General features: G+C 44.0%; 10 protein-coding genes across 15 annotated transcripts in view; 5 read left to right on the top strand and 5 right to left on the bottom strand.

Moving 5' to 3' along the window:
* The window catches only part of dkk2 (dickkopf WNT signaling pathway inhibitor 2), an 11,657-nt gene extending 2,139 nt beyond the window's left edge, over window positions 1-9,518 (top strand). Inside the window, exons 2-4 of one of the 2 annotated variants that reach the window (XM_037473226.2) lie at window positions 5,713-5,863; window positions 6,262-6,393; window positions 7,609-9,518. In XM_037473226.2, coding sequence (XP_037329123.1) covers window positions 5,713-5,863; window positions 6,262-6,393; window positions 7,609-7,859 — 534 coding nt within the window. In that variant the 3' untranslated portion in view covers window positions 7,860-9,518. Of the gene's footprint in view, window positions 1-5,709; window positions 5,864-6,261; window positions 6,394-7,608 lie in introns of both variants that reach the window. The other variant, XM_037473225.2, reaches the window with a different exon arrangement.
* Window positions 9,519-27,847: 18,329 nt separating this feature from the next.
* Window positions 27,848-37,319, bottom strand: aimp1a (aminoacyl tRNA synthetase complex interacting multifunctional protein 1a). The gene is made up of 7 exons (XM_037472471.2): window positions 37,175-37,319; window positions 34,575-34,705; window positions 33,860-33,973; window positions 32,189-32,359; window positions 30,498-30,706; window positions 29,411-29,579; window positions 27,848-28,239 (listed from the first exon to the last, which is right to left on the bottom strand). Coding segments are annotated over exons 1-7 (963 nt in total). The 5' UTR covers window positions 37,177-37,319; the 3' UTR covers window positions 27,848-28,072.
* A 259-nt stretch (window positions 37,320-37,578) lies between these two features.
* tbck (TBC1 domain containing kinase) lies at window positions 37,579-66,415 on the top strand. Its single transcript, XM_037472470.2, has 26 exons — window positions 37,579-37,720; window positions 38,011-38,224; window positions 38,668-38,740; window positions 39,059-39,173; window positions 39,273-39,346; window positions 39,812-39,953; window positions 40,078-40,138; window positions 40,223-40,284; window positions 40,499-40,560; window positions 40,839-40,987; window positions 41,365-41,503; window positions 41,609-41,708; window positions 42,115-42,164; window positions 42,248-42,377; window positions 42,591-42,689; window positions 42,778-42,840; window positions 42,946-43,072; window positions 43,327-43,377; window positions 43,501-43,584; window positions 44,531-44,616; window positions 46,414-46,450; window positions 49,250-49,411; window positions 55,204-55,376; window positions 60,500-60,663; window positions 62,569-62,728; window positions 65,629-66,415. The coding sequence occupies exons 2-26, from the start codon at window positions 38,032-38,034 to the stop codon at window positions 65,737-65,739; spliced, it is 2,667 nt and encodes an 888-aa protein (XP_037328367.1). The 5' UTR covers window positions 37,579-37,720; window positions 38,011-38,031; the 3' UTR covers window positions 65,740-66,415.
* A 3,981-nt stretch (window positions 66,416-70,396) lies between these two features.
* Window positions 70,397-103,402, bottom strand: npnta (nephronectin a). Of its 2 annotated transcripts, XM_037472318.2 has the most exons (13): window positions 103,007-103,402; window positions 97,129-97,229; window positions 93,841-93,891; window positions 91,560-91,652; window positions 83,314-83,433; window positions 81,975-82,094; window positions 80,274-80,408; window positions 79,683-79,805; window positions 78,132-78,545; window positions 74,354-74,443; window positions 73,266-73,364; window positions 71,861-72,120; window positions 70,397-71,664 (listed from the first exon to the last, which is right to left on the bottom strand). In XM_037472318.2, the coding sequence occupies exons 1-13, from the start codon at window positions 103,075-103,077 to the stop codon at window positions 71,554-71,556; spliced, it is 1,788 nt and encodes a 595-aa protein (XP_037328215.1). In that variant the 5' UTR covers window positions 103,078-103,402; the 3' UTR covers window positions 70,397-71,553. The 2 variants fall into 2 exon arrangements, with proteins under 2 accessions (XP_037328215.1, XP_037328216.1); XM_037472319.2 differs by lacking the exon at window positions 93,841-93,891.
* Window positions 103,403-105,022: 1,620 nt separating this feature from the next.
* Window positions 105,023-141,404, bottom strand: gstcd (glutathione S-transferase, C-terminal domain containing). The gene is made up of 12 exons (XM_037472920.2): window positions 141,301-141,404; window positions 140,687-141,119; window positions 139,112-139,549; window positions 137,649-137,918; window positions 134,191-134,284; window positions 116,102-116,217; window positions 115,749-115,793; window positions 115,302-115,430; window positions 111,006-111,139; window positions 109,495-109,525; window positions 107,717-107,786; window positions 105,023-106,903 (listed from the first exon to the last, which is right to left on the bottom strand). Exons 2-12 carry the CDS (start codon window positions 141,101-141,103, stop codon window positions 106,719-106,721), a joined length of 1,929 nt encoding a protein of 642 aa, XP_037328817.2. The 5' UTR covers window positions 141,104-141,119; window positions 141,301-141,404; the 3' UTR covers window positions 105,023-106,718.
* Window positions 141,405-141,636: 232 nt separating this feature from the next.
* Window positions 141,637-144,626, top strand: ints12 (integrator complex subunit 12). Its single transcript, XM_037471415.2, has 7 exons — window positions 141,637-141,771; window positions 141,904-142,068; window positions 142,194-142,361; window positions 142,619-142,800; window positions 142,934-143,093; window positions 143,196-143,339; window positions 143,804-144,626. The coding sequence occupies exons 2-7, from the start codon at window positions 141,913-141,915 to the stop codon at window positions 144,362-144,364; spliced, it is 1,371 nt and encodes a 456-aa protein (XP_037327312.2). The 5' UTR covers window positions 141,637-141,771; window positions 141,904-141,912; the 3' UTR covers window positions 144,365-144,626.
* Window positions 144,627-144,657: 31 nt separating this feature from the next.
* On the bottom strand, window positions 144,658-157,861 carry arhgef38 (Rho guanine nucleotide exchange factor (GEF) 38). Of its 2 annotated transcripts, XM_062564649.1 has the most exons (16): window positions 157,558-157,861; window positions 157,365-157,471; window positions 155,429-155,661; window positions 151,450-151,634; window positions 150,656-150,773; window positions 150,409-150,556; window positions 150,277-150,294; window positions 149,973-150,172; window positions 149,715-149,848; window positions 149,401-149,505; window positions 149,183-149,302; window positions 148,087-148,461; window positions 147,860-147,997; window positions 147,304-147,505; window positions 145,917-146,209; window positions 144,658-145,254 (listed from the first exon to the last, which is right to left on the bottom strand). In XM_062564649.1, exons 2-16 carry the CDS (start codon window positions 157,406-157,408, stop codon window positions 145,072-145,074), a joined length of 2,496 nt encoding a protein of 831 aa, XP_062420633.1. In that variant the 5' UTR covers window positions 157,409-157,471; window positions 157,558-157,861; the 3' UTR covers window positions 144,658-145,071. The 2 variants fall into 2 exon arrangements, with proteins under 2 accessions (XP_062420633.1, XP_037327310.2); XM_037471413.2 differs by lacking the exon at window positions 157,558-157,861 and having other exon boundaries at window positions 157,365-157,551.
* A 900-nt stretch (window positions 157,862-158,761) lies between these two features.
* ppa2 (inorganic pyrophosphatase 2) lies at window positions 158,762-162,752 on the top strand. Its single transcript, XM_037471416.2, has 12 exons — window positions 158,762-159,029; window positions 159,695-159,759; window positions 159,864-159,908; window positions 160,001-160,054; window positions 160,373-160,492; window positions 160,599-160,685; window positions 160,783-160,909; window positions 161,634-161,761; window positions 161,880-161,965; window positions 162,051-162,120; window positions 162,238-162,280; window positions 162,385-162,752. Exons 1-12 carry the CDS (start codon window positions 158,834-158,836, stop codon window positions 162,405-162,407), a joined length of 1,044 nt encoding a protein of 347 aa, XP_037327313.1. The 5' UTR covers window positions 158,762-158,833; the 3' UTR covers window positions 162,408-162,752.
* A 136-nt stretch (window positions 162,753-162,888) lies between these two features.
* tet2 (tet methylcytosine dioxygenase 2) lies at window positions 162,889-189,766 on the bottom strand. 3 transcript variants are annotated; one of them, XM_037471410.2, is made up of 10 exons: window positions 187,482-187,967; window positions 168,993-171,956; window positions 168,819-168,909; window positions 168,639-168,732; window positions 168,332-168,540; window positions 168,007-168,157; window positions 167,836-167,925; window positions 167,511-167,648; window positions 167,046-167,391; window positions 162,889-166,953 (listed from the first exon to the last, which is right to left on the bottom strand). In XM_037471410.2, the coding sequence occupies exons 2-10, from the start codon at window positions 171,910-171,912 to the stop codon at window positions 165,584-165,586; spliced, it is 5,409 nt and encodes a 1,802-aa protein (XP_037327307.2). In that variant the 5' UTR covers window positions 171,913-171,956; window positions 187,482-187,967; the 3' UTR covers window positions 162,889-165,583. The 3 variants fall into 3 exon arrangements, with proteins under 3 accessions (XP_037327307.2, XP_062420631.1, XP_062420630.1); XM_062564647.1 differs by lacking the exon at window positions 187,482-187,967 and adding an exon at window positions 189,494-189,766 and having other exon boundaries at window positions 167,836-168,157; XM_062564646.1 differs by having other exon boundaries at window positions 167,836-168,157; window positions 187,482-187,968.
* A 13,966-nt stretch (window positions 189,767-203,732) lies between these two features.
* cxxc4 (CXXC finger 4) lies at window positions 203,733-225,205 on the top strand. Its single transcript, XM_037471417.2, has 3 exons — window positions 203,733-204,342; window positions 206,264-207,193; window positions 223,984-225,205. The coding sequence occupies exons 2-3, from the start codon at window positions 206,369-206,371 to the stop codon at window positions 224,026-224,028; spliced, it is 870 nt and encodes a 289-aa protein (XP_037327314.1). The 5' UTR covers window positions 203,733-204,342; window positions 206,264-206,368; the 3' UTR covers window positions 224,029-225,205.
* Window positions 225,206-238,414: the final 13,209 nt, after the last annotated feature.

The raw sequence follows: 238,414 nt of genomic DNA, 5'->3' as shown, positions 1-238,414 counted from the left end.
AAAGTGTGGTGTCTATTTAGTCTAGGAGCGATCACAGGGAGTATACAACTGCAATCACTCTGCTTTAGAATTTTTTTCAAAATTATGATAAATGCCTCGCAACAGGTTGCATAACGCAAAACCACACATTACTGAGTCGTTTTCTCTCTGAAGTGGTTCACAGCAGGCACCCCGACATATTTTCATCTTTTCGTCTGCAATTATGACGGGAATTACTGCTGATTAAAGCTTGGGTGTAAGTTTGGAAAATGGGCATGCGTCGACTCAAATATTTCCTCTGGCATCTGCATTACGCGAAACCACAGAGCCAATATCCTGTAAGTAAATGCACGGTCAAGGCGTCGCGCTGTTGAGTGGGTTTGTTACAATTGGTCGAGGAACAGTTGACAGATTTTCAAACCTCCAGAGGCTTTGCATTGGCCTCATGATGTTAGTGTTCGTAAGCTCGCCAGTTATTTGGATGATAATATTCCTAAATCACCACAATCGCCCTTTATCGTTTTATCCCTTCATTTCCCCCGACCTTTTATAAGACATAAGGCAGCTTGACCTCTTACAGTTGAAGATTAGAAGTAGATGAAATCTCCCCAAAAATCTCCCTCGGTGGTTTACTTTCAAATGCAGCAAATTATGCAGGGAGAGTCCAGTCTCCCTGTGGAGGAAAGCCGACTGCAGCGGGAAGCAAGGGTGTAATTTGGTGATTTACCCATCAGATTATAAACGCTGCTCTAAGTCTTAGTTTACTTGACAGCTTAATGTGCTTCGGTACCCTGTAGCCACTGACATCGTCTGGCGATAAAGCTCAAACGAGCCACACGCGGACCCGGGGGGGGGGGGGTCAGGTTCCGGGCCTCCCTTTGCCCCCGTTCAGTCGGGTTTCCCTGTCGTCTGACCCCACTTTCGCGTCAGTAAAATCGGAGAAAACCAAAAATGCGCGCCTCTCAGACCGCGACGGTCCGGGGGCTCTTGGGTGGCAGCGCTGTCTCCCTGGAAGAGAACCAGAGAGAAGCGGATAGCGCGGGGCAGGCAGCGCCCGCCACCGTGACCTCGGGACCCCACGAGGCAGCCGACGCCGCGGCGGCATTGGCGCGGGTTACGTGTCTGTAAAACATCAGCAGCCCGTCAGTCAGCCATAGCTAGTGGCTTTTAGCTAATTCAACGCAGAGATAACTTTAACGAGCGATCTCTCGGGGCTCTGCCTGTAAAAGTAGCGCCACGTCCTTTCTCTTTCTTTCTGTGACCTGAGGGTGAACGTTTAGGGATCCTAATGAGCTGAGAGAAGAGGTGTGAGTGCTTGTTAGCGCCCGGGCGCAGTTTTGGCTTCGGGCCTCTTGTCCTGTGGCATTTCCACTCTGTGGGTCCCCTGGGTGCTGTGAGGGCCCTCCACTGGAACCATTAGGGGTCTACCACGGCAAAATCCCGCTTTAATGAATCAAACCTGTCCATGAGGAGGGAGACCTGTGCACCTCTCATTTCACAGGATTACACATTTTATAGCGGCACAACTCTCGGATCTTTTCCGCTTGCCTTTGATCGTCTCCGAAAAGTCGCGAAGCCTTTCCTCATGTATACTTAACTTAAGGAAGGTCTACTTTTTTGCAGGCTTTGGATTCTAGCACTCAAAGGGACATGCCCATAAACACATGTGTTTTGAGTGATGAAAGGCGCCCAAGCTGTGTTTGAAGGCATGGTTTGTACGAAGTGACTTGTGCGCAGCCATCCCCGTGTTATCTGATACCGGCTGTCTGTGCTCTCAGGGCATGTGCACAATGTTTATTCAGTGACATCGTTCATTCGGCACCATTAACAGTTTTTTAGGTTCTGTGCTTGATTTCTGAAGGTCAAGTAGGCTCAAAAAGCGTGGATGTTTGCGGGGAGAGTGAAGAAAGCCCTTCCCTCGGCTTCATTGTAGTCTATAATGATAATGGAAGTAGAGGCCTTGCTTAACAAAGCCTCTGGCGCTCATCCAGGATTCATAGAACCGTAGTTACATACGTAACGTTGTCCAGAAAAGGGGGAGGATTGCAGTTTGTCATTCTGACACTTTTTTGGTGGAGCAACGGAACCCTGGAATTTATCTCTTACTTTTGCAATTAGGGTAATAGCTAATAGGTAATAAATGCTTAAGAAAGCCACACATATATGCTTTGTATTTATATCACCATACCAAAACCTAATTCTATATTTGAAAGGACAACTTGGTTTAAACACAAAAAAACCGCTTTTTTTTTACAAAGTGAAACATATGGTTCAACCCCCTTAATCCCAATACCTTCTATAAAGTCCCTAGATATGAAACCCTCTAACTCCAACTAAACAGTCGAGACAATAGTTTGTGTTTTTTTTTATGTCTTACAGTGCACTTCCGTTGAATTATATCATTATATCACTTTGGAATGACTACCAAGGTAAATAAGGGACCCAAACACCAGGGGGGATGTTTCAAAGCCCTGTATATCCGGCTGTAAATCCCTTGTAGATTGATGCCCCTGCACTTTTAAGGTTCTTCTTCAAAGCCACAATGCTTCACCAGCACGAGAGCAGCACGAGACAGGGCCGGGGGGCTTCCCTCATGGCTCTCCGTCTGTCTCTTCCTTTATCATCTCACCAGCATACCAGGAGAGGCTGCAGTCTTCAACCCGCTTCCTCTACGGAAACCAAGGCTGCGCTTTAATGTGTGATGGCTGTCGAGGGGAAAAATAAGGGAGCAACATAAAAAAAAAAGGAAAAGATGTGAGATAAATGAGATGCATCCAAAATGAAACCCCATCCCTCAGAAGTTGGGTATGAGGCAATTGAAAACATGACGAGATAAGGCGAGATTATCAGCCGTGATTTTAGGGGTCTGCCTTGTATCATTGGGTTTCAAAGGGCTCTCTTTGGGAAAGAGACTCGATGGAAGAGGTGAGCCCGGTGCTTGCTTCTTCTTCTTCTTCTTCTTCTTCTTCTTCCACCCCTCCACGTGCACTACACACTGTAACCGATCCATTGCATGAGGTTCTGCTGCACATGACCATGTACATGTTTCTCCAAAGGAGCAGTTGCCATAAAACAGGCTTCCCGATGAGTTTTGGAAGTTCATTCTTGACTTTTAAAATAGTTTTCTATTCAAATCCCGATGTTCTTTCTTCACTCTCTTTGTGAGAGTTAAATGAGCGGATCAAAAGCCATTTCATGTCTTTACCGTAGAAACAGAGCTTGAGCTGGAGATGATTAGTTTGAGCTATATTTTTCGGGAAGGAGCAGTGACTTCTTGGACTCTGGAAAGTTGCAAACAATCAGCTCAACCGTTGTTTGTCAAGAAATAGTTGCACTTTGTAACTTCCTCTAGAACCACATATTTACACTTTTGCATGTGTTCAATTATGAATTAAAAAAAGGAGAAAAATGACCTCACCCAGTGAGCTTTAGAGCTGAAAGGTTATTTTTACTTCAGTAAAGAAGGTCAGATTTTAAGGGCTGCTCCAGGCATTTATATCCCATTGATGACGTTCATTCAGCATTATATTTTGCCTGAAAAAATGCCCATGTCATCTAAATATCAAGTGTTTTGTTCAATCTCTGTTATGAGAATTCCCCAAATACTAAGACCACCCGAATAACAAGTCTTATATTCTTCAACTATTTCTGTTCATCTACAACCACAGGACCGGAAAGTTCTCCCTACAACGCGTAAACTGGGTCGCTTTGAAGTGAAGCCTTTGTGTATTGTGAGAACAGCTCTGAACTCAGTAATAATTAGGAAATATTTGGAATCCATTAAACACCAGGGCTTTGTTACTTTAATCAACACATTAGGCATCTGCATTATGGGAATCTGTCATAATGATGGATGAGGATTCAATTTAACATTCCTGCTCATTTTTCTACGTCTATATCATTGACTCCATGTGTTTCCAGGTTTAGAAAGTCAATGTGGCCCCCGTCCAACGGGGCTCACATTGTTCACTCGGCTCAAACAAGAGCACATCGTCGGGGAACAACTTCCAACGTGCTGAAATATTCATTGATGAGTTCATTTTATCGTGTGAAGTGCGTTCGTGTTCTGAGCATGGCAGCCGCTCCCTTCCTGCTGACCATTACGTACCAAATGGAGTTTGCTATTGACTCTGGCTGGAGGGGTTTCACTCCGATTCAAGCCTCTGTCTTGTTCCTACTCATGTTTATTGTTCCATGCTTGTCAGCGGTAAGCCACACTGAATCACATCTGTCAGTGCGATGCCGACTCAATGTGGTTGTGGTGCCGGTGGTGGTGTTCCAACCAAAATCGTTGTTCTAATGTCGCTCTACGCTGGACGTAATTAACAATCCGTCCATATTTTACTAAGTGTTACTGATCTGCATATTTGAACGTGTCCATCCATGGTAGCAAACATATAATAAAAGAGAAAAATGTGTAAAATGTTAGAAACATCTGCGACCATTTGAGAGACACAGTGACATTTATTTTGGTTTTCTTGAGCCAGAGTAATGATGCTTCTTTGGAGCTCTTCAACTGGGGAGTTTATTCCCTTGTGTACCAGCAAAGTACCAGTGAATCCTCTCATTGGTGCATACAAATGCTGTGGAAAAAGCAGATGTGGTTTCAATTGTTCTCCTCTCTGCTGTGTGTTAGTTAAGGTCAAAGTCATTTTAATGCGCCTACACAAAATACTTTTAGGTGTGCTTTGTTGAACAACAGAATATGACTCAACCTTTTCTGTGTAAACACAAAAATACAAAAGCAAAAAAACAATTTCAAATTGACTATGAAGGAGTATGATTAGCTACAGTAATTGCCCCCCCAATTATGTATGTAGACTCATTAAGACGCTAAACACTTTTGGAGAAGACAGACACTCAAGTGGTCTTTCTTGGAAATTGTGATAACTGCAACAAATGACTGTTAATCCCTACAATATGTCGTCCTCTAAAATGCAGTGAGTGAGAATATCCAACATATTGTCCCACTTACCCTGAGCGAGGTGCAACTGTGCTGCACTGTTTATAGAACGCAATAAGAAGGAATGCAGTTATTGTGTTATGTCTGAGGTTGAGGTTTGCAGGGTTGTGACCAAATAAAATCCACCACCTTCCTTTAACAATGTTATCCTGGGTAACTCAGTACTATGGTTATCTGTCCTTGTCTGGTACATAGCACTTAACACCTCATGTCCCATCTGATTAATGGAGATGTCGATGGAGATAACTCAAAGCTTTGCCACAACAAGAACATCCACTGCCCAGTAAAAATTGACTATTCCATGACGTTAGAGTTAACAGTTTGACAGGATCTTGTGTGTGTGTTTCATATTGTTGTATTACTCACAAGCAAATATGTAATAATTCACTAGAAGGGTATTTGTGCTTTTGAACTAGACCTGCTCGTGCACTATAAAGCCACAAACATTGATTAAAAACACGACTGCACATGCTGATATGCACCTTTTGACATCATGCGAGCAGATGGACGCATTTTGGCAGCAACATTGCACTGAATGGGAATCAGAAGCCATCTATTGCCACATATGTTACACATAGAGGAGTTTCTCTTGTCTGCCGGGGTTTGATTCTAACCGACAACCTACTACACGTCACGTCACGTCACGCTCAATTAGTCGCTTTTCCCTGAAACTATGCACTTTACCTACACATGTTATAAAGTGATAAAATGATAAGCGTGTGCTTTTACATTGCCCCGTCTCTTGAAAACAATGATTTTTTTCCCAGCAGGTGTATCCGTGCAGCAATGACAAGGAGTGCAGCGTGGGAAGCTACTGCCACAGCCCTCAGCAGGCTCCCTCACGTTGCCTCAGTTGCCGCAGGAGGAAGAAGCGTTGCCATCGGGATGCCATGTGCTGTCCCGGGAACCGATGCAGTAACTGTACGTGTCTGAAGAAGCTTTCAGCGTATGCAAGTTTTAGTCATTTTGGGACTGCAGGACACCCTTTAGAAATTACATCTCTTGTCAGTTGCAGGTATTCTGGGGAAAAATTGAATTGTATTAAGGTTACAGTGAAGTAGCCAGTTCATTTAAATAATATTCAACACATGCTTATGATTGAATCCTATTTTTGCGAAACGGTTGGAAACCAGCGGTCCCAGTTTAAACAAAGCCTTTGCAGTAATAGCTTTTTGCTTTTGCTGTTTCTACTTTCAACAAAAGCTGCTGCCACATCACTTTTGACAATCTCTTAGGTTGACTTGTTTCTTGACAAATTATAGTAGCTATTGGTTTCCGTCATGTGTAATCTCTTTTTTTTATTTTAATCCTGTCCACAGACATGTGTGTCCCCATCTCTGAGAGTGTGCTCTCGCCTCACATCCCAGCTTTAGACGAGCACAACAAGCTGTCCAACAAAGACCACAGCTGGAGGAAGAGTGGGAAGGGACATGCCAAGCATTCCCTCAAAGGTGAGATTATGTTTAAAACATGTCCACTGGAAACCCTGCTCTCTGTTGTTTGGTTTCTCAACTTTCCTGCTGACGATGGCAGAATCTCTGTGTTGTTCACTGTCTGCCCGTCCTACACAGCTCAATGGGCGACGCCAGTTCCCAAACTATGTTGATAATTGCACCTCCGCTAGTGTGTCAGTGTCTGTGAACCATGTCACTGAAAGCACACACACACACACACACACACACACACACACACACACACACACACACACACACACACACACACACACACACACGTGTGTGATGCACTAGTGTAAAACCACAGAATGTGGGTTTGGCGTGATTGTAGCTAATAACTTTCTGAGCCCTCTGCTTAGTGTTCATGGCACCTGATATAAGTCGACGTAAGGGCCTATTCATCAAGTATTTTGTTTGTTTAACGAGACACTCAAATTACTCAACCCTGAATGCGCCCTAAAGACAGCAGGCTGCAACGCTACAATCATTATGAAGCGAGCAGCACTACGCAAACTTCCAATAAATAAGACCATTGTGTTTTATTTGTGCTTGAGTCAACCCCACTCGCTAAATCATTGTATCATAATGGACTTGAGTAAGTTGCAGCTTGAGACAAAATCCGGGGTGTTAAAGCATCAAACGAGCAGTCAGGCTGATACTTCAAACATACTTTCAGCAAAGTGGGGTTTTGTCAGCAATAGGAACAACTGGCTGAAAGGACAAAGCTTTTGGCAGGAGGTGAAGCACATTTAAAACACGGCATGACTAAATGATACTAATTGTGTATTCTTAAGAGCATTTCTCACATCCTGCTAAGAACATCGGTCTCAGACCAGATGGGACGATATGGTTAATATACAGCATGAGCAAATTGTTTTCTTGATTTATGATGAAAGCTTCACGCTTTTCTTTGGTCTCTGACATGGCCACATGTAACACAAACTGAATTGAAACGCGAAGAAAGGGATGCATAAACTTATCCGTATGGAAAACCTAACAGCTTAATGAGCAATAATCGTACATTTCCTGTGCTTTCTTTTCTTAACCGAAAGCACTATACAGCGAAACTCCAAGATGCAAGAAGATCTATAATTTCATGCAGGTCTGTTTCGTCTCTGACGAAGCACTTGGTTCTGTGTTTTCTTCTGCTCGGGCTCCACACACTGTTTGCACATTGTTCCTTCAGCACTGTCGCTCGTCCTCCTCTGTTAGGGCACGACGGCGACCCTTGCCTCCGTTCATCCGATTGCTCCGAGGGCTACTGCTGCGCCCGCCACTTCTGGACCAAGATCTGCAAGCCGGTGCTGAGACAGGGCGAGGTGTGCACCAAGCAGAGGAAGAAAGGCTCGCACGGCCTGGAAATCTTCCAGCGCTGCGACTGTGCCAAGGGCCTTTCCTGCAAGGTGTGGAAAGACGCCACCTCCTCGTCCAAGTCCAGGCTCCACATGTGCCAGAAGATCTGAGGAGCGGGGCAGCTGCGGGTCGGCGTAGAGGCCTCTGTCTCCGTCTGACAGAGGGAGGTTTCAAAGGACGGGTCGTGGCTCCGGTTGGAAGGGAGTGAAAGACAGAGACTAACTGAGAGGAAGAACAGACTGTGTGAGTTCGAGCCCGCTATTTGGAGCGTGAGTGGGATTGTTGTAATGCGTTTGCTGTGAGTGGCCCATCCCTGCACACACACACACAACCAATGCACCCTCACACACACACACACACACACACACACACACACAAGAACACGCACCCACACACACACACACACACACACACACACACACAAGAACACGCACCCACACACACACACACGTCATGGGTTTGTTAGGTTAATGAGCTCACAAATCTTTTTAGCCATTCTTGTGACATTCAGGGAGCCGCTTGTTAGCCCGTATATGCTGTGATAGGTGTAACAGACGTAGCACTCTTTTATCATAAACTCAACTTATACTATTTATAGACAAGCCATATTTTACTGCATGGCACATTCTTTACCAAACCCCAAAGTCAAAGTCTGATATGGGTTTTTTATTACTTGATCCGCAATGACTTCTCTGTTTTTTCAGAATTCAATATCTCCATCCACTTAAATTGTTTGTTTTAAGTATTGAGAAATTCAGCAATGCAAGACATTGACATACCAGTTATATTTTATGAGGAACATATTCCATAAACCGTTCACTGTGTAACGGCATCCTGAGACTTCAGTGCACGCATAATACTCTTAAACCAAAAAAGCAAAAGAATATTCCCATCAGTGATGAGATTCATCTGGGACAGTAGCGTGCCGACATTTTTTTCCCACGAGAAGAGAGATAAAGTATTGTGGTCGCCATGGAAACCTTGTTTGATCTGATTTGATAAAGCTCAGATCTATTGTGAAACAGCCGGGTGGGTTAGCACAGTTTGCACAGAAGTGTAAGGATACCGTGGAAGGGAAATTCCCCTTTTGTTTACAAAGCCAGTAATGGATCGGAGACGTGAGAAGAATGATTGAAATGAATCATGAATGGGATGTTGATAACAATCAGCCCTGTTTATCTTTTTGTTTTTTCAAATACAACTGCATACTTTCCACTCATGAAACACGGGCCAGTTTTGTGATATCGGAGGTGAACCAATGCTTCAGTACAACTTAAACATCCCCTTGTTACATAACATATCCAACATGATATCACATTTGCCACTTTTTGCTTTACGGTCTTAGAGCATTTACTCCACATCATTTGTAACCATTTAAAATATCAATAAGCTCTAATATTGTAAATAGTTTGGAAACAATGAAATGTATTTAAGACTCAGTGTATATCGTGTACATATGATAAAGATATGGTTCTTAACATTACAGCAAAATGATCTAGGTGAGAACAGAAATGACGGATTAAATGGGAAGAGCACAGTGGGGTGGATTCAAAATAATGTTGTTGTAATGATAAAAGCTCTGAGTATCGCCAGAGGAGACAAAATCGAACGGATATTTGGAAGAAAAGAGACAAGCACATTGATTCCAAGAATTGTTTGTGTAAATGGTGTCCAGATTTATATCTCTTTAAATATTGTCTGTGTTGATACTTTTGATTTGTTTCGCGTATTTACAATGATGAATGAATAAAAGAATGTATTTTGTATCATTTGTTGAACTTGCCTGGTTATTACTTGAGTTGCTTTTTTATGTATTATGTTAAGTTTTTAAAGTGTAAACCCTAGAGGTAAAACCAAATGAAGATGACATATATTTTCTATGCATTGGTTTTAGAAAGATAAAATGAAAACAAGAAAAAAGTTCAGTCCAAATCAACAGACAAAGTTCTAGGGAAAATAATTTTAGTGTAGCTGACCTGGAAGAAGCAAAATATGAGCCTTTTAATTAACATTACCCACAGAGCTGAGTGACTGGATTGACTGGGCCTCATGATGAATGTATATCTCAATGAATAAACATTTTATAAAAAGAAAAAAAAAAAAAATCCATAGTGTTAAAAGTAGCAGTTGCACTGCTTAAGCATGATCTAATAATAGAGCTCTTGTAATAGTGAGATTATACGGCAGCATGTTAATTGACCATCTGAATTAATCATCGTTTTAAATATGTTTTGGAAATCCTAAAACAGTCCAAGGTCACTTGAATCAGACTTTGTAAGACCCATCTTAAACTGATGCATTATAGATCCAACAACAGTACGCTCTGAAATATTCTTTTACACTACATCATTTGCAGTTGGATTAGGTGGAGATCCTTGCTTCATAGAATCAAATGGAATAGAAATTATTCAATGGCATTTTTGGCATTTATGATCAGTGTCCTCCATCACTTCAGATCATGTGGCACTGAAAGCTTGCTGAGAGGCAAATTTCTAAGCAAAACTCATAGAGATATTACATTTCACATAAAACTCAAATGCACCGTTGTGGTGATTTTTTTATCCAAAGTATGCCTCGTTCGGTTCTAAATACGTTTTGATTTATGGGGCAGAGAATCATTCTTTCACGACAGCTCATCTTTTTAAGAGTTTGCAAAAATGTGGAGTCCAGTTCTTAAATAATCTTAATCTCAGTAGCAGGACCATTTAGTTCCATTCAAGCCCCTTTTTCAGGTTCTTATTAAAGCAGTTTGAACCAGATGTTATTAGGTGGCCAAAGAAGCTACAATACATCTACTACAGTATTGTTAGTGATTTACAAGCATTTTGCAATAAATTCTCCAAGACATTCTGTCAGTATATGTTTATATAATAGTCAGGTAGCAAGATTTCCACAATAAGCTCTACTCATTGGGATCAGTGAGTACAAAATATGAACCGAAAAGAGCACATTGGTACGAAGGGATATTTGCTGTCATGTTGCAGACTTGCTTGATTTGCCTTCTGTCTCTAAATCCTCTTGAACATATTTTGAACACTTAACTTTTACTATTGTTTTTAGCTCATTTTACCGATTATGTGGAGAAGTCCGGGAGGGACCTCTTATGCGAATGTGTTAACGAGATGTTAGATGTTTCCAAAAAGGTTATTTACACCATTATCATCTCCTGTTTTCCCCATTTTTTGGATGAATATCGTGAAACAGAACATTCCTGCTTGGTGGACACCGTTTTGATGAGGGTTTAGGTTTATCGGTTTCAAGGGGTACAATAAATAATTTCCTTGCATTTCTTGCGAGTAAGAAGTAGAAACCTGCAATAATTATGTTTTGCTTTCAATCCAGCAGGTGGTCAGTCACTTTTTTTCCCACGTGTTTTGATTGAGCGTAATGACTCTACCCCCGAGTTTGTTCAGATACGGTTTCAATCTTTGCTGAAACTTTGGATGCCTTCAAAACCTCCTCAAACACAGAAAAAAAATGTACATTCAGGGTCTCCATGGAGAGAAGAGGTAGATACAGAAAGAAAGCCCTTTTTCTCAAGCTCCAGGCCACCCACAGGCTCTGGAGTCTCCACCAAAATACCTGCTAATGAGAGAGTCCCTGTCCCTGGCTTGGCACTTTCCAGTGTGCGTCAGCATGAAATACAAATGAAGGCATTCACGCTGTCAGGTCTGACTGCCCACCAAGTTGCCAGCTAAATAAATATGCCGAATGATTCAGGCTCTTTGATATTGTGCCTGTGTAAGCAGACCATAAATGTAATTTGGGTATTTATGGCTCATATCGTTCACTGAGGCGAAGAGGGAAAGTCTTCTCGAGTAAGCAGCCTTCATGACTTTATCACATGGAAAATGCAAATAGCCATAAACATTATACAACTGCTGATGAACACACCGGTTTATGGCGATAAGATGGCTTTAATTAGAAAACTAATGTTTTTTAAACAACTGGGAATAAGTGGAAGAGAACATTTAGACACTATCAGACTACATCTAAAGCAATGATGGGGTCTTTTTGTCCTATTATAAAAATTATGTCTGTATCATACACATATTGTTTGAAGTACTAGTGCAACAATGTACATAGATAATGAAAAAATACCTAAATTGTCGGAGGATTACATTAAATGTTTTAAAATATGTTCCCTGAAAAGGGAAATATTTCACTCAACTCAAGCTCGCCTAGAAGCCATTTTGGATCCTGACCAATTGTCATCATCCAGCCTGCTCACATTGTAAAAATCATTGCAACTGGCAAAGTTTTGATTGTGTCACTGCATCAAGGGTTACAGTTATTATTTTCCACAACCTCTCTTTGCTTTAGCAAATGCTCCAAGAAAAGAAACATTTTTTTTTTTTATTATCAGAGGTTATCCAAAAAAGATGAAATGTCTCTGCCAACTCACAATCCCTGGACTTCTGCCTGGTCAACCACTGCTCTTTGTCCCGCTCCATGTTATAAACAGTTAATCCTTAATGGAAATACCACAGTGTGCAATAGACCTTCCAATAGCTGTGCAAAACTAAACAACTTTTTTTTTGCATGTCCTTTAGAAAAATATTCTCACATCGTAACAAATCAGCTCTTATTCTGTGAATATCACGATGCTCCTTCCTTTAGAAACGCTCACTAACACTCACTTTATTTGGGGCTTTTAACATCCTCCCAAATCCCACTGTGCCTCTCTTTCCTTTCTCTGCTAAGCGACTTCTTGTTTTAATACTTTTACTCAGTGAGCCATTCATTTATCGTTTTTCATCACATGGCAGTCGATCAATTTTTCCCTTGCAAAAACACTTTATAAGTGCTTTTTAAATTAAAGAACCACTACAACACTGTGAAATACTCCATTAAAATTACACTGAAGAAAAAGTCCTGCATTCAAGATCATTTCCCTCTCCATAAGTATCATCAGAAGACTATAAAGTACTTTTTCGTATTATTTTTCTGTTGAATACATCTGTCTGCAGCATTATACTGATGTAGGTGTTCTAATGCATCTCCTGTTTTTATGTATTTTTTGTGGTTTAATCTACAACAATGCATTATATTCATTATAAATTTGTTGTGTCGCTGTTCTAACAAGTCTCAAAAGTCTACTTTTCATGTGTGATGATGATGAGTTTCTAATAAAAGGAAGTGCTACACACACATGTTAAAAATGTAAATAGCCAATGGATTCTTCGAACATCTAAAGCTTGTATTTCTCTATAAATAAATGTGCTGGAGCTTCATTGTGACAGAACGCTGCTACACGGGCTACCGCGTTCCTCTTATTGCCTTTTGTCTCATATGTTTAGTAGTGACATTGATGTGGACAGAATGATGCAAGCATTAGGAAAATCTATTCTGTTTGTACAAATGGTCTGCTGTGTATGTGAACTAGGTTCAAGTTTCACACTTTTCGTGTTGGACCACGATTGGCTTGTTAATATGACATCTCAAATCATATATTATATATATTCATACAGTTCATACACATATTAGATACTCAGATTTAACATTTGCAAAGGGAGATGTTCCTCCATCATCACATAAATGTGAAAGTGGCTTTTTGAGTGTGAAAATCTGCCAAAACAAGTCAACAAAAAAACATCCAAATGAAGTGACAAAACATGTGTTTAGTTCAATTCCAAGCAAATAAACTGCCATCTCAAACAATTCCACAAAGGGGGGTCATGTTTTCTCAGAAGTCAGGATCAGTTTGTTCCTTTATTGGGCAATGTGTGGATTTAATTTGTGTTTGATAGTTCTCACAAATCTACAGCATGTTTCCCAAGATTAACCAAATCATTTTTTAATTTTGTCAAACACAATTTCACATATTTGAGGTTGTTTCATGTTCTTCTGGAAACTTTTACATTAAAGTATGTGCTCTTTTGTGGCTAAAAAGGCATCTAACTTCACATTCTCTGTGGTAGTGTTGTGTGTTTCTATCAAACACTAAACATTAAAGTGATATTTTGTCTTCCACCTGTGGGCTTTTTTGAAGGAATCGTTCTAACCAAACTAGAAAAACGTTTCCATCATTGGTACGGATGCATCAAAAGAGGAATGCTGCACAATGTGCCAAACCTCAAGCAGTTCCTTTTTGGTCCATGTTGTGTGTATTCATATTTATTGATTTGTGTTTTTATACTTTTGAGGTCTAGATGTTATAATCTCTAATTTTTCCTTCAACACAGCAGGGAAAGATTAGAAAACAGTGGAACAAAACACACGGTGGATCGCCAAAGAGTTGTGTCTATACTTTTGTTGAGACTCTTCTTGTGGACATCAGACATTAAAATACTAGATCCAATCACTTCATGCAGGAGTTAGGAATCAGTCAACATGTGCTCAAGTGATTTTAGTTTCCCAAGGCTGCACATCTGCACAACAGCCTACATACATGACATCTGGTGGGGGATGTCTGTATATTTATGAATCCAAATGTGAGCATAACCTCAACTACATTATATGTACATCAAGCATCAAGACCCTGTTGTAGCGGAGGATCTCCAGCTCTATACTCCGTATGTCCACCAGTATCGTCACCAGTTTTTGAGTTGGCAGCTTCGCCATCACTAGAATAAACCCATCTGCACCTGTCTGAGAGGGATCTTCGACGCTCTCTGGGGGTCAAGACTCTTTTCTCACTTTTTACCAATCTGGAAACATCTGTTTTCGGCTTTCTCGTGCTTTGGCTTTGGCAGACTAAGGGGTGTAAAAAGTCATGGGAACCCCAGAGGGAACTAGCTGTTTGTTGGTGCACGCATTGATTTTCTTTTCAGGAAACGTATAGCTGATTCAAAGAGTGGGTAATTACAAGTGTAAGAACACACTGGCAAGTAACGGATCTGAACAATTGAAGTTAGGAGAGACAACATGAAAAAACAACATAGGGTCAACGGAATGAATGTTCTCTGGTTTTATTACTGTTGTTAGGAAGTAGTCACAGCTAATTTGTTCATGCCAAACATATGTTTATGAGTTAACAATTATGTCCCTGTATCTTTTTGCAGCAACAGTCTTTTTTAAGCTCAACGTGCAAGACCTACTTTAATTCTCACCAGCCTCACTATCTGTTAAATAAAAAAAACTGAAAAGCTACAGTGTAAAATTGAACTTGAACAAAAAGCTACAGCTACTCATGTCATTTTACTGAGTTCGGCAAAGAAAAATACTGTTGCAGATGATCAGCTTTGTCCAACACACTGTTCTGTCCTTAGTGGGTCATGTGTAAAAACCAAAACCGCAAGAACAATCAGAATCACACATTCAGTGTGACCAATCTCCACATCCAAGATCCATCTCCATGTGGTTCCGGAGATCCTTCTATGGGTCAGACGAGCTCAGCCTGAGGTGTGGGACGAACGCTCGGTGCTGGAAAGGGACACGAGCTCAACAAACAAGTGCAATGCTTTTGAGTGCAGCATGTGAATGTGTTTAGCGTGGAATGCAGGATGTGCCATGTGAGATTCACTGCCCCGCTTTGATCAGCGCTCACCCTGATTTACGGGGCCTGGATCGAAGATTTACGTCTGGCTTTATTGGTGTCGAAGTCTCTCGCTTCAAAGGCAGTTTTTTGTTTTTGTGCATATGTTTGGACTGTACTGACTTCATGGCCAGATATGTCAAAAACAGCTTAGATATGGTATGACAATGTGCCTGCGCGTGGCAACGAGCTGATTTGTAGTCACATTGGGAAATATTTTGTTAATGTTGACCTTCTTAAATCACTCTTTACTGGCTACGCGTGTTTTGTGTCAATTTTCCTGAAAAAATACAGGAGCAAACACAATGTGAGGTCTAAATAGTGCAGGGTTCGGCTCGTCCTAGTAAGCAGGCTTTTATTGGGTTGATAATGACAATCGAACTTGAAACTAGACTAAATCTGTTGAATATTTGCAAAAATATGGAATACATATTTTGAAACCATCTAATTAACTATTTTGGACCTTTTTTGATAAATCTTAGATAAGCTCATAATGAAATTCTTCAACAAATCTGGTCCAGTTTTAGTCAGTTTTAGTTACATTTTACTAGTTTACTAGTATTGTACATGTATTAATAGAGAAACTAATTTCAGATGGCTTAAGATTATCACTTTTTGGGGACATTAAGTGTTAACTTCAAACCAACACAGCCTATGTTTATTTGAAAGTTAAAAGTAATGATGATTTTTTTTGGGGGGGGTCACGTGGTTTGTTGCTCAATAATGGAGATGAGTGGTAGTTTTTTCTTTTCTCTCTATTAGCGTATAGTTATGGAAAGTCTTGATGTGTTCAGAAGCATGTAACGAGATGCTGCGTATTTACCTCCATCCTCTGCTGTTGTTCACAGATGGGGCTCTTGCACTTGCCACCATCACAGCAGGAGAAAACCTGATACCCGGCGTCATTGTGCTCCTTTCAACAGCTCCAAAACGGTGACACTGCCCCTCCTACTCCCGGGGGACAAACTTCAGCCCCCACCCCGCATCCCCACCTCACTGTCATCCCTCATCTCGAAGAGGAGCCATTGTTACGACGTCTCACTTTGGCGGTTTAACTTGATAGTTACCATTGAGTGCTTGTGGGTGGCAGAGGGTACAATTTCCTCTCCGCCAGATAATAAACCTCAACAGTTACTGAAAGCTTCCCATGGTGGATTCACATGTCCTTTCTCTATCTGCCTTCTGTCCTTGATCTCCTGGTTGCTCATCCATCGATCTTTCTATTATTTAAAACTCTATTCCTACCACGGGCGTCGTTGGGCCTTTTTTTAGGGGGGGGCTACATTATCTGAAAGCAATATAGAATGCTTGATGGTGTTCAGTGTTTTCCTCAGTATAAATAATTACTTTTCATAACCTAAGTGACGCTGAGGCGCCTGACACCCCCCCACACACACGTTTACAAGTGTCACCAGCAATGTTTGAAGCCAAACATATGCACTTGATAGCAGTCAATACCCCCCCTCCCCCCGCCTCCTCCTCCTCCTCCTCTCTGCTCAGTGTGCGAAAATAGTGGACTATTCCAGGCCGAACTGCTTGGCTTCACATCTTTTCAGCAGACGAGAAACAACGGACTCTGTAAGTGATCAAGACAATGAGACAAACACGTGTAAGTCAATGGTGGCTGTTTATTTACACAATGGGATGCCCTGGCCTTTGCTAAACGCCTGCTTCATGCCAACTATTATTTGAACAGACGGTTCATATTCATTCGCAGAAGTACTGGAGGCTTCCTTAAGGTCAGTGCTGTTGCACAAATTGAAAAGTACAGACTAGAATGCGGTTTAATGTCCTTGTAAATTGTTTCTGAGTCCATTTCTCTTTGTGGAGAGCTTGTCCAAGGCTGTGCTGCCTTTCACTGAATGTCAGTCAATGAGTGGTTTGGATCCCAACATGTTTGCTCTGTCTCTCTTTCTCTCCCTGACTGGACTAAATTCATTTAAACAACACACATTCATGAATCATGGGAAGACTCAAATCCACACTTGTGCCTGGACATATTACCGCTAAATCTATCCATTCATCCATGCATTTTCTATCCAATAAATCCATCTTTATTCCCTTAGTCTGTGTTCAGATTACATTTGAATTTGCATTAGCATTTTCTTTGTGAAATAACAGCGAGCTGTGTATGTTTGATGGGTAAGAGAGAAAAAGACAAGAAGAGGGAGCACAAAAAGACCACCCAATTGTTCCTTGTGAAAGGTAACATTTTTCTTAAAACTGTCAGAAAGGGAATGGATTCATACATATAGTAGTTGGAGAGTGGGGATCGTAACTATTCCAATGGAATTAACTGGAGTGAATGAAATAAGTGTGAAAGTATGAAATAAATCAGAAGTTTTTTAGTACTGTTTGCCATAATTGACATGGAATCGACATTTAAGATTAGCTGAGTTTATTGAAATGAAATTGTAATTCTGTGTACATAGATAGTGTTGTTTTGTGCACGTTTACTCTTTACCTTGTGTGATCCCTACTCAAATTGTGCGTTCGTGGCAAAAGTTTATGGGCGCATATTTTCACAAACTTTAATACACGTTGGTGTTCTCTCACTGATGATAGGTCTCCTCCCCTTTTTACCTCCACCTTGCAATCCTTCCCCCCTCAATGTACGCACACACACACACACACACACACACAAACCTTGCACACAGTCCCTTGAGGGCGATCCTTTACCAGGCTTCCCTGATTCTCCGTGAGCGGCGCGCTCAGTAGGGACCACGGCATGAATGAACGACCTGGAAGTCTCACTGTTTCAAATGAGCGGAAGTGGAGCTGGCCCATTGTGCCGCCCGAAGGTTCATTCACAAAAAAAGAAAAGGGAAAAAAGAGAGACACACACACACACGATGGGGAGATGGGGGACTATGGTATGGCCCCACCCAACTGCTCGTCCTCCCCCACCGGGGGACTCTACTAAGGTGACATCATGTCACAGAGCAGACTGCATTGTTGTCAGGGACTGGCTCAAACTTTCTGCTTTCCCTCCCTCCTCTCGTGCGCTCCTCCCCCCCCCCCTCTATCCCCTTGTCCTCTTCTCTTTTTGTTTTGTTTTCACAAACAACAAAGGGACGCCACAGTCCAGGCTGGAGACATCTTTCCTCTCTCTCTGTCCATTTAAAAAGACAGCTCCCCCTCCCACCCATTCCTCCACTTGAATAGACAACACACGCACAAAAACCACAGACTCACACACATGAACATGCACGCAAGCCTGCACACACACACTCACACACACACACACAGGACGTTCATCTGAGCCCGCAGCTTTACATTGGCCTCTAATTTCCTTTTACAGAAATGCCCACGTGCACACCGAGAAGCGCCGGGCTCCACAACACACAATCACGCACAAAAATACAGACACTCACAACCCGCCAGACGGCCCGCCAACCCGTCACTTCTCAACGCCTCGCACAGAGACGACTCGGGGTGACGACCCGCTTGCGCTGTCATTAAGAATTGGGCCCGTTTTGTTATCGTCGTTACTCACGGTGCTTTTTGTGCTTTTCCCGCGCGTCTTATTTCTTCTTTTGACCTCTATCAGTCTGGAGTCACAGCGAGTGTTGTGATGCATCAGCAGAGGTCATTGCACTTGTCAGAGGGAGTGATTTATAGTTGTCCTAAATGCTTCTCCCTGTTTAGGCCTCACAGTCTTTGAACTCAGCACAATGAGCCGTCAATTTCCTGCTGTGCCCGAAAGGTTACATTAAAAAAAAAGGCCTTTTAGAAGCATTGAGGCTTCATTTTTGATGTACATGTTGCATCTATCAGCTGCAGTGCTTAATAAAAATGTTGATCTTATTTCAGTTGCTGTAATAAAGTGCTTTCTTGCTTTGGCACAGTTTTTCTCTCTCTGCCTCTGTTTTCATTTTTGGAAGTACTGAAAAACGGTAAGTGGGCCGATAATGACTCACGCGGGTCATGAACTCTCTTTTTGTGTTTCACAATAACTAAAGGTCTACTTAGAGGCATTATTGACACTGTGTTGTACTGAACCATGAACAACACGATCTGTTTATTCAGCGCAGTCAACAGGTCTGTGTCCAGCTGCTATAATGTAGTCCTGATGTTTAATCAGAAACTTCATCCTACACTGCCATCCTTTTTTCCTTTCAAGACATTTTATTTAGTATTCATAAATAAGCGATGTTTAGTGCCCATCGTTAACAATATTCCAGTCTTGGCTTCTCTTGCAGCCTTTGTGGCCTGAAGAGAAAATGAACCCTGACAAATCCTTGTATGACCGTCAGGACATCAGCATATTAGGAGTTTCTTTATTGTCAACGTCAGGACTCATCCATAACCAATTATTGTGGGGTTATCTCTCCTGTTCTTGGTGGATTGTTTTAAAACAGGATCACATGTGTAATTTGGTAATGACGATGAAAGGATTGATACATTTGAATGCAACCATTTGAATCCACTAATTATGTTACTTATTATATTAATTTGAGCCCCACACACAGAAAACCCCAAAATCCTTAATTAGTACAATTGTTTTCCTACTGTTTTTACACAATGCATTAATATCAAAAAAGTTCGTCAAGTGTTGACCTTCAGTTCCTACATCATTATATTTATCACACATTACTTGATTGGATACGTAAATCTAGCATTACATAACCTGAAATAACATGCTGGTACATCGACCGTCGTTGCTTAAATTACGTTTGAGCATCTTAAAATACACCAATCACTTTGGTTAAGGACTAAAGGGGTATTAACATTTTACAACAGCCTGAATGTTTTAAAGTTCAGAAGGCTAACATGTTCATGCCAGCCACACCAGACGCTTTGAGTAAAGTTATTGGTAGTTTTACTCTGGTTTCCAAATACGAGTGGGCCGTCCAGAGGGGGAATTTCACTTTGGGCCTGGAGTTTTTTTTTTTTTTTTTTTTTTTTTTAAAGGCTTTCATATTAGCAAATAAGACGGAGCCCAATCGAAAACATTTTTCCCCTTGCTTCCCACTTTGGTGTTCTCTAACCACTCAGAAAAACAATAGATGAATCAAAGTCTGCAGTTAATATGCACTCACATGCCCGTCGGCTAAAAACAAACCCGGCCCAGATGTAAAAACGCTGCACACCGGAGCCGCTCAGTGATTCAAACGGGGACTCGACCGTCACTCAGCGGCCCTTCAGCGAGTCCTCGGGTGAAACGGGGAACGCCACGTGATGACAGTTGTTGTAAGTGACCCGCTAACTTTTCATAGTTTCCGCTTGGTGTCACGACCCCATCGACCATCAACTGATACACTTGGCCAAAGGCTCCATCCCAGAGCCCTTTTTCGGTCCAGCTGTCTCCTCGGGCCATCCCGAGACAAACCCACTATAAGCACCCAACTCCAATTATTATATCAGGTCTCCAGGCTTTTGTTTTGAGGCTTTGAAGGATGCTTTTTTTGTGTTTGTTTGAGAAATTACGGGCGTCCGATCTGCAAAGAGGGGGGGAAAAAAATGACCTGGGATAGAAAATAGAGCGACCACAATGCTTTCACAATGCTTTTTGCTTCTCCTTTCTCTTACCAATACCTCACGGTGCAACCTGACTCCCCTTCTATTTTAACTGTGGGTTTAACGGGACAGGCTGATGTGATGTGAGTGGGCATCCTTTCAGGGTTCCACTATGAGAAAAGGGAATGATTCCCATGCGATCTATTCTTCTCACAGCCAACAACTGGCCTATACACACATAGTATAGTCACTCACACACAAAATGTACATGGATACTACCTGTGTCCCGCCATGAGAATGTGCAATCAAACAAACTTTTAGATGTAAATACATGGGCTACAACTACATGTAGTCATATTTTGTCTTACATGGGTTAGAAGTTGTGTGACGGCTTTGTGTACATTTCTCGTTCTCTTGGGATTCAGCACATTGGACAGCTCAGTTTTTAAGTGCCTGGATTTGACTCAGTGACATAACATTTATTATGTACCTTATATCACATGTAAACTATTTCCCTCATAGTTATATGACCTTTTGTACTTTTCATAAGTTGTTCGTGGATAACAAAAACTCTCCTACTTGGCAAACCAGTGTGATTGGCTCTGATTTGTCTTTATAAGCATTTTATTTTTTTATCTATGTCTCATAGTAGATAATAGACTGGTTATCAGAAGAAATTATTTGTATATCTTTGTCATTATGTGGACGAATGAGCTTCCATTTGTCCTTGTGACTTTTTTTGTTTATCCTGTAATATAATCTGGGTCTACTGGGAGATAACATCAGCAAAGGGGGCGTCTTTATACTCCTACGTGACATTGAGTGTATCTCTCAACTGCTTGATGATAAGGCAGACTTGACTGACATGGTCTTAATTTCACTATTCTGGATTCTGGAGCCTGAGAATTTTTGTGGTAAACCCAAATTGCACGGCTTTGGAGTGTGAGGTTGACAGAGGTACTGTGGTAGTTCTGCATGCCGCTTGTGGGCTTCATTGTGGAGAGACGAGATTAGGAGTCAACAGAATTTTTGCGAGTTTTGCAGACTTTTACGAGTCTCTCTGTGAGGCTTTACTCAGCTAAATGCTCATATCAGCATGCCAAAAGGGCACCTGGACAATGCTTCTCTCAAAACCATTAATCTCAACACAACACAACACACGGGAGTCGAGGAAAAGTCAGGGGATCGTCAAATAATTTTGATTTATCACCTGGTAACCAATAATGTCTGCTGAAAAATGTTGTAACAATCCTTTTTAGATGTGGAGATTTTTCGCCTGACATGGTGGGGCAAAAGAAAGAGTCAAAGGAACCCCCCCCCCCCCCCCCCTACACACACACATTCTCTGGGGGAACATGAATGTGTAAACAACATTTCATTGCGATCCATTAAACAGCAGTTGAGACTGCAGACTGACAGAACGGCTGACATCCCCCCCCCCCCCCCGCCCCCCCCTTACAAATAAACTCGAGGCACTCGTGGTGCTGAACATTAAACAGATGGAAATGTTAGTGATAGAACGGCTTCAGGGCAGCAAGTGTTAAGATTGCTCCTTAAGAATGAGCGCTGCTTCTCCACTGTGTTAGAAATCAGGTCAGACACAGTCATAGCTTGTGTGTTTTTCCATTCGGGGGGTGTCATCAGAGCCCATCGTGCCCCTTTTGGCTGTTGAGATGCTTTTTTAAGCAGGACACACACACAGATACACAGAGTGGTGAGTCAGCAGCATAGTTCAGGTGTGTCGTTTTAGGGGTCTGGAGTTCAGCCCTTTGGTCCGACTATTAGGAGACATTGAAGTCAGAACACTCAGTATTTCCATTGTCTGATATTGTGTTACTGCAGTGATGGCGAGTGGTCCCTGAAATACTCTGGCAGAGCTTATTTGCATTAGTCACGGCTGCTCTGATCTGTACGCAGCTAAAGGGTAGCAATCCTTATCATTGAGATCACCTGCTCCACATGTGAATAGATTCATGGTGTAATAATACTATAATGTTAATTTGATTGCTAATTTTCACATTTGCAGTTGAAACCTTTTGAAATCTTTTCCATGTGAAAATAAGTCTTTCAAGGATAAAACAGGTCATCCTGCTGGTCTGAGTCTAATTCGCAGTTTGATTGTGTGCATATGTGGTTGTATATGGACCTATAGTACCCTGTATCAGCACTTCGCATCCTGTCAACAAACTTTAAAAGCAACAGCAAATAAACTAAATCAACACACATTAAAGAAACTACAGCTGGACTGTAGGCAGCAAGTCTAGGCTGGATTTCTTTTCACTAACATCACAATATAACTTGCCCCCGTCGGCTTACCTGTGAGTTTGACTTCTCCTCAAACCAAATCCCTGATGGAGCTAAGAAAGGTAAGTGGATCTCATTCCCTGAATAATATCACATTAAAAGACAACAACCACAGCAAAACAAGGGCTCCCAGTCCAACTCTCACTCTGCAAATAATTGTGCTTACCAAATCACTGAGTATAAAATTACCTTTACCAGACACTTTTAACCATAAACCATAACAGGTAAGAAGAGTCCCGAGACTAAATTTGTCCAAAAAGCTCCTATTCACTTCTCTCTTCCTTGTTATATTGGGTTTCATATGTGAATGCATGGGACAGTGCTGTCCTTGTTTTATTCTAATTATGGTCCTCACCTCAAAAGTACTGAAAAACAAAAGAACTGCACCCCCCCCCCCCCCCGGGGCCTAAAGACACTCTGACTGACTCATTAAGTGTCGAGGACAGCCAGAGCTGTCTGAGAGGACGCTGGAGTCTCACTGGAGACACTCTGTGTCAATTGTCTTATCTTCTTTGGCATGTGGAAGTGTCTCCACAGTTGACTGCTGAAAGATGAATGAGGATCAAGATGCGAGACCCTGAACAGAATGTAAGTGTTGCTGAGACATTGCTGTGGGTGTGAGCTCTTTTAACTCAAGCTTACAATGGTGTGCCAAGCTGATCCATGACTTGTGCTAAAAAATATATTACATACAGTATATTAAAAAGTGTTAAAAAGAACGATATTGTTTCTCAGCCATCTCATAAGCCCAATGAGGTTCAAAGGGCTAAGCGTGCAACTCAAAACACATTTGTCTGCAGCCTTTTCCTTTTTCATCCTGGTCCAGTAATTAGGGAAGCAAACCACATCCTTATTGACTCTGTTCTGATGGATCTTTTCCAATATAACATTTCATCACTTTGCGCATTGATAAGACATGGATGGCTAAATGTACAAGGCTGGTATCACAAATGGATCAGATAAGCACAAACAAAGCATTTCCCTCAGTCATGCATTACTTCCTCCTTCTATGCATCCGCTCACACACGGCTGCAGCAATGAATGATTCCTCGTGAGCAGATCTTTCCTCCTGCAACTTCTCATTGGCTTAAATGTCGACAGAAGAAAGAAAAAAAAAAAAAGACAATTCGGCATGTCAAAGGTCAGCTCAATCAAACACGTTTAACTCCTCAGTGAGAGGAACAAAGCCTGTTCTTTGCGTACTGGGGAGGTTTAATTTGGTGGTGGGGTTCTGCCCTCCTGTGGTCAGCACAGCAACTCTCAAGGTGTCCCAGAGATTCAATGAATGTTGCTGTTATGTTTCTGTTCCTGTACACCGACAATTATCTCTGGAGTCCAAGACCCTTTGGTTGCATTTGGCTTTGAGTGTTTCCGTTGTTTCGCATTATTCCGATCGTCAGCACATTTTAAAGTGTCAAAGTAAAAAAAAAAAAAAAAACAGTGGTGTAAACGATACAATAAATGATGGATGAGATCCATTTAGCTGCTTCAGTTTCACGGCCTTGGCGCTGTGAATACAAAATAACACAGCGCCCTGCTAGTCCTGTTTTACAATAAATAACTGTGGTCATGAGTCAAGGGGGGCTGACGTGAGGTAGAGTTTAATGAAGATGAATCATGAAGGAAAGCGGACACAGCACATCAATAATGTCTGTCTGACCTGATAGCTGCAGGTGGATTCTCCGACTGGCCACAGCTGCTACGACTTTCGTCCGCCATGCCTCTGAACAGCTTGTGAAGCCTCTCTGTGCTTCAATGAACAGTTTATTCACGGAGCAGATTCAGCCTGGCAATTGGACTTAATAATAAAACTCAGTGAAATATAGATACGAAATAATCACGAGGACGAATCTATTTTCATAACTGGTCTTTTGAAAAGTTTTCATTTTGTCTGAAGGCTACGACGGGCCTGCTCACTGAAATCCTCAGCTGGTGTCATCATGTTTTGCTTTGGCTCCGTCTATTTCGTGAATATTTTCATCAGAAGTACCAGCTGGACGGGATCGTTAAAGTAAAAGCATGAAATAGTTGATTAAGATTTGCTGAATCGCATTTAAAGCCGCTGTGAAACACACAGCTGTGCGACCGCATTAAATCAGTATCATTGCAGCGGACACATTGTTTCACAATGTCTGATTTTCCTGTGAAATTGAACTTACCGTGTGGGTTGAGCGTGGGTGTTGAGTGCTCGGTGAGAGACGGACCAGGTGGGGGGAAGAGGATAGAAAGACAAGAAGCAGAAGCTGAAATGAATCGAGAGGAAAAATGAAAAGAAGCAGACTGCACGTTGTAGGTTTTCAAACACGGTTTGCCAAGAATAGACTCAAGTTCGATTTAACAAAATCGCCCAAATGCAGCAAAACAGAGTGAAGCCCGAGATTGAACCGTTACGTTGGCCTACAACTACAAAATCATCCAGCGCAGAGACAAATACATCTCTACCTGCAAGGACTAGTGCTCAAACAGTTCAGTAATAAATCATGGCATTCCTTCCAACTTTTAAGATTGTTTTCTCCTTCATTTGTGTTGCTCGTTGAAACCATTGGGTTAAATGTTGCTTAAGAGCAACATTGCTGATTATTCACAATCAATAAATGATTTGACTTTTTGTTGCTGTAAATATTTGTTGTGAAACCGTGCAAGGTAACGGTTTTATAAAAGCAATAAGCCACTTGATTTCATTACAGATATTTTATAACAGGCCGCAGCTGCATTTCTATCAAAATACTGACTCCACTCAGGCGAGTAAAGGAAATGTTGGCTTGTGTGTGAGCGGGGGATCTAAAATAAATAATGAAAAGGGCCTATAATATGGATAATAGATTTCCTGCTGTTGAAAGGGAAGCTTGGATAATTTGGTTCATTGTGATCACTGCCGAAGCATGAAGCCACACACAGAGGAGCATGCGAGCCAACACACGTCCACCCAAATCCACCCAAATCCACCCCACCTCCTGCTTATTATCGACCCAAAGTTGTCGATCGTTTTAATTTGTACCTGCGTTATTTGATTGTTTACAGCTGATTTTATCCAAATTTTCCATTATCTAATACCAACCCATGTGGAAGGATTTTGATGGCTGACCTGGAACGTTTAAATGCAAATGTTGTCGTATTTTAAAGACCGAGATTCAGTTTATGGTATGTGCGCAATAAAGATGAATCAAATGAATCAATTAATCATCATCTCAATCAAATATAGAGCAGAGTTTAAAGTTCTACTAAGCACATTTATTTAAATAGGCAAAAATGAAATGTGATTTGAAAAGTAATGAGGTGAGAAAATATTGGACTCATTAATATGGTGACGAGAGACACATGTATTTACACTAATAAATATTGTAATGTAGGAATAGAAAATTGATACCATATCATGTGTGGTGCAATAATAAGGGAGGGTTCTGTGTCTGTCAGCACTGTTATAAATAATTAAATAACTCAAATTTCTAGAAGTAATCAAGCAACACACATGTCAAGATTCACTTTGAAAACCAGGTCTTGCGATATTGAAACGTAAATCACGCGATCCTATATGAATCCCGGCTTTTATCCCAGAGGTTTGCATTGCGTTATTAAACCTGTCATAGTTTGACTTTCACACCTTCTCAGAAACTACGTTTTTGGCTTCAGAAATATATTCCTCATGGCTCCAGCTGTTACATGATGTTCTGGTAGTCCCTCCTTGTGAAACTAAACTCAACATTTAGAGCAACATTATATTAATTTGACCGGTTAGTTCCTGTTTTCAGATGGGTGAGTTTGGAGTTTCCCATATAGTCTTATTTGTGTGTGTGTGTCTGCCTCTATAAAGGCATGACAGGAAAATCTGTTTTCTTTTCTATTTATTTAGAGGATATTAAAGCTAGGAGCTAATATGCAAGGCGCAAATATCCAAGCGGCAACAACTTTAGGTCTTGCCAGCGGAAACTGTACATTACAGAGCGAAAGCAAAGTTTTGCTGTATGTCTCCTTATAGAAGACTTGTGAACACTGGCTTGCACTACTACACAACACCAAAGTGTCAGAAACGTACATGTAGATGATTAAAACTCATAGTGTAAACCAGATGGTCTACAACCACCACGATATCCTGTAGTGAGTTTTCTCACGTGTCTCATATATTCTGAAATGTTTTTCCTAAATTTTACTGGAGCCCATTTAAAGCTAAATTTCATGAAAACATTGCTGATTATTCATCCTGTGCGTGCATTGGATTTGCTCGCTGTGCAGTCGATTTGTGGAGTAGTTACTGTACCTCAGCACAGACGGCCATCTCTCCAGAAAATCCACTAAAGTTGGCTAAAGACTCAAACAGTAAGCAGGAGCCCTGTGCGCTGGTCAGATTTGACCCATGACAGTTGTGTTTTTGCAGAGGGAATGGCCTTAATTAGCGCAGATGTAACATTAGAGCCTCTGGTGCACAGCTCTCTGTCTGGTTCCTCTGTGTGTACTCCGATACTTCCAGAGGTGGATCGACTTGTTCTTTCAACGGGACAATAAAATAAAGCACATGGCGCTCGCATCACAGGGTCCAGATTGAAATACCGACAGTGGGTGAGAAGATTGGGGGAACTGGGACTGAGATCCATCTGAACAGCCCCTGCAAAGAGCTTGAGAACCCGATCTGTTTGTGTTGGGCTTCTTTTTTTTTTAGTAGAACATCCCCGTTTCATCTCTGACTCATTAAAGTGCCCAGGACGAGACAAAGGGGAACGCAATGATGCTCAGTCGAGTCCAGCGCGGCTGTCTTTTAGAGTTATAACCCTTCAAATCAAAGCGGGGTTGAGCTAACGGGCCTCCGGAGAGAGGACAGAGTTGATGAATTGAAGCAGAAACGCAGTTGTATTGAATAACTTCACTTTGTTGTTTATATTTTAGCGGTCGAAAAAAAACCCCAAAAAACCTTGATTGTCATGGGACAGATTTCTTATGACGGACATTAAAAGTATGTGTACTTCTCAAATCCCTTTATTGAACATCTTCAAAGCATTAACTTCCATTCCTCGCCCTTCTACATCATCTTCATCACCACGCAGCTGATTGCCGGGTAAACACTGCGCTATTTCAAGCAGCTCGGTCATTTCATTTGATTCCACTGTTGCTCATGGTCTGCGCTCTGCAGACGCCCTTGCCGGCAACTTCAAAGGCTGCGCCCTTATAGGTTGCGACACACTGGCCATCCGTGCGAAGGTCCGGCTGGACCTGCTCCCACACCTTCTTCTTGGGGTTCAGCTCTTTGTCCGGTTCACCTGCAATCAAGACGTCCGTTTTAAGACTTTGGAAGCTCTTCTGTTCTCTGCTCATTTAAAAAAAAAAAAAAAGGACAGATTCTTGTATCCGGGGCTATACTTGGAAACACTGTGTTCATCAGGCCAATTAGAATGTCATCCTTTCCATGCGAATAGTTGGGAGTTTCTACCATGCTCTATTACTGTAGATTGTCACCTTTTTAAAACTGCAATGTTTTCTCGGGCCATAATTCAAAACATCTTAACCAAACCTCTCTGTATCAAATCATGTATCCAGGGGAAACAATTAAACCAGGTCTCACTTTGTTTTTTGATGTTGCCTGGCATTTGTGAAAAATCACGAGCGGCACTGGCTGGCTTCTCTGAGGAACTAAATGGGTTTTATTTCCCCAAAACTGCCATTTAGGAGCCGAGAGTGGCAATAATCAGTTTTGATCCCAAGCATGAAAGGGGGGTTTTGATGAGCAACTTGAGTACATTGTGAAGTTCAAGCAAGAGTACTCCACCCCATTAGTTGGGGAAATTACAACCATGTACCCACACCAGCACTGGATTGGCGGTAATTGAATCGGTTTTATGCTTCTTTGGTTCAAGAAAAGAGAAATAAGAAAAAAAAAGTCTTTCACCCATCATTTCTTTTTGAATGTACTTTAGGAAATAGCCTCAGCTGTATTCTCTTATAAGAACCAAAACAAACAGCCAAATTCATTAAAGTTAGTGTTCTTAATAATTCCCAGGGGGGGACTTAAACTCTTCTACGGTCTAGTTGTGTAAATGAGTGAGCAGTAAGGTTCACATTAGTTGAACAAGTCACTCACTGTAGGACTCTTATCTTTACGACTATTAGAAAAGAGCAGGTCGCATTCCAAGCAATGCCCGTTGATTAGTCTGTTAAATCAGCAGTCACAGGCCATTTAGCCACCAACCAACGGAACCGAGTCCTTCAATGTGAGCTTTCAGTGGGCTCTGACAACACATCATGGCCGCTGTTGTTTCTGGCAGCGAGAAGCATAAACGCCAGCCTCCCATTTCCTAAAGTCAGAGGCAGCTTGTGGAAACTCGGCTGGGGCATTCTGTCAGTGGGCTTAATTCCACGACAATCATCCAGAGTAAATCAGCGCTGTGGGAATAAATGTCCGTCTAAGCGGGTACGCGAATCCGGTGCTGGTACCTGGGAAGCCCTGGAAAGTAATTCTGTCCCCTGGAGCCGCTCCGCTCGGAGGATCCAGAATTTCCACCTTGTCTGGAGAGCTGGCGCACATGACCATCGCCTGGGACACGACTCCTCTCATCTTGGCTGGCTTCAGGTTACACATCAGCACTGCCATGCGGTTCTGCATCTGCACGGGGGGGGGGGGGGACAGAAGATTAAATGCCCTTTTACACACAATATTACCATGATAATTGAGAAGAAATACCCAATTTAATTTAAAAAAAAAAAACTTCCACTGATTTGGTTTAACTCAAAGCAAATATAAAGCATAATGCTGATCTCCTAATTTAAAATAGCTTTGTCCGAGGTTTGTTTAAATCATATCATAAAACAAAAGTATCTTAAGTCAGATACAGCATTTAAATGTTGTGCACCCATATTTACAAAATGAACAATATTTTACATGAAGCGTGTCCCCTTAATAGATTAGCATTGCTCATTTGTATAGAATGTATTACTACAAGAGTAACTATGTAATGAGTTGATTTCAAGCTGTGGGTGACCGACTCCCTGGTCTGTTAAGTATGAAGAGTCAGAAACACTGACAACGATACATTTGTTTGCTCCATGAGCAAAACATAAATGTCAAAATAAAGTAGTACCTTATACCATTTCTTAAGTAGTCGCTCTGAATGGACCAATAAATCCTTATTATGACCCTAGAGAACCATTAATACACATAAACCTATACTGCCCTGCGTGTTGCTCAAGTGGAAACAACTCTAAAGTAGAGACTCTAAAGGGATTCATAAAGTCAGTACAAAAATAAATGTTATGTTCATGTCTACATTTCCCTCACTCGCAAGCAGAAGGTCGGATGATGCTTTTGACATCTACAGGCCTGCGAGCTGAAGCCCGATGAGACGTTAAAAAAGAAGCCATAGCATTGAATGTGCTTGAATCAGAGTCCCTTGACCCAACCTGACATCACACGATGCTGCAAAAATGTCCGTATTCTACTCTGCAAATAGCTCTCGGGCTAATGTATTGTTTTAGCTAGCTGTATATCATAACCCAGCCCCTCAGTATACGAGTCGTAATGTACCTGGTCCAGAGGAATGTGCTTGACCAGCCCGCTGACCACCGTCCTGGGAGAAGCCTCTCCCACATCCACCTGCTCCACGTATAGACTGTCGGCATCTGGGTGCTTCTCGGCTGTGATTATGCGTCCAACGCGCAGGTCCAGGCGAGACACGTCCACCGTGGCTTCTTCCTGGCTGGGGGGTGCCTGCTTCTTCTCGGCCTTCTCTCCTCCTGGGATACGAGAAAGGCAAATGCTGTCATCCTAAACCATTTCAGTATCCTTCCGGTATATTTTGCTATTCATCCGTGTGTATGGACGGTTCAGAGTTCGACGGGTGCCAGCAGTCAGACGCCACGGGAAGGCTCGCTGCATGACAAGTGGCATCTGGGAGAGTTTTCATGCCATCGTCTCTAAATGTGCTTGACGGAAATGATTGTTTAAAAGCACAGACATTATCGTGGCCAACTGGTGTTGTCCCAAGGGAAATTAATAAAGAAGCAAATCACGTTGGAAGCAATACTAGGCATCTGTCCGGAATCCGATTTCATTTCCTCCCATAAACAACAGACCCATCAATGACAGGCCTCGGGGGGGTGGGGGGGGGGTTGCACTTTTTCACCTCCTGCCAGAAATGCGGGGCACAAACCTTGACTAAACGAGTGCACCGAGGCGCACTTTCGAGCGAGTGCTTTATGATCCAACGACATAGCGAAATAGCAGATGCTTCCTCCCGGGAGACGGAGCAGCTTTCCCCTCGCCTGGTTTGCTTACACGTTCATTCCAGCCGGTCGCAGTGATCAAATGACCACGCGGCCTTTAATCATTCCTCTGAAACGACACCAGCGCTGATGAATATGCAGCGCAACCCCCTGCCTTTGACATTTCTGCCGCGCGTAATGGATGCTCTGCTGCGATGCCAGCGCAGCGAGGGTACACGTTGTTCTGCGGAATCAGAAGCTACGGCTTTTTGGAGTAGGCGAGAACACTGTTAGAGTTAACAGTTAAAGATTTTGACATGTACGGCTCCTTAGAAAGAGGTTCAATGACATTATATTTGACGCATGGGGATTCTTTGGTTTCCTGATGGCTCCTAAAAAGACAACTATCCACGAAATGCTAACATTTAATCAATCACAAATTGGATTATATTATCTAAGGAAGTCTCTTCACAAGCTTCATAAAAGTCAACAGCAAATGAAGCTTGACAAAAAGTCTTCCTACCGAGGCGCAGAGATCATTGAGGGACCGATAGGGCTGTCATACAATCATTATTCAAGTAGAAAAACGTGTTTGGAGAATCCCAACTGACCTTAAAGATCAGAGGGCATCTATCCAACTATTAATCTAAAAAAAAAACATTTAGCAAAGAAAAAGAGTTTTCTGCAGAGTCCAGCCTTTTATTAGCTTCGTGATTACAATTTGGAACCTGGACGTCCTGAGATTACAGGAATAGGGCAGATAGAGACACACTCTTCAAGGGGCCGTAAGTACTAATTATTTTGTACGAGTCAGTTCTTATTCCGCCTTCCAAATAATAATAATGATAATGTTGATGAAGTAGGAGAACATCCTACAGTAATTAGAGGGAACGTTTATGGCTTTAATGAAGTTCTTTCTGGTGAACTAATAGATGAAAAAATAAAAACACTCTTCAAAGGATTAATTTTTAAAAAACACTGAAATGTGGCTTCCTTTAGTTCTCTGGTCGTTACCTTTTTTTTCTGGCTTCTTCTTTTTGCCCTCTTCTTTGGGAGGGGGGCTCTGGACGTTCGCAGCAGGGGAAGCAGAGGGTGCCGGTCCGGAGGCTTTAGGAGGGCCGGGCTTCGAAATGCACTCAACGCTGTTGTCACTGGACGGCATGGCCACTGCCGTCGAGGGGCGGCCTACACCAGGGCAAACAAGGGCCAAGTACATGATTGAATAACGGCTCATCGTTGGTCTGAAGGAAAAATATTTTGTAGGCTCAGAGCTAGTTGCATCAACAAGGTACAACGAAATGATACAGAGGGAGATTTATTTACGCACCCAGTGGGAGGACTGCACTCCTGATGCAAACAGTTTAGATGGGAAAATGACACCGTGTCCAAGTTGATGGAAACGAGGAAATGGAGCCATAACGCAGGGAACAATGTCCTACAATAACTCTCCAGGAAAAATAACCCCTCATTTAAGGCGCCTGATGTTTGAATTCCTACAAAAATCCAGTGCCTGTGTCTGACAAACATCGGTCTGCAGGCACACCACCGTCGCCATAATGCTTTTAATTACCTTAATTCTATGTTAGGACCTGAGCGCAGGACCTTTCCGGTTTATCTTGGAATTACGGGCAGCAACCTCTTAAACTGTTGACACCCCCCCAGGGTTGCTGGGAGGTTATATGGTTTCACTAGTATATCATAACCTTTAATACATCAATTATTGTACATAATAATAAAATATATTATATTCCTGCATCTTTGGAAACATTGGAAGCTCGACTAGAAGTTCAAAGTAAAGCTGCATTGATCCATAATGTTATGTTGAAAAAAGGATTGCCATCAGTGATGAACCCACAGAGAATGACCAGCTACTGGGTTTCTTTTAGCCTCTCGCAGCTCAGAGTTTGGTTTTCTGACCTAACGTCTGGCTGGTGAACACACTGAAGCATTTAGAGGGCAAAGCAGGAGTTGGTGGAGGCCAGAGCGCTAAAAAAGGGCAAATGCTCGTCTTCAAATCGTCACATGGTTATTTTTCTCAAAGCACTATTAAGTTCATATTCAATAGTTTTTCCCATCTCTATAACATATCAGCTAAAGTCTGAAAGAGTGTTCAAAAAGTTCTTATTTATCCATCTTTGGATGAAGCCATGTAATGCCACTGGAAAGGAACCGCCAAAAAAGATAAACAATTTACGATTAGAAACAGTCTTTGGTATATTGGAACGCATTCCTTCTCCGTTCCAACACTAACTAATTGGCTCTTTTTCAATAAGGTTTAAACTGCTCATTTCTTCCAGCCCTGCAGCGTCTTTCTGGAAAACATTAAATGTGTGTTAATGATCTGAGCTGTTTGCCCTTTAATGTCAATGTATGTCAGATGCACATAGCCGACAGACATGTTGACCCCATCACCGTCCTTAATGGGGATTCTTCAAGCACCACGGCTGCTTTAATTATTCAACAAAAAACAATCCCGTTATAACGGGCTGGGGCGACGATGCAAAAGATGCGATCCTTCATAGAAAACCGAACAAACGCTATAACGAGCAACAACTGACATCACATGTCTCTAATGTAACACGACCGCTTAGGCGGCTACATGTGAAGGATAACCACATCAAGGTCTTCTGAAAGACAAACAAACATTTGATCTGTTTTTGCTGTGAAAAAAAGAATCCAACGTACCTCCCTTCTTCTTCTCTTTTTCCAGCAGCTGTTTTTTCAGTTCCTCGATGTCATTCTTCAGTTTGGCATTCTCCACCATCAGCTTCTTTTCCTCTCTGACACTGGCCTGGACCACTGCAGCAGAGCACATTCTTGTTAGCCCTCAGCACTGGAATGAAGTTCCACTATTCAACGGGAAAGGATCGGAGCTGCTGATCGGATACCAATACATCGTGGCCTTAAACTTGGTGACTACCAAAATGTACAGTGTCGCTCTTTTTCAAGTCTAAAGAATCCACAAAATTGCCAATGAATCCCGTTTTTGAAATCCCATGGACGTCTTAAATGACAGTTTAACGCAGTTCTTATATAATAAATGTCATCCATTGTGCAAGCGATACAATTATCAATGGACAAATTCACAGAGAGTATGCAGAGTGGAAATGTATCATTTACACAAACAGAACTTTGTGCTCGCTCAAATTTGGTAAAAATGCGACTGAATAACAACGAAGAATTTCTTGATTAATTAATAAGTGCACAAGATATATTTCCCTCATTCATGCTCATGCATCATCAAAAACCATTGGAACCATCTTATAGAAACATTCAGAAACCCAACTTTAGAACTCATCAAAACACACATACTTATGTATGTACATGTTGGCCCATCATCAGCTGACAAAACGTTCTATATGTACAAGCTCTGTTGTGGGGGTCCGAGTGTGTCTCGTACCGGTTTTCTCCTTCAGCAGCTGGACTTGTTGCTTCAGGTACTCGATGATCTGGTCGGCCTCGGTCGCTCGCTGCTCCAGCCTCAACAAAGGATTGGGACTCGACATCTTGAACAAAGAACGAGCTAAAAACCTAACAAAACCAAAAAAGACATTCTTCAATATCAATACGACACCAAGTTAGAAAATATACTGAATTTACTACATTCGACAAATTCTGCAATCAATTTCTGGCACCTTTTGTTTGAAATGGAGTGGATGTGCTCACAAATTAAAAGAATACTTTTGTTACCCTATTGCAGGAAGTTCCAAGTTCACTTAAGTGACACATTGTAAAAAGAGATGGTATTCTAAAGTACTATGCTAAACCTCTACATGTCTGGAGTTACAAAGTTTGCATTCCAGTACAACGGAACCACAAACTACAGCTCTTAAGAGACCACTGAGTGCAGCCGACTCCTCTCGGACCGTCAGAACAAAAACATTTCATCTCTGCAAAGGTGGCTGCTGGGCTCTTCCATAGGACTGCATTTCATTGTACAATCACTTCCTATTTTATTCAATACGGTACTGGCGGTTCATTAAAATTGATCACAAAAGAAAAATCGCAACAAGTTCCAAAATGTCTGACAGCAATCAGAATCGGACGTGTTTTCAGTGTGCAGACCCAGTAGGTATTAACTGCGTCTTATTGGACGGGTTTCAAGTTGATTTGGTCAGTTCAAATGATTGAATTCCGTCTTTCATAGTGACATGTGAAGAAGTGACATTCAGAGGTTAATCCTTAAACCACACTATGTATCAACTTCATGTGCATTCAGCTTTGGACATGAAGTTCAAAAAGGTCCAACTTTTGGGCCACTGAACACCGGTGTCAACACAAATTGACACCGGTTTTTCTTATTTGTGGTAATGTTCCATTTATCATGTTCAGCTTGGCAAATTAACTCGAATAAAAAAGTAAACAGGAAAATAACTTCTTTTTTAAATTTTTTTTTAAGGCTGAGGCATGGAGAAGAAAACGTCTTACACATCAGGGAGGCGCTGAAGAACAACAGCTGGCCCGAGATAAAAAAAAACAAAATGTTGTGAGACGAGGAAATGAGAAACACAAAAGAACTGCAGTTGATAAAATCAAGGAACAAAGCATTGCTCTTCGAGAAACCAAATTGACTTAAACAGGACCAGGGGAAAAGTAATGTCAAGAGCCACAAAAGGACGAATCTCATTTGGGTAACCCCTGAAAATGAGTCCTGGGGCCGAGGCCTGATTCATCTCCTGTTTTGCAAATCTAGCAGGTTAACAGTGCTTAACAGGGGACAGCTGATGCTCAATTTGGGAGCTTTTTGCATTAGCAAACTCCTAAAAATAGGCATGGCCCGACTGGTGTGCGTAGTCAACATTTCTCCACACAAACGTTTTATGTCGACATCCATTATAAACTTAAAACAGATCAAACAGGTGGTTTTCTTTGATATGGTGTTTCTGAGCACAGTGTTGGCTCATTGCATGGTTCATTCCGACAGTAAAAATAAACTATGAGAATACTTCCCCACCTGTCTGCCAACCAGACAAATATAAATAAAAAGAAAGAACAGTATGCCAGCACCACCTGAAGGCATAAGAGGGACCTACACATTTGAACATTTGAAGTCTTTAGCCCTAATTCAATTAAAGGATTCAGCCATAAACTGTACCAGTAAAAATACATATTTTTTGTCGCTCAGATATTGTCAATAAACATCTGTACTCTCGTATCTCAAGTGTCATTTTTTTGTTCTGTTCATTTCAGAATACACACTGCAGAGCAAAAAAACATAATTGAGACACCATGTCAATAATGTTTGACAATGCAGAAAGAAATTGGATTACAAATGTAACAATATAGTAACCAAGATAGATACACATTAACTTGCTTTTAAAATTACATGTAGTTCATAACTGACTAAAAATATAAACCAAAAATCACTTATTACTGTCTATGCCTGCATAAAAAAAGATTGAATAAATATTTAGAGTATAGAATTTCATTATACTGCTGAGTGCATTACTGAAAAATTCATATCATGCAGCTAGTGTTTTCTAATAATGAACTATGTTATTTGCATTTGCTTTCAAATGGGAGAAATTAACATCATATATATATATATATATATATATATATATATATATATATCATTCATATAAGGTATTATGTTTTATACAACGATAGGTTAAACAGCATTTTGAGAAAATTGGCAAATCAATGAAGAAGACGTCTAACTAAATGGAGTCACTTGCAAATACAGCAATCAAACTAAAATGTAGATTAAAATGTACTGTGATATGTGGAGGGTGGATTTCTCTACGACGTGTGTTTTACGTTTGTTGCAAGTTAATGTATTAAGCTATTAACTGTATTCGGTTCAGCTAACACGGAACATGTAACGTTTTCTTAACCACACCGTGACAATGGAACTCAACGTTAACATAGACTATGGGTAAACTATCACGAAACGTTAGCTATAACTGACGAAACACTAGTTGTGCGGCTGGTTAGAGGTTATTCACGACTTATGATCGGTTAGTTAAAACAAATAAACAGTTTTTTTTTGGAACTTACATGGACTCTGAACCGCAACCCCAACACGTTTCATGGAGATGTGGGGGCTTGACAGCTGCTCGTAGTGACTCCTGCCACAGCTAGCCGGCTAGCTGGCTGACATGCAGGCAGGCAGCTCGAGGCTGCTCTGAGGGGCCTCTCTGCTAGATCTTCGAAACATCCGGATATGAAACAGGTTCGTACGTTTCCCGTCAGAGTGCGGCAGCCATATCTTCTATAGATCGGATACCGTCGCAAAATATAAGCAGGCAACGGAGAATGCCCGTGTGTAATAACTACAATGAAAAAACAACTCTTAAAATATACGGGAAAAAACAAATAATGGACAACGTTGTTGAGGGGTTTTCAAATATCTTTGTTTGGTTTAAGTTACATAGTGGTTTTGTTTTTTCAAAATACTCTGTCGCACGCAAATGACGTCATTGATCACGTTCCCTCAGCTGTTCCCATCACATCGCAGAGGCAGGAAACGAATTCCTTTGAAATGTTTTTATGCTAATTTCTATTTAATTCCGTTGACATGGCAATACAGCTTTACCATTAAGTGTGAGTAGACTCGTTATTTGGATGTCATGCACATTACATTAATATTCACTCATCGACTCTTAACAACGTTAGGCATTACACGTTATTTTCGTAAAATAGCTAAACTAAGTTAGCTTAGTGGCTTTATTTATTACTCACTAGCTAGTACTTTAATGACTCTGTTAACCTTTCACTTGCTCTAATGGTGGTCTTTGCCTCAGCCAGTGTTTACATAAAGCATCAACATTTAATTTATATTTTAAATCACATATTATCCATGAGTCATGTTGAATTCTTCCTCCCATCATCAGTGCTTCTAGCCCGGTGGCAGGATGAACCCTCTCAAAGATGCCCAGCTGGGGGCCTTCACCTTCTTTGCCTCAGCTCTTCCTCATGATGTCTGCGGTAGTAATGGCCTCCCTCTCACCCCCAACTCCATCAAAATCCTGGGACGTTTCCAGGTCCTCAAAACCATCACTCATCCCAGACTCTGCCAATACGTGGACATGTCCAGAGGGAAACACGGTATGACTTTGTGTCTTCCTCTTCCAACCTGTATATCCTCTCCTCCCACTTGATAGTATGTTTTTCATATTTGGCCCCTGATGTGTACATTCACTGAAAACGTAGAACCTGGGTATTTGTTGAGGTTTCATGCTGTTGTTCTGTGTGTAATGCTAGTCTGTTGTTAATTGAATTACATATAGCGTTGGATTTACAGTTGGATACAAATAATAAGATAGTGTACGACAGCGTTTCATTATACTCCAACAACACAAGTTACCATTTCAACATTTTATCAGCTGATTACAGCTAAAATGTATGAAGCCAAAAAGCAAGTTTATAAAAAAAAACGTTCTCAGATTTGTATTGTTTTGTACTGCATTACTGTATATAATAGAGGTGTCAAAAACATGAATACATTACATGTGCATTTAAATCTTGTAACTTTTCCTCATGCTGTACAGAACGACTGATTGTTGTTGCTGAACACTTTGAAAGCAGCTTAAGTGACTTTCAAAAACAAGGGAAAACCGTCAGGTGAGATTCTTCTAAAAAATCCTCATAAACTATTGAAGTATTTACAATGTGATGAACACATTTGTTTTCTACCTTCGCTCTAACTGGTGAGCTGTTTTTTAGTTACTATTGTTCTGTTGATTAATTACATTGCCATTGGAATACTATGCATGGACTTTTCCATCTACTGGTCGAGCTTACGTTTGTAAATTAAAAACATTCAAATTTCTAATACTTGTAATCTACTTGAAGAAGAAGAAGATGAATGGTTTGTTGTGTCGTTTCGCTGACCCAGTCAACACTTGGTTTGATACACTGTCGGGTATTTGTTTGTGTTAGCCCAGGGAAGCTGCTGCAGATAGCCTATGAGGTCCTCGAAGGTCTGGAATTTATGAACAAACATGGTATGGTGCACAGAGCCCTCAGTGCACACAATGTGCTCATGGACTGCAAGGTAAAATTGGGCCAAATTTTTTATTTATATATTTAAAAGACATACGATTTGTTTTGATGTTATTCTGTGTGACTGTAAGACATTTTTTTTACTTCATAGGGAAATGTCAAGCTGGCAAAGTTTGGCCTTTATCACATGACTGATCATGGGGCCGATGTAGATTTTCCCATCGGGTACGTCTTCTCCTCCTTGTTCATCGCAGAGAAATAGTGCTCTGCAGCTTTTCTTGGCTTTGTGTTTTATGCACTCTCGGTACACGTTCAAATTTTCACTTTATCAGTTAGTTCAATCATAAAGAAGACAAATGGCAATGCTATTGATGCATAATGGTCCATTGCTTTTTAATGGAAACCAGATTTTGGGGCTTCAAAATAACTTCCTGTTTTAGAAACCGTAACAGATCGTTGGACTTGAGTCCTAATCCAAAGGCCTTTCTGTTCAACCAAGTATCTCTGTTTAATATCCTTTGGCAGAACGAAAAGAGGAATGATGGCCCATGCCCATGAATCTCAATAACATCTGGATAAACAAATTGAGTGAATGCAACTGTAAAACAGCGTTGCACATTCTCAGGAACAACTGAATATACTTTAATTTAATGACAGAAATGTGAGCAATATGTGTGAACTCTCCCTCAGGTACCCATCGTACCTTGCTCCAGAGGTGATTGCTCAGGGCTCCTTCCACCCCAGTGACTCTTACCACGATGAAGCGCCTCTGCCTTCAGGACCCAAAACTGACGTGTGGTCGCTTGGGGTTTTGCTGTTTGAATTATGCGCAGTAAGAATCCTTCAACAACCCCTGCAGACAAGAAAAATACATCCACACAAGATATTTGGTGCTGTTTGGGCCAGCTGCATGAATCATTTGCCCCATTGATTCTAATGCTGTAAATCACTTACAGGGGAGACGACTGCTGCTGAATATCGATATTAGTGAGAGACTGAAATTCATCCTAAGCTTGGGTAAGTAAAAAAACCTCTACATACTGAGCAATATGCTCTTTAATGGCAGTCGGCTTACAGCGTGGCGTTGTTTGTCATTCTCAGGTTGCATAGACGACATTGTCACCGTCCTCGCTGAGGAACATGGTTGCCTGGATGCCATCAAGGTGAAGTCAAAATCATTGGCTGCCTCGTTGAGTTAATAATGAAGAAAATATTAAATAAAGCGGGGTTTATAGAAAAACATATTTTATCACACTATTTAAGTTTTGTGTGAGTACTACCTACGCTTTTTTGACCTTTTGGGGAGATTATTGGAAGTTTTAAATGGATCTTGTGCGTGAATTTTGTGTTCTCTAGTTAACAAGGCCTTTTTTACAGGAGCTGCCTGAAAATGTCCTTGCGTTATTAAGGAAATGCTTGACATTTCGTCCATCCAAAAGGTAACTGATATTATTTTGTATAATTGTAGAACATTGACTATTAGTTGATCATGTGAGTTCTGAAATACTCAGTGTATGCATGACAAAAAAGATTCCATGCTAAAACCATGAAGTGAAATGAACCGCAAATAGAATAGAAGTTATTGTCTTTCAACATCTATGACTTTATATTACTAAATGTTTAATATATGAAATGATCACTCAGGTTCTTAAATTACAACATGAAGGCACACTATTTTTCTGTGGTGACCATGTTTGCTGTTGTCTGCGCCCTGCAGGCCGACCCCTGCAGACCTGCTGGGAGACCCTGTGTTTAGTGGCGTTTCGGGCCTCTACACGCCCTACAAGAAGCCCGTCAGTCTGTTCTCTTCCTCGCTCCGCTGTGCACATCTGGAGCTCCCAGAAGACATCAGGGAACTTTGCAAAGGTCTCCCCAACTTCACACAGCTCACACGCGCAGCCCTACACTCACAGCACAATATCAATAGCAGTATTTAGTGTCAGAAAGATCAAATTGGATTTTTCTTTGGTCATTTATAAGCTGCACAATGAACATTGTGTTGACAAGCACAGTTTCCACCAGGCTCATTTTGGAAAAGACAGTTTCTTTGACTTTTTTATATGTTGCCCGATGAAATCAAATTTCTTTCATTTATATTAAAGTTTTGTTGAAACAAGATTCCATTGCCTGATGATTAAACCGTCCTGATGTCGGGAGAAGATACTAAGCTGGATAGTGACTCCATCATTTGGGTGTATGTGCTGCAGATGTTTACTTTTTTTTTTGTGTTTATGTGTTATTAGACGACGATGCAGACTACCTCTCGGAGCGGGCCATAAATGAGGTTTACCATCTGTGGTGTCTGGCTGGGGGAGACCTGGAGAAGGAGCTGACCAACAAGGAGATTATTCAGTCCAAGCCTCCAATCTGCACACTGCCCAAGTACGTTATGCACACATGTGCACACTGATGATGAAGACATTTGCTAACTTCAGTATTCTATATACTGATGAAACATCTCCCTCTTTTTTTTCTGTCTTTCTTAAGTTTTGTCCTGGAAGACGGAGAATCATTCGGCCAGGGAAGGGACCGCAGTTTCTTGCTTGACGACACAACAGTGACCTTGTCTCTGTGCCAACTCCGAAACGTAAGACGACAAACAAGCAGACACAACAATATATTGTTAATGTGTGTATTGTGGATATGTTGTGTTGACGTAGGGCTTAGAAATGTGGAGAAGATAAAACAGTATTTGGACCTTTTTTATATTGAAGTTGCAACAATATTGTAGGGTTTAAGTCGTTTGTTTCAAATTACACCATATTTCTATATTCTAAATCAGGAAACGTCACTCATGCAATATGATATATAAAATCTAAGACAATATCTACTCTCATTTTCTCATTTTTAAAACTCTTTTTAAAAATGTTTCAACAACGGGGTTCCTTGTTCATTTCATAGCTGATAACTAATAATACAATACTACATTTATGTTGTAGTGGTTCCACCTTTGAACAGAATTTAACCTTAAATTGTAAATCCGTATTTTCCAGAGACTGAAGGATGTATCAGGTGAAGCCTATTACCCTCTACTGGAAGACGAGTAAGCAACCTTCATCCTTTCCGCTTTGGTCCCTGTTTTGTCTCCGGTAATCTCATATGTCCTTTTACCCACCTCTCCTTTAGGCAGTCCAGTCTGCCCCAGTCCAACAGCAGCAATGAGCTGTCGACCACCGTCACCCTCCCACTCATCATCCGAGAGAGAGACACTGAGTACCAGCTCATCCGCATCGTCCTCTTTGACAGGCTGCTCAAGGTCTGCTCCATTCAAAGTCATACACACACGCACACACACACACACACACACACACACATGCACTTCTTCCACAATTAGACAGAGTGCTAAATATTTCAGTCCCTGGTCCTTTTTTTTTCTTCATTCAATTACTATTTGTGTTATCATTAAAACAGTGTACAGTGTACTGTCGAGGCTTGTTAATTTATACTCTGTGTCATGTTTTGTCGTCAGGCCTACCCTTACAAGAAGAACTTGGTGTGGAAAGAGGCCCGAGTGGATATTCCCCCTCTTGTTCGAGGCCTGGTGTGGGCAGCACTGCTTGGCATTGAGGTGCAGCACAATAGTCGTCCTATGTTTGGAAAAGCTGCACTTTGAACATTGTTTTGAGTTGACATTCATCTCTTTTTTTTTTAAACAGGGAGACATTCAAGCCAAATACGAAAGCATTGACAAAGATACTCCCATACCAACTGACCGACAGGTAACTTGTTCAGAAGAAGACACGGCAGCATCACGGTGTTTTGCCATCATTCTTTGGTCGGGTGTGTCATTCTTTGGTTGGGTGTGTTTTTGTGCGCGCCGACAGATTGAGGTCGACATCCCGCGCTGCCACCAGTACGACGAGCTGCTGTCGTCTCCTCAGGGCCACATCAAGTTCAGGCGTGTGTTGAAAGCCTGGGTGGTCTCCCACCCGGACCTGGTCTACTGGCAGGGTTAGACACTCTTCTGCCAAATTGATGTTGCTCTCACTGCATTTTTTGTGTATCGTTTCCCTTTTTGTTTTACCACCAACAAACCTTCCACCCCCCAACACGCTCGCCCCCTTGTTTGCATTATTTGTTGTTGTACTATATGTGCTCTGACACTAGGTGGCGCTCATGTCATATCTTGGAAATTCCTTCCCGTAGCTACAACTATGCGATACAATACATTAGTATTATAAACTGTTTTCTTTCCATCATTTCAGGTTTGGATTCACTGTGTGCCCCATTCCTGTACTTAAACTTTAATAATGAAGGTAATTCGTTAAGTTTGAAAAGCTAATAACGTATTTCTGTCACAGATTAGTAGTGTATTTATTTCAACCTTACTTTTTTGTTTGTTTTTGGTTTCCTCTCATATTTATCTTGTACCTTTATAGCTCTGGCATATGCCTGCATGTCTGCCTTCATCCCCAAGTACTTGTACAACTTTTTCCTGAAGGACAACTCTCACGTCATTCAAGGTGAGATTTACTACACACATATTTTGCTGTGTTTTCAGCAGCAATATCTTCTAATGTTAAAGCTAATATATATTTTTTTTGTTTCTCCTGATATAAATTACACACTAGCTCAAGCTAACTTGTTTCTACTTAAGCCACGCAGTGTTTTTGAAGTCAACTGCCACTTCAAGTGAAGTATTACACGGTCAACGCTTTCAGCCAAGTTAAAAAACAAATTATCACCGGCTGGCACCGAGCATCAAGCCCTCAGCTCAATGTTGATTGCGTTTAAGCTACATGTTGTTCCTAAGCTGTAAAAAAAAACACATTTCAGTCCATCTTAATGGGGTTTACAGCTGAGCCACATCATTTCGAGGGAAACAAATGAAACTGCAATAGCCTGCAGAGAAATGTCACAAGTGATTCTTATGTGACAAGAGCTCCACCACATACCTCTTACACTCCGTGGGGAATGTGCCCCTCACTGTTTCTTTCCACTGCTCGATGCCTCGGAGAGCCAGCTGATGGTACTCTGTCTGGTTGGGTGATCTTTGTTCATTTACAGTGGGGGGGAAAGCTGCTCGTACGAGATGTTTCCGTTTGACATTTCCATGGTTGCATATTTGATCAGTAGTCCACCTGTAAAATGTTGTCTCTTTTAAAAAAAAATCTCTTTGTTATAAGGCATCAAATAGTTTAAAAAGCACCTGAACTCAGAAATCATTGCTTGATTATGGATGTAATAAAGAGTTTATTGGGTAGGCTTATGTTTGTCTCGTACATCTTGTTTTCGTACTGTTGACTGTAAACTCTTTTGTGTGGTTAAGTTACATCGTGCCACTGGCACTCGGGTCTAAGGTTGCTTTCTCTTGCTGTACAGTCCTCTTGTCAAGTACATACAATCAGGTTTTTAGCACTCAAGCTGCGCACCAAGTTATATAAACACCTGTGTTTGCCTACGTTTCAGAGTACTTGACCGTCTTCTCCCAAATGATTGCCTTCCATGACCCGGAGCTTAGCAACCATCTAAATGAGATTGGCTTCATACCAGACGTAAGTCTCCAAGAGTGCAAGTGCTGTGACACAGTGACGGGCCTCTTGTCTTTTATTGCATGTCAACTATTGAAACTATTCCATTTGTCTTCTCCACACGAGGGCCAAAGGAAATGACCGTCCATAGACCACGGTGCATATCTGGTGATTGTCACTGTCACGTTTTGTTCTCCAGTATTTGTGGCGAGGGTCAGGTTCCCCCTGTAGTCCACTGGTGATTTATACAGCGATTAATGTCTACAATGCACACTGAGTGATTGTCCTCGGCCAGCCTTACCTTACTTCTCTTACTATATGCCCCACATGCTGCACCTTAACTTCAGCTGTGGACAGACAGTGACAAGGTTAAGGTGTCTACAGCCTCTCTGGGGTTTCAGTTAGTGTGCTGACGAATGAGTGTCAACTGGGGACCAGACTCCGATGGGAGTTGGATCCTATGTCATAGAGGAATAAGGGATTTAATCGTCCTCTTCCTCCTCCTTGCACGTTTTGATGCTGCTGTTCATCTTTTTTGAAGTGGTGCAAGTGAAATGTTGATTTTCTGTCATAGTTTAAAGTGTGTCAGAAGACATGGAATCGGGAAATCAACAGTGGATTATGGCCTCACGTCCGACAGATGTCTCCTCGACAATTCCTTCAGTTTCGTACTCATCCAATTTTCAAGCTTGATGCTTCAAAGAAAAACATAACGTTATGATGCTGACTCGACGCGTACTGCATGTACTGAGCTGCCAGCATTGACTTGCCTTTCAAAGGAGACTCTGAATGTGTGTTTTGCTTAAGAGACCAGGATGATATTGGAACAAGCTTTGTTGATACAGCTTTCATGTCTGAGGTCACTGCCATCAATTAAACCTTTCAGACCATGAATCCCCTTTTCCTCTGTGAACTTCAGAGAACGGTCTCAACTGTTGTTTTACTGAGGAAACCAATCCATCAGCCCTAAAAGACCGAATGTCACTGCAGTATGAAATTGATTTGCTTCCCAATGATGCTTACAAAAATCATTGCTAGATTAATACATAGTGGCTCGTGCATCACACAGAAACCACAAGTAATCTCTGGAAATGCTGTGGGATTCAAGGACTCCGCTCCAGTGGTGCCCGAAGCCATCGGCAGAGAGACAGATTGCCTGTGGCCAGCCATTCTCAATTTGGCCACATCTGCTCCGCTGGTTTTGCCATTTACACCTTCACTAATCCAATCCGGGCTGACTCGCACTGCTGCTAGGCAGCGGTGAAGTTCAGACTCCCCGGTCATCACTCCCCGGGCTAAGAGGAGGGCTGTCGAAAAGTTACCTGCTCTCACGCAATTAGCCATCAAATAACTTTCTGAGATGAGCTCCGGCAATTCCTGCAGACTCTGCTCCATAATATCACGGAGCTTCGGTGTTGGGGGCCAGCGGGTCGGCAGGTGTTTTAACAGGTGGCTAATGGTGGATCGCGTGAGCAGTATTTTATTTTTATGCATTTCCTTCCGGGGAAAGGTTAGAATGGAGAGTAAGGAGGATGCATGAAAGAGCGATTTGTATAATGAGATTCATTGTTTGCTTTCACCCCATTGAGTAATAACCAAACTCAGCAGTTTGCTTTCTCCGGCCGCCTGTTTCTCAGGAGGCTCAGAGACGTGTGCTGCATGTCCCGGAGAGATCTCTGTAGTGAGAAAGCAGTTCACTTCTAACCTGTGAGCTCTCAGCCATTCGATTGGACATGCTGAGTATTGCATACAAATGAATGCTACATTATCTCAGAAATGTATTCACTGTATATCTTTTTCTCTTTTTTTCTTACCGCACAGCTTTACGCTATTCCATGGTTCCTGACTATGTTTACACGTGAGTAGCTTTTCGTTATTCTCACAATGTGGTTATGATGTCACTAAGCGTAGTCCAAAAAACTTAAGTCTGCATCAATCAGAGTATGAATAAATACACTGAAAAGGTCACTGGGTCCACTATAGGCCAGATCTCTGATTTTGTTTCTCTCTCTCTCTGACCTTTTCACAGACCTTTTTTGCTTCTAGCTGCTAATTAATTTCAAATCTGAAAGGAAAGGGCTTGACCGCTCAGTGCCACAGGTCTTTTATTTATCCCTGTTTTTTATTTAAATACATCTTAAACGCTTTGTTGAGGGTTTCAACAACATATTGTGGTCTTATATAATTCGATAGTTTGTTCAGTTGTCATTGATGATCTCTGACAGGAAAAGGCTCAAAGTGTATGCATTAAATCAAGCAAAGTAGTTATAAATGTGTTTTTATTTTTCTCTCCTAATTCATACTCCACTACATCTCCACTTCACCAGGAGTGCTTTCTATTTTTCACAGATTCAAACTTATGATGCATTGTTATTGATTTAACAACCTAAAACTACTGAATCTAAAGCAGATAAAATGAGCTCCTAAGCCAACACAACATTTACCCATGTGTTTCATAGCATTAATAATGATCCAATAGTACAATATCATATAATAACACCAACATGGGCCATTGTTGCTGCCGATACGTATACACTGTATATTGTTAAATGCAGTGATTTTACTATTGTCTTTAGTAAATTGTTTGAAGTACTTGTAATGTGTCAGTTTTAGATTTTTTTGGCCTGCCGACAAGTGCGTGTCACTGTTTTGAAATAATTTTGCCAAAAGGTCAGGCAGAATTGGACAGTGTACTATACTCTAGTTTTTAAAAGGTCTTTTGAATCAAAGCTGAACAAGTGTCGTGTCTCTGTGACTCTGACTGAGCATCTGTAGCCTTTACAGGACCATCATCACACTTCCTGTGGGCCATAAGTAACGACTCACAGGACTATTAATGCTTCGAGTTAGCAAAATAACAACTAGTTGTGCCTTTAAATATTGTACGAAATACAGCAGAGGCCTTTGTGAGTGTTGGGGTGGTTGTTATCGCATAGCTATTTTAGGAAAAGCGATTACATTGTCATGATTTTACAGCCAGCTGAAAACCTGCAGATATTTGTATTCTAACCTTCAGTCTGCATGAAGAGGTAACATTAAGTTTCAAGAGTAGGATGTAGCAGACAAAATCAATTCCAGGCGCTCTACTTCAGGATGGTAAAAATAAAAAGCCTTTAATAAATATTGATATAAAATATTATGAAATCTAACTTTCCTTCCTCACGAGAACCTTTAGGGAAGCATTATGTATTTCTATACCCTGTTATGCCCCTATTTATTAAAAAACCTTTTATTTTTTGATTCCCCCAAATTAGATTTTTTTGTCCACCACATATTGATGAATTTTCTCCCGCAGTCCTGTCATCTTTTTTTAGATTTTCGTAACGAGTATTACAGAATCCAGCAATAACTGTAGGTGTCCTTGCTTAATTGTGCGACTATTTTGTTGTAATTGGCGTATTGTAATGTTAGAGTCCTCTCACCTTCTGTGCAGCAGAAGTGGTATGTTCTTATAATTGTAAGGGTTAGCTGCTGGTCTTCAGCTGCGTTGAGCTTCTATCTTCAGCGGGTCACAGCTGGGGCTCACAAGTCAATGTTACATATTCAATAATGAGCAATTAACCTCTGCCATCTACAGTAAATACGGACACATCCTACGGTAGAACTATTTGAAACACTTTTTTTTGCCTTCTCACTCGGATTGTAGATTTTGTTAACTTTGGAAGTCTTCACTCTAATTGACAGAACACAACCTATGGTTTACATTAAATTGATCTTGTTCAGTCCTTTGCAGGGAGGTATTGCAACACACACACACACACTCTCAGATCACTCCCGGGGCAGAGAGTGTGAGGTGTGACCCTTTTACCCCCTGCCCCCTTTCCTCCCCCTGAGGCAGTGTGTGAGTCCAGTATTCAGGAGGCGTGCCCCTCTGACTGCTAATGTCCTCAATCCAATATGAGACAAGGTTGGAGGGTCATCCTCAATTCTCACACACACACACACACACACACATACACTTCCTGTCAGTCACACGCTCTAGTCTGCTCAGCTGACTGCTAATGTGGAGGACGGCATTTTCTCACCCTTCCTACGGTCTCGGCCTCACCAAAGCCACTTTGCACACTAACACAAAGACGCACGCGTTTACAAGCGCAGCGTAGACCTTCACAAAGATAAAAACAGCTGGGTTGTTCTGGTTCTCATGCATGAATCTCAAAGGAGAGGAAATATTCCATTTTTGAAAACTGCAAGTAATATCACTGAACTAATAACTGCAGTGGGCCACATTATCGGGATGTAGTTTTAGTTGGCTTGAAATAACCGGTGCAGTTTCCTTGTTCTAAAGCCCCTCAGCCCCCTGATGTTCTTCCTGTCATTTTCCCACCACAACACCCACCACAAAAACATTTTCCCAGCTGCCTCCCTCACTGCAAATATTCCTGCAGGCAAACCTGCCAACGCACAATATTGCTCAGTGCGCTTTCCATTTTAAAGCCATCGAGCCATCTTAAGTAAATGCATTATGCACATGCAAATCACAATCATTATGAACGAACCGATTCCCCATTTCTCTCTGTGTGCGCGTTCCATGCTGTTATATCTTGATTGCATGAGCCCATTGTGTATCCCTCATGGGATTGGTCTTCTCAGTCACTATGGTCATTTTGTAAAATAGCTCCTTTTGTTGTGTTTTATTTCTGTACCCTCCATACAGATGTGTTTCCACTGCACAAGATCTTCCACCTGTGGGACACGCTGCTGCTGGGTAACTCTTCTTTCCCCTTCTGTATCGGCGTGGCCATATTGCAGCAGCTCAGGGACCGCCTCCTGGCCAATGGCTTCAATGAGTGCATCCTACTCTTCTCTGACCTTCCAGGTGAGAATATAAGACAGCATATACATCTTTGGTCAATTTGATCTCTTTCCTTTTGTCCCTCAAGGTTATTACAAACGAATATAACTTGGAAATAAACATACAACGTAACATCATCTTCATTAACTTTCTTGATAAATTAAGCAGTTCTCAATAGTTGCTGTACAAGCAAATACTAACCCTTACGTAAGGGTTGTCCATCTGTGCAGGAAGCTGTTTTTTCATTCAACAGTTCTGCGTTCATAATATCCCCAAAGTAGGCAGCTCTGCTCTCAGCAGACACAATCCTTCCTAGACGTGCTCCAGGCGTGCCCCACTCTGCTCCGCATCTGTGGAACAGTCAACCGCTGCCTCCTGGGAATTGTCTGCCACTTTAATCACGACCTCCACGGGATGCTTCTCTAGCATCGCCTCCAAAGTTGATTCGAGTGTTAGTTTTTGTATACCACTCAGCTACTAAAACAATTTTTTATCAGGGTATGGCATGGATTCAACAACAATTGCATGGGGAGGCCAACTCAAGGTTGTCCCTCTTGATTTCTTTGACTGGTTTTCCATTAGTGTTGGCTTTAGCTAGAGTCATTATCTCTTATTTTTTTGAGCAGAGTAGACTGTTGCTATTGGGTTCTTAAGTGCCATAATCTTCACGTGAAATCGAACTAGCATATAGATTAATAAAGCCCTACTTTACATGTGGATGTAAGGCCGGCAGGCTGCCCCAAGGCTTTTTCCAAACATAGAGAACCATGTGTTAAACATGGCATTAAACAATGGGAGAATGTGTATTGTTGGTAAACCACACTGGGAGGAAGTGCAATTCAGTTGCAGTGATGCAGAACACAAATATAAAGTGCCTTAACTCGGCTGTGTGGATGTTAATCCCTGTTGGTTACAGTGCATGGCAGGCAAGAGGTGTATTCCTGCCTCTTTTCTCAGCTGCATTAAAACGAGGTATTCAGTGGGTTGATTCTGATCCTAAAGCCTGATGGAACGGCATCTTTATATCTTTGCTCTGTTGGTGTCATTTTCACACTTTTAATGTGAAGCTTTGCTCCGAGTACTTTCATGTTTTTGCCTACTATCTATACCTCACGGAGTGAATACCCACTGTGGACACAGTACTGTCTCTTAATATGCCTTATTTATGGCTCCTTGTCAGTTGCACAAAGAGATTACTTCTACAAAGTGTCGGTGACATAAAATCAGAGAGCGCCATTCATAGTATATGTCTTCAGAATACACCTCTCGCCTGGGGGATAGCTCAAACAATTTCCTTTAAAACTCTATTTCAAAATGCTCCTCAGGCTTATTTCTTCGAGTAGAAAGACAGAATGACATTGGGGTTTTTAAACCAACAGAGATAGGGATGATTTGTCCTACAGGCGTGCTGGAGCACTCTGTAAACTAAGGCCAGCAGCCTCTCCTTTAGCCTAAGTTCAGCGTATCCATAACTCACTGTGTTTCACTGGCCAATAGATTCATGTGATTGAGGCCGAAGGAAAAAAAAAAAGGAGCGCCGCTTCTCCTTATAAAGGTAAAATATGTTGGCCTAGAGCTGCAGTCAGCTTCTTTGGCTGGAGTCCCTGAGAGTGGCTTCCACTGCCAGCTCGTTTCTGTACGTCACTTGCAGGCTTTTTATCATCGCTTGTGTCTACCTGAGTACTGACTGTGTAGTATCTGGAAAACCATATTAACTCAGAGCCGTAGACTGACCTCAAAGGGCCCCGCCATGTTCTAGTACACAAGATGGTATTATGGTACTTGTTACAGACGGATGAATCCAAGTTCAGCACAATAACCAAGTTAGGTCACGGCTCTTACTATTGCGGGCTTTTAACCCTCCAATGTATCGGGTTCATTTTTTAGACCTACTAGCAGAAATGTCCAAATGATGGCAAATTTGCTGTGTCTCTCTTAGCTGCAATTTCTCAACAGCTTATGGACGGATTGCCTTAAAACGTCCCGTCATGGTTCACGGAAAGGATGAAGTCTATTTGCCTTCTTCGTTGAGCTTGTGAAGGAATTAATGCAAAAACTAGGGCGTTATCAGCCACCCGTACTTTATTTTAGAGCTAAATAGAAATGTATTACCGTAGGAAAATGCTAAACTAGGACGGTGACCATGTTACTTCCACACAAAAGAACAGCTTCGCAGAGCTGCAAGTGCATCTGTGGAAACTGTTAGTCTGGTAGCTTCCGCCATGTTCGTTAATTGAGTTACAAAAGTTCCAAACAAACCTTGACAGCCTCTGTAGGTTTTGAAAGGTCACTCTGTATTTGCTCTGCGTCACTACACTCATGTAGTTACGAGTACACAAAGCCACACAAACACACACTGAGTTACGGTAGATATTTTGTGATTTGTGGCACACACCTGCTCCTTCCTCACATCAGGTGGGCAGAATTGATGTCCTCGTGCCAGTGAAGCAGAGTCCACATGCACCACCTGCTTCACATGTGTAACAAACCTGAAACGGCTGACTGTGAAGCCAGAGAAACCGAACCAGATGATGGTTGAACAGAATAAATGGAGGACAGTGGACATTTCAACCTTTAATCAGTCAAGATACCGGCACACACATGAGAAGAATCAAATACTATAGAGCTGAATCTGTAGGTAAATATTGAACGATTTCTATTAAAACACATGCATAAACAGATGCATTTTCAAAAGTAATTGGTAGCTTTTTGTTTTTTTGCACACCAGCGGTGACATTTCTCCTCATGTCGGCCTGTGCGTGCTGGCAGCCTGTATTTAGTGCTGATGACACAGATGTGAAAAGGCAAAGGAACACGCGTATACATTTTGACTTAATCTAACGCTCAGCGAGGTGGATGAACTTTACAAGATGCGTAAGTACGCTTGACATTTAGTTTTGAAATATAAACAAGTCTGCTCTGTTTCTGCTCCCGTTGGCAACTGTTGGAGTAAAAGTTAACGGTCAAGATAACGTTACAGGACAGTGGCTCTTAAATGATTCAGACACACTCCTCTCCCTCCTTCTGGGCAGTAAATGGGGCCTGTGACCATGATTCTCAGTGACAAGCCTATTACGCATAACACTGTGAAGTCTCTAGTGGCCAATATTCCAACCAAGAGAAGGACACTAGATTTAAAGGAAGCGATGCAGACTAAAGGGGTCGTGCTCCCACACTCGGTTCCTCAACCTGTCGATACATTTTACTGTTGCTCATCCTCCTTTGCACAATTTTCTCGCCTGAAATGTGTCACTTAAGTTGTTTTTTGGCTATCTCAACTATAACCGAAAGACTAAAATACTACAGAATTATTATTATTAATATGAGTTTTATGAATAATATCGGTCTGAATTTTAAATTAAAAGTTAAGCGGGTAAGACCTGCCCTGCAATGTCTTGCCTCGGAGCCAGCGATTCATCTCCGCTGCCGTTTGTTTGCAATTAATCTCCTTTGTGATTCCCATTTGCCAAATCTTGTTGCCTTGGGTAATCTATAACTTTCTCTTCTTCGGAGACTTCATTGATTCACAGTAGACCAGAAAGGCTCTCTGGCTGACAGGAGCCGTGTGTTTACTGATGATGCAGCAGCATTTGCCTTCACGGGACATTAGCATCTGTCTCAATGAGCAGAGCTGGCCACAGAAGCAATGAGCTCTAGTTATAAACGTTTTGTCCTAAAAAAAAAAAAAAAAAAAAGTTTTCTTGTTCTTCTGAGTTTGTATTCTTTGAATAAAGGCGTCAGCTAAATGGCATGTAAAAGTATGAGTAGAATATCTGAGGTTTAAGGTTTGGTGTTGTAAGTGGGTGACAATTTTGGAATGACACATTTTCCTTCTGCATTTGGGGATATAACTGATTATTTTACAAATGCAATAATAGTACTACAGGCATCCATATGCCCTGGCAATATTTGCATTACAAAATCCCTCCTGTGTGTTCCAAAAGAAATCCTTGGACAACAGTATAACGGTGAGAATCAACCAGGGGGGGATGAACAAACCTCCGGACAATAAATCAATTTCCAGGCTCCCACCATATGTTCTCAATATCATTGTGATTTACAAATAAGGAGCTATTCAAAAAGGGAGAAGGCAATTCCCTCAACCCATGGTTGGCTCTATAATCTGCGGTTAATGCACAAAGTATATTTTTATTTTTTGTCTGCTTACCTATGCAGGATTGGTTGGACGACTATGACGCAACATCATCACAATGTATTTTAATTTACTAAGCTCTTTAATCTCCATTATTATGGGATCTCTGCCTTTGCACCACCATCCTATTCCCAGAGTCCCCCTGAGTTGCGCCAAACCAAACTTGCTATTCTTCTGTTTCTTGCAACAAGTCGCAACCCACATTCAACACCTCTACATAATTACTGAAATATGCTTTTTGGCTTTTTAATGAAATTGGCTGCCTTGGAATACCCAGCTGAGTCCAGGGCTTGTTAAAACAACCATCAATCTCCTCTTCCCCATTCCACCCTCTTTTAGCTGGAGGGGGGGATCGCATGCAGCGTTCGTTTCCCAAGGAACCGGCCTGTGTGCTTGTCGATGAGGGATCTGTTTCTTTTTTTTTTTTTTTCCTGGAATGAGCCGTGTAACTAAGTCCGTGGGGTCCAAGCCCATGAGAGCTGGCAGAGGCAGACCGGGGCGTCGCTGTGGGACATGGAGTGGGGAAAAGATACATCTTTTATATAAATTGGCTGGTCCAGGTGCAGGTCAAACCAAGGAGCAAGCATTAGGCAGGCTTGGTTATTATCCGCAAAAAAATGGGGGGGGGGGGGGGGGGTGAAAGAAAGTCTGTCAGTGTTGAACAGTGTGAAGGAAAAGAATTCCTAATTTACCCAAATCCTCTGCTAATCCAGTGAGTCCCTGTTCCCTAATCCTCTCTATTCTCAACATGAGAAGCAGGAGTAAGATGGATCCCGCTGGAGAGGCATTAGGGAGAAAAGAAGAACCTTTTGCTCTGTCCTGAAAATGTATTTTGGAACAAGGGCAGCAGCAAGCCATGACCAGTTGTTACCTCAAAGAGCCGCTGGCCCTGCTGAATGACCACTTACGGTGTTTTAAAGGCAGCAAAATGCCAAGGTCAAGCTGCTCTCTTCTGCAACTAAACTTCCCGCACCCCATCTACGTAATCATATGTGCTCTATGGGTGGGAATCATATTTGCATTCATTCATTCATTCATTTCATTCTCCCACTCGCAGCAGCTGGTTAAGTTAGTTAATATTTTCTGTGGTAATTGAAAATGCAGAGATCAGCAGCATGGCGTCGAGTTTATTTAGGTTTTTAGTCAAATGCTATTGCAACTGTTCAATGGTACAGATGTTCCCTTCAATTGGATTTGCTTGAGTTTTCCTCTTTGGCCACCATTTAGTTCAAAATGTTTGTCTGATATTTTATTAGTTATTGGCTTTAGTTGTGTTTTGTGCTACTTAGAAAATGCTTAACACACAATTAACATGGGGAATAATTAAACAATATACTGTAACTGGCAAACATCATGATGTTAGTACTATTATGCTAATAGTTAGCATTCATCGCAAACCACCGCTGGGGTGATAAGTGCAGCCCTGCAGAAGCGTGACTATAAGCTCTCGCTGTATAACAAGAGCCTACACTTTTCTCCCAAGGCTATCGATTTCCACTTTTGAAAATGTGTTGTTTTTCAGCGGCTTGATAATAATTGGGTGTAGGTAATAAAAGCAATTTATGAAAAGGCGATTTTATGGCCGCTCCGTTGTTCATGACTTTGCTCATAGCTGGCAATAGCATCAACATTTTCAAATGCATTTTATTGTTTTGCTGCACAGAAATTGACATTGAGCGCTGTGTCCGTGAATCCATCAACCTCTTCTGCTGGTCTCCAAAGAGCGCAACGTATCGACAGCACGCTCAGCCACCAAAGGCCGCTGGCGACATCGGCTTCGGGAAAGCGGCGACATACTACTCGTCCGACTACCAGGACATGCCCAAGACGGACCTGGTGAGTTGGATGAATGAAGTTTTGTCCACAGGTTGTGAACTGATTTTCCTTATTATCTAAAAGCTGGATCTCTGATTCTTACTGTCAGTGGCCGAGAACGGGGTCTTCTTCTCGTTTGCCCTTAGCTGTCCTTTTTTTGCTTTATCCATTTATGCCGAACGACTCAAGACTTGGTTTCTGTTGTCTGGTGTCTAAAACATACTATGTTTATTTGAGGTCTCTACATGAAACAACACAGGGTTCAATGAAATGATGCTGTGCGTTAGAAACCAAGAGAGACAGGGAGTTAAATCTTTATAAGCTACAAATCTATACCCTACCAAACAAGTAGCAGAGTTGTAACAATGAAGTAATCTTTTGGAAATTTCAGAAGTATTCAGGTTTTTTTAAACAATTAAAGTATCTCTGCAATATCATTGTTTTTATCCTTTTTGGTAATAAAAGACATACAATCAATCTCCCCGATAATAATGGGGCAATACGTATATATTAAGAATCTGATCAAAATACAATGTTCTAGTTGTGTAATATTTCCAAAGTTCTTATTGAATCCCACTCATAGACTCCCACTGAGACATTATGAGTGGGAGTGTTATTTATAGGTATAATTTATTTTTGGTAGTGGTAGAGTTTGTGAAATATTTGTCAACTTTTTTTTTTCTATTAATTTTTGTTCTCCTGTGAGTTTTTTCTTGCTACTGTGTTTCTCTGCACAAGGCGGGACTCACGGAAAAATGAACCAACACTTATTGTTTTCTCTAATCAACACCTGACACTGCAGTGACCCCAGCAGGCAATGTTAAGCTGTATTGATTTTTCATGCTTGAATGACTTCCTTAGGAATTAGAAGGTACAGTTACAGCTTCATTCAGAACATGATCCCCCCCCCAGTTTTCAATTTCCCAAATGGCCAAATATTGACTTGTTTTCAAAGGCATTCTCTTAACGAAACAAATCAAAAATATCTCTTCAAATGCCGAATTCTTATTCATGTAGAAAATCTTACAATTTTCTTTGTATTTGCTCTTTTAAAAGTTGAAACGTGGCCAAATACTGTAACACCATCTAGTCTACCACCAGGTAACACAAAAATGCAGATATATGTGCAAATAACAATAAACACATTTATTTAAAAGTACTCTGACAAACTGGTCCCAGTTTACTACTGTGCGTCCATAATTGAACAAGACCATCCTTATGAAGATTGACTTGATTGGCTCTGACTCAGGCAGAAAGGAGCCAGCTGCAGAGCGCTTCAGACTAAGTTTCGCTGCAGCCTGGGTGGAATTAGGAGAGCTCTGCACCCAGCTGCAGTGAAATGAGTCTTTCCTTAAAGGACTCTGGTGCCGGGAAACGGTACCACCGCAAATCCAGACAAATAGAAGGCTCCTTTATAGCAGCATAAAGGTGCTCATACTTAAAGAGTACTGGGTGATACCGTCCTTTCTTCCCCTCGCGTCTATTGTCTTTGTTTAGTTTTTGTGATGCAGCTTTGTTTGTCTTCCCCAACTGAATGGATTGTTCTCAGAAAGCTCACATGCGCTCTCGTCAGCCCGTATCTGCTGTGTGCCCAAGTGATTGCTGTAATCTTTCTCAATCAGCCAACGCTGAACAAGATATGGGGCGGGAGGTGGCATTGATCCATGGCCACATCTCTCTCTCTCTCTCTCTCTCTGCGCCCCTAACATTCAACATTCAGGCAGTAACACATTTTGAGATGACACACCCATCACTACACACACACACACACACACACACACACACACAAAGCACACACAGCAGTAACGGCACTGTGCCACTGCAGGAAGGAAATCCAGAATTAGGAGTCTGTTGATATATTAATGTGTTGGTCAATACTCATTTTTAAACATGTCGGTAGATATTACGCCGAGACTGCTGACTCTACAAAATTCTTATTTTGCAATTGAGTTTCTCAGTTCCTGGTTTAGTTTGTATAGTGTCTGAAATGCTGCGAGACAAGACTGTAGCAACAGGGAATGAAGGTGTATGGGAAGTCCCATCTATCAACATGCCGTCCCTCCCTTTTTAGTTGCTCTTATAAAATCAATCCAAAGATTACTGTTTCCTCGAGAAACACACACACAAACACACTGTTTGTTGTCACAAACCAATTAGACCGACAGAACTACCGAAAGCTCTCGCCTTTTTTTGTGGTTTTCGACGACGTCTAATCCACTAAATATTCTCATCATCATCACGGCTGACACTGTTGAGACGCTCATACGGCGCGCTGTGTTGCACGCCGTCCTTTCGCCCTCATCTCTGGGAGGAGAGCAGGAGTCTCTGTCAGCAGATTCAAAGCACCTCGCAGTGAACAGAAATCCATCTCGGTGGACAGCTGCTGTCCACTCAGCCCGGTCCGAGTGAGTGAATCTCTGTGACACTAATAAGACAACCTAGACTCAGACAAACAAATACCACAAATGCTCTACATTTCATTAAATTGACTAATTATTTGATCTCTCCCACATTCTCAATTTCCTAATTGCTGATGGTGTTCATGTGAATATTTATGGACGAGTTTTGCTCCTCTGTGGCAGCGATGGGAGCAGCGTGACATGTTCACAGATGTGATGGGATGGACCACAAATGCCACTTTTTCAATTAGTTGATGGAAAATATCCCTACAATGCATCCTGGTTCTGAATTATGTCTTTACTGATTAAGACAAGACACAATCCCATGAACATCTGTGTAATATAAAGCAAAATCTAGTGCAAAATATCTAATACATTTTGGCCTTTTGAATTACCTAATGTTTAATTGACAGTATGTCACATTTGGAGCTGTCATTAAGTTTTGGGTTACAATACCTGTCTGCCCCATTTTTTTTTTCTTCATTTTTATGAATCTGAATCATAAGTCAACGTTACAATGTATTTCAGTGATAAGCAAAGCTAATACTGCTCCTAACAGTCATTATCAATATTTCAGCTGGAGTACATATACAAGCACAATAAGTTTTGGTTTCCTCTACGATTTCATTAACGTCTTTCACAAACACTAAATACAAAAATGAAGAGTTTCAGTCATAGAACATCAGTGCAAATCAAGTCGCTTATACAAGCACCGAGGCCTGAGGTCAAAGTATTGTTTCACCTAAAAGAGGTGCATTTCCGCTGCTTTTTGTTAAAGAAAAAATAATGAATGTTGAGCGATGTTGGTACCTGCTGTGCCGACCAGAATTAAAACAGTTTAATGGTGTGTGTTAATGTGCTTGTGAAGCTTCTGTGAAGGGAGGGTGGGGGGGGAGGTGTTGTCAGCGGTGCACTCAGATCATGGCCTCAATTATGCTGATCTTCTCTTGTGTTGATGTCTGACTGCAGACAGATCAAATGGGTTTGTGTGCTTTAGAAGTGATGCTCAAACACCACAAACGGTGAGGTCTGATAAGTGAAAAGCCTCAGCTCGGCATGCAGCGTGAAGGTCCTTTGAATGAGTCGTTCACCTTGCCATCGGGCTTCATCCGACTCCATGGTTACCAGTTCAGTACGTTAAGTGATTGGGTTTCCTTCGGCAACTGTGTTCCGTGAGTATTTGTGAGGTAGATGCGCACTCACAAACCACTAGCAGAGGATTTGTGTCTGCTTAGCGGTAGCTCGGGTTTAGCCTCATCACTGTCAGGCCAGTGAGATGCGAAAGTGTCATTAAGCCATTTTTAGCTGCCACAGACTGCTCCTCCTGACATTTAGGTCACAGCAGAGTGGCTCTGTTATCCACAGGGCGTGACAGTCTGCATGTGTTGCCTGTCTCTGACATATAACGCACATAAATTCCTGTGTAGCAAGCGAGAGACATCATTTCTTTTTATTTTTATTTTTTTACTCAAGTAGATCCACAAATGTTGCAACTCATCATTGCTGCACACGGAAAACAGGCTTATAGGTGAGCTCAGCCAAGCAACCGAGCCCGTATCTATGGCGATGGCAGCAGTACTTATGCACTTTCACGGGGCAGAGCGGCCCACAGCTCGGCACTGTCAGTCACGTCAAACCCAAAACGGCATTGGCTGCTGTGTCAGCGGAGGATTTTAACCAAGGGTTTGGGCTCAGGACGAGTGTTCAAAATGTCAATCAGTTGTTTTTCTAGTATATGTGTATAGAAACGTTTTGCACGGGTGGTTATCAGAGCTTCTTTCCCGCAGTGTTCTGTTAAACGTTTAAAAAAAGCTGGTAATCATTGCCGGTCACAGCAGAGAGTCCAGAAGCAGTGTTTCACCAGAGATGAAGAGTTGGTGCATCCGTGTTTTCTTTGGATTAGGAACTTGTTTCACCATGTGGGATCTTTAACGACCAAGTACTTACTTTTTAAACGAATAAGCTCAATTCCCCAGTAGAAGTTTAAGTGCAATCTGGAGAGCTCCCAGTTTTTAAGAGAAGCTTCCACGTTCCCTTGGTTCTCATGTATTTGAACCACAATCGTATTGTCTCTTGGTCTGTGAAGATGTAGAATAAAATGTAGAACGATGCTAAAACCATTGATTTGAAATCCACAATGGTGCATTTGAAATAATCGCCAAACTGAAAGACCAACAATGACATTAAAACAACATATACGTACCAACATTGTTTCCTTCTGCCTGCTTTGCAAATATATCTAACTATGCACTGAAGTCATGCTTGTTCAACACGTTTTACATTTTGTTTCCTTTAAGCTTTTTTTCACATTTCATTTCTAAAATAATTTCAAGGCCTTTGGGAATCATCGAGGTATTAAACTTGCTCACCAGTGCAGAATCCATCATCCAGTGCCCTGCAGCCGTGCCTGTGGCTCAGTGCCTTAATGAACCCGTTTGGCATCCCACACGGAAGCTGGCAACCGTGTTCTGGTCACTGCTGCCGGGCGTCTGTGGCTCTCTAAACTGAAATACTGGGTTAGTTTGACAAACTGTTTAAAAGGAGGGTTGTAAAGGCTTCATTCATTCAAATTACACTTAGTTAACACCGAAGGCATTCTGTCTTATTCGGTGGTTTCTCAATATATAAGAAGCAACCATATCCAAGTTGGTTATTCTTTCTGTCCCGAGTCATTAATTGCTTATTACCGCACCACGTTTTTCTCCTTCGTATGATCTGTTTTTTTTTTTTTTTTTTCTTCTGTAGTCTCGGGAGCCGTTGGCGCTGTGCGACCTGAAAGCAGAAGTGTCCCCGAGGATCTCGGCCGAGGACTTAATCGACCTCTGTGAGCTGTCGCTGGGCGGACCCGCCAAAAGGACCAAAGCCGGCAAGCCCAAAATCATCGCTGTCGACATCCGCGGTGTGGAAGAGTATCCTTTGCCATTTGTAAAGTTAACAGACTTTTCAACTTTTAACTACACTGTGAAATCTCTCTCTCTCTCTCTCTCTCTCTCTCTCTCTCTCTCTCTCTCTCTCTCTCTCTCTCTCTCTCTCTCTCTCTCTCTGACGGGGGCAGATCAGGAGATGGTGCACACAGACTGGAGCTTGTTTGAGCAAGTTTTGTCCCAGTTGAATTTATTTCAGCAACCTTTCTCCCACTTTCATTTTTGAAGTCGGAAAGTGGCCGGACACAGCTTGCGACAGCACTTCCTTAGAAGTATTTTGGCAATTTGATTGTATTTTAGGCAGGAGCAGTTTTAGCTGTAACTTCTTGTCCTGGTGCCGGTGCTTTGCTGAGATTTGAGAATGAGCCTTTGGGTACAGCGAGCAAACCACTCACTGGTTCCAGCTGAGGCAAGAAGGAGCAGACTCAGGGTGCATGATCTACTTTAGAGAGGTGCTGCCAATATTCTGCAACATTGAGTTGAACACATTACATCCCACCCAGGCGGCCCCCACACCACATAAGACTTTGCTAAACCAAAGTTTCCCATTTTACATGGTTTATTTTTCAGAAAATTGAAATAAACACATGATGAGCTGGAATTGTTGTAAAAGCCTAAAAAAGGACTGTTTTTCCAGGCGATAAGTGGTTTTCACTTGCAACAATATGTATTGGTGACATACATGGATGAATACATGAATGTAGGTCTCCCAATCAAACACATTCTGTGTAAATCCCTTACATTGGAAATTAAAATGTCAACGGCTTGCCACATTCAATAACATCTTCATTAAACAACAATAAATAAGAAATACTTTTCAGTAATAAATGAATGTTGCAAATCATAACTTAAGAGTACGTTGGCCCAGAGGACCCTGCTCTGTACAAGATGCAGAGGACCCAAATAATTGAGCCTTAACCTTCAGATGAGCGGACCGGTAGTTGTCTAAAGGGGTAAAAGTGCCATTAATCAATAGGGATTAGTGCTTAGAGCGAGATTTCAAAATGTCAGTTCCTTTGGCCAAATTCCTTCATGAGCGTTGTGATAGACAGCTCCTCGGGCCGACACTCATGGGTAAAAGGAATTTGACCACTTTAGCAGGATTTGGCAACCCTTGTTCACCTCTCTTTGGATCTTAGGTAAAGCTCTGTTGTGGGTTTCTGCTTTTAGAAAAAGTGGATTAAATTCTGTGGAGTTAATCAGGACAATCTAGATGTGTCTGTCTCGGTTCCCTATGGTTGTTCTCTGCTGTAAAACAAATGGACAAACGGTTAAATGTACCACAATAGGATTTGTCAGTTCATGGGTTAGATGCTGGTTATATTTTGGCAGCTGGTGTGACGTGTTGAACATCTTTGACCGAGAAAGAAGACCCTCTTGTCTCGGGATATGTAGTAATAATGTCAACGGCTACGCTCTCTGAAACAGGATAAGCACCTTTTCTTAAGAGTTATTATTCCATTACATACTACTGTGGGGTTGTTCGCTGTCCCTGTGCCGATGCTCACTCCATTTCCCACTAAATCCCTCACTGGGAAGCCGTCTTTTTCTTTTCTTCTATTCTTTTCTTTTTTTTCTTTTCCTTTCTGCTGCTGGCTGCCTCATTACATCAAACATAATGTGTCTGTATTATCCCTGCTCCTTCACTCCCTTTAGTTAATAGAGCTAGTTTTTGCCGCACTGCTATCTAGAATTACGTTTTTTTTTCTACTAGAAAACCATTATGACAAGCAGTATAAGAAGCTGTTTAATTAGGATTAGGATATTGTTGAACTGATCGGATATTGCTAATTATGGTCTTTCTTTTTTTTAATCTGTGTTGCCCCGAGGGTTTTCAAATAAGGTCCCTTACCCATTCAATGCACTGCTCCTTAACCTCACGGCTTGCAGCTTCAGCAGAGGCCACATTTCTGGCAGCATCAACATTCCCTTCAGCGCATCGTTCAACCCTGATGGTGAGCTGGTGCAGTGTCCTGCAACGGGAATCCTGCAGAACTACAGAGGACGTGTCATCGTGATCATTAGTCACGCCATGAAAAGTGCAGCTATGGTGAGACAGCAGCCAAACACACACACGCACACACACACACAAACACACACGCACCTACGGCTCTAAACTCTAAACTCTTTAAGTATTAAGTCAGACATATAAACCTAAGATGAGCATTACAAAACCTACCATAGAGATCCATAGAGATCTCGTATACAAACACTTAAAACTGTTGTGCAAGTCAGTCTCTCAGTAACGTTGCTTATAGTCATTTCTATGTTGTACGTCTAATGTTGTTAAAGTGCGCCGTGGATCTTCTAAATCCCCGGCCCCGCTCTCTGTACTCTTACACTGTTCGAGGCATCGGTTTACAGGGCTTTCTGGGTGGCATTTTATGACACTCTCAAGATGGACTTAATTACTTTTTTGAGTCCAATGCATTATTCAGATTCCCACCCAAATGTAACATTTTCATATGAAATGACTCACAAACACCAGAATCACAGTGTGAATTTCTAGATCTTACATAAATCTTTGTTTTTTTTGGACATTTCAGCGCACTGAAACTGAACCTCAGCATATGAACAGAGCTGAAGATTATAGTGATCGTTATATCTTCTCCTTTTGTTCTCTCGTTGGAATAAATTAGCCAAACCTAAATATAAAAGAAAAGAGTCAGCAGGGAAATTGCTTTTGGCAACTTCCCAAATTAGAAAAAATGTCCTCCATCCGTATGTGTGAAAGTTTGAGAGGAAAATAAGTAGTTCTCCTTAATTGAAGGAAAGGCCATGGCAAGTTTATTTTGTATAGCGCATTTCAACAACAAGACAATTCAAAGTGCTTCACATAAAACCATTAAAAAGATCAAAATATAAGGTAAAAGAAAATGAAAGCTAATAGTAGAATAAACGTTGCACTGCAGTTTAATAGATATATTATAATATATTAGTATTAAATGCAGCCGCAGACCAAAAAGTCTTCCGTCTTGATTTGAAGCCGCAGACCTCGGTTCCAGACATCTACAGCAGAAAAACCTGAACCCTGCTTCTCCATGTAGGGTTCTGACGAAACATGAGTCATAGATTTCTTTTAGGGAGCAGCAGAAAGTTATCCGTTTCCAGCCTGGTTAAAAATAACCAACGGAGAGTCATGGAAGAATAGTTTCAGCAGATGGACCGAGGTGTAAAAGCAGCTGTGGGTGAACTGTTTATGGCTCATGTGTGAGAACGTGGCCTTAGGAAATCTGTGCTGTTATACAGCATTCGTGTATTTATGTATCATCATTATCTACCTATTTTACTAAGTATGAAGAAAGATCACCATCTTCATCATCACAAATGCAGCCAAGTGTGATGACTATTTACCCCTCGTCCCCAATGCGGACAAACCGCTGTTTGAAATTCCACATCCAAGGTTCAGTTGTTCAGATCACAAAAGTAAAGGTCAATAAAATGCCTCGGTTGCCACTTAAATGCCATCCACATCTCTGTGCATCAGACCATTATCATTTACTCCGGGGCAAAGCAATGAATGCACTCTCTGAGCTCAGGCTTTGGCGTGCACCTCTAACATTTAAACCCTATTGGCATTCAGAAGTAAACCTTGATTCTCCATGATCTGTTTTTATTTTATTGCATTGATTGAATCTCTTTAACTGTTCCTCATAAAGCTCGCTGGATGTGTGAGCAACAACCAAGGAGGACAGAATATGTTGTATTTTGTTTTGTTTCTTTTTGATTGACACTTTAAATACATGGAATGAATTAATCAGGTCAATCATTAAAGTATTTCAGAGGGATTGTTTTGCAGATGATTTGTTGCTTGGTCTCAATCCATATTTTGCAGGAAAATGTGTGGTGCTCTTTGTTTTTCAATTAATTTTAGATATTTAGACAGCATGACTTCAATGTGTCTGTGAGCTTTGGCTCGGGGCAAATAACATAGTTACGCAGAGATTGCCATACACATTTGTAGATCAAAGGCATGGCAACAGTGGAGCGAAATAACAAAACAAAATAGCGAGTTAAAAGGTGTGCCTGAGGTAGAACTAAAGAAATATGTTTTTCCTGCTTTTAAAAAGAAAACTGCTTAATTACAGGCACGTGCATATTTTATTAATTGGACTGTGTGTGCATGCGTAGACTGTATTTGACTGATGTTACCATGACTCCCTTTATTGCTTCGTTGCACCTCAAAGAGTTGGGAAAAAAAATAGACCTCTTAAGTAGTTAGTGAAGGTGCTGTGACCTTGCATATTGTGCAGCATTACTTCAGCCACCTTCAACCTGAGGAGGGCTTTAATCCAAAAACCCAAAGAACTCAAGGTCATGGACTTTTAGGGAAATGTCACACATTTTGGAAATGTTTTATTTTTCAAAATAAATGAACTCACACAACTTTGATAAAGGTAATTTGTAAAGCTTGACTGGTTTGTCGTCTTTTCGGAAGGCGAACCATTGAAATAAGTGCAACAGGGACTCTCTCAAACTCTAATCTTGAGAGGGGATCATTTCATTTTGGTAATAATTTTGTTGTTTTACAATTTCTCAAATATATACAAAATCTCAAGTGATGAAGAATTTGTTAAGCCCAATGGACCGTGCGCAACAACTCACACAATGTAATCGCTGTGTAGATTGCGAATAAAAATAAATGTAATTAAAGCCCAGCCTTCAGCCTGACTTACATTCCCATCCAGAGATCTCACAATCTGCTTTGGTCCAATTTCAAACACACCGGCTTACACATCACATGTGACATAAGAGGTCACAACGAAGGCAACAAATGCAAATTCACAAACATCACAGTGTTTCCTGAATGTCGAAGAGCTGTCGTCAGTTAGCTAATGACAGCTGAAGGAAACCACACAAATATGTTTGACTCATTCCCGGTTATTAGTGGTTGCAATTCCTAAAAGGAAGGAACTATGACTGCTTGTTCCTTTTTTTTTGTCCTCCCAGTTTGCAGCACACCTGGTGAAGGTAAATTTCCAACGGGTCTCTATCCTGGACGGCGGGATCAACAAGCTGAAGCCCACTGGACTCCTGACTGTCCCCTCCCCTCAGATTTGAGCACGCAGCTCAGCAGACTAACAAAAGGGACGAAGGTATTTGCATTCTGAGCTAATAATGAAGCAAAGAAAGAGATATAGACTGTGGTTATTCACATGTGAATTTAACTGCTGCAAAATGAAAAACGCCAATATCGATAACATTTGATTTCATCGCCAAATAATCTATCATGATATATATTTTTTAATTTTCTGCCTCCAAACGAATGATTGAATCAACCGTTTTTTCTCAAACGACATCTATGTCTTGTTGTCGCTTTGCACTGATAAATGTAGCTGCCTGTGAATGTCTACATAGATTTCAACCTGTCTGATCGGAGCCAGTTGATCTAGAGAACTGTGTGTGGTGTTGTAGCATCCATCATTTACTATGAACTCAATGAATAGATGTATGTAAATGAATGAGCTTATTTTTGCTCATTTTCACCAAAACAGAACATTATAAGTCTTGCAGGAACAAAGCGAGCTGTTGTAATAATTTGTGTTTTACAAGTGTACAAAATGAAGTGGCAACTGAGTGAATGTTTACTTTAGAAAGGATAAGTGATTTGGGAATTTGGTGATTTAACTTGACCTTGTTGACCTGTTAGTGAATTGTGTCTATGTATTTGATATGCCATAGAAATTGGTTTTCTATCATGTTACAGTTTTTTTCTAATAAAACTCTCTGACGAATAATCGAAATAATCTTTAGGTGAATGTCTGTTGTTGTTATATACTGTCAGGACATCATCATTGCATCATCTTTTTGTGGTATTGTGAAAGAATGACGAAGAATGAGAATCACAAACATTAGTCCTTTTGATAATGATACGAACTGGAAACTCACCAAACCGTGTTTAAAAATAGAAATCAGTGTAAATGACTTCAAGACCTACATCAAGAGTTCATCCAAGGAGTCTCGAACGGGAAAGACAGACACTTCATGAAATGTTTTCAACTGACTGCAATAGATTGGTGAGCAAAAATATTTAATGTTACTTCTTATGTATTTAGCCATTGCCATTGTCAGAGTGATATTAGTGTGCACAAGTTTCTTTGCACTAAGCTGATCTGGTAACAGTTGCAGGGATGTTCAAAAAGGTAATTATGGTTCTCTCCACCAGGATTCCTCTGCTTGCAAGTGTGAAAATGGCGAATTGCGAAGCATCTTTATCCACGACCAACCTCCACTTTTCATCAAGCTGCTGGGCACAGATGGGGAGAGTGAACGCACCTGGCCCGTTAGCTTTAAAGGATCTTCATCTTCCAGAGTAACACAATATAAAGAAATGTAATATAATGTAAAAAACACAAAGACCAGCAGCAACCGCAAAGGGGACAACAGGCGAGGCCCCGATGCTGCAAACGCTCCCTGATGTCGGTTTAGTGGATGTCTACTCAGCGAGCAGTCCACTGACTTTGTAAGTGTCAATCAAAACCATAAAAATTCATGTTCAAGTTGTTTAAAGTATTGGTTGTTTATGTCCTGCTAACTTAAACGGTATTATATTGAATAGTGACACAAGTCAGATTTAAAACATCCTAACCACTTATTTTTTTAAATGTATCATTGATGTCATCAGATGCCACTTGGCCAGAGGACCGGTTTAGTGAGAAATTTCCGTGCGAGCTGATAAAGGAGAGCCAAGGAGAGCTTCAAGGGTTAAGCGCTGTGATCAAAGGTCCCCTACACGCATCCTACCTCCATCCAACGGTGGTGGAAAACAGTGTGGCCATGTGAATATCAGAAGGTGAGACCTCCTCAGATCTTGGCCAAATTCATCTTAAAATTGACAAAAATGAGAAAGTGACAAAATGGATGCTCTGTCCACATGTGGAAAGAAACATGTAGGTAAGGTAAGTACTGTTTCAAATAACGAGACACATCTTACATTTTCTTAATTCTTCAATGGATTATCTGTGCACAAAATAAACACATGATGTTCTTTTTAGGGAACCTTTTCCCATTTGTCTTCTTGTGCATGACTACTTGTCTTGATCCTCATGGCATAAATACATAATGTTAGCTCTGTGAACATTCCCGCATATTTAACCTCCCCTCGTACGGCTTCACCAATGTCCTAGTAGCACTGACTGCATAACACAGTCTGGGAAGGTCTCTTACCTTCATTCAGCCCGAGGCCATGTACCATATTCTAAACGAACCAAAAATATTTGTTTCTGTCTTTGTATTATTGCTCTGCCTCTTTGTCTGTTTATGGGTGCAAGGTTGTGAGTAAAAAGCAATGCTTTAATTTGTCACCCTTCTAGAGATACATGTGAAACCTCACAAAGGAAAACACACACAATTACAAACACAGACATACTGGCAAATACACACAATTGTGTTATCTATTGGTTCTGGCCTTTGGATTTCTTTTTGCTATGGTTGTTTATATTAATAAGGGGCCTGTTTGCTTGCCCTTTTGATCCCGAATATGCTGGCTGGATGGAAAATTGAGATATCGGGAGGTCTTTCATCACAGGTCAGTGACAGGACTTTTGATACAGATCTAATATCAAAAGTGCAAACGTTATTAGAACAGAGTTTGATTCATTTTCTGTGTGTGTGTGTGTGTGTGTGTGTGTGTTTTTTAGAGATGGTGGAGATAATTGGGGTTTTTTTATTTCAAGAATTTTGTTGACTATTTGGCATGGTGGTGTGATGAAAAACTTGGGGACAGACTAAGAATATAATATAATGTTTTTAAGGCATTTTCCTGATTCTTATGATTTATATGTTTTATAAAAAATTAGGGCCGGGACTTTAGCGCGTTAATTACGATTAATTAATTACACAAAAAATAACACATTAAACATTTTTTACGCATTTTTACACTTATTTTTTGCACCGCGGAACGTTTCTCACTGGATGAGTTTCGGAGGACCGATTATACTGGAGCACCAACTAGCGTTCATGACTTCAGACAACAACCAACCACAGTGAACATGAACGAAGAAGCTGACGAGACCGTGTCGGGTGGCCCCGTGAATGGGAAATCTTATTATAATAAACACACGGATGGAAGCGTCGATAAGAGCGTGGTTGTGTGCAAGCTATGCAACAAGGAATTCACATCGAGCCTCAAGTATCACCTCAACGCAAAACAATTAGCAGCTAGCGTGGACGTTAGCCCGACCCGAGTACAAGGACCCACACCCAACCCACACTGCACCAGATGACTGGTTTAAGGACCAGGGTAACTAAGACCACGTCTGAAAAAATAACCAATGTTCTGAATGTACTTGAAAGTATTGGTCTACTTAAAAAAACCTAGTTTACAGAAGGTCTACTTACTTATAGGCTACCTGAATTTCTGAAAGTACTATATTTCTAAATATGCTATTTCTACACATGTCTGCTGGAATTGGTTGAACAAAAATAAAAATCCATGTGAAAAAAATTACTTCTCACTGTTCTCAGGTCAAATATGTATGCAATTAAAATGCGATTAATTTCGATAAATAATTACAAAGCCTCTAATTAATTAGATTAATATTTTTCATCGAGTCCCGGCCCTATACAAAATATTAATTGCATGATGTGTATGAATTTTCAAAACATGCAAACTATGACTTTAATAACTATTTAAGGCAACTATATTAATATATCTCTCGACATTTTAACTGCAAACTATAATTACTACTATAATTATAAAATGATTTTATAAAAATTGTTTTTTGACTTTAATTGATATTCTTTTATACATACTATACTATTATTTATGATTTCTCACACTAGTGACATTTTGATGGCACACTGAACCATGGTATTTTATGCCCTACTATACTTTGACTGTCATATTCCATTCTGATATTCCAGTAGGATGTTTTTTTCATTACATGTTCATGGCATTGGAGATGTATTTTTCCTTGAGACACTTTAAACAATCAAAAGAGAGCACCGAAATGTTTTTTTCCCCCTTAATCCCACAACCCTAGAAATGCCACTCCAAAGCCGCATGTCAGTTGATATTGAAGTAACTCAGAAACCCTGCACTGAGTCCTTCATAACGCTTCCAGTGTGCCCGTGAACGTCTACCTAGGCAGCCTGTGCTCCATCGCCATTGTATAAATATCTCAAATGACTATGAATACCCTTTTTTATCTGTCTCTTTTGCTGAAATAATAAATCATCTTTCATCAAATTAATCTTAGAAGTAATATATTATTTTAGTTCCAAACTGCCAAATAAAGCAAAGCGGACTTTATAGAGCAGAGCCAGTGATTGGAGACAAATGTTGGGAAGCGGTGTTAATTAGATTTTGTGTTGGTGTCATATAAATTTAACTGAAGTCATTCCACTCATGTAAGTTAGAGACGGATTGGGATTTGAAACTTTGATCATAACAGAGATAGTTTCAAAATCTGCGGCATTGTTTCATTAAAGGCATCCTTTTGAGCTTTAACTACACAAACATAGTTTTGCTTGATCATCACCAAAATACAAGGCGTGAAACCTTAATCAAATTGTTCTATTCTTTCACTTCTTCCTCTGTGATGTTGTAAAAATGCCACCTGTTGACAGGAGACACAATATGGGGACCTGCTTGTCAATGCAAAGCTCCACAATCAAAAGGACACCTTCAGAAAAAACACAATTGACTTATTTTTCACTGCGTTGCTTTCAGCTACTGGAATAGGAAGAAAATAATTGCGCCTCGAGATTCACAAAATATCAGTCAAATTATTTTATTTACATACTGGTGTGGATACATCTGAATTTAGTGGATGAACCCCTGCATACAGAAAACCTTGAAATTCCAGCCGATGCCCTTCATCATCACAGCATAGGATATGCAACTATGTGATTTGTCAGTTACAGACAGAGCATTTCAACACATTGATACTGATATACACAGCCTTGCACAACATAAGGTTTCAATCTGTATACGTGTTCTTTCAGTAAAATTTGATATACCAACTATTTTAAAGTCCAATTAATATCAATGTATGAATTCACGTAACGTATAAATCACACAACAAATGGGATTGTGGATTTTTCAGAGTATGTACACACAACTACATTTACAATAATACAATTTTTGAAAGCCTAAAAATGTCTTGGTATTGTTTTTATAACAAACTGCACTTAATATAACGAAGCACATACTGTTTAATAGAAACAAGTGTTGATTTGCGAAATCACACACAGATTCTATTTGAAACATTTTGAATATCTGAAAGATAACAAAAGAGAATCAAATGACTTTAGGAGGCTTAAATAAAAGATCGTGGTAGAAAAGGTGCTAAATTTGAAACCCCTCAGATCTTTTAAACACTGTGACAAATAACTTCTTTCATTCAAAGCTGTGCTGCAAAACGGGGCAGGGCTACATCGACTCCCCGGTGGAGGTTTTACTTTGGGTCTACAAATAAAGTCTGACATTAACAATTGGTCTTTTTCCATACTTTTTTCTAAGAAATGTATACCAGCAAATAAAAAGCAAAAGCTGGTGGCTGGAGGATCAAAGCGAGGCCGAGGCGATCCTCTCACCAGGAGGAGTCGGAGTAGCTGGAGGGCAGCCAGGCCCGGGTTAGGTGGAGGACAATTCCATGGAAAGTTGGATCATGCAGGTTTTATGGTAACAAGGGTTATGGAGTTAGAGGGTTTTTTTTTTTTTTTAGATTCATGGACAGTCAAAAAAGGAGAAACTCGCTGTTCTGTAGACACACAACCTGTTGGATATCATTGACAGAATGGCTGAAAGGGGTGAGGAGGAGTGGGGGTCAGCGAGAGGCCGGACAGAGTGAGGGGAGGTCACAATAGAGTCAGTTCTCTTAAAGATGGGTTCCCTTCTTGTTTTCTTTCGGCCTTTCTCTGTTCCGTCGGTCAGAGTCTTCTGAGATTGTGCTCTTCTGTGCAGGAGCCTTTCCTCAGGGTTATGTCGTCCACGGCCATCTCCCCGATGCGGCCCCGCCCTCGCTCCCCCTTGAGAATCACCTGGTGAACCGCAGCAAGGTGCACGGGAGTTATTATGACCAACACACAATGCTGCCGACGTGCGTTTCCACTCAAAGCGGATGGGTGTCAATCTTACAGCAGACTGCTGCTCTGGTCTATTATTCATTAACAGGAATACACACATTTGACATACTTCCAAAATGAGTGAATTGTTGAGTATTTACTGTGTACTTACACTTTCCAGGCCTGTGCCCCACAGTGTGATTTGGGTGTGCCTCCACCCGTTTCCACCGGTCCGGCCCCAGACCGCCGGGCTGTACTGCTTTCCCTTCTTCACAAACACTTGCAGCATTCCCACGTGGTGGCCCGCCATCTTGTGCCGGAACGACAGGCACAGATTGCCATCGTTCCAGGGAGGGTTGAGGGGGAGGACCAGCCGGGCCCCTCGCCCGGTCCTTTTGTTGCCTGTCTCGGGAATGGTGAGGTACCTTCCCCCTACGGATGTGAATTATATAACACAGTCAAAAAATGAAAAACACACAGGAGAACACAGTCTATAGGAGGCAACATTGAAGCCTATTTTAGAAAACGAATGTTCCACCTTGGCCCTGACCTTGGACTTATTTTTTGTATTTTATTTTCTGGCAAAATTCAGTGGGACATGTGTGTCTGGAAAAACAAGTTTTTTACAATTGCATACCGAAGAAAAAAATGGATATTTTAAAAAGACTTGACCCACTTATACTTTGTCACCTCAAAGTAGAGCCGTTTGCCGGTGGCTGCTAGGATTCTTTTCATTAATTCATGTATTAGTTAGTAATAAAAGAGCTATATAGTCAAAGCGCCTCTGGTTGATAGCTGATTAATGCTGATGCATCTATCTGTGTAGGGCTGGTGTTAACCACAGGGGGTAAGATACGTATCCGTGGGCCACACAGGCTTTTGTGCACATGTTGTGAGCCCCTCCAATGGCATTAAAAGACATGTGCAGGCAGACAGACACAAATACCATTCATAGTATATTTACTACATGCTACTCAACAATGAAATTGTTCATTCCAGGTCCCAGATTATGATTTACAGTGAATGATTTTCTAGGGAACGTGAAGGTCTGGGTAGAAATCTTTATTTTCTCCCTAATGAGGAAGCACAAACTTGTCTGGAAACGCACCAGTAAATGCAAGTTCAAGCCAGTTGGCAGAAGGAGCCAGTTGTAGTTAGTGTTGCTTAAACAGAGCCAGCACACTTCACGGTGTAAAGACTGTTTAGTCTTCACACCGTGTCTAATGAGTCCTCCCAACATCATCCATCACGTTTTCCCCTCCTCTGGAACACAAGAAAAACAGTCTCGTGTTCCCATTTCATGTGAGCCACAGGTATCTCTGACGGGTTGCGTGATCCGTTTCTCATTTATTCGCGAGAGAGAAAAGCACTAATCCGCATAAAAGATAAACAACTTCCCTCAAGTCCCTCTCGTCTTGACCTGTAATCGAGCGGAACAAAGCGGAGCTGCTTACATCGTCTGACTGTGTGTGCGTTTGCATAGTGTGTGTGTGCCGGTGTTCTCAACTCCATTAAATGACTAGAATAAACAGATGTCCTCATAAGAGTGTGTGAGTCACAATGGGCCCTTCAATTACCTGACGGGTCAGGCGTTGTCTCCCAGTGGAGGTCTCCATCCCTGTCCCTGATCCAACCACAAAGACCGTCATCGAAGGAGCAGCTCAGATACCCCGACTCTGAAGATAATAACACACACGTTTTCACTGATTTGTAGGACGCACACACACACACGTTCACTCGGCTCCCTGCAATGCCTCACGTGAGCGCTGCTGTGTGACTGCAGCATCACGAGCAGCAAGAGAACAGTGGAGGCGTCTTCTGATGATCCGAAACGTAAAAAATATTGGACTTGTGGAAATGGTTGGGGACATAAAAAATTGAGTTGCTAAAATCTTTTCAAATCTTCTCAAACTATTAGGAAGTGAATGAAATTGCTGAAATCAGTGTGTGTGTGTGTGTGTGTGTGTGTGTGTGAGTGAGATTCTACCCATACAACTTATTATATTTAAGTTACAAAAGGCAGGCAAATCACGTCATGACTGTTCTTTCTCCCAGTGACAGGAATGCAGTTGCGGCATCATCCAAGCATTGCACTACAAATTGGTTTGAAGATAACAGTAACATTTAAATGAATTCATTTAGTCCAAAGCAGGTTTCCAAAAAACACTTCTAAGTTCATTTCATTGAGCCAATGAAAGCGCTTTCAGAAAAAGAATGCATCAATACAAAGACATAACTAAACCATTAAGGAATATACTCTCCATACCATTAACATTAATAGATGACATCAGACAAACATAAGGCACAAAATGCCGCGTGCTCACAGAAGGCGTTTTACACTGAGTACTATGGAACTCACGATGTACTTCAAAATGCCCAATTTATCATTCAGTCAGGCAATCAAGCAAGCATAATGCGAAAAGTGGAAAAATCTGGCGGTATTGAGCTGTGCGCCATTATTTCAATGGATGCCGACCAGATGGCGTGTCTTACCTGCGGGTGAAAGGCCTATCAAAACACATCTGGTCCCAGTATAACGTCGCGGCCTATGGGAAGCAACCACTACGGGATTCGACAGTCACTGTCGCCCGAGTGAAATGGGGCCCGTTCGTTCATCCTTTAAAGGGCCTCCGTACAAAATGCCCGTCAAATGTCTCGCGCTCACCTGGGTCGTCCTTGGCTTCATCCGCCGTGTTGCCGAGCTCGATGTCGAAGTCGACCCCGAGGACGGTGTTGTGGCCGTGGTTCCGGGGGACTGGGGAGAGGGGGGGGGGGGGGGGGAGACGCAGGTTCAGATAAAGGATTGATGTATTTTTTCCTCACCCGGCTCGTGGTTATTGTGTGGCTTTGTTTCATTACTCCACAAGGACTCCGGAAGGATGAATCAATGTCCTGGTTTAGTGCCTGCAGGTCCACGGCCGAGCACGTTCAATGGGACACGGCGCATGGTCAGAATGCCGGAGAGTCGAATATGAATCACAACAACAACAAAAAAAAAGAATTTAAAAAAAGGCTGATTGGTCGGCTGGCTGAAAGGTGTTGCTGTTACACCACACGGCGCCACAGTAAATACAGCACTCAGTCAGCCCTAAAATAGCCTCCCTTCCCTTCTCTAATGGCGGGGGGGGGGGGGGGTCACACTGCCAAAACGGATGTTGACTGACAGGTGGTCTCTCGTACGTTCAAATGTATTGTTTGTATACTATTTGCACATTTGCATATGAGACGAAGTCAGTGGATCTTAATGAGACAAAGTATCAGTAAGCTCCCAGACAGGAAAGGTTAGTGCCCCGGACTTCCTAGTGCCCCCCCCCACCCCACCCCCCCTTCCCAAACACCTGGCAGACTGACAGGCGGAGGGATCTGACCCTGCAAAGAAAGGGCGATGGTGGCGCATGGAGAAGTGTGATGCGCTGGGAGCTGCAAGGTTGGCGGTTTGAATCCCGGCTGCCCCATGTGCCACGTCGAAGTGTCCCTGAGCAAGACACCCAACCCCTAATTGCTCCCCAGGCAATATGTAAAGCATGCGTTATAATGCAATGTAAGTCGCTTCGTCAGCTAAATGACATGTAATGTAATTGTTCAACAACTATGTTGAAACATTTACAGTTTGGAAAATTGAGGAGGGGATCGATACTGATCTCAGGATGAATCTTCACATCTAATTGGAGCAGTATATTTCCCCCAAATAGAGAATTACTTCTTAAAAAGGGTTCAAGGTTTCCACTGGACACGCGACGTGCCCTGACTTCAGGGCACACCTGCGCTGAGGCACTCTTTATGCCATGAGGATCTTATTCAAATGATTCCTATTTCCATTTAATTACCTGAATAATCATTCAGCAGTGTCTCTCCTCCCTCCCTCTCTGATATTATTCAAACCATCTTCAGGAAACGGATTTGTAGAACGTCTCTGCCGTGATGCAAAGTATAAGATTGATGTTTCCTTCAAGCAGTGCAGACAGGTGTTAATGTAATCGTCTCTCCACTTTCCCTTTTCAAATTATGAGATGCCATCTGGCCAGGTGAACAGGAACCACAGCATCTCACCTATTATCCTGTACTTTGCTGTTAAATCTCAAGGTTTTTCGGGTTTGGTGAACACTGGCTTTCGCTGTGCCTACAAGCAAGCAAGCCACAAACTCACCCATATATGTTCAATTGCCATTTTTTGTGCAAATTATACTGTTGGTGCATCTGGACTGAACAATCCAATCCAATCCAAGGATCACTTCTGTTACATTAAAAGACCCATCAAATGCCCATTTTACCGAGGCCATGTAAGAGGGACTCCCATTTCATGGTGACCAGAGAACGTTGAGGAAGCTCATTCGCAGTCACTCAAGCATCAAGAACCATAAGAAATTCCTGGGGGGTTTTGGGGTCGGTAGACATGCCAGATATCCAAATGAACGTGTAGAAGCACTAAAAAAGTCACATTTTCCCCTTTAAAGCATAATAATATGCAAATTTACTGAAACCACACGTTATTTTGTGCCAACAAATCCCAAAAGCAGCAAAGCGAAGTCTTAATACTTAATAGCTTAATACTCCAACTTCTCTACTGTCTGACTGACTTTCAAGTTAAAGCTATTTTGATTTTTGAAGAACTAATTTATGCTGCGGATGAATATGCCTTTGGTGCTCTGTCTGTCTTTTCATGGAATCTTTTGAAGAATATAGAATTTCACCAGTCTCACCTTTTAAATATTGTTATACAAAATCTTGCAGATAGATCACCTAACCTACCAGATTAAAAAAAAAGAAAGGAAAGAAAAATAAGATGTGACTGAACCAAGTCACAAGGTAAGGATCACATTATTTATTGATGCATGCATTTGAAACATCAAAGTCAGTCCATCATCTTCTACACCTCTAATCCTTAGTTTCTTTGAGCTTTCCAACCCCAGCTAACAGCGGGCGAGGGGCCGGGTGCCCCCTGGACTCTTCCCCAGAGACAACCACTCGCTCTCAAAACCCCCAAGCGCGTGTCTTTGGATTGTGGGGGGGGAAGCCTGAATCCAACCAGAAAGGTGCCTGGACGGGCTCGAGCCCAGGAACCTTCTTGACGTGAGGCGACAGCGATAACTTCCACAGCACCGCGCCACACCGGGAGAAGAAAGCGGGCAGATAGATAATTGCAGTGCCTGGCTTCAAAGAGAAGTCTCCATCAGCTGGCACTACTACAGCATTTTTTATAATTAAATTCTGTAATTCAGTTTTGATTAAGGACATCAAACTAGTAAAAGAGCGATGGTGCCTTTTGGATGTAATTGCTGTCACGGATCCTTGCTAGACAGGGTGTGTCGTTTGAAAATGTGGATAAACAGTGCAGCTCAGAACATTTTTCTCTATTAACCGAAGCCAAAAAAAGATCATTACCGTGAGAGGAAAGTGTTCTTACTTTCCACTACGGCAACTAGAGAAACTACTCAATCATCTTGGGCAGATGGGCACTATTTCCTCATTGGACTGCTTATTACATCGCAATAGCTTAATTGGGATCATAGTAGTATGCCAGCGGAACAACTACGTAAAAGCATTAATAAACAAAGCTCCCATTGCACTCATTTGGTCTGATTAAAAAAAAAAGATCTTTGATTTCAACAATTAACACTTTCATATTGTAAGCTAGAATATAAAGTGTGTGTGTGGGAACTAACTGCCAACTGCTGTATGCACTGCTCTGTACTGGTCCTTCCCTCCTGCTGCTGGTAGACCTGTAAAATGACCTAAAACACTTATAATAGATTTGTGTGTGTATATTCTTCTGTATATATATATATGTTTTTTTTTGTTATTTCGGGCTCTTGTTATGTTATTACAATAGTTGTTTACCTTTGTTTGATGAATGCTTAAAAACTGCAGAAAAGTTCTCATGTTTCTTAAGCTGTTTCTTAAACTATGAAGCAAATAAATACTGAATGAATGAATATCAACAAGCGTCTTTCCACTACGGTTGGTTGGTTTGCTCTCATCATTCTTATTTTTGTCATTTTCAGACCAAACAGCGGGTTGAGGTTGAACGAACCTTAAACGCCCGCTGCACACCACCTCGGTATCAAACAGCTGTCAGACAAAGTCGGCACCGAGCCAGTCAAACGAATGGAGCTTTGAGCAGAGCCAGATATTCCCCTTCTGATAAAGACCAAAAAGCAGACTCATACGGCCAGCGAGTGGTTCTGTCAGCTTGCCAGAAACACGACTCAAAGTAAATGATAATGCTTTGTATCCCCCAAGATGTGTAAGTAGGCAAAAGTTCACCTGCGGGTTAATCATCAACTCTGTGGGGAGTAATGTGAGCTGATGTGTCAGAGCTGTGCAAATAATTTGAAATAAATGAATACAGGTTTAAAGGTTTGCTCCCATCGGGCACGTATATATATCTAATACATAAATAAAAGTATCAGATAAAAAAGGGTGTAAAGGTGTAAAAGTCTTACTGTGGACATCTCCTCTCTGTTTGGTAACCTCCTTCTGGATGGTGTTGTCCACGGGCGTGACCGGCGGCGGTGGCGGCGGGCGCCGCGTGGGCGCCGCCGGCCTCGGCGGGACGCGGGGCTTGTGCGTAGGTGCTGCTGGCTTCCTGGTCGGGACGTGGGGCTTTTGGGTGGGAACTGCCGTCCTGCGTGGGGGCGGGGTGACCCACTTTGGAGGCGGGCGCGCTTTGGTTGACGCCGCGGGCGCGGCCGTCGTGGCGGCGGTCGATTTGGGGAAGATTGGCACGTTTCTCTTCGGAGTCACTGGCGTGCGGAGAGTGGTGGTGGTTCGTTTGTGATCCACGTCGGGGATGCTGTTGTGGTGATTCGGAGGCCCTTTGTCTGGTCTCGCAGGCTCAATGGCCACCTTAGGAATGGCTGAAACAACAAGAGAAAGCAGACGCGGGACTGACAAATCAGCACTAAAATGTTAACGGCTACAGTTGTAGAGTAACTGCAATAATCCGTCGGGCTGAGTCTACTGAGACTGAGACCCGATTTAACTAAAAGTTCATTCAAAACCAAAAAAAAAATGGTGTGTCTCAAATCTCCCTGAAGCAATAGCTCACACAAGAGAGGCCAAAAAAAGCAAGATAGCATTCATTAATAAATACATTTGTGGATATTGTTGTAAATAGAAAAGAGAAAGAAGGACGTTTGGATGCCAACTCGCTCACAAAAACATCCCCACCTTCAGTGAATTTGTCCTTTCGTGAAATCAATATTGATCTCTGAAAGTGACTTTTATTGGTCCATGTGTTCCTCCCGATTAGCCATTCTTTGTGCGCCCAAGGCCATTGGGCTTATGCATAAGCATGCGTGTGTTCGTGCGGGGATGGGGACGGAGACTGAGGGGGGTCGGTCAGGTGTGGCGGCGGCGGCGGCGGCTTCATGAGGGTTTCATGAGTGAGGAATGAGAGTGGACAAAGGCAGGAGGTCCGAGCTCAGGTATTGGCCTTCTCAAGTTGCAGGCGACTTTGATATGCGATACACAAATAGGATATTGCAACTCGACTCCTCCAGCACTTGTGGCTCACACCCCCCCCCCCCCCCCCCCCCCCCACGACGACGACGGGGTGAAAATAAGTGCAGCGTACCACGCCAAGAGGCTTCCCCTCTGCTCCACGGACTGCTGCACCAGTTGTGTCTATTAAATGATTAAAGGACTGTGGAGACTAAATACATTCTTGTTCGCGGAGCTTGCACTAAAAACTGTGAGCAAGCAAAATTAGGCTACGAATTGACATTTGAGGATAACTGAGCTTTTTTTTGGGCTGGATAAAGCAAATGGTCACTTAGGGGCGCATGTGATAAGAGAGCAGGGGATTTAAGTGATGACTGACAGCCATTACAAAGAAAGGAATTTCAGTCCCGGCTCTTTGCTGAGAATGTTACTGCTTTCATGGCTTTTTTTTTTTTTTAAAACACAGGCAAAGAAAACAAACAATATGTGAGGCCCCGGCCCTCTTTGCAAAAGTTAGCATCAGGGCCACGGGGTTTGTTCTCAATTCTTACGTTTGCAATTGTGGCCCATCCCCCTGTAGCCTTCGTTGCATTTGCACTTGTATGAACCAGGCGTGTTGTAGCAGGAGGCAAAGCTGCTGCAGTGGCCCTGACCCGAAGAACACTCATCCACATCTGAAAAATGGTCAGAACACAACATTAAAACATGTTCATATAACCACAAAACATCAAAGGATAAGGCTTCGCAATTCCCATCAAGGAGAGCTACAACATTATGTCAAAGGTATTGTTAACAATAGCGTTTAAATGAAAAAGTGATTGCTCTGTGAATGCTAGAGAAAGAATCCTCAGAGTGGAAGCTGTTTTTATTTTTTTTTAAGATTTAAAAAGAGATTCCGAAGTAAAAGGATAAACATCTAGGCACACCACATACATGGGCCCTGGACTATTGTTTTGTATATATTTTATTTTTATAAGTACTATTAGCCTTCTATTTGCCTCCCTCAGTGTCATGTGAAAAAAAAGCATCTGCATCCGTAAAAGTATTGACATTACTGGTTATACATATACATATAAAGACATGCACGTATCCTTGTAAGTTCTACCTGTAAAAGCCACACTGTGGCGACCTTGTGAAGGTACCTGTGCATTGGTATTTCCCGTTGACGTATTGCAGGTCGAAGCCTTCGTGGCACTTGCAGATGTAGCTACCAAAGGTGTTTATGCATTTCCTGAACCGAGGACACACCGCTATCCCTGCTGCACACTCATCCACATCTGCAAGAGAAAAAAAAGGACGCTGGTTATACACAGAAGAAAATATTTAAATCAAACATAACATATTCATCATTTCCCACTAAAGAGTTGGCCTTCTACAGCACGTAATGCATTGAAAATTACACAATGCCATGAAAAACGTCCAGTAAAAAAAAAAAAAGGGAAACATCTCTATTCACATCAGGAGACTTCGCTCAACTGCCCTGGTTAGTATTCATTTATGAACAAAGCACATTATGTATTCTGTTCAGTGAGCAGAATGCAATACACAACACCTTGTTTCATTATTTAAAGACTGATCTGTTGATCACCTTTGCAGGAATGTGGACATTAATATTTAGACACAGAGAGGCTGACACGTTTACTTAAAAATCAATCATTTATTATTTCTGCATAATGCAGCTGAGGCAGCGCGGTGCCACAGGGACTGTTGTGTGAAAGGATCTTTACACGAAGACACCTGGACCAGCTGGGAAAACAAGCAAGTGAAGTAAGTGGGCTGAGCTTTCTTATCCCTTAACGGTGATCCCATAACAACTGCTTCTCATCAGCAAGACACTTAGTGCCCAACAGTTGAATTATTCAGCTACTGAAAGAGCAGTTGGGGAATTTTTGTATTTTACATAACACACTCGTGCAGACAAAAAGACAGTCGCTGTCTCAAAATGTATGAAAACACCGCTGACAAATGGCTGCTTTTTTAATCATTGTTACATCTGGCGTTGAAGAAAGTTTTTGTCATTATTTCAGAGCTGGAGATCTTTAAGCATCAGATTTACACCTATTAACTGTTAAACATCAGCCTTGTCTGACAAATTAAGCATTTTCTCTGAGAGGCACCAAAATAAAAGGCTGTCTCATCCTTAACTTACATTACATTTGCATTTTCATTATATTCATGTTAATGTCACAAGTCAATTGGTGATGGAGGTTCTATTCAATCATCTCTTTGGTTACATTACATAGAACCAGAGACTCTCCATAAAACAGCGTCTTCGAGTGGATCCACAAACATTCCATTAAACAGCTGTAACACCTGCTGCAAGAAACCGTTCCTTCCCCTCCTCCATCCTTTTTCATGATTTATGTCTGTCCTGCTTTAAATTCCCCCCCCCCCCCCCCCCCCATTGGGACACGAAGACAGGAAACAGTCCAGTCTGGAACAGCCTGTATTTACACCTGACACAGGTTAACTGGTTAACTGCCTCAACTGCCCCTCCATCCGCTAACTTGTTTTGAAGAGGAGGACCGGAGCTGGGCTTCCTCTGATCTCATTGCTGCTGTAAAAGCTGGAGAAAGTAAGTGCAATGAAGTCACCGTTTGGTTGACACTGTGTGTTGAAGGGCTGCGGCCCTTAATTTAAGCAGACCTATTGGTAAATATTTTTTGGATGGATTAAAATTCCCTTTTTCACTGCCAAACATTACCACTCAGCTAATTGAAGGGCTGAGAAGAAGGCTGTGTTTGCGGCGCTTTACATCAGCAGCTTAAGGGTCGGCAGACGTACCGAACGGCTCAGGTTTTCCGGCCCCGTGGCGACATTCGTATTTTGAGAGTAACACATACCGACGCAGGTTCTTCCGTCCGGAGCGAGCTGTAACCCCGGCGACGGACACTGACATCGGACCTCTCCTTTCAGCACCTCGCAGCCGTACTGGCAGTTGGCCATGCCACAAGTGCGAGCATCTGGTTTACACGACAGAAACACAACACACGTTAACACATGCAGAGAGAGGGCGCGCTCATTTTCTATCCCTTCCACAGCCGCCCTTATCGTTATCCTCAAACCACTATGGGAGAGCCAGGCCACTGTCCGATTATTAGCTGCGAACACCCTGAGGTGGCGATGACAAAAAACAGCACACGCACACACACTCTGCCATTATTAGGTTCCTGCGCTGCGCTGGTGGCTCTGTGTCTGCGCGCCATCCTCCCCCAGCCACTTTCATCCCACCCGACTCCTGACAAATCAAAGCGTGTGTGGTGCAGATGTGTGGGGCAGATGTGTGAGGCAGATCAGGACTAAAAAAAATATATATATATATAATGGAACAGATTTTCTTTCAGCTCTATAACTTTCGGACCCTAAAAAGGAAATTAAAAGTGAGGCTCCATGCTGCCGCTGCCACTTCAGCTGCCGCGAGCTCCCCGGAGTTCAGTTTGATGACTAAGGCAAAGCCGGGCTGATTAAATGCTACAGTGATCTATTGATCAAAGCAGTAGAAGTTGAGACAAGAGCAGCGGCAGGGTGTTTAACGCCATCAAGCTATCGTCACGTAACAGCACCTGGAATAGCGTTAGATTTCTAAGAAGTTAATATTCCAGACTTCACATATGGATAAAGGTATTTCCTTCTGGTAATAAATAACTAATTAAAATAGGACAACTGGGAGGCACGCCATGCTCCAGAGGGAGAGAAAATAGTTATCAGGTGGGAAACAGGATTTACAGCAAGACATGTACAGGCAGTAACTCCCATTCTGTGCAATACCTCAGGGCAACTGATAAGAAATTCATGTTCACTCAAGGGTCTAAAGGGTTAGTCCTTTTCTTCTGAAAAGGGTTCTTCAGGGGGCTTCTTTAGACTTTGCAGTTGCTAAAATGAAGCAGATCAACACGGGGCTTTGATCAAACCAGTCAATCAAAGGACTGCGAGGCTGCTGTCAGAGGTACTCGCACTAGTGGGAAAGCACATTTTCTAATAGAGAACATACGTCACGTCAGCATTGCCCAGCACGGGCATTCAAAATAATACACGTTTAGTGATGCGAAGAAAGCCTTCACGGTAGCATATCCAAGCTACGTAGCGAAAGAAAGATTGTTCAAAATGTTCACAACAGTATGTGGTGTGCTTCTGTGTGTGTGTGTGTGTGTGTGTGTGTGTGTGTGTGAGGGGCCAACTCACTTCCACAGGTCCCGTCGGGCATCAGCATGTAGCCGTTGAGGCAGTAGCACTTGTAACTCCCGTATGTGTTCATGCACCTGTGTTTGCACGGCCTCGGCTTCAGCCCGCACTCATTCAGGTCTGCAGACAGGAGGGAGACAACATGAGTGGACTGGAGGACAGAGAGCGACACAGAGGTGAAATTAGTCCGAGGGCAAAGGTTAAGAGGTCAGTAATGTCAAACCTCACCCATCCATTTACGTTTTGGGGGTTTGTGTGTCTGTGTGTTGGCGTGTGTGTTTTGTTAGGGGCTGGGGGTCGCTTCGAGGAAGTGCCATGTTCTGACAGGCCTGTAACCTCCCCCTTTGATGATTTAACAGGAAGCCAGCGTCAACCGTCAACCTGCCCATTACCTGCGAGCGATAAAAGACGCCATTACAGCCTCTGACTCACCGTGACTTCATGCGGTTGTAGCTGCAACATACACATACAGTTCCTGTATTTTTATGCGGGATAAAAGAAGAGGAAACTCACTCACGGCAGCCAGGGAAAATGAATAAGAAAATGCTGCTGACTGAGAGAAGAGAATATGCCCTGAGCTCAACACCTGTCGAATGCTTATGCAAACTCAAGTCATTAAACCCTTCTGCCAGCAGCACCACGTTCACGTATTGCAGCCCCCAGGTTTCCTGGTGTGGTCTACGTTGCCTCGCAGGAATAACTTACCGGTGCCCCTAAATGGAACAGAGACACCATTGATGTTATGAGACACACCTGTGTGCGCTCTGCTCCGCGACAAGTCAAAGTGTCCCCATTCTGAAGGGTTTATGGCGACTAAATCAAATAAACGAACTCATGCTCTCGATTCCGTTTGAATCCAATTTTTTCGGACTGAAAGATAGGTGACGCTCATAAGACTGCAGCAAACCATCGGCCCGACAGCTTTCCAGTCCCACACATGGAACGACATGAATCACGGCCTCGCTCTGCTTTGGTATATCAGCTCCGGGGCCGTGGTGTGGAATGATTTAGTGATGCACCTCAATGGGATGGATACAAGCTCGATGTGGTTAGTTAAACCTGATCAGTTGCTGCAGAGGTCAACGTGTCCTTCAGAAAAAACGCCCACGCTGAGCCGACGAAGCGAACATGTTTACTTCTTAGTGTAGAAACCACTGGACGCTGGTTTTAAACAATGTAATTGATTAAAGTAACATTCACAACATCCAAATTGTAGCAAAGCAACCAGTAATAGTCATTGAACAAGTTTGTATTTCTTCTATTTGAGTCAAATGGACTCATTTAAGTACATTTTTGATTCTCTCTCGTGCTCTAACAGAGATTATCGCCTGCAGATTTACTGTTGTGACACAGAGAGGAAGACTTTTCATTAACAGTTTTCTTCAAACCTCTTTTTGATTCTCTTAAAGAAAACCAAGAACATCACTGAGAAGTGATGGGGCTAGTTTGCAAAATGCGTTCCTGATGCTTCTTACTTTTACAAATATTTTAAAAGGATCTAGAATGTGTCACACACCTTTAGGATTAATGAATATTGAGTCTTGATATTGTTCAGATATCGGACAAAATCTCTCAGTGTTATCAGTTAGAATTAATTTAATGTTACAACTGGGATGATTGTTTTTTCAGAATGTTTAAAAAAAAATTAAAATAAAACTAACTATTATGTCTGAAATAATTTAAAACCACTGTTGGCTTTGGTTCAATATTATTTCTAATGAGGTGGGTTGGGTTAACATAGTTATGAACAGAGACAACAGGTATTGATTGAAGTGAATATCTCACACACTTATTTCTTAAATCCCCAAAACGGTATGTGTGGGGTCCATTGGGAGTATTAGGGCTAAACCCCGAAATCCAACTACAGAGGAATCCAACAAACAGGAATGATGACACAGGCTTTAAGTTATATGAATAACTTGTGCTATAAATATCCTCCTGTTTCTGGGCGCGGTAGAATCCTCACAGATAGATTTTGTGTCATTGTACAGCACATGAGGGGTCATTTTCATCTTGGCCAACCGCACTGTAAACGGCTCCGTGTTTAGCTCGGTGGACACATGCAGGGTGCATTCTCTGAGTGCCACACGGCTTCTCCATTTAACAGATACCAGGGATTAATTTGGATGAATGATGGAGCAGATGCCAGGTTTGTACATCAGCCCCCATCTTCTATTTATGGAACCTTCTGGTCGCTGCTGGAATTTGGGCTTGTTGAATCCTACCAATTGCCACACGGCTTTATGTCATTTTCCATCACTATAAATTCCTCCGGAGGCACAGGGGGCGGTTTGTGAATGTAGTTTATGCATAAGGGCCAAGACAGTGAAACATTTATAGGGCCACTGTCATTAAATACAAGAGAATGGATAACAAGGAGCAGACATTAACACGTCAATTCGTTTAGATTCTAACGAGGACAAGCATGATGAATGTTTTTGTATGACAGATGTGCTTTTATTTGAATATCTAACTGTATCTTTGTCTTTTATTCTGACGGAAATTTCTCTGCTGATGGGTTTTTGAAGCCTTTTCTCTTCTTAATTGTTTTTGAAAACAAACTAAGTCAAAATGTCCTTGTTGAGACACCAAGCTGAGCCCTACAGCTGCCTCCTTCAGCATAATGTCCACAACACAAGCACACTCAAGACATACTTTGCTATTTTAATTAGAGGTATCAACCTTGTTCCCCTGCCTGGTTTTCACAGTAAAAAACTGGCATTTTCATTACTGTGATTAAGCCAAACCGTAGCAACACTGTATTTTCCCCGCGTGGCAGAGACGCAGGTCTCCACTCACTCGTTGCACTAAAAAACAGCTTAAAAATGTAAATGAGGGGATTACTGAAACAGTCCCATTGTGAGACAGCTCCCTGAGCATTCGGCACATGCCAGACACAAGACACAGCCAGGGCCGCCTCCTCCTCCATGTAGGAAGGAACCGATAACATCAACAGAGGACGCAAGGGACAAAAACGGCCAGAGGACGCGGAGATGAAAAAAACGAAGATAACTGAACAGACACGACCACCAAGTGACAGTTCGACGCGGTCCCAGGGCCCAGCGCTGCTCAAACAGTAAGCGACAAACCCGAGAGTGTTAGATGTACAGCATGCGAAGGGATATAAAGTGGAGCGATTCACCATCTCCACTGATTCTTGACGTGCTCCTTTAACTATCACAGGGAGATTAGCAGTACGCTTTTTCTTGGGGATGTGTTGGGCTCTAAAGTGGAGAACACCGGGTTCGGATTCTAGGCCTTTTTTTATGGCAGCACTGGAAGACCCACCGTGTCCATGTCTTGTGATGGTTTTAAAGGGAAAGAAGAGCTCTTTTTCAGCTACTAAAAAAAATAAGAGGGAAGAAGCAGTAAGAGAAATAATTACAATTATGACTGCTTTTGTACTGAGAAACTGTTATTTTAGGTTAAAGGGTGAGACAAGGAGAGGCAGAAGTAAAGCGGTGAAGACTGTGACAAGCTTGGCATTTGTGCCGATAACTGCTTTTGGGTGGCGTCTCGTCTGCCAGCGTGTACAGGAAACTGTTAGAAAAACAGTTAGAGGGACATTTACTCCTCTGCAGTTTGCACAGCGCAGCACCATGCATGTTGCCGAGATGGGTCGGAAGCGGAGAAGGTGCTGGGGGGTAGAGGTCGATCGACGAATCTCACCCTCCATTACTACCCTCGCCGGCTGACGGTCCGCGGGAAGGAAGATAGGAAGGCGACCGCCCCACACCGGTGGGGTTAAATAGTCCGGCTCTTCTTCAGAAAAAGGGGAAATGTGTTACAGGGGATGAGGGGAGTTGGTGAGAGGGGGTTCGATTGAAGTTAAGGAAGCAAAGGGTGGAGACGGAGAGGAGAGAGAGACACACACAGATGAAGTTAGAACAAAAAGCACCAACCGATGGATTAGAACCCCTCCGACCACACCACATTCCTGGAAAGTAAAGAGGAGCATTATGCGGTAAAGAGGATTACATGTGTGGGAACTGGATGTGGCTTCGGTATCAGAAAAGTTCTAGGAGACCTGGAGGAATCCAATGTCTCCTTCTTTTCCTTTCCTTTTCTGCATTCCTTCTCTGTGGGTGACATTGGATCACCCACGTTGCAAAGAATATTACAGTGTCTCCCGGAAGATCCCGTCTCAATTTGTAATTTGGTAAGGTAGACAGGGCTTACAGGTTATCACTGCTTCACTACAAAACACACATGAGCCTCAAGAGTTCCAGGCCCTCCCCTCTGCGCGTATCCATCCATCCATCCGGTAACTTCTCCTTCGGCAGTCAGGTAACGACACCTATTGTTAAGTGACAGGAAGGTAATGCAGCTACCTCTGACCATCCTTCAAGCCCTATTGAAGGACGCGGTAACTTAAGCTGCAAAGTAATGCAAGCCCACTCTTCCCAAGAAGGAAACAATTCCCTCAGAATTGACCTAAAAATAGGCACTATAGAGGATTGGCGCCCTGTTTAAGTAGCTACACAGAATAATTCACACAGAATATCATGTTACCAAACTCCATGGCTTGCATTTATTGTTCTTTATTGTTGTAGTTGAATGAGGTGAACATGAATAAGAAACATATTTCTTTTAATCTCTTTTGGAAATAAGGTGTTATTTAAATTAATTTAATGCTAAATCTAGTGCATTTTTAAACCCAAACAATAATAATAATAATAATAATCGTATACGTATCAGATTTAGGACCACGGGCCAAGATTCGAAAAAAGCAAAATTCTGTGTCCACACAGAATTTTCACAAACCCAATCTGATCCGTGTCACATATGGAGTCACGCCACTTTTGCATGTAATTTGAACACAGACTAAGTAAGTAAAGATATCTTCAAAATGCTTGTAAACTCGAACAGATCCCATGCAATTGTGAAACAGAAAAGCTTTACTGAAACATGAGGCCATGGTATAATGCCACAAATATGCCCCAGTGACAAACTGTGCACGGTTATCTGATGCGATGTGTAACCAACACCCCTGGGACTCAATAAATGTTAGTGAAATGCCAAAGATTACATCATGCGGTATGTATAATAAGATGCAATCTGTTCCATATAGTTTATGGACGCGGCTGTTCATAAAACCCAGCTTTTGCACCATGATGAAAACAAAATCTGCAGGAGGGTGATGACATTAGTGGTATGATTACAACAATCAGTCAACACAATCAAGGAATGTGCTGAAATCTTAAAGCTGCTGCCAGATATCTCCTTCCTGTCTGCAGCAATGTGACACCGTCCCATATATTTTCATTGGTTCAGTGATAGAGGACCGTTCTGCAAGACAGCTCTTAGTATGAGGAGATACTGCCAGTACTTACAGTGTGTTGTATTGTGAACGTTGCCTCTCCATAGACATTTGTTAAAATATCTGTGTCATGACAATCGCCAGGTTAGCAGAAATATCCTTTCTATCAATCTTATTTCACTTCCTGCTTCCTGCTTGAGGAGGTCGGTTAAGGTCAAATATTACGAGAAGATAAGTGGGAGGGACATTCCCATGATAGTGACGTGGATGCAGTACTTATTACGTGCAGCTGTTAATAGCGGACAGAAAGGAAGGAAAATGGTGACAGAGCGGCGTCTGTTTCTATAGCAACAACACTTTGCCTTCACACCACGAAAGGTCCAGATACCCGTAATCCAACTAAAGCGGAATAAGTCTGTGTCTGTATGTATAAACATGTCAACCGTTCATCAGATCGCCAGCTACAGTAGTAACTGTAACTTTACAATTGAATAACATTTCATCACTCGCCCCATACACCCAAAAACAGACAGCCGAGACACAGACAGCTGTGGGCAATATTGATTAGTAATTATCTCAACAACTGTTCATATATTCGGCTTATCCGTTTGCAATGGAGAGGGACTTAACTGATCTGAGGACATTTACAAGTGTTCCTTTGAGCACCCGATTGACTTGTATACCAGTAATTGCTAGGGCATGCATCCTTGTCATGACAGGTGTATTAATGAGGGTCCAAGTGCAGTGTGGAAAATATACCGTTTCGGGGATGAAAGCTGGAAGCAGCGACGTCGTGAGCTGAGCAATCAGCCCGTTCCAAACGTTCTGAATCAGACAATAAAGACTTTCTTCAACTTGAAGTGGAATTAATTGTATAGTTGGTGGACAGAAAAGGATGAAAAAGAAGAAAGCAGCATCTGCAGGACGCTAGAGCCGCATTGCTTCTGATGCCAATACTCCAGCAGAGTCTTTTTATAGCGTCGGGTCATCTACACTTAATTAAATCCACCTGCACAGAATAATCATCTTATTAAAATGATTGGATCAGCAGTGGGGTGTTCTGCCGCACTGATAAACAGATTATCCCTGTAATGAGTTTATTTGTGCAGCGTATAGCGTTTTTCGTCCATCGTCACAATGCGGTGTGACAGGTCCAATTTTCATCAGCAACAAAGTGGAAGCTCTTTGTGAAAAGGATAGAGATCCTCAAAGTAGTGCTTATTAATCTTGACAGTTGAGTACCTGTGAAGTTAAGGCTGAAGGTGACACGCATACAGGTGTTAAGATTTTCTTTATAGGAAAATTAATCAAAGAGAAATAACCATTGTGGTGAAATTATTTGACAAGTGAAAAGAGCCAAAAGTCTTTAAATAAATCTCTTATAAGAATACTAACATTTTGACAGAGGAAAACATGTCTTTGGTTCGGTAGAGCGGTAAGATCAATACAGTATCTACTCTGCATTGCGTTTGGTGCCACTACTGATGTTTGTTTGTGCTCCATACATTTTAGATTCCATGAATTTTGTTGTAGTTTTTTAAATTAACTTAAATTGGGCAACGTGGGGGAGTTGCTCAATTTGATACCAACCTTCAACATGCTTCACATTATTTTAATGATTCAATTTATTTATATGAAATAGACACATCTACTAAACTAGCGAACGATGGCGCTGAAGACAACACCTGGCGTGACGGCATGGCGTGTTCTCACGACAAAGCGTTTCTTGGAGACAGGACTTGTAATGTGAGCTCGGCTTAGATCGCTGTATCACGCTGTATCGCTTTCCATCGCTGTGACCCCCCTCGACCTTTAGCCGAGTCAGGGAGCGGCCCTCGGCCACGAATTTCCCCCCCGGTCGAGATTAATGACGTAGGGCATTAGAACGCGTCAAGAAAAATCTAATCTCTAGTTTGGCAAATAATTAAATTGGTTCACGAAGCATCTGCCAGATCAAAACAGAATCCAAGGTCATCTCCCCCCTGAATAGGCTGAAAGGGCATGTCTGGCACTCAAAGCGGAGTAAGACAGAGAGCTCCGTAAAACATCTAGAGCTTATTGGATAAATGGGGCTTCGATGGACACTTGAAAGTACAGTTTCATCTTGAAAGGCCTTGGAATCGCATTTGTCAGATAAGTCGGTCTGAATGAGTGGAAACGAAAGTCTATTGTAGTTGGATACGTGACGCTTTTTTTTCCCTTTCCCCTTTGTTGCAGATTAAGACAAAGTACAGACGTCTGGACGGGCAGACAGGAGCCACCTATAGTCTCCAAGTGCAGGGTGAGTCATTTGGAACATTCCGGAAAGGATTTCAACACCCCCCCCCCCCCCCCATCCCCCCCCGAGCCCCACCAACTCCTCAACCCTTGTTGTTTAATTACACACTCTCCTATTCCTATCTTAGGGCGTGAATTCCACAAGTATTTCCCGGCTGCTTGGATGCACATCAAGTAGCTGGGAAGCCGTTCAACATGTCCAATCCGTCAATGTGGAAGTTGCACTGGAATTCTACTGCACTTTCGATTGCATTGGTTGCACTCGGCTGAGCCAAGTTATCTCAGGTCAGTAATTGAGATGTTATCTACACAGGAGAGAATGCACCTCCAGGATTATTCAATAAGGCCTCACCACTCATTTCCATCGGAGCTGAACCAGCACTTTCTCTCTCTCTCTCTACTACTTTGGGCTGGTGGCCAACCAGCGTCTGCTGCATTACTGTCAACTTAAACACGCTCGGCTTGAGCGGTGGAGATCCGGACGCGGTAAATAATGGTTACCTTGCCAATTGCTCAAGGCGGCCGTTCTCCTTCACTTGGCTGTCATGTGAAAAATATGCATGTCTGAATGGGGGGTCCGCAAGATGTCCTACTATTATGTCTCCTGCTCATTTAGTACATTTAGTACAGTAACAGCATATACAGATATTCACATGCAACCGCAAAGAAACATCGTTTCATAGTCTAAAAGTCATGAGCGAGATCTCACCTTGATTGCAGGTCTTGCCGGTGAAGCCAGGGTGGCACTTGCACTTGTTGGGTCCCACGCAGTCTCCGTGCTTACAGCCCGGCTGGCACACAGCTGTTCAGGGAGGATTCAAAGAGGAAGAGACAGATCAGTGCAGCGTCCTGGCGACTACTCGCTGCAGATCAGAATGGAAACGCACTTATTCCTACTGCTCCTTCAGTACTTCACACTACAGCAGTAACACAGACGCCTCATTCATGTGTTATTTATTATTAAATGCTGTTATCGTTGACTAATGAGTAGGAGAGCATCCGTTTCCTGCAAAATAACATACTTTTGTCAATGTCCTTAATGATATTATATATTCTCACATTGTGTGAGGTCATGCAAAATTTGACTTTTTAACTCTAGGCCACTAGTTCCTGGTTTGAAAAACGCGGCACTAAAATCCCCATGTCCCAATGTCCCTCTTGGACTGAAGCTGAAACGATTAGAGCAGCAAAATAGAATATTATAATGAACGGCAAAGAGCTGCCCTGCAGATGGTGCAGTATTTAGAGTGCGTAGAGAAACGTGGTCGATGGGGGAGATGCACGACTTCACTGAGTGCGCATTGTTACCCTGCTCAGCGCATTGTGCTTGCTGCAGCTTGCTGCGAATGCAAGTCTGATGCACGAGGTCTCAGTCAAGTGTTGCTAATTTTCACTAGAAGCTTCATTAATTCCGTCATAATACAGTGCAATCAGAGGACTTAATTCTCACGGTGGCGGAAGAGGCGGGATAAAGGCCTACGTGTGTGTGCGTGTGTGTGTGTGTGTGTCTGTGTGTAGAAAGGAAACATGAGAATTGGTAACACACCAACATTGCTGTTTATTTTGAAAGGGTGTGCTTGCGTGGTGGTAACACCCGCGCCGATGGACACCTCTCATCTGCAAATCTGATATGTGCGGTGCTTTTATTGTGAAGTATAAGAACTGTAACGGCGAGTCTGCTACTACTTCACCGGTTACAGTTCATTTCCGTGGAAGAATTAAAAGATGACCAGGTTAGCGGTTCACTCTTAATTTGAAATGAATACTTTTCGAATTGAGCTACATGCAGCATGCAGGGCTACCCGTGAAAGAACGTCTTTAGCTGCTCGGGTTTCAGCCGGTAACATTGTTCAGATGGAATTCAAAAGCACTAAAGGGATGTGAGGAATCCTTCAGCTGGAGTCGATAGCGTCGCCACACTCATTCCACTTTATTTGGCTGTGTAATCACACAGAAAGAAAGAATTGTCAGCCCACTTGGCGAGGCCTGTGATATGAGCCGGGGTGTTAACACACCGAGCAGTCAATGTTCACAATTACAAAATGAAAAATGGCCCAATTTTGCGGAGGAAATGGAAAATAGTTTATTAGACCTTGGTCTGGTGAGTAGATAAAATTAATGAAGCTTGTGATGTTGTTAGTTGGAGGGAAGTCAAGTGGAGGGCTTTTTGTTATCCTCCTAAATGGGGGAAGACTTGATTAGCGGGATCAGCGGCAGCCATCAACAGGCTTTGCCTCCGGGGGTATTTTTAAGCCTCTTGCCTGCCGAAAGAGATCCGGGAAAATGTTGTTCATAGAGCACAGCGGAGGACACGGGGAACTGAAATGGTTCGAGGCAGCTGGACGGCCAAACATAGCACGTATGACCCTCTCTCCATGAACACTCAGTCGTCACTTAATCAAATTACAATCATAGTACATTTGAAAAAACAACTATTTGCATGAATTACTGAGAAATAGTCCACCAGAATTGAATTGTTCAGCTGATTAACAGGTCAATCCTTATTACATCGGCTACTAAACGCAGAACCATCCTGTGCGTCTTAAGCCTGAATCCTGTTTAATTTGCATGCAGCGAAAAATGTCATCAATTGACCAGCTAGAGGATGAAGCATGAGGACGTTGGCATGGCGATAGGACGGATGTTTGTGTGGTGTCATGAGCAGAGCATCTCCATGCGCAGGACAATTCTCGGGATTTTACACTGCACCATGACGGCGGACATTAAAACTGGAGCAGGGGGAGGGGAAGGGGGGGGGGTTAGTAAATTACAAAAAAAAAACTTTATTTATTTATTATTCATGTTAAGACACAGCTCCGGGGGGCTGGAGGGAAGATTTGATGGCCGCTAACACGGGGCGTGAGGGGTTAGCGGGGCGACGGCTTCACTCTATGAATGAGTGATTGGGTCCAGGATTCAGAGGATGTGCCGCCAGCGATGTCTAATACGATTATTTAAAAAAATAAATAAAAAAAACATGTGGAGCTAACCTTGGGGCTGGCACCTTATCCCGGCTACTCTGTGAGTTAAGGCGAAGAGAGCTGAAAAACAAACAGCCAAACAAACAAAAGGTTGCGAGGTATTGTTTAGTAAAAAAAGAACCATGATGTTAGAGGGCAGAGCCTGGTCATTCTGACAAGGAAACAAACCAAGACAAACACAACACACTTTGGCGTTCCGGAGTCACACACTTTTGAGCACATATGTTCTCTCCCATTGCGATGAGCAAAAAACGCGCACACTTTTTGGACTGACCTCTACAGCCCGGCGGCCATGAAGGGGAGCAGGCGATCGCGGTCAAAGGGAATCGCCCCCAAACGCTCCGGGTCGCCGCCTTTGTTGTCAGTTTGAATCACTGAACTAAAATCACTTGCTCAACAACAACATTTAAAAGCATATCCATCCCCCCCTCTGTCCCCCAGAGAGCAACCCACACGGGGACGCCTGGGCCAGCGGTGCAAACGGGCCCGACAGCGAGGAGGAGGAGGAGCGGCGGCGTGGGGGCCGCTCGGCTGCCGTTCTCCAGTTGTGTTCAGTTCATCCGTGATTTGCATGCAGCGAGCCCCCCCGGGCAGTCTTTTGCTTTTCAGAAGATTTAATACGGAACTTCTTCTGTGTTAAAACTGGAAATGCAAATGTTCAAATGCTCAAGAGAGCACCAGTAAAATGTCCACGATGGCAGCCGGTTAGAAGGAGAAGCTTCGAGTGTGGCTCTGCCTGTCAGAACATTATACGGAGGTTCAGTGTCCTATAAATCTAAAGCCCCTCCCTCGCCCCCCCCTCACTTAACCCCTCAACCATTTCCCTTACACCTCAGGATTTTTACTTTTTTACTTTCTCTGACTTTAAGTCCCTTTTCACTCTTCTCACAAACTGAGAGCTGAGAAAGCAACAATCATATGGCTTTGATCTAATCTCTTCAATCTCCACAAAAAAAAAAAAAAAAAGCTCACCTAGACCGAAAATTTGTTCTGACTGAACACACACACACACACACACACACACATGCACACACCCACAATTACACCTCCCTCCGGTAAGGTTTAAATCAGCACCTTCCTGACTGGATGGAGCGCTCATTGTAGTCTCAAGTGAATGGATTTGAGTCACTCACCCCGGCTGGAGCGTTTGGAAACATCACCGACTCAGAGAACATCTGATTTTGCTGGAATAACATGCAGTGGAGTTCAGTACTGCAGCAGCTCTGCTGAAGCTCAAAAATATTTTGGCTCAACATGGAACGTGTGGGACTCCGGAACGACAAAGAAGAAAACATGTAGTCACACACTGCTGTTTGGCTGGTTGGGTAATTTATGCAGACATGACTTATGTGATTGTGCCCGATTTATTTTATAACCAGTTGTCGACTGGCTTTTCTTCTCCTAAATAATTCCAGCATAGACTATGTTAGGTAGGAGGTTCAATTAAAGAAGAAACCTCTACTTTCCAACTGTGAAATCAACCCCTCTCAAGCTGGTCCAGGCCTGTCCTCATCAGCATAACTTGTTTTTCTGACACCAACTTGCTTGTGTTGGAATAAAATTATCATATTTTCTTTCTAATAAAAACAAAGCGAGAGTTGAATAAAAGCATATTTGTCTTGCAACGACCATAGGTTAATCTGACTGAGCCGAAAGGAACACAAAACATCGGGGCCATGAACTCAAGTAATATTGTTTGTAGAAATGGCACTGTGCCTTTTTTTTAAACATAAAATTGGAATTTAAAAAAAGAAATGCTGGTAAACCCAGCAAACACAGAAACTTTTACCAGCAACAGCACGGACCTTCGGCCCCAAAAAGCAGTGCGTGTCATGTTTCCCACAAAAAGGATACAAAACACAATAAACAAAGGAAACTACAACTTTAGCATGGCATGGTGACCTTCGATACACGACTACAGCATCAAAAAACACAAACACAAAACGAGTGGATTAAAAAGGTTATTTTAACAAGCTATAAATAATAGAACCAACAAGCAGAGTTTTCATAGCAGGAACCCAACAACTGATGTCATGAAACTTACAACATATAACAACTTGTCGGTTCTTACAAAGTTTGGTGTGTTTCACACATCTTGAAATTTTGGCTTTGGCACTAATCTGACTGATCTTCTTTCACTTTGTAAATGTGAAAATTGAATGTCAAACAAAGACCAAAAAAAAAATCAGAGATATTGGGACTGAATGGGAAATGGTCCTCTGCAGTGCACCAACAATGCAAACTGGTTACTGCTGTGTTTGTTGTTTGCACAGCAGCTCGACTAATCACAATGGCTCCAGGGAAGTAAACCAAGTTTATTTCCTTCATTTCAAACATATTGCTCGTTCCTGAGTTCCTGCTGTAGAAAATGATGCATTCACATGGAATCAAGAAGATGACAGACAACAACAACAACAACAACCCACAAACAACCTCTTATTGGTATTTAAATCCCACCAACGCCATTGCAACGTGTCATGCATTTCATGTTGGTCTTTTTGTCTGTTTCACCAGGGCCGTACCGTCTATCGTATGCGTGATTCCTCAAGAATGCTTCAACCCCCACAACAAAGCGGCGGCCATAACAGCGTGCGCAACAAGCCATGCAGACATTTGTGAGGCCACTGACCGGATCCGACACCCGTTTAGTATATTCACAGTCACACCTCCCTGGGTGGCATTACCGCGGAGCGGAGGGACCCTCGCGCCATGTAAATATGTCAGAAAGAGCACGTATTAATATTTCATACAGATCACGTGACGCAGGCGCTGCTGTGACGGGACACATCCTCTGAACCCTAAAATGGCGTTTTAAATGAAATGAAATGAAAATGAGGATTAGTAAACCTGGATTGTGTTCATAACGGCTTCATCCGGCGGCGCATTCTAGCTGTTTTTTGCACGCTAGTAATCAATAATCAATCTCCTATGCACCCGTTAATGGGTCCGATTGCAGCTATTCAGTCTCTCCCTTATCACAGCCGCCTGCCGTGGGAATATGAACGTATGCCTTTGCTCCGGTTCAACCCGTCATTATCATCAATCTGTGCAAAGATTTAGCGGAGAGCTCCGTTAGCCGTACGTTTTCCTCCTCTTTTGACTGCGTGGATGTCTCAAAGCGTCTCCCAGAGGCCCAACTGTTACTGCCATAGCGTTGCAGCATTTCTTATGTCTAAAAGCATCTTTCACCCCATATTAAAACCTTGCTACCTTGTTAGCCCCCCCATTCTCCCCTCCCCCCGCCACCCCAGCAGCAGCAGCAGCAGCAGCAGCAGCAGCAGGCGTGATGGCACTCACGCTGGCAGTGACCCCAGGACCGGCGTGTCCATCCCCAGCAGCAGTCCACCCTGGCCCCGTATCGGCACAGGCCGTTGGACGAGGCCATCTGCCGCGGCCACCTGTGAGGAGATGACATTATGAGTTTTCAGCCAATTAAAATGTCGAAATGAAAAGCAGGGGGCTTCAAAGAGACCATTTTGTTTTCCTGCTTTAGAGCAAACTGACTTGTATGAAGTAATTTACCTTTTATATAAGTAAAAGATATTTCAATATTTTAAGCTTTACCTACATCATAAAGCCTTTAAGGCAAATGTCTGATTTTTTTTTCACGTCTTCGAACCCAATTATTGGTCTGACTAACAGTGCAAAATGCAAAGTTATTCAGTTTAAAAGCATCGGAGACAAAGAACAGCAGCAAATGGTCACAAACATCCGTGCAAAAAGCAAAACACAACATTTTCTCAGGGTGTTTTCACTGCTTCCCCAGAGCAGATTATCTCTGCGTCACGGAAATAAAAGTGATGGAAGCGATGGCACATCAGATGGTGTTGCTTCCTGCAATGTCTAGCTGGAGACGTGTTTTGAAAGCCTGCCAGGCCTGATTTGAATTTATCATCCAATGTGCATCGGTGCACCACTGACACTCACATCTGAGAAGACCCACATTACTGTTGTGTTCATTGTGAGGTTGGTGAAATAGATTTGAAGCCTTGCAAACCGACTTATCTCCATGTGTAACATCGCCGAGTTTATGTAGCGTGCGTCACTGTGCCTTATGTTAAAAGAAATATGCCAGACAATTCCATGACAGTGGAAGATCAGATCCCTGCTGCTGCAGGGGCACCATAACAGGCATTAATGCTCATAGTGAGGTCGTTATGTGTTATTTTCCCCAAGAACTGCAATTCCTCTTTGAGAAATTACAGCCGGATGTTTTTGTTACACCATGTTCTATTCTGCTCAGAGCAAGAAATAGCGTCTTGGCAGACAGTGCCTGTGGATTACCTTTTTATCTGTACCAATGCTCGCCACATATTTATGGGGAGAATAGGGCGAAAGAATGAAAGATAAGGACACTGATGAAAGTCCTCATCTGAGAGACATTCTGAGATTTGAGCTAAAATCATTTAATTACTATTTGACTATTAGGTGATTAAATATACAGTAAAAATGCTTGTTAACCCGGTTTTTAAATATAAGAAATGATCTCGATATACTTCAGTATGAAATAGATGCTTTCTTTTGGGCCTCAATGAGAGAGTGGGGTTGTTGCTAAGTATTCGAGGCACATCCTTTGCCACTATCCCTGCCTGTTAGTCGCTCTATGCCAAGATGAGGAAATGGTAATGCTTGCCCCCTCTGCCAATCACCTCATTGGGAAAAAAAAAAACCCAGATGGATGCTAAGTGAGAATGGCAGGTCCAGGGAAAATGTTTGTCTGCTGGATGGAAGGCAGCGAGGCAGTCAGGCAGGGAAAAACTCAGAGAGAGGATGGGAGGGATAGAGAAATATATTTAAAAAGGGTTAAAGGAAAACAACAGGTAAAGAAAAAGAAAAAAAGAGAGGAAAGGAAATTAAACCCCTGCGTGACATTTAAGGGAGATGATTCTACCCAGAGGTTTTTCATATGCACTCTTTAATGTATTCATAAGCATGGTAATTATCATCCTAGAATACGAAGAGATCCTCTAGGTACTGCTTATTCTGCCGTGAATGCACCTGTGACCTGATGGTTCAATCTTTCCTTTGTAGTTCTACAACATTACAAAGTGATCATTGCGCCTGAAAACTCTCAAAAGTGCACAATATTCTGTGGGTTAAATAAGAAATATGTATATATATTGATATTACATTAGTGTTTCTTTCGGTTCTTCGCGTTTTTGAAGTCTGAAATAAAGCAAAGTGAGGTAATATCAGTGCTTATTAAACTGTTATTCAATGACTTATTACACGCAGACGTTAATACAAATAAATATATATATATACGTGTCTTTGCCAGGATCATGGCCGCATGATATTTGACGTTTCATTTGACATTCTCCCCTCTCATTTCTTTCTATACTCGTACATACACACACGGAATCCAGTTTCATGCTCTCGGTCCTCTCTTAATGCTGAGATCAGCCGTGGGCAGAGGTTCACGATGACACCCTCTGAACTCGCCTCTGAGGATTCAATTGCCCGGGACACCAATTCACCACGGCAACGCCGAATGCACATTCCCTTAGAAGATTTATGCCGTGAACCAAATGATGACGCGTCAGAATCAACAATGGGAGTCACGGTGACACTGCACCAAAATAAATAAATAAATAAAAGAGCACATCTTCAGATACATCTTCTCCCCGGTGGTATTACTGAGCAGGAAGCTGACATATCAAATGGACCCAAGCAGGATACCTGTATGGGCTGAATAATGATCCGAAATGACACCAAGCCTTGAAGGAACCCAAGCAGATAATTATTACCCTTCACGCACGCAATGGGACACGGGTCTTCCCGAGTGCACGCTACCAGAGGAGAAGCCGAGCAGTTGATGTTCACTTTTTGGAGGCGCCATCCTTCCTCCATTGATTTTACTAACGCGTGCACAGCTGGGCGAGGAGGAGCAGCGAGGTCCTTCGCTCAGATGCACAGTGCGGGGCTGTAAGCGTGATAATCAGGACCATGAAGGTGGATAATTTCATTCATCTATCCATCACCCATCCGTGAATTCACACCGGAGCGTGCGAATCGTGCCCGTTGAATTGATTTCTCGCACAGACGCTCATAGATTGGTCGATTGCTGCCTCGTAGCATCTCGGCGTGAGAGACTTGCTGGGACCTGCCGGGGCAGGAGGCCGTGGAAGGCAGAAGGTGTCCGGGGGGGGGGGGGGGGGGGGGTCTTTAATGAGCCACCTCGGCGGCGCGTGCTGCCACGTCGATCACATTGACACACATCACCTCGTGGGATGTTTATAAATATCTGAGGGGAAGTAAGGAACCGGCTCCATTTGCACACCATGCTGAGAGGTGTCCACCTCACCTGAGAAACATGTTTGAAACACCTGGCAATATACTGCTTCTTTACATTATGTTACCTTGCTCTGGGAAAAAAAAAATGTTTTCGCACCCAACGACTGGGGCATTTCACTTTTGTAGGAACAAGAGGTGGACTTTTAACAAACAGATGTGCCGCCGTACAAGAGCTGATGTTTTCTTTTACAAAGCATTGAAGCATGGCAGGTTTTCCGCAGTGAACAATGGCAATGAATCCGGTCCAGTCCATTGTTCATTTTACAACTGTGGGATTCAATGCCACATCAGCCTTACGAATGGCCACAATATCTACTCTGACACGCTGTGAACGACGCTTAGCGTGACAGATGGTGCAGTGGTGCAGTTTTCCGGAAAAGGCCAAAAAGAGCGAACGACGAGACTCCAACGGCAGCTTTCATCTCTCCACGAAGCACCTCCTCCGACCCCTCGATACACTAACAAGTAATTCATTGACAATGACATGTTCTTTTCTGCAAACCTTGTGAAGCCCTCTGAGGTGACTTACTCAAGTTGGAGGAAGGCTAAACTATCCGCAACATTTTACTCCATTTCTAAAATACTGACCCAATATTGATGCACGCTTTATTGCATTATTGTCAGACTCTTTTGATAAGTCTGTTTTCCTTGTTGGGTTACACCGCCCTGAAGTGTAGGCCAGAGCTTTTCTGAAAGATATTTCCCCACTAAACCAGGCTTTCACTATGTGCATTAAATGACCTGCAAGAGTCAAAAATGATCATTAGTCACAAGCAGAAATGCTTGATAAAGGCTCGTTTAGTGAGGAAAAGAGCAATTGAACGAGTGTCTCTAGATTAGAAACAACACTGAACAGTGTGTCAGCGGAGTCGGACTTTTTTTATCGGCCACTCTCAGAAAACATATGGCAAGATCCAGCTAATAAATCCCTTCTATGACTCCTGATAAAGGTGTCAGTACATTCCTCACGGGCATTCGCTAGATGTTGAACCCTCAAATCTATAAAAAGGTATTACTTTTCATTTCAAACTGCTTGTTTAAAATGACCTTGATAGTATTTTCGCACTCCTTCTCAGCCCCTGAAAGCCCAGATGTAGGTCTGATATCCCAACGCCAACATGACCTGGCACCAGTTCACTACTTTGGATTATTACTGAGGAGGTCTGGTATGCGATGCTTGGCCGCGTTGGATTCAACAATTTAGTGACATCACTGGGTAAGAATATCCTCATTAAGGCTTCTGTGTGACATGGCAGGAAATTGGCTGCCCTTGAGTCCTTGGTCGTAACGAAGAGTGGCATCCACAAAATTGCAATGTTTCTAGCAACACGTTTGCAGGTAATTGTGTGCAGCTAAGGGAGAACCAAATGATCTCGCCAATGACACCCGTAAAGGGCCCTTCAGGACTAGATGAATAAGCGCGTTCTAAAAGGTGATAAGAAAGAGAGAGCAGGTAATAAATGGCTTTTTTTCCCCTGCTTGTGCCGAGATGCTGAAAGGATATTCTTTCAGTGAATTAATATCGAGACTCAGGGCACGGCAAGCCAGAAAATGGTCAAATTATGCCCATGGTTACAAGGCAGATGTTAATAATGTACAATATGCTGCTGCTAAAGTAAATGAGCATTACACAAAGGCAATGCCTGAAAAAAAATAATTATCCACCGTGATTAAGAAAATAACAACTAAAAATAACATTTAATTTTCACATTTAATTGTAATATTTCTGCCCTCTCCTTTATTCTCTCACACACACTTTTACTGCTGAGACCCTTGATATCCAAATCGCTTTATTTGTACTGTGAAGTACTTTTGAACACAGCAGCAGGAAAATTAAATAAAAGAACTGAGGAGGAAGAAAGGCTATAAGCCCACACATGTCCGAATCTATCAACAAGCAGGTGGAATGGCAGGATGACACCGCTTTTTGAAATACGTGCACACTTTAATGACATGGATTTATCAATAATCCACCCAATTTAAAAAGTGCAACATAAGAGAGAGAGATAGATCAGAGAGAGTTGGGGATCAGCCTGTCTGAGAGATACATATGCAAGAAGAAATGAAGTCCACAACTCCGATAACAGCTGCATTCTGGGGCATTGGGCAGACTCTGTTTTCATGTAACTCTCTCTCCCTGTTTGGATGTCCTTGGGTCCAATTTTTCTTCTGAGCTCTAGAAATCCACCCAATATGACACGCACCTCTTTAAAGAGTAAAAGAACGCTTGACAAACAGTTGTTGTTTTTCTCAACAAACTGGATAGCTGGTTTCAAAGTAATGGGTGGGACCATAAACTACAAGTCGTTTCCCTGATGCGTGGTTCAATCACGTTCATTATCTCAGATGCAGATCTAAATCTTGGACACGTGCATTCTTCAGGGTCTACGTCTCCACACCCCTGTCTGCACATACTTCCATCCCATTCGTGTTGGAACATGAAGCACCGGGCAACGTGCTGTCACGTCACTTTAATAAGCTGCACAAAACAAGAGCCGCTTGGTGCGGTTTTTGTCGCACGTGAAAACACCGTTTGTTTCTTTAACGGAATGTTGGCCGCAAAGCGCGAAATCCACCGGTTTTTACGCACTTGGATGATTACCGATTTCACAATAAAAGTTTAGACTGCTTCACAAAGACCTCGGATCAGCTGGTTACTCACAGTGGATTTAAACGCACGCAATTCAATCTGAGCAACACGTTTTCACTCACAGTTGAGCGTTGGCGGTAGAAGATCTAGAAACACACGCTCCCGTTCGCAGCGCTATTTTTAACCAACGGCGCGTTGTTTTGTGCCGAAACTGACTATAAATGGATTGAACTGCGATGCGGGCTCAAACTCTCTGTTGATCAACGATCACGTGAATCATGTGCACCTTACCTGCCATCAAAGTCGGCACTTGCGCCAAAGCAGCAGCTGCACAACAACAGCAACTTTATCCAAAAATCCATGATTTCTCGAGTTGGGCGCCCACGCCGGTTGTTTATTTTTTCCTCCGTAATCCAAAATGACCCGCGGAGGAAGCCGCGGAGGACACGCTCAACGCGAAGGAGAGTTTGTGTGACGCGCGGCGGAGGTGCGCAAGGGGAGGAAATGTCTGCTGGCGTCCCCCACACCGGTCATGTGCGGTGTACAGAAGCGCGAACCGGTACCCTGTCTGAAAAGTGGAGAGACCCCGATGGGTGTGAGTAGTTGTGCGCAACTGCGCGCGTGCGTGCGTGGAGCGGGATGCACTCTGCCAGGATCAGAGCGCACAGCTCCTTCTCTCTCTCTCTCTCTCTCTCTCCCCCTCCCCTCTCCCCCCCTGCACAGGTTCAATCGGCGGGCTCTTCAGCCAACAGAACCCACTGCAGCCAGACCCCCACGTGGGAGGGGGAGGGGGAGGGGGGGGTGGGGGGGGGGAGAGAGACTTGCCATGTAACGTCATGACCTATGCAGCCAGGAGGAAGAGCCTCCCAGATGCGGGTCCACGCCGCGCGTGCTTCTTGGCAAATGCCCTAATGAATTGCGCAGCCTGCTGAGGCACGCAGGTGCACGCGGGCCACCCAGGTAGATGAGGCTGGCACAGCGAACACAGGGCGGTGGGAATGACTGGAGAGGACGACACAGGCAGGCAGCACAAAATACAACATGAGCAGCGTTTCAAAGTAGTCACAACACAAACAAGAACACTTTGGGATGGGGATTTGTGTTGAAATAATTTTGGTGTGAATCCAGACGGATGCTGACCGAGTCAGATATTTTGTCAACTGCATCATTGTATGCAAATATATATATATATATATATATATATATATATTAAATTAATAACATGACATGCAATATCTTGAAAATGTAACGCACTGTGACATATGAGACGCTATTCTAAAAGTAAGTTGCGGCCCTAAGAGGGGAAGCACAGAGTTCAAGACACTGAGCGTCTAAAGGCCTCCTCACAGACACACACACACACACACTCTCAAGGTCTCCCTCATTTTCAGGCCCCTCGCGATTCAGAGGACTCAAGTCAATAAAACAATTCTCCTGGAAGAAATCAATGACAGGGGAACTAAACGCCATCATTTTCGGATATGATGGAGCAGGAGCTGGACGAGGCGAGGGTCTGATATGATTAGCCCACTGCTTGTTGTTCACTGTCATGGCCGTCTTTTGATACATGGCACCGTCGCCTTGTTACGCCCCGTCAGCGATTGAAAAATAAATCTGTGCGGTGGCACACGGGTTTGACATGGCTGGAAGCGCGTGATCGGGGAAATGCCTGTTATAATAATACTATTAGTCATGTGATTTTCATGTCTGGACGGAAAGAATGAAATGCCATGCTGATTTATTACATCTAAAATCTAGTTATGTATAATTGAGATTCTCAATGTTGTGCCACATTACTTTCAGTGGAGATCCAAGACTGATCCCTTCAGCCAACAGACACATTTCAGTATCATCTCCTGAGGGCGGGATGCCCATCTCTGACAAAGCCATCGTCCACGTCTGATCTGACATCCTGCTGCAGGAAAATGTGAAATACTTTGGGTGACTGTGAGATCCACAACCTCTCGTCCTTGAAGAATTGATGGTATTTTACAGAAATAAACGTTTTTCTCTTTTTTGTTGTGTGTTGAATTATTTGCTTGACAAGTGAATGTTCAGATTTGTTTCACTCCTTTGTACTGAAGCTCCTTCTTGGAAATTCATTTGATAATTATTCAAAGGAGCATCAACTGATTTTAACTGTGTTTAAACGTTTGTACCAGTTCCAGGAAATTATGAAGTAATTATTATCCAAGACCCGTACGATGAAACACGATCGTACTGCTTGTAGTTTTAATGAAAACGCTTAACATCATTATGTCCTTGTAGAAATGATGTCTAAATTGTTCTGGAAAGTGTCAGGGGTAAATGACAAAAACAAAATGGTATTTTAATGACTTTGGTAAACCCACCTTTTAATGAGGGGAAGTGAGTCATTAGTGGCATCCTCAGAAGACAATGCTATAGGAGACTAAAGTACTAAATAAACGCAAAAAGGGACTATCAGAAGGGGAACCCTAAACGGAGGATATATAAAAGCTGACTGCACATGTGACCGGTGTAATCTATTTTAAAAATATATATATAGTATACAAGTGAAAAAATCCACGTTGTTGCTGGTAATGTATGTTCAAATAATATAAAAGCGTTACATTTAAGATGATTAAAAGGGCATCGTCTGTTTTTAAATTTCTTATTTTGAAGCAGAAAAACCAATTCAGGTTTCCAACTACTCTAATGGTGTAATTCCGTTAAAAAAAACAATGAAATGCATCCAGCTCAGCATACGCTACTCATAGAATGGCTTCATAAGGGTGACCACTTGTGAAGAAACACTGTATTTACATAGAAATAACCTCAGATATCTTCATCACTTTGTCTAAACAAAGAATCTTGTGCAGCCATGCACCTTGCAGCCCGAGGTTTTTACGTTATATCAAGTCACTTCACACCTCGATCTTCCATCTATTGCGCACGCTTTAAGTAGCGCCACCAGAGTCTCTCACTCTCTCTCTCTCTCTCTCTCTCCTCCTTTGTGCACATGGGAATTTCTGTAATGTGCACTTGTGCAGAGCCACAAACACGAAGAGGGAGTCGGACGTCTCCTTTTGAAATTCTTTGAAGGGGCTGCGTCCGGCCATTCACCTCAGGATAGATTGAGTCTGCTGACTGAATTTGGATGAGCTGCGCACTGGAAAAGCCTGCACCAGTCATGTATCCCGTGAGCAGGAAAACTGGCTCTGAGACTTTCAAAAAGCAGTCGGAATACGCCGAGAAGTGTGTGGGCCTGAAAACAAGGAGCATATTGTGGGATTTTCAACAACTGGGATCCATGTAATCAAGCACACTGACCTTTTCTACAGGAAAAGATTCATTATACATACACAATACATTTCTGCTAAACATATAACTCCATGCATACCATATTCACATGAATATTCAGTTACTCTGTAGACCCTAAATAAAATGCAAAATATGACCCGATTGATGAGTTTAGATTAATCTCTCAACCCTAACCCTTCTTTTATATTCCCTTCTCGCACACACAAGATATTGATTGTTCCCCATTTGATCTTCAAGTGCAGATTACTTTTTACTGCCTTCTGTTAATACCTGGCAACAGGGGGAGCTTATTCAGTTCAGGAACAGAAGGCCGCATCCAGACTATTTGCCAAAGCGGCATGTGGAAAGTATGGTGCGCTTAATTCACAATGAGGATGTGTTATTCCTGCTGCCAGCAGCTTCATCACACATTTTAGGCACACACAAACGAAACGGCAGTTGTTGTGGCTCAAACTTTTAATTTTCCAAGCGTCCAATAATTGAGTGAATTTAACAAGGGAGAGGAGTCATTTCCAGATCGCAATTAGTTTATCGCATCAAAACACACATCGCCTTTAACATCACTCCTGAAAAGTGATTTTGAGACCAGCTAGACCACAAATAATGAACTAAAACCTCGTATATTTTCCTAGGCTTGTTAAAAATAAAATCAAGGGTGGAAAAAAAATGTGTGTGTGCTGGGCACTTTGTCAAACCCTGACCCCACCGCTTCTCAGAGTTATTAATTGTGCACCGGTGCTTCTTGTTGTCCAGCATCGTCTTGCAGTCCGCTCTTCAGCCTTCCCACCAGCATGTTGTTCTTGGGCGAGCAGCTTTCAGGCTCCATGGTCATCACCTGCACAGTGTAGCCATGAGTCTGTGCCACCCAAGAGCGGTCCAAGTCCACCAGGCCCATACACTGTTTGCCTGCGGAGGCACACGAAGAGAAGAAACCAGAAGAGACCTTTTATTTTACAAAGTGAGGCAACATTATAGCGCCACAAAGAATCGCCGTAAAGGTCACGATTACGTAGCAACACGTGACTACTAAAGAAATGACTTTGTAATAAAAAGACATTTCTGTAATAAAACGGCCAAAAAAGATGGCCATATGTTATAGTTCTCCAGTATGCATGTGTATTATTTACCCAACAGAGTCCCCTTATTCATAAACAACAACCACCGATTTCCCTAAAAAAGACTTCAAATGCATTAGACAGTTCGGTAGAAGGCCGACACAGTAAATGTGAGCTTTAGTCCGTCATGTGGCTTAGATGGGCACACTCACTGGCAGGCTGTGGAGAAATGGGATGAAACATGTTTAAAAAATGAGCCCCGTTAACTGATATGGAGCACAGACGACACGAGGTGTCAGGCTCATAAAAAGGGGCTTCAGACAGTGAGGGGCCTCCTCGCATTCAGAGAGAAGCTTTGATAAGCTGGAGGACTATCAGAGTAAAGAGTGTTCTCGGCGTAATGAAACAGCGTGCTGTGAAGCTCCTGCTCCGGCCTGGAGGTTTCAGTCTGACACAACACTTCCTTCTGAATCCAGGATTAGCATTCATTACACAGCTAGAAAAGGTCTCGACATTTTGGAAAAGTACAGCAGTGGACTGTAAAAAAATCCTACAAAAAACAACAACATTCATCATCATCATCACCCTAAGATGATTACTGTTAATGGACCGTTAATAGAATTAAAATAATACACTAGAGCTGAGTGAAAATTGTAATCATTACCAATGAGTCGCTTCTCAGGAGGGAGCTGGACAGCGGTTTGGTCCGCGAAGCGACAAAGGATCATGTGTTCCTGAAATAAGGACAGACAATGAATACACGACCTGTTCATCACATGAATATCACAGTGTTCTGGAAGATATCCAGATTTTAACCACACTAATGGAGAGGCTGTATTGTTGAAAATGTCCACTACTTTGGTCTACTGAATATATTAGTGCAATACATTATTTATGCATAGGCATTCATAGCACATAGGGGATGAGTCCTACTGACAATCCTGATCAGGGGAAATTGGAAATAAAAAATAAAAAAAGTCAAATCAGCATGTCTGAAGTGAACTAGGATTTCTTCAAGTGTCACTGGACAGCGGAAAAGCCACATCATTTGCATAGGAAGCCCTTTACAAGATCCATTAAAATGCCCAAAAAGGCCAACTGAACCAGGTTATTTATACCCAGACAATAGACAAGTTTCTGTTTTTTACGTTGCCATGGTTAATGTGTTTTTTGGAACAAGTGATCTGGGAGGTTTGTCAGCTTTTGCTCGCTCTAACTCTACCGTACTCCTTCCCATTGGTCTCCCCGCGGGGTTGAGCCCGAATGCCAGGCTGCAGAGCAGGTGCTTATAGTTGTTTTCCCATTTCACACAACCATTAGTCCTTTTTATCCCAGTGAAAAAATATCCGTTGAACTACTGTAAGGAGGGACAAATATGGCTCTGCTATAAAAACAATGAAAAGCTGCTCTTCATTCGGAGCTAAAGGCGATTTAGGGTGTGGAGTGAAATGGTCAGATAATGTATCTGCTAGTTTTAAAAGAATGTTATTTTTGATTGCAACTGTTGAGCGGCGGTGTGTTTAATTTCATATTTCCAAACCGATATTAAATCAGATATTTGTTGTTGCTTGCTGAGGCTTTCAGTCAAACAGCAGCATAATCATAAACATGTCAGAGCAGCACAATTGGCCCGTGTCTTCTGAATAAAACATTCTCTACTCTACTCAAGCTCGTATGTACACATCAGTTTCTTCTAGTGCACAGTGGAGAAGGAGTAAGAGGTGGCCTGTTGGCGCGACAAGTCAACTCTTGAGGCTTCTCCTGGCTACGTCCGACAGCAACTTGTGCACGGATTCTCCCCAGGGGCCCTGACAGGTCCCATACATCATCACGGGATGGGCCCTCTCAGGGCTTAGCGGTGTGTCTGCGCTGAGCGATAAGGGGCCGGGAGGCTGCAGGGGGGGGTGAGCCTCCCTCCTGTGCCGCTCGGGGGTATCTGAGAGCCACAACATTCTATTCATTATATATTTTAGTGTCTTATTAAATAATTGAGCAGCAAAGCGGGAAAATAAACGCTCACTCTTGTCAAGCCAAATAAGTTGTAAACGTTGAAAGGTTTAGATTTTTGATACATCCAAATTAATGAAGGAGGCGGTTCTAGTAGATCTTCATATGGTCAAATTTGGCATTTTTGAAACATGCATGTAGATCAAGTTCTAAATAGAGATTGTGATTTGGTTGGATCTCCATTTGTTACTCATTCGTCCGAATCTCTTCTGGCTTCCATGTTTGTGGAATGGGGTGAAATTTGAGTTATTTCACCTTTCACTGATTCATTGCACATCAATGTTGTAAGACTCCAATGAACATAAGACATTTAAATAAGGCATGACCCATGAAGGTGTCTTTCGATGTGCATATAGGTGAATTCTGTAGAGGATGTTTTGCAGTGTGTGAACGAATGAAGACAAACTAGAGATTCAAACATAGTTAAAACAATACCTTGTAAGTCAGAGTCTCTTTGAACCTTTTGCTGTAAAAAAAAGGGAAAAAACAATACATTTTTGTGTTAAATTGAATTATTGTTGTGAGGTGTGTACATTAGACATATATCTTGTGTTTACTTTCTAACCTTTGTTGTATCAGAAAAAATCCTGTGACAAACAAACAAGCAAATATATAACCAGATCTAAGGCTTCACAGAACACAAACGGCATTGACATGGGAACAGAGTTGTTTGTTTTTTTCCATTGGTTGAATGAACTCAGATCATCATGGAAGCTAATTAACGTCAACATGGTGAAGGTGGGGGGCTAGTGGGCCATTCGGGTCACATGGAGAGAAGTCTCAAGTTTGACTCAAACTGTTAGGGCCTTAATGAAATGGACAGTTAAGTTTCACAGCTCATAAAAACCTGTGAAATGCCTGGAATGTCGACACCTGCAAAATATCCACATGAGTACCTGGAACATGACCTGAGGGGGAAACACTAAAAGTAGCAAGAGGAAGATTGACACAGTCAGGTGCGTTTGGCCCTGCAGACACACGGCTTCTCGTTGCCCATTACAGCCGCAAGGTCTTTTTTTCCAGCATTCTCTAGTTTTTTAGAAGGGGTGAAGTGTCAAGTTTGGAGAAAGAAAGGAGAGGAAAAACCAAGTATGTGAAAAGTCTCAAATATTTATATCGTACACTGAGAACAACGTCACGGTTCCTTCCTTCTTCTTTGTTAATTGGTTTTGTGGTTTTCAGACACACCATTTTGTGGTGGGTTGAGCATTTTGTGATGGTTAGAGACTACATAAAAAGAAAGTAAAATCTGTCTTCAACGCAAAGAAGGATTTTGACCCGGACTGGAAGAGACTTGGTCCACGTCGCTCCCATAGGTTTCCCTAAATCACAGCTGGATATCCCCACTTCAACTTGTCTTTCACTTCCTAAAACAGCGGCCCTACACAACATCTCTTTGCTGCTATAGCAACAGGATCAACAGCAAGTATCGCCTCCAACTTCCTCTTCTCGGCTGTCATTCGTTTCTTTCATCTCTTTAGAAATGGAAATGGCAACATGAGAACTCTATCAACAATAAAGTCGTTCAAAAGAAGAGTAGCATTTCATGTCAGTATTCCAACAAAATTTCTCTCACTCTCTAATATCCCAGACAGCATCGGCACAGCAAACCCTCAATTACGTAGCTGATGGAAGATTGAAAAGCAGGGGTGGACCTTGATGTGAAGGCGATGTCACACAGCCGCCTTGTACTGTCAGCGCTGATTACAGACAGGGAGTGAACAAAAAGCTGGTCGCGTCCGTGTGTGAAAATGATGGAGAGCGAGAGCCTCAAAAAAAAAATAGAATGGAGAGGAAAAAATAAATCACAGAGAGAGAATGGGAGAGAAACAGCAGCGGTAGCAGGGGTCTAACAAGAAAACAACATGGTCAGAAAGAGAATTTGAGAAAGCAGAAAACCCCCCGAGAGGGCACGCGGGTCCCAGGAGCGGCGAGCGGCTACAGACCTTTTGGGGAAGGTGAACTTGATTGCGTTTTGGATGAAGCCGTAGCAACATGGGCTGATGACAAAGGCGGCTCGCGCCTGGATGCAATGCTCCATCACCATGTCGGTTGCAACGCCACATGCATGGAGGGCCACCTGATGGCAAAAAGGACAAAAGAAAAACAAAAAGAAGCTAAAAAGTTATCAAGATTTGTGGAAAAAGTATTTCTGGGCAACAACGAGACGAAAAGTGAGAGCATTTTAGAGCATACAGCCAATCCCAATGATTAGCTCATAATGGCTGCTGCTTTTAATTACATCAATGCTGTCAGTAGGTCGACCTTGGGGAGTGAAAGCAACAAAATGCATCGTGCTTTAGGAGTGGAGGCACAAATGCATCAGGATTCCAATTGAGGGAGTGAATCATGCGTGTTAATGAACAACTAGCTTTACATTAGTAGTGGTGTGGTAGCATATTGGATGGCTGAGTGGAAATAAAAGACCAAATATTATAGCCTGTCTGCTTCCCAGAATGCAAAAATAAAAAAATGATTTATTGCAGGAAATGAGTTGAATATAAAAAACTACAGTGGCAAAGTAGATGATTTCATCTGAGAAATACATTAGCAAAGTGGATTCTCTGTTAATGGTCCACATAAAATGCATTATCAACGGTTCGATGCGACAATAGCAGCTTGGGCACACTGAAACGAACCCTGTCCAACTCAAGCAGCGACCCCAAACTTCTCTTCTTGTCTTCCAAGAAGTTGTCTCCTGGCGTCGGGGCGTCTGAATCCGGCGCACGTTGCCTTGACAGCGGACTCACTGAGGACAAGGCCAAGCCAAGAAGGAGCAGCACTCTAAACATGGCAAAACCCACTTATAAAGTCACTTAAATGTCCGGGTGGGGGCACATTTCTCAGAGGTGCTTAGGCGCTCCCTGGAAGTTGGGACAGCTGCAGCAAACGTTCAGCACACAACCCGCCGTGAGAAATGTAGAGGTCAGTTCACGAGCCGCGCTTTGGAAGTCTTCCCTTCTGCATTATTCCACTTCATGAAGATCTGCACTGATCTAAACATGAATTTATATACAGGCATAAAAACCCAAAACTCAAGAAATAACCTGAAATAACCTAATCATCTGCTTCTTTGATTTCACTTTATTTCTATCCTGCATCCATTCATGTTTTCAGGGAAACGCCTCTTATGTTCTTGCACCAGCATGTTTTAGACTATATCACAGATTGCATGATGTTACATCTAAAGAAAGAATTCTGTACTAAGTAACAACATCGCTCTTTCCCAGCTACTTATGTTGCATGTCTTAATGTTGCACATTAGTCATGCTTTGGTAAATCTTAATTAGTTTTTATAACCTCAAGCCTTGATTTAACACAAACACAAAGCCACTCAAATAAAACGCATTCGGATATGTTCTTATAATACATTATGCATATCCAATTCTCGATTAGGAAAGCATTCTTACTTTATCAAAGTCTAACTTCCTTTTGTCTTTGACTGCTTACTCAAGCCCTATTAATAAAGCCATGTAGCAGGCCAATATGTAATGTGGGATACTAATTAAAAATGGATAGTGGGAGGTGGAATTAAATGCGCCAATTTAAAACCACCCGATAGACATCAAGTATTTCACACATAGCCTGTTAAGCATATTTTTCCACATACATTTCTTTTAGGAAGAATAAATCATAAAACAATATGCAACGGCCAAAAGGACCGATGCCCATTCATCAAACTGTGTTGTTTGACTAATCAGTATTTTGAGGAGAGGAAAAGCTGTTTTCGATCTGTATCTTCCACTTAATGATCACAGAAATAATGAGGCTTCATTATTCACTCTTATTAAAGTAATTACATTCCTCTCCTGTCGCACCCGACAGAATGAGCTCGTGCAATACAGCCGACTAAAACTCCTCTCGATCCCCATCACACTAATACTGTTAGAGAGGTGTGCTCAAACTGTTTTTAATAGCTTCGTCTTTGCCGAAATGTGCGGTGCAATAAAATATGACTCTTAACAATAGAGCTAATGAAGTAAAACATGTCCATCATCAATAAGAATTTGATATCAAAAGGAACTTAGAAAGTGAGTTTCTGGTACGTGGGCTTTGATTTATTTAGTTTTCCTCCCAGAAATGACTTTGACTGTAGATAAACAGACAAAATCTTATGAGACTTAAAAGAAGAAACCAACACAAAGCGTCTAATTACTAATCCTAATAACTTGGGCTTGATGTGTACACTACGTGTTTTATACTATTGCGTATGTAGTAATAAAGACTTGTACAAGAGTAAGCAACAGCCCCTCTGCTGCACAGAGCCCCGTTTGCCCTTCACACAGTCAATAGGAAACAATCAGACCCTCAAGCAGAACCAGAAATGTACCTGAATGAAGACCAAACCAAGTCAACTTTAACCTCTACAACTTTTCCTGCCTTCAAGGTCTGTTCAATGTTATTGAAGTAGAGAATAAAGACAGTATAGACTGCAAGCAAAGGCTAGGAGACGAGAAACGGTGTTATGCTACTAAAGAAAGGAGGAGCAGATACTGACTAATAGGGACACCTCAACTTAATTAGCATGATAAAAATGAGTGTGACTAAAAATGGCACCATTTATAAAACATAACAGGATTAAAAACTGGCATGATGGGTGGTTCCTTCCGGTAAGATTATCTGTGTGATACAGGAAGAAGCTCGGCGAAAGCAACAGCTGAGGCCGCACGGAGCAGCGCACAACAGTACAAACTTGCACCTGTGTGATGAAAAGGGTTTTATTGTTCATCGAAAATCCGTGTGCGAGTGTGTGAACTCCCTGACTAGGCTTCAAAAACCATCCACATGTTCTAGAGAAGAATAATCTATGCTGTTTGTTACTTGCCAAGTGGAACGGGTCTCAGTGGAGTGTTGATGCTGGAACAATAGCTTCTAATTACAGCAGGTTCATATATAATCCCTATTTTTCCCCAAAGAGTTAAAACGAGGCTACTCGAACAGCTGGCGTTTTGGGAACTGGGCTGTGACACAAGGCCGGAAGAGGTTATGGTGCAAATAGTGACCTGAGATCACATATAATCAAGAATAATGATGGTAAAAGATTCTCTTTTTTTCGTTTTTTAATCCACAAGAAATGGTTTGCCTGATACAGCTAGACTCAAAAAGCCACTAAAAAGGCACAGTTAAGTACCCATTTCGTCTAAATGGATAGTAATTATCTTGAAAAGTCAAGAGCTCTGCAGATGAAGGTGTTTAAAAAGGACAGGCGAGGGTTTCCAAGGGGTTCAGCAGGAGAGTGCAGCCCAATGTTGATTTTAGTTTTTTTCAGCCCCATTAAACAGAGTTTGAAAGGTAGCGAAATATTTATTCTGTTGTTGCAGGTCAGTCGTGCAGAATTGAAAACACATTTAATAAGCTGGACCTTAAAAAAAACATCATACTGCATCAGATATATTGTTGTATGTGAAATGAATTAAGAAGTAAAAAAGGCGACATTGCCCATTAAATTAAATGAAACTTGAAAAGGCTGTCAGGTCTTTTTTCTACAGACCCTTTCCACAGATGATACTACCCGATCGAAAGAGGACTCCTAACCCTCCTCAAGTCATAAGAGCATCACTGTTGTTCAAAACAAACAACAGGGATAGGGGCAGTAAGCAAGAGCGCAGAAAGAGGGGAACAGACCCCACTGAACAGACCCCTTAACTGACATTAGCTTTGCCCTTCATTTTCCGGGTAAAAGGACCTTTTGGCAGTCTAGTAATCAGGGAGGAGATGGTGACATACACCGCTTGACTGAACTGCACGGCACTAAAAGGGTTCTGATTAGAGCTCCACAAATGAAAAGCCAACTCAGCTGCGCTGATAAAAAAATAATAGCACGATGACATTTTAACTTTGTGGAAAAAGATGATGGGGGTTTGACGCGTCTCTCCATGTGATGTGTGTCTGAGCTTCTGCAAAATATGAACATATGTTGATACTAAAAATACAACTTTCAGGCACCTCGCAGTTCAATTGGGATTGTGACAGTAATAAAAATGTTTTCGATATTTCATCCAAATTACATAAGCAAAACAATAGTGCAGTAAATTCTATTTTGCGACTTAATGCTTTTTACTTGAAGTTTGATTGGATTTTAATGACTTGTAGTTTCCAATTTTCACAAAATAGCGTACCTTAAATTGCTAAGTGATTTGAAATGATCACCATGTCCATAGAATCTGTGGTTCATTATGCGAATGGAGACTAAATTGAGGCAAAGGCACCTTTTCTTGTACCGTGTGAAATGCCACACTCACCCCAATGTGAAACGTTCCGGTGAAGTAGTCCAAATTAGCCTGAACAAAGCCAATGTTTTTAAGGCCAAGCTCAGCGCTTCGACTCTGGGCCCGGACCAATGACTCCTCTTTGTTCTCTATGAGGATGACCTTTAGTAAAATAAACACAGACGCATTTAATTGGTCCTGGAATGAGTTATAATACAGTTTAAAACTGACAAGACATATGACATCATAGCAAGAGCTTTAGTGGTAAAAGAGCAAAATAATAGCATGAAACATAACTTAATTGAATTATAATAATTGATGATTGTAGAATTGCATTTAATGATACGTATTCATCACTATCATTATGAACAGATGGTTTATCTACAGATCTCTTGATCAAAATGATAAGTCTACTAAATGTTCACGTCTTCGGAGAAAACTATTTTCTGTGATATGGACACACACATCTGAACATGTTACCTGGCAATCCGGAAGTGTGTGCGCCAAAGCAATCCCTAAATGGCCCTGCAATTTGGCAAAAAGAAAGATAATACATTTAAGGAAGAACAGCATACATCAATGGAGCATCCGTGGAGTTATGATTAGTGCTACCCTTTCCCACTGAGAAATGACCCTTTTGTCACGCTACGGCTCTGAGCATTTTCATTTAAATGTAATTACCATTCTGCCTGTACACACCCGCCAACACCACAAGGAATTTAAAGAGGCAGGGAAAACAGGAGCGAAGGTGAGAAGATCCTTCAGCCTTATGTAGCCATCGGCTGCAGTGAGAAACGAATGCAGAAGCTTGACCGAAGGACGAATACGGTTACCGTTCCACTGCAAAAATCCACAATGGTGTGCCCTGGCCTGGCCAGCTCCGTAACCATGGCAACCAAGTTGTTCAGCTGTTGCCTCTTCCGAACCACACGGATGTTTGACACATTCCCTGCAAAAGAGCACAAGTGGGAAGCAACAGGTTTTTTCAGGTGTCTGATTGGAGGTTAAAGAAAGATAAACATAAATTATATTTTTCACTGAACACATAAGTGAAAGTAAAATAATCACTCCAAACATTTTTCATCTGTTGTCAGAAAGTAAACAATTATCTTCCAACAACAGTCTTTACAACTTAATCAAAAACGAGCCTCGAGCCAAAATGGGTCCTCCTGGTCTGTGACAGAACTTTCTGCTGCTGTGAGACCAGCAGGTACCCCATTAACTCAAAGCACATTTCAGTCTGATGCATCTTCATCACCCGTCTGATAGCGCGCCACATTGGCAGCGAGCCGTGGCCACGCTGTGCCGATGCCGTCTCTGGCCCATAAATCTAGAGTGATGAGTGTTTCATTTGCCCCACAGTCACACCCTTATATCCGCAACTGGAATAACAGAAAAAAAGAAATCCCCCCACGTCCCTGCTCACAGCGCTTTGAACACGAACACGGGGGGGGAGGGTGGAGAGTAAAAAAGACTTTTCATTTTGCCGACAAGTATATCTCGTAGTTTCATTATTCTGGCCCTCATGCTGCCTGTTACTGAGTTGATCCCGGTTGTGGGGAGAGCCGAATGCACAAAAACAGCAGGAATGTCATTGAAATGATTCTGTTCTGCTTTAGGACGAATAACTCACATGGGTGCATGCGCCAAAAGGGGCTTCAGAATAGAGGCTTTTTTAAAAATGCATCTTAACACAATTGCAACTTGGAGTGTGCAGAAAAAGCATTACAAAAGTGGTCTAGCACAGACACATGGTATGAACAGTGCACAACAATGCTTTAAAACTAAATGGATAGATTTATTTTGCATTTGAAGGGCACACTTTGCCATCAATTGTATATTATAAAATTCAGATGGAAATCTCAATTACTTTGCTTGTCTAATATTCACTGCGTTTGGCAGCAATTTATTTGAGCTTTGCTGAAAGCAGGTGTCTAAGTCAGTAAATTAGAATCCAATTTAATAGCCAGTTAAGGAGCACACATAATGAGACTTTAATTCTGTTGATATGATTGATTGATATTCAAAACAATACACTGAAAGAAACTTAAGCCTCACAGACAGAACGGGAACTGCAGGGTTTAGTGATAATTACACAGAACACTTTCACATAGAAGTAGTGATGTGATCCCTTATTAATACAAAATCATGTATAATGGCCATTTTAATCCCTAAATGTTTTGCCCAAAACCTTATTTAGAAAAAGCCTTAAATTTACAGGGCCAAATGTTAATATTGTACTACAGTGCACTTTGTTGTCTATTAGCCCTGAGAGTGTGTGCAAAACACATTTCAATATTCAAAGGAAAGCATGTTTGTGAGAATTGGAAGGATTGTTTAAAAGCTGCTAGTTGCTAACATGGACTGAGTGCAGAGCTGCAAGGGAAGCGGTTTGTGAACGCTTTCATTGATTTTGAAGTGTGTGTGTGTGTGGACTGCATTTTCTACTCACACAAGACTTGAAAGGTCACAAAACATCAAACCCATCACTTACATATGACTGTGTGGGTGGCAGCAGCACTGCAGAATACATGCTAATCCGCCTCTCCCTTTGTTTTCACTTTCATTTTTGATGTGTTTTCAGGGAAAATAATTATACTGAGAGCTCTTTTAAGTGCAGGCCCTGGGTTGCGTTTAATAGACTACATTTCAGATGGAAATGATAAAGTATATATCCAACAGTAGAGGTAAAATGTTCCAGATAGGCCTAATGAAACCAGTTCAATATTTATTCATGCCTTAAAATGTACTTGAATTTTAAATGATTAAATGATTAGAACAAACCGGAATCTTCTTGTAATATAATTCACTTAACAGTTTATAGCTGACACCTAAGGGAAAATAGACATAAAACGAGTTACTTAATCTCTTGAATTTCCTTTAAATCTTCAGAACAGCTGGGAAAAGGGAAGGAAGTCGATACCTAAATTAAAGATACAAGTGGTCATATGTTATCACCTTAAATGATTTATCTTCACTTCAAACCTCACTTTAGATTTTGGTACTCTGTTATTCATCAGTGTATGACACATGAACATGAAAAAATGATTGAACTCTAGGTTATATCTCACATAAAAAAAGAGGGGTAATGTGAACGAAGGTACCAGTGAAGTTACTTCATTCACCTCTATAGTTTACCTGACCCTTGGCCCTGCACTGTGTCTTACAGGCACTGTGTCAAACAGTGAATCTTCATCATCATGTGTATCTCAGGACTTCTTCATAGTCAGAATGCTAAGTGTGGATGACTAGAATCTACATTATGTCCAATGACGAGATGTCAGCTTTCTTCCATCGGTCATTACCACAATTTTGGCACAAAGCGACCACAGTGTTTTTGGGGGCGTGGTAAAGTTTAGCGACAAAAAGTGCAATATTTCCAAATGTAATTATTGTTGTTGGTATCGTCAAGAAGACCAGGGAGAGTTTCCATTTTCCTCTGAGCCGAGCCTCTACCAACAACTCAGGCCACTCAACTCTTTTTTAGGAACAGTTCTGAGGACCCGTAGGGCAGCGCATGGAAAAGGTCACAGAAGGTCTTTTGAGTGGATATTACAGAGACAGTGTTAGAAAACTACATCATAAATATATGTATAAATATTGACCTCATCACGGCGCTAAATGAAAGAACTATCTGGAAAACATTCATTTTATTCGGTGGACTTTTCGGTCCTGAAGCCTTTTACTAACTAAACAATGACAGCACGGCACAGAAATCCCACCAATGTCAAACTAATTTGATTGGTCGAAGGCCTCGATTGTTTTCTCTCACCTCGATGGTGGAGCACGATTGTCTAATCACCATTAGGTGTGTGGCCACTGCAACATATCGGTGAAAGAAGGCCTGTGGGTCAATATTTAATCTTGATAAAAAGAGAAAGGCGCATGGTGGAAGAGTCTGTAGCACATGTTTCCATCTTGCAGGATTTGTGGCTTCAATCCACAAATTCTCACCACAAGAGAAATTCGCCTCAATGACAATAAATACAACAACTGAAAGCAGCTGAAATAAAAATGTAACGGAATAAAAGATCAAAAGTTCGATCCCAGCTTGAACTTGCAGGATAAAAACATCACCACAGACCATGTAATTCACAAAAAAGAGACCTACGTCATCTGCAGGGATTTTTGATCACCAGCCACTTTTCTAAACAGATGCAGCAATCACTGCGTGAAAGAAACTACCTGCTGCTGTCATCTAGCCCGGCTCAAATTATTAGCTCAACCCTCGTCTGCCGTCACTCACATCACACTGCACAAGACTTGGGAGGAGATACAATGTTTTAGCAATTAGTCAAATCCTTTTTTTTTTTTTGCATCAAGCCAAGTATGCAGGAGAATGATAATAACAATGCATAAATTACCACTGAGGGGTGACAGCTGAGACAGCATCAAGACAATTTAAACGCCATTTTTGATCGGATTCAGACGTATCCTCCCTTTCCCAATCACAGGGGAACATAACGGCAAAGAAGAAACAATGTTTGTATCAGGAGTTACTGAATAGTAAAATATTATTCTCTTACAAGGAAAATGAATAAATCCACTTTAAATACTTTTTTTATCCATACTTCAAAGGCCATTTTGACAATATCAAGGAGAGTTTTCTTTGAAGACCCTTTTCTGAAAAAAAAAAATCCTGAAAAATTGCACTGGGGACAAGTGGTATTATTATCGTTTTCATCTAATATAAAAGACAAAAAACAATCAAAAGAATGCTCCGTAGGAGAAGGGCCTACCTGCGGAGTGTTATTTTCCCTAACATTCATTTTCTCATGCATTCTAACTAGGTCTACGTTCTTCCAGCCTCCTTTGTAAACAAGGTCACCAAGCCCGGCTCAAACAATCCACCAGCAAGCCGATTGCTGAGACATGGGCTCAAGAGTCTCCTGTCGGTCGGTACAAGACAAAAGAGGAGCTGCGACGTTTTAGCAATAAAATCGGTGCGATCCAGGCCACCGCGGCCCGTGGTCCAGATACTCGGATCCCAGGGCAAACAGGACAGACATCTCGGAGCAGACAAAGTAGACGGTCGATGCGTCCTGGCATGACTGGGGGACACAAATTTGCATTGAAAAGACCGAAACTGCAAGTTGGCATCGTGCGATATGAGCCTCTGTTTGTGCTAGACAAACCATTAGGGTGGAACACACTGGCATTTGAATAGTTAAATCCCACTTTCTAACAAGTCTAATCAATGACTCCTCCATCATGTCAAGATTTACTTTTTTCCAATTACAAAAATAAGATATTAGAAAATCTTTGAGACAAGGGAAGCCATAGGAAAGAGTGCTGTTATCACATCCAACTCGCCTTCAGCAGCCACAACATTAACAACAAATATTCCTTTGTAGTGTACACCGAAGTGCAGACTGGGTTTTGTTGTCTGCATAGCAATTGAACACAATATAATTACAATATTACTGTGAATGTTCATATTTGCCTGCAGCAGAAAAGGGACTCAAAATATTTACATTGTAAATATAATCAGCAGCATTCAAGCTTTCCAATTCTTTCATCCAGTGTGCCGTCGACCCCCTTTGTTAAAATGTTCAATTGGTTGTAATCTTAGATTTTTTTGTCTTTCCACAGGCTAAATCACCTGGATCGGATGGTGTTTATGAACAGGTGCACAGTCAGCATCCCATCAGCAAAAACTAGTTTCAAAAAGCCAGAAATGACAGAACCAGTAAGAGTCTTGGTTTCCTGAGCTCTCCCTTTTTTTTGCCCTGCAGCTTCAGAAGTGCAAAGAGTCTTATCAAGCAGGTCCATCACACAGATTAGAATGTAAACACATTGCCGGGGTGCAGAGGGCCTCTGTTTGGTCTCGGCAGGACCCGACATCTTTTAGAGGACATGTGGGTTTGAAGAGCAAACGTGAGGAGGGCGGGTCAAGATTCCACTTTAGATTATGGGGTTCACTTTATGACTTCAATATTTTGGGTTGATCCTTTGGATTTGAGTTATTAGCATACTGGCCAAAATGCATGTTATTTCCAGAAATTATATTTGAAAAAGCAGGCGGTTCGATATGAATTTGAGGAGAAAGTAGCAGCTCTTTTGCTCTGAGCATCTCACTTGAAACATGTGCAGTAGAACAAGGTTGGAGACTAGATGAGTTCAAAGTTTATACATAGATGTGGAAACAGACGCAGGCCTAAAAGGGTCCGGGCAACCTGTACGAGTCATGTGTTGGCTCGTGTTACAAACTGTATACAATACAAATTAATTCCTGGATGAAAAGCATCTCCAGTTGAGTTGTTAACGATTAAAAAACACAAATTAGGATCGGATAACGCCATTTTACATTAATTCGATACGTTCATATACTTCAGTGTAATTCAGTGTTTCTCATTTTCAAAATGGATTCAGGATGATATGGAAATTTTTCATGATATATAATAGATATAAAATGTAGTTAGTATAATAAATAAGACTGCTTTGATATGCTGATCAGAAAAAGTCAACTAATGATTTTTTTATACGCTCATATTTTAGTTTACAGCTTAAAACCAATATAATGAAAACAAATAAAGCACAGGTCAATAAATCAAGAAGGGTCACTAGCTGGAAAGGAGAATTGATTCTGAAGACAGTTTCAATGTTGGGTATTGAGGCCGTTTCAAAGCACTCCTGGTGTGTTTTGCACAGGTAAAAACACACGCTATGTGTATGTATGAGAGTTCAGTGAGCTAAAGTATAAACATGAAGGTGTGGTGCACCATTATCTTCTCAGCACGACTTCTGCAGCTCATCTAATCAGCTCACGTCTGAATGCCTGGCTGCTGATCCGGTCCTCATGAATGGACCAGTGTGTTGGTTCAAAACGGATCTGTCGGGCCCGCTCAGTCCTCAAGGATAAAAAAACAACAACAACAATCTTTTCTCATCAGGTGAGATGTTCATAACATTGCACGTCTCATAAAAACAAGTGCAAGGGTGGCGTGGGAGCTCCTAGCAGGACTGAAGAGATTAAAGTAAAGGAAACTGTCTTATAAATGAACCTGTTAACACCTGACTTCTGCAGTCGCTCGGTGTATTCATAAAGTTGAATTCGATTTTGAATTCATGCATCGACTACAGAATGTGAACGTAACATGCGCCAAATCAAAGGCCGGCCAATGCAACCGCAGCTCCTGTTAAACGGCCCCGGTGTGAGTGAGAAAGCTTCACTTCCTTTATGTGGCTGGAAGAGCGTAAAATGCTGCTCCCATGAGTGCTGTTAACTGCACACAAGGGCGCCGCAGCAGTAAACGGGGCGAACACAATAAAGAGCGAAGGAGTCGCCTTTACTACTAGATCAACAAACCGCCTGGAGCACGGTTACAAAAAGTATAATGGATTACTAACAAAGGGAGAAATGCAAATGCAGGGAAAGCTAAAGGCTTAAGACCATGGTACATATCACGACACCTTCCTGGAAGACCGGGGGGGGGAACCTTGATCATAAAATGGTTACTTTCCCAATGACATATTTGAATAAAAGCAGGTCAAAAATGAACGCCACTGATCATCAGTTGACGCTTTAATCCCTACAAAGTCACATTCCACATAGAGGCGCATTTACTAAATTCAAAATCATTTCAGGCACTTGGTGCATAAACACGGTCTTTGTAAGCACAATATATTTGGATCCTATTCTTTCAATGTGTCCATGAGCTGTGACTAAATGTCTCAGGTTCTCCATCAGTTCATCCGAGTTTGATGGCGTGCGCACTCGCTACTTGATGTGAAGGAACAGAAAGAAAAACTGTTTTCCAACTCTTCAGTGCTGGATTTGTGTTGCATGACATTCATTTCTATAGGAGGGACAAATAGATTTATTACAGTTTCATGGCTTTTTAGACACCTGAACTCTGGGGAACATATTGTTTATGTGACAAGGTTCATGCTCTCCTGCTTTCAGGAACGGCTACAACATCCGGGCGGCAGGCAGTTGGTTCTACCTTCTTATCAACTCCTGCAGGCATCTTGGCGATGCCGTTGCCATAATTACAAATGCTGGCACTTAAGAGTGTGTGCGATGTTGCAGAAAAATGTTTGCATTCGATAACATGTTCTTCGTTACGGAAAACCGCGGACCGAAGAAAATGAACTTTAGGTTATCTCTGCAGAATGTCGAGGGTAATTATTAACAGGAGATAAATCTAAACTCACAGTGCTTTACTGGCAGTGTGAAAACTTTGAGGAACAGCCAAACACCGAGCAGCCACTAAATATAATCTTGTTGAGTACACTTGAAAGTATAAACAAAAATAAAAGATGAACAAAATATATTGAAAAAAAACAAAAAACATTGACCCGCCTGAAAGCTCCGATTGTTGTAACGCCTGTCAGAGAAGGAGCGTCTACTTTCACAGCGACGCTCGGGTGGCGTAAGACTGTGGTGACAAGAAAAACAAAAAGGTAGTGAAGACAAACAAAAGAGGAAAAAACCTCTCACTCCACATCCTTCAGCAGCCCTGGAATGTCTGTCAAAACATGACCAGACGTAGCTGCAGCAGAGCGGTCTGCATAATTAAACGGAGCTCCCAGCGTCCCTCGTGCAGGTCAGAGCACATAGCTAATTCGACTGCACGGGACCAAAACCCCACACGTGTGTTTGGCCTTTACCGGGGCCTCGGGTCGGTGCTGCAGCTACAGGAGGACGGAGCAGCGCATCCGCGGATGTTTCACCCTTTTACAGCAAAAACCGGAAGCAATGCCGGGGTTAAAATCATTTTTCATGATAGATTGATATAGACAGGCGAAAATGTCTTAAATGCAAAGATTTGCTAATTGTCTGTATTTTGAGCCAGGGTTAAATTCCCTAATAACCCTTGGCACAAACAGAGCATGAAATAAATGAAAAGGCTAGCAAACACTTTCATATCCAATCATATTTTCCTAGTTTCCTTAAAACTACTGATATTTAAATTCATAAGATTCCTGGAATGAACGATGTAATCTGATACACAGCAAAGACAGAATAACATAAGAAGAACTTAATTTATTAATTCAATTTGGTTGTAACTTCTGCCTTTAAAAATGTTTTATAGACAACAAAAACAGTTTCTTTACCCCATAAATAGTATGAAACAAAATAGTCGCTTTTGTAGAGAATAAAAACTAATGTCCAAAGATTATCAGAAGAGTTTTTTGGGACTGACCTTTTAAAATAAGTGGTCTCTCGAAGCCAATATTGTTTGTGTTGCAACATGTTCTAAATGAGACCCTCTGCCTCTTCACATTGTTTCGGATCACTGGACTTATCAAAACAACCAAGAACAAGCACATCAGAGCACCTCTCCAAAGCTCCCATTTATCACGGCAACACAACGCATTCCCTCATCGCACAGTATTTGTTGGGAACTACGGAGACATCTGGAAGATTTATGTTTTCAACAGAAAACTATGTAGTGAAAATGTTTTCAAAAACGTAGCCTTAAGAGACCTCAATGGCGCATTGAGTTATCTTAACATTTATTATGATGATATTGGAGGTTTTGGTCAAAATAAGTTCACATTGGGACCTGTGTAGGTTAGATGTTGACGTGCAGACAGTCTCCTGAAAGCGGTTCGATTTGCCTTTCTCACCTTCCTTTTCCTAAAGAAACTCCCATGCCATCCGCTTCCTTACTGCCAACTGGAAAAAGATCAACCCGAGCTAAGGACCCTGGGAAGAAGACTCACAAGGTCACAAGAACCAAGAACCAATTTGAATTTCCTGTGATAAAATAACGTATAATGTAGTTCATACAAAAAAAGAGATTCCATTCCACCTCAACGTACCGGATAAACGCCACACGTTACACGCACATCTGTTTGATTGTTTTTAGTTTGGGTTTCTGTGTACTTTGACACGTTCCCCAACCCTCACAGCGCTCTGTACAAAATGCTTTACGTCACGTCTCTCTTGCAAACTAAACAGATTTTATTCAGTGCATCTCTTGCGCTCTGTCCTCTGCCCGTACAAGTCAGGGAGTAAGTGGCACAGCGCTGGCACCGGTGGAGAGCTGAGTCAACCTCTCTTGGCCTTCCACCTTTGTAAAACCTTGCAGCCAGTATGGCTTTTAGCCGCAGCAATGCACTACTGAAGGATGAAGAGGGCTGGCTGGACTCCAGGCAGCTGGTGCCCCAGAAATGTTGGGTGATCCGAAGCTGGGCCCCCTCCATTGAGGGAAATGAAAGGATTCTCCCTTCTGCTCTCTGCATACGTTTGACACTCCTGGAGTTTGAACGGAACAACAGATACTCTTTTCTCTACTTGTGCTCTTTGAATAATTAGAGCAGCACTTGGGCGAATAATTATTCTATTCTATTGAAAAGAAAATAAACACTTCATGGAAGGCCTTGTTACTCGGTCATTCTTGCAGGTACCTTTCATCTTAGAAAACGCTTTTACCATTCATCACAACATTTTAAAAAATGACTCAATTTAAACTATAAAAAATGTTAACAAAGGGATACTGTCCACTTTTGACCTGTTGCTAATCCCCGCGCCCCCCCCCGCCCTATCCAGCTCCACAGGTTTTAGCCCTTACGCGTGTAACTATTAGTCCGTCAATTAGTTGCTGTGATTGGTCGGTCTGCGTTCTGAGGCGGGACATAGCAAAGGATTCATCGTTTTTGTGAAAGCCACTAAAGTTTTCTGAATGCAAGACACACACAACCTGCTGCACATCGTCTTCTTTGACCGCATTAGGAGATATTTAGTGTCTTGTTTTAACGTTTCTGTGTCCCGAAGAAGGTTCATATAAGACAAAAGTGTGGACGTTGTTTCTAGTTACCGTAGATTTTTTTCCAATGCACCCGTAGACCTACTGGTGGGGGCGAAAGCTCGGTTTTTTGTTACCATAATGTAAACCATGTAGGAGCTATGGAGGCCCCTGCAACTTGGGTGATTTATTTTAATTGAACGCTCCACAGGTACAGAAACAGACAAAACATACACCCATAATCACAAATCACCCCTATAGCAGTAAGCCAACACCCTGCAGGTGCACAAAACACCTGGGAAGACTTCTTTTGACGACAAGATGCCGAACAGGGACGACCAGAGACGCACACATGCCAAAATCCATACACAACCTTCCTTTGATCCAAATGAGATGTGGGCACTGAGGGAGGTCCCCAAACGGGCCGGAGCACAGCTCTCATTACACACTGATACCAAATATGACACGTTATCACTTCCGCAGTGTTTCCCAGATACAGAACATAAGAATAAGCCTCTCTTTTTGTCTACGTGAACAAAATGATACATTTCGATGGGATCATTTTTGGGAGGGACGGGGAGTAGAACAAATACAAAAGCATTACATGTACTGGTGGGAACCGGTGAGTGCTTTTATGGTGTTGTCAACATGAATAAAACATGTATCCTTTGTGTTAAAGCAGTGCTTAGGGACTGAAAGGTTACAAATGTTACAGGGTTACAGAGGTAATGAGAATGCAGGACAGAAAAAGAGGCCTGAAGCAGAATAAAAGAGAGAGACAACATAAAGAGGAATAAACTGGGACAGAGACACTCAAACCGCTTCTGTGATTATGTAAATGAACGACAGTCTGCGAACAAGTCTTTCAGAAAGTGCCAAGCCACAAACTGCAAACTGAAACCAACGCATGTACCGAGTATCTTTCCAAATGAAGTATAATGAGACGCTTTCAAACTTTCAGTTGCTTATTTGGGTTAGTGAATTGGTTTAAGACCACAGGATGAAACGTTCATTTAATTCTCCTCTGCTTTATAGGTGCATCAAGTGCAAATCTGTTTGGATTTATTAGCATCTTACTATAGAATTTCTTTGCTATGACGATGGGTCTAAATATCACTCCACATTAAGTAACACTGCTTTTTGGTAGTTTATCACCATATGGAACCTAAATTTTGGGAAGTCAGTCCGAGGAAGTTTACACATGTTAAATGAGAGGGTTTTGTCTAAATATTTTGTTTCAGGCATTAGTTAAGATCTGTATATGTTGTAATGCACAGTAATACATAGTTAAATGGATAAAACCCATCAAATGTCATATCCAAATTAGAAACACGCATCCTTTTAACAGCTAAAAGAGTGTTAGACTGTGCACCAAAGCAAAAGCATTTGCTTTTACATCCTTCTCAGGCTGAAAACACTAATGAGTAATGAATTATTTGTCTTGGGGAAACGGCATAAGAAACGCTACGTAATCCAAAACACACTGAAAGCAGGTGCGGGTTAGGCAAATTGTCTCCCTGCCCCATAGACTCTGCAGAGCCTCTCTGGAGATTATTGAACAAAACAAAAACTACCCGAACAAATGAATATTCATGATATGATGTGACATTTGCAGGGAGCTCATCTCGGCGGCCGCCAGTGGCTCTGCATTTAAATGGGCACAACTCAAACATGGCGGCAAATAGTGAAACTCTGCAGCACGCCTCCGGGGAGTCTCAGTGTGTTTGAACTTCAATTGAAGAAATAAAGTGCCAATTATCCCTCTAATTGGGAGTAACAAAGCTGGCTGCCTGATGTGCTCGGCCCCGTGTTTACTGCGTATCTTTAAATCTCCAATTTACAGGCTCTAATGAGTTCAATTAATAAAGAATGAGAGGAGATGTGGGAGGCAGGGCCTGTTGTTTAGAGCTGTAAGCACAAGGGAACGAGGTGACGCCGGCACGACGGGCAAACTGAAATCCCTGCTGATGTTTAATAACGTTTTCATCAAATCACATCCACGCGTTCTGTCTTATTAACATATAATCAAGAAATACTTTGGTATTGGTTTTGATCACGGCCGATTTACCTTTAATTGAAAGTGCATTGACAGCTTTTAATGCAAAGCACACACGTCTCCTTGAAGGCGAAGGCTTAACTCAAGTAGCTGTTAGCCACGCTAGCCGAGTGAAGGACCATCGGTCCACAACAGGCAAAAAGGTCTCCACCACTTTGCAGGAATTGATATAAACTATTGCACATTGATTGCATGACCATGTCAAAGTCTTCAATTCTTCAGGGAAATCTCTCACCGTTTAGCCAACATCTATTAAAGACATTTGGCACAAACATTCATGGTTCCCAGACGTTAAGGAAATAGAAATGGTTGGACAGCTATGCAAATTACAAGCACAATAACTACTATAATGAAGATTGCCAAGAGCTTTGGTAACAACTCTACCAATTCAGTGCAAATTGAATTAAGTCAGTGGTCCACAATGAAGTGAATAGTCCCTCCCTCAATATGCTTGCCAAACCAAGATGGAAAATAAAGGACATTTTACTTTTACTTTTTTTTTTTTTAATCCTAAGATTGTGACTGTGATCCCATTTTCAGATGTCATTTAATTAAAAGCTCCAATAGTGCAGTGCCGCCTCAAAGAGACGCTAGTTTGAGTCTTTTCACTTCAGAAAAGGTAGAAATCTGCTTAAAGACATTTTGGAAAAGGGTTCAACGCTTGTCTGGTGCATTTGCTCTTCAAGAACGGTTGCAATTCCTACTAATTCCTTTGCAACTCCAAGCCTCCGAGATCAAACATTCTCAGAATATTTTATTCATTACAAGCATTCAAAGTGGGAGAGTCGAATTTTTGAAAGTTGACAGGACGCAAGCTTACTTCAACAAAGACTGGTGTAATTAGAATTTGTGTGTACACAGAAAGTGTTTGAGGTGTAAATCAGCCGACTAATCATACTCTTAGATTACCCTCGACATTTGTCTAACAGACGCTTAAGCCTGCAGGCGCCTTTTGGCAAAATTCTGACAGGCATACTGACTTCTCATTTGTATTTTTTCCTTTTAAAAGATCTTGCCTCGACTTTGTCCTTGTCACTTGTTCTGAATTCACGACCCAGAGAAATGCATGTTTTTTTTTGGAAAGAACACCGAGGGAGGCATTCAGTGAACACCATCACCCGACGGAGCCACGGTGTCGCGTGCAGGCCAGCGGTTAAACCAACGTGTGACGAAGCCCGCTGTGTTTCACCCCGCAGAGCTCCATGCAGCTCGACAGCTGGAGGATGGGGGGGGGGGGGGGGGGGACGTCTTGTACACAGAATTCGATTCAGATGGATGACTGAAGTGTTGTGAACAAAATGGCCTTGTGTTAAATCAAAATATTTTTCAAATCGAGCACATTTCTGTACATGACTTCAATGTGCGTTTAGCTGTAGGTTGAAAGATCAAATCGATTAGTAGCCGTCGTTGATGCTGGAAGTTCACCGGCAAAGAGGAGGACTGAGATACAGAGGGACGGGTGAACACGTGAGTCAAAAAAACAACAACAATAGAACTCATTTGAAGTGGTATTTTTGGCCGACTGGCAAATGAGGCAAAATTTGCATCTCCTTTCACCTCCGTTTATTCTCCGGCAACTCCGGAGGGAAATATCAGGCTCTTAAGCTGCTAAATGTTCCACTTTCTCTATCAGCTTAAAAGCTGCACAGAGCTGATGAGAACTGCAGGTCACATTATCATTTGATCCAGAAAAACATTTAATACGACACAGCCTCATGATTGAAAAAAAGCATTATACTACTATGAATATAACTATATAACGATAATTATTTCTACAAATACCTCGCCGCCAATGAAAGGTGTCGCATGTCACGTCATTGTCGTGTCAAAAGAAATACTTCTTAATGAGATGGAAGATTAAATCTTTAAAAATAATAATTTATTCAAAGTTGCAGCAGAGAGAAACTTAAGACAATTTAATAGGAATATTTCAATTTTTTGATGCGTGTCAGATCCATCCACTGATTTGTGTCTATATTACAGCGAGATGATATGCCCGAAAATAAAATCCATTACATGCAGCCGGTGGGTGAATTCAACACAGCATCACTATATGAGCACATTTAACATTTTTATGAATCAAAGTGAGAGAAACAAACACAGGAGCAGTTGTTGCATTAACATTTCTAACTATGATGCATAATGATAGTATCTGGGAGCTATAGGGACTATTTTTTAGACTAGCGCTGAAAATGTGTGACTTCTGGTGTGGCTAATATTTACAAAGACATGATGGTGATGGTGGAGGTCTTGAAGTACAAAGTCAAAGATTAGCTTCAAGCAACATAGCATAAACTAAACTAAAAAAATAGATTTCTAAAAATCCAATTTTTAGCGATTGAGATGTTAAACATCTTGAGAAATAGGCGTTTTCAATTTATTGTCAAGCGTCGGAGGAGAAGATCGATACCACTGTCATGACTGCACGGTAACAATTGAAGCTGCAGTCAGCCCAAAACAACAGCACACAGCTGGAACAAAATGAACATCTACCGAATGCCAAATGCGAGCGGAGAGAGAAACAGAGAATAAATGTGTCCTTTTGCTTTGGCAAATATGTAACTGTAGCATTCATGCCAATAAAGCTCATTTGAATTTAATTGAAATGATTTGAGGGGGGGGGGCGAGTGCTTGTGTGACAGTGGGTATGAAGTTAGCAGTAACGTTACACCTGTGAGCGTAGCCCTGCAGTGTGTGTGTTCAGATGAGTGCAACTCCTCAAGCTCTTTATAGCCTTTAGTGTCATTAATAAGTTGTGCTCACTAATTCTTCAGCCTTTTTTTTTTTGCATTCTACTACCAAACCAAAGAACACTACGGCCAAGTGTAGACTTTGTGAAACCTCACATCGCTGCTGCAGTCAAAGGAGGAAGACCAGAGACAAAATGGAGCCAGTTCTCACTCCAGCGGTTCAACCTCTGTGGTACGGTTGAGACCGAAGAAAAAGACAAGTGAACTCATCTCACCTCCTTGTACCAAAACAGCCCCGGAGCACCAAACAGCAGCAGGTCCCAGGCATGACAACTATGCGGTTTGCACACCAGCCCCCCCCCCCTTCGGCCCCCCCTTTTTATGCCTGATTGTCTCGTTCACCCCTCTTGCCTTGTTTTCTCTTGATAACCCTTGTCTCTCTTCAGGCTGTCTCACCCCTATCTCAATCTCCCACTGTCACACACTCCATCATTCTAACCTGCTCCCCCCCCCTCCTCCTCCTCCTTCTACCAAGTGAAGCGCTGCAGACAAGACGATGACTGCACCATACAATGGCCCCTGTATTCACACGGCTGTTTATGTGTCTGCAGACAGGGTGGCGGGGGGGGGGCATAAACAGCTCCCATGCACAGAGGTCCCTTTGTTGTGAGCTTAAGTGTGCAAGACGTGTTACCAACTAAATGGATGAATACACAGAGCGATATTTAATGGACACATTGTGCATGAAAGTGTGATAGTCTTTCATCTTTTTTGTATAGGTAGATATTAAGTATACATATTTACATCGGGGGGAACCCAACAGTGAAGACAAGTCAGTGAGGGTCTTTACGGATTGGCGTTTACCAGCAGAACCAATTTCAAATGAAACAACTACCACAAGGTTCAAAGTGCTGTATGGATTTGTCCAAAATCACATTGACTATGCAAATTGTAGCCGATTTTACCCTTCAGAACAGAGATAAAAAATGTCTCAAATTTATACACGCGTCATTAACCATGAGATGTCAAGAACAAGGGAAAAAGTCTGCAATTTAACCTCCTTGTCATTGCCGTAAGGCAGCGACCCGGAGTCTGAAAAGGACAAGCCCCTTAATTACTTTAAACCTGCATTGATTCTCCTCTGGTCTCCCTGTGCAGACATTTATACAAAAATTATCCTATTTATCTCTTGATCGATTATTAAATATTATCATTATTAATTGTTAAAAAGGCATTCATGGTCTCAATTGTTAGGTAGAAACGTTCAATACATCACGATGTTCAGTAAAACATAGTGTGATCGAGATTTCATGAATGTTTATGGGACGGCTCACCATAGATTTTTTTAGGGATGTACATATTTATGCTTCCGTAAGGGGGGGAATCCTCCCTGCTTCGAGTGAGCATGTGTGCAGTCATTTGTCACCTGAAGGTAGATGGATGACAAAGCCCACATGCTGGGGTTCAGTGAAAATCGCCTGCCTTCAGCCTTTGCTCCCGTTTAATTACACAGCACTGAAACGCAGAGGCGACCGGGTCTACACAACGGATTCTGCAGAAGGAGATACCACACGGAGCCGTTCATCATGCAGAGTGCAGACAGCAGTGGGACGGCCAAAATCTAGTCTCTCGTTATCAGAACAAACAGAACAGCACTTCAGTTTAAATGTCAGTCAGTGGGGTTTTGGGGATGTAAACAGAGGATTCATTTGGAAGGCTACAAGTGGTTGTAAAAAAAACAAACAAAAAAATAATAGTGGTCAATATATGTTGCCCCCATTCAATAAAGTTACCAAGTCAGAAACTAATTAAAGCATTCAAATGAAGGTCATAATGGATTGATGGGTATGGAATATTCACAACAGCGGAAAATTAATCCCACACAAAAGGCCTTTTGTAGTGAAGGTTGTCTGATGAATGAATCAATGTATACAGACACATTTTGTGTAATTCATTATAAAGCCTGCACAAATTATTGATTAATTTGCCAGGTCTTTTACTGATTAATCATCGTTGAAAATTGATAATAAAATGTCAGACAATGACAAATTCACGATAAAGCTTCCAAAGCCTAAAACATATCGAGTTTTCTATGAAGTATGAAAAAGAAGAGTTTCACATACACATCGGAGAAGCTGCAACAGTGATCGTTCTGCTTTTAAAGTGACCAAAAACCAATCAATTTTGTAAATGATTTCCGCTCCATTAGTGAAATAAAAATAAATAAGAGATAGCAAACCTGTGAGCCATTAAGTCAATAATATGCAACAGAGCATACGGTTTGTCATGTTCAGTAGTGTGTGTTTAAACCATCCCATTTATATTTTTGTGAAGCACACTGTAACCAAGGGCCTTATAAGTACTACAGAAATGCAGATTAGGTTTACTTATGATACAATTATTCTCAAAGAGTTTGTTGCGTTTCATGGAGGTTCATTCAGATGACACGACGGGGGGTAATGTAGTGTAAGCGCGGCCTGCAAGAACCCGGGGGAGAGAAGAAGAGGCAGAAGCTGAACTCCCAGTGCCACGCACAGGGACATCTTGATAATTAAATACCTCTCCAGCTTCAATTTCCTGTTCTGTGATAAGTGGAGGAATAAGCCGTCAGCATGGACTTGTGCTTATCAAATTTCCCAAGTAAGTGGAAAGGACAGGATGCAAGAAGTGAAGGCAAACACAATGATGGGGAAAACCAAACATAATAGGTAAATATTCATATTATGTATATATTCTTGTCATTATGAACCCGGGAATTTTCTTGCAAACAATAACGATGATACATTCACGCCATTTGCATTGCTACCGACGGAGATGAAGAAAAAAACATGCAGGCAAGAGAAAGGGCGACAGAGGAACATTGATATTTTTTCAGCAGTGCCACCTGGGGCATCCACCAACAACCCGCCCATTGCCTATTAGGAGCTGCTCTCGCTGCAATCAGGCTCTACGCTCTACAGAGAACAGCAGTTGTTTGAACCTACAGTATGAGCATGTTTTTGTGGGCTTCTGCTGCGCCGAGTCCGTTTAAGTCAAAGATCCATTTCACACTTTCGCTACACAAAAATAAGGGAGATCGCACAGACAGACAAGCCCTTTAAAATTCATTAGGTTGCCTCGTGGGGAACAACATGCAGCTGAGGCTCAACACAGGACTCAGTGTCTGCAGGAGTTCACCAGGGTATATTTGCCAATTCTTACCTTCTACATGGTATCAGTAGCATTTTGTTTAGGCCTGTACCCAGCAATGAGGTGAAAGAAAGAGGGTGTAAGTGCAGTGAATATGCATACAGATGTGGAGAGTGAGGCGGTAAAATCAATGAGGAGGAAGAGGTTCTAACGCTCCTGCGGAAGTGCTGGGGTTAAAAATAAAAAGGAAACAAGGCCAAGGAGCACAGAGAAGATTTTCTAGGGAAGAAGGGTCACACGAAAACGGAGCCAGCGAGGAGGAAAGCCATCAGGCAGAGATGCAAACTCACCTTCAGTGGGGCTGATGGCTCCCGGTAAGCTGTCCCAAGGGAGTGTCCAGTCAGGGCAAGGATGAGGCGTGAACTCTGCCTCAATGCCACTTTCCTATGGGAGGAACGAACACACACACACGTTACCATGGAAACCCCTCTACAGCCTTCAGGTGGTCCAAATGGTTGGAATGAAGCATTCATTCAGAATACCATTCTTAAACAATCGAGATTGCTGCTCTGAGGCTTTACCCGAGGAGAGGCCACTGCACTGGTAATTATCTGAAGAGACGCCTCCACTTTCCTCCCACACATCCAGTACACTTCAGCAAAATACCAGGGTGATGCTTCAAATTGAGGTAGCAGGCCAGTGTTTCCCCTTGGTTTATGGGGTGCTGCCCCCCCCAAAATATAATGGTTGGGGAAACACTGCAGGTTCAAAAGATCAGAGAAGTAAATGCATTTTGTTCTTTTTTTCTGTTTGATAAAAGTTACAAATATAATCCTGTGGAAATAGTTAGCTGACCGCTGTGATAAATGGTCTAATGGCGACTGATTAATATGACATATGATCTCACGATTAAGGTGTGGTGTAGGCGAAGGTAATATGCAGTATACCTCCCATCATAGCTTATACCCAACGCAGCATTGTATTTAAACAACTTGAAGATATCAACTGAACGACTGCAAATATTAAGACTTGCACGATGTAATTCAACACAAAACATACAGGGAATTGCTGAATAAACACTATTTATAAAAGAAAGAAATGTATCGTTGATGTTGACTGCAGTAACCTGTGGCATTCATTTCCATACCCTTGAGTCAACCTAATTTACTTTAAAGAAAGGGCAAAAACATTCAGACCACATTATAATGTAATCCCTTTCAACACAGCATGAACCACAGGTTCAAAATGACACGTGCTAACAGCGTTTTAACCGTGTAGCATTCACACTGAACTGCATCGAGACGTCACTGGCATCGTGTGAGGTATTACAGTGTAAACTGTGGCTTGTGGCTTTTAACAACAAGTGACAAAAGGGACGAGTTACCACACTGTGGTTCAAATGAACATTTAATCACGTAGGCCACATTTCCACAATGCCCCGGTTAAGGGGGCGCACTCCGTTACAGCTGGTAGAGCAGGGTCTTAAAAGGGAAATCTACGGCCGAACCCTGGCGCTCGATTGAGCACTAACGAGTAAAAGGAAGCTGCCACACGGCTGTTGAGTTCCAGTTTCCGGGGTCGGGAACGGACGCAGACTTTCAGTAATCCCAGTTTCTGGCAGTTTCCCCGTGAGCCCCATCCTGCCAACATTGTGCCTCGTGTCGGCCCATCTGCCTCTGAGTGTTCGTCTCTTTCGGCGGTCCGTGGGAACGACGTGCTTCAGTTGTGACGTAGGGAGCTGAACGGCGAACAGTTTGTCAAACGTGATATTGATATTGAGCTTCGTAATTAAGAAAGACTCGACTTGCTGACAGAAAATACAAGATGTGATTACTACTAATCCTGTTACTTCACTAATCCTCCTTTGGACAAACTACCATATTTCACTGATTGAATTTTGATTGAAAACCTGTCAATCAACGTGTCAGGGACAGCATGCAGGATTCAGTCTTGAATGTGGGTACCAGGGCGACTGGTCTGTTTAAATTTGGATCATAGGTTGTGCCTCTACAGCTCATTGCACAGACAGTTTGAACTGGCATCCATTAGTGTGTGATAACTGAAGTGTGGAGAAAAAAAAGGAGTTAACGAGCCCTTTACAGATCTATATTTATATTATATTGAGTAGCAGGATAAGCCTGGTGCCTCTGGTTCGCAGAGAGAGATTGCATGTCACCATGTCAGACCTCTGTCTCCACGTACTTGCCTCAGAATGCACAGCCATATATGAGAACATATGCATGTGTGCGCACACACACATGCACACACACACACAACAACACAACAGCTGCAGCGCAGACATGATGGTGGCGACATGCAGTCATCCTTATAATCCCTCTAGCAAAGAAAGAATGATGCCCATTGTGTGAGTGTGTGGGTGTGTGTGTGAGAGAGAGAGAGAGAGAGAGAGAGAGAGATTGTGTACCTGTGTGTAATAGAATTCCTCTTAGTTTTAATGTCTGATTTCAACCTGCTATGAAAACTGTCATTTGAGCCCTTCTTGTCCCGTCTGAATTCAATCCGGAAGCATGCCATGTTAAAGGCAAATCCCATCCTGACCACCCAGCTCACTCATCCGCCTCATCCAAACAGGCCAAATAGCTCTCCTTTTCTCCCTTATCTCTCTTCCAGTCACTTAAAAAAAAAAAAAAAAAAAGAAAGCCAGCAGGAAATCACAGGAATATCTTGGCTGAGTGAGCAGAGCAAGAAGGCCAAGTGAACAGTCTGAAGGCTTAGTAGTGAGAGGTTAGTCAGGGCCGAGGAGGCCGTCTCCTTTTGAACAGCTGGGTCTGCTTATCTCCTTCTGAAAGAGCCAGTAAAATGGTGTTGGGGCAATATCCAGTGTACTGTAGAGCTAGGATTGCTATAAATGTGTGACTGTGTGCCTCTGGCTTCCAGGGGGAGCCACATTTTGAGAGCTTGGACACGTTATGCTACTGTTGTGTGGCGTCTGGTCTCTTCACGGTAAGAGTTTGAGCCATTACTATATACTACTTAGTTTAACTATAAAAGCTTTGTTTTGTATTCATTGTGTTTATTGCACTTGAAACGACCATAAGCTGAATGTGCATTGTTTGTCGTATTGAAACAGGAGTGGCAACAGGATCCACTTTTAAAACTAGTCCCTTTTTGTTATTGGTTTGTATTGATTGATCAAAAATATTGTTTCATAAAAATAGTAAGAAATACTGTGAGAAGAAAATAATGTATACAGACAAACATCTTAAAACAGCCCACTTCAAATGTTAATTCTTCGACTGAAAGCACTTATCGTTTTAGAATTGGCCGAGAGGCAAAAAGTTTAACGATTAAGAGTCAGCCAGAAGCCAAAACACTAACTTGGAGATCCCCTCTCAGCAAAAAACACAGCAAAAAATGTGTGGATTAAATTACAGGGGCAATAGTTACAGTAGCAGTCAAAGGTTTGGACACACATACTCATTCAATTGAATGAGTATGTGTGTCCAAAGATATAGTGGAATGACGTCTATCTGAGCAGAGAAGGAAGTCACTCTCCCTTCTCTGAGCTTTGTTCACTTAGCCGGGCAAATCTTTAAGTGCTTTAAGCGCATGTTGGTGCATGTGAGCGGGCCCCACTTGCACCCCCGCGCCTGCTGCCCTCATACAGTGGTTACAGCAGACCACGTCGTCCCATCAGACAAGAGTTGGCTAAACACTGTTAACAAGCCTCGATCTGCACTTTGACTGGACACCAAACGACAGATCCTCAAATTCCTGGATGTGTGAGATCCTATTAGCAGACATAGAGAGTTTAACACGTGATAAGTGAGGAAATGTTATAATTTACTTGAAGTTTTGTCATCGTGGGCCTGGGGCCTCCGACAAAGCGGAGCTGCAGGGTCGTGTCCTGGCCTTCTTCTTGCTCCAAAAGGCCAGTTGGGGCGTCTTCTACGGCGGGCGCTGGGACGTCGGACACGAGAACTCGGGGGATGGACAGATCCATCCCACATTCCTTGGCAGCCCTAAGGACCCCGGGTACCTCCTGAACGCGACTGTACCAACGCAGCAGGTGGGGGAGCTGATGTAAGGAGCTCGCAGCGTGAGCTTGGAGGGAACACTATCAAAGGAAAAATAAAAAAAGAAAAGGGGGAAAAAAAACATATTGATTAAGTGACTCATGTGCCGTGTATTCTCCAGTGGAGCGAGATGTCAGGTTCCACTGGCTGGAGATTACTCATCACGCTGGCGGACAGACGGACGTGAGGGGCCGCCAGGAAAAAGCATCAAAACCGCGTTGGCAGGAGGGGGGGGGGGTTAAAGACATGATCAGAGGCACAGTGTTGATGTGTATGCAGAAGACAGGAGAACATACAGATGCAGACAGAGAGGGAGGGAGGGAGGGAGGGTGGGGGCGCGACAAATGGGGGCGGAGTGGAAAACCTCCGTCGCGGCCGCATGTGTCGTGGACAGCGATGGCCGTTAAGGGGAGACGCGCTTGGCTGGGTGTGAAACTGCAAACCACTGGAGCACGGCTGACTACTAAAAGCCTCATTGTGAGAACTTCAGTCCGTTCCCACAGTCGAGGAACAGTTGGAGGAGGCTCAAGGGTGAAAGGGGAGGTTGAGAAAACACGTCGCTGACCGACAGCAGCATCGCTGATCAATAACAACGTCCCATTGAAGTAAACGGATCGCCGCTGCGGCTACTCAACTTCTAACCTAATAAGTATTCTGAATGAATTTCGCGAGCAAAGAGTTTTACCGTCAATATAAACACCCACCGCTGAGTCAATCAATCAGTGGCAGATTAAAAAGAAAACCTTCCAAAAGGAGAGTCATTGAAATACATTTCATCCCAGTGCGTTTGGATAGAAACTCCACCACACACTGCTATCAGTCGTTGCCAGGTGGCTCTAGACCACCTTTGCGAGCGCAACCTGCGCCAAGTCTGATGCAGCGAGGATCTTAACTCACGGTTCTGCCTGGACGGATCTGAAAGGAGCCGGGTGTACCGACGGCTCAACCTGAACAAAGTGTCAAAACCTTAAGGCAATGCATAAATTGGACCTGCACATTAAATTCCTATATGGCGCCACCTGCACGAGGTGACGTTGCACACGAGTCACGTGTGCTACTGTGCATGTTGGGACAAAGTTCCCAGAGGCGTATAGAGGAAATATATAGCCGGTGATAATAACCTTAAATGAGCATTTGACGTGAATTCACGGATCTCAAATAGGCAATAACTCAGTAATAGGGTTTATGACGGTCAACATTCAAACATGAACCCTAATACTCAAAAGGTCCTCACCAAGTACTGGTAGATGCACGGCAGCAGAACCACGTCGGTCAGAGTGAAGTACAGTCCTTCTGCAAACACGTGCTCCAGGGGAGGCAGGTCCGTGGTCTTCACTTTCCTGATCTCGGGGTTCTCTCTGCTGGTCGCTGTAGGAACTGAATCCACAGAGAGCTTGGCCAGAGCGGTCCTGAGCTCGTGCTCGTCACTGACCTCGGGCGATCGTCCGGGCTCGGTGTTTCGCTTCCCTTTGCCTTGATTCTTTTTATTCCTTTTCTGCGCTTGGAGTTTCTGTCTCCGGATCTTGTCGTCGTTGTGGACTTTGACCGGCTCCGCTCGCCGGCGCTCTAGGGTGAGGATGGCGAGAGGCAGCTGCTGATTAGTGGGGTCTTTGAGGTGTTGTTCTACCGCGGAGGGGATTCCGATTTCACACAGTCTGGTCCACTTGCTCACCTGAGAACGAGAAAGGAAAAGATGTCAAATATCGCAGGGACTTTAAAAAAGGGCACAAAATACAACATCATTGCTTGACTGTTAAATATTTGTGAATGTTAAATTCTATCCATCTCAGTATAACGCTGCTGAAACTTTTACCAAACCCTAAATAGGCTGGAAATATTATTACGTCATTATAGTAAAATAAATAGAATAAGTACAGATTTACTAATTAGTAACTTATTGTTCAGAGTTGACGACCGACTACTCATACTCACTTAACGTTACATGAACATTGCATGCCGCTAAATTCCCAACTGAGATTGCCTTGTGCCGCTCTGACAGAGGAACCCACTACCGAAGGAACCTGCCACCGACCAACGGCACCTGCCGTTCTGACAAAGTAACCTTCTACAAAGCACTTCTCACACTCGGGGTCACTCCAAAGTAACCTGTTGTTTCAGATCCCCCACACCAGAAGGTTTTTCTCCATACCGATGTGACCTCGTTAATATCAATAACACCAGATATTGCTTCTCGCGCAGCGTATAACGTGCACACGAATCCTGGTCGGTTCAATCTTTTAATATATTTTCTTAACTGTATTTTGTAAGTGTCTGTGGTGTACGTCGCGCTATGTGTCAAAGTGTTTTAAGACACGCCCAAAATAAGATCTTTCAGATTACCCACACTAGAAGGTTTCCTCCATTCATCCTGTTCTGCTTTAACTTAATAGATGAATTACACGGATAAGGGCAGGATTACTTTGTGGATCTTTGTGGCGCACTGCATGGAGCAGCCGGCCGAATGGGGTTTTGATGTTTTGATCCACAGGGTTCAAATGGAAAGTCGTTCCGACCTTTTCTTTAATGAATTTTCTTAGATTTTCATACGTGGCTGTGATGTAGTGCTCACTTATACAATCGTAAACGCTGCAAAGGATATGTGATGCGTTTTGAAGACTTTCAGCATGTTTGTGAATGTGTGACAAATGATGAAAACAGAGGGAGGCACATCTGCGGCTGTGAGTAAACACAAACACGCACGTGTAAGGAAACCAGTAGGTTTAAAAACCAGTGAGGGTGTAACACCCGCTCAAAAGAGCCAGATCTCTTGTCATCTATTTGATCAGGTGCCTCCCTGCTTGCCACTCACCTCAGCACAGGCCTTCAGACAGGTCTTCTTGAATCCCAGCAGTGCCAGCACATCCTTTCTGGAAGGGTCCGCCTCGGTGGTCTTGTCGATGACATGTCTCAGGACCACCGCCAGCCCGGCCCTGCACAGCATCCCCGTCTCATCCAGGACGGCGGGGAGGCGGCAGCCCCTCACCAGCTGGGGCACATCCTCCGGCCGAAGGTCAGACACGTCCAAACCGGCTGGCAGCTGACCCCCCAGGGCCTGGGAGCCGCCGGGTGTGCTGAAGACGAGGAAAACTTTGAAGGACTTGCACTCGCAGTAGGACAGGAGAAACAGGGCGATGGAGGTGTGCAGCGGGAGACGGGGCTCCCCGTTTTGGCAGCAAACTTCTAGAAAAAGGGAGGGACGCTGTGGGTTTTCCTCGGTGTGCTTCATCGTTAAAAAGTAACTACTGTGAAGGGGAGGAAGAAAACAACAGAGAGGGGTTAACGGGGGACGTAGAATATCTTGGAAATGAGTTCAGGTGTCTGTTGGTGTGTAGTGCGGCGAGACGCGTGTGAAATGAACTGCACCGTGAGAACCGGCGCGAAAAATGGCATTAGTCGATACTTCAGTAATGGAAATATACACACCGGCAACTTCATTAAGAGCACGTTGCAAGGATGCACGCTTCCTGTTCCGAGCTGCTTCTTCTTCTTCTTCTTCTTCTTCTGTATACTGTTACGCTCGGTTTGCTCAACAGCGCCGCCCGCTGTCTCATATCAACACGTACGAGTCAATGACGGCCAAATAAACAAACTTCACGTGCTTTTTAAATACTGAAAAAAAAATCAGTTTCAATTATTTGGCATATCTAAGTATATATTAAATATAGATTGTAAAGCTATGTTAAATTAATTTAATAAAGCCGTCATTCGACCCATGGTTCCGAGCGACTGGATTCCGGAGGCATTTAAGGGTTGCACAGGGTACAGGCTGCATACCGCTAACACATCAGTGGGAACGCGCCTCATCTAGGAAGTGGTCAACCTTTTAACGTTTGTTGCTCACCAAAACAAACTTCTGGGTTAAGGGCCAATCATTTACCAAATTCACACCGTTAGGTAACGTAATCTAACTGAAAAGTGTAACCGGGCAACTTGGTTTTGTTTATCTCTCATTTATGTAACGTTAACACACCTTTGTAGCCGTGGTGTTTGATTTAATTGTGCCGGACATTATTTCATGATTCCCAGGGTTAAGCCATGGCTGGACCTGTCAGTCTGGAGCTGGATCCAATCTTCCTCAAAGGACTGAGTTACCTGCACTCCAAGAGCAAAGACTCGGTGGAGAAACTCAAAGCTTTACTAGATGAGTCCCTTTCAAGAGGAGGTGACTCATCCTACCGTTCGTTGCAAAAGGTGAGCAGCTCGTTGTTGTTGTTTTTTTTTTTACATTCATTGTTCAGAGTCGCTTTCAATTACATTGTAATATCATTTACGCAACTGAATGCCAAGTATTCCGTCCCATCATTGTGTATCCTCAGGATATAGAGGTTTCCAAGGGGTCTGTGTCCAAGCTGAGCTTAAGTAAACAGGACTCCAAGTCCTCCTCCAGTTCCTCCTCCTCTTCCTCCAGCAGCAGCAGCAGCAGCAGCAGCAAATCCAACTCGGAAAAAAGCAAGAAAGACACTGAGAAGAGACCTGTCGAGAAGGTACGAAAAATAAGTAGACTTTCCAGAATTGAGTCGAAACCTCATTATACATATTGTCGTATTTGAGGCTACATTGAGCGTTGCTTTACATTTCTTTTTACGGACCTATGTTCCAGTCCTGTCTTACTGACTGTGTACACGTGTTCAGTTGTGTTATTGTAAGGAATTTGATGAACTGAAATGAAAAAGCCTAGACATCAACCAAATGTATGACATTGATATCAATGATCAACTCTTTACGTCCTAATGAAAAACAGGTCAGGGTCGACTTGGTTGAGGTGGACCCTCCCAAAAAGCCTCGTTTGGAGAAACCGGAGAATCGCTCTTCTCCAATCACCGTTCAGACGAGCAAAGACCTTCTGCCCAACATAAACGACTACGACGAGACCAACGCTGATGACTTTGCAATGGAAATGGGCCTGGCCTGTGTAGTTTGCAGGTACATTTTAATTATTGGCAACGAAACACAACCTATTTTTCTCTTTTATCTTAAGGTTGATATTAGCTTAGCTCAATCTTTGAGATAAAAAGGTAAAGTTACTAACCTACCAGATGCTTTTCCATCGCCAAAGACAAATGACGGTGTCCATGGGGAACCAGTTGGTTGAGTGCCAGGAGTGCCATAATCTGTACCACCAGGAGTGTCACAAGCCACAAGTGACCGACAAAGAAGTCAATGATCCGCGACTTGTGTGGTATTGTGCCCGCTGCACCAGGCAAATGAAACGCATGGTAAGGGAATATAAACGATGAGCCAGTCTTTGTTTGAATTGTCTTAGTGCTTTGTTGGTTTGATGTGATTTTAATAACTAACTATATTTGTTTGTCCTCAAGGCCCAGAAACCTCCACAGAAGCCGTCTCCTGCATCTGCATCATCAGCCCCTGTGGTCAAAGACACACTGGTGAAAAAGACCGAGCTTAAAGCCAAGCCTGATACAACCAGCACTTTCCAAGCCTTCAAAAGAACAGAATTGAAGGTTTGTGTGAACTAATTGTGTTCAGTAACTTGCCCAAAGACACTTTGACATTTGTGCAAATGGCTCCTGCAAAGGAGAAGGAGCAGAAAGTAGACTTTAGACCACTTACTTCTGTTGCTAAGGCAATGCTCCTGGACAGTATCATTTCTCCAGAGGGAGTAGATCAGAACATGTTTTTAGAGTACTGGAAAATGTTTGCACAGGTAGGATTTGCATGGATTTGTAAACTGTCTCATATGCAATTTGGTGGTTAAAGAGCTTTCATTTATTTAAAAAAATATCAAACATATCAATATTAAACCTAAACTGTAAAAAACTTCTATAATGAACACTGAATTAATCAATATTGGACATCTACTTGGAGTCTCAATGTCAAAACATAGAAAGTTAGTATTGCAGTATGACAATTACATTTTAGGGTCTGTTGAATGTGTGCTAATTGTGGTGGCTATTCATTGTTTCAGGCATCGACACCATCAGCCAATCCCACCAGCAGCAGCTCCACCTCGTCAGGCAGCGGCCTCACAGGCTGGGCCGCATTCGGCGCCAAGACGAGTCCGTCTCTAGCTGCCGGCTCCAAACTAGGATCCTCGGGCCCAAGCGGGAGCCACAAGACCCTGCCGGCTCCCTCTGGCCAGAAACCCGTCGGGCTGTCTGGCCTCGCAGGAGCCAAGTCAGGACCCGGTGGTAGTGCGAAGACACCCGGGACCGGCAACGGAAACGGCTCGGGCCAGGCGCCTCTAAAACCGCCTCCGCCGCTGACTCTGGGTAAGCAGCCCCTGAACCGCTCATCGAGCGGCGAAAACCAAGGAAAAGGGCCCGCCTCCTCCGGGGGCGGCTCCCCGAGCGGCTCGAGTGGAGCAGGGAACGGAGGCAATAACGGAGGAGGTAACGGGAATAATGGGAATGGGTCCAAGGCGGCACCGGGGGACAAAGCGCCAACGTCCCAGGAGTCCCAGCTCAACGCCATGAAACGGTTACAGCTGGTGAAGAAGAAAGCGGCGCAGAAGAAACTGAAGAAATAAGTAGAGAGAGAAACAAAGAGGGGGAGGAGTTGGAAATTAAATGTGGAACAAGTGCCAGAGCATTAAAAGAGTAGCCGTTCATGAGTGACACCATCCAGTCCAGAAACTTGAATCCTGCTTTGTCTGAGTGCTGCTGGACTGTATATCTCGTTCTGTCTTAACACGTCTGACCGTTGACAAAGTGTCATTTTTCATCATCAAAAACATTAAATCTCTTCTTAGAAACGGGCATGAGCAGTGACTTGGTTTCATGTGGTCTTCTTAAATGTTTACCATTCCTTCTGCAGGACAAATGAAGACTTCATCACCTTTATTCATTATGCAATTGTTCAAATACATATATATGTCATAATATATTTCTTAATTTCACATTAAATATATACTCTTCATGTATGAATCGGTTCACATACAAAATTAACTTCATTGATAAATCACTTCATCATCAATTAAAAATTCACCAACACTGAAGTGAAAAAGTGCTCGGCACAGTGCCCTGTATTCTCCTTCCATATTATATATGTTAATCACAGATCACTGGTCCCATTAGAGAGCTCTCTTGTTATTATCTTCTGAAGGCAAAACAAGTTCAACACTTTTGGTACGAAACATATAAGATGTGGTGACACTTGGTGCAATTTTTGCATTTCACTGTGCAGAAATGCAACATGTTTTACAGTTTTATAGGGTGTGACATGCTTAAAAACAGTTTATGCGTAGGACATCCTGCCAAGGTAGTTGGCCGGGACGTATCCCTTCTGTCCGTTGGCCTCGGCTAACCACCAGTCCTTATTGCCTCCGAGGTCGTGGAACTGAACGATGCGGACGTGCTGGTACTCCTGCAGGGTCAGCTCCTGGTCGCAGCGCGCTTGAAATGCATACACTGCATAGAACTGTGGGAAGAGACGCAAATCAGTTGTTAGAATGTGACAGAACTGGTGGTAAGTGGTCTTTTTTTTTGGTAAATAGCACAATTTGAATATGCACTAACATCATAGTTATACTGAAGTGTATCATCCTATAGATCCAGAAGGAGGCGCTGTTCATCAGCTCTCCACATGGACAGATTGTTTCTGCTTTTATGTTAGTTTACAATCTACTGAACCTTATGAAAATTCATGTTTAAAGACCAATACGGCGTAATGTTATGATGAAGATCAGAGTCCTATTGTAAAATTGTGCAGATGAAAGCATGACCACTAGAAGAACAAAGCTTTTATAGCCAGAGTGACATCACCCTGTCATCATTTAATATTATTTAATGTTATCATTTGCATTTAGTTTTACTATATCTCTACTAACATGAATGTGTTTCAGGTTCATCCCCCATTTTTCTGATTTCCAACTATCGCTCGGTTTATTTTAAAAGTGTTGCGCATCATGGGGCCCGTAGGGTTTCTGCAACTGTTGACTTTGCAGGACATTAACATTCCCCGACGTCGGCTGTTTTTACCCGAAGCTGCTCAGAAAGAGATATTTGACCCGTCCCTCCTGTCCTCAGCGCTGTAGCAGCTCACAACGACCCCAATAAGGTGGCGTTCACAAAAGCACACACCTGCTGAGCCTCCGTGTCCTCGGGGCCCTCGGGGCCCTCGGGCTCGCCCTGCAGTCCGGACAGGGTGGAGCCGCTGTCGGTGGTGTTGAGGTTGAGGTTGAAGCTGCGCAGGCTGCTGCTGCCGCTGCCCGACACGAACAGGCTGAGGTCATCAAAGTCCTCGTCCGCCATGGCAGGCGCCTGCTGCTGCTGCTGCTGCTGCTGCTGATCTTTCGCCCTGCGGCCTCCCCGCTGGGAGTCCCTCAGAGGGTTGTACTGCTTCAGGAATGTGGAGTAGACGTAACCCTGTGTGCCTAACGGGGTCACAGGAGAGGTGCAGTTTGTCAGGATGCTTGACCTCCCGGAGTTCATTTTGAAGGGGCTGGTTCAGTCAAATTAAAAGGATCAATTCTTGTTTTCCTCCCGTATTAAATTGGGCTACGGTTTGGAGATATGTTTCTCATATTTGTTCCTCGATCAGACACACATCAGATAAATCAAACACTGGAGAATCAACAGCATCAAAATTCCATTCACATCATAATCGAGTGGACACAAATCTAACAGACTGAGCTAAACAAAAAAAAAGCTTTCCTTATTTTGTGATTTGGGTGAACTGACCCTTTACATGGTGAATCCAGAGAAAACTGCATTTCATAGCACATTTTCCGTCAATAATACTGTAAACATACAGTTTTAATACAGTATGTCTTACGTCAAGGCTTTAAACATTTGTATTTGCTCACACAACCTTCAATCCCTATGAGTGAACAGAGAAATGTGTACATAAATATTGTGTTGTTATCAACAGAAGGATGAACAACAACCTCCCGGGAATGCTTCTAATCCCAGAGGAACAGACAACAACGTAAGAACAAACATGCACACAATCTCTAGTTTTTTTTTTCTTCCTAGCACTCATAAAAAATAACTTGTTATTGCCGAACACAGAGCACCTCTCCGTCGGTGATTTCCAACACCCACAGGGAGAGGCTTTGTACTCTGGGCCACACTGCGTACAACGCGCAAACAAGACGTCGGGATCTCAGGTGCTTCGGCAAGACGTGGAGACGGAGACAGGCTTTGCAGTGCGGAGCCGCGAGGAGAGGCAACCGTCTCCAGGGGCTGGCAAAGAGGGGCCAGCAACCATGACATCACAGGAGCCCCCTGGGACTAACTCCTGTGTGCCGACGCTGGCCGTGTTGGAAAGTAAAGTTTTTGTTGGTCTACACAGCCCCTGGGTCATCTAACACATGCAGGAATGTGTTTAAAAGGAGAACTGTAGCAACAATGTTCCTGCAGACCATCTAGTGTGATAACTTAACTCCCCTCTTGTGTGTTTTACTCACTGAATGAGCACACACACACACACACACACACACACACACACGCACATGCACACACTTGCCTCCGGTGTGAACCAGCCAGCGGCTGCTGCTGCCCGATGGGTCGGTGTCCTCCAGCAGGGCAATGAGCTCCCCCTCCAGGAGGGCGAGGTCCTGCTCCTGGCAGCCGTTGCACTTCCTCTTGAGCAGGTACAGGCGGCTCACCGGGTATTCGGCCAGCAGCCAGGCTCGCTGCTCCTCGGTTTGATGCTGCACCTCCGGCACCTCGGGGGACACAAAAGGAGGTGATTATCAGAGGCGGTTGTGGTGTGCGGGCACTTTGTTGGTTATTGTTGCCTGAGATTATCGGGAGGAGGGAAGAAGGGAAGATGCTCCTGTGCATATTTGGCTACATTTTTAGTCTCAGGGTGCCCAGTTAATCCAAGCAGTGTTCGCTTGGTCTGCCTTTGATTCCACTTTTTGCTGCTAATCTATGGATTGAAAATTTTTTAAATACAGAAATGTATGAAATGTGTGTCTCTATTTTCAACCTACAGTTAATGAGAAGATTACAGTCAGGAATCTCAATAGTACACATCGCAGATTTTTTTTCCTAGTCTCGTTTGCCCACTTTCTTACTGCTATTTTCTTGTCTCGTTGTCTCTCGAAGCTGACTTTTCGCTCCATCAACTTCTGCGCGTTGTCCTTCACGAAGGTCAGGTTGTTCAGCTCTTCCATGATGCAGTTCTGCACTTCAGCGATGTTGGACAGGGGAGCCTGAAAGGGGCAAACGCGACGCACTTTAGTCCCGGACCCTAAACAGACTGGAAATAGGGTTTAGTGTTAATGATGTGTGGCACCCTCACTGGTAGCTGCTGAATGGATGGGGAACGGAGAAGTATTTTATCCATCAGCCCCCTGAGCAGGGCCACGAGGTACACCACGCAGTTGGTCAGGATACTGTAGGCGGCCACGTTGAACCTCTGCAGCTCCTCCACCAGCAAGGCATTGAGCGCTTCGTAGTCCCTCCTGGCGGGACCCGGCGGGTCTTCTGACACCGGTGAGGGCGAGGAAGAGTTGGTGGATGACGTGGATGAGGACGAAGAAGAAGAAGAGCGCTCCAGTCGGCTGCAGTAATCCAGCAGCTTATCATACCGCTTCTGGATGAGCTTCTGCGGGGCTGTGAACATGCCTTGCAGTGACGCGAGGGGGGTGAGCACCAAGCGGGCCATACTGTCTTTCTGCATCAAAAAGTGAGCGAGGCAGGTCGAAGATGAACACAAATGTTCCACTTTTTTACATTACATGTCATTCAGCTGACGCTTTTATCCTAAGCGATTTACGATAAGTGCATTTCAACCTCAAGGACACACTATTTCAATTCAGTATTCTCTATACATGTAAACAAGTATTTCTACCCTACTCATGTGTGTTTTTATACGAATTCTATATAGAAATGGCTTGTTTTCTAATTCACATTATTGTCTCCTTAGGGAAGAGCGTAAAGTTCGGCTTTACAGTAACAGAGGTGCTCCAGCCTGAAAGACCAAACACACTAATGCTTAAACTGATGGTAATAAAAGTCTCTGTTAATCAGTTCCAGTCATGTTTTCACAGGCGACACAATGGATCCCCTTTCATAGCAAATAGCAATGCCTTTGTATCTACATTTATTTTATAGAGCTTATTACAGACTTTGGTTTGAGGCTGTGCAACACAAATCACTTTTTAATTAAAGGTAGCGTTATCTCAGAAATGACAGCAGTGAGAAGAGGGCAGCAGAGGGAGGAGGTCACTGAGGGACGTAGTGGGACGGTTCGAGGCCCAGAGGAAGTGACAGGAGGACAGACAGTCGGAGGACCAATGGGGGATCACGTAGGAACAGGACAGCAAAGCAAGGACGGATATAGAAGATTAAGGAAGGAAGCAAGCTACGCTCTGAAGAAAACTGGCACATCTTACATAGTGCTTATAGGGATCGTTTCCATTAGTGTCTGAAGAGCCATTGGTGAGGTTTTTGTTTGGATCCTTGATGATGTCCTCCATGTCCTGGACATTCTGAACGGCTACAGACACCATCTCCTGCAGAGCGGACGTCAAGGGAAAAAAAAAGTCTCTGAAAGTTAGCGGATTATTTCAAACCATCTGACGCGCTTGTTAATGTGTTACTATGTACCTACCTGGGTGTGCTGCAGGTAACATTGGACGTTCTTGGTAAGCTGCCTCACAGCCTTCTCCAGACTGCGGAACAGCTTTTCCTCTCGATCAAATATTTCATCTCTCACCTGCAGGCAGAAGAGTTTAAACATGTGTAAGTAGTAGCTCAATATGCATCGGCCCGCCACCACTTACTGCATCTATGCAACATGCGATTTGTGTATCAATAATGTGCCTTTGTGTAACGTGGGTTTATTTAAACTGTGCAACAGGCCTCGTAACTTTTATTCCATGCACTCACTTTTATTATCATGAGAGAGTGAGGAGGGAATTTTACCTGTGGTTCAACTCCAGTGAGGATTTTGAGATAGCCGGCAAACCTGTCGCCTTTCTTCCGAATAGAGTGGATGTTGAACTTGTGCAGTTTTCCCCTCAGTGTTCCTTCATCCTCCAACCGCTTATACTTCATAACTGAGAGTGAAAAAGAAGCCCAAATTGAATTGGAAGATAATCTGCAGAAGAACTAGTTTTGTCGTCACGCGAGTTCACAAACGCGATCAAGTAATAAAACACCTCACTTTGAACAGAACATCACCTATATCTTTGCGTCTCTTGAACTCGTTGATGTTTACATTGATGATCTTAGCAGCTGTGAACGCCTCCTGCAGCGGGTGGTAGTCAGGGTGGTCTTCGGGCGTGGCGTGCCACAGCTCCCCGAGCAGCAAAGGGTACTTCATGATCCTCTGGACCGGTTTGATGAGCAGGGAACCCATGTTCAGCAGGTTGGGTTTCCCTCTGTGCGAAGAGATGCGTTGCACTCATTGACACGACATGACATTCCATCAGCAACATCTATATAGTATATTTTGAATACCAATTCATCATTAAAGGGTACTCACTCTTGGTCGTAGATTTTCCTGTATTTACAAAGACAAAAAAAAAATACAGTCGACAATGAGACAAAACACAAAGTTGGGGAATATCTGAAAAATTATACGAAGTTAAGAATGTGAGATGATGACTTGACTCACTTCAGAGATAATATACATGTGGTGAAATGTTGCTTTATTTCTTCGTCTTTCTCATAGGATTTGAGTGACATGTTGGCATCATCGTGATGGTAACAGTATATCTTATATACATCTTCTATTGCTCCCTTCGCCTGGATGAAGATATCTCCTTCAAATAGAAATAGAAACACATCTTTTGTGAAGCATGAACCACAGAAGTAGAAGTCAACAAAGGTTCACGTTAGGCAAGTAGTCAAAGTGTAATTACCTATGACAACTGCCTCCGGATCAGGGTCTGCGATGGCCCCATTCAGTCTGTGGAGGAGTGCTGCAGAAACCTCACACACTGTCTCTGTGTTGGTGAACAGCGTGTCCACATCCACAACCTGATAAAGGAAAAGGAAATGAAATACTTAATGCAAATTAAACCAGAAATCTGTTGTAGTGGGGTTTTTTTTGACAAAAAGTGAACCAAAGCAGAACAAAAGCTGCTGTGTATAGATATATATACATATGATCACATTCTTCAAACAAATGTTCAATGAAGGCCTGATTATTACTAATACATAGTGTGATACAGCATAATGCTTACTCCAATTTATGAGGCATGAAGATAAAACATTCTACATTAAATGAGTCTCCAGCAGAGACTACACGATAAATTGTTAAAAAACAATTTAAAATCATTTCCCCTATAGATTCTGTGTGCCCCAAAATCTGATCTGAGCAAAAGAGCTTGAGAAAAGGAAAATGCAGTTATGCGTGTTTACTTTATTCCATCATAATGTTATGGTTGGGGTTAATGTTATACACAAGGATTACTTGTGGGTCTAAGTGGGTCAACTAAGTGGATCAACGTGTTCCAAATAAGTGACACTGTAGGACATCAACTTCTGCCCAGCGTGCAGCCAGTTTAGTATTAAGACTCAACTTTACAATATAATCTTATTTATAGAAAATGTCACCATTAAAAAACAATAATCCTACTTTAGTGTAGTAAAGACGTTGTATAGACGTTGGTGTGTGTGTGTGTGTGTGTGTGGGGGGGGGGGGGGGGGGTACCTGCAGATTGCGTAGAGGCTGGACCACCTCTCTGATGGACAGCTCCAGGTCTGTGAGGAAATCCCTTTCAGTCTGCACCAGCTCCTGAATGACCATCGCCCTGCGCTTCATCTTCCTGGACCGGACCTCCTCCGGGTCCAGTGCCGGAGAGGGGGGAGCGGACCGGTCCAGTGGTGTCATTTTCTCTGCGAAAAGTTGACATTATGTGTATATAAATATATATCAAATGAACAGGTGTTGGCTGCGTCCAGACCCACTCGTGTGTACAGCATCGGGCCCAACGTGTCATACAGGTCATTTATGGAAAGAGAATTGGTAATAATGTGAGCATAAAGCCACGTTTCTCCAGAAAAACATGTTTTTGCCAGAATATTATAAGCCATCTGTGTGCATTATCTATAATGCTACTAAAATGCTAAACACCCCCCCCCCCCCGTGGGCAGTGCCTGCTCCGAACAAACCCCCCCCCCATCTCCTCTAAAGCATTGGCATGTCGCGTGTGCACCCATCAGTATTTCACGGCGATAATGATTTAGACTCCAGCGCCAAAAGGCCTCACTTAACATGCCAGTCAGGCTCACTCCCCCCCCCGCCCCGCCCCGCCCCCCCTTCTTTTTTATGGCCCGGCTGTCTAATCAGTGTGTGGCTGCTGTGTGCTTTGCATGGCAGGCAGGAGTGTCTGTTCGGGGGAAAAGGGATGATGCTTCCTTGCTGCCCAATCGACGCCACGCACAGCTTCCTTCTCTTTTCTCCAGGAGGGAGGGGGAGGGGGGGAGGTGGGGAGGGAGGGGGGGGGGGGGGGAGGCTCGTGTCAGGTTACGGAACTAATCGAGCAGCTGATGTAATGCTCCGTCGTGCTCAGGCATTCCATCTGCTCAGACTGGGAGTTTGACGGGGGGGGGCGGGGGGGGGCAGACAATGATGAACATACGCCTGCATATGGACACACACACACACACACACATTGATTCACTCAGGCGGACACACACACAGACAGAAGTTTGACTTTGTGTTGGCGAATTATCGGTCCGAGTAATGATTGGCCTGCTCTTATTACATTCATTCCGGGTTTCTCTCCTTTTTGAGATGAGCAAAGTAGTCGAAAATATGAGGAAGTGCATCGTCAAAGTAAACAAGTAGGGCAGGTACAGGAACATTCTTTTTTTTTTACCCCTTAATCATTTAATTAAAATAAAATATCTTTATAACTCCGTTGAAGGAAACAGGAAGTTGCGGGGGGGAAAGGTACAGCGGCGAGCCGTGGATGATGTCACTGTTTCCCATGAATGCCCACTTGTGCAACCCGCGTTCACACGTGGCTGACTCTGGAAGAGGTCTGACAACATTCTACTTGCACAAGTGTATACAGCTTCTAAATAATCCCTTCTTTAAAAATGCCTTTCCTTTCCTTTTAATACTTGATCCAAAAGTTGAAGCAGTTAAAGCTGCACACTCTTAACTCCCCACTTTCCATCTCCTCTGAATGTTTGCAGACGATGTAACAGCAGAAGGTGATTTTATTTTATTAAATCACAGCTTCCTTTTGAATTCAGCTTCTATGTCTGTATTAAAGTGTACACATATAAATGCCCTTTCCTTCAGCAGTTAATAATTAACTGGGAGGACTTCAGAAAAAGTCAAGGTCAAAAGACGAATGAAACTTTGAAATAAATCCTTGATGCATATAAATCCACATTTTGCAACAGAAAAACAGAAAAAAGAAGTGTCACATGTCTATGTGGGCTTTCAATGTAAAAGGGACCACAGAAACCCCAAAAAATCATCGTAATGGCAGAACCATATTCTATTTTCAATCTGGTTTTCAACCCTGTTCATGGATCATTATCTTTTATTTGATTTATTTTGCCACTCTAAAAAGCTTTAAGAGAAGCGACATAAAGGTTATCTTAGTCCTTTACATGCTGCGTGAGAGCTGTAGCATTCACCCCTGGCCCTGAAAGACTTCACATTCACCATGAAATAAAATAAAATAAAATGTATTGCAGCCTATCCGGACTCAGCAGCGGATTCTGCATTATGTTTGGCCGGGTATGGTTGCCGGCACAGGAGTTCCCATGAAAGAGGATACAAGGCTTTTCACTGTTCAGCTCATTGAATGGAATCTAATAGACGGCAGCAGAACAGAATACAAGGCACGGCGTATCACGTGTCGCCAGCATGGAAAACGACACGCCTGACTCTGCCACATCGCAAGGTGCACAATGGGAAATTCATCACTGAGAATACTGAGAATATTCTGTGTACAAAGTACAGTCGATATTGAAGAAAGACTGAAGTCGGCTACAAAAACGATGCATCAAGATAATTATATTAACGAAAGGTGACCATTTATTATTTAAGTATATTTTTATGGATTTTTTTTTGAAAAAATCCAAAAACAAAGTCTAAAGGCGACACACACAGGGTGTGAAACATTAAAGTCCTCATACAATTCATCCCCACGTCAAAGTAACCTGTTCCATGCGAGATTTTTCAACGAGGACATTTTACCTCGTTTAGTTCGGTACTTTTATTGCGTGTGGATTTTGTGCTGGTTAATCATTTTCAGAAGCATCACATTCAGCGACTGTAAACAGTCAGACACAGTGATGTCATGTTGCCATGGTTCTGCGGCTCGCCCAACCTGTCTGACAGGCAGACGTCGAGCAGCAACTCACATGTTTCCTCTTTCAGTGAAGTCATCGTTCTGTCAATATTTGCAGTGGCCATACCACTGCAAATATGTAACGCAGCTTGTCAGCTGTGAGGCTGAAGTCAAATAGAGCAGCTGATTGGTTGACTGAAAACACCCAGAATTGTTATTTTGAGAACCCCGCATGCTTCTTTGGGAGGTTGGTTCAAGACAACAGAAAGTGCAAAGGAGAACGCAGTGTCTTGATTTCATGTAAACAGAGCAAATGGTGATACGGCAAGTTTGTGTGTGTGTGTGCGTGTGCGTCTTATCAGCGCAGGAACCAAGTGGGAAGTAAGTTGTATGCCATTTTAAACAATGCGTCCGCAATCACTTTGGCATGTGGTGCAAATGGTTCACAGGAAAGGAAGTCCAAAGAACAAGTGGCACAGGAAAGACGACATGCTTATGCTAATCTCTAATAGTAACCCCTTGATGACACTGTGATGTCAGTCATTTTGCCTGAAGTGCAGCATTCCCAGTCCCTGAGCAAACTCTGAGGACAGGTGAAGCCATTGTTTTTTTCCGTGATGTGGACGTGTTTGTGTGTGTGTGTGTGTCAGTGGAAACATTACATCAGTGGTTGTGATGAGTTAACACACAGGCCATTTGTTTTTTATCACAACTTATTCTCCATCATTACCAGCCCATACCACAATCAATGCAAATTGTTTAGTCGTATCCAACGTTGACCCCAGTGCGAGACCAGTCGTCAGACGTCACCCGGAGGTCGTTAAACATCGACAGCGACCATTAATCTGAACATCCGTCCTCGTGCGTCAGCGCTGCCTCCGTCTTGTTTACCAGCTGGTTCTAGAAACAGTTTTAAAGCCACTCCTCTGGGCCCGGGTTTGGAGCGCAGTTTGCATATGTGGCTGCGTCCCTTCGGGAGTCTCTCCCCGCTCAGCACATAGTAACACAACAGGTGCCCAGTATCCAGAGCTGTGGAGCGGGGCCTGATCTATGAGCAGCGCTGACACGCTTGTGACCTGGGATGATGGAACAAACCCATGCGTCGAGGCTGGTGACCTCTGCCCCTGTATGTTGCTGTCTGTGTATTTCTGTCAACTGGTTGTTAAAACAAATCTTCCCCCGTTGTGTATTAAATGTTCGCGGCGAATGTTCCTCCTAAATTCCATCTATAGTCGACACATCGGACTAAAACGTTATCAACAAGTTTGCAAAGTAAATAGTTCAGCGACTTTGCACACTGAGCGTCGTCGGCTCACGTGTTTGTAGATTGTTGCCATAGTTTTGACCCCCGGGGGAGGTCATTAGGTGGTGTACCTTTAAGTTTGGCGCTGTACTCCGTCTTGTCGGACTGACTCCTCCTCACCAGCGTCCCGAGGTTGATGTCCCATTTGGCCGAGTCTTCAGCCACAATAGTGTCCGTCTTCCTCCTCTCCAGGTAGCGCAGGAACACGGGCCGGTTCCTCCTCTTTATCACTTTCTCCTTCTCCTTCTCCTTCTCCTTCTCGCCCCCGCTGGCCTCATTGGGATCCATAGTGAGGCCTTGAGCTCTTTTTTACAGGGGTCAAAGAGAAAAGAAGGGGAAGAGAGAGGGACGGGAAGAGGGAGAAAGAAACGGAGAGAGAGAGAGAGAGAGAGAGACAGAGGGAGAGAGAGGGAGGGAGCCCGGGAAGTGCAACAGGTGCAGTGTTCACCGTGCACTGACTGTCGCCGCTGCACAGGTGATCTAGCTCCTCCCTGCATGCCTGTCATGAGAACCATGTGACCACACCTCTCCGCTGCAGTGCAATGCTTATTCCCTCGCCTGCAGCACTACGTCCCCGCCAGACCTCACAGGTCCGCTTACCCGAGAGAAAAACCCAACGTGGACAATTACAATTCAGTTTTTAATGTAACAAATATCTCAAACAAACTCCCAGAAAACTGCATTTCAGGTGCAACTCTGCCTCCTCTTAGATAAAGACTGAACACATTTTTGGAAATGACCAGGGCGCTATAGATCCTGTAAATTAGACGTGCCATTGCAGAGAAACAAAGAACAATCAAGTTCCAAAATCAAGTTAGTTGAACATTTAATTTACACTCTACTCTTGAACTGTAGGAAAAAGCCAATGTGAATAAAAACACACCCTTTACTTACGCAATCTATATTGCCACAACAGCGGCATCATGTTCGGTTTGTTTGTTCTTTTACTTTTGAAACAACATGGGTTGTCAGTCAAACTGTGATAATCACACACACACACACACACACACACACACACACACATATATATATATATATATATATATATATATATATATATATATATATATATATATATATATATATATATATATATATATATATATATATATATATATATATATATATATATATATATATATATATATATATATATATATATATGTGTGATTGTATTTTATACTTTTTATTTCTTTATAAAAACCTATACATGCTGTGCTCGTAGCACACCTGTTTCACTTCCAATATACTGTGCATCTCGCATTGTATTCCCATCATCCTCAGTGTGTACGAAGAACTCAAGAATTAAACAATTTTGCCGTTAATGAATTGTCTTCTAACTGGATAACAAGCACAGTTTTATGTTATTCAAACAGCAAATGTTCCTGTTGGCACATTACGTAACAAAGTGGACTTGGTAAGCCATGCTTAACAATCACATTCTCTATACAAACATGAAGGTGAGTAAACAGCGTTATATCATGAGCTCTGACGATTTTGTTCCCCTGAAGGAGCTCTTTTGACTTTGTGTCACTCAGGGTGTGGCTTTTCTTGCCCTGCTCAAAGAGAGACGTGATGCCTCTCCCACACCTGAGAGAGAGAGAGAGAGGGCTCGGAAATAACTCATTAAATATTTATATATATATATATATATTACATTTTTGTAATAGATTTTTATTTTTTCAAAATGAATCTGCTGAAATCCAGGTTGGTTTCCAATTTTGATCCCTTGTACTTCAAATTCCCAACTCTACGACATGGTGCCAATGACGCTTGTAGTTTAAAATTTAGATATAAATTGTCCCTAATTAAATCATTTTGACCACTAACAGTTTGTGTTTACAGCCAACCAGCAGACAAAAGTATTGTCTCATGCTAAACGAGGAAAACTATGTTTGCTTGGTGAGAAACAGCAACAAAGAGATCCTTTGTGTCCGCAGCAGATAGGTGAAAATACAGCTGCATGGGTGGGGGGGGGCGTTGGAATGGCAAAAATGAAAACCTTACTTTCTTACTGCTGGCCACTTGGGCGCCATCGATGGACGAGTCATGGTGCAGGGCTTCGCTTAAGGGCAAAGCCACGGAAGTAAGGAACATCCGTACGGAGTTCAAACCTGATTAAATACATTTTAGTATTAATCACATTGCATTCACAAAGGAAACATCAACATTACACACATGTCCCCTCACATAAACCCACACAAATTGAATCAATAGGATCTTTGGGCTTGGAGGACTCAAAAGCAAGGCACTTTGTACGGCCGCTATCAAGGTTGCCGGGCTGGATGTTTGCTCATGACACAATGGATACATACAGACTTTGATCTCATGATGTATTGTGCAGATAACCATCACATCCATTAACTTCATATCATAAAAAACAAATGTGGTGGGACATTAAAGCAAAAGCAACGGTGACCTTTGTGATTGTTCTAACTGCATTTAGTTATTGAATGTGGAGGAAAAGTCCACAAGTTCTGCATTTATCTGGTGTGAATAACAAAAGGTTGACTTCTTGTGCCGGTTCTTCTTTTATTTGAAGTAACTATAGTGCGCGTTATTAAATCAAGAAATAGAAAAGGCGGGAAACAATGATTAAAAGGTGCAAACCGCCTAAATTAAGAATTTCTATCTATTCTGAGACTCTGACAAATTAGTAAACGGGTAAAGTTAAAAGCCCTCTGATCGTTATGTAGAAAGCCTCTTGTGCAATAGTTTGTCACCAGTGAGGATGGTAATGTTTAGTAGGAGACATGAGACTCTATTTAACTATGAAAAGTTATATGTAGCCAAACACATTCACTTGCTAATGCAGTGAACCCAAAACGGCACATTTACCAAACGTAGGGCCCAGTTTGTGCCTGCAGTACGTCCCACCACTCCTATTGACACACGCACCCTGAAATGTCTTTACCAAGTCATTGTTCGTTGTGTGTGATTGATCACATCACACATTTAAGGTTTTCGTATTTAAAGTTTTCAAGAGAGATATTGTTGTATATTTAAGAACATGCATCGTTACATTTGGCTGCTGTTTCCCGGTGAATTCCATGTTTTCAGATGTTCTTAAATAGTGAAGAAAAAACTGTGTTCCCATTTGTTCGACAAAATGACTAGTTTGCAAAGAAATCAACGATGTGCCTTATTTACGAACTGTGTCAATGGGAAAAATGGGAAATGAATTGACTTTCGGAGACTTTAACTGTATGCCCATACTCTGTTTCTTTATCGGAGCAAGGGCCTACAGTAAAAGAAAACAAGTATTTTTTTTTACCGTTAATACATACCTTACTGTTAACACATTCTGCAATTCGCATGACACATACTGCACGGCACTGTCAATGCTTTTACTTTGAAAGCACCTCTCCGGAAGCTTCCCTCCCACCACGGCGGACCTGCGCGCCTGCGGACCTGACGCCGCCGAACGTGGCGCGCGCAGGGTGGAAAACTGGGAACCGGAACCGGAGGAAGGAGCAATGAGAGCGGTGCTGCTGCGCTGTCCACCCGGCTGCTTGGCGACAGCTTTCGGCTCGTTTTCTGCGTCTCGAAACAAACTCGCCGCCCAGTCAGCAGCAGCGGCGGGTCCTCGTCTGCTTTACTCGAGAAACACGATGCACTATCAAACGGAGGCGCGAGGACGTCCCCATTCTCCCGACTACCGGATTTATTTTAGTAAGTTTATAATCGCCACCACCGGAGGGACCTGCGTGTCCGCTGCACTGCACGGTGCAAACGGCTGAGCACCGCGGTCCGGCGTGGACCGGTGGACCGCGGGTCGACCTGCGCGGGAAAACGCGTGACCTTTGAGCTACTATCCCGGGTTTTTATTTCGCCCCACGGTGCTCCTTGTACACAGCTCTAAGAGTGAAGACGCCACGAGTGTTTGGCATTTCCTGTAAGGTGGCAAAGTAACAAGCCACTTCCGGTTTGGGTGATCACGTGATCATCTACACACAAATCACCCTTTGTGATGAACAGCTATTTTCTCTAGGCGGTAAATGGGTTTCCAAAAAAGTTGCGGTCATTAAATTGAAACATTATTCAGCTTAATATTTACATAACACAATATCACATTGTTCTGTTTCCCATGTGGGTAATGTCGCCCTATTTCGATTTTTTTTCCAGTATAATTGATGCCCAGCATGAGAAAAACCACATTGGTCAGGGGGCAAGTTATAACCATTTTAGTAGAAACTCTCCATGAATCAGTCGATCACGGCCATCCTCGATGGATGACGTTGGTGGACTTCAGTGACAATTGAAGACCAAGAGGTGTGACTGAATGTGTGAAGGTTTCATTTGTGAAAAAGATGTCCCTTGTTTTTTTTTCCCCTTAGAAACTCCTGAAGGAAAATATATTTCACCATTCCATGACATCTCACTTATAGCGGAGAACGAACAGGTAACCCTTTGACAGCAGAAGTGTTATTTAGATTTTGTTCCGTTTTATTCTGTATGCCTATTTAAAAGTGCAAAGATCATATTCCTGTATCTGTCTTTCAACAGGAAAATGACCTGCCAACTAAAAAGCCCAAGAAGAATGAGAGCGAGGTACCGTCAAATATATTAATACTTAATGCCAGTGGCACCACCTGAAATGTTGTTCATTACATATTACTCAAAGCTTTCTTTCGTACTTCCAGGTGCTCTTTAACATGGTCGTGGAGGTGCCTCGATGGTCAAATGCTAAAATGGAGGTAACAAAGCTATAAATGGAATAACATCTCACTTTTTGAAATTATATATTTTATTATTTTAGCCGTAACACATTAATTATGTCTTTTAAAAAGGCTGAGACTGAGGTGTTTAAGTGATAAGTGATTAGCATTGCACTAGCCTCCACCTATTTTATTTATTATTTAATAATTTGTCTCTAAATTGACAATACCTGACTTTCTCTCAATAGCTTGCCTTAAAAAGTCTAAACTGAGCGTCCAGTTTCTTGCCTATTTTTCCCCGCAGTTTGCACGTAGTCTCATATAAAAATAAACATGCGTAACTGTCCAAATGTCCAGATTGCAACCAAGGAACCACTGAACCCGATAAAACAAGATGTAAAGAAAGGAAAACTCCGGTATGTCGCCAACATATTTCCCCATAAAGGTTACATTTGGAACTACGGCGCGCTCCCACAGGTCAGTAAATTCACCGAATAACAATAACAATGATACCGTTGAAAAATGTATTGTTTCCAGAATTTTTGTGTTTCTTACATCCTTCTTAACTTTTTCCTTGGAAAAGACATGGGAGGACCCAAACCATACAGACGAAGAGACAAAGTGTTGTGGGGACAACGATCCCATTGACGTTTGTGAGATCGGCACCCAGGTAGAGTGTGTGTGTGTGTTTGTGTGTCATATCTTTTTACTCACTTTATACAGATTCCTTTGACAGTTTGGTAGTAATTAGCTGGTCTATTCTTTAGGTGTGCTTTCCCGGTCAGGTGATCCAAGTGAAAGTTCTTGGCATCTTGGCCATGATCGATGAGGGGGAAATGGACTGGAAGGTCATCGCCATCAACGCTAAGGACCCGGATGCCAAAAACTTGAATAGTGGGTGCTGTTCACACACCGTAGACACTCAACATCTAAACACTTTTATTACGCTGACCATCCTCTACCCTGAAGAAACATCCAGAGAGGCCCTCCCACATGTTTATTCGTGGCCTGTAGGCCACCGTAGTTCTCTGACATGCTTGTGAAACGTGCAGCCTGCAGCGTCACCGCTAGATGCCACCAAACCCCTAAACTCTGGGCAGCGCACACAAGATGCATTTTAAAAAAACAACAACTAGACAAGAGCAGCAGTAACAAGTAAGTAAAAATAGTCCAAAATAAAAAAGAAGTGCAAATAAACACACACTAATACACTAGGAACTAAATAAATACATGTACACACAGTGGTTATTGCACGTTGTATTATATGATATTTAAGTAATTGAATTTGAAAAAAAGTCAGAAATTAAAATTCAGATCCAATATAAATATATTAGAAGGCAGTGACTTCTGACTGTGGTTAAAACGTTAACCTAAAACGTACCCTGTGCAGTTTTTAGTGTCAACAGCTCGGTTCATTTAACGCTTCTTCTAAAAACTGTGTATCCTGACGGCTTTACAATTGTTGAATGCCTTTACTCCACTGTTTTTGAATACTTCTAAGGATGTACATTTTCAACACTTTCTTTTTGGCCTTTACAGTATATTTCAAATAACAAGTGTGAATGAAGCGCAAATTGGTCCTCTGTTATTCTGCTGAATGTCTCAATGTTTTCCTCAGGCATAGAGGATGTCCGCAAGAGCCGGCCTGGTCATTTAGAGGCCACTGTCGACTGGTTTAGGAAATACAAGGTACCAGATGGGAAGCCTGAGAACCAATTTGGATTCAATGGACAATTTAAAGATCAGGTACAGACACACTTTTTTAAAAATAAAACACTACAACGATAGGAGTTGACATTGTTTTCTTTTTGTAAATAGATTTTAAAACAACAACAACAATGTGTTTCTCTGGCTCTCTCAATAGGACTTTGCTGTGGAGATCATTAAGTCCACCCATGAGCACTGGAGGGCACTAGTGCAGAAGCAGACAAATAGCCACGGGATAGAATGGTAAGTCGGAGGTAAAGCTCATGCAATGGGTTTGTGTCTTTTGTAAATATATATAATTATTAACGCTATTTACTTTTTTTAACAGCAAAAATATCTCCTGCAACGAAAGCCCTTCCAAATGCAGTGCAGAGGAGGCCAGAGATGTGGTGGCATCGGTGAGAACTTCCACTTCCTGTTGTTTCTACAATGATGAAAGCAAGCGCAATAATAGCATATGAAACGCTATTCGGATTCTGTTTGGTGATTTTCCTGTTTAACGTGTGACGCCTCAGGCTCCTGCGCCGTGTGCCGGCTCACATCCTGTGTCCCCCGCTGGTAAGTAAATAATCACTAACCTGCACTAAAGTGTGTATTCAAGAATTATGTGTTTCAATACTTAATAATAATTATCATGTGACTCCAAATTGTCTCTTGCGCAGTGGACAAGTGGCATTTTGTCTGAAGCCCAAAACACAACGTGGAACCAACGACCCCCTTTGAAGCAGCTGGATTTATTGTTGGTATGGACTTATTCTCAGCCGCATAAACTGCCGTCTAAGTTTAAAATGTGCAAACATTATTTTATTTTGAGGTGAATCCATGTTATCCTTTCTATTAAATTATACTGTACAGGCACCGCCGTGTGATTGGGTCCCTTCTAAAATAAGACTGAAAGTCATGCTAACGTGCTCTAATTTGCCTTCAAGAGTTAAGTCTGTTCCTACTAGCAACCACAAAGAAAGCAGTTTGTATGTAACATGTAAACAATTTCTTTGTTTGGGTAAATAAAGAAATGTTGTGATCGTGGCATTTTCTCTCCATTTGTCTGTAATCACACGTTTCAGAACTTGAAGAATGTAGATATTAGTATTAACTTGGAGTAACAAGTCCAATTGCTTTAAATAAATATAAATTTTATTAAAAAAAACACCCACATCTCAGCAATATCAGGAATGATATAATAAACAGCTTTCAAATAAACTGCATCCATTACATTACAATACTTACAGTATTAATACCCATCATTAATTCCATTTTTTTGTAGCATACCAAACTTCAGGAGAACAAGGGAAGCCTTAAAAAATAAAATGACAGGCAAAAAGTTGCACTTTTCTTTTTTACCCTTAGTGTCTAACTGCAAAAAGTCCAAGTGCGTATCAACCGCTAGTTTAACCTTTTGAGCTGAGCACATACCGGCACCAGTTCAGCCCAGAAAGTCATTCAAGTAACGTTGACTCTACTCTGAAGCATCTTCAAGTATGGCTATGTTTTTAACCCGCTATATCTTAGACACCTCGGCTTTCTTAACCACAACCTGCTACTGTAGCTGGGTCTTGTACAACAAAATCCGACATTTTCTTATGACAAAGTATTTTACAAAAATTGGAACAGTTTAAAAAAAAAAAAAAAAAAAAACTAGAGCGACTAACGGTCAGCTATGACTGTGAACGTTGCCGTGACAGTGAGCATACGTTTACAGACGTTCTGGATAATCTAAAGATGATCATTCTGGTAACCTGAAAGAATATCTAAAGCTATGAGGAGCATCGCTGATGAGGGGAGCTGTGGGTCAATTTGACAGAACAAGAAGAACCTACATCAACATCAAAGAAGGAGTTGTATTCCTGCATTACAGGCTTCTGGTATGTACAATGTGACATAATTTATTTATTTTTTAAACACATTTACAATCTATTTAAATAAAACGTTTTGTAATTCTTTATTACATTTTTTTTTTCCTGAAAAAGAAATGAAGTGCTTTCAGAAAATGAATCTGTTGAAGTGTGGGGTAAATTGTTACTATAACATGACATTCTGCTATATATATCGCGTTAATTCAATCAAATAGACGGGGAAGAAAAATCATTATACAATTGCTTAGTGGTTATAAATAAATTTAACTATACACTGGCACAAAGATGTGCAACTACGTTAATCACTGCCCTGGTCTTGTCTCCTAAATACTGAGCCAATGTCATACTTTCCCTTTAGTCAACTCAGTGCATATATGTTCAAATTCATTTTTAAAAGATTACCTTAAAATATAAGTGAAAAACTGCAGGAAAGTATCGTCATCCTGGCAAAATATTTCTTTTTGTCTTTGTGAAGTTGACACAAATCAGATTCAGGAAGCAATGAAAAGTACCTGAATGAGAGAAATACCACATGAAGACAGGCGGCGAACGCAGACTGGGTTGAAAATGTCCCTGATTTTACAGTAACATCAAAGAGTCAAGTTCAAATAATACTTTCTAGCAGAAAGAAGAAAGTAAGAAAGGAACTGCTATGCCTTCTAGAGGCCTGACGTTGAACTGTTATCTCGAAAGCAATATACAAAAGAAGGAGAAATAGGTTGTAAACCTATTGCCAAACTAGTTTTGAGGTATATGACAGGTTTGTACTGTACATTATTTAAAAGCCTTCCCGCTGTCCAAACAGTCTCACGTTGTATGTAGGTTGGATAGCACCTCATGATCAGTTTAACCCAAAGAAATACAAGGAAATAGGCCGTTAGCATTCTTTACAACACAAACTCTCTAACAGTAATTCCAAAAAAGGGAAATTAATTTACTGTACAAATCTTACCTGTTTATCTTACAGTTTAGATCACAAGAATTAAAAGACCCCACAGCAAGCCAGCTGCCCTCTGAAATTGACACCGGGCTTACCCTGTTTCATGTTTCTCAGTGTAGAAAAACATTATTTCCTAAGCACCACAGACACAAAACTACATGAAATATTCACAGTCCAGGTTTGTTCAATGAACCCAAGGCGAGGAACATTAAAACCAGTTGGTGACAACAAGTAAACCTGGAAAAAACTGAAATAACCAAAAAATTATTTCCTCAAAATGTTAGAAATGCACCACAAGAATGGCTCGATTTACAGTATAAATGACATAGGTAAGCTAGAGAAGCACCAACACAAAGGGAGATTAAAAACATATTTTTGCATGTTTCATGGATTTCTCAAACTATCCACAGTTATAAATTCATCAATTTAATTTTAGTGATGCTGAGAAATTGATTACTCTCCATGTAGTATAACCAGATTTCAAGAATACCAAAACATTGAACTCACATTATCAAAAAGTGCCCTAATAAGCACTGACTTGCCGTAAAACATGATGATGCTGATCATTTGATCGAGTGATGCTGTTTTCAGTGCCTTGTTCATTGGGTGTCACTCGTAGAGTGAGTTATGGTCATAGTGTGAAGGCATTTGAATTTAAATAAATGGTAAGAAGCATACACTTTAGCACCGTGAATGTTGTCACTTACAAAGTCAGTGTTTTATGCCAAAGAGTACAATTTAGTAAGAAAAATAAAGCCCCCCCCCGAAAATGAAAATTTGTTTCCATTAAAAATAGGTCCTTGTGTTTCTGACTGAAAGCACCAGAGATGTCGACAGTGTGTTTCTTGCAAAAAAGTTGCCAAACCAAAAAATAAATAGATCCTTTGCAGGGTCAACGAGTAAAGCTTGATTGTTAAAGAGGTGAAAGGTCCTGATGCGAAAGGTGATTCAAACTCCCGTCGGCGTGGCCGGAAGGTTCAGAGGAGGCCGAGTGGAGCCTCGCGGCCCTCGTCACCAAAAACAAAGCACCCGTTTCGCACGTTTGGCCTTCTTGGCGAAGGCTTCTCACGCGAACTGACTGTAGGGCCCCGTGACCTTGGTGAAGGCGTACGGCGTGGTGCTCACGTGGGTGTTGGTCGTGCACGACGAGGACCCCTCCATCAGCGCCTGGATGAACCGCTTGTAAGGCGGCTCCCCGGTGGACTCGGCCTCCGTGTGCTCCCGCTTGGCCCCCTTCCTGCCTTTGCTCGGCGTCCCCTCGCCGCCGTTCCTCTCGGCGTCCTCCTCCTTCTCTCGGGCCTTCTCCGCCATCTTGGCCTCCCACAGGGCCAGGCCGTGCTTGGCCTCGTTCATGTTTTTGTGCTGGTAGAAGACCAAGGAGATGCGCGTGGGGTGCGTGCGGTCGGGGTTCTTGATGGGCGTGGTGGCGTGCAGCTCCCGCTTGGCGCACTCGATGAGGACCGAGCCGTGGCTCGGCGCCACCGCCACGCCGCCGATGTCCGGGTCCAAGAAGTTGTGCTCGTTGTCCGACCACACCTCAGGCTTTTGTGGGGTCGTGGGTGTCTGCGGCGCTCCGGGCTCCTGCTTGATACCCGCGAGGCCCCCGTTAGGCGGACCTGAGCCCGCCTGTGTTTCGGGGTTGTAGCACCCGCCGCCTAACGGAGCAGAAAGCACCTGCGGGCGCGGCGTGCCCGTCTCCGTCTTGATTTGCATATGGAAAGGCTCTTGGCCCGGGGCGAAGATTTGAGGGCTCCGGGTCAAGTAAGGGTTTGGATACCCTCCAAACTGATTGCCTTTGCTCACGGCAGCTGCGTAGTCGAGGCCTCCGTGAGCCGAGGGCGCCCTCGAGAGGGGGTCCACGAACTGGGGGTCCGAGGCTCCGTTGGCGCCATACGGCCCGTACGGTCTCATGGGGTGACCCGGCCTCATGCCGCAGGCGTCGTAGCCGTTCACCTGTAGACCCGGCTCGGCGTACCTCGGCGGGTAGCTGACCTCGTAGCGCTGATGCGCGCCGTACTGCTGCTGCTGCTGCTGCTCCGAGTAAAGTGCGGGCCGCTGCTGTCGGAACGTGTCCAGGTGCTTTGGGTTCGAGGCATAGTACGGGTGACAGTTGTCGAGGGGCATTCCTCCGTTGCACTGATAACCTGGATATGGACGATTGGTTCCGTTGATGTAGGCGGAGGGGTAAGGGCCGGCTGGTGTCGGTGGCTGAGGGGGATACATGGCGCCCGGCTTGGAAGTGCTTGGAAAGGCCCCCGGCTGGTTGGGGAACCTGGGGTAGCTGGCTACATTTGTTGAGCCAGGGTAAGGGGGCAGTATGCTCTGGTGCTGTTGTTGCTGCTGTTGTTGTTGTTGCTGATGATGATGATGGGCCCCTAGGGGGTGCGTCGGCTGACCCGACTGTAGGATCGACCCCATGGCGCCTTGAATAGGTCCTAGAAAGCAAAAGCCCCAAAGGATAAAGGCGTGAGCAGCACGTATGAAGAAACGTCACGTGTGAAATGTGTCTGAATAAATGATACCCTACCTGCCATAGTGCTCTGGGCGGGGTTCTCGTAAGTGCCAGCTTTGGACTTGGCCAGGAGGGCCTTCTCGGCCTTTTCGTTGTCCAGCATTGCGATCTTGTTGGCGGCCGCCTTCTTAGCGTCCAGCTTCTTCTGCCGGCAAGACTTGGCGGGCTCTGAAAGCATGCGCACCTGGCGGCGGAAGGCACTGAGGACTTGGATGGCGCCTGATTTGATTTTCTCCTGCTGACCCTCCTCGCTGCCAAATTCATCCGTGTTGGAAGCCTTGTACAGGGGCAGCACGTGGAGCTGCTCGTCCTCCGGGATCTTTCCAATGACTCGGTTGTCCTCACTCGTTAATGTACACACCTGGAAGCACGGGTTCAGAGTTCAATACTTTTGTCATCAAATAATAAATTTACTCCCTCTATTCCGTTCTCTGGTTCTCTGAGAAAGACAACATACTTAGAAAGACGAACTGTCCTTACCACAGTGCTGCCACCCTGCATGTTGTGGAGGTCTCTGTGAGCATGGGCACAGAAGTCCAGACAAGCAGTCACCCCAGAGAAGGGACAGCCCTCCTTGAGCCCCAGGCGACAATCGGGAGCCCTTTGTTCATGTTCCACCTGTGTCCAGGAACAACGAGAGGGTCAATTTGAACGAGATGTTAAGAGGTTCTGGTCACTCAACAATACAAACAGGGTTGATGAATTGCATCATTTGTGGCTAAAAACATGCTTTGTTTAGATTTGATCAGAAAATCTATTATACATTTGAAAGGCGAGCAGTAAACCAATGTTTAAATATACACACCTGGTTTCCATAAGCGTCAGGTGCCAAAGTTTTATACAAGGGACCCAATATGGTTGCTAGATTTTGAAAGTTGTGCTCCAGTTTTTCTTCCTGAAAGCCAAAAAGCAGCAAACTGTTAAGTAGCTTAATGATGAGCAGCTTATTATATGAACTGAGCCGAGCTGCTCCCACCTCTTTCATATCATCTCCCAGTAGCTTGAATTTTCTTGGGATTTTGCTGCGAGCAAACTTGCAACCGTTGTAGTACATGCTCCAAGAGCAGCCGAAAGAGAAAGATGCCCCGCAGGCATCTGGATTCAACCCCTGGCACACACAGGTCCTCCTGAACAGGGAGAACAAACACATGCAATGCATCGTTTTAGGTCAATTCAGTTGGAACCAACTTTGATTACCAAAGAAAAGCAAGGGCTACGTTTTCCTTGAATGTGTGCAAAAAAAAAAGAAGGATCCAAAAGTAACGTTTGTTTGCTTTGAATTCTGCAGCCCGGTCACTTACTCCTCATTGATGGAGCACCGTCTCTGGGTGTGGGCTCCGTGCTTTGTTAGAGTTTCGCTGAGCTCGAGGTACAGGCGGTCGGCCAGGCTGGGCAGGATGCCCTCCCAGACCAGGATCACGACGACGATGCAGGCCGTCTCACATTTGTGACCATTGCGTTCCCGCACCAGCACCAGTAGCTTTTCATCCACACCGGACCGGCGAATCACCTGAGCAAAAGACAACGAGTAGGTAATGGTGGGAATGCGGATGTTTGAGCCGAGTACCTGCCTGCTTCTCCAATGACATATGCAAAAGTAATTCCTACCCATTTGGCTATGGGGCACCCTTGTGTACTTTTTCCTTCCTTGCCGGTGTATACTATTTTCTCAATCCTGATGGCGGGACCAGTTAGACCAGACCTTCAAAGCACAACACAGGCATGTAAGTAAGTAAAACAGTAGACTGTGGTGACACAACACAGTCGACAAGTCAAAGGCGTGGTTACCTTTTCTCCATCCTCTCCCGAATACCGGCAACAGTCGGCGCGGCCCCCAAGTGCGTGTAGTATGGTCCTTCGTCCTTCTCACTGATTTGTTCTAAATAGCATAAAGGGACAGGCACAAAAATTGACACACCACCTGACGAAATCGGCTTCCACAACCAACGCAAAGAGACTCACCAACACAGTGACAGGATGCAATGTCGTATTGTGTTTTCATGGGGGTGTCCAGGAGGTTCCTGATAGGGGTATCCAACAGCTTCATAGGAGAGTCCATGAAGCCCTGCAGGAGGTGTTCCTTCTTCGGGGTGGAATCGTGTGGTCTCTTTAGACTGGTGGTGGCCGGCGGGGCAGCCGGCTCAGCGCCGCACAAGTCGGCGTTGGTCGAGAGGATCGTGACGGGTCCCGAGGATTCCACCTTGACTCGATTTGCCGAGTTGACGACGAGGGATTTCTTCTCGAACACAGGCGACAGCTGGTACTGCCTCAGGCTCTGCTCCATGGAGGCCAAGATGTTTCCCGGCCTCTTGCCCTGCTCGCACAGGGGCGGGGGATTCTCCTGCTTGATGTGCGCGCCGCCCGGCCCCGCCTCTCGCATCGCCAACGGCTGCCCTCGCTGCTGGGAGCACGGCAACTCGAAGCGGGAGTCGTCCTCCAGCTTCACTGCTCTCAGGCCGTGTTTGGGGTCCATAGTGCCCTGGAGTGGGGGAGGAGGAGGGCCCTGGCGCTCCTGCCTCTGTAGCAGGTGCATACGCAGGGCCGCGTGCCTCTGAAAGTCTCCGTGGGGACCCGCGGGCGCCAGAGGCAGCCGAGGCCCCCCTTGGAACTGGCCGCACGGTGTCGGCCCTTGCTGCTCCGCTTTGGGGTACATCTGCTGATTCAGCGGGGGAGGCTGCGACTGCGCCGGGCCCTGGGAGAAGTCCCCGTGGCCGGGCTGGTGGCAGGGGTTGTTTGGCTGCTGCGGGTGAAATTGCTTGAGGCCGCCGCCCGAGTCTGGTGGAAACTGCCTCTGGTGCTGCCGGAACCGCTGCATGTCCGTCGCGTTGTCGTAGCTGAAGGCTTCGCGGTCGCCGCGCGGCGCTTGTTGGTTGTCGGGCTGAGCGGAGTTGTTTCTGAGGGGCTGGTTGGGCTGGTGCTGATGCTGACCTGGCTGGGGCTGACTGCGGGGTCTGTAATCGGGGGACTTGAGTTGCTGCCCTTCGAACTGCGGCGGGTGGGACAGGGGACGCGGGAGATGACAGTGCTGCTGTTGCTGCGTGGGTAAAAACCCTGGTGACAGTATGTCCTGCAGGTCAGGGTCCTCGCACAATTGCTCCGACTGCATCTGGGTGTGGTAGCGTCCGTCTACCTGCTGATCTGGGTGGAAATGGCGCTGCTCGGGCATTTTCTGGGGTAGAGGCTGCTGCATTTGAGGTACTTTCGTATTTGATTGCTGCCACTCAGAGGCAGTGTTGTGCTGGGCCGGGAGCCGGTCCTGCTGTTGCTGCTGGAAGCTGTTGGCGCTCTGGCTGCCATCTGGGAAACCCGCCTGTGTCTGGAACCGTTGGCCTGGATTTGGCTCCAACATGTGGCCGTGAACCTGTGGGTTAGCTGTCTGCTGCTCGGACTGAGGCTTACCAGGGAAGCCCCTCCACATCGCCGGCTCCTGTCCCTGGGGCGACTGGCCGCTTGCTAGGTGCTGCTGGGACTGCGAGGAGTTCAGCTCTGCCCAGCCTCTCTGGTGGGGAGTCGAACATGACAAGTTGGCCCTCTGCTGAGGCGTGTGCTCCATCCCGTTTTCCAAACCGGCCTGACTCGGCTGCTGGAGACCGGGGCCCACGGGTCCCGCGCTGTCGGCTCGATGCGAGTTCCCAGCACCGTGTTTGAAGGTCTGGGGTTGGATCCCATACTGGCCCCTGTCAGCGCTAATGCGCTGATGCTGACCAGACCTGGGTTCATCACTTTGCCCCATCTTCTGTAACCCGGAGTTGGGAAAGGACGCATATCCGCCCGTCTCCGCTGCCTGTCCAGGAGCATCGCGATCCAGGAACGAGTTCTGGTTAAACTCTTGGTTGACCTTCTTGTATATACCTTGAGGGTTTGTGTCCTCTGGATAGCACCGTGGGCCGTTTTGATGTTGTTGTTGTTGTTGTGTGTTATTGGCAGTGTTCGAAGGCGGGACCATGCCCGGGTGCTGACCCTGGCACAGCTCCTGACCCGAGTAAGATGGTGGCCGCTGCTGATGCTGTTGTTGTCGTTGTTGCTGCTGCTGCTGGTGCTGCTCTGCTTCAAAGCTGTGGGAGAATCCATTCACCACATAGTTGCCGGAGTTGTAATTGTTGCCTCCTTCAATATTGCCCGACGCCCCGGGCTGCTGTTGCTGTTGGTCCGGCCTCTGAGCCGAATGGGGAAACCCTGAGGTTAGAGATGGAGGTTGCGCCCCATCACTTGGCAGCTTATTTGCCCGTGAACCGTTGACAGCGTCTAGCTGTGACCCAGATGTTTGTGGTGCGATTGACACGTGCTCAGGATAATACTGAGATAAGGTTTTCTCTAAGAGATCACCTGGAGTGCTGTCAATTGTCGACGGGGGTGATAAAGCACCGTTCGGAATCGAGGCGTGCTTGTTCCTGGGTAGACAGAAAAAATCCCCATTAGGAAAATTACAATTCCTCTTGTCTAATTTGAGCTCTGACTGCGAGGTATTGCTCTCAAACTCGGCTGCTTTTGTCAGCTCAGGGAAGCTATCCACCAAATCCGAGGTCATGTTGTCATTTCTTTTGATCTCAGGTTCTACTTTGAGTTTCTTGGGCTGGTGGGCCAGCAGGGACTGCTCGGCGAGAGCATGCTTCAACTCTCCATTCATCAGTTCTCCGTTCATAACGTGGGATCCTTGATCAAACAGCACCTGGGCCGAGACTGGACTGTCGCAGTTCTCCCTGTGCCTCTTCATGGGGTTGGCCTTGTAATGGTTCCAGCCCGCGTCCCCAGTGATCTGCTGGGAATCTCCCTCCGAAGACTGGCCGCCATTCTGAAGTTTGTTAGAGATGTTGCGAGATGTGCCAAATTGTGCTAATATCAGATTTTCTTCCGTCTCATGTCTGGCCTGTTCCGTTTCCATCTGGCCTGCTCAGAGTCCATCCACAGGGCTGCCCTTTGTCCGTCCTGCAGGGCAGAGAGAGGGGGGAGAAATATTCGGTTACATCACTATTCAAGCAGAGTTGTGTTTTCAAACACAATACAATGGCCGATGTAAAACAAACACAGGATTGTTTTGGTGGGTTGGAACTTCACTTTGTCAAATTTACTGTGCTGACAAACGTCAAAGAGTCTTGGACCTGAAAATGGCATAAGAGGGGGCGGGGGGGGGGGGGGGGGGGAGGGTCCGTAGAGGAATGTGTTTACACTTGGCACTGAATTTGTATCAGCTGTCTGCACAATCCTGTCATAGAATAAGTTTCACCCTGGCCTAGTCCAATAGTATGTAAGTATAGTAAGTATGCACTATGTCGTCTTATCTGTCTTACTGTCTGATGTTATGAACCAACCGCCAAGTCAAATTCCTTATTTTGGTAATAAATGTTTCTGATTCCTGAAAGTTAGGATAAAACAAGAAGTAAATACAGAGCTACCCTTTAGGTACATTTACTTGTGGTGCTAAATACAATGCCCTTTATCTGGAATGAATGGCGGAAGTTGGTATTTCATTTTAGGACCTTTATCTCAAACTGATATCTGTGACTTCCCGTCCTGTCCTTCACACTATCTGCTGTGTTATGAATGTAAATAGTAAATCTAAAAAAAATGCTTGCTGTCACCTTTACAACTGTTTTTACAGGTAAATAGCTGGTGGGATATTAGGGAAGTGCTTTGACTACATTGTATTGAAATTAACGTTTTGGTTGCCAACATGACAATAGACCATCCCCCGAATGTAATGAGAGACAAACAGACAAACATCACCTATATCAAACATCATAGCACTCACATGTCAACCAGAGGCTTCTTTCTCACACAGACATCACACTGATCCTGAATCCTTTCTCTGGATTCTGACCTAAGTTCACGTTCCCAAAGAACCCTTTTTCTTTGCATTTGGGTTATTGAGTATATTATCAGGTGACGGAATACATTAAACCAAACACAAGTCCAGTTGATTGAAGGTAGTAGGATGCGAGGCTAATGATGTCCCAGATGGTGGACGGGAGGACGATCCGGCTGCTCCTCAGCTGTTGAGTCGTGGTATTCTCACCCCGAACACATTGCTGTGTCAAATATGCGAATACTACTCAAGTTTGAGGCCTTTGTTATCAGGGATGAACCTCAGCACGGTGAGCTTTGTGCCGTGGAGTTACACGGAGCTGATAGTATAAATTCAACCATAAAAATGTTTCCTACACTAACTCAATCATCACGATGAACTTTCTTGCTTTTTTTATTACAACTCTTGAATTTATATAAAATGTGGGAGTAATAATCTCAAAACAAGACTTTTGTTAAATATTTCACCCGTTAAATTATGTAACTTTAATGTCTTGTTTCACCTGAATCTCATCTACCTGATAAAGATAAGTTGGCCAAAGAGAAACTTGTAATTTGCATTCCTTGGGATCTGTAGGTCTAGCAACAAAGTAATTTAATAAAGCAATAAAGGTGATGAATGGAAACCAAGCTCTCCTCAGAAGGTTAAACAGCACACAGACATATGGTTTCATTTTTGCTTACCCTGTGTTCACTCTGCCAAAAGCATATAGATTCCAGTAGAATATTGATTTCTGTCTACCTCCCTCAATTATTAATGCATGTCACATCTGCAGCATCTGCACAACAATTGCAGTGCGCAGACACAAGAGCTGAGTCTAATCCATCATAATTATGAGCCACCCTGCTGCACATGCTAAAGGAATGGGCAGCTGATGAGCACCGAGAGACGCCCGGATTCTGTTCTAACGGCAATTGGAAACACTCGTCCTGGTCGAAAAGGTACACGGTCCTTTATGAACATACCGGTAATATAAAATCTAAATGACCAAAAATACCCTGCACTGGTCACCAGTCAATTGCAGGCTGTCAGACTGACACAAATAAATGTATAAAGCCTAAATAATAACACATTTGTCACGTTGAATAATATTAAATTATGGAGAGAGGCGTTAAATTAAGGATTGGTCAAAACACCGTTTTTTTTAGTCCAATAAACGGCAGTACACCAAGAAGATTTAGGTTCCAGTAGGTTAAAAAGACTTCTTGCTTTATCTTCTTAGACATTTAGGTCAGCTAAACACTCGCACTTTAAGTAAATAATGTCTTCGGAGCTTTGAAGCCGGCTGCTACAGTTAAGTTTAGAGAAATATGCTATGCAACCTTTGAAAACATAATTGGATCCAGCTTTAGATCCCCACAAAAGGCCTGCTGTTAATGCAAAGCGACTATAGGCTCACTATAGGCACTGACTGATGTTTGGGGGGAAAAACAGCTAAATATTTGAGGGACTCTGGCATGTTTCATTTGGCATGATCGTGCTCCATCATTGGGTCCGATCATCACATCTGGAAGCGGTTACAGCTACTTATGATTCTGAGCGAAGAGCTGTCGTCTTCAAACGGCACGTTTCATCCGAGGACTATTAACATTTTTTGAAGAAATCGTGTATAGGTAGGGTTTCCATTTCAGCCACCACCGGCATGGGCATCTAAAGAAATATCTCTTGGTCATGTACATTGCTTTAATCATTTAGGAATGATCATCAACGAATGTAAGCTCGATGATTAATGATTTGCAATTAATGCAACAACTGACATATGTATGAGATTTCACTGTACGGTTGGTTGATATGAGTTAGAAAACATTCATGGGATATATGCATATCTGGGATATAATGAAGCACCTGCACCATCACATTCATTTTAAGTGATCAGCTCATATTCCAGCTGAAAATGACTTTTCTCTATTACCGTAGCCACCCTTACCAAACTGGTCCCATGCACCATGAAATGAGGCAAAACCAAATGCAGCTCCGCATGTCGTGGCCCAGTGGACCGTTCGCAGGGGGCATTAAGCGTCCCCCCAGACCCCCAGAGTTTAGCGTGCCAAGTCCCCCCGCAGACGAGCCGGGCCGTTGCGAGGGTGTCTGGAAGCTCCCCCCGTTGTCACAACAGAGCAGCCGTTGGCCTGTCAGCAGGAAAAGGGAAGCGGCACACTGCAAACAGAGGCTGCTCTCAAGCTGATGGCTGGGGAACCGTGTGTTGAGATAAGAGCGATCGTCTTGCATCCCAAATGTCCCTTTTTAAGAAAAATGGCCTTATAGTAGGCCCATCAGATATACTCAGACCGCAGTGGAGCCTGAAGAGGAAGAGTCTGAGGCAACAAGTTGCACAACCAATCTCACTTTGGCTTGTTTGCATGAAATAAAAGAGGGGGAAAAAGGTGAAGTGACGACGATCGGTCATAACATTTTGTATCGCTGATTTGCAAGATGCTGTATATTTTACTATGAGACAAATGACCTAACGCTAACTTCCTCCTACATTTGAACTAAAAATACTGCTGGAGCTCTGAACAATATATCATCAACAGCTACAGAAAGGAAAATTGACAATAAAATGAGAAAAATTTAAAAAAAACTCAGCGGATTCTGCCGTCACTGAGGGAAGATTTATGTTTTCTGAGGAAGAAGGAGGCAAAATAATGAACCTAATGCTCCCACATCTCTGAACTCTTTCACACATTAAAGCGTCTGATCCCTGCAAACGTAACAAAGAGCCAAGCGGGTGACTACCACTTCCCGACCCCATGTGACTACTCCTTTGTTTTGTCTGGCCCTCGGTGCGCTCTGCTAATCAGTAACTAAGTCAAGAGGCCAAGACGTGCGCTTGGCCGCTCGGGGCGCAGCTCCGTTCCTGAGGGACACTCCGGGATTTACGAAGGACCGAGCGGAGCCCAGCAGCTTGTCACAGTTGGATACACCCACACTGACAAGAAAGAAAAAAAAGAAGAAAAAAAATCTTTGCAAACCCAGAACAAAGCAAGAGATCCCAGCTGAGTGTGTGCGGCCTGTCAACGTTCAAACATACAAACCTCCACACCAGTTGCACACTATTGAAAGTCCAACTTTGACTTATTGCTATTGGGAGCATTGGCTGCATCCTCTTTATTATTCACAAGGCGTGACTCTCGCAGAGATCTATTTTTGCTCCGGAAGTAGAGCACTAAACCAAACCAGCCTGCCTCTTGGTGGCTTTTGCGTGGATGCCTGCTGGAAGTTCTAATGCTTTGATCTATTTCAGTGGTTCTTTCTAGTAGCTAATGTCCACCAGAACCCTGTTGCAGTTTGTTGCATGACTCGGCATGTGTGGCTCGAACTGGATCCCCAACAAAGCTTTCTTTCCCTCCAAAAGCAAATGTCTTTGTCCCAATACGCTGTTGTTTGGCTTCTCGCAAAGCCGGTCCTCCGCTCCTGTGCCCTGTAATTACACCTCAGGTTCCTGTGCACTTCTGTCTGCTACACTTCCCTCCGGCTGGGTCTCTCATCTGGTCCGTGCAGCCCGCTGAAGCACTGTCATTGCCTGTTGCTTCGGCGCCTATGTATTTTCTGGCAGGGGTTGTAAAACAATGGCCACAGTTTGCACAACAGTCACACGCGAGTTAATGCATGTGATAGAAGAGCTCTATCTAGGCAATTCTTTAATAATGTATATATCGCTTTGCTTTTGCAACTTGCACATTGCTTTAAGAGCATCTTTTCAGCAGAAGTAGAATACAAAGCTTGAGCTACAACTGATGTTTTATAGATATTTAGTCCCTTTTCTCTGATGCTTGGTCTTCGCAACAGCAGCTCACAGCGTGTTTTTGTTTTTCCCAGAGGAAGCCGGTGAAATATGAGAGCTGCCATAGTAGACGGGGTCTATTTGGCGTGACTTGGCAGCCGTATGTGACATTCACCACTAACGACAGCTGCAGGGGAACTCAGGTCTCTGCACTTTCAGGTTGAGGCCTAGGCAGCTCGGGCCTAAAGGCTCCTGCTGCGGTAGAGAGGGAGCGAGGAGAGGAAAGGAGGTGTGGTAAATCAGACACACTTTCTGTTCTGCGGAATAGACCCGAGAATAAGCTGTAGTCTCAAGTGTATATTTCCGTTTCTTTGCTGATTTGGCCCCAGTCATATTTCCCTGCTCGATAGATAACAACGTGGAAATGAGTCATGACAAAGTGTGCCAACAGTGATATTCATTCTAATGTTACCTGATACTAACAGTTTACGTACTCAATATCAACACTTCGTGTGAACTATTGCATGCTAGTCATAGCAACTTAACGACTGACGATATTAATAGAGAGCTGATCATGAACTGGAATCCTTTTTATTTCATGACTCAGACTAGAGCAAAAAACACTGAGACAATAAACATTGTTGTTGTAATGATATCCCTTTGGCCTCCATTGTCATTTTGTATCCCATTTCATACAGAAATATTGGCTTATAATATTAATATTTTAAATGAACATATATTAGAAAAACTAGAAAAAATATATATTATTTGAAAAAAGTGAATGGAGGTATTTTGCCTTTAACATGCATTGAAACAAGCAGCAAATGACTTGAGGAGGAGCTGGAACTCCTAACAGTAATCGGATCAGATGACTTGCATTCTGCAAGAGTTTGGACCCTCCCCCCGTAAATATAGAGTCGCACCCACTGCTCCGCAAACCTCATGACCTCTGACTACATTTTCACAACTCTGCATTCCAGCTGGCTGTGTAAATAACAAAGGTGTATGCTCAAATGCATTTGGGGCAGGTTCAATGTTCACATGGCTAGCATATGTACTGAGGGAGTTGCCCTCGCACGGGAGAGAGTTTTGGGCCCGCGGGGCTGCAAAGTGTGGAAGGTCCAAACCCAACCAACGCAATGTGAAAACAAATGCTGGAAGCATATGCTTTCACTGACTGTTGTTACTGCAGGACAGATGTTAATTTGTGCTCTGCACGTCGGGCACTCGGGATTCATGTCACATGGCGCGCTGGTACAATGCACCTCACATGGGCTGCCCGGGCCTTCTCTCTCTCTTTCATTCTATCACCCTGAACATATGACGCGCTCCACTCGGGCTAAGAAACAAACAAAGCCCCCCTGTGTCTGCGGTCGGTTTGCTTTTGATCCTCCACATGCACATGCACGTGCACATGCTAGACCGATCATTAGACCATTTTCTTTTTTGGGAGGTTGCTTGTCTCGCTGATTTTCTGTCACGAGAGCAAGCGTAGGAACAGGTGGGCTCTGCACACAAATCTAAACAAATAAAGCCTGAAAGTGAAATCCTGATCCCAAAAACTGGACGAGAGTAGACCACACACACACCGGTCGGAGCTGTGTGCTGCCTGGACATTTCCTCACTGGTAAAATCAAAGCAAAACATTTTTTTTTTTCCTTGAAGGAATAGTTTGATTTTCTTGTGTGCTTACATGTTAGAGTGTTATTACAGAAAATTGATACCCCTTTTTTGCCTGAGCCATAAATATGAAGCCACTCCAGTTAGTTTCTACTCTTTGCAAAGAACTACTTCACTCAGATGCTGACTGTAAAATTACAACCTTTTTTTGGACTTTTTTTGTTTGGATTAAACAAATAGGATCTATTGTGTCTATTGGAGATATCAAAAAGCTCAAGGCTAACTTTTGCCAGTGTTTTCCAGCCTCACACTTCCGAAATCCGAAATGTTAAGGTGCATGATTGCTTCAGCTGGTTGTGCACCACAAAGCATGGACTCATTCCTCTCCTATCTGGGGAACATGCAGCCTCTGTTTTAGGTTAAGAATTGGCAATCTTTGGTATTGATCAGCGAAGGGATGCAGACACATGCGATGTTTATTACCAGGAATGCAAAAGCTTGAAGGCGCGAGTCAGCGCTGAGACGCACGCTGCCTCGCGAAGAGGATCTGACTGTTCAACCTCAGGTCTAGTTTGTTCTGTCAGGTAGAGCAGCGCTGCTTCCTGTTGATGCTCACTGGGGCCTAATCACTACAATGTGACGAAATGGCTGCATCACATGACAGCCTGCAGCAGCAGATCTCTGCCTCGTCTCTGTTACCCTTTCCCTCCACGCTTGACCAAAAAGCTCTGCTGCCACAATCAGTTTGCAGAGAGACTGAGCGCCACCGATCAAATTATTTATTGTTCCAATTTAGTGCAAAATTAAAATCTCTTTAAATGTCAACGGGGTGCTGTGCAGCAGTTGCATTCTAATTCTCTGGCAGTCCATCTTACCCAAAGTGTTTGTGGTTTGTTTGAAATGTCTTCCCTAGAGAGCCCCCTCCCCCTCAAGAAGAAGGATCTGTACTATCTGCATTGTCCTTTATGTCTAATGCAAGACAGATGTGGCCGACTTGTGGAGATTCCCACTGCGCTCTCTGTTCTCCAGCAGGTCTACGACTCGTTACCGCCTCAAACTGAATTGTGAGAATTGTGAATTTCATTGAACTACGGCATTATTTGATTGAGTTCCTTTATTAAAGTAAGTAAAGTTTTTGGATTATTATCATTTCTATGGTACTTTGTTCTGTGAATGGAGTTTTAATCTCTTTTCAGCAAACCCTGTGACGCACACTGTCATTAACTGCGCTCCCTAAATAAATAGGTCAATTCAGAGCTAAGCAGACAGAGGGGTGTTTGAAAGATGTATCCAGGGTGTGAAACTCATTCAGCAGTAAAAAGCGGTTAGAAAGATAACGGTTTAGACAAAGCCTAGAGATCTCAGTGTGAAAGTGAACCACCACAGCACCGCGTGGCCAACACAGCAGACGGTGACAGCGTCACAGGTTTCTGGGCAGAAACGCAGACCTCCTTCATATAGCGCTCAAGGTAACCACTATCTCTATCACGATTCCAATGGTTTACCTTGAGTAGCTCAAAATATAAAAACAACTTTTTTTTGTCAATGGATGAAACTCTCCCTGTAAAAACTATACAACTAATGACCAAATTAATCAAATAAAGCCAACTCAATAACCTAAAATGATGCAGTTGAAGCGGAAAGCTGAAATGGTCAAACAGTGGCACAGTCAGAACTGGAGTAATACACTGTGCAGCAGGGCAGTAATAACAAGGGCAGTTTTTATTTGATTAACCGGTAGAGCTCACTCAAGGTAAAAGAGGGGAGATTAACCGGCAACATGGTAATTACCTGGAGACACGTGCTCATAGCCCCAATAAAGATGGACGGCGGTTTGATAGCACTGTACAGGGTTCAGTGGGATCAGCAAGGATTCGACATATAAGACACGTTTACTCGTAACGGCCCACGAGGCCCGAAGAGCTTTTCAACAACCGCTTTTGTTGAGTCTATTTTTTCAGGGGCGAGGCTGCACCGGCCGAGCTGCTGAAAGTTTTTGTACTTGACCCGGTCCGTATAGTGAATCCATACATTTTGGTGTGCTACGAGTACGGACATCACGTGCTTTAGAGGTTTGATGCTTATGGTGTCGATCAGTATCTGGTGAGCCTGTTTGAGGTGGACGTTGGCATAAAAAAAAACTCAACAGCCGTTGTAATGGATAAACAAGGCCTGTGTACGTTTGTGATACAACCTGTTTAACAGGTTACTGTTAAAACTGCACACACTGCGCACGCGAGAAGTCAAGCTAGAAGTCACACTTCATTTACTTCAATCGGTTTGATGTGCTGACAATTTTCTTTTTCCAAAAATATAGCATATAAATAAATATTGCATTTCTTTAACTCATTCCTACACCAAAACACATAGAATACAGACAATTTGGCCAACAACGCAGCCCCCTCTAACAAGTGGTGACAACATTCACCAGTGAACCAGATTACATCTAGAAACCACCAACGTTTCATCCAAAACCATGTCAGTGCCTTCACTCAGGGGCCACGGACTGTTTAACAGAAGAGGGCAATCCTGATAGCACACATCGGTTACACATTAGGTCTGACTTCATAAACCTGTTGGTCTTCATTTTCTCTGAGAATCAGCCCAACCTAAAAAAAAAGGAGCCCAGTGTGCGAAGCTTACACGCAGAGACTAAACCCTTTTCCTGTGGCTTCAAGCTGCATCACATGGAGACTCTAATTAACAAATGGGCTTCTGAGCGTGCAGTCCCGCTAACCTGCCCCCCCACCCCCCCCCTCCCCTCCCCTCCCCTCTCCTCTCCCCCTCCCCCAACGCTGCTCCTTCCAACCAGCCCCCGCTTCCCCCTTTGTCTGTGCAACAGTCAATATTATCTGACTAACTATCCGATGAACTGTGCACAGAGCAAAGTTGATTTCTCTCAGAGTGCATGGTGGTAGCCATGGCGACCATCTTATGAGCGCTCCGGAGCCCATCTGGTCTAAACATTACCCCGGCGCGGCTGGCTGCAGAATGGGCTGCCTTGCCGCCGCGGTGTGCACATGTGCTTTATGCATTGAGCCTCCAAAGTGAATCAATAGTGCCACATATTCAGAAGCCTGCGTTTGCAGATCAAGGCCTTTAAAATGCATTTCAGGAATGTTTGAAAAAAACCTGAAATGTATTTAGCCAACATGTACGAATAAAATAGTACTTAAGTTGTCTTTAGCTACAGGATTTATTTTTAGGGCCGAGAAATATGTGGTCGTTGCACTTAGCTAGGGAGGTAGCACGAGGAACACTTTATAGTAACCTTTTCTTCCTCTTACATCCTCCCAGCCACTACAATCTGGCATGAAATGAAAAATATCAGACACGGAGCCAAGTGAAGAGCAAACCATAGTTCCCATGTTTCTCTGCTTCTATGTTTGCATGATCCAAATCCAGACCAGCTTCCAATTAAACAGGAAGCGGAGGTGAACAGTAAACAGAGCAAAGGGAAACAATGTCACGGGGAGGGAGTAAAAACATGCACATGGCAGTGGAGGAATCCCAAATGGACTCCACAAGAGAGATACAGATTTTAGATTTATGGGAGATTGAGCTTCAGATAGTGTTTTATTTTTTCAAACAAAATCTCTATATTCTTTCTCCTTGTATTGTTCGAACAGGAAGTGACGCCTGTGGCTAATGGCTAATTATTGGCTTATTGGCGGGCTTTTGCTCGATGGTTCTCCAACAAACCCAAGCACACCCTCAAGGTTACTTCCATTATGTTTTCACACCATGTTTTTGTTCTATTTAATTGACCTTTTCTTTTCTTTTTATACTACTTATCTTGTAATTATACAACTCTATGTGCTCTATATTGTGTTTCACCTAAATGATATGCCTTTTTGCTGTGCCTAAATTTACCTGTGCATGTAATAAAGAGATAAACACGCTATTGCTGAACCTAAGGCCAACAATATATTGTTATTATAGTAAGAAAGGGTTGCTCCGTCTCATTCGTCATCTGGAAAGCAAATGTAGTGATATCCTCTCCCTCGTTGGTTTTTAAGCAGCCTGACCTATACACCGCTGTTGCTAAGCTCCCTCTTTCCCTCCACTGGCTTTGAGTCACATGACTCTCATTGAGTAGAAATCGCAAATCCTTCTGAGAGAGAGGGACGTGTTCTGGGATTCGTGGTTTCACTGTGAGACCGTACTGACACTTCTCTGCCTTTCCGACACCTCGGACTAACACACATTGTAAGCCATAATTAATAAACACGCGTGTGTGTTTTGTTTTAGTGTTTTCCCGAATCTGGGTTTGTACCTCCCACACCGCCAGCACTCTTATTTTGGTGGGGAAGCTTCTATCCATTCACAACCACAGCTAAAATCAGACTTAATGTTCCAAATATAAATGCATATAGGGATGTGAAATCCGTCATTTAGCAGCAGCTGCTGCCCTCGTACATTCCACTCTGGAAACCTAATATTGAGCGCGGGCCGCTGCGGGCATTCAGAAGTAGGTGGTGATGTCATTTAAAGCCTTTAGTAGGGTTACGCTCCTAAATGACATTGAGGACCAGCTGTCTGTCTTTGTGCTCCTTGCGCCGGCACCAGGGGGCCGTGGGGCCTAAGCTTTTCGGTGACAGCAGCCAAAGCGTCCGTATCTGACAGCCATCTTAGAAGAAGGGTTAACAGCCATCACAAGCGGTTGTTTAGATCGCCACGGAGCCCCACTGAGGCGCAGCTCTGACGGCGACGGGGGGGAGGGGGGCATTTGTTCGCTCATTCTTTTTCTTATTATGCCAATTCCCAGCAGAGGATGCATTTGGACAAACTCCAAATGAGAAGAGTCTCCTCTTCTTGCTCCTCTTTTCTGATGAAGCGTTGAGGAAAAGCCTCTTGGTTGTCACAGATTTAACTAGAACTGACTGACCTCTATACGTTTTGACATTAGAGTCCTAATAAGGTTAAGGTCCAAGCATGTCTTTGGTTGACTTGTCAAGATCTGTGAGGCCTACAGAGTGCCTGCGGTTTACCTCTGCACACATCGCGCTCGGCAAAGAGAAAGTAAGCAAGTCATTTTTCTCTGCGTATTTTCGTTTTGACTTAGAAATAACCATCTTTTTTTTTTTTTTTAAACCCTTGCTTTCAAGAGCTCCAGCTTCGTTTATCGCTGATATTTCTACTTGGTTGCTTCAATTAAACCTTGCAAACACCCCCGAGGCTGCAGGCATAGAGGAAGTTGGACCAAAAAAAGTTTACAGAAAGGTTTTTATTTCCCGACATGTCAATATTGAGGCCGGAGGTCGACATGAGGAAAAAAACGCCCGCTCTGCGCCTCGCCGCTTTCCAGCGCCAGCGCCTGCATTTCCTTCTTTTTTTAAATGTATCCTGAACTTCTCGTCGTAGGGACCCCGCGCTACGACAGAATCCCGCCCACCAGCGTCAGAAAGGCCCCCGGCGAGGGGCGGGGAGGGGGACGCCGCCTCGCTTACGTAAGATTCCCGCTTGTGTCTCTCTCGGCCTCGGAATTCCACGATGGTGTTTGTAAACAGAGCGGGCCATGTGCGCGCGGAGGAGGCCTTTGAGTCGCTGCCCTCGCCTGTCTCACCCCGGAGGTAAACCCTGACATCGATACACACTCGCTGAGCCAGCGACACTTCTTCCCCCCCCCCCCCGCGGGCCGCCTGCCACCCAGAGCGGGGCCTTATCGCTCGCGGGCCCCCCCCCCCCGTAATTACGCCGCGGCTTCGTGCAAAGAGAGAGAGAGAGAGAGAGAGGCGGCCACGGGTCACACTCGCATCTGGTGGGGGCAATTACTGATAACGTCGTTGAATATAGGACTCGTAAACGCGTTGTCACTGTTACACAATTCCAGTGATGACGAAAATCCCTTTAACAAAGGTCCGGGCCTCCGCGTGATGGGAAGCCTCTCTTGGAACTAACATGTGTTTTGTGATTTGGATTCGGTTCCCTTTTTTTTTTTCTTCAAAAGATGCCACTGAAAAGATAAGCCGAGAGACACAGAAGACACATACATTCAGACATCCAGGCAGACCTCCAACAACTGCCGAACGTCACCCAACGCAGCTCCTGCCCCCGAACCAAGCGTGGCCCACGGCGTGCCGTCGCGTTGTCTCTACCCCCAAAAAACTGCTCCTACTTTGCACTCGCCAACAAGAGACGTCTCCCAACTGGGAGCCGCCGTTGGTGAGTGATTCTGTGCGTAGATGAGCGACCCCATTATGGCACCAACATTCCACTGCAGAAGCGCCTGATTGCACGGCGCTGCTTTCTGTCACGCTCTCAGCAGAAAAAAAAACAACCCCCAATAGCAGACAGGAGGGAAATCAATATTGCAGAAATCAATACGACACTCAGTTGCTCGCCATTTTGTCTCGGGTGAAAGCAGCCCGAGCTCCGGCTGGCCAGCAGGTAGTGCGGTATAAAATGTCTAACCTGCCACTGGGCTTGCTTCTGTGGGTCATTTGTGCAACAGCCCCTGGGTGGAAATACGATGCGTGGGCTGAACAGAGCAGGGTCAGAGGTGAGGGCTTGGGTAAGGGCTCGGGTATTGTAAGTGGGCCACATTGTTTCGGAAACGCTATGGCAACTGGACATTCTTCCCAAAGGTGATATTGTCTCTGCCTCCCCCCCCCCCCCCCCCCCCGGGAGTGACATAAAAGGCGACTCGGGGGCCACGGCGAAGGAGCAACCAACCACGCGGCTTTATCTGTAGGTGTGGATAGATGAGAAGAAACTATGTGCGTGTGATTGATCTATTCCGGCCCTTCCCCCCACCGAGCCCCTCATAAGCCCATTAATGTTCTGCTGCCTTCTCAGATGCTGGTGTAACAGCAGGCACGCAGAGCTTGTGGACACACAGCCAATAAGATTTTGTGCTGCTATTTTCTCGAATTTGGAACGCGTCATTGTTATGTAGGTCAGGATTAGCATTTGTAAATCCTGCGTACAGTGCAACTCCACACAAAGGGGAAGACACGTTTTACAACCACACCGTGACAAGCGGAAGGTGCTTTCAGTACAAGGAACCCATCCGAGCTGGGAATTAGATAATGGTGAAATGTGATTTAACTTAATTCTGTTGCACGTTGCTGTTTCTTCTCCTTGTTACTAGTACCTGACCATTAGTCTTTCACATGAGACATGGCACGGTGTAGTCTCGTGACCAATTGGGCAATACATGTGCGTAGACACCCAAAAGTCTGAATCACCTGATCGTGTGTAGTAACAACACACTTCATGGGTACTATGGAGAAAGCCCGTTCTAGTACTCGCGTTGACTCTATCGACAGTCGCCGCGCTCCTCGTATCGTATCGCCTCAGAGGGGAACGCCGCCGTTGATGGCTCGCAGGTTTCCCGACACGGAGACAATAAAAAAAGGGATTGTCTTCCATTACAGACAGATCGTTTTCAGTAGAGAGCAAGAGGGTGTGTACTGTCGCGTGTGGGGCCGCATACTCATCCACCGAGAGGCAGCGTGCCAACACAAGACATTTGGAACTAAGGTCAAAGGAGGTTAAAACTAAGTGCATGGCTGTGATGAAATAATATTTGCATGTGTGTGTCATCATCAGCTGTTTACATAAAACATTTGACTAAAAAGTGACCTTAGTTTTACTTTACTGCCTCTTCACATTCTCTGGAGGCCCTTGCATGCACAAACGTTAATAAAGTCCACTTTTTGCTTTATGTTATGTTAAAAAAAAAACCCTGAATATCCTGCATTTCTCCTGTGTAATTACCGTGTAATTTGAATGGTCAATTTAAGGTCAGTCAATATCCTCCTCCTCGTGGGCGTCCCTTTGCTCTGCGTTTTACCTGGGGCCATTACAGTGGTTGCCTTACGACCAGTAGAATACACAAGCCCAATACACAAACCTGAGTGGGATCAGTTAAAATCTATTGGGCCATTCAGATGTTAAACTGAGAGAAGCACTTCTCTCAGTTAATGCAGGTTAAAAAAAAAAAACAACTAACAGCCCATTAGCCATTTGCTAATTGAGATAAGACCAGATGACTAGTGTATTTCTAAAGAAAATGTGGATACTACTACAACACCAGCATGACGGTACCTTCCCGTTATCACTCCACCGTTGTAGTTTACTTATTTATCTGAGCAGGTCAGCGTGCTGTTACTCTACACCAATTCCTCTTTAAATGATTACACGCATCCCAGCACAGACACACATTCCTCTTTGTATTCTCAATAATCTACTTGTCAATAGCTCCCTTTCAAAAAAAAAGACCACGGCAGTCAGATTGTTGTGACCTTTTAACTGCTTGTGCTCAATTTAAAAAAAAAAACTACAGTCCCGTCAAGTCTCCGCTGGGTGAAAGCTTCTCTGGAGGAGTTTCCCCAACTTGTGTGAGAAATAGGATGTTTGCTCTTCTGCCCCTGCCATTCGTGTTCCCCCTGTTAATGGCGCTGTAGGATAGAGTTTCATTTCCTTCTGAGCTTTCTGACCTTGTCTGCCTTCGTCTCACTCTGCCACCACAACTCTCTCCTCCTCCTCCTCCTCCTCCTCTGCTGCTGCTGCTGCTGCTGCTGCCCGGGCTTTGCCTTTGTGTCCGCTTGTCTTTCAGTGGTGAAAGCAACGAAAGCTGATTAACAGAGATACACAAAGCCAGAAGCTATTCCAGCTCCACTGCTGTGCAGACACTATGCACTTAGCGCTAAACACGTCTAGGGTGCACTTTTACTGTCCTACTTCTTCTAGTCTCTCTACTGAACAGCACAAACAAACACACACACACACACACACACGAAAATGAGAAGCTAGCAGGAGATAACACTCCCTGCTAAACCTATTTAATGAAAAATACTATCTGTAATGAGCTAACCATTTCACATATGCACTTATGCAAAACCACACACATTAAACACTAAAACACGCCTTTATAGATATAAAACATTCCAAAAAAGGGGGAAAGTTTGAAATGTTGAGGCAGGATAGAGAGCATCATGAAGGCATTAAATGAAGCTTGGACGAGAAACTCCTGGACAAACAGTTTAAAGTGCACCGTTTTCTATGATGCGTTCAAAAGCAGGACGAATGTGCACTGAACACAGAACACAGGAAAACACAGAAGGTGCGTTTTTCAAAATTCAGCTGGCAAAAAAAAGAGAGAGAGAGAGAGAGAGATCGTCAGCCATGTTGGAGTAGCTTTATCTAATATCCCCTCCTTATTATGTGGAGTCTTGCTCTTACGGTGGGGGAGCATTTGCTCTGCCTCGCCTCCCACACACACAAAAACCCCCATAATACACCAGCGTTAAAGGGGAAGAGCGTAAGCAGAGTATTAACACAGCAAGCAAATTCTCACCTCCTTTTTTTTTTTTACGTCCCTCCACTCTGTAGAAATTCCAACAAGCCGTCTGGATCTCCTCTTTAACCAATCCTAAAGGGCAGCCATCTTGCCTCCTTCTGTTCTTCTATGAAACAGACTATCCTCCACATCAATATTCATGGGAACCGGTCTGACGTCGGCTCTCATCGTCAGGGAGCCCGGGTGTCGCTGTTTCGCCGGCCCAGAGGAGCACATTCGCATGTGGCCGAGGGGCAGCGGAGGCACATAGAGCCAGATGCCCCCGGGTCAGGTAGGGTGCGGGAGGCGGGCAGGAGGGGAGGGAAGAGAGCCTCACTTTGCTGGCAAACTTAAAACAATCACAAAATCACTTTCCTGCCGAAGTCCTCCCCACACAAAGAGACAGGTTTTCTTTCCCTCCTCTGCTCCCTCCTCCTCTTTTTTTCTTCCTCCCTCAGCCGCACACAATAGTGAACACCGCGATGGCTGCCCCCAAGCACAGGAGTGGATTCCCTGTGAGCGGGACAGGACTTTACCCCCGGTGCCCTTTATGCTGAATATTGCACTGGCCTCAAACTGTCTGACTCGCAGCCTCCGCCTCCTTCCTCTCCTCAGACAGGAAGGCAAGTGACTCAGGGGTTTTTCCCTCCCTTTTCTTTCCGCCATGACTATCGCAACTTCCTTCTTTCATTTTCTTTCTCTCTCTGTCATTGGTCACACAAGTTCCCATGTTGTGTAATGGCTCTCGTTTTTTTTCGGAGAGCCATTACGGCAACAACCAGAAGGGGGTTGTGTGTGTGTGTGTGTGTGGGGGGGGGGGGGGGGGGGGGGGTTGGGTGGGGGTGAGCACCCTGTGTTTGGAGTCCAACCAGTTGAGCAACGCACTTATTTTCCAACGGCTGTGTCTCATTTCGGCACTCCTCGGCCGGCTGGTTTTTTTTAGGGCGTAAGGCGACGCTTCCAGGGCGCACGCACGCAGAAGATTCGCCTCCCGTTGACACCGGGCCACGTGGGCTTAGAAAGGGATAAAGAGAGAGAGCGGTGTGAGAGAGTAAGGGACTAAAACTAAAAATGCTCTGCAAGGCTTTTGGAATGACACGAGTAAAAACGCACAACAAATCCTCAAAGCTGTAACTCTGAGGTTCAGCAGAGCTGTGACTGTTGTATCTTTTACAGTGAAGGTCAACAAAAGGTCCAGTGATCTGCGTGTCTGCAACACAATTTAGGGAATGTGAGTCTTTGTTGACAAACTAAAACAAAATGTAAGTCATTAGCATGTTGTTGACAATAACACATGCGTTTTACCACAATGACCAATAGTCAACGGCACTCAAATTCCCTTTACTATTTAATTACTCTTTACTAAGAGGCGGGACTCAGAAACATCCCCCTCTAGCTCTTCCTTTAGCTTCAGTTCGGGCTTAATGGAGACCCCCCCCCCCACCTCTTTCCCTCCAGCCCCTGCCTAACCGCAGTGGCATTTGTTGACTCAATAGTTTCAGGCTCAGGGCAGAGAAGGAGATTTGTTTTTACACAAAATGGGGGAGGGGAAGAGGCCGAGGGAGGAAGGAGGAGTCCCTCTTGCTGCTACTCCAATCCCTCTAAGACCAAATAGAGCCTTTTCCATCAGATCCGTCTGATTTCTTCGTATAGCTCAGTTGTTTCCGGTGCAGCAGGATGTTGGACTGCCAGTGTTTTTAAACCACGTCACACAGTTGCAATTAAGTCAAATTGGGGGATTCTAGCAGCTGACCTTCTTAAACTGGTAACAAAGGAGTCTAGATTTAAAAAAGAAACAAAAGGATGTTTAAGCTTTTGGATAAAAAATATTAGAAAGCAGTTTCTGATAGGCTGAGGGTGCCTGCCCCGAACACAGCCTTTATCAAACGTCCTACTATTGTGTCATGCAAAAATATCACTTTTGTATCATTCCAATGAAGAAATAAGAGCGGGTCCAGCGGATGGAGCCGCTGCCGTCCCGTTGTAAATCCTCGTTGGAACAGACCAAAGCCAATGAAAAGGCAGCAAACCTTGCAGCGCACCAAGCAGGCGTCCCGGGGATCCACGCCGCCGGGCCGCCAGCGGCTCTTCGGACCCGTCGGCCTCCTTTCCATCTCCACGGGCCTCGCTCCCCCCTCCAGACGAATGCTGTCAACAAGAGGAAGAAGAAGAAGAAGAAGAAGAAGAAGAAGGAGGAACCGGCTCAGAAAGCTTTAGTAACGGCTCAACACGAGACATCTAACACGTGCGCATTTCTTCTCTCCTGAATGAAGGGCGGCAGCGGGCTGAGCGCTACTGTAACTTGTAAATCAGAGATTATCTCACCGCCGCTCTCACCGTGTCGCATTTCAAAGGCCCGGGAGGCGTGTGCCGTTCACCTAGTCCGCAAACACAAGAGCCCTGGCCTCGCGCTGACCCGAGGGGGGGGGGGGGGGTCATCAAAACCTAGGCACACTTGTCACTTGACTGATTTCACACTTAAAGATGATAATGAGCATTAGCCAGTGTTGTTGTTTTTTCTTCTTCTTCTCGTGGGCTCGCTGCTCTTGTTGTTTTATGCAAACGAACCCGGGAAGGACCCAATAGCGGCTCCTCGGGTCAAAGCTCTGGTCCTAAGGCCCGTGTGTCAATGTAAGCCATTAGGTGGTTTATAGCCCTCCTCCCTGCAAGGGCTGTGTTGTTCTTTCATTACAAAACAGGGGGAAATCATGAGTGGACATTATGGAGCTGGGTGGTGGAACTAATCCCGAATCAAAATGAGTCATCCATTTCAATGTTTTTGTGTCACAAGTCGGTAAATGATAAAAAAAAAACTCACTAAAAACTAACTGATGTGGGAGGCATTACAAAGCTGAACTATTGTTTTTTGCAAACCTAAGATGTGGAATTCCAATAGACAATGAACATTTACTGGTAACCTTCACCTTTTTAGATTGATTTAATTAATTCATTAATCAGCTTCTATTCTGAATGTGAATGGTGGATTGTTCTTGGTTGCTTGATATTACCTTCAGGCCATTTCTATTCATTCATTCATTTTGACCACCAAAATAGAGCTTTTTAAAAACTATTTATTTCATTTTAAGATAGACTCAATGGTCTGTGTGGAAGGTTTTCTAATGTTTAGTTATTTCGAAATATGTTCCATGTGGATTGCAAACACTTTGTTATTATTTATTTTCCCACATCACTGTGAACGAGACCTCACTTTGCAGCCTGAATAGGTTCTTATATTTGCTGAGAGTAAATTGCCCCTAAATAAGGTGGAGACGCAAATAAGTGGAGGCTGATTTGTGATGAGAGGGCCGATTTACGGCCTTATTTACATTGGTGGGAGAAAAAAAGGGGGTGACATGGGAGGGGTGACATGGGAGGCGCGACGGAGCAGAGCGTCGTCGTGGAGCTGAGAAACGCAGCACTTCTCACAAGCACCAACGGTGTGAGCACACATCTCACCTGGGGCAATCCAAACACACACACACACTGCCTGTAGGGCAATAACTAGGTATCCTCTGCCTGGGCCAATACACACGCGACTGACCGCAGGATCCTCACCCCCCCCCCCCCTACTAACAAGACGTCACCCACTGCTGCCCCTCCTCCTTCAGTTATCTTAAAAGACAAGGGAGAGTCGTTAGTGTGGGTCTCACGTAGCCTAATTGTTTGAGCCGCAGCAGGGGGTCTGAGGCAGGCTGATTTTGGGGGGGGGGGGGGGGGGGGGGGGTGGAGCAGGGCTTTAAAAAAAAAAAAGAGAGGGAGAGTTAGTGGAAAATAGTTATGTGGCATTACACAGCCGCGTTTACAAAAAATTGGGGGCTGTTTCCCGACTATTTCAAATTCTCATAAGCAAAGGCAGGACTGCGTTGCCTCTCTTTCTGCGGTGTGGGGGCCATAATGTTCCTCCCCAGGCACAGCAGGGCTGGACAAGGCCAATCGAGCCTCTGTGGGCACAGCCCTCTAATAGGTGCGGGGAAGCCCTTTTCTCCCAGGTGTGTGATATAAGCCAATGCCCCCCCCCTCCCACCGCCACGCCACCGACCCCCCCGGCCCTCCTGTTCACAATCTGATGGAAACAATCACGTGTCCCTCGCTGATCAGGGGATCAGTGTTTCTTAACCACATCCTGGTGATCAGCGGATGATGACCCCTGGTGGTGAAGCACGATGACCCACAATGCATCTGGTCCTCCTCGGGAGGGGATTTTGTGCTGCAGTTACTAATTCCACCTCGACATTTGTGCTTCCACCGATCCTCTGCCTTATTTGAAGTATTCATCATTTGTTTAATTATTTATTCTATTTGTCCATTCGATTTATTAGGTTATACAACGAGGGTGACGGAAACAAACAGTTGGGACCTGCTTTGCACAGGCAGTAGTTGTTTTAAAAGGAGCCGCGTGCAGACAGCTGGCACTGGGGACATTTGTGACTGTTAACGTCACATCTGCCTACAGCAGCCTCGTTCGCCTCCGTAGCGTCTAAACAACATCCTGATTCATTATCCTCGTACAGTTGGCTTCTGGTTCTGCTCTCACCTGTCCGCCAAATGTCCCAGCAGCAAACACTCTGCTGTGGCAGCCAGAACAGTCCCCCCCCCCCCCCCCCCCGCCCCCTGTGTTTGAGACCAACGCAATCAAATCGGGGATACTGATTCACTGAAGGTCCTAAAGAAATGTGTGGTGAGTAACTTTAAATGTTAGTGTATTATTTCCTGTTATTACTATACATTAATGGGATGTTGGAGCGAAGTTGAACTACCTTTTAAAGTGTTTAAGGTATGTTAGTTAAACACGTGTCATGCATGTTTAGAGTGCAGTACAAGCTCATTACATGTTTTTTAACTGCAGCGCAATGCCACTAATCTATTTTATTCATTTTCCCATTAAAGAGAAACTTAACGAAGAAAGACAAGCACCAATATGTTACTGTTTTCATTGTTAACCAGCTGTATTTCACAAGTATGCAAGTACTTGTATTACCATTTATTATTATACTATTAATCTGACAGCATTTTGTGAGATTTGACACCACAAAGCACAAGATTCACTTTTTTGGCGCTCGTAGTTGCCCAACGTGTTTGTCATGTCTGTATTATGATATTAATAATAGTCTATGTGTCCCACATCCACCAGTGAAACAAATCGCGTGTTTTGCTTACTAAACATTGCATTTTTTTTTTTTTTACCCCTGTAGACCGACGAGGTGGCTGCACCCAACTCAACAGGCTGCCCAGCAGCAGCTGCTGCTGCATCCCCATCGCTAATCCAAGCTCCTTCCAGATTGCCCGGTCGCGGAGGCGTCCCTCCACCTGCTCCCGACTCGGTTCAGCATGACAAGCACACGGCGCAACAACTGCCCCCCCCCCCGCGGCCACGCTGCCAATCAGCGGACAAAACCTCCCTCCCTCCCTCTCAACCGCCCCCGGCCCAGCGGAGACGTTCGAACCTGACGGGAAATGAAACCTCAGATACGCAAAAAGTACGACTTCGGTACAGCGACGGCGATGAGCGGCTGGCGGGGCTGTGGTGCTCAGATGGAGGCATCCAGAGCAGGCGGGAGGGTGAGGAGAGGGGTGGGGGGGGCAGGCTGGCATTAAGGTAATTAAGGTGATGCTTTGCAGCAAACAAAGATGTGCTTGCGACTCAGAGTGTGTGGCGTATAACAGCTGTGGCGTGACACATAAGCCCCCCCCCCCCTCCTCCCCCCTACCCGCAGCCCATCACTGATTGTGGCAAGTCCTTGGCGGTGACCTTGCCTCTCTATCTGCCCACGCCGTTTGGAGCGGGAGACGGGTGACGATCAATTTCAGCTGCGAGAGTGCTGCGGAGGAAGGCAGCATATGGTTAGACGTGATTTACACACACACACACACACACACACCCCTCACAAACAAGCACTTACATAAATGATCATGTTTTGTGCTGCTGCTGGTGTAACTGGTGAATCAGTAATGAAGGTTTGTTGTGGCAAAGAAGTGAAGCCTGCAGCCCAAACCTTTTTTTTCTTCATTAAAGGCAATTCTCTTCGAGGTATTAAAGGATAGAATTGAATTTGTCTTAAACACTATGGGAATGCTCACATCTAGAGTGACACAGGTTTTACATGCTGTAACCTACGGTTTGTGCTGGTCAATGAGAAATCTATTTTTTTTATTTTTTACATGAATCCAAAGTAAGTGATGAGGGACAAAATCTGCAGCCCTCATTCTGTGAACAAATGTGCTCCAAAGTTCATCGGAAGCTAATGCGAGGCATCACTGGCCTGAGTTCATCGAATAGAGCGGAGGTCCCTCAGGTGTGTGTCGAATGTGCAGCGGGAGCGTTAGAATCGGTGTGCTGTGCTCTAACCGCTGACATTTAGCTGCCGTCCTGCGCGCCGTCAGTCCGAGATGACTCATAGCGCGTCGAGCGCTGAGCGTCCGCAGTGCCGCGGTGTCTCTCTGATGCGGCTTGTGATGAAAGCTCACAGGCAGGTTTGAGCGAACCTGGGACTTTTAGCTGTGAACACAATGGATTGCATTGTGGTTGAGGGATGGGTCACGTGACTGGTAAGACCTCATAATGAAGAATGTGGTGGGAAAAATATCTTTTAAATCTGTGATTTGGGATTTTTCATGAACTCTCCCTTTCTTTAGTGTGTGTAGAATTCGTTATTTGTCCAGCTATGTTTTCCTTGTTGCTGTTTCTCTAAGTAAATCATCACAAACGCAAAGAAAAACCGAGTCAAGTTCCATGCGGGTAAAATAACCTTGAACCTGGTGTGCGATTGAAGATTGCATCCAGCCGAATAGCTCACATAGTCTCCCTTTTTTTAAAGACTGTGGTAACGCGAGCCGTCGAATCACGTTTCCTCTTTTTAAGGGCATGCATTTGTGGACCGCATCTCGCTTTTTTCCACTTGAAGGGCACCCTAGAGAGCCCTTCATCGTCTATTATCCGGAAGGGCACCGCAGAGGGCACTTTAGCATGTTTATCTGCCGTAGGGGCATCCGAGAGGGCACTTCTGCAGAGTGGCGCGGCCCTCTAAGTAGCGTTGCATAGTTATGAAAATGACATTGCATTTCTGCCGATGGACCCTCCGGGATTCTACACGCCGTGGCCATTTAAAGTGGGTTGTGATGCGGCCACCGAGAAGAAGAGTTAAGTACAGTGTCCTCCCGGCACATCCCATCTCAACCCACTTGGTTTTTCAAGGGAGGTCAAGATTAAAGACAAGACCAGAAGGGAACTTCTTACATGGGATCGCATTCTAAACCGAGGACTTTGTCTTCTGTCCTTAGCTATGTAGACGAAAAGTGTAAAAAAAAAACACTCCCTTTGAATCACAACTTTTTTTTTTTTTTTTTATAAACATCCAACCAGTGCAGATGAATAAGAAGTAAGTAGAAACGAAGGATATTTGTTTTAAAATAAATGATATGGAATGCAACATGACATGGACCTGACATTTGCCAAATGCTTTATTTTTGGCAGCAGTGGGCTTTTAAGCCCCTTTTACAGAGAGCTTCCCCATAATGATGTTCTTATTCCGTGAGACTTAGCTTATATGATTTCATGTGCTAATGCAACATGCTTGGCCATCGCCAAGGCAACAGCACTGGTCTCATTAGGGTTTCTAGTCATGGAAGTCGTGAAAAAGGAAAAGCGCTGATGGGGTCGTTAAAAACATCATCAAAGAGGTGTGTCTCTGCTCTCTCGTTAAAACTTTAGATAACGCCAAAAAGCTTCGCAGTTATGGGAAAGGGGAGGCGAGCACATACGGGGAAGAGTCACTTAGTGTTTGCTTGAATTTATGTTTATTTAATTAGTGAGTCATAATGGATTTAACATCTCTAAGAATACCATTTGGTTCAGCTGCAGTTAATGACATCAGTTGCGTGGATAGTAAATGTATGAGAAATTAAAGCTAGTCATCTGCTGAGCTTAATTTGCACCTATTTTTTGTGTTAAATAAGGGTTTGAAGATATATATTTAATGTTTGAGCCATTATTGAATTATTTAATATGAATCTTTTTTCTTTTACCATCTTCTATAAATCTATCTATATATATAGATAGATATATAGGATAATAGCAGTAAGCATTGACACTGTATGGCTGTAATATACATTGCCTACATTCAATGTCCACTAGAGGGCAATGTGTCCAATGCATTCAGTCTGATGTCACAGGTTTCATAAGGGCGACAAACCACACAAAGAGAAATTACAATGAGTCCGATATTACACAGTGTGCAGATTAGAAGAGTGAAGCCCCCCCCCCCCCAAAAGCTGATCATTACCTTGATATGAAGCAGCCTTTTCCATTCTCCTTCAAGGTGTCACATTATTTTTTGCCACTGCTCTTTACACCGGATCATCAAGATCATTTTTTACGGTTTGCACCAATGTCATGCTCCAAATTAAATCCAGCAATCATCAAGCACAGAGTAGGTGATTTAATGATTGATAATTACAATGTAAAATAAGAAAGAGGAACTAAGGCAAACAAATAAAATGTTTTTTCTTGTTACATTTTTATTTTCTTATTAGCCATTTCAGTCTAAGAAGGGTATCTAGAAAATAGCAATCATGAAAATTTTCAGAATTCTTTTTTTTTTCCCCAACAAAGAGGAAGCTGCCTGCATCCTCTTCCATTATATTTTCCCTTTCCTCTCTCTCTTTCTCTCTCTCTCTCTGTCGACTTCACTCCCCCCCCCCCCCCCCTCCCTCTCCTGTGGGATCATGGGAATTGTGCAAGTAGCGTGGCGTTCCACGCTCTGCCCGCGGCGCTCCAGGAGGAGGCGTGCAGTAATGACCTGCTCCTCAGCTCGCTCGCCATCATCGCCCTCACAATTAATTCCCGCCTCGCGTTCCTCTGTGGGTGAGGGAAGGGAGGGTTGGGGGGAGGGGGGAAGGGGGGGGGCAGGAGGGGATGAGAGCGTGGGCTCCCTCATTAGAGCTCCTTGTAATGTGTCTGGCAGCCGTTCCCATCCTGCCACTTCTGCCCTTCCACTGCTGCTGCCGTGTTTGTGTTATGGATGCCTCCCTCCACACTTCCCTGCCTCACACAATGAGTGACACCGAGTGTAAAGGTGCACCTGGTCGGTGTTTTTATCCATCGGGGCTCTGGGAAACACATGAACGCACCTTTCACATTCGTGGCATGGGGGGGGGGGATATTTTCAGTAGGCTATTCCAGGTCCATCCCTTTTCACAACAGACACGATTCATGGAATGGTCCGATATATACTGTTACGCTAAAGAAGAAAAAAAAAAAAAAAAAAAAACGCCTCTGGAAAAAGTGGTGACATTTTGAACAGCTGGTGACATCAAACGAAGGCAAAGCAATGGACTTTTAAAACAAGGTCTGACCCTGATTTCAACTTTGAGCTTGACCCCGGGATACTTCCCAGGGTCATTTTACCACCTCCTGCTTAGCTCGGTTGGTCTTTGCCTGCATGTGTGAAAGGGTAGCAACGTAAGGAATGAAAAACCACTTCTTTTCACACCACATTGTATATAAAAATTCATTATTTTCACCAGCATCTTTTTGATTTAGCAAAAATATGGCATGGAAAAGCCCAAAAAATTAAGTTGCCAAGATTTCTTTAATTTTTAATTTGAAATGTATCAAACGATAAAGGGAAAAAATGTGACAGCATGAACGCGGTCACTTCTGGTCACTAACCAACGATGAATCACCATCTGAATCTGCTGGCCCATCACCTGTGCTGCTCAACTTAAGGTACCTTAACGCACACTCTCTCATGTGTTCTTTGTGATTAAGAAGCAGGTCGAGGGGCTCTACAGGTGCAGCGAGAGCGTCACAACGTTCAAACCCCGGAGCGGCGCCAAACTCTTTGTAGTTGACACCAACACACGCACAAACGCGCACGCACACAGTGAGTCACTCGCCGCAGCGGCGCTGCGATGCAGAAGACCGTAAAAACAACCAACCAACCAGAACAGGCCTTTTTGGGAAGGGGGGGGGGTCATAAAAAGACCAAACATTTCAGACCTGATAAACAATGTTCCTTTTGAAATACGGAAATAATAGAAAAGAAGAAACCTGAAATCCAAGTAGGAAGCTGAAAGCGAGCATGGTGTCACCTTTCACATTGGGCTTTACTCCACCTCTCTTATTGTGTCCTTTGACGGCAGCAGCTGTTTCCAGCTCTCAGAGTCCTCCATTCACTACCTGATCAGTGGCAGAAGTCACACAGGCCCATTAGGCCACTAGCTGCTCAACACAATGCACATAATTAGCGGCTAAAAAGGCAGAAAGGCCCACGGACAAACTCAGAGCTCAGAGCTGGAACAAGACGGAATATTTTGGTGCTACATTTGCAGAGTGGCCAGAAACACAACTCCAACAGCATGATAATCGTTCCACATGCAGGCACCTGTTTTTAGGTTAATTTAAACGCCACATGCGTGTACGTAGCAGAGACAAAACAATCCACTTCGCTGTTAGCGTGTCCCAAAGATTTTGCCGCATATAGCTGATTATTTTCAAAAGAAAAATGAGCAGAAAGGCTGGGAAAAAAAAGGTGCCAACTGAGAAAGTTGAATTACTTTGGCCATAGACGCATTAAGTCTTGGGAGATATACAAATACAACGTAAATATCAAGCCGACTATGTCCCGACCAAAGCGGCATGTATCTTTTCCTGAACTACACAGTAACAATATGGAACGGCACACTGTATCGTACACAACAAGTTACAGACTGGAAAGCATATATAAGAGAAAAATGTGGGGGAAAAATGTTGTGCGTCGCCTCAAGCGCGTCCATATCTATGCATTTCTGAATGCATCAAACCAACGTATACAAATTTCCAGCTTCTGAGCTGCCAAATTTGGGTTTTTGGGAGTGAGCACCAGCAGGACACTTTAACCGAGTGGTATAAACACGTGGAGAACAGCTCTCTGCATGCGGGGTGGTGTTACCACGCAGGAACCGCTTGGAAATAATGTCGCCGTGACAATAAAGCTCATCCTGGGAACACACAGACAGCGAGCTGTTTGTACACAAATAAAGACACTGACTTCTGCAAACGGCGTCCCAAACGCTTTCATTAGTCATTCTTCTCGTTATGGCGGCGCGTTAACTGTCGAAAGCGGGTTCAAACTCTGCTTTTGCTGTGCGGGAGACAGTTTCAGCATCTGCCATTGTGGCTTCTGTCAATGGCTGTGGCTTAGTGGCAGAGTCAATGCGCAGATAAATAGAGGCTACTTCTGGTTGACAAGCTAGGTGAAAGAAGTATAAAACTGATTTATTTCAGCTAATATTGATGAAACAATCGCGGCCATAAGAGGGTGTTTTTGCGCGCTTCTCCGTTTGGCTCCGAATCCAAAACATGGCCGGGCGGGAGGACCTCTAACTTCTATCTCGTGTAGGACGTAGTCTATCGAACCAAAAAGTCCATCCGGACACCGCTGTCAGGTGACCCAGACCGGAGGCCGCAGAGTGAAGAATGTTCACTGGAGAAAGTGACTTAAAAAATAACCCATTCTGGAAGCTGTAGCATTTCTGGTTCATTGTATAGAAAAAGGAACTAAATACATGTATGTAATTAACAAACAAAAACAACCTACAGTAGAATTTTGTGCTATAGTCCTGTTTCATTCCCACATCAAGTTATGCTATTTCTCTGACAATGTGGGCTGAATCGAGAAAACAACACTGTTATTAATAGTGGTTGTGAGTGGAGAGGCTCGTCATCAGATGTCATTATGTAGATAGTCAGATCACATACTAATAGCAGAATGTGGCAACAATATCAACTAACCAAATGCCCACGGGCTCCATTGCCAGCTGTGGCGCGGAGGTAACCTCACTGCCACGTCGTCGTGGCGACACGGAGACGTCCAAGCGCAAAAGTGGCGCGAACCACTTCAAACCGAGTCACATCCCGAATGCGACTTACAGACTTAACCGGGTGCTTCCAAGATGTTTGTGTTTGCCGACGCTGTTTGCTCACCCTCACTGGGAGATGAGCACCGCGACAGTGTTTGCACACATTAGCACAAAAAACACAAAGTGGGCCCCATCCTGCTTCACCAGGAGGGACACTTGTCTGTGTTTGATACGTCCAACATATCTGCTTCAGTCTCAAAGAGTCTCTCAGCTACAGGTGTAAGAAAAGCAAGTCGTCGATGGTGCCGTGTTTCTCACAAACTATGCAGAGATTGTCGGCGCTTCGATTTTGTGTCGCCTCTCAATATCGGACGTCGCGAGAGCGGATGAAAAGCAGCCGATCGAGGACCTGAGCCCATTTCGAATAGACGTGCGAGCGGCTCGAAAACAGCACGCACCGGCGGACGCATCAGGACAGAGGAGGTAAACATCGCGTTTGATGGCGGATCGTTAAGATATGATCCCAGCATAAATCTCCATTGTGATCCCAGCACGGAACTTTCGTCACGGGGGCCGGCGTGCGGACGGAGGTGGAGGCGCCGTCTCCTGTTCTCCGGGAGCAAAGCCACTAACTGGATAATTAAAGGGGGCTCTCTACACTCCAATTAGCAGGCGACGTGAAAGGGAGGAGGGATCGCCGGGGGGGAGGGGTGGGGGGCGTGAAACCCGGGTGACGCGCATCAGATCGCAGCAAAAAGGCTAACGTGCGCGAGGCCAGGGCCCCGTACATCACAGCGACGAGGCAGGTTTCTAAATAAATACTGCCAAGGTTGGCGCTGCTCTGCGACGCATCGCTGCCAAACCGTAATCTCATACTGTTTATTTTCCAAAGTATGGTCTCTCTCTCTCTCTCTCTCTCTCTCTCTCTCTCTCTCTCTCTCTCTGACTCTCCGTCTTTCTGCCTGTGTCTTTCTCACCACGCGTTAAAGGCCTCAGAGGAATGCTGTTTACCATAAGAGTCTTTTTGAGCCCATCGGAGACACGGCCCAGCTCCTCCCCTTATTCTTTTTTTTTTTTTACAACTCCACTGTAAAACAACTGTGACCCCGTTTGGTTTTTCTTACAAAAAAATCAATACATCCGGCAGTAATACAGCAGGCGTTTGAAAGGAAAACAACAGGTGGAGATTAAAGGCGGCCAGCTAACCCATCCATTTACACACAGCATTTTTCACCTCATACATACATACATTTGTATATTTTTGGGTCTAATTTTCAGGATCCTTTCTAGTGTCCTCGCGAAAAGAGTACGGCACAGCGGCATGCATGCTGTGCATCTCCGCTGTGTTCCTCCTCACAGATGTGCGCCCGGTATCAAATGGAGACGGGGGGGGGGGGGGAATCAATGGATTCACGCCATTGCCCCTCCAGCCCCCGTATCCCATGACTTCACTCCTCTGTGATTCCATTTCCATCGACCGAATGCGGGCCACATTTAAATCTGGGGTCGTGGTTATTAATTACTCCTGCGAGTTTGGTTGAAAGCCCGGGGAGACCTGGGGGGGGAGGGGGGGGGGGGGGGAGCGAAGCCGGCGCGCGAGCGGGCGGGAACAAAGGCCCGCCACGAGGGCTCGCGCCTCCCACCGCTACAGACCCACATGCTGCCGGGGCTCTGCAGACAGAGGTTAGGACCACCTAGGCAGATTTCCCCTGGGGGCCATTATCGCGCGAAAGATAAAATGATTTTCCGACGGAGGAGCTTTCACACACACACACACACACGGGGGGGGAGATTCACGGGGGGGGCTGATACCGACGGAAATAACGCTTTGAGGGCGGTTTCCTTTTTGGGTAATGTGACAGTCAATGGTGCCTGAGAGGGCTCTGATTCAGCACTGTTTTAGGAAAAGGTCCAGACAAATGCATTTCTTTGTTTCCCATGCGGGCTTCTTGTACGCGACATGGGCTTTTATTGCATTGACAAACGGTGACGAAGAAACGATGAAAACAAGACCGAAGAAAAACATTCACACCAACGGCACGGGACAACTGGCGTCTGCGTGCGAGAGTCGTGGTGCCACGCGCAGTTTGAACAAGTTGACATTGGCTAGACGGAAAAAAAATCCGTGTTCACTGGGAACGTCTTTGCTGTGACTCATAACTTTGTCTGGTTTTAAGCCGGCGGTGCTTCGCAGCATGCGTAGAGTGTTAAAGGCAGATGAAAAGTCGTTGCGCCCACAACACAGCGTCTGCTACGACGGCCCTCAAACCCAACCGAGCGCTTTGTTCCCCACTCACTTCCGCCCAGCGTTTCCACGGCGGCTGCTCCGTGCGTCGGCGGGTATCTGTCCAAGCCCGCGGCGCCGGTACGTGGCGGCGCCGTCGACAGGGTGGCGGTCTGACTGCTTTTAAATGGAGGAGAGGAAGTTTTAGGGTCTTTTGAATCAAAGCCCGAAAGCCTGAAAAAAAGACTTAACATGACTGTGGCGTAATGTGTTACGGGTTCAGCATCCTTTGAGTCAATGGTGGGAGTTTCACCATTTGTGTGTACGGAGAAATCCTAGAACGTCAATCAAAACGTACGATACCTGAACAACAAAACCAAACGTCACTTTTGAACGGCATAAGGGCCTGAACAGCGGTCCACAAACACATTAAAACCATTCAGCGTGGTTAGCGCTACGCTTCTTCCCTGTCCTCTCTGTTGCCATCGTGCAATACCTTCATCCAAGTATTGCCTTTGGCGGCCTATAGGCCGGTGTCACACGGCTCACCTGGAGGGGCTGCATGACTGAGAAAGGCGCCCTGCAGCTGTCAGTGTGTTTACTCTACAAACCTGTCGGAAAGTGGAAGCAATGGAGGGACTGTTTTCTCCTCTGCGGCGCGGCGTCATTCATTTTATGCGTTAAGCCTCTTGGAATAATAATTAAAGCTGGGATGGGTTAAGGATCTTTCGTTTAAATCTCTTTATTCCCAAACACAAATTTAATAAATCCGACAGCCAATCCAAGCGTCGCATTTGGCCACAGCCGGACGGGCCACCTGCCAGAGGCCTACCTGCACGCTTTCTGCTCGCTGTGTTCCGCCAGGCGCCGGCTAGGAAGCCCGATGTTGTTGTTGTTGTTTACTTTGCTCATGGTCGTTTTGGGGGAGTGGCTTTGGTAGGAGGCCTAAAGGGACGGGCTCGCAACCTGTCAGCCACCGTGGTACGTTTGGAGACTTTAGGGTCTGCTCGTGGAAACTATTTTCTTCAGCAAACAGCTGCAGACATTAGGCTGGCTTTTATCGATTTTACTTGTGGTCAAAATCTGCAACAATTTTGAGGCAAAATGACAAGAAATATCCCAGGTTCTCTCTTCTGTTCTTTGAACTGGGAACTTATGATGGACAATTGTTTCTTTTTTTCTGACACCCTTGAACACTAATCAAGAAAATAACCCTAAAAAAATAATCAATAGTCAAAATAATTTTTAACCACTTTGATAAATCAGTTACAAACCCTTTATAGATCAGTGTTAGGCCATTCACACAAACAACTTTTGAGTTTTAGAAGTATGAGATACCTTGATTGTCAACATTTATAACTGCACAATTTCCAAATAGAAAGATTCAAGTTGGATTTTTGTTAGTAACTGATCTATAAAGCATTATGAAATCACTTGTGAATCAATAAATCCATTTGAAACTATTTATAATAAAAGCAAAAGTGCTATCCTAGTAGTTTCAATAAGTGATTTTGACATTGTAATTCTCTTTTTGTTCCCCTTTGTACCTTTATATGGTAAAAGTATTTGAAGTAACATTGCAGTCCAACGCTGGAAATGCATCGTCAAAGTGTAGTTCACTGCAACCTGTTTTGTGAATTTTCCCTCCGTGTTAATACGGAGGTGATGGTTCCACGTTCACTTTTTAGATAAATGCTGACGCGGGGAAAATAATGTGTGACGCGCATGCTCGCTGTAATAATTTAATTTCAAATCAAAGCCTACGGGCTTCAACGCGAATGAACGCACGTTGTCACACATCATGGGGGCTCGTGGAATAAATGTGCCCTGCCTGCTCGTGTTGTCAGCCTGTGGGAGCTGCAGGCATGGGTGGCCAGGAGGCGGGATTTATAATGGTGATGAATCCCGGAGGTCTTAGTAATTATGGCTGTCGCTGGACGGGGGGGGGGGGGGGGGGGTGAGGAGGGGGGGGTGAGAGGAGGGGGATGGTGGGGGGGGGGGGGTCCATGCCGGCGGAGGCATTTTATCTTAATCACAGCTCAGCTCCATTCAAATTAATTTGACAAGTTTCCCCAATCCTTATTAAACGACGCATCTGACATATGACAGCCCACACCCTCCATTCTCTCCAAATGCCGCGTCATGAAAGAAACACATTCAACAACATAAATTTGGTGAAATGAAGAAGAAGAAGAAGAAGGAAAAAAAAGACATATAAAGGTTGCAAGGCGCAGATATTTCCCCGTAGATATTTCCCTCCCTGCAGGGCGCCCTGAGCCATCCATCCCTCCCACCTCCCGAGTGTTTCTATAGTAATTTCCAGCCAATGATCAGTAGGTGTCCACATCCCTGCTTCCTCACCTCAGCACCAATCAGCCACACACAGCGACAGGAGACACGGACGGAGCAGAGAGACCAGGCAGACACACAATACAGCCCCCCGGATCAAGAGGAGAGGAAAAATATATACCTTTTTCGATTCTCCCCCCCCAATCCCCTCTCCTTTTTTCTACGGCACCCTTTTGGCTTATTTATGCACTTTGCGACCTTTTTTTTTTTTTTTAACGTGACAAGAAAGTCGATAAAAATGCTCCTTTTGTTTTGAGCGCTCGGAACACACACACACGCGGGCAGACCCGCACGCACGCACACACACACACACGCACGCGGACGCACGCGCGCTCTCCTCCAGGCAGCCCCGTGCGTCTTCACGCATCTTTTCGCGTTATTATCCCCCCGCGTATCGCTTCGCCGTCATGTGCCGTTACGCGGTCGCAGCCTGGTAGCATCTTGGGAGCTCATCGCAACGGGAACCTGGTAGGTGATGCTCGCTCCCTCTCCCCCCTCTCTGTCCCCTGCACCCCCCTCTCGCTCTGTGTGTGTGTGTGTGTGTGTGTGGTGTGTGTGTGTGTGTCCGTCCATGTTTCGCCCGTCCCCTTGCACGCGTTTACCCCCGGTTTCCCCCGTCCCGATCCGTCTCTTGTGTGGCAAAGTGAGCCGGTCAATGTCAGACCCGTTTTTGTCGGGTTTTTTTTTTCTTTCTCCTTTTGGCACCATTTATCCGCGCCCCCCCCCCCCCCCCCTTTGGATTATCTGTGCATGACCTTTGATCGGAACGTCTACCTCGGACCAGCCCGAGTGTAATTAATGGCATCGCGGCGGCACAATGGTTCGATGCGGCTTCCTCTTTTTCTTCTCACTTTTCTTTCTTCAAACAACACTCGCACTCTCCACCTCTCTCTCTTTCTCTCTCTCTCCCTCCCTCCCTCCCCCCTTGTGTCTCTCTCCAGCAGGTATTGAACATTTCTGTCTCTCTAAACTTTGTTTACAGGCTGAAAATCAATGTCCGTGACTTGATTGCCTTTGGGCTGCGTATTTCGCTGCAGGGGTGAATTGATTAAGTAATAATGACCCTGAGGAGGGATGATCATTAAGCCGAGGAGGGTTTTGTTTACTGCTGGCTGCAGGTTGTTTTGGACGCCACGTCGCCATTTAACCTGCAGGCTCTGGAAGAGGCTATGGGGTGCACGTTTGTGTGGTGGGGGTGAGAGGGGGGGGAGAAAAGAAGAATAACAATGATTTAAAAGAAATGCTGACACGGACACTCTGATGATACCGAGCAAGAATTTGGATTTTGGATTGGAGATGTTCAGAAGGAGATACCTCAGTAGTCGGAGCACTTTTATAACGCCACCCGGTACAAACTCTCCAGTTGCATGTGTGTATATTTATTCTTTTTTTTTTTTTTTTTTTTGGAGACAGCTGCTGGGTAGCACCATGGCAGTGATTTGAAATGCTTTAGTGTTCCAGCAATGGATCAGCTTTGGCAATTAAGAGAGAAAGCCCTGAAAAAGGTAATGGAAGTAGGGGGAGATGTGTCTAATGGGCTTTTATCTGTGGAAACCAAATCCACACTGGTGAAGCGAGCGAGAGAGGAAATGGAGCAGCCCCCCCCCCCCCCCCCCATCCCCATCCCATCCCATCCCAAGGCAGCTGACACTGTCGTTGGCCTGGTCCATGATCTGGATGTAAATTCACCAGAGGCTATCTGTCCTGTCATTGAGTAAATGTAAGCGCACTGGCCATGAATGAACACCGGGTGCTCTTAAGAGGCTGGACTACGGGTCGTGTTTACATGGACGGCCCGCTTTTCTTTGGCTTTGATGAAATATGTGGAAATATTAGAGAATGTTCCTTCGGGGCACCTGAAGCAGATTATTTTTAAGAGCTTATTGCAAGCCTAGAGTAAAAAGATGTGTGTCGGTAGTCCTAGTGGGGCTCCAAACTTTTCAAAATAGGGGTATTTTTTCATATTCAAGTTCTATGTTTGGATGGAACGTAGCCTCATCTATATTGTGTATGTATTTATTCATTCTGTGAAGTAGCTGATTGGACCTTCTGAAAAATATGTAACAATACTTTGACAAGACTTCAAAAAAAAAAATGTTGAAAACGTGGCATCTTTGTGAAGCATGCTAATTCACTTCCCTATTATAATAACGGCACGTTGGTCCGTCACCGCTATCACGCTATTGTCCCCATGAAGATCGGTTCTGACTAATTGTCAAGAGTTCCATTAGAAAACGCAGGGCGTAAACAATGTGCTTGAAGATTTTTCAAATGTTCAGCTTTTATCTTCAAGGGAAAAGTTGAAGGAGAGGAATGAAATTTGATTCGACGGAAAACGTTTGCCTCTTTTATGTGTAAATATTCTTGTCTGTTTTTTTTTCACTTTTAGCACGGGAGGAAAGATAAAACCAGGATGGTGGCGCACTGTTCGTAACCAGCTCCAGTTCGTAAGCTCCCTCTCCTTCTCCTGAACATTGACAACCACCCTTCAGCCATGGCCAACATAAACAATGCGCTTTGCATCGAAACCGGACAGAACGCAGACGTGTCTCTCTTACAAAAGGATATTCTTCAGGATGGTGGATTAAGCCAGCTTTTGGATTATAACGCCGAAATGGAAAGGTACCGGTCTTTTGCAAACTTTTACAAAAACAACGGGGCATTCCCGCAGACTGCCAAGATTGCCCGCATCACAACGCCCATTTTCCCCAGCGCCAGAATTGGCATGTCCCCTTGGAACTGCGATAACGCCATGCTCTGGGGAAGGAAATCAGCGGCAATAAACCCTAATAGGACCAGCATGCATAGAAATGACTCCCAGAGGCCGGGGAAGCCTGGCGTGCCGCCAGAGACGCTGCAAATGGCAAATAATAATTTCCTCTCTACCTTATCCCCCGAACACTGCAGACCTTTAGCAGGCGAATGCATGAACAAGCTGAAATGCGGCGCTGCTGAAGCAGAGATAATGAATCTCCCAGAACGCGTTGGAACTTTTTCCGCTATCCCGGCTTTAGGGGGCATCTCATTACCTCCCGGGGTCATCGTCATGACAGCCCTTCACTCCCCCGCAGCCTCAGCAGCCGTTACAGACAGTGCGTTTCAAATTGCCAATCTGGCAGACTGCCCACAGAATAATTCCTCGGTATCCAGTGGAAACCCAGCGAAGAAGAAAAGGAAAAGGTGTGGGGTCTGTGCGCCCTGCAGGCGGCTAATCAACTGTGGTGTCTGCAGCAGTTGTCGGAACCGCAAAACGGGCCACCAGATCTGCAAATTTAGGAAATGCGAGGAGTTGAAGAAGAAGCCCGGCTCGTCGCTGGAGGTGAGAACCGGGGCTCTGCTTCCCCTTCTTTTGTTATTATCCCCTTGCACTCCAAAGCATTAACCTTTTCATCCAGTCACGTTCTAAGCCCTTGAAAATTGTTTCCATGCCCACCCATGCCTGAACACCCCCCCCCCCACCCCCCCTCCGGCTTCTCAAATCTGCCTACCCGCCTAGCCTAATTGGCAGTAATTAGGGGTGTTTGTGTGGAGCGCAAGCTGAGCTTGGCTCAGACACCCCTAATTGCTGCCAGTCAGGCTGGGCTGGAACGCATCCGAACAACCCCGAGCTTGGCTCTGCTCCAAGCAGGGGCTGGGAAATGGTTTTCAGCAGAGAGCCGTCCCTCTCTCTGCACCCGGTCATTTTAACCAATTATGGAAACCATCTCTGGATGGGGAGAATCAATATCCCACAAAGCCTCAGCCTCCGACCACCAAGAGATGGTGAGAGTAATGGCAGGGCTGCTGATGGCGTTTCTCAAAACATACCCAAGTTTTGTGTGTGTGAGGGGGGGGGGGGGGGGGGGGGGGGTGAAAACACCCAAAACTCCAATCCTGTGTGAATTGATTGTGCATATACAATAGGGTTGAAAGGAAATCATTTTTTATTATATTTTGTCATTATGGGCCATAATGGATCATGATACATATGCAGAAGGATGCAGAATCTGGAGGAAAAAAAAAACCTCATTAATCTCCGCTTAATTGAAAAGTAGCAGGAGGCTTCATTAGCACACAATCGGAGGGCACTGTGGTTTTTAAAGGGTTCGTTTTAATAGATTCATTTAGTAGCTGACATTTGGTTGGCAGAGGCACAATACGAATGTTAAGTTATGAATGTGGTTCTCTTTACCCCACTTGCTCACTGACTTAACATGAGCTTGGATGGGTGAGTCAGCAGCAAATGTAACCTGAGGGCCTGATGTTTTGCTAATTAATTAAGTGATTACATAGAGAGGAAAAAGAGGTTAATCATAAAATATTACCTAATCTACTCACGAGAGATACTCTGTGTGTTCATTACGCATTTGTGCCATCAGATTGTGGGATTATTGTTCATAACTACGCAATACATTAGAATAGGTGTGGTTTCCGCATGTTTTAAAGCGTGACATAACCTGTGCCGGCTGCTTTTGGGTGATCAGGAAATGATAGAAGGACTCGGGAGTCGATCGAGATTCTACCTGCATGCAAATGCTCCTGACCCAGTAGTGCTGTGACATAACATATTATCATTTATTCATAGGATTCTCATAATTTATGTCTCACGTCCTCTAGTGCTGCATGGAGGACTTCTGTCGACGCGTTTGCGGGTTTGACGGCGGCTAGTATGCCTGATTAAAATCCTAATAACATTCAATCATTTTGACGGCGAGGGCCAAAAATCAAAAGGGTTTTCCACTTTGCGACTGAGAAACAGAAATCGAGGGGCAAAATGGAGAGGGAATATTACCTCCTCACTCCCAAACACACCCTGTGCACAAAAAGCACTGTTCAAATGATTTTAAGTTTTCAGCTTGGATCCCCACGTGGTGTAGTGCAGCGGGTTGAGAGGCTAAAGTACGCACAGGTTGGACGTGTAAACCGTAGAAGTGGCATCCGGGGAGCTGGTTTTAATGTTGACTCCATGTATCGTGTACTAACAGGTGTCCCCCAAACAGGTGTTGAGGAAGCTCGCCCTCACATTCACAATGCACGGGGCAGGCCCGGCGTTTGAAAACACCCATTTAAAAAAAAGACGGTTAGAATTACCGCGGGCGTGAAAAACCCCCTCCAACAAATCCGCACACGCTGTTAAAAAGCCCCCCCCCCCCCCCCCCCCCCTCCATCGCTGACTTCAGTAATTCGTATTATGGAATTCTTCCGGAGTAATTGTTATTTTTGACTCTGCATCCGTAATTACAGGCACAACTTGTGCTACGGAAACCGGCTTCCACTTTAAAGGCGACCCGAGAGGTGTGAAGTTTGCGCTCCTCGCCACAAGCAAACATCTCCTTCCCCGCTCACTTTGCACGTTGTTGGTGGCGCTGACGGCTGAGCGGCGTTCAAAGTGGGAGGGGAGGGCTGCTGGAGTCAGAGGAGGAGAATTTACAGCTAAATCACATGTGAACGGCGACTTGTACGCTTTCTCTCTCTCTCTCTCTCTCTCACACACACACACACACACACACACACACACACACACACACACACACACACACACCAGCACAAGCGCCAAACGTGAGCCGACTGCACCTTTTGCCTCGGAAGAGACGATAAGCTGCTGGCAGCCAGTTAGATTTGGCTGTCAGTGTTTTCCACATGGGAATCACCCTGAACTAATTATATCTTAAGCAGCGGTGGAAAATGCAAATCAGAATTTTACTCACACCCCTGAAATCGGAGAGCCAATTTAATCTAATACCCCCTTTAATTTAGCGCGCTAATGCAAGGCCCTGGAGAATTGCCCCGTGTCACTGCTGTGCTGTTCTGCAGCAGATCCTGCTCTCTCTCTCTCCCTCCCTCCCTCTCTCTCCCTCTCCGTCTGCGTGCCGCTCCGAGGCTCCAGGAAGGATTAGTCTGGCAGAGGAATCTCATCTAACCTAACATTTCCCGAGCAGTTACCTTTGCTTAGCTTGAGCTCCTATGGCTCAAAGGTCCTTCATTAACTTTCAAATGCAATAAAACTCACAACTGGGTTGAACCCAGCTCTGTTTACCTCACCTGTTTACCTCGGCTTTGGTTATTTCTGAGGAGAGATCCGCGGAAAACGGCTGTAGCCTTTTTCTTAATTTCAGTAAATGTAAAATTTCTGAATGCCATTTTGGCACTAAAATTCCCATGGTCCATTTTAAAGTGACGAGCTGTCTCGCTGTGGCCCGTCCTCCCAGTCAAGGCCTCGGTGTGACCGTCACCCACAAGCACACACTTGCGTTCTCAGATTGTTCCGTTTGAAGGATAACGGTTGTGTTCCTGAAGAGCTTCAAGAAAATACTCCAAAAATACTGAAAATATTTTTTGTTCTTATTGATCTCCGTTGGGTCTTCCAAGGTTACCGTTTGAGACAGGCGCCTCAAACCACAACCTCCTTGACTATACAATTTGACATAAAGATGGTCAGAAATCAGCCTTTGTTCACCATACGACGCGGACAGCAGGACTTCAGCAGCCCCTCCGCTTTCGACGTTCATATTAACTAAAGACCAGACAAAATGCGTGAAATAACAACATCCAACGAGGCTTTGGTTTGATGATTACCATAAAAGGATGTGGAAAAAGCAAGAGAACAAAATTCTAATTGAACAGCTTCCTCCTTTCAATAAACAAATGCCAAAGGCCAGCGTCAAGCCTTGAGCAAGAAAACAGCATCGCAGTGAAAGTCTCTCTCTCTCGCTCTCTCTCCCTCCCCCCCCCCCACGCTCTTTGTGCGCCGTTGTTGTCTACATGAAATGGGTGAGATGAAAAGGTGGCACGGCTGCCTAGGAACCTTTGCTATTGTGATAAAAGACAGGGCCCAAAATGGCAGGAAGCGGGAGCTTGCGGAGAAATAGCTCGGATTCAGCGCCTTAATGAGAGCACGGGCGCCAAATAAGCAATGGCCGCCAGGTCTAATTTGTTTTAGGTGTGCTCAGAATAGATAAGGACAAATCTGTGGCCTTCACCCCCCCTTCCCCCTCCCCGCTCCCCCAACCTTTGCCTCCCTGGAGATAACACAAGAGTGCTGCCAGCCAATCTCGGTGGGCAGAGGAGACGAGGGGGGGGGTATTGAAATAATAATAAAATTTAAAAAAGGGAAAAGCCGGAGGGAGCCGTAAGATCTGCAGATCTCCAACTCACTGGATTTATTCAAGCTTTAAAACTGCAGATTAATTTGGTCGCAGGGGTCTGGGGGAGTGCGGGACATTAAAAAGAAAAAAAAGAAAAAGAAAGAAAAAACGAGGCTGTTCGCCGCCGCGCGTCTCAAGCTAAAGGGCAACCTTAAGCTCCTGTCAAGACAATAGGACTTTGCCATCTGAACCACAACGCACACCGCTTAATTATACACGTCCTCCCTGCAAGCTACCCCCGGCCGCTTGAGAGCGCGGCGCCCCTTTGCTCATTGTCATGCCCTTTTTCCCCCTAGATCGGTCGTGCCGTGTGGATTTTCTGTCAGCTTCCATTTGCGCCGAGGAGATGTCCTCCGGGGGGGGGGGGGGGGGGGGGCGTTGTCGCGCTCCGAGAGGCACCGTCAGGGGAGGATTCATCGCTTTTTGCCACGGCCACCAATTAGGGCCAAAGCGTAATCGGAGGCGTCTGGACGATGGCCTTACATTACGTGGTCTGTCGACCGCCCCCCCCGCCCCCCTCCACCCTCCCCGTTTGATTTAACATCCCCGGTTCAGCGGTGAAAGGAAACTCATTGCCATTGTCTTCACTATGGTGCGAGGAGAGGGGGAGAGGCGGAGAGGGGGGAGAGAGGGAGGGGGGGAGGGGGGGGTGGAAAGCAGCCTTGCGGAGGACGGACAGCGCGAAAGAGCAGGTGCGGGAGGACGTTAATGTGTGGCACTTTAAATTTTAAACAGAGGAGAATCAATTATTGATGGCGACTGGTGGCTGAGAAGTTAAAAGGTATCTCGTCTTTACTGAGAGCCTGTATGAAAAAAAGTGCGAGGGAAAAGTCTTGGGCGAGTGCATCACGGGGTTTAAATGGGAGGGGAAGCGCTGCCACGAGTTGTTTTTGTTCCCCGTAAAAATGATGCGTTCTTATTTTTGAATTTCCTGCACATTTAGTGTGTTTTGGCTCTAATGCAACAATTTGTACAAAGCCCTTCCATTAAAAAATATTGCCCTAATTGAGTAAAGCGCAACAAAAGCCAGTGGCAAAATGAGTGACTCAAGTGAAAACATTAAGAGTCCAATCAGAAAAGTGCTTCTTGAACATGGTATTCCCTATTGTCCATTTACAAAATGCCTCCAACAGGCATGTTGCCTCTTCCTACGAGGCTTGGTAAGACACCCGGTTAGCTTTTAGATAGTATTACAATGTCCTTAAACACAGGACGCTACTGAATAAACCAAGCGGAATAATCAGCATACCGGGTCAGTATACCAGCATACCATGCCCTTCCAATGCGGAGAATATAACAATAGCAGAATTATTTTGTTGTATGTTAAAAAAGTGTAAAAACATCATGTGATCTTATTTCACCAGAATAAATATTTCCCTCGAATGCTGTTCAGCTGGGCTGCTATTAGCAGTGTTCGATATCCAGTGGGATGTAGGGAGCGGCCTTATACAGCCTGCCATGGTGCCTTTATACAAGGGCACCTATCGACACAACCCCCAGTGGTCAACTACAGTACTGCAATGTTTCTTTATTAATGTTTCACAATATACCCTCAAAATAAATGACCGCTCGGTCATAAATGAACAAACAGATGACAGGAAGAACTAACAGAGTAGTTCCTGTGTGTGTGTGTGTGTGACGTCATACAAGTGAGCTCCATTATGCCTTTCTAGCTGGTTGCAGGGTAAAGAAGCAAAAAATACCATCTTTCATTCATGCTTCAACCGCATAGCCTTCCCATTCAGTTGTGGCTCAAACCTGCTCTTCGGTTTATGGCTGGTTCTGATACCTTTAGATCACGCTCTCCCAATAGTTTCTCTTTTAATTGTATGTACAACTGAGAGGTTGATAAGTGTTGACAAGCTCACGGCGTTCTGCTGAACTGGGGATTCAACAGGACGGAGTGAGCCGAGTCGTGTAGTTTCATCAGTTCCGTTCCGGTTGTGAATTTAATCAACTTAAGAGAAGTTAATGCATTAACCCCCCCATCCTGCAATCATGTATGTATGCATGCAATTAAGAAGACTGGAATTGATTTCTACGAGGGCATCAAGTCACCGTATTTAATTCTAAGGTGGAGGAGGAACCGCTCTGAAAAAAAACCCCTCTTCATTTTCCTGGCTGCTCAGAATGTTGTGCTTCTCGCTCTGGGTCTGGTTGACATGATGCTTCCTGTTGCCTGGTGCTGATGGCGCGGATTCACCGACAAAAGACCAGCGAATCCAAGGGCCACGTCCAATCACATCGCATGGTCGCGGCTTTTGGATTGATTTCGTGCAAATGCAAATAGAGATCTGGTATAAAAAAAAAGGTGTCATGGAAAGAATCATGAAGAACTGCAGCTCCAAAATAGTTGATTGTTTGACTAAATTATTAAGTATACTCTCATGTGTACTATGGATTGAACATATTCTGTATTGCTAAACAATTTCGGTATTAGACATTTAAAGATACCAAAAATATTGTTTATCGAACATGGATATATATATATATATATATATATATATATATTTCGAATATGGATTCAGCGTGAGGCAGAAAGCATGAATGATTTTGGATTAGTTGCATCCTGTATCTTCATGTAGCTTCATGAAATGCTCTGGCTCACGTCCTTGCTTTGTTTATGTTTGGATCAGAAGTGCGCTTTAAAAAAATATAAAATAAAAAGAATCTTGGCAGCCGCTCCTAATATCTTTCTATATATGGCGCATATCTATATACAGTGTTTGTGTATAGTTTGTGTACTCATAGAAAAACCTCATCCGTACAGCTACACCAGAGCTGCAAAAGCAAGAGACAACTCCGATCTTTGTTAACCTCATTATATTTGCCAAACCGCTGAAAGGAAATATACAGGGCGATAAAATTGCCCGTCTGCAGACTAATGAGTTCATATCTATAGGTTAAAAGGCGGTAAGTGACAGATGGCTTTGTGTCATCCATCCATCCAAGAAAACTGGCGTGAAAGTGAATTTGTGAGTGACAACTGGTGATGGGCGGAATCGGTCAATGTGGTTTAAGCGTCTCAGCTTCTGCAAGTCAAATCCTCGCATGCTGCCACCTCCTCTATTGTGGCTCGGCTCTCACATCATGAATATTTCATGGCGAGCATCTGACACCATGCCCAGAAAGATATTTCAAGTTTTTTTTCTTTTTCTTCTTTTTTTTGTTGTTGATAGAAACCCTGGGGTTAGAGTGTCACAGAGGCGTGAAGTCAGTCTGTGCCCCCCCCACCCCAGGCGAGAGATAGGATTTATGATGCACCAGTTGATGACATCAGGTGGATGTTTTCCTCGCTTTGTCCCGCGCCGCCGATAAACCATCGAGCCGTTTGTGGTCACTCCTCCGTGGGTCCGTCTGTTCGGGAGAGGAATGATTTCAATTTGCGAGCTGGAATGTCAGAGCGCGTGGTGGTGGTTCGGGGGGGGGGGGGGGGGGTTTGCCCGGATTAGCTCCGTCTTAATGCTGCCTTTAGCATATTACTGGCTTTCCCCCGACGATATCTCACTTATTTTTGTCTCTGTCGCGTTTAACCTGTAGCCTTCCTGTGTAATTCCTTGTTTTTGCTGCAAGTGATCTATTAGTTTCCTCAATGATTTTAATCCTTGATCCCCCCCTCCCCCAAAGAGCTGACTACGCATGTGTATATACACTAAACTAAATACAATCCATATTAAGACTTCCTTTCAACACAGCCATGTATTTTTAAATGAAGTATAAATGCATTAGAGGAGTGTTTTTTGCCTTTTTGGCCTCTTGGAATAAGGCTTCTCCTCGTGACAAAGACAAACGTCTCCCCAAACCAAAGCAGAGAGTGGGTTTATGGGTACCTGTAGGTCTCACCGTGCAATGCACCACCCCGAGCATTGACGTACGTAGTCTACATACGTGAATAAAACAGCCAAATTAATGTATAATAACTGCTGCTTTGAAGAGAAAAAAAACAAACAAAGACGTCAGCGATACTCTTTCGGCACTTTTTTGCTCCATTGAAATAGTCCTGTTATTTGAAAAGGTTTACATAAAATATCATAATTATGCAGCAGGATTCTGTTTTTACTGCTTTCCACTCCTTTGAATCACCTTGCGACCCTCGGCGTCACCTTGGGACCTGAATTCTTTTCCTTCGACTGTTATTTATTCGGGTGAAGTTTGATGCCTGGGCAGGAGACACCTCCCCAACTGCACGCAGTGGCTCCTGGAAGCCGCCCAGTGCAGCCACAGCGTGACCTGCCGGCCGCCGAGCGGCTCCGCGGGAGCAGCCGGGGGTTAAGGGCGCTGCTCAAGGGCTCCGCACCGCTGCTAATGAGGAGAGGCGTGCGCCGTTTCTTCTTCGGTCTCTTCGCCCACATTCATCCGTGACCTCTCGCTCGTGTTTTTTTTTCTTTCCTTTTTCGTTTTTTCTTTTCTTCATCCTATTTTCATTTCAATCCAATCCAGAAAGTTTCACGTTTGTCCAAGCCAAAGAGATGCTACCCCGCTGTGGGTCTACAAACCCTGTCGATGGAGGCTCCTGAAATAGCCCCTCCCACTGCGACCCTCCCTCGTGGTGATCCTTGTATCCTGATTATTTTCCCGTTGGTGATTGCCAAGAGTAACATGCGTCACGTTGCGTCAATGTCAGCAGTGGTTGCTTATAACAATCTGTATTTTAATTAGCGTAGCGCTAAAGGTGTTGTATACAACAGGTAAAAAGATCCAACATTTTTGTTACTGAATTTGATGGACAGATTGGTTCGACCCAAGTCTCCAATATGAGAGCGCAATAAAACATTCAACTTCTCGCTGTTTGTATTTTCAAATCCTAACCTAAATATTATGTTGATTTACAGTAAATATGCAGAACTCTGTGTATAGACCTTCGGAGTTTAAGGGCTCCCACACAGATGCTGAAAAATCTGCTCAAAACAAGAAGGCCTGCTCCTACTTTGCATTTCAATTTAACATTTCAGAGAACTGGCAGCATGTTGCCTCGCTTAGGCCTCGCTTCGTTACACCCACATGGCTTCACGCCGTGCCTGCTGACGTCTTGCGCTGTTCAAAGGGCTGAGACTTGGCTGAGAAATTGGGGATTTCCATACCAGATCCCTCAGGTATCTACACACTCAAAACGCGTGTCCTGCTCATCTCACCCCTTCATTCCGCGCTCCCACCCTGCAACCGCAGCCCCCTCTAACCCGCCCGCGCTGCTCTGATTTCGCCTTCTCGGAGCTCAATTGACCTCGCTGCTGCAATTCCTTCTTTTTTTTCTTCTTCTTCTCCTCCTCCTCCCCCCCCACCCCACTCTGAAATCCCAGCGGCCCCTGAAAGCTCCTCCGAAAGTCCCCCCCCGCATGCCGCGTCCTCGGTCCCAGAGGACAGTCGGCTACGTAGCAGCTGATGGTAAAAATGGCCTCACTTGGACTGGGGCCACTTAGGTAAAGATAATTGAAATGGACGACATCGCCGCTGTACTCAGCGGTGGTTAGGCGATCCCGGCGGCTACAGGCGGCGGCCTCTGACCCGAGGGTGCTGCCTACGGGGGTCGGCTCGGCATTCCGCCCGCGTGCGTGTGTGTGTGTGTGGGGGCGGTTTCGCCATGCATGTTAAACGGAAGCGGCAAAGCCCAGTTCCAGCGGCAGAAAGCGATGCACCGCGTGAGCTTGTATTGTGCGTCCTAGGTGCAGGGGCTTTGCCGATCCTTGACTCAGAATATCCGTCTAATGGAGGCAATGCTGCCCAAATATTTGTATTTCATCCCCAGTTAACGCCCAATTATGTCTTCCTGTTGTGCGCCTGTATGTAGATACTACCTGTGGATGCTGATACATCGTCATAGTCAAAGATGATGGCATTAACCTCAATGCTGAACATCTAATTAAAAACCTATCAGGCAGCCAGGATGCATACTTAATAAGCCAGTATTCCCCGCTCCATTGCAGCAGCTGACCTTGTTGCTCGGGGGTTTATCTGTCTCCCCAAATCCAGCTCTTCTGGCTTAGCAGGTGTTAGACAGCTGATAGCCGACGTTTGCTGTGACATCACTGATGGGAGGGGTAGGGGGGAGGGGGGGGGGGCGTGTCCAGCGGGGAAGCAAGTCAACCGTTGGACGTCTCCTATCAACGCCGACGTGGTCCTAAAGGGACACATTGCAGTGCTGCCCCAGTTTCACTGGGCGGCTTCCATTTCCCCGTCCACTCGACGGCTCCCTCGGCGCCGTGTATTTCCTGGAGCCACCGAGCCGCCCCGCTGCAAACCCACTCCTTCGGAAGGGGCCAGCAAAAATATATACGTCCTACAGGAATACCGCATTGTAATTACATTCCACCATTAGCATACGGAGGCTCAGAGTCACACTGCACTCAGCCTCCAGCAGCACTTTGCCATATGGTCCGTCTGCGCTTCTCAGCTGATATTTGGCAAGACTCTTGCAGAAGGTCAAATATCAAGTCAGAGGACTGTGCCAGAATTGCATCTATGCTAATTGCTCTCTCCCTCTCTCTCTCTGCCTCTCCCTCTGCTCCCTCATCCGTCTCACGCTCCTCTGCTCCTCGCTCTCTTTTCTCCCTCTCCTCCTCTCCCACTGAAGTAAGTAATCTGCTTTAGGATGTTTCTGAGATGGAGATGGATTTGGATTTCCTTCGCTGCCCCTCAGCCTAATCTCCCCCCTGTGACCGCCTCTCCCTGGCACAGCTCTTAAGCACACCATCATACGTCCCCCTCCCCTCTATCCCCACTTCAACCGTGCAGAGTCAGCAAAAAAAAAAAAAAAAAAAAAAAAAAAAAAACTCAAAAATTCCTCATTACTCACAAACATCCGCAATACACTTAGCTTGATTTGCTTGCGTGGACGCCTGGGGCAAGGCTGTGCCTTATATTAAAAGATTATAGTTGGAGTTTTGGAATGGCATCACGACCCTGGTGTGCTCAGTTCTTTGTTTGTGTGCACAGAGTCTAGAGCATATGGAAGCGGCCGGTTATCTCCATACATTTGCTATTTAGAGGAAAAATACGTTTAAAGAAATGGCTGAGGGCATTCAACTCAATTTGGTGATATCTCAGATTTAAAGACCTCCGAGGATAATTTAATACGGCAATAATCTGTACAGAATATGAGCATAAAAAAATCGGCTGTTAAATGTCTAGGGTCGGCAGTAATCTGAAAATGAAGCATCAGCCTTGTTTTTTTATGGGCCAGTTATTCTTCGCTCACCTTGATTCCTCAGGGAGTGAAATGATAAAAAAAAAACACTTGATTAATGCTGAATACTTAAGATCACACACTTAGTCTTTCATTGAAATCATTATCATTATTGTCATCGTCATATGGTTAATCACAAGTTTGTCTTATATGGCACATGTGATAAATGAGTGTACCATATGTAATGACTGGGCGTTCGTGGCCTTTGGCCATTTCTGAAGTGAGGATGAGATGGATCCAAGATAAATAAAACAAGATAAATATCTGTTACTATTGTAAGAAACATTTATATATATATATATAACTAACGAACAAAATAACCAACAATCTCAATCGATTTTGATCCATCTTGTTTAAAATTTGATTCATTATTATCTATTATCATTATCTGCGAGTTATAATCTGAGCTAACTGAGAGTAATGGGAACGTGTTTAATTGTTGCAGGACCAGTACAAAGATCAAATGGCATTTTTTTTTGTTGCCTGTATTATTGTACTCAAAATACACTTAATGGGGAAACGGACCTATGAAAGCGTTCACTGAGCTATAATATTAACCGTGCTTTGCGTAGTCAGCATTCCTTGCTGATCATCACCAGATGAACGTTATTGGTGATTCTGGTGATGAATGTCAGACATCAAGGTGCAAGTCAAGGTGCGTTACGGTGTTGCGATGCAGGACTGGATGACGAGATGAGTGGTCCGTCCGTGATGGCGGCCTTGGAGGGGTACCCTTTATAAACGGCATTGGGTGGCTGGAATATTGGTTACAAGCGACGAGATGAGATTTCAACCCCCCCCCCCCCCACACCTCCGACGCCTGTAACGGCGCAGGTGATGGATTGCTATACCTTCCAGGTTTGAGCTTGGCTACGCCCCAATATTCCGGCAGAATAAAGTGACAGGCAATATATAACACATCAGTAAAGGCCGACTGCACCGCTGCAACCCCCCCGAAACTCCCCCTCTCCCCCTTCCTTAGACCTGGAGATCGGCCGGAATGTTCCACTGGCTCCCAGAGTCCTGGTGGCAAAGGTAGAAAACTAACTGGCCTACCTGGGTTTTTTACTCTGTGTTAACATTTTAATTATTTTTTAAAAAGGAGTAAGCGGCTAGGGCAAGCGGCTTGTGTGTCAGAGAGGAGGGAGGGTGTTTTTTTTTTTCAAATTTACATATATTCTGCTTGCAGCCTGTCAGTGCGGCATCCGAGGATTTGTGGTCACGATACGTGGCCTGGTTTCCCGTCCGTAAGTTAATAAATAATGGGAATAGTCTGGGTAATGTGAGGGCCACGTGCTATAATGAGCACTGCTGTTCAACCTGCCACCGCCTTGCTTCCTTCCTTCCTTCCTTCCTTCCTTCCTTCCTTCCTTCTACCTTTTTCGGTTTCATCTGTACACATCTTTCCCAGGATACTTTCTCACTTCGAACACTGTGTATTATTCTTGAGGGTTCCTGGACAGAAAGAGAAAAGGTTTAGAAGGCAAGTCCATCCCCAATTACGGAGAATTAAAAGTTTTATGATGTTACGCATGCTTGTGTGGGTCTGTGCTTTGAGTCTGTCTGTGTGTCTGTGTGTGTGTGTGTGTGTGTGTGTTGGTGGGGAGAGGCTTCTGTGACAAGGCTGGCTGGAAGCACAGAGCTGAGGGGTTAGTGCCAGACACGTCTCAAGAGAAACCGGGGCACATTTGCAATCACCCCGAGTTCAAAAGGGTAATTTATTCACAGTCTGTGGTTAAAGTGGGGCCGCTCAGAATGCCACAGGGATTCTGCCGGGAAGCAGAGCAGTAGAGACACATTATTTTCATTTTCTCTCCCTTTCTTGTTCTTTTTTTTTTTCCCTCCTCTTCCCCTCTCTGCATTTTCCCCTCATCGTCCTCTTCATCGCCATCGTTGTTGTTCCTCAGAGCCCTGTGCGGCGTCTTTTAACACACGCCGGCGAGCATATTTCACTTTTACACTCATCCGCCTTGACGTCCCGCCGCTGATTGAATTTTGAGGCGCTGCGGCGTCTGCCATTATCATCCTCATCGCCCTGAGTGGTTTATCTCTGGCCGCGGCTCGGTGTGACGCCAAGGCTGCGGGGGAGGAAAAGGAGAGAGAGCCAGGGCGGGGGGGGGGGGGGGAGGCAGGATGGGGGGGGGGTGTGGGGGGAGGGGCTTGGGGACTGTTCATCCGTAACTATTTTGCGCCAGGGAAGATAGGGGGGGGGGGGAGATTGGCCTTAACCGCGGCTCTGGTTTGAGATTGTGGTCGCGTGAACGGGGGGGGGGGGGGGGGGGCCGCGGCGCCTCGGGGGTCAAAAGCTGGGCGTTCGCAGAAGCTGCTGTCGCGATTTCTTTCCGGGGGGGGGGTCGGGGTCTCGCTCCTCATTTCGACGTCCCTGCTCCCCGCCGCGCCTCCCCGTCAGGCACGCGACGTGGCTCCAGCATCGACCCGCACCTGCCAGGCTCAGTTAGGATCAGCGGGGCACCCGCCCCCCTCCCCCCCCCCCGCCCCCCCGAGACCTCACGCCGCCTCCCCGGGAATCAGCAGAGAATTATTCCACCACGTCGGTTTTACTGCGCCGTTATCGCAGAGAGCCACCGGCAGACACTTAGAACGCTCTGCCTCCTGTGCTGGTGTGGTGGGGTTAATTTGAGGTCTGGAGAAATCTCTTCCTCCTCCTCCTCCTCCTCCTCCTCCTCCTCCTCCTCCAGTCAGTTCAGCACTCGGTCGTGTGCAGTCATTGCCAGAGCGGGAAATTGTCTTTCCCCCGGTGTGCCGCTGTAGCCAGGTTGTTATGTATGCTCTGCTGCAGAGGCAGCGGCGCTGACGTGAGGCTGAGCCGCTGCCGCGGCGTCTTGATGTGAGGTGAAACCTTGGCGCCGCTCGCCGTGTCCCTGGTGTACCACTATCAACCCTTACCTCCGCCCCAACCTTTCCCTCCCAGGTTGTTTTTTCCCCCAGTCTCCCTTTTATATCTTTTCATCCCTCTGTGTCTCTCCCTTCCTCCCCCGTTGTTTCTGTATTCTCGTTTTTTTTTTTTTTTCAAGTCTCCCTGGCGGTTGACGGAGTGATTTTCAAGGTGCATGCCGGCGGGGGGGTGGGGTGGGGTGGGAGGGGGGGGGGGGGAAGCAGAGAACGCGGAGCTGTGCTAATTGAGCCTTCTTTGTGCCCGGTCACTGCGCTGTGCTGAGGCGGGGGAGGCCCCGGGAGTGAATCCAAGCAGCACTCAGAAGCCCCCACCGGATCGATAACGCGGGAACTTAACAAAACAGAGACATGCCGAGTGCACAGATCGGGACCATTATTGTCTCTGGCAAGCCGCACTTCCACCGGGGACTGATCAATGTGAGAATATGGATCCAGATAAACACCTCCCCCCTTTTTCTCGCCTCTGCGCCTCAACCGCTCAAAGTGTCGTCAACGTTCTACACCGAGGGGAGGCTTAAAGTGACCCCTATCCGATGACGATGTGCACCCCCATATCCATAAGGCCTGTGAATAATGCTCTACATGTCGCTCTCTCCTGCCTTAAATGTGCAACATCCAAGAGCGGGAGCCTTTCGATGGGCCTGTTGTCAGCTCGCCACGCGCCGACGGTCCCAAAAGACCTCACACTTTTCATGCACTGTGTTTGTTGGGCTTTGACTGCAGATTAGTCTCATAGTCTTCCGGGCTTTGTGTCTTTTTGTGTCGGGCCTGTAGCACCTTTTACCTGTATTTGGTTTGTCGTTGTATAGTGCTAGCCTTGTTAAAGCCTTGTTAAAACAGCGGGCCATGCGTGCAGCCTAGCTTGGCGTTGGTTCCAATTCCCGGCCATTTTATGATGCTTCTGAATGGCATCAAGTGATACAGTAAGGTGTTTCTATTATTTTGTCCACTTCAATCAACAGGACACCCATGCAGGACACCCATGTTAACCACAAGGGAGCACAACAAACATTCCAATGTATCAATAGACCTATTCCGCTCCATGTTTTTTGGGGGGGGGGTTAGCGGGATTAGAAAACTCACAACGTAGCCATCTTCAAATCCACATAATTATATTGAAATGTACTGAGAATTCTTCCCCAAAACAAGAAAACCGAATTAATAGCCCTACGCTGACATAACAAGGGGGCAGGCGTCATTGCAATTAAGCAAAAAAAAAAGACAATGTGAGATGTGTGCGAGCGCCTTGACCCTTAAAAACACGTTTGTTTCGTTTCGGGGCTTTAAATTGGTGATGATGGTATCCTGCTGTTCCGGGTCTCTCCATTATTCACTTGGAAGGATAATAGCAACTGCTTAATGTGGTGTGAAAAATGGTAAATGGTTGCTACAGTGCACACATGGGTTCCCGCACCTGTCTCCGTGCAGAGTTTAGGTTCCCTCCCTTCGGGGATTAGGAGGGATGTCCTAAAAATCACGTTGACTTCCCGTGCTGTTCTTTACCTAGCGACTGCTCACTGGTGTAGATGGACCTCACAGCTAATGTGTATTGGGGCTCATTCTTTTTTTTTTTGCTCAAGGGTTTTAATAAACACAGGCACTGAATTTTAGCCATTGTTTGAATTGGAGATCTCAGACAGCTAAAAGGCTATTTGTGAATGTGTTAGCTGCACGGCCCCCTGCATCTCCTAAAAGCTTCAAATCAAATGTAAAAAAAAAAAAGTGTCACGGCTCGAATGGCGCTCATTTATTATGCAGCGCGCGCCGCGCATTTACTGAGAGGCTGAGATTTTGATATAAGACCACACACGCTACCAAAAAGGCACCACGTATTTGCGTTTGAGAGAAGCTGTGATCAGCAGATCTGTGCTATTTTGTTTCTCAGCGAAAAATGTCGACATACATTTTCTGCCAATCAACTAATTGAATAATGGCGTCATTCTACTGTGATGCATTTTATACATAAGACTGATCTCCTCACACCAGCTCACGCTGTATAACTCAAGTGTTTATTGCAAATGCGTCAAATAATTCAGTGAACCGACATGATATTGATGGCGTTGATACATAACACGGTCATATATGGATCCCCCTGAAAGCTGATCTAGGACAATGCTAAATAATGGAAGCAATGTCCACATCTGTATAAGCCTCTCATCAGCATGCCTTTAAGGAGCCACAGATGACACTTTGTATTAGGATGTGAAATCTGCACTCAGAATAAAATGATTTTGGTTGTGATTATGCACTATTTCCTCCCCCTGTCAACACCGTAAAAAAAAAAAGAAACAATAATAATCAAAAAATGTGCTAATTGGTCATGGGGATTGGTGGGGGACTTTTGTATTTTATGTCTTTGACTTCCAAATGAGTTTGGGAAAGGAGAGGCTGTCACTCTGCCACAGAGAGGGTTTTTTTGGGGGGGGGGAGGATGAGGAAGAGGAGGGGAGGAGGAGGGGAGGAGGGGCGGCTGCTGGCGCGGCCTCAAATTGAAATGATGCACTGTTCCCCCTCACTGCGGCTCGAGCTCGCAGTAATTAAATGCCTCATTGTTGCTTCTCGGGAATTTGTATTGAATATTTTACCCGGCGTAATGATTATTTGGGTGCGGGTGGGACGTGGATGTAATCACCTTGGCTGGCTCTTTGATGAAATACTTGGTTCGGTGGGTGGGCTTGGAGTGTTCGTAATGTCTCTGCCGCTTCAAATGAGCGTTTCCCTGGTTTCCGATTCCAACGCTATTGATTATTGGCTTGCAAATTTCTGTCATTTCCCCCGAAATGTGCGTATGCTTTTCTTAAAATGGTTTTATTTGCCCGCACACAACCGTGGCAGGACCTTGAAAAGTGGAAAATTAAATTGTGTCCTTCACGTTTTTGTCTCCCGCAGAGGACGCCCGTCAGCAGCGGGGAAGCTTTCCGGTGGTTCTTTTAGAGTGGCGGCCCGTGGCGAGCCGTGGCGAGCCCCATCCAGCCGCAGGAGGGGAGGTGGGACTCTTGACTCTCTGCCCGGGAGCGCTTGATGGGACCACAGAGCCCCAACGCGCCCCAAAAACACATTTTGGGAGGACCAGGAGAAGAAAAGTGGATGGACAAAAAGATAAATGAAAACATAATGGTGTGGTTTTGACTCTGTAATTTTCCTTTTCTGTGTAATTAATGTACCTTTTGACAGTATCATAATGTATATTTTTGGTGTCTATAAATGTGTTTTCAGTGTTGTGGCTGTAGGTTTACAGCCAATCCTATGTAAAGGACTCAAACAGACAATCATACAATCATTCGGATTCCGTCCCACCCGAGAGGCCACATGGATTGATGACATGACAAACACAAACCACTCTGGAGCAATAATCTATTCTGTTGATTATTCCTCACCCTTTAACTTCTTTCGACTTGAATTATTTATCATCAAACCGAGTCATCTTCTAGTTATGTGTTTCATTTCCTCTGAAAACCATGTCTTGAATGCGGCGCTGCTGTTAAGGCCGTCCCTGGCGCCGCGGAGGGCCTCGCCGAGGACGCCGACGCGGGTGACGGACTAGTTGACATGTTTCCTCAGTCGAGAGGACTCGCCGCAGAACAGGGCACATTGTCTTGTGTGACGAGTTGCACTCCTTTAAAGATCCAATTGGGCGCCATTCGATTTTTACACAGCACCCGGTGATTATGAGTCAGACCGCTGCCTGCAGGTCTTATTCTCAAAGAACATCAGACTCCATTCTTTTTCTTCTTTCATGAAAGGTTGTAACTGTTTAAAAGATAGAGAGTAATGCCAGTAAAAGAACTGTATGTTATGTTGAAAACATTCAAATTTAGAATGAATTCCAGTACACTATACATATTTGACCTATCAGATGTTGTTCTGGAGCTAAGAAATAGTCTGGACGTTTCACACATTCCAAAAACTAAATGATTCAATAAGTTACTCATTGTCTTAAACCCTATTGTTGCATGTGTAAATGTGTTTTGGTTTCAAAGATTACTAAAAATTTGTATATTGTTGTCGTGATGCTTTTATGTGTTAAAATAAAAAAAAAAAGACTTCTGTAAAAGACAGCTTGACAATGAATGTTTTATAAGGTGGGATTACCAATGAGAGGAAAAACAAGCTGCCAATGTAAATAAAAGGAAAAATCTGCGATCAATTATGATCACTTGATAGGGGTTGGGGGGGTGGGGGGGGAATCATATTGCAAAGCATTAACAGAAATAACAACCAGGAGGAGACGGCGGAAAGTAGCAGCATCGGTTACCTCCCCAGTCACGCATCCCTTGAATACTAAGATGCTGCACGGAGAAGAGTGGTTCCCAGAGGCAGCAGACTTTAAAGGACTAGTGAAATCCCATGTGGTTTGTCATGCCGGAATGCTCTTGGGTGGGGGCAGAAAAGGAGTGCGGTGGTGGGCGGGGTGCTGAAGCAAGACAGGCTCCTGAGATAGCTCGAGCAACTGAGCGATTGCCGGGTGTGTGGGGAGGGGGGGGGGGGGGGGGGGAGCGGTTATGGTAGGATGGGGAGGGAGGCGGTGGCAGGGAAACAGAGGACAGAGGCACACTTTGAGCGGCAGCCGGAGGTGGGGAGGGGCCTCGATGCTGCAAAGGGAGAAGGAGCGGAGGAGGAAATCATGCGGGCCCGACTTCTTCTGCCCCCCTCCCCCCCGAATGAGCACGCACGCCATCAAAATTAAGCTGGCGACCGGTTACGACCGGCCCGGGGAGATGACTTGAAGGGCGCCGCTTCGACGGCGGCGTGGCGCCTGAGGCGCTCCCATCCCCCCCCCACCCTCCCTCCCCCTCACTGGTCATCAGAGGTTGATAGCGTGCATCAGGGGTATGCTGACTGGCTCCCTCCCTGGCCGGCAAGATTAAATAACATCAGAGACAGCCGCCTCCCCTCCCTCCTCCTCCTCACCTCCCCCCCTCCGTGCTCTGGAGCTGGGATTTAACGTCCTCAGGCCCCAGTGGTAATGTTCAGTTTCCAGCTTCAGACAGGCGGAGGTGGAGGCTGAGGACGTAGCAGGAATACGTTAGTGAATTAGCGGGCTGGCGGGGGACGCGCTGCCCCTCCCGCGTCCTCGCGGGTCTGCAGGTTAAGAGCCGATGTGACCGCGACGATGACTCACACGCAGGTGTAAGAGGAGAAATCACATTGAGGTGAGCCTATTGCTCACCCATTCTCTCCCAAAACAATTGTACACTCGGGGGGGTGGGGGAGGGGGGGGTGACACCAAATGTTTTATCAGCCACGGCAGGAAACAACCACTATTGGTGCATTCAAACACGTCCGGCAAGTCCCAGACATTTTGAAAATCAAAAAACGGATTTCAAGCTGCATTAACTGTAACTAGTGAGCTATACGTCATTTGACTTCGTACAGCGGCGCGGAACCAAAATAAACACATTTTGCTGTCAGTTAATTGCAAAAAGGAGGTTGAAATAACTACATAATAATGCAGATAAATGAAGGCCTAAAGTGCTTGTTTTCTGAATGGAGTCCGGACCAATCGGCTAAAGGCGGTGCTAATATTGTAGCCGCTGTGCTTCAAACATACATTGAGTTATGGCTACTGTCGGTACAAACAGGACATACATTAATGGAGCACTGGTGGACCACAGAGGGCGACACAAGGTTTTCACACACAAACACAAGTAAACAACATGAGAATCCACAGTGTTTTGAGACATGCGAATTTCAACCTTGAGTGAATATAAGCAAATATGTAAAATAAGTCAACTTCTTCATAGGATAGAGGGGTGAAGATAAGACCAGACTAAAAAACAACTTCAGATGAAATTGAGAAGATAGCGTCCGAGGTGGAAGGCAGAAGAGGTACACTGCTCCCAAATGTTTTCACTGGACTGACAATGATTAAAAACATGAGACTGGGCCGCGACGAGGTGAATATTGTGTCGTCTGAGATACGCACCGCGGCTCCGGGGAAAATATTTGATATTAAAGTTGATGTGAAAAAAGGAATAACAGACAACAGAAAGGTGAGGAAACCGGGGGGGGGGGCAGTGGAGGACAAGAACCCTCTGAGCTGTCGAGATGAGAGATTATCCCAATTGTGGACAAACATCGGTCGGGGTGAAGGCCAAGACATCTGGCGAGGACAGCGGGACCCGGACGTAACATGTGTCAAATGTTGGATCAGGGCTTTTCCGGTTAGCTTGAAGCTCCCTTGGTAACCTCGACCATCACGACGCTAAATCAACATCTGAAGGGCGCTTCTTTAGCAGATGACGAGGACACACTGAAATCACTGGAGTTTACACTGTATGCGTTATTCCGCTCTCATCAGGACCAGTGGAGGAGACATGAATCGATCGCCACCGAGCTAAAGGCTAACCTGTTCCTTAAGAGTGATATGGAACGCTCGGGTCGGTGTGAACAGCAACCGCACATTATCGCTGAATAATGCACCCCCCCGTGACTCGCTCTCGGCCAATCAGCACGCTGGATTTCCTCTACCCGTGTTATAATATCACGTACCCGTTGGCCAGGGGAAGCAAAAACAACACGTACTGAGCACCTTTCCCACCGTGCAGGATAATAAGAGTACAAGGTTCTCTTCGTTTACCTGATTTATTAATATTCGTACTTCAGTGCCGCTCTCTTGGGACGCTTTAAAGGAAAGCTCGAGCCATGTGGATTCTTACAATCTCCCGGTAAATATATAAAACAAAACAAAAAAATGTCTTGTTGGCCGATAATAGTGAGGAATGACTTAATTAACCTTAGGGAAGTATCATTTGGCAAATAATATTGTACCAGTTTTTAATAAACGATGAAATACGTTTTAGCAGTGAACTCAATTTGAACCCGACTGGATTCTCACACACACACTCACACACACACACACACAAGTTGAAGTTGTGTATGAAGTTTGCTGACGAGGTCATTAAGTCACCAACACGTCCCAGTTATCTAAACTCGAACCATCCACAAGATGCAGGTCTATGAAACTGGGAGGAGCTCAACGCCGGCGCCGGCTTATGAATGAACACCAAAATGGCCACGGGGGCCTCCGACGGGGAGGGGGGGGCGCGCGGCGCCGCTCAGCACAGCGCCGGGCCCATCGGGTGTGCTTGCCCTCTCCACCTCCTCCTCCACAAAAAAAAAAAAAAGCGCAGTCTCTGCCACGATCCCTGCGGGCCCTTTGACTGAGAAGGCGGGAGGCGCTGAAACGGGACGCCGCGACGAGTATGTGAGCGCCACGGAGGGGAGGTTGACCCACGGAGGCAAAATGTCCTCTCAGTCTCACGTCTAAACAAACGCATCATTTGTTCCCACAAGGCTCCTCGTTACAAAAACTCCCCTCTTGCCCTCTTTTGATAAATGGATTTGTTGAATATTAAGCAGGTCTTTATTTCTCTTATCCATCCGCCTTCCCGCACCGAGTGACAAGAGGACGGAGAACGAGACGGAAGAAGAGAGACACGCCAACACCCTCTCTCTCTCCCTCCTCCCTCCCCCCCTCCCAATCCTCCCTACCTTGTCTTTCATTATTTATTTACGGTCTGCAGTTTTTCCGCCGCGCGCATATTGATGCGGAGAGGCCCGGGTGTGAGTGCGTGTCAGAATCATTTCCTGACGAGGGAGACAAGGTGGAAGTAATCAGCAGAGCGCTGATGCAATATGACAGCCCCGAGAACCGCTGGTACACAGCTAAGAGCAGCAGGGAGAAGCAAAACATCTCCCCACTGAAGGAGGCGGCAAGATCTGCCAGAGCAACATTTGGGAAGGGGGGGGGGGTACATTTAGAAAGTTTGAGGGAAGAAAATTGGATTCTAGGGCTGTTTTTTTTGTCTCAGCTCATCTATGAAATTTTCTCCTTACGTGTGAAGAAGAATCTGTATCTATCAGCGTGTTATACAGTGTTTTGTCTCCGTAAGGCCATTCAGAGAGCTGCCCGGTTTGTTTAGAAAATGTTTAGTCCCCTGTGTTCGCTTTTTAACCCTCGAGGGAAGTCATTCGTGCAAATGGATGTTGGGATGTGAGGGCCGGTTTCTACAATCGTGACCAATGTCCAGAGTTTCTGAGATGAAGAAATTCCCCCCATTAGGCATCAATAGTTTAAAAAAATAAAAAATAAAAATCTAATGAATTCAAATCAAACTTTTCAGTCTGTTGGCTGGTGCAGAATGGAGAGGAGGATACGCAGACTCACAGGGATACGCACACATACGCCAGCGAGGCACGTGCTGAAACAAACTCCCCCTCCCCCCCAGGTCTCTCTCTCTCTCTCTCCAAGGCAGGTGCAGATTGATTAGTTATCCCGCAGCCATCATCGAGCGCACTGAGACAGCCGAGCACGACCTCTCCCCGTGTAACGCACCTGCACCGTCTCCATCACGCACCTGTACGTCTCCATCCCATGCATTTATATCTCTGTGCCTGCCATCACCTTCCTCCGTCTCTCACATTTGTAGAGACACCCTCTCCCTCACACACACACACGCACACACACAGTTATATAGGTACGCACACACACAGACAAACATCAGGCTCACGATGACAGGCTAAACCGTCCCGGCTGCAGTAATTGATGGAACGCCGAAGACGGCGCATTTAGGGTCTCCCTGCCACTCCTCTTCCTCCGCCGACCCGAGAGAGCAAATGGGTAAACGCTCAAAACGCGCACACATACACACACACACGCGCACACACACACGTGCGCATACAGAGTGGCGTAAGCGCGCGGATTGATTGATCGGGGCGGTGGGTTTCATGGCGGCCGGTAACATTTCTCTGCATCATGTCGACGCCTCTGGCAGCAAGAGCCTCGGAGTGATCTCTGAGGAATTAGGTAATCAAAGTCAGCGGGCTGAATTCCGCCGGGGCGGCCATCATGCAACGGCCTAAACAGATTTAGAGTAAGTGAAAATACCCATTTTTCTTGTGAAGATTATGTATGTGGAATATAATAAAACTCATTGGCAATAAGGGCACTTTATTGATAATAAATTGCTTCATCTGTCCAGCAGTTTGAAGCGCGCAGGTTAAGGAAAGATGGTAGTTCTTGGTTAAATATTTGGTGTGAGTGAGTGTGAGACAGGTCACGTTGCCTTTTTCCAGTTCAAACCAATAACGCCACTTTTACATTTACCCACATTTCTCCATCAGAAGATGTTCCATTTGAAACAAGGTCTAATCCAGAATGTCAAAACAGAAAATGATTTGTTTCAAATCTTTCCATTTTGTTATATTTAGACTTACAGGGGAATATGTGTGTGTGCATGCAGGCAGTCGACGTACAATCGCGTGTAACTCTCGTCTCCCGGGTCATACCATTCAGCCTCAACCCTCTCACTGCAACGCCAGACAGACGCAAAAAGGGAGCCCCTCGGGCGCCGAGGAAGCGGCACGTGGGTGTTGCACCCGACCTGGACCAGAGGTAAAGGCGCCGCCTGCTCGGGGGAATTACAGTTCCTTCAGCAGATTTGTCCAAGCAAATGAATAGAATGCAAATCCTTCTTCTGGGAGACGGCGCGTGATCGAAAACAAGCAATTGCTGCACAAAGTGGCCTAAATCCATTTAGTCATCCCTTCCGGTCCGGTGGGTGTAGTCTGCCTTTCACGTGCCAGCACTATCATTCAGAGTTCCACAACATTAAACGTATTCAGAACAGCATTTAAAATAATCCATCACCATTCCAATCTTCAAGAGCTCCAGCATCGTCCCGCAGCCATTGAAGAGGATAGGATTCTATAATCAAAGTCTTAGTTCTCAAGTTAATGGAGGCACTGGCAGCGCGGCGAAATGTTATATATGCATTCATCAAATGTCAAAATATGTTGCAAAATACCCGCGACTCCCGAAGCATTTCAAAGTTATGCCAAAGATTCAGAAAATGGAAAAAATACTAAATTCTCATGGCTTGATGTTACCCTATTTTTACTTATATACTAAAAATGATGTGTAAGCAATTTGTTGTTGCATTAAAAAAAAGGTTACACTCAAATTTGAAATTAAAGAAACCGGTTACTAGTTTTATTTTTTACGGTTTAAGTCAAGAATGATCCCACTTAGTTTGTCAGATTGAGGCATCTTACTAATTACACAATGGTATCGGATCAGTACCCCAACACTTAGTATCTACCAGGTATCGCTGGGACTGAAGAAAATCCGATTGGAGCGTCCCTTTAACTAAGCCAACATACTTCCAAGAGCAGATAGATGAATAAATACATTGTTTTATTTGACTGGCTGGTGCAGTACGGCTGTTGGAAAGAAGGTTCTAGACAACAACATCTCATTCTCATTCACTCATCTCCCAAGGTTTCACCCTCATCCACCCGTCTGGTCATTCATGCTTCGACCTCTCCATTTACCATCTGTCCAACTGTCTCTCAGCTGTTGCACTAACCCACCCTCCCATACATCCACCCACCGAGTCTCGCCAAGTGCTCCAACGGACCCATTATCTTCCCCCATGAACAAAATAAAAAAATAAAATACACACACACACACACTTCTCGGCTTTGGTGCAGTCTCTGACTGAAGACCCGTGGCGCAAAAACCAATTGTGGTAGATACGAGGGACTGAAGAGGACGGACGGACGGACGGACGGGGAGGGTCCGAGTGTCACGTCCCATTGGGGTCAGAGGATGGCGGCTACATTTACCAAAGCATACAGCCCCGAGGAGCAGAGTACTTCCCCTGTCGCTGTGGATTACTCCGTTAAGATCACATCTACCAGTCTCGCAGTGTCCCGCTCAGACCACTCGCCATTCAAAATTCATGCAACATGCAGAAAGGTTGGTGCTGAAGAAATGTTAAACTGCGACAGGGCTGGAATTTTAAGAGAGATCTATTATTTGGTAGCTGCGTGTGGAAGCGCTTAACCGACGCAGATTGGTCATTTTTGGGGGGTAATCTAGAACAATGAAAGGAGTCACGCTCGTTTCTCAAAAGGGATTTTCTTAATGGAGAAAGCACAATAATATTTATATTATTAGAAAGATGCATAGACATACTGTATATGTCTATACTACCCAGCCGGCTTTCTGTGTGGAGCCTGCATGTTCTCCCCGTGGCTGCGTGGGCGTCCTCCAGCGGTCCAAACACATGCTCTGGGGATCGGGTTAATTGGTGACTCTAAAATTGCCCGTAGGTGTGTGGATGTGAGAGTGAATGGTTGTTTGTCTCCGTCTCAGCGCCGTGACTGACTGGCGACCAGCCCAGGTGGGACCCCCCCGTCTCTCGGCCCGATGTCAGCCCGGGTTTGACTCCAGCCCGCCTGCGGCAATAAGGTAATGAAGTAATAAGCGGTGTAGAAGATGACTGACTGGTTCCAAATTAGGAAGAATGCTACTCTATACAGAGTGAGCAAGCCTCTGACAAACAATACCAATTATGTATATATATATATATATATATATATATATGGTAACGCAACGCACATCTGTGTCCAGGCCAAAGACTTGAGAGCAGCTTTGGGTGCCCTCTTGACTTTGGTTAATCGTCTCCTGCACTGATTTGCTTGAGCTGAAGAGCCAATCGAGTTATTTGTCTCACACTGGCGGCCTTCGAAATGGACCTGGAAAGAGACTAAAGGGCAGGGCAGGACGCACCGAGACACAATCATCCTCTGGCCTCGCCTTCCGTAACTTCATCAAAATGTATTTGCGTGTTTTAAAACATCCATTTCGCTGCACGCACGATTTTGTAACAAAACCTATCGAAGACGCAGCCACGTACCTTATTGTTTTTGACGTACTAATAGGGTTGATCGTACGTCTCTTTGAGCGATTGTGTCACAGTGTTCCACTGTGTGTTTGCCTTTTGAATAATTGATACACGACAGGCTTACGGATTATGTATTTATAAGAGAAAAAAAAAAAAAAAAAAGAGCAAAAGATGATTAAGGCATGGACAGTGCGCTGAATTTTCAGATGAATATAGATTAATGATCCCCCCCCCCCGCAGTGACAATGGAGGCCTCAAATATCACTTTGGCCAATGGTGGCAAATACACTATGAACTTTGACACACTTAGACAACAGCATTTTAAATATGACCCAACTGCTGTAGAGCATCCTGAACTGACTTCCTGCCCCTACTCCACGTGGACTGGGACTTGGGATGATACCAGGTGCAAGAAGCATCAGGGTGGAGGGGGGGGGGGTGTTGCTGCAGAGGCATTAGTCATCTGTTGCTTCTTACAGAGGACGTCTCTTAGCCGTCATTCTGAAGGCTGAATCTGTGCACTAAAAGGCACACGGGAGAAGGGAGTGACCACACTCTGGCCATGGGACGCAATCCTACAACATTCATACAGCCGTTTCAAAATAACAATATTTTAGTTTTTTACGTAGTGGTATCGGATTGGTCCTCGGAGTAAGCCGATATGCAAGTCATGCGTAATGGAGAAAAAAAAATCTTTTGTATTTAATAATAAATCAGCACAAGAAGTGGTTAAATATAAAAAAGGTTCTGGATGGGAGCCCAGAAGCCGTGGCTGGGGGATGGATTTAGCTGCACCGTACATTTACTACCAATGTGCTGGTTTAACTAGATAGCAGGGGGAACTTTGGAAATGGCCCAAAAGACATATCCGGCGTAAAGAGCCGTCCCCGGAGAGAAGAGGGACACCAAGGAGTCCCACTTCTCCCGCTCAGCAGCATGATTAATAACCCCTGTGCCCCATAATCTCTCCATCATCTATCTATGTAAATGCCCCCGGACCCGCAGCGCCAACACACTCTGACTGATGGCTGTTCCGCAGCGGTGGGCCGGTGGTGTGTGTGTGTGAGTGAGAGTGCGTTCGCACATTTTTGCATTTGTACGCAGGTGGGCGGGTAGGGGGAGGGGGGGGGGGGGGGGGGGGGGGGGGCGGGGGTGTTGTGGATGGAAAGAAGGAGATGAGAAGAAGTCACATGGTCCCTCGCCCTCGTCACAGCCAGTGTGGCCTCACAGACACGCTTGCTGGTGTGTTGCAAACACCCACCGGGAAAGGGGGGGGGGGGGGTTGCCGAGATGGCACGGCGGCGTGAGAACAAGGCACATGGGAGGCTATAATTTACTGGCACCAACCAGGATTTTCAGCCGTGGCAGTTTCAATAAATAGGGTGAATGGGATTAATTGGCCATCTCCAAGCCCCATTTTAAATATAACATCAATTATTGATGCTTGTGTAGTTTCGGATTGAATAAAAGCGTCTCTCGTCTCTTGTTCACATTAGAGAGGGTTTTCGAAGGTTTCAATTTGTTGGTAGCAGTGGGAGAGCAGGCAGCGGCAATGTCCCCGCGTTGGTCTCATTAGGGTTGGCAGTGCACAAACAGGACGCTGTTGGACCTGATGGACCGAACAATGACCTGGTTTTGGGCCAGTGAACTATTGGCTGTGGGGGGGAAGCAGCACTGAACGCACCTAAACACCTCACCTCGAGCCTCATGCGGCCTTCCAGAAAGCTGCAGCCGTCCGCTAAAGGCATCTCCAGGATGCTAATGTTTCCTGCACATCAGATGATATGTGATTAATACAGAAAAATGGGAATATTACGCTGCGTTTAAAAAGGTCCTTCATTTTGACAATACTAATAGTACTGTACAGTAGAAAGGGCAGCAGATGATCATTTAAGGGTTGACCACAGTTACAGACTTCGAAAATGTAATTATGTTGAAAATAGCAACAATCATTAGTTAACTGACTTATTGGAACTCGGTAGAAGTTAATGAATCAATGCTTTGATATGTTTGCTACATAATGGGTTTAAAAACACAACCAGTATGAGTTCATAAAAGACTGGAGCTCTAGATTTGTGTGTGCGTTTCTCAGATGGTTGAGGATGTGGGGACAGTGACTGGGAAGAATGGGAAGCATTGTGTGAGGAATCCTTCAGGCCGTTTTGTGCGCTGAGACGGACAGTGAGGCGGTCATGAAAAGGTCAACGAATAACAGCGTCTTAATGCGCACCTGACTCCTGGAGACAAAAGGGGAAAATCAGAAGGCCACTCTGTTTCTGATACGGAAAGTTCACCAGCAAAGCATCTACTGAGACGTAAATATAGTATAAACTACAGTATATTTTGATTTAAAAATATGCAGCAGTGACCAAAGCAACATTGTAAAAAGGACGCGTCTAGTCCGTGATCATGATCGGGTGAGACAAGCTCACGGTTGAAAACACACATCTATTGCTGCACCAAATCGGTCAGCTATTGTTAAAAAAAAATGTTGGATTTTATTATGCAAGTTTGATTTACTTAGCTGGCTAAGGGAGGATACGTCGTGGAAAGAGATGAACAAGATTGAATAAGTTAATAAGATAAGCGGGCACCATTAAGCAGACCACAGAATATTTTCAGACCTACTGAGCCGAGAAAGAGGCGGCTATTGATTTGAACACAATCACCAGATTTCCACTAATATCTCCTTTGGGAGGGACTCAAAAGGAACATCATTGTTCAACCTCAACCAATCCTGGTGTTTGGTGAGAGTTTAACAGTTTATCACAAACAGAAACCTTCTCAAGGGAGGGGCGGGACAAAGACAAAATCCACATTCCAACCCATTGCATTACATTTACTTTCATCCAAAGCGACTTACAATAAGTGTCCTGGATGTAGACGGGACCCGATCCATTCACAGCATGGTATGCGAGCACCAATGTTTTGAACTGGGCAGCCACTGGTAACCAGTGAAGAGAGCGGAGGAGTGGAGTAGTGTGGGAGAATTTAGGGAGTCGAGCTGCTGCATTGTGGATGAGCTGCTGAGGTCGAATGGCGGCAGCGGGGAGACCTGCCAGGAGAGAGTTACAGTAGTCGAGGCGGTTGGGCCATGTGACGGTAGTGTGTCCACAGGTGGACATTTGTTAACGCCTTTAACAATACGGGAGATGATTTTATGATTTGATCCCAGGTGAATTTGCATAGCCAGCTTAGAATTATAGTTTTCTGGAACATTAAAACTTAAGATAAGAATTTTACCCTTTTTAGTCTTTTGTTCTCATGTTGTCTAATGTGAGACACACCTAAGGTTGTTTGTATGGAGGCACCAAAGAAAAAATTAAAATGATCAAAATGATCAAATTCAATATGGCTAGTCTAAACTATTGAAGCATCATATCGTTTTTTTTTTTATATTAATTTAACTGTTAAACATAATTTTTATGAATTTTTATAAAATTCTTATATAATATTACATATCATTGTTGTTGTTTTGGCCTCCTTTCCCACTCCTTCCGCCCAGCGTGTATTGATGCAGACTTCTATTAAACGATGCATTCTCAGGATCTTCAACTAAACACCTCTGAGGGCTTGGTTGGACGGAGTAGGATGTAGGAAGCATCCAAAACCTCAACTGTTATTCAACGGATCAAGTACACGACGGTTCCCGTGTAACTGCAACATGAAAAGAACTTTATTTGCTCTTAATCCTTCCCAGATGCCACAGCAACCTCAAACGCACCCCTGCAAAAGAGGAATGCTAATATGCGTGAACGCCACTTCAACAATCGCACAATGAGAGTTGATTTCCAGCTAGATGTTAACGATCTGTACGCGTGCTCCAATAACCCGACTGCATCCGAAACAACCCTCCGCTTGGTTTTAGGATCACGGTGAAGCCTCTTGTTGCTCACGGCTCAAGTCTACGTGCCTCCATCCGAAGGAACATCAATAATAAATTCGAATGAAAAATGCTTTGGTTGATCCTTTTTTCCCCTCACTGGTGGAGTATTGTCGTACCTGTAGGAGGTCCTCCGGGGGAAATCAGCCGTGATGATGAGTGGTGCCGAACAAATCTTGACCCGATTGTGGTGTTAACGCCGACCTGGTCTGATTAGTTCACTATCAGCTAACCTCAATCTTGTAAGTGATAATTAGGGTTGACTGATTGTTGGATAATTACAATGCAGGTGGACTGAGAACAGACACACTTATTGATTAGATTCTATCTGGACGGCATTTGGGCATCTATCATATTTCAGGATGCCGTACCATATAGGACCAAACTATTAGTAAATGTCATATTGTCAACAATACGAGGTAGCATGGACTCGCCCTTCTCACTTATTCTGCGATGTGACATTGATTTTTAAAATTTACAACATTGTCGAGACAAAAATACATTTATCTACATAATTAATTAAATGCTCATGAGTATAAATCCATGATTTTCTTTAATGGTTTCATTTTAGTAATGAACTAACCTGGAGTATATACAAAAAACACCATCAAAATATGACTCATTTATCCTATACTGAGATGTGTAGTTCACAATCACAGCGAGGAATTTGATTCGACTTTAGTGAAAATAACTGAGGAACTAGTTGTAAAATGTCTTAATTTATCAACAATGCCTCTTTAAATGCAATTATACGTGACCTAATCATCCGAATTGTGTTTTTGTATGCAAATTACCATAAATAGTAAAGAAAGAGGACCACATTTTAAATTGTTCAAGCCGGTGGGCAGTCTGTCGATCATAGTTCTGGAAACTGGTATCGTCAGAGGAGACTTTTAGAGAATCGGCCTCTCAGATGTGCAAATAAAGCCTCTCCATGAGAAACACTCATAAAGAATCATCTTATCTTTCAACAGGGAGGACACATGAAATGAATCGCCGCTAAAAGCAGAAATTAAAGTTATGTAATCAGCTTTTGAAAACTGAGCAAATTCCATATTGTGCACTGGGGAACCGCCTTCCTGTCACTCATGAAGCCGAGAGCCAATCAAATCCATTTGGTTGGACGTGGCTAGAAACCCACCGAGTGATCGTTTCCGGACCGACTTTGGGACGTTCGCCGTGATTCAAGAGTGTGTGCGTGTTTACCAGTGAGCTTCAATTACAGGGGAGGATAAAAATCAAACCTACAACTTTCCTAAAAAAATATAAATTAAAAAAAAAAACCTTCACTGTGGCCCGCACTCCAAAGCACCTTTTTTCAGCGAGCCGGCCCTCACACAGCTCTTCAGAGGGGAGACATGTTGTTAATAATTAAGGCTGTGGCTGGAGGCACAGGGAGGCTAAACTTCCTCTAACAAGTGGCTCTCCGACAGCGCAGACATATGGCTCTCACTTCTCCTCCTCAGCCCTCCAGACTTGTGCATTTCACACACGTCCAAGGGCGGGGGATGAGAATCCTCCATCCTGACTGCAAAAGAACAATAAATCAAATTCCTAATGGTCTGCAACACTCGGATCATTTTGAGTGTTGCAGCGTGACACGGAAAGGGGATTTTCTCCTGCAAATCGAGTAAAGCGTCTCGCCGATGCTCCGGAAGTTTGGTAAAACAGGCCTTACTGTTTATTTGGAATGGAGACCTCCCGAATGTAGAAATCTGAACCACAAACACATCAGACTCGGAAC

The sequence above is a fragment of the Pungitius pungitius genome, chromosome 9, assembly GCF_949316345.1.
Source record: "Pungitius pungitius chromosome 9, fPunPun2.1, whole genome shotgun sequence".
Lineage (NCBI taxonomy): Eukaryota > Metazoa > Chordata > Actinopteri > Perciformes > Gasterosteidae > Pungitius > Pungitius pungitius.
Note: the sequence above shows the minus strand (reverse complement) of the source record. Positions and strands in the feature narration are given on the sequence as shown.

Coding starts and splice junctions, on each gene's coding strand:
- aimp1a (XM_037472471.2), bottom strand. Junction 30,707..32,188: donor GAAGAAGCCAGAAAAAAAAG/GTAACGACCAGA, acceptor CTCGTATCCCAG/GAGGAGAGAAGGCCGAGAAG. Junction 28,240..29,410: donor TACTTTCCAGGGCTTCCCAG/GTACCAGCACCG, acceptor TCTTGATTGCAG/GTGAACCGGACAAAGAGCTG.
- tbck (XM_037472470.2), top strand. CDS start 38,032: ATGAACCCTCTCAAAGATGCCCAGCTGGGGGCCTTCACCTTCTTTGCC. Junction 38,225..38,667: donor CATGTCCAGAGGGAAACACG/GTATGACTTTGT, acceptor CATGCTGTACAG/AACGACTGATTGTTGTTGCT. Junction 44,617..46,413: donor AGATTGGCTTCATACCAGAC/GTAAGTCTCCAA, acceptor CTTACCGCACAG/CTTTACGCTATTCCATGGTT.
- npnta (XM_037472318.2), bottom strand. CDS start 103,077: ATGGATTTTTGGATAAAGTTGCTGTTGTTGTGCAGCTGCTGCTTTGGC. Junction 79,806..80,273: donor CGGGAAATACCAATGCACAG/GTACCTTCACAA, acceptor ACCATTTTTCAG/ATGTGGATGAGTGTTCTTCG. Junction 73,365..74,353: donor TGAAGCCAAGGACGACCCAG/GTGAGCGCGAGA, acceptor TATTATCTTCAG/AGTCGGGGTATCTGAGCTGC.
- gstcd (XM_037472920.2), bottom strand. CDS start 141,103: ATGAAGCACACCGAGGAAAACCCACAGCGTCCCTCCCTTTTTCTAGAA. Junction 116,218..134,190: donor AGCCATCAGCCCCACTGAAG/GTGAGTTTGCAT, acceptor GCTCTTTTGCAG/GGAATGTGTCAAACATCCGT. Junction 109,526..111,005: donor AAGTTCACCTTCCCCAAAAG/GTCTGTAGCCGC, acceptor TTTTTTTTACAG/CAAAAGGTTCAAAGAGACTC.
- ints12 (XM_037471415.2), top strand. CDS start 141,913: ATGGCTGGACCTGTCAGTCTGGAGCTGGATCCAATCTTCCTCAAAGGA. Junction 142,069..142,193: donor CCTACCGTTCGTTGCAAAAG/GTGAGCAGCTCG, acceptor GTGTATCCTCAG/GATATAGAGGTTTCCAAGGG. Junction 142,362..142,618: donor AGAAGAGACCTGTCGAGAAG/GTACGAAAAATA, acceptor AATGAAAAACAG/GTCAGGGTCGACTTGGTTGA.
- arhgef38 (XM_062564649.1), bottom strand. CDS start 157,408: ATGACTCGTCCATCGATGGCGCCCAAGTGGCCAGCAGTAAGAAA. Junction 148,462..149,182: donor ACGATCCCTATAAGCACTAT/GTAAGATGTGCC, acceptor TTTTTGATGCAG/AAAGACAGTATGGCCCGCTT. Junction 147,998..148,086: donor CATCCATTCAGCAGCTACCA/GTGAGGGTGCCA, acceptor TGCCCCTTTCAG/GCTCCCCTGTCCAACATCGC.
- ppa2 (XM_037471416.2), top strand. CDS start 158,834: ATGAGAGCGGTGCTGCTGCGCTGTCCACCCGGCTGCTTGGCGACAGCT. Junction 159,909..160,000: donor CCAAGAAGAATGAGAGCGAG/GTACCGTCAAAT, acceptor TCGTACTTCCAG/GTGCTCTTTAACATGGTCGT. Junction 162,121..162,237: donor CCAGAGATGTGGTGGCATCG/GTGAGAACTTCC, acceptor GTGACGCCTCAG/GCTCCTGCGCCGTGTGCCGG.
- tet2 (XM_062564647.1), bottom strand. CDS start 171,912: ATGGAAACGGAACAGGCCAGACATGAGACGGAAGAAAATCTGATATTA. Junction 168,733..168,818: donor CGGGAGAGGATGGAGAAAAG/GTAACCACGCCT, acceptor TGTGCTTTGAAG/GTCTGGTCTAACTGGTCCCG. Junction 168,158..168,331: donor CGGTGCTCCATCAATGAGGA/GTAAGTGACCGG, acceptor CTCCCTGTTCAG/GAGGACCTGTGTGTGCCAGG.
- cxxc4 (XM_037471417.2), top strand. CDS start 206,369: ATGGCCAACATAAACAATGCGCTTTGCATCGAAACCGGACAGAACGCA. Junction 207,194..223,983: donor AGCCCGGCTCGTCGCTGGAG/GTGAGAACCGGG, acceptor TGTCTCCCGCAG/AGGACGCCCGTCAGCAGCGG.